The 278,840-nt window shown below is 39.8% G+C and overlaps 1 protein-coding gene, 1 long non-coding RNA gene and 1 pseudogene across 45 annotated transcripts; 2 read left to right on the forward strand and 1 right to left on the reverse strand.

Annotated features, from left to right (window-relative positions):
• The first annotated feature begins 94,049 nt into the window (after window positions 1–94,049).
• Window positions 94,050–238,782, forward strand: RHOBTB1 (Rho related BTB domain containing 1). 44 transcript variants are annotated; one of them, XM_077945069.1, is made up of 15 exons: window positions 94,054–94,258; window positions 109,419–109,519; window positions 154,393–154,443; window positions 159,967–160,038; window positions 163,751–163,843; window positions 184,895–185,096; window positions 185,459–185,562; window positions 203,491–203,676; window positions 207,294–208,267; window positions 210,252–210,370; window positions 218,544–218,694; window positions 221,886–221,974; window positions 224,640–224,745; window positions 225,276–225,467; window positions 225,586–227,491. In XM_077945069.1, exons 6-14 carry the CDS (start codon window positions 184,905–184,907, stop codon window positions 225,443–225,445), a joined length of 2,091 nt encoding a protein of 696 aa, XP_077801195.1. In that variant the 5' UTR covers window positions 94,054–94,258; window positions 109,419–109,519; window positions 154,393–154,443; window positions 159,967–160,038; window positions 163,751–163,843; window positions 184,895–184,904; the 3' UTR covers window positions 225,446–225,467; window positions 225,586–227,491.
• Window positions 122,645–152,999, reverse strand: LOC144331159 (uncharacterized). Its single transcript, XR_013398111.1, has 3 exons — window positions 152,829–152,999; window positions 126,749–126,867; window positions 122,645–125,455 (listed from the first exon to the last, which is right to left on the reverse strand). It is a non-coding gene; the product is annotated as an uncharacterized LOC144331159 (long non-coding RNA).
• Window positions 183,515–183,668, forward strand: LOC114670259 (U2 spliceosomal RNA; annotated as a pseudogene).
• Window positions 238,783–278,840: the final 40,058 nt, after the last annotated feature.

Raw genomic sequence — 278,840 nt, forward strand, 5'->3', positions numbered from 1 at the left:
CACTTTACTGTAATTACTGAACAGAATGTACACATTTTCAACCTTACCAAGAATAGAATAGATGAAGGGAGGATGAATGTGGAAGAAGTGTAGGAACATGGATGCCATTATCTTCAGAGTAAGAAATCAATAGATACTGTCTATTATGATGGAACAAGAAATGATGACATAATATTGTTGAGTGGTACAAAAATGACCTGTGAAGGAACTACGAGTACCTTTGGACAGAGGTGAGGATGAGAGACTATAAAGGTCAGTATTATTAAGCTAAATAAATCCTTATCTACTGTTAGTAGACAGAATAGTGATAAAGTAAAAAAAAAATAAATTTAGAAACAGCAATATGAAAATTTTTACATGAAGAAATGGAAAAAAACACATGAATAGACAAAAGCAGAGATAATGATAAGTAGTTATCTCTGAGAAGTGGAAATGGAGTAAGGAAATTACCAGAAGGCAAGAATTACTGCTTTTCCTTCTATGTGTTTCTATACTATTTGCTCTTTTAAACCACGAACATTAAATAAAATGTATACTTTTATTTAATTTTAATGCAAATGTTAAGAAACCAAATAGCCCCCATAGGCCTTGATCTCAAACCATTTGAGAGGCTATCTCTGTGCTTTTGTATTTCTTTGGTGGCTGTTCAATAGCCTCAGCATTTTAACATCATGGGAGTCACCTTTCAGCCATTCCAAATCTCCTTAGCAACCATCTTCTACCTATTTCACAGAGTGATATATTTCCAAATTAAAAATAAAGTGGTAGAGAGAAATGAGAGGAAATAATCTCATTTTACCTGCAGAATCAGATATGCTCAGGAAGTATGTTAGTACTTCGCCTTTGAAAATATGCTTAGTTTATTACAAATGAAGTAAACTCTTGACTACTTAGAATTCAGTGTTGTAGAACTCTTGTAAACTAACCAGAATTGTTGCTGCTGCTGCTGCTGCTGCTGTTGTTGTTTTGTTGCATTTTACCCCTAAGAAGAAAGGAAATATGCATGTACACATCTCACTCCACTTCCAATCTAGTGGAAATACTAAGTTCCTGAGCATAGCAGTATCATTTCATTTCAACCTTCCTTGACTCACTGTGGTGTAAAAAGGTGACTCTGTAGAACTGAGGGACTTTTTTCTGCTTCTTTGTATCTTTTAATATTTTTCTGATTGTGTATAATATAGACATATTATCTTCAGCATATGAAAAGAAATAAAAGTTGTCAGGAAAAAAACCCAATGAAAACTTGGGAGATCTCAATTATGAAAGGAAGAGGGATGCATTTTAGTTATATAGAATGCATTTATAAGACAAGAAAGGAAGTGCCTACATTTTGAATTTGACTCACATGGTTGGACAGCTTTCTAAAAGAAGTTCTAATCAAGGAGCCCAACATCAACCTCACTCTTTGAGCTTGGAAACTGCAAAACACTCTCTCACCATAATTTTGTTCTTCATTTTCATGCAGTTCCTTGTCAGAAAATTTCTTTCTTCCTGTATTGTATGTATTGAGTTGGCTTCTTTACATATGACAAAAGTAATACATGCTCAATGCAGAAATACTGGAAAATACTGAAAAGTAAAAAGTGAAAATGACTCATTATTCTACTACCTGGAGACTACCATTTGTAACAGTTTGGTGAATATCTTCCAAGTTCTTTTAATATGTATATAATTTTATACAAAAAAAATGCATATATTGCACATGTAATTTGGTAGCCTGCTTAGCAAATTATTGTAAACACTCTAAATATATTTCTCCAATATATATTTTAAGACATGAGATCTCACTCTGTCACCAAGGTTGGAATGCAGTGGCACAATCACAGGTCACTGCAGTCTCAAACTCCTAGACTCAAGGAATCATCCCATCTCAGCCTCCAAAGTAACTGGGAATATAAGTATATGCCACAGAAGTCTGTTAACTTTTAAAATTTTTTGTGGAGGTAGTGTCTTGCTATTTTGCCCAGGCTGGTTCTCAAAAATTTTTTTATTTTTCACAAAATATTCCATCTGGTGTCTGTTTTGCACTTTTCTCAACCAATCCTTTATTGTTGGATGTTTCAGATGTTTCTAGTTTCTGACCATGATCATGAATACATTCATAAATGTATTCATACATACATCATTGTACACATCTCTGAGAATTTCTTCTGTATTAATCATTAAATAAGAAATTGCAGGATCAAAGATGGTGCATATTTTTAAGTCTTTCTTAAAATATATTACTTACGGCCGGGTGCGGTGGCTCAAGCCTGTAATCCCAGCACTTTGGGAGGCCGAGACGGGTGGATCACGAGGTCAGGAGTTCGAGACCATCCTGGCTAACATGGTGAAACCCCGTCTCTACTAAAAAATACAAAAAACTAGCCGGGCGAGGTGGCAGGCGCCTGTAGTCCCGGCTACTCGGGAGGCTGAGGCAGGAGAATGGCGTAAAAACCCGGGAGGCAGAGCTTGCAGTGAGCTGAGATCCGGCCACTGCACTCCAGCCTGGGCGACACAGCGAGACTCCGTCTCAAAAAAAAAAAAAATATATATATATATATATATATTACTTACATTACACAATTGGACATAAAACACTCCTCAGCAAATGCAAAAGAATAGAAGTTTACCAAACAAGCTCTCAGGCCACAGTGCAATAAAAATAGAAATCAAGACTAAAAAAGACTAAAAAAAAATCACTCAAAGCCATGTGTTTATATAGCTTTGGGGTAAATAATAAAATTAATGCAGAAACAAAAAAGTTCTTTGGAACTAATGAGAACAAGGATACAACATACCAGACTCTTTGGGTCACAGCTAAGGCAATGTTAAGGGGAAAATTTATAACAAATGCTTACATCAAAAAGTTAGAATGATCTCAAATTAGCAACCTAACATCACAACTAAAAAAATAGGGAAGCCAGAGCAAACCAACCCTGAAACTAGCAGAAAACAAGAAATAATAAAAATCACAGTTGAACTGAAAAAGATTGAGACATGAAAAGCTATTCAAAAGATCAATGTGTGGCTTTTTGAAAAAAAAAATAAGATCAATAGGTCACTAACTAGACTAATAAAGAAGAAAAGAAAGAAGATTGAGATAAACACAATTAAAAATGACAAAGGAAATGTTACCACTAACCCCACAAAAATACAAATACCCATCAGAGACTACTACAAACACCTTTAGGCACACAAACTAGAAAACATAGAAGAGATGGATAAATTCCTGGACACATACACTCTCCCAAGACTGAACCAGGAAGAAACTGAATCCCTGAATAGACCAATAACACACTCCAAAATTGAATCAGTAATGAAGAGTCTACTAACCAAAAAAAGCTCAGGACCAGATGGATTCATCGTCGAATTCTACCAGATGTACAAAGAAGAGCTGGTACTATTCCTACAGAAACTATTCCAAAAAATTGGGGAGGAGGGACTTCTCAGCTCATTCTATGTGCAACATCATCTTGATACCAAAACATGGCAGAGACACAATGAAAAACAAAACTTAAGGCCAATATCCTTGATGAACATTATTGCAAAGCTCCTCAACAAAATATTTGCAAACGGAATCCAGCAGCACACCAAAAAGCTAATCCACCATGATCAAGTAGGCTTTATCCCTGGAATGCAAGGTTGGTTCAACATACACAAATCAATTAATGTGATTCATCACAGAAACAGAACTAAAGACAAAAATCACATGATTATTTCAATAGATGCAGAAAAGGCTTTCAATAAAATTCAACACCCTTTTATGTTAAAAGTTCTCAATAAACTAGGTATTGAAGAAACATATCTCAAAATAATAAGAGCCATCTATGACAAACCCACAGTCCACATGGTACTGAATGGGCAAAAGCTGGAAGCATTCCCCCTCAAAAACTGGTATAAGGCAAAGAAGCTCTCTCGCACCACTCCTATTTAACATAGTAGTGGAAGTTCTGGGCAGATAAATCAGGAAAAAGAAAGAAATAAATGGCATCCAAATGGGAAGGGAGAATGTCAAATTATCCCTGCTTGCAGATGACATGATTCTATAACTAGAAAACCCCATAGTGTTAGCCCAAAGCCTCCTTCAATTGATAAACAACTTCAGCAAAGTTTCAGGATACAAAATTAATGTACAAAAGTCACTAGCATTCCAATGCACCACCAACAGTCAAGCTGAGAGCCAAATCAGAAAAGCTCCCCATTCATAATTGCCACAAAGAGAATAAAATACCTCAGAATACGGCTAACCAGGGTGGTGAAAGGTCTCTACAATGAGAATTACAAAACACTGCTCAAAGAAATCAGAGATGACACAAACAAATGAAAAAAAAAATTCCATGCTCATTGACAGAAAGAATCAATATCATTAAAATGGCCGTATTGACCAAAGCAATTTACAGATTCAATGCTATTCCTGTAAAACTACCAATGACATTCTTTACAGAACTGGAAAAAACTATTTTAAAATTCATATGGAATAGCTAAGGCAATCCTAAGCAAAAAGAACAAAGCTGGAGGCATCATACTACTTGACCTCAAGCTATATTACAGGGCTACAGTTACCAAAACAGCATGGTATGGTATAAAAGCAGACACATAGACCAATGGAAAAAACAGAGAGCCCAGAAATAGGACTGTACACCTACAACCATCTGATCTTTGATAAAGGTGACAAAAACAAGCAATGGGGGAAGTACTCTCTATTCAATAAATGGTACTGAGATAATTGGCTAGCCTTATGCAGAAGATTGAAGCTGGACCCCTTCCTTACACCATATACAAAAATCAACTCAAGATGGATTAAAGACTTAAATGTGAAGCCCCAAATTATAAAAACTCTGGAAGGCAACCTAGGCAATTCCCTTCTGGACATAGGAATTGGCAAAGATTTCATGACGAAGACATCAAAAGCAATCACAACAGAAGCAAAAATTGACAAGTGGGACCAAATTAAACTTAAGAGCTTCTGCACAGAAAAGGAAACTATCAACAGAATAATAAACAAAATGGGAGAAAGATTTGCAAAATATGCATCTGACAAAGGTCTAATATCCCACATCTCTAAGGAACTTAAACAAATTTACAAGAAAAAAAAATCTCATTAAGAAGTGGGAAAAGAACATGAACAAACACTTGTTAAAAGAAGACACACGTGTATCCAAAAAATGTATGAAAAAAGCTCAACATCACTAATCATTAGAGAAATGTAATCAAAATCACAATGAGATATCATATCTCACCAGTCAGAAGGGCTATTATTAAAAAGTCAAAAAATAACAAATGCTTGGCAAGGTTGCAGAGAAAAGGGAACACTTATACACTGTTGGTGGGAGTGTAAGCTTCAACCATGTAGAAAGAAGCATGGTGATTCCTCAAAGAGCTAAAGAAAAGAAATACCATTTGACCTAGCAATCCCATCAGTGGGTATATACCCTAAGGAATAAATATCATTCTACCATAAAGACACATGCACACACATGTTCATTGCAGCTCTATTCACAATAGCAAAGACATGGAATCAATCTAAATACTCATCAGTGGAAGGCAGGATTTAATAAATGTGGTACCTATACACCATGGAATACTATGCAGCCATAAAAAAAAGAGTAAGATTATATCTTTTTCCAGAACATGGATGGAGCTGGAGGCCATCACCCTTAGCAAACTAATGCAGGAACAGAAAACCAAATACTGCATATTCTCCCACTCATAAATGGCAGCTAAGTGATGAGAATACATGGACACAAAGAGGGGAACAACAGATACTGGGGCCTACTTCAGGGTAGAAGGTGGGAGGAGGGAGAGGATCAGAAAAAAATAATTATTGAGTACTAGGCTTAGTACCTGGATGACAAAATAATCTGTACAACTATCCACCACGACATGAGTTTACCTATGTAACAAACCTGTTCATGTACCCCTGAGCCTAAAATAAAAGTTAAAAAAAAAAAGAAAAGAAAATCTGTGGGGATAAGACTAAGTAAAGAAATAGAGGAATTGGTATTGAAGAAGTGGAGTAATATTTTGTCTTCTGAAATGAAAAGCAAAAAGATTAAACATTGCTATTGGGCAGATTTGTAGAGACAGGAAGTTGATGAGTTTTTTAATCAATAATCAACTAAAATTTTCCATTAAAATGTAAAGTAAAGTTTTTGTTGGAAGAAAATAAAAGATTTGCTCTTGTAGCATTTTGAGATCTGTAGAATAAAAGACTGGTAGTAAGTATATCAAAATATTTGCACTGGACTTTGGGTAATGAGATTACGAGAGATTTTGTTTAGCCTTTGAAGAATTTCCCAGACTTTCATCAATAATCACATATTATTTCTTAACTTAAATTTGTCGACATTTAAAATAAAAAATATCAGCATTGTATGTAGAGTATATACAATGCCAGCCAGTCTATATCCACATTTAACTTTCCCTTTTGTCTTAATCTAACCTGCCAATGAATCTTTGATTACATTACATTCTGCCTCAACCTAACTCAGTCTCTGTCCAGCCATTGCTAGTTGGACCAGCAAACAGCTGTTTACCCAGGGGAACCAATTCATAGTCTTAGCTCAGCCAATCTAGTTCTCTAGAATGAGATATGGAGACTGCCATTCATAGTTGGTAGGTTCTGGAGCTAAAAAGTCATGTATGTGGAGCAGCATTACCTAGAAAAAGAGGAAGCCAGTCCACAGGGAGAAATGGAGAGGTGTTTCTGGAAAGGCAGAAACATAGGACCATGTGGCTTCAGAAAGACACAGAGACAAATACTACAATTCCCAATTTCTGGTTCCCAGGCCTGTCCCCATGAGCTCTGGGGATAATTTCTTTCCAGTCATACATAATGTTTATGAGACAGCCAGTTGTATACTTACTTTCACCCCCCAAAATTTTATATATATATACACACACACACACACACACACACACACACATATATACTACACTATATATGCTTGAATTTTTGTTCTTTGGGACCACAAACTACTACAATTCCCAATTTCTGGTTCCCAGTCCTGTCCCCATGAGCCCTGGGGATAATTTCTTTCCAGTCATACATAAGGTTTATGAGACAGCCAGTTGTATACTTACTTTCACCCCCCAAAATTTTATATATACACACACACACACACACACACACACACATATACATACACTATATATGCTTGAATTTTTGTTCTTTGGGACCACAAACTGCCCACTTGAACAACATGTGACCATGGACTTCATAAGAAGTTTGGTGTAATACTGACATTCTAAACCCAAAAGTGCAAACCTCCATCATTTTCTGCTGGGCCATATCATGTTTTTATGAATCTGGACAAACATTTACATATGAGGAGATTTTACATAAGATCTGGATCTTCATCTTTTTTGAAAGTATTTCCTAGATAGAGCATCATTGAGCCCACATTTCTGCATGGCCTAAATCGGGCTCTTTCTGAGCAGTTGCTGACCCTTTGGGGTATAACCTGCCATCTGCAGTTCACATCCTGTACCACTCAGGTGGGACTTGCTTAGTTATTTTCCCTGCCCAGCTGTGTTCCTGTCCTTTACCTTTTAGGCCTCCATAGGAGTTATGTTCCCCACGCTCTCTTCCAAAAGATCTACTCTGAATTTTTTCCCTCTCCTTTGCATGCTTCTAAAGGTCAGATTCCTGGGTTCTTCATAAGAGATTACAGGCAATCTTGCTCCATCCCCTGCATTTTCGCCAGAGCATCATTTTTTTAACTGAAGTTAATTGCTTGTCATTAAAGGGTGATGTTGGTGCACCTGAGGAACAAGGCATTTCATCTGCCTCAGCAGTATATCCATGGCAAAAGATAAAAGCTAGAAAAATCAAACACTTCCTCATTTCTCCGGAAAAGCTTTCTTTTACTAAATTAAAAATACCTCCTTTGGAATATCTTTTATTTTTTCTGCACAGTGAATCTTTGTCACCACATTGTTATCCCAAATCCCAAACACAAGCCATGAGGTCTGATGAAGGATCTGATCTGAACATTAAAATTATTAAACCTCAATTATGAAATTGCGTGGCTTAAAGAACTAATGAGATATGCATTTTTTTTGACCCTGAGAACCTGTTTTGAAGAAGCAAACAATGTGTCATGATTTTCCCTGCATCAGATGGGAGCAGTGCATGCTGGCCTTGAGTATTAGCTGGCCCGAAGCCTTCTTCATGCTTTAACATCCTTGGAATAAACCAAGGGCAATATGGATTAATGAGGGGAACTCACAGGAGATCTTAATCTCCAACGTCTTGAAAATCTGAAGTCTTGGCATCTATTAAACCACAGAGGAAAATTTTTTGGTAAGAAAGGATACTTTTTGAAAACTATGTGTAAAGAAACAGATTATTTCTTTTACTCAAGTTTTTGAAAGCTTTTGATCTGAACCATTAACATCTACATAAGGAGCCCAATCCTTTGCCAACTAGCACATTTAGGAGGATAGTCTTTGCTCTTAATATCTGAGTGAACTTCAGCTTACCACTTGAGAGCAGGAGATCAAACTCAGAATTGAACAAAGTTTAGGCTAGTGAAGAATGTCCCACCTTCTGCCGGTTGCGGTAGCTCACGCCTGTAATCCCACCTCGGAGGCCGAGGTGGGCGGATCACAAAGTCAGGAGATTAAGACCATCCTGGCTGACACGGTGAAACTCCATCTCTACTAAAACTGCAAAAAAAAAAAAAAAAAAAAAAAAAAATTAGCCGGGCATGGTGGCATATGCCTGTGGTCCCAGCTACTCGGGAGGCTGAGGCAGGAGAATTGCTTGAACCTGGGAGGCAGAGGTTGCAGTGAGCCGAGATTGTACCACTGCACTGCAGCCTGGGCAACAGAGTGACACTCAATCTCAAAAAAAAAAAAAGAAAGAAAAAAGAATGTCCCACCTTCTATCTATAAAGCCACACCTCTATGAGGCAGGAGGAAAAGGTGTCCACTATGCCACTGCCTTCCATTAGTCAAGGTAACGTATTTCTTGGCAGAAATATTCATAGTTGTGGATTTCAAACACAGTCAAAGTAGAGGTTCAGCCTAGGCTTACCTGTAGTCAATATTACCCATCCTGTATTCAGGTTATTTTAATATTTTGTTAACAATAAAAAATAACATGGATTGTGTATATTTATCCAGTTCACCATTTTGAGTCTCAAGTGGACACAAGGAAAGATTGGTGAACTGATCCAGCAAAGTACAGTCATCCTCAACAAGGATATTAGATGTTAACATACCTGACTTGAAGCTATAATTAAATGTACATCTGAAGCCACTGCAGAAGAATCTGGAGGGAATCAGACCCTTTCATTCTTTACTGACACCTTAACATTCTACACTGAATATGGAATATCTCTGCTTGTATTCATCACTATCGAGATTTGCACAGAGCTTTAAATTATAACTTCATTTGCATAACCATAGGCTTGTTGCTAGGTATTTGTCTCATTTTTAGCAAAGTGAGGAATTAGGAACTCCAGCAGATAAAGAAGAAATAGCCAAGAGCCCCCTAGGATATAGCCCTGTGATTTCTGCCAGGTGACAACTATAGAAACCCAAGAATACTGGCTACAGCTTAGGTCTCCACTGAAGTTCAAACCCCAGAATTCCAGCTTCACCCCACAAAGAAAGAAGTTTCCATTTTTAGGGGAGGAACTTTTATAATGAAACGTGAAGCATGTTTTATTAGCAGTAAAGACCTCAGTGATAAGTAGTTGATTAAGCCAGTTTCTGATTTGCTGCTTTACTGGAAAACAATGTTAACTAACAAAATAGAAAAAAGACATTTAAAAAATACACATGTACCACTGTTTCTTCCCTGGGCATACTCCTTCCTTCATGAAACATTGGATATCAGGGGAGATTAAATCGTAAAATGCCATAATCTCTCACTTAACAGAAACAGAGAATAGTAAGTTATAGGTAAATGAATTTTCAAAATAACTGAAATTTACTGCATTAAGCATCAACTTCTTAAAAATACATCAAATAGAGAAAAAAATTTAAATTATATATAATACAAAAATATAAATTACAACTTTATAAGGTTAATACATATTATATAATTATATACATACAAATTACAAATATATGACTTATCTTTTGCCATTTAAAGCAGAAGGTATTGACCGTGGCTGCTTCTTGATAACACAGGCTCCCTCATCAGGAACATGTATCTCTGCGGCACTCTCAGTATCCTAATATTTTCATGCATTCATTTTGATTTGGCTTTTTATAGTTCTTTACTTTCCTTTTTATTTTCAGCTGTTCAGCATCATTTCAGTCTGATGGTTCTAAGACTCTTTCTCAGCCACCCCAAATGCTCTTGTTCTGAATCCTTAGTTTTGAATCCTGTTCTGAATCCCTAGTTCTATCTAATCTGCTACGTACAAGTAGAGTAAATGTTAGGGAGTATGTGAGTGTGTGTGAGTGTGTGTGTGTGTGTGAGACAGGATTGTAAATCAGCCTTTAAGGACTCTTTCAAGAGTAAATGCAGGAGTTTTAGTGACTGGGCATGATAGCTACACTTTTAATGGCTCAGATTCCCTTTCCTTCCCCTGGCTCTTAGTTAAGCTACCAATAGTCGATGTGGCTGATTAAGTGGCATTCTGATAAATGAGGTATCAATGGGCTGTGATAGTATATAAATTCTTTTCATCTGAAGCTTTAAGTACACAACTCAACTTTCAAGACCAACTTATTTCCATCCCTACGTTGTGCAACCTTGATGTGCAATGTGAATAAAATATTATTGAGCATAAACATCATTTAACACATAAAGAGCAAAGTATTAATTTTGGGATCATAAATGTTTGGAAAGAGAAATAAAAGGCAGCATATTAGCAAACACTCTTCTGATGAATCCTCAAAGAATTGTGCCAGTCGCGTGCTTCAGAGTCCCAGGTGGAGCTTGCTGGCTTGTTCATGAGTGTCTCTGGGCCCCAGCTAGAGACTGCTTCTGAAGGTCAAGGAGAAGCAGTGCTTCCCTGAGTTTTTTAATTTTCACAGTTAATTCTGACTGTTGTAAACCACAAGACATGAACCCTCCACATTCTTACCCCTGGGTACTCCTCGTCTCTCTGTACGCTATTATTTTTCTCCTTTCTCTCCTCTTCATCTCCAACTCTGTTGTCCATTTCATCCCCTTTCTATTATATTTCTTGTTCCTTCTGCCCTTGCAGATAGCAGAGGCTCCCATGCTCTCTTCAAGAACTGTGAGATCTGGTTTACTAAGGCGCTGATCTATGTTCTAAACTTTCTTTGCTCAAAATTAATATATTCCAACATTCCTTGCTTTCCCCACTCACATTGCTCTTTAGTAATTATTTCCTCCTGCTTTTTGTTACAATGAATGATTTTTTTCCTGTCAATATCCCAGCTACATTAAAATTCATTGAGAACAAGCATTATTTCTTACTCACATTGATATCTTCCATAATACCTACTAAACAGTAGTCATTAGATCTATATACATATACATGTAAATATAAACATATATGTTTAAATTGATGCTATTAATATATAGTAATAATAATTATATTAATATACTACATTCATGTGTTGTTTCCAAAGCACTTCAATATTCATTATCTTAATTTAAGTATATAGCAAGCCAATGGTTTTAATAGAACCAAGATGGGCATTTATTATTTTGCTTGCCCAGCATTCATTTACTTTTCTTCTGACACCAATACTCTGATTTTCTCTGAAAAATAATCTCTACCCTACTTTTATTCCAAGTTTTAGATGTGGCACTAACTCCTGCCCTGAATCTAGAAACAGTCAAGTGATGGATGTCTGACCTATCAGAGCACTGTATTCCCTGGACTGTAGTGATTGTTTCAGGGATGAACATCAGGTCCAAAAAAGAAACAAAGGGATTAAATTCTGGGACTTTTGTAATATTGTCAGTCACACACAATAGCTCATTTCTAATGGTGTTACTGTGATTTTTAGAATGTAAGCCAACTTGGCAATGTAAGGGAAGAACCAACAGGGAGAACAGCAGAACTGAGGGAAGGAGAAAATATAATTGACTCTTGATAACATCATTTGAACCCCATGATCCAGCCATACCTAAAGCCTACATAGAACATTCATTGTTCTATGAAAACCAATACATTTCCTTTTACCATGAAGCCTTTGAACAGGTTTTCTCCACTTAGAAAAGGACTCCTGACCAATCCAAAGACTAATATCCCTGAAGATTAAAATGGTGCCAAGATCCATCTAAAATCATGTGATTAGTCCTCTCAGGATCAGAATCAGCTCTTAACTAGTGTTTTTTCTAATACCCTTCTCTCACTCATGGACTTTAAACTACAAAAGGTTCTGAGGAACATGCTAGATTTTTCCTCTCCTCCAATGCACCCCATACTATTACTTCTCTTTGATATAGTGTTATAAAATACCAATGTCCCTTGGCAACATTCAAGGAGAGTCAGAAAACAACTTTCAAAATCGGTTGTCAGTGGAGTTTTTAAAAAGTCAATTTCTTTGTATATAACCAGACGTGAGACTGCTAGATTGTATGGTAGTTCTTTATCTGCATTCCCATGTTTATTGCAGGAATATTTATGATGGCCAAGAAATGGACTCAACCTATGTGTCCATCAACAGATGAATAAAGAAAATGTGTCATATATACACAATGAAATATTGTTCAACCATAAAAAAGAATGCAATCCTGTAATTCACAGCAACATAGGGGAGCCTGGGAACATTATGTTAAGTGAAATAAGCCAGACACAGAAAGATAAATACCATATGTTCTCACTCATATGTGAAAGCTAAAAAAGTTGATCTCATAGAAGTAGAGAATAGAATAGTGATTACTAGAGGCTGAGAAGGGTAGGAGGAAGTGAGCATAGGAAAGTGTTGGTTAACGGATACAGAATTACAGCTAGATAGGGGGAAGAAGTGCTAGGGTTCTATGGCACTACAGGGTGACTATAGTTAACAATAACTTAACTGTATGTTTTCATATAGCTAGAAGAGAGGATTTTGAATATTTCCAACACAAAGAAATGATAAATGTTTGAGACAATGGTGATGCTAATGATCTTGATCTGATCATTACACATTGTATACATGTATTGAAATACCACACTGTACCCCATAAATATGAACAATTATTACGTGTCAATTAAAAATAAATTTTAGGCCAGATGAAGCAACTCATGCCTATAATCCCAGGACTTTGGGAGGCCAAGGCAGGAGGATCGCTTGAGGCCAGGAGTTCAAGACTAGCCTGGGCAACACAGTGAGACTGACTCCCCGCCCAACTATACAAAAAATAAAAAATAAAATAATAATTTTTTTAAAGTCTACTGTTGCCACAAATTTATTTTACACAGTTAAAATGAGTCTACCAAATATTGACAGCTTTCACAATTTACTTATCCATAGTATGGGTGAATATAATTAGCCATGTTTCTTTCTATAGTTTCCTCCTGATCCCACAAGTTAACACATGATTTGGTCTTTCCCCCCAGATCCAAGTAAGTCACTGTACCATGTGACAAGAATAGAAATTATTCAAGCAGAGTAGATTTTTTTAAATGTCATGAACTGGGACAAAGAAATGAAACTGATCAAACCCTGCCTATGTGGTATTACTAAATAATTCAACAGCAGATGGTTCTGGCAATTCAGGCAGCTCATAGTAGTTAGAGTTTAAGATCTCTGCCCCAGGCAGAAAGAAGCTTGCTTCAGCTGTTTCAACAATGCCTACCTGATATCAGCCCAAAATATTGGTCACTGTGTACTCACCTGTCCTCTTTCATAAAACAGAACCCACTGAAACAGGGAGAAAGGAAAACAAACCTGGAGGTTCATGTGACATGTTGGCTGCCATAGCTGATAGGAATAGGATCTGTCCTTCCACTGGCAAAAGGTCAAGGTCAGGCTTGTCAGTTTTTATGCACCTGTGAAGCTGAAGAGGTAATCAATCTCAGGGGATTACCTTTGTTTGCTGTTTGCCCATAGTACACACACACACACACACACACACACACACAGATACACACACAGAAAATCCTCATTATTGGTGGATTTACAGATTCTGTATTTGCAAATTTGCCGACTTGATAAAATTTGTCACTCCAAAATCAATACCTGTGATGTTTTCATAGACATACTCAGAATGACAAAAAAATTGTAGTTGCCTATGCAGTCCCAACCGAGGTGAACAAGGCCACAATACTTTGTCTTCTTGTTTCAGCTCTCATACTGCTACCAAGCGTCCTTTCCACAGTCTATTCAGTGCCATGGTTTTCTCATTTTTTGTACTTTTTGGTGGTGATTTCACTGTTTAAAATGGCCCCCAACTGTAGTGCTGAAGTGCTGTCTACTGTTCCTGAGTGCAAGGAGGCTGTGATGTTCCTGACACAGAAAACATGTGTGTTAGATAAACTTCCTTTAAACATGAGTTATAGTGCTGTTGGCTACGAGTTCAAGGCATATGAATCAAAATATATATGAAATAAATAACCACATAAAACAAGGTTATGTATTGAGCAGTTGATAAGAATGAATATCGTGAACCCACAGGGAATCTAACTATATACCTTTCCTAGAAGTAATGGTTCAGTATTTGATACTGAGTATTCACAGTGACCATACAGAATGTAACGACTTTGAATAAAGAGACTTGACTGTACAAACATGTATAATACGTATATGTGAATGTACACATTATTTCTTTTCTTATATATTTATTTACTTGACAGATAAAAATGGTTTATAATTGGCTGCACACAGTAGCTCATGCTCATAATCCCAGCACTTTGGAAGGCCAAGGCAGGAGGATCCCTTGAGGCCAGTAGTTAGAGACCAACCTGGACAACATAGTGAGACACTCTCTCTACTGAAAAAAAAATTAGCCAGGCATGGTGGTGTGCGTTTGTAGTCCCAGGTACGCAGAAGGCTGAGGTGGGAGGACCACCTGAGCCCAGTAGGTCAAGGCTGCAGTGAGCCGTGATCATGTCACTGCACTCCAGCTTGGGTGGCAGAGCAAGAGCCTGTCTCATAAAGTAAAAGAGAGATTTTGAAAAATTGTATGTAATTATCATGTAAAACTGTTGTTTTGAAATGTGCATACATTGTGGAATGGCTAAATTGAGCTAATTAACATATGCATTACCTCACACAGCCATTATTTTATATGGTGAAAACACTTAAAATCTATCTTCAAGATTACAGTAAATTATTATTATCTATAGTCACCATATATACATAGATCTTTAATTGGCATCATGTACAGGCAGACTTTCATTCAAATTGCCATTTCTTAGGAGAAAAGCTACACTGTCCTTTCTGTATTTAACATGACATTCCAAAAATACAGCTGTGGTCAGAAAACTCAGCATCTACTCCATCCAGTGCCAGCAGATAAGAGGTTATAAAATACTTAGTGTGGGACAATCTTGACGAGGTATGAAAAATGAAAGATCTGACTTTGAGCCAGTCAATCACTGCTTCTGTTATTTGTCCCAGTAACGATATTCACTGGGGAACCATGGAAACTGTTTACCTGAGAAATAACAAGAATGTACAAGTACTACCATGCTCCCTTTCTCTGGACCTGATCCTAACCTCTGAATCTCCTTCACCACATGTGGCAATTACAGTGGGATCTTGTTGCCTGCTCCTTACCTCCGACGTTTAAGTGAGGCATTGATTTTTCTATCAAAATCTGAGATTATAGTCATATTGACCAGAGTTTTATTGTCAGCATCATAACCACAAACCCATACGGCACACCTGCTAGGGAAAGCGTGGTGCAAGGCAGTTTGAGGCAATACAGAGAAGTTCAACATAGAGTTAGTATTTTCCGAAATCATACAATGATCACAGGAAAAAAGCTGAGATAAAATTCCAATTTTAAACTTTTGAGGACCTTAATTAATTTGATGTTTATGTGAGCTAATTCAGAGTTTCCATTAAAATAATGGAAAGAGTAGTAGCAGGTCCAATGTCATGACTCAGGCAGAAAGTAGAGTCATGCGCTGATTAGCAATGTTTTGGTTAATGACAGACTGTGTATTCAATGACGGTTCCATAAGATTACAATGGAGCTGAAATATTCGTACTGTCTAGCGATATCATAGTCATCCTCATATCATCATAGAGCAACAAATTACTCATGCATTTGTGGTGCTGCTGGTGTGAATAAAACTGCAATGCCAGTCCTGTACAAGTCTACATACATACAATTATTTTTTATTTTATTCTACTTGAAGTTCTGGGATACAAGTGCAGCAAAACGTGTAGGTTTGTTACATAGGTATACGTGTGCCATGGTGGTTTTCTGCACCTATGAACTCATCATCTAGGTTTTAAGCCTAGATGTAGGTTTTAGTGCTCTCCCTCCCCTTGACTCCCACCCCTCAACAGGCCCCGGTGTGTGATGTTCCCCTCCCTGTGTCCATGTGTTGTCATTGTTCAACTCCCACTTATGAGTGAGAACATGCAGTGTTCAGTTTTCTGTTCCTGTGTTAGTTTCGTACATACGATTATGTATAGTACATAATAATTGATAATGATAACAAACAACTATATTACTGGTTTATGTATTTGCTATACTTTTTAATCATTATCTTAGAGTGTCCTCCTTCTACTTAAAAAAAAAATGTTAACTGTAAACCAGCCTCAGGCAGGTCCTCGAGGAGATATTGCAGAAGAAGGCGTTGTTATCATAGGAGATGACAACTCCATGTGTGTTATTGTCCCTGAAGAGCTTCCAGTGGGACAAGATGTGGAGGTGGAAGACAGTGATATGGATAATCCTGACCTGGGTAGCCCTAGGCTAACATGTGAATTTGTGTCTTAGTTTTTAACAAAAACGTTTAAAAAGTTAAAACATAAATAAATAATTTTTAAAATAGAGTAAAGCTCATAGCATGAGGACATAAAAAAATATTTTTGTGCATCTGTACAGTGTGTTTGTGGGGTTTTTGTTTTGTTTTGTTTTGATATGGAGTCTCGCTCTGTCGCCAGGTTGGAGTGCAGTGGTGCGATCTTAGCTCACTGCAATCTCCCAGGTTCAAGCAATTCTCCTGCCTCAGCATCCTGAGTAGCTGGGACTACAGGTGTGCACCACCATGCCCAGCTAATTTTTGTATTTTTAGTAGAGACAGGGTTTCACCACGTTGACCAGGATGGAATCGATCTCTTGACCTCATGATCCTCCTACCTTGGGCTCCCAAAGTGCTGAGATTACAGGTCCAAAAGTTTAACAAAATTTAAAAGCTTATAAAGTGAAAAAAGTTACAGTAACTAAGATTAACTTATGATTGAAGAAAGAAAAGATTTTATAAATTTAGTGTAGACTAAGTATGCAGTGGTTAGAAAGCCTACAGTAGTGAATAGTAATGTCCTAAGCCTTCATTTTCACTCACCAGTCACTCACTCACTGACCCAGAGCAACTTCCAGTCCTGCAAACTCCATTCTAGGTATGTATCCTGTGTAGGTGTACCTTTTTTTTTTTATTAATCTTTTGTATCATGTTTTTACCATACCTTTTCTTTGTTTTGATGTGTTCAGATACACAAATATTTACCACTGTGTTACAATTATCTGTAATATTCAGTACAGTAACATGCTGTATGGTGTTATAGTCTAGGATAAATAGGCTACACTATATAGCCTAGGTGAGTAGTAGACTACACCTCTCTAGGTTTGTGTAAGTACTCTCTATGATGTCCACACAATGGTGAAATTGCCTAAGGATGCATTTACCTGAATGTAATCTCATCATTAAGTGATGCATGACTATATTAGCATGTAAGCCTTGTGAGACAGAGTGTACTATTTTATTTTTCATTTGTTTACTTTTCTTTCAGTGGTAATTATGTGGAATGCTAAGAACGGGAGCTCAATACATTGTTGTCGAATTAAATGGAGGGTACCTGATATTTGGTGATATCATCCTAACTGGCCTTAGACAAACCTTGACAGTTATAAATCAATTTTTTTTTCTTTTTTTTTTTGAGACAGAGTCGCACTCCCTTTCCCAGGCTGGAGTGCAGTGGCGCAGTCTCGGCTCACTGCAACCTCTGCCTCCCAGATTCAAGCTGTTCTCCTGTCTCAGCCTCCTGAGTAGCTGGGTTTACAGGCGCCCGTTGCCATGCCCAGCTAATTTTTTTGTATTTTAGTAGAGTCGGGGTTTCACCATGTTCCCCAGGCTGGTCTCAAACTCCTGACCTCAGGCAATCCACCTGCCTCGGCCTCCCAAAGTGCTAGAATTACAGGCGTGAGACACCACGCCCAGCCTTAAATCTAATTTTTTAAACTGTATTCCATACTGCTTTTTTCCAAATTGCTTGAAATGCTAAAGAAAAACAAATATACCGAACAAGTGTCCCCTGAACATGATATGAATATGGTAGAAGGAATGGGGCCAGGCGCGGTGGCTCAAGCCTGTAATCCCGGCACTTTGGGAGGCCGAGACGGGCGGATCACGAGGTCAGGAGATCGAGACCATCCTGGCTAACACGGTGAAACCCCGTCTCTACTAAAAAATACAAAAAACTAGCCGGGCGAGGTGGCAGGCGCCTGTAGTCCCAGCTACTCGGGAGGCTGAGGCAGGAGAATGTCATGAACCCGGGAGGTGGAGCTTGCAGTGAGCTGAGATCCGGCCACTGCACTCCAGCCTGGGCGGCAGAGCGAGACTCCGTCTCAAAAAAAAAAAAAAAAAAAGAAGGAATGAACACAGATAGATAAGGAAGGAGAGAGAGATAGGATGTTGGTAAAGGGAGGCAAGTTGGAAGAGAAGCACCAAAGCTTTATTAGGCTCTAGTAATGTTGCAGCTAGTTTGGAATATACCAGTCAGAACATCCAGCTAAACATTATGGATTGAACAAGTGCATTTCCTTTCATTTTTCTCCCCAAATCTATTACAAGGAATTATAGACACACGAACCTAGCAGTTCACAAGTTTTTCATCCTTGCTCATAAACTTTAAAACCTTTTTTTAGTTCCTCATTCCTTATCAGTAAGAGAAAAATTAGAATTACCAAGTAAATAAGAAAATTCTCTAACATAAAAAGAGGGTGGAAAATACATTAAAAATGACCGTCAAAGATGAAAAGATACAAAAATATGATCATAAGAAAACTTAGAAAATTATCATTATAGCATTAGAGATAAAGTAGATATTGAAAATGAAAGAAAGGAAAGACCACAGGAAAAAAAACAGAGGGCAGAAAATTATCAAATTAATAATTTATACCAAATTCCTAGAATGGAAAGACAAAGGTTTCCAGATTTATTGGACTAACTTAGTACCCAGTATAATGAAAAAGACCGATTGAAGACCCATCACCAGTATACAAGCAATAAAAACTGCTAGAATGAAAAACTGTCATATAGAAGGAATCAGGAGACAAATTGGTATCAGACATCTTAATGCCAACACTAGAAGCTAAAACCCAAAGACACAATGTCTTCAAAATTCAGAGAGAGGAGTGATTTCCAAAATTTTGTACTGCTATAGTTTGGATATGGTGTGTTTTCCTCCACTACGTCTCATGTTGAAATTTGATCCCCAATGTTGGAGATGGAGCCTAATGGGAGGTGTGTGGGGTCATGCAGGAGGATACCTCATGAATGTCCTGGTGCCACTCTTGCTGTAATGGGTGTGTTCTCACCCTATTAGTACCCAGGAGAGCTGCTTGTTAAAAAGAGCCTGGCATGTCCTCCATCCTTTTCCTTCCATTCTTGTCATGTGATCTCTGCACACACCTACCATGAGTGGAAGCAGCCTGAGTACCTCACTAGAAGCAGATGCTGGCACTGAACTTCTGTACAGTCTGCAGAACCATGAGCCAAATTAACTTCTTTTCTTTATAAATTACTCCACCTCAGGTATGCCTTTATAGCAACACAAATGGACTAAAACATTGCCATGGTTTTGCTGTGTCCCCACCCAAATCTCATCTTGAATTGCAGCTTCCATAATTCCCATGTGTCATGGGGGAGACCTGGTAATTGAATCACGGAGGTAGGTTTTTATCATGCTGTTCTTGTGATAGCGAATACATCTCATGAAATCTGATGGTTTTATAAAGGGGGGTTCCTTACACAAGCTCTCTCTTGCCTGCTAGTTTGTAACATGTGCCTTTCGCCTTCCTCCATGATTGTGAGGCCTCCCCGGCCATGTGGAACTGTGAGTTAATTAAATCTCTTTTCTTTATAAATTACCCAGTCTTGGATTTGTCTTTATTAGCAGCATGAGGGCAGACTAATACAGACATATATCTAGTCGAGTTATCAATAAGTGTGGAGATAAAGACTTTTTAAACTTGGGAGACCTCAAAACCTTTATCATCTATGCCCCGATACGCTAAAAGATGCAGGATAATGTGTTCTCCACCAAAAGGAATATATAAACCAAAAAAGAGAAAGACATAGAAACAAGGAAACTCAAGATCCCACATAAGAGAGAGGCAAAGCAAGTCCTAGGATGGTAATGAAGTCCCAGGGTGACCCCCGTGCCCAGTCTCAGAAAGCACGAATCCAGACTGGAGCATGAGCAAAGAAGGCTCCCCAGAAGTTCCCTCTCCAAAAAAATAAATTAAAACAGATATATCACCTCATATGTTCCAATGTATTCAGAGTTATTTAAATATGACAGAGACTGGAATACATTTTTTCGTCCATAAAATTAAGGATTGGACTAGCAGATCTCTAAGTCTTTTTCACCTCAAACAACCCATGATCTATAACCCGTGACCCTACATTCTTGCAAGATAAAAATTCATATTTTAGAGCCAAGGTCAAAGATGTATGGTTCATGCACTTACCCGGGAAAATAGCCAAACAATAATATTAAGAAACACATTTTATTTATATCAGGATTTTAAAAGTGAGCTATTTAGCCATATAAGCTCTGCTTCCTCCAGTCATACCACAGCCCATTTCCCCACCTTCTTTCATGCACAGATTCCTTTTCAAGCAGTTTTATCATGTGTACTAATCAGGGTTCCCAGAAAGAGGGCTGTAAATAGGCGACAAGAACTACCTTTGCTAATATTGGCATCTCCCATGGACAGACACACTGGTCTGCAGACTAAGAGAATTTAAGGATTAAGAAGCCACTTAAGTGTAAGACTCTCATTAACCAATTTATCCTTGCACTTGCTAATGACCAAAAATAAAACTTTAAATATGTGTGAAGGGTTCTAAGTAACTGGAAATACAAGTCTGTTTCCTTAGAAATCATTTTTTTCTCTTCAGCCTCCATACAATCCCAGGTATGAAGATTGGTTCACCCATTTCATATCTAGTAGAAATGAATGCCTGGCCTTAGCAGTAAGTATACAAACAGACAAGAAAACTCTTCTTTCTTTTCACTTTCCACTCATTTCTAGCTTTACTTCCACTCTAGTTGTTGTCCTTAGCTGTACCTTTCCTGTAGCGCCCCTGGCCTGATCCTACTTGTCACACTTTCTCTAACCTCCCCACTATCTTTAGTCTGTCTTTGTCCTCAGATCCCCTCTCCTTCTGGGATGATCTCCAACCCTGATGCTCCTTATGCCAAACCACTGGGGAAGCACCATCAAAAAGTCTTAGTAACAAGGACATTGGTCAAGGGCAACCTGTTCAGATGTTTCAGGAAATCAGGACAAAAACCGAGTTAATTCTGGGGTTCTCTCCATACTTCAATACCGTCACCAAGAAAACACAATGCAAATTGCATGTAATCTGAAGAATCAGGAAACCCAGGAATGCGCAGGGCACTCAAAAGGTAAATGACCACATATGCCTTGGGTTTAGGAAGATATTGATCTGAAGATGTATTTGCAAGATGGCACGTCTACATTAAAGCTGTAAATTCTTAAATCTGTAAATTCTTAAATCTGTCTAAACTGGGATTCTTAATGTGAGGGGGAGGCAACTTCTGCTTTGAGTGTTTGCAGTAGGTTAAGGTACAACACAACAGCCTGAAAGTGTTGATGCAGACAGCAGAAGGAACAACTCATTACACTGGAAGAACCTAATCCTTCTAGATAAATACATCTTTGTATACAAAACTTACATTTAAAAAAACAAAAAGTTACAGTCCATGAGAGGAACTGCAAATTCACCTGCTTATAGGTAATTTGTCAGAAGGTAACAGAAATGACTGGCTATGGGCACGTGTTATGGATGGGAATGGGGGAACCATAGGGTATCAGAGGGGAAAGATCCTATATAACAGCAGTTGCTGCTTAGCTCCAGCCATTTGCTGTCATGCAATAATATAAGCTAGTATCAACCTCTGTTTCACTCTTTAATTGTAAAATTTCCCAGATTTTAAAATGCTACAAAGGAAAAAAAAATCTGTAAGCTTACACCAATCTAACCTATTATATTATAGAGAGTCATGCAAATTTTCATATTTCCCAACCAAATGGCTCAACAAATGAGTGCCATCAGTAAGGTTTAGATAACCCTCTTGGCAACATTTTCAAATTTCAAATACTTCAAATGTGACCTCTGGCTCTTTACACATGCCCTTATTTCTCATCGACGTCAGCAGGAGTTAAGAATGTATCAGATCAATTATATGAAGATTTTCAAATGCCAGATCTTCTTTTCATCTACCCTATAGCAAACACATTTATTTCATAATCCTTTGAAATATGGGATTTCAGCCTAAACAAAGAACATTGAATTGTTTCTATTTAAGACAATATTTGTATTAATCGGAGGCCAAAAGAGACTTATGTGAGTTGACAAAAGATCAGTTCTCTGTGAGTTGCATTAAAAACGTTCGACATCAAATTAGGTAAAAGTGTCAGGAAGTGTTCTTAAAGCTTGGCTGCTCAGGAAGGATTTAGGGATGTGAGTGTTCAGCTGAGCCTTAGGACATTATTGGTGTTTTTCCCCAGCAAGTGTTTGGCAGATACTGTTTCCTCAGGATACGACTGTCCAATTCCTTCTTTAAAATTAAACTATATTTTTATTAGGGCACATGGATTAGAGAAGATCCATGTGCTGTAATAAAAAGAGAAATTGCTTGGCAAAAGATAAAATTCAAACACTAAGCAACATCTTAAATTGAATTGCCTTGAAATAACCTCACAACAAGGTTATAAAAGTTTAAAACATTTTAAGGGTCAAAAGCTCTGAATCCCACAGCATTTCTAATTAGCAAAATTCAGTTCATAGAGGGGAGCTAAGCTCTCAAAATTAAATCCAGCTGACACTCTCAATGCTCCTAACTAGTACACCTGACTGAGCCATGGTCTCCATTTTCTCTATAAGACATTTGACTGATGTTACAATGAACAATTACAGTTAGTAGGTTATTTTCTAGAATGTCTACACACAGGTTTTATGCTTACAATGAGTTGCTTACATTTTTCTCAAGTCAGTTTATGCCAGTTTACTTACTATTAGAATTACACAATTACATACACACAAACTGAGGCAATATGAATTTGGAAAGAGAGATTTTGGTTTCTATAAAAAAACTGGTTAAGTACTTTAGAAAGAGTTCATAAAAGCAAGTTTGAAAGCAAATTAATAAGATGTGGGTGAGATATCCATGAAAGAGTAGGAAACATTTGTAAAAATTTAGACAGATTCTGCTTTCAGACAGCTTCAAAATGGTCTTTTAACTTCTAGCTCTGCTTTTAATAAATGGAAACTAGTAGAGACAGTAGACAATGTATTGTGGGTATAATTTATACAAGAAAGATGAGCGAGTATTCCAATCAGTGCACCTACACTCAAAGGAAAGACACTGGCTTTTCATCAAAAAAAAAAATTGACAACATAAATACTTAAAATATGTGTATATTTTTTTCACGAATCTCTTTTCAATTTACTGACGAATTTATCCACCAATGGCAATCACGTTAGATAATAGACCCGCTACTATGGACATTTCAAATAAACCTTATGTTTAATCTAAACAAGGTAATATTTCTACAAAATGTATGACATTTTAAACCCTTGTCAACATAGAAATTATCTCCTCCACATACAATCATGTCAACATACTATGAAGTTTACATTGCAGTGGACTAAAATCAAGGTAATGCCTATGGAAAATTCTTCATTGTGAGGTAGCTTTTTACTCCATGATCTCATGAAAAGTGTTATGTTTATAACTAATATAAATTGATTAAATGACTTTATATTTCTAAAATAACTCCTGTTACAGAAATCTCTGAAATACTAATAATGAGGGCAAAATTTCAAGATGTGGTCGTCATTAGTAATATAATGTATCAGACACTTTGCTAAACACTATCCATGTTTGTACGTTTATTTTGCACAGCGCTTATTTTATACAGGAGAAAATTAAGTTCCAGAGAGAATAAACAGTTGTTCATGATCACTATGTGTGACGTATGGGGCGGAGGCAGAGCTTGGCCTCCAGTCTCTTGAGCTCTAAAGCTGCGCTTATTATCGTTATGATGTTATCAGGAGTTCCACAGAATAAGCCTCTTTGATGTTACTCAACTAACGGCCCCTAGATTCTTTAGACTATCCAGATTTTATCTTTAAAAGTTACCACATACAGTTTTGAAATCACTGGTTGTGATGTGTAATTACATAATTTTAAAATACTAGATACTTCTTCACAAAATTTCTTCAGAACACAAAGGTATTCATACTCATTATTAATAAGAAGTACTTCCAAGGAAGGATATAAAGGTAATAATTCCGGGATTTTTTTTTAACTCGTTTATCCACACGTGTACTCTGGGCCTTATGCTCAGCACCCAGAACACAAAGGTGTCTAAGACATTGTCACTGGATTTCAGAAACACATGGTCTGAGTGAGGAAGAGACAATGAAGTAGTTGTAACATAATCTGACAGCAGTTCTAACGGAGATTCCATAGTAAATGCGGTAGAAACAAGGAGATAGTGAATCTGCAGGAGGGTTACCTAGGCAGGGGTAGCTGACGCCTCCCAGAGAGAGGAGTCTTTTGACATTGACATCCTTTCAATTGCTGGTACCTGATGCTAATAAGAAGCAGATGATTTTACTCAGTTTTGATGGTAACTTTCTACAGAGTGCATTTACTACTTGCAATGTCTACAGAATGCATTTACTACTGCCTGCACCCAGGTGGAGCATTCCCACCACCCTGCCCTCTCTATCCTAGTGCGCCACTGTGAATTTGAAGTAGGTCTTGCTAATAGCAAAAATGGGGACAGTCATTTTAGGCAAAGAGAGAAGTCCTATATTTGAACAGGCATGGTAGTATGAAAAAACAACTAGGTAGGGCAAGAAATTTGTTACACCTAAGCACAGGATACAAGGAACCAAATTACTACAAAGATGACCTAAAGTCAAGCCTGAATCTTAGTGGACTGGCTCAGGAATCTGGATTTGATCCTATAGGCAATGGGCAGACTGGGTGATCTGAGGTCTCTAGAGTCCTAAGTTCAGCTCTTGACTCTGCCATTTAGCTACCACATAATCTCAACCTGTGATCCTATTGAACCAAGGAAATGACGTAAGGCCTACCTCATAGTGTGGTTGTGTGGAGTAAAGGAGATGATGAATGCTGAATACCCTGTTTGGTACTTGGAAATGAGTGAACAACACACATAAGCTTACTGAAGGAGTTTAAACAAAAGAATGATGTAATTGGATCAGTGACTTCGGGAAAAAAGACACTCTGGCAAGAGTGTGGAGTCAGGAAGATAAATAAGAAATTTATTTTTGCAAAAATACAAGTAAGGAATAGGGAACGTCTGAATTCTAGGGAATATTAGTGGTACTTGAAGCAGGCAATAGGTTCTAGGGATATTTGGGACAGAAAGGGTGGACTAAATACGAGGGAGGGAAGAACTATTTTATTAGCAAACCAATTATCAAAATGATTCACATAACATGTGTGTGTGTGTGTGTGTGTGTGTGTGTGTGTAAATGATTTATTAAACTCATTTATTTTTACATCTGGATTGGGAATCAACTATACCAAATCCAGTTCCAATTCAGCCCTAGCTGGCTCTATGACCTGTGCCTCAATTTCTTCATTCATAAATATGAACAAAATGTTCATTCTACCCAGGCATAGGATTTTGAGAAGAATGAGAAATTGTATTAATAATAATATTGCAAGTTCTATAATAGGTATTGAATTAATAAGAGTGCAATTGTCCATGGTTATATACAATGTTTCAGAGGAAAAAGTTAATAGGACCTCTATACTATTTTTTGCAACTTTTCTTTAAGTCTGAGATTATTTTGAAATAAAAAGTTAAAACAATGATAAAGGTGTGAATATATCTGAAACCCATGTGTGAATCTTAATAGCTGTCATCAGACATGCGGTATGCGGAGAAATGGGCCCATTCAAGCTGAGTTTAAATGATGTTCCCCTGGTGGATTGAACGACTGCCCAGTGACACACTGACTCTTGGAAGCTCCCTTTTGGCAGCCTGCTGAAATTTGCTCTTGCCAAACATTTCTTTCTTTTCATGTAAGAATGACAGTAAACAGCCAATTCAAACAAGAACTGTTTGGCTTGTTTTAAAGAAGCCTTTGGAAAACTGCTTTGAGTTGCCATTTGTCATTGCCACCAAATCCTGGGGAAGTGGGGAGCGAAACTGCAGTGTCATTCCTCAGCCCATCTCCAGGAGCTTTTCTTATTTGTTCTTTCACACACATCAGAAGGTTCATGTGGAATCTTCTTGGAACCAAAATCACCGGCACAAGAAGGGCAGAGAAACATTTTTAATTGAAAAGTAATACTGGTTAGCAGCTTCCCTTTCCCTTTGAACAGAAGACTTTTTTGAAGTTTTGATTAATAGGGCACATTTGTTAGAAAATAAGATTTATGTGTGTGTTCTACCATGCCGAGGTCATAGGTATGAGCACAGAAAAAAATAAAAATAGTTGCTGCTTATTGCATATTTATAATATGCTACCGGGCTAAGGATTTTCCACATGCACTATTGCTTTGTTTCTTTCTAATAAACAAATAAGCAAACAAAAATACTTTACTAAAAAGTAAACAAGAGTTTAGAAACATGAAGCAACTTACTAAGAGTCTCTACTTTTAAACTCTTAGACTAAGTGGCCTCTATTTTATTTCATAACAGTCATTCTTATCTAACACAATATACGGCAACTAGTCAGGGGTAGAGCTGAGTTGTACTTAAAATAAGAAAATAAATACATACAAACAGCCTTCATCGAAGTCATCTGTCATTGCTGTGAAACTACTTCAGGTGAGCCCATCTTAAAGTCACCACCCACTCCCCCATCCAACGACAGGAAAAATATTTTAAAGCACCAGCACTGACTGAAGCAGAGCCTCTCCCAGAAATATAATCACTGGATTACAATTCTCCTCACACATATGTGCAAAGGAAGGTCTTTCGAATAGAGCAAATACTCCATTAAATACTCAATTAAAGCCATTTCCAGAATGTAAAAGAATGTGATTTAGGTCACACACATGATGTCAGAAGTATGGGTTGAATCTCATCAATGCAATGAAGCAGAAGAAAACAAGATTGAAACCAGTTGTTTGGCTTCATGTAGCTAAAACAACTGCCTGATTAACTAAATTTTTCTCTTTCAAACCCGTTGTCATGGTACTGTGCAGAGAGAATCTTAGACAGAGCCTGCAGAAAACAAAAAATTTGTGACATCCTGCCCTGACCCTTATTTTGCAATTATATTAGGGCTATCGTTCTGGGATGACGTAGAATCACTACGGTCTCTTTAAAAATCTCAGAAATTCAGGAGAAAATAATCAAGGCATCAGTTCAAGGCTATATTTTAAATTATCTTAAAGATGGCTTTATTATTTTCAAATATTGTGCACATTCGAAACTCAGATATATGTGAGTACTAAAAGTAAATCCAATTAAGAAAATGAAAAAATGACAAAAGGCCTCTATTACAAAGTAATATATCAAAAATATACAGTTATTTCAGTACCCAGACATCGATTGCTTTACTCTGCGATAAAGGAACTAAAGGTCAGGTGCAGTGGCTCACACCTCTAATACTAGTGCTTAGGGAGGCCAAGGTGGGAGGATTGTTTGAGCCCAGGATTTGGAGACCAGCTTGGGCAACATAGCAAGACTCTGTCTCTATGAAAAATTTAAAAATTAGCCAGGTGTGGTGGCAGGTGCTTGTAGTCCTATTTACTCAGGAGGCTGAGGTGGGAGGATCACTTGAGCCGAGGAATTGGAGGTTACAGTGAACTATAATCACTCCACTGTGTTCCAGCCTAGGCCACAGAGTGAGACCCTGTCTCAAAAAAAAAAAAAAAAAAAAAAAAAAAGGACACTTTTACTCAAACAAAATTATAGTAATGATGATAGTCATTGATGTTTATTGGGCATTTAGAACATAACAGAAGTTGTACATGTATTTTCTCACTATGGCAATTTGAGATGGGGTCTAAAGTGATGGTATTTTACAAACAAAGAAACTGAGATTGAAGAGAGTAAGACTCCTGTCCAAGATCACGTAGCTATCAGCAGTGGGGCCCCTGTCCACTAGACGTCATGGCCTAAAGTCTTAACTCCACTCCGAACTGCCTCTGAATGAGCACACTCTAAATTGATGGGTGTCATGGACATAGAGAGGGGAATGATAGACAATGTAGACTAGGAAGGGTGAGGAGGTGGGGCGGTGGTGGATGATAAGACATTATTTAATGAGTACCCTGTGTGTTATTCGGGTGATGGATATTCTAAGTTGATCACTTAGAGTTGATCACTACACAATCTATGCATGTAACAAAATTGTTCTTGTATCCTGTAGATTTATATAAATAAAAATAAGTACACTGGTGGGTATCCAGAGCTGATTCCTCTCAGTTAAGTTTCTCATCCATCTTCAGCCCCTCTTCCCAATCTTACTAAAACTAGAGGGCTCTTATCAAATAAAGACTCAATGAATGATAATCAATTAATAAGTTTAAAATGTAAAAGCAAAACTTGAAATTTAAAGCAGCTAAGCTGAAATGCCAAACTCAAAATAAAGACATTTTAGTTCAACAAAAACATTCAGGATTTTAATCTGCTTTCTCCATTGTTAAGAGACACATTTTTTCCTTGTTTACTGAACTACTAAAGTGAAGTATTTGGGCGATGGGCACACTAGAAGCCTAAACCTCACCATTACACAATATATCCATGCCAGAAACCTGCACATATACCCCCTGAATCTATAAAATTAAAAAAATTCATAAAAATCTTGTTTAAAAGACAGGAAAAAAGAACACAGTTAATAATTTCTCTACACCTTGTTTTCTTATTTTGTAAAATGGTAACAAAACATAATTTTTTATTTAAAAAAGAAGTATTTAATTAATAGAATTCTTTTTATTGTTGTTGCTTTATACAGAAAATTTCTAGAAAACTTCACCTTTCTTTGTTCTCTCGGTTATATTATTATAAGCATGCATTTATGAGGGTGACAATCTTTCTTGCAAAAGAATGGAGCAGCAGGCCTGTGGGAAATATTGGAAAATGTAACTACTTAAACTCAAAAAGAATAACAAAGAATAATTTTTCTCTAAGCCAAGAAAATTCTCATTCTTAGGATCCACATTCAACTTGATACTTTCTGTAATGTATTTTAGCAAGTGCCTTGGAGATGTGGGTAGTGACTGTGGAAGTCTCTCTTTAGTCTCCTTCCCCAGACCCTGCACAGCAAAGATGGCAGTAATCCCATGCCCTCCCATGCTCTGAAGATGCAAATAGACACCAAAAGAGAATTAAATCAGAACACGCACAGCAGCCCAGGAACTGTGTTGTTTGCCCCTAGAGGTTCAAAAGTGGAAGACTGACAAAATATGCACCGTGTTTCCGTTGGCAGAAGTGACAACTCATTATCTTAGCCCACAATTCCTAATGTTCATAACTTAACAATAAAAGAAACAGGCAATAATTCCTCATCTGTAGTGTGTTTGATAGACCATGGCTCTGATTTCCCTTCCCCACTGGATTATTAAGTAGAAAGTCAATATTAATATGCAACAGAGTTGTATCCTTCTTTATTTATTTATTTATTTATTTATTTATTTATTTATTTATTTATTTTTTGGCAAACTGGTCTTTGCTCCTAATTCCCAGCAGTATCAATTAACAATGCATAATTTTATAATAGAATGCTTGAAAGTACTGGGCTGGTGCTGTAAAAATTAATTGTCTTGAGCTGATTTCCTGTAGACACCATTAATCAATATTATGCCACCTCACAAGCAGCTGCTCGCCTTCTTCCCAGTGATTCAAGAGAGGAAGGAATGTGAATAAGGTGGTCACATGGTCTACAGGTGTGTGGGTGACATTTGAATTCTTAACATCTTGGAATATACAATGCTAGCAAGAAAGTGAATATTTTGGTTTTTAAAGCTTTTAGCTAAAGTTCTTAAGAAGTTCTCAGAGTGGGCGGGGCGCGGTGGCTCACGCCTGTAATCCCAGCACTTTGGGAGGCCGAGGTGGGTGGATCACGAGGTCGGGAGTTTGAAACCAGCCTGGCCAACATGCAGAAACTCTGTCTCTACTCTCTACTAAAAATACAAAATTAGCTGGGCGTGGTGGTGCATGCCTGTAATCTCAGCTACTCAGGAGGCTGAGGCAAGAGAATCACTTGAACGTCGGAGGTGGAGCTTGCGGTAAGCCGAGATCATGACGCCATTGCTCTATAGCCTGGGCAACAAGGGCAAAACTCCACCTCATAAAACAACAACGACAACAGCAACAACAAAAACAAGCTCTCAGAGTGATCTAGATTAAATGACTGAATTAAACAAGGTATGAAGAAAGACTTCTCATAACAATGGGAACTAAAATTCACTTATTTGTTTGATGCCAAACTCTGGACGTTATGCCCAAATATGTCAAGAAGTGCTGTACACAATCATTTGGTATATTCTGAAATAAAATGATGCAGTCTATATCACAGAGGATTTCTTTAAATCTCTGTATCAGCATGAGTATTTGAAAAGGGCATTCACTATAGAATGAGAAAACACGAATTCCAGGCATGGCCCTGCCACCTTCTATGGGGCCACCTACATTCCGTAAGACAATGTCGAAACTAATGTTGCCCCTTTCTGGATGAAGATTTTCTCATCTATATTGGGATGGAAGATGGGGATAATCTCTAAAGCTCTAATTCTTTGATTTGAAAACAAAGGGTTTAGAGTGATTCACACAAGCTGGGTCTCAACCAAATCTTTTCACACATATTCGGCCAGCAAATATGGAATACCTGGGCATGCTAGTTTCCCAGCCCCAGTGCTGCAGCCATGACACACCTGTTACTATTGAGATACTGTGTCAAATACACATAAGATTGTGAACAGTCAATATTTTAAAAAAGAATGCACAATATCTCCATAATTTTATATTGATGACATGTGGATATGCTATTGAGATATATAAGATTAAAGAAAATGTGTCATCAAAATGCATTTTCCTTATTCTCTTTACTGTTCGTAATTATTCTTCTGCTATTGGACAGCCCTGATCTAGCCCCCTGCTGCTTAGCAGCAAGTGAAACAGACAAGCCCTCTCTCTGAAAGAGCTTGTACTCGAATGGAAGGAGAAAAGAATAAACAAGCAAGTAAATAATTAATTTTAGATAGCAGTGCTATGAACATTACAAAATATGAAATAGTGACAGAATACTTTTCTTTAGATAGAACAGTCAGGATAGATCTTTCGCCAGGTGACATTTAAGCTGAGACCTGAATGATGAGTCATGGCAGCTCTACAGAGATCTGGGAGAAGAGTGGCCCAGGAGGCAAGAAAAGTAAGTCCAGAAGCCTTGAGGTGGGAGCAGACTTAGGATGTTTGTTTTCACTGGGCCGTTAAATGCTTATGTTTGTAACACAACCTTTACCAGAAGAATTATTTAGACTCCATAAGGTATTTATGGGGAAGTAAGAATTATTTTAGAAACTCTCATATATATTACCTCTTCATGACTCTTTCTATATATAAAATTGTGGTGACCATTATACAGATGAAGAAACTAAAGCTCAGAACCACTGAGGGACTTGTCTAAGGATGTCCAACATGGAAGAGAAGTGGGGATTGAAGCTCCCATCGTCACCCCTTGGATCCAGGGCTCTTTCCTTCTGGCTGCCCTCTCTTACCTTCACCCAAAGTACACAGAGTACATAAAAAAGACCTCCCAGCAAATGGGTGATATCTTTGCCATTCTTTTACCATCCTGCTTATTGCTAAGTGGCTCACAGAAGGAGAAGTGGGTTTGGAAAAATACAATCACCACCATCAAATACTTGACAAACTGGGGACGCGTATTTGCCCTCAGGTCGCACAATTATTACAACACTGTTCATTTGTAGAAACAAAGGAAGAAACTCTTAGTCCCTTTTCTCCTTCCTCTCCTCCTCTTAATTATTGAACATCAATCTTATCCATTACGCTTGTTAGATGCCGTAGCAAGTTTTTTCATTTGTGGTTCAGGATGGCCTTATAGAGACAGCTGATAGGTGCAGATAAGAAAAAACAAAGAAACCTGGGTTTGAGTCTTCTCAGCACCACCACTTACAACTTGTATGATCTCAAACTACATAACCTTGACAATGTAAGTCTCTGTTTCTTCAGCTGTAAAAAGGCCATGAAAGTACCTGCCCGTAGGGTTGTTGTGAGGGTTAAATTAGAGGATCTGGAGAAAGTACCCAGCCCAGAAGCCCATGGCAACCCCTCAATAAATAAATGCTGCTCAATTCTAGGCATGAATATACTTCCAAGGCTGCTGTTTGGAAGCAAGTAGGTTGTCCTCAAGGCTGTACATGAGGTTCAAGGGAGCTTTAGTATCTCCTTCCCCGAGTTACCTCCTTGCCTTCTTCACTGATGTGTCAGAATGGAGGCGAGAAGGCAAATTTTCCAATTTCTTCTTCTGAAGTTCTGCAAACTCTTTTGGAAAACCCTTAAGCATCATCTTATCTCTAGTGCACAGATCTAAGATCCCAAACTTACAAAGGACTCCAAAAATCTAGTACAGCATCCTGTTATGGACAAGTATGTCCTTAAGACAGTCTTTTCTCATGGAGTCACAGAGATAGCAGGGAGTGTGCTGGAAGGCCCATTTGCTTCTCAGTGGATGGCTCTGAGGAGCATACGCAAACTCCAGTTTGCTTGGAATTTGGACCTTATATTTTAAGTAGGCTATCTAGTCTGAATTTGCAGTTTGCAACTTTGACATCAAAGACATGGAACTATCATTTCTTCTGAAGGCAGTTGCTCTTCTGGTTTATGTGTCCACTCTTTTCATTTCTTTTTCCCTGTAATGCCTCCACATAATTGGTCCCAAGACTAGTGGTATCATTGAGAGATCATTTAGCTAAAGCCTCCTGTCAAAGTTATTCCTTAAAAGGTGGAGTTCTGGAATACTTAAGAGGTGCTCAACAGGCCTGACTTAGACCAATAACCCTTCCAGTCTTCCTGCTAGCCAGCTAAGAGTTTTCTGCCATTTTCATCTTCATGTCCAAAAGGGGGCATGGATGGCAAAGAGAAGATAGGATGGAACTTAGAACAAGAAGGGATCTTGGGTTCATCTACTCCAACATCAGCACTTTTCTGTGAAGGAAGTGAGACCCAGACCGATGACAACTTGTCCAGTAACACTCCGCTCACAACTCAGTAACACACCCCAAATCCCGTGACTTCTAAGCTAATGTTCTTTTCCACTATCCAATTTACCAGCCCCAGGAATAGCTCAGACTCTTATCCTAAGACTATTCCCAGCTGTCCATGTCACAAAAATTTGGAAGCCTCAGCATTGTGAACTGAAAGAACCACTGCCCTTAGTGTGAGGAGATGGAGGGTCAAGTCGAGCTGTGTCATCCCAGGAAGTAACCAGCAACCTCTCTGAACTCCTATTTTCCTATCAGTCAAATGGGGCTTATACCTGCCTTTGCTGCTTCTCTGAATTGTTATGAAAATCAAATGCTACAAGGAATGTGAACTTGCTGTGAGAAGTGTTAAGAGTACTTATTCTCAAATTCCACTGACCTAAAAGGCAGAGAGCTCTGGATGCCTGAGGGGAAGGGCTATAGCATCTGCCAAGAATGCCACCATCCTAACAGATATGGAGCTAAGGCAAATGGCAGTTTTGGGGAGGGAGAAAGACCAGGATGGGGAAGGAAGAAGGAAAAGGTCTATGATACATTGTGTTATTAGGGTGACTAACCATCCCAGTTATCCTGGTTTCAGCACTGAAAGCCCCATGTCTCAGGAAACTCCTCAGTCCCAAGCAAACTGAGATGGTTGGTCACCCTAAAATAAAATACTTTGTAAGACCCTACAGTTTTACTCACTTGGTCGTTATAATCGTTTACAGGACATTAAAAATATTTTAACTTAAGAATTATTCAATAGCTGTGAACTTTATATTACTCTGTCTTCTCTGAGTTCAAGAATGTGAGGTAAACCTAGGTTAAGGTTTTCAAAATACATTTTTCTGCCTCTGATGACCACTTGTTTGTCTCTCACCTGATAGAACACTGTAAACAGCAGCAAAACAACAGCAAGGTAGAATGTGCAAGTAAAGAGCAGAAGAAGAAGATTAGAAAACATCAAAGAATACTATTGACAGTCATTCTGTTCTACCCAGCCAACTACCACCTTGCATCACAGTCATCTGTGTACAAAGGTTAAGAAGCTTTGTTAAAACTCAATATCCAACATGTTATTTAATCTTACATTCCCTTCCTTCCCTACTCTTCTAAAGCCTACCGAGATTCACAGTCACCGAGTCCCAAAAACACAGAGTATTTCTAACATCTATTGTTAAATGTGCACTTTCAAAATGAAAGGCAGTAAAAGGCATTGTTTCTACTCTGTTTATTCCAATTGGCTTTTCTGGTCAAGGCCCTTAGCGTATGATTTCTCTTGGCCAAGACTGGAAAGAGTGTCATATTCAATATTCTAAACTATTCATCCCAAGTTCTGAATTAGGAATGGGCAGTCTGCCTGAATATATACCAATTCTAAAATCTATTCCAAAGAGGTAATTTTGCAGTGGGAAGAATAACTGTTTTAGAACTGAGTGCAGAAAGCGTACCAAGAAAAATGAAGGGCTTTGGAAAACTTCTGGTGTGCAACCACATTTCTAATTTTCACCAAAATATTTATTCTGGTTCCTCTTCTCTCTAGAGCAGATTTTTGAACATATGGCTTGAGGACATTTTCTCTTATCTTTCTGTCTCCCTCACCACCTTGTATTTCAGTTTTGTAAGTAGAGACATATATGAAAATGATGTGTGGTTTTTTTCCTTCAAAATATGGGAAAAATTAGAAAATAAAATATACTAACCAGTGGCATTCCTAAAGAACCTATATAAAATGCTTGCAATGAACGCTATTGTCATGCAAGCTATAGGGAGCATTTTAGATTTTGTCCAATGTTATTCTCACCATGATTTTTTTTAGATCATATACAATTATGCCCATGTGGAACTAAAAATAGGTTTAAATTCTGATGAGGCACAAAAGCAGGATAAAATGACAGGCATGGTACACTTACTAAAATAATCAATAGTACCCCATACTTCTGAACTTTCAAATGTCCTTGAGAAAAAAATGTTCTATATATATCAGAGTGAATTATTGGGGGGGATGAGTAAGGGGGTCAAAGAGGGCCCTATTTGCCTATATAAACATCTGATGAATTTGAAAGACCACAAAAAAGACATCATTTGTCTTTAAAAATAAATTCAGTAATTTATGCACTTCACATTCCATCATCAGGCGTTAGTTTGTGTTGTGCCTTGAAAAAAGATGTTCTACTGTATTTTATCTTTTAATACCATATCTGTGACTGATTTCTCTGAAGTCCTATACACAGTCTGGGCTTGTGTGTCTCTCTGTCTCTCTCTTTGCAACCTCATATTAACAGCACTGGCTATGTAATGAGAGTACTTACTGTATAAAAAATATTAAGGACTCTGCAAATATTAACTTAATAAATTTAGCTAATGCTAAGAATAGTTGGTACTATTCTTATCCCCATTATACAGAAGAGGAAATCAAGCCCTGAGAAGTTAAGGGACTTGCCCAGGATCACAGCCTAAGTGCCAGAACCATGATTCAAACCCAGATAATTGCTGCTCATACTCCAGTTACCCTCTTGTCTTCCGGTCCTTTGATCCCTCAGAGGCTTTCGCCAGCCTGGTGACTTCGTACATGCTCTCTTTGCCTGCAGAATCCTTCCCTGCTGGTACCTTCTCATCTTTTCGCTCTGAGCCTAAATGCCACCTCCTTAGGAAGCATTCCTTTTACCCCATCTAAAGTTAGGCATCTCTTCCCTGTCATTCTCTCTCTGTGTTACTTACTTGTACCTTTCACATAAAATACGTCATAACTTGTAATTATTTTTTACATTAGTCAGCTTGTTTGTTACTCTCAGGTACCTGCACTGGAATATTCTTTTTTTAAAAAAATTTTTTTTTGTTTTCTTGAGACATGGTCTTGCTCTGTTATCCAGGCTGGATGCAGTGGCGTGATCATGGCTCCCTGCAGCCTCAACCTGCCTGGCTCAAGCAATCCTCCCACCTCAGCCTCCTGAGTAGCTGAGACTTCAAATGCACACCACCACTTCTGGCTAATTTTTTTAAAACAATTTTTGTAGACACTGAGTCTCACTACGTTGCCTAGGCTGGTCTTAAATTCCTGGGCTCAAGCAATCCTCCCACCTTGGCTTCCTGAAGTGCTGGGATTACAGGTGTGAGCCACCACAGCTGGTAGAATATTCTTTCCACAGGTACATTGCCTGCCTTGCTCACTGCATTATCCCCAGCACTGAGCACAGTACCTGGTTCATAATAGAAGTCCACTTATATTGAATGAATGAATGAATGAATATTAAAGAACTCTGCATAGTCTGGACAGATCACCTACTTGAAGCAACTATCATACTAAACTGAAGCTGTGTTCAGATTTTGGTTCCGGAAATGAGGTTCTGGATCAGGGTTATTTAGAAAACATGCCTCCAGCATATTCCATGAAACTGGGTCCAATATCAAGATTTTTTAGATATCCATCTTCCTGCAAACAGCGATAGTCATGTTACAGTACTCTGCATCAAATGCCAAATGCTGCCTGGATGTGCACCAAGCAACTGGTAAATTCAAACCTAGAAGTAACAAGGCTGGGCTGGAAGGGAGCCAGTCTTGCAGCCCCTGTCTTCTTGTGATGCCTGCAGATATATGTTTCTACCTCCAATTCTAGTTTTTATACAAAGCTCACCTAAAAGTTTGGTAGTGTACAGGCAATTAGGTCCTCAGCTATTCCCCTCAACCTCGGAATGGAGGTAAGACTAAGAAGTCTTACTTTTGAAAGCATTATCGCATAATTATCTTATCTGTGCTTCCAAATGGAACAGCTGCTAGTCCGAAGAGTTATGTTGGGCAGATATTACTGCCCCTAATTATTGGCTATGTAGGTCTTGTCTAAGATCAGAAGTTCCTTTACCTGGCTTCCCATCCAGCATGAAGAGGAAAAGTGTCCTCAACTGAAAGATCTGTTTGCTCTCACAGCATCCTCCAAAGCCATGCCATCACTTTGCCCGGGCAAAAGCCAGTTGAATCTCAAAGCGACACTGATCAACCAGTGACTGTCTCAGCCAGGGGTCTGACAGGAAACAGACGGGACTCTCAAACTGGGTAATTTGAAGAGAAGTTAATAAAGGAATTGTTTATAAAATTGTGGGCAGAATCTAAGGAAACAAAAAAAAGAGATATTGCAGCATTACAGGCCCAGCAATAATGGGAAGCTATTACCACCCCTAGACATGAAAAGACAAGAGGAACCAGTGGTTACTAGAACCAGAATCCAGGGTAATTAGCTGTGGGAAGTAGCTGCACAAAGATGACCATCTACAAGGAGTTGTGGCCTTCAGAAAAGGGATGCAGACAGCTTCTGGCAGCAGTGGCAAGGAAGAAGCAGGAGAATAAATACGTTCACCTCTTCCTAATAATTCCACCCTTGATCCAGCTCATCTGGAATCCGAAGGGTAAGGGATCACTTTTTGGGAAACAGAACAGGGTAAAAAAGGTGAAGAGAGGATCTAGTGGGTAAAGAAGCAATAGGAAGTTATTCAGCACAGTGACCCCTCAAGATACTGGGTGAGCAGCCTAGTGGGGTGACCAACTAGTCCTGGTTTGCCCTAGATTCTACTGGTTTAGCATTGAAAATCTTATATACCAGAAACCTTCTCAGTCATGGGCAAAATGAGAAGACTCCTAATCGTAAGCATAGCTCAGTTGATTCCTCCAACATGGATTGGGAATGCCAGTGGCCAGCCCACTGTGGCTCCCCACTAGACCTGGAAGAAGCCAAGCTGCAGAAGAAGCTGTGTGAATGTAAGTCGCTGATGTGCATCACCCCACTACGAGAGGCCTCTGTAGGTCCGCTCTGCATGCACAGAGTAAAGCAGTGAGAACCCTGGGCCAGAAATCAGGGGACAAGGCTCCCGAGGCTGCCTCTGCCATGTGTTGGTGTGCTACCTGAGCCTCTGCTCCTCTGCTGAGTCTTCAGCTACAAAATAAAAGGGTGCAACAGGATCAGCATTTACAAAAGTACCTGCTACAAAGCACAGAAATTGACAAAAGAATTCTGTGTTTAAATACCTATGAAGAAGCCTGCATACTGTCTCCTCTAGGAGACACTCAGAGGGCATTGACATCCAATGGTTTCTGAAAAGTCATGTAGTAAAGAAAAGTCATGTGGTTTAAGTTAGCTGAACCCCATGATGTGACCACAAATCCTTGCCCCGCAAAGTCACACCTCATAGCATCGCACAGAAGTGGTGTTCCACAGAATGGGCTTTGGAAAATGCTGAAGAATGTGACCCGTTTTCTCTTCCAGCTCTGGTGTTTTGTGACTCTGTGACCGATAGCAAGTTGGAAAGTGTAGGATATATGTGACGAAAAGACAAGTAATGGCATTGTCGTCTTGTGTTAACTGACACTACTTATACAATTACATCAAGACCCACAATTCATAATGGACTTCTTGGCTGCTGGATTAACAACCATAGAGAGAGGGGGAAAAGTCTTTTTGGATAAAATAGCTGAAATGCATCCAAATTTCTTTTTTAAATTAGGCTGGAGGTTACAGAGAACTCACAAGAACCTATTAATTGCCTTCCCAGAATCATGATTGTGACAAGAGGTTCATACCAGATGCTCCTAAATATAATGAGACTAATTTGTAAATGTTCCCATAACGCACTAATTCTGAAGGAGCTCACTGTCAGGCAAGTTTCTCCTGACCTCAGTTAATGACCTCCTTACATCGTGAAGCATAAAGATTGATAGATCTTGTAATTTTATCCCTGTTAATTTCACTGCAGATGCTATTCTTGGGCAACTTGGTGATCACAAGATTTGAAATATTGATAAGAGTCTATAGGACAGCAGTAAAGAAATAGCGGTTTTTAACAGACTGTGAAGGAACGTACAGCTTGTTAAAGAAAACTGGCTGTAGCTCAAAAATGCATGGGAAACTGACAGAGTGGGAAGCATTTAAGATAGAGTCAAGGAAGTAAACCATAAAATTTATATTTATGAAGCCAGGAATGCCAAATGAGCAACAGGAACCGATGTGGCTGAGTGTGGAAGAGAAGACATAGACAGCAGCAGGGAAGCAAGGAATATTAGAAAAATAAAAATCACATGTTTACTGTAATATTTCACCACCTCCAAATGTGCAGTTCAGAATTGTTGACAATATTCCCGACTTGGAGGCAGCTCTGCCTGGGAGAGTGATAGACTACACAGCACCCAAGCCACCCAAGCACCTGGGAAGGGTATTTACTGGTGATCCCTACGTATCCCCTGGACCAGCTCCCCTCATTCTGCCACCACCCTGGCTCCCGGGACATCTGTATATTGGAACACCCAGCTGTCACATTAGGAAATTCAACTGCACAACCTTCTGAGCTGTGATAGATAAACAGCCTTTGTGAGAAGAAAGCCTCAGAGTACAAGGAGATGAACTTTCTCTGCAGAATACATTTCTTTTAGGTGTTGTCAGGTGATGTTGTTGTTTTCTTTAAGCTGTAACTTGCCCCCGAGATAGAGAGGGACTGCAGCTGACTGGCCAAGAAAGGAAATGGCCAACAATCACCAGTTCAACTATCTGCCCCTCTGCTGAGAGGTACAGTATTATCTCTGTCTCAGAGATGAGGAAACCAAAACAGACAGGCAAAGCCTGAGGACCAGGCAGCGAGCTATAGGGAGTCATCACTCTAGCCAAGAGGAAGAGAATTTGTAAGTTTGCATGACTTCCTCTGAAGTCTTTATTCCCTAGAACTTGAAAAAGAGAAGAAATAAATTAAAAAATGGTACATTGAGCTCTTCTTCCGTCTTACGTTACCTGTTTCTTGTGAATATGGGAAGGAAATGTGAGGGAAGAAAAGTGGAAGAAGAGTTATAAATAAATTTGGAGGAGAAGGGGAAGAGACAGTTGGTATAAAAATCAAATGGTCAAACTGGTGGAAGCATGGGTGCCGTGGAAAACCTTGTCATTGGAGCTCTTTAGAGAAAGGCAAGAAATTCTGATGTGTTGAGATCTACTCAGAAGTGAAGACATAGAATGGTGTCTGCAATTAGGCACCATAACACCAAGGGGCAAAAATACTGGACTGAAAGTCCAGGGAGCCTGAATTCTAATCTCAATCCTGCTCCCCTCAAGAGCTGCGTGATCATGAGCGTATCTCTGAGGTTGTTTGCCAAGGAATGGACGTTCTCTCCTTCTTCCATCTCTGACCTCAACCTCTGTTCATAGCTAAAATATACTTAAGCCAAATGGCCAAGCAGAACTGAGCTTCTCCAGTCTCCCTTCAGGCCGGACACAGTGGCTCATGCCTGTAATCCTAGCACTTTGGGAGGCTGAGGCAGATGGATCATTTGAGCCCAGGAGTTTGAAACCAGCCTGGGCAACATGGCCGAATCCTGTCTCTACTAAAAATACAAAAACTGAGGTGGGAGGATCATCTGAGACTGGGGAGGTCAAGGCTGCAGCGAGCCGTGATCATGCCACTGCACTCCAGCCTGGGCAACGTAGTGACACTCCTTCTCAAAAAACAAAAACAATAAAAGTCTCCCTTCAGACAGTTGGCAAATCAGCTTCCTATGGGTTCTGCTAGCCAGCAGCTATACTAAGCAGTATGATAAGCTCCCTGGATCTCAACCAATGTTTTTCATTTTCCCAGGTTCTCTGAAATAACTGAGCTCCTGCCTGTCTGCTGTGCCTTTGGGGGCACACGTTGCCTGAGAATGACCCAGGGTAAGAGTGCTCACACAGCTTGAAGAATCAAGACCAGGATGCTACAATATTCACCACTTCTATAATGAAGTCCAAACATCCACTCCATGTACCAGAACTCACAAATAAAGAAAATTGATAGACTGTTTTTGTCAATCTGTTTTCTTTGAGTTCTGAATGTCTTGGATTCAATATTAGAGGTTTCTTTTGTTCCTTTGTAAAAGACATTGCCTGACAAGCACAGAGAAAACTATAGCGACATGTTTTTATAGAACTTATCACCAAAGCCTTATTATGAAGCCTGAAGCATTAAGTTTTTGAATATATATTTTAAATAAATAGAAAAGTAATGATGGGCTCCCAACAATTGTAAAATTAGAGGTTCCAAATTATTCTAACAGATGGCATCCTGCTTTGTGCTATCGTGTTTGAGTTAGCAACAGCCTTCATTATACAGAGATATTCTTCATTGTATGATCTTCATAATAGGGATTAAGGAAAGGATATAAATGCAGTAATTTCGCAGATCTTATTGTTGGAAAGTGCTCATTTACTTCTAACTTGCAGCATGACTCTGTTGCTTAAAAAATGTTTTCCTGCTGTTTTTTAGCAGCAGGGAGAATACAACACATTGCTGTTAAGGTTGTTGATTCTAACCAGCTTTAATTAGGTATAAAAACCCATAAAGAATCAATAAATACTTTGTGTTTTTCTAAAGAGCATTCAAGGGTGGGTACTGTTAATGTGTTCATTGTGTCCAAACAGTATTAGCCCAAGAGAAATAATGAGGAAAAACATGAATGGAAAATGGAAAATACTCTATGTTAGTAACGCTTTCCATGCAATAAAGCATTTCAAGTCAATAAGTTGCTTACTACTTACAGGCTGGCACAATATTTTTAAAATTCCCTTACATAACTAGCCATCAATGTTTAATAAGATTTTCTGCACAAATATTATATAGTTCCTAATAGAACTATTAGCTGTTCATGGCAACTGTCCATCCTGATGCTATTCCTGTCAACTAGCCTTACCCACCCCACACCCATTCCCTCATTTAAAAAAAAGTGCTACCAGTCAGGCACAATGGCTTACACTGGTAATCTTAGCACTTTGGGAGGCCAAGGTGGGAGGATCACTTGAACTTGGGAGTTCAAGACCAGCCCGGGCAACATAGTGAGACCCATCTCTATTTAATTTTTTTTAATGTTATGGTTTCTTTAGCTGTATCTCAAGATCCCATATTGACGCTACAGGGGCTAGTGAAATGCAATGACCATGTTAGGTGTTCAATAAATGCTTCTTGTATAGAAATAAATTATCTCATATAACTATAGTTCATTTTCTCAAAATTGTTTGTAGTGAAACTGGATTCTTAGAAATATTATCAGTGGATACTGGACCAAGGCAACAAATAATATTTTTAAATCCTTTTTATTAAATTTTTTGTAGAGACAGGTCCTCACTCTGTTGCCCAGGCTGGTCTTGAACTCCTGGCCTCCAGTGATCCTCCTGCCTTGGCCTCCCAAAGTACTAGGATTACAGGTGTGAGGCACTACGCTCAGCCCAAAATAATCATTTTTAGTGTCACAGACTTTTTTGCAAATTTAATGAAAGTAATGAACTCTCTTCCCAGAAAAATCTACATGTACACATACACATTTGATATTACATCAATTTTAGATAATACATCTTTTAAAGTACTTAATTCCAGATTAAGAATTCCTGTATTTCCAAAGCAATAAAATGATCATGGAAATGCTGGTGATACACATGACATCAATTTTAGTGATGTATACTAGACTGGATCTGAGCAAACAATGACGAAATTCTTTACAGTGTTTGACAAAGATTCTCTGCTTGACCAAACTTCAGCCAGGTTTCTCTGAGCTCTCTTCTGAACTAGGCTTCAATCTTGGCCAATAAAGACTTGAACACACTCCAGTATCATTTCTAACAGCTCAAGGCCACATCCCTTAATGACCCTAGCCCTGCCTAAAGCGCCTGCCTGAGAAAACTCAAGACTGCCCAAAGCATTTACTGTTTTTTCCAGCCACCATGTAGATACAAGTCCTGTCTCCAAGTCTCTGGGGTGGAGAAGGAGGGAAAGGACTGTAACTTGGATAAGCTACAATTACCAAGCCCAAAGGGAATGAACATGGACCAACCTCATGCTGCTTTTGATAATTTTTCACTTCCCTCCCTGCTCCCTCATTCTCCCTTTAAAATCCCCAGTCACCTCTGTACAAATTGAAGTTGAGTTCAGTTCCGACTGGGTAGTTTTCCCTGTTACAGTAGCCATTGCTGATGAATATCTATACTTACCACTTTAAGTAGTTATCCAGCCTCGTTTATTTTTGACAGTTATATTATTCAATTTTTAAGAACATTCAAAATATGTATATTACAGAGCATTTATATGTGGGGGCTGATTATTTGCTTCTCAAAAGACTTTTTCAGTCTACCAAAGACAGTAAACATCTTGAAGACAGGAGGTCAGTGTCTGAATCCACAGCCCCTGCCACATAGTTGGCACTCAGTGCTTGTTATGTTTGCTGGATGAATATATGGTTTTCTTGCAGTTTCTGAAAATAGCTATGCTTCATTTAAGGGTTTGCTTTTAGGTCATTAAATGCTTGCACAGAAGTGCAAAAAGCCTTTGTCAATAGGAGATTACTCAGAAAAGAAGATAAAAAGTCTCTCAAGTAGTAATGTGAGTCAATGGGAAAAGTGATTTACTTTACAAAAATGAAATTTACACAAAACTAGAGCATAAATCAAGATCTCCTCTCTCTCATGAATAATTTGAGTCACCTAGTAAAATTTATAGCCTTTGTCATGAAACAAATTTAAAGCCCTACTCCAATTGAGTGTATATCCTCTGTTGAAGCTAGCACAAAGCCTGATGCAGAAAACTTGTTTGAATTGCAGAAAATTTTTTCTAGAGTAAGGGACACAAACTCTTCAAATATCAAGGATTTTTTGTTTTGCTTTGCTTTTTAGCTCTTCGCTGAGGGAAATTTTGATATTTGCTAGATCACTGTCACAAACAATTCTCTACGTGAAGGTCATACATAGCTAATAGTCTTTCCAACTGAAAAAGCAAGTGGCATATTGAGGAGGGTTACTTCATTCTTCTGGAAATAGCAAATTCCAACCTTTTCTGATTAGGGAAAAATATCCATAAGGAAGAATTTTACTTACTCCAAGCAGGAACACCTTATTAGGGTACATTCCCTTTACTGACAAACCCGTCAGCTTTTAGGTGCCTAACTCATTATCCAGGAATTTAGCATATTCGTTTGTTAGCACTGCCATAACAAAATACCTCTGACTGGGTGGCTTAAACAATAGAAATTTATTTTTCACAGTTCTAGAAGCTGAACATCCAAGATCAAGGCATCAGTGGGTTTGGTTTCTCTTGTGGTCTCTTTTGGATTACAAGTGGCTTGGCTTGTGGATGGCTGCCCTCTTTCTGCCGCTTCACATAGTCACCCCTTTGTGCACCCACATCCCTGGTGTCTCTCTGTGCATCCTAATCTCCTGTTCTTAAAAGGACACCCAGCTGGGCGCAGTGGCTCATACCTATAATCCCAGCACTTTGGGAGGCCGAGGTATCACGAAGTCAGGAGTTCGAGACCAGCCTGGCCAACATGGTGAAACTTCATCTCTACTAAAAATACAAAATTAGCCAGGTGCAGTGGTGGGCACCCATGATCCCAGTTACTCAGGAGGCTGAGGCAGGAGAATCGCTTGAACCTGGGAGGCAAAGTTTGCAGTGAGCTGAGATCATGCCACTGAACTCCAGCCTGGGCAACAGAGCAAGAATCCATCTCAAAAAAAAAAACAAAAAAACAAAAAACCACCCATCTGGTTGTATTAGGGCCCCACCGTAATACTCTCATTTTAACTCAATGACCTCTTTAAGGACCTTATCTCCAAAATACAGTTACATTCTGAGTTACTGAGCATTGGAAGTTCAACATTATGAATTGTGGTTGAGGGCTGGGGCACAATTCGTTCCACAACACTTAGAAATTCAGGAATTTGAGTTTCTTTTCTCATGTTCCTGTCAGCACTGACACCTCTGGCTAAATCTGTTCTCCTAAGGTCAGGATTAGACTCCCATGACTTCTCTGTAGATTCTCTGATCCCATGCCCCATGGTGTCTCTGATGCCATTGTGAGAGACAGGACTAGCTGGATTTCCTGGACTGACTAAGAATTCCTAAGCCTAGCTGGGGAAGGTGACCATGCCCACCTTTAAAAACGGGGCTTCTAACTCAGCTCATACCCCACAATCAGGTAGTAAAGAGGGCTCACTAAAATACAAATTAAGCTAAAGCAGGAGGTAAAGAAATAGTCAAATCATATATCACCTGAGAGCACAAGGGGAGGGACACTGATCAGGATATAAACCCAGGCATTCGAGCAGGGAGTGGCAACCCCTTTTGGGTCCCCTCTCGTTTTATGGGAGCTCTGTTTTCACTCTATTAAATCTTGCAACTGCACAGTCTTCTGGTTCGTGTTTGTTAGGCTCAAGCTGAGCTTTCACTCACCATTCACCACTGCTGTTTGCTGCCATCGCAGACACACCACTGACTTCCACCCCTCTGGATCCAGCAGGGTGTCTGCTATGCTCCTGATCCAGCAAGGCACCCATTGCCACTCCCAATCGGGCTAAAGGCTCGCCATTGTTCCTGCATGGCTAAGTGCCTGGGTTCTCCTAATCGAGCTGAAAACACTAGTTGATGGGTTCCACGGTTCTCTTCCATGACCCACGGCTTCTAATAGAGCTATAACACTCACCACATGGCCCAAGGTTCCATTCCTTGGAATCCATGAGGCCAAGAACCCCAGGTCAGAGAACAAGAGGCTTGCCATCATCTTGGAAACAGCCCACCACCATCTTGGAGCTCTAAGAACAAGGACCCTCCCAGTAACATTTTGGTGACCACGAGGGGACATCCAAGGTGGTAAGTAATATTGGACCACTTTCACTTGCTATTCTGTCCTATCCTTCCTTAGAATTGGAGGAAAATACCAGGCACCTGCTGGCTGGTGAAAAAAGATTAGTGCCACCAGACTTAAGACGCAGGTGTCAGGCTGTCTGGGAAAGGGCTTTCTAACAACCCCCAACCCTTCTGGGTTGGGAGTGTTGGACTGCCTACAACTAGCTTCCACTTTCAATTTTCCTGGGGAAGCCAAGGGCCAACTAGAGGTAGAAAGTTGTTGTCCTGAACTCCCGGCGTTAGCTGGTTGAGATCGTGGCTCAGGCAGAAGTCTCTACTCAACAGTCACCCATGTGTGTGCCACTACCTTTCCTTCTGATCCATACCTCCTGGGTCCCAACCACGACTTTCTTGAAAGTGTAGCCCCAAAATTCTCCTTACCTCTGAATCTACTTCTTCCGATCTCTGCCTCCTAAGTACCAATGGTTCAGACTTTCATTTCCTCTTGCAGGTGGTATCTCCAAAGGGATCTAAGGAAGCTCTACACTGTGTCCTTAGGCCCCTAGGCTATGAACCCAGAGAGTTTTGTCCCTGGTGTCCCTCCCAATTTAGGCATACAGCTCTCAACATGGGCAGTTGTGTGGGATCCGTTTCCCACCACCCTTACCAGGGCACCAAGTTTGTAAAGGGCTATGAGAAAAGAGAGAGAAAGAGACAGAGAGGAGAGAAAGAGAGAGAGACAAAGAGGTAGTCAAAGAGAAAGAGAAAGATAGAAGTAGTAAAGAAAAAACAGTGTGCCCTATTCCTTTAAAAGCCAGGGTAAATTTAAAACCTATAATTGATAATTGAAGGTCTTCTCTGTGACCCTACAACACTCCAATACTACCTTGTTGTCAGTGTGAACAAGGGTGTAGCCTGAAAACACTGAGACCACTGACAACTCGTAGCCTTCCTATCAAAAATCCTTAACCCAGTAACCCGCAGATGGCCCAAATGCATTCAATCTGTAGCAGCAACTGCTTTGCTAACAGAAGAAAGAAGAAAAATAACTTTTAGAGGAAACCTCATTGTGAGCACACCTCACCAGTTCAGAGCTATCCTAAGTCAAAAAAGCAAAAAGTAGCTTACTAACTCAAATCTTAAAGTTTGGGGCTATTCTGTTAGAAAAAGATAATTTAACATTAACCACTGAAAATTCCCTTAACCCAGCAGATTTCCTAACAGGGAATTTAAATCTTAATTACCATACAAAGTTCCAACCAGACCTAAGAGGAACTCCCTTCAGGACAGGATGATAGATGGTTCCTCCCAGGTGATTGAGAAAAAAAAAAAAAAACACACAATGGGTATTCAGTAATTGACAGGGAGACTCTTGTGGAAGCAGAATTAGGAGAATTGCCTAAGAATTGGTCTGCTCAAACGTTGGAGCTGTTTGCACTCAGCCAAGCCTTAAAGTACTTACAGAATCAAAAATCTCTATCTGGATCCTGACTCAAAAGGTAACCTACGCCCTCTCTGAAACGAATTTGCATGACAACTGTTGTTTGTGGGAATGCATCTTGATGGGGCAACTGGGTTGTTACTAAATACTCAGAAACCCAGTCCAGCTCTAGGACTCACCCCTGAGCACAAAGGCAATGTTGGGCATGCTGGTAAAGGACCACGAGAATCCAGCAGCCCAGACCCCTTTCTTTGTGGTCAAAGAAGGCAGGAAAAGGGGTGCAGGACTGCTACGTTGGTGAGCGTAACTAATCCGATAAGCAGAGGTCCATGGGTGGTTACGCACCCCAGAAAGGAATAAGCATTAGGACCATAGAGGACGCTCTAGGACGAATGCTCATCGGAAAATGACTAGGGGTGCTAGCATCCTGTGTTTTTTGTTTTGTTTTGTTTTGTCAGATGGGAAACATTCCCCCTAAGGCAAAAACACTCCTAAGATGTATTCTGGAGAATTCGGCCCAGAGTGTATATACCTTTTTCCCTGTCAGACTTAAAGCAAATTAAAATAGGCCTAGGTAAATTCTCAAATAACCCTGATGGCTATACTGATGTTTTACAAGGGTTAGGACAATCCTTTAATCTGACATGGAGAGATATAATGTTACTGCTAGATCAGACACTAACCCCAAATGAGAGAAGTGCCGCCATAACTGCGGCCAGAGAGTCTGGCCGTCTCTGGTATCTCAGTCAGGTCAATGATAGGATGACAACAGAGGAAAGAGAACAATTCCCCACAGGCCAGCAGGCAGTTCCCAGTGTAAACCCTCATTGGAACACAGAATCAGAACATGGAGATTAGTGCGGCAGACATTTGCTAACTTGCATTCTAGAAGGACTAAGGGAAACTAGGAAGAAGCCTATGAATTATTCAATGATGTCCACTATAACATAAGGAGAAGAAGAAAATTCTACTGCTTTTCTGGACAAGGGAGGCGTTGAGGAAGCATCCCTCTCCATCACCCGACTCTATTGAAGGCCAACTAATCTTAAAGGATAAGTTTATCACTCAGTCAGCTGCAGATACTAAAAAAAACTTCAAAAGTCCACCTTAGGCCCGGAGCAAAACTTAAAAACCCTGTTGAACTTGGCAACCTCGGGTTTTCATAATAGAGATCAGGAGGAGCAGGTGGAACGGGGCAAACGAGGTAAGAAAAAGGCCACCGCTTTAGTCACGGCCCTCAGGCAGGTGGACTTTGGAGGCTCTGGAATGTGGAAAGGCTGGGCAAATCGAAGTCTAATAGAGCTTACTTCCAGTGTGGTCTACAAGGACACTTTAAAAAAGATTGTGCAAATAGAAATAAGCCACCCCCTTGCTCATGTCCCTTATGTCAGGGGAATCACTGAAAGGCCCACTGCCCCAGGGGATGAAGGTCCTCTGAGTCAGAAGCCACTAATCAGATGATCCAGCAGCAGGACTGAGGGTGGCCGGGGCAAGTGCCAGCCCATGCCATCACCCTCACAGAGCCCCGGGTATGCTTGACCATTGAGGGCCGGGAGGTTAACTGTCTCCCGGATATTGGCGTGGCCTTCTCAGTCTTACTCTCCTGTCCCGGACAACTGTCCTCCAGATCTGTCACTATCTGAGGGGTCCTAGGACAGCCAGTCACTAGATACTTCTCCCAGCCACTAAGTTGTGACTGGGGAGCTTTATTTTTTTCACATGCTTTTCTAATTATGCCTGAAAGCCCCACTCCCTTGTTAGGGAGAGACATCCTAGCAAAAGCAGGGGCCATTATACACCTGAACATAGAAGAAGGAGCACCCATTTGTTGTTCCCTGCTTGAGGAAGGAATCAATCCTGAAGTCTGGGCAACAGAAGGACAATATGGATAAGCAAAGAATGCCCATCCTGTTCAAGTTAAACTAAAGGATTCTGCCTCCTTTCCCTACCAACGGCAGTACCCCCTTAGACCTGAGGCCCAATAAGGACTCCAAAAGATTGTTAAGGACCTAAAAGCCCAAGGCCTAGTAAAACCATTCAATAGCCCCTGCAATACTCCAATATTAGGAGTACAGAAACCCAAAGGACAGGAGAGGTTAGTGCAAGATCTCAGGATTATCAATGAGGCCGTTGTCCCTCTCTACCAAGCTGTACCTAACCCTTATACTCTGCTTTCCCAAATATCAGAGGAAACAGAGTGGTTTACAGCCCTGGACCTTAAGGATGCCTTTTTCTGCATCCCTGTAACATCCTGACTCTCAATTCTTGCTTGCCTTTGAAGATCCTTTGAACCCAACATTTCAACTCACCTGGACTATTTTACCCCAAGGGTTCAGGGATAGCCCCCATCTATTTGACCAGGCATTAGCCCAAGACTTGAGCCAATTCTCATACCTGGATACTCTTGTCCTTCAGTATGTAGATGATTTACTTTTAGCCGCCCATTCAAAAACCTTGTGCCATCAAGTCACCCAAGCGCTCTTAAATTTCCTCGCTACCTGTGGCTACAAAGTTTCCAAACTAAAGGCTCAGCTCTGCTCACAGCAGCTTAAATACTTAAGGCTAAAATTATCCAAAGGCACCAAGGCCCTCTGTAAGGAACGTATCCAGCCTATACTGGCTTATCCTTATCCCAAAACCTTAAAGCAACTAAGAGTTTCCTTGGCACAACAGGCTTCTGCTGAATATGGATTCCCAGATACGGCGAAATAGCCAGGCCATTATATACACTAATTAAGGAGACTCAGAAAACCAATACCCATTTAGTAAGATGGACACCTGAAGCCAAAGCAATATTCCAGGCCCTAAAGAAGGCCCTAACCCAAGCCCCAGTGTTAAGCTTGCCAACAGGGCAAGACTTTTCTTTATATGTCACAGAAAAGAACAAGAATAGCTCCAGGAGTCCTTACACAGGTCCAAGAGACCAGATTGCAACTCATGGCATACCTAAGTAAGGAAATTGATATAGTGGCAAAGGGTTGGCCTCATTGTTTATGGATAGAGGTGGCAGTAGCAGTCTTAGTATCTGAAGCAGTTAAAATAATACAGGGAAGAGATTTACTGTGTGGACATCTCATGATGTAAACGGCATACTCTCTGCTAAAGGAGACTTGTGGCTGTCAGGCAACCATTTCCTTAAATATCAGGCTCTATTACTTAAAGGGCCAGTGCTGTGACTGCTCACTTGTGCAACTCTTAACCCACCCACATTTCTTCCAAACAATAAAGAAAAAATAGAAGATAACTGTCAACAGGTGATTGCTCAAACCTACGCCATTCGAGGGGATCTTCTAGAATTTCCCTTGACTGATCCCGACCTCAACTTGTATACTAATGGAAGTTTCTTTGTAGAAAAAGGACTTTGAAAAGCAGCGTATGCAGTGGTCAGTATAATGGAATACTTGAAAATAATCCCCTCACTCCAGGAACAGGTGCTCAGCTGGCAGAACTAATAACCCTCACTTGGGCACTAGAATTAGAAGAAAAAAAGGGTAAATATATATAGACTCTAAGTATGCTTACTGAAAGGACAAATAAAAGGACACAAAAACACAAAGACATACCCACCCTCCTTGCTCCCTATTGCTACACCCTTTGTTCTGCTTTCTTATCTCTGCACGTACCAGAGGTTTTGAATTTTTGAAAGTTCTGTAAGTACCTGTTTTCCTTCCTGGGGCTAGGTCACAAGACATGTTTAAGTAAGATAAACTCATGCTGCCATAAACCAGTTGTGCAACCTGACACAATATAATTAACTGCCTTTGTGCAGAAACTGCTCTTCCGTCTCAAGGGTTGAACTGAGATACCAGAAATGGCGGGAACCAATCATAGTTAGCCAAATCGCCTTGTTCAAACACCAGCCGATCATACATCTGATCTGTATAATGATTCTATGACCACTCTTCTTAGACTATATAACATTGTTTAATGCTCTGTGGGGGAACTCTCTCTATGGACCCTCTCATTTCGAGAGTGAGTGAGAGTTCCAGGTTCGAACCTGTAATAAAGATCCTTGCTGCTTAGCTTCGACTCTGGACTCTGGTGGTTTTCTTCGGAGAATAAACGGACTGGGCATAACAATTGGGGGCTCGTCCGGGATTTCCCCCCAAGTCCACCAGACCCCTGAGTGAGTGGGTCTATAGGTAAGCCGGCTTTGTCACTGTCTCTGTCTTTATCTCTGTCTGTCCCCCTGAAATTTCGCAAAATCCGTAATCCATAATCTGTATTGGTCTGTTCTGTAAGTGGCACGGTCTTGGCGGTCGCGCTAAAAGACAGCCACTTGGGACTGGTGGGAGACGTTCCCCAGTGCCCATCTGGGGGCCTCCATCCTTGGTTGCCCCATCTGACTCAGGTTGGAAGGCCGACACGCGCTCGCGAAGGCTCATCGTTTGTCACTGTCTGTCCGTTATTGTTAAGTTTTGAGTGTAAGTCCAAAACGAAACATAAAACCTTTTCTTCCCCTTCCAGGGCCGGACCTGTTGGATACTCGCCTCTGCTTCACACTCATTTTCGTCCCTCCTTCTCTTTGTAGGAACAGTCCAAAGATGGGCAGCAACCAGAGCACGCCGCTTTCACTCCTTGTTACCAATTTCAAAGATGTGAAGGCTCGGGGGCGTAACTTAAGTGTAGAACTAAAGAAAGGAAAGCTAGTTACTCTCTGCCGTTCGGAGTGGCCCTCTTTCGGCGTAGGGTGGCCCTCCGAAGGAACTTTCTGTCTCTCTATTATTACTAAGGTAAAAACTAAGATTTTCCTGCCAGGGCAGTCAGGACATCCTGATCAAATTCCTTATATTCTAGTGTGGCAGGATCTTGTGGAAAACCCACCACCCTGGATAACTCCATTAATCCCTGAGCCCTGCAAGGTCCTAGTAACGTGACCTACAAGACAAAGGACTCCCTCTGCTCCCTCGGCCCCTGTGCTGCTGGACAGCCAGGACCCCCTAACGTTAGAACCCACTCTTCCCCCACCATATCCGCAGGACCCAGTCCCCCAGGGTGGTGCTTCCGTAGAAGGGAACCGAGAAGCGGAAGCAGCCGAGAGCGAAAGCAACCTGGGGGGGCCGGCCGGCCGAACGCGAGGCCAAGTACAGCGGGACCAAGCTTCTCGACTCCCTGACTCCACTATAGCCCTGCCTCTCAGAGAAATAGGATCGTTCGATGATACCGGGCTCTCCCGTCTCATGTATTGGCCTTTTTCCACTAGTGATTTATACAATTGGAAATCCCAAAATGCTCGGTTCTCAGATAATCCCAAAGATCTAACCTCGTTGTTAGACAGTGTCATGTTTACTCACCAGCCAACCTGGGATGACTGTCAACAGCTCCTCCGAATCCTGTTCACAACGGAGGAGCGGGAAAGAATCCAAGTTGAGGCCAGAAAGCTGGTTCCAGGAGATGACGGCCAGCCAACTGCAAATCCTGACCTCATTAATGCGGCTTTCCCTTTGACCCGGCCCAGATGGGACTACAACACGGCAGAAGGTAGGGGACGACTGCTCATTTATCGCCAGACTCTAATGGCGGGTGTCCGGGCTGCAGCTCGCAAGCCCACCAATTTGGCTAAAGTATATTCTGTGTTACAAGGTAAGACAGAAAGCCCCGCTGTATATTTAGAGAGATTAATGGAAGCCTTCAGACAGTTTACCCCTATGGACCCGGAAGCACCGGAAAATCAGGCAGTGGTAGTAATGTCTTTTGTAAACCAGGTAGCACCAGATATAAAGAGAAAACTCCAGAAATTAGAGGGTTTAGAAGGAAAGCAGATACAGGACCTCCTTCAGATGGCACAGCGAGTTTATAATAATAGAGATACTCCAGAAGAAAAACAGTTCAAGGCAACCAAAGAAATGACCAAAGTCTTAGTAGCAGCTTTCCCCCAGGCAGGAAATGGCCAAAACAGAAAGCAGAAAAAGCAAGGCCCTAGGCAAGGATTAGAAAAAGATCAGTGTGCTTATTGCAAGGAACGTGGCCACTGGATTAAAGACTGCCCAAAGAAACGGAGACCAGCTAACCCTACCTCTGTACTCGTCACCCAGGACTCTGACTAGGGAGGACGGGGTTCGGACCCCCTCCCCGAACTCAGGATAACTTTGCAAGTGGAGGGGTCCCCAGTTCGCTTCTTGGTCGATACCGGGGCGGAACGCTCAGTCCTAACCAAGCCAATTGGAAAAATGTCTAAGAAAACATCCTGGGTGCACGGGGCCACAGGCATCAAAAAATACCCCTGGACAACCCAGAGGACTGTAGACTTAGGAACGGGAAAAGTCTCCCATTCCTTCCTAGTCATCCCAGAGAGCCCCTGCCCTCTACTAGGGAGGGACTTGCTGACAAAAATGGGGGCCCAAATCCACTTTGAGCCAGAAGGACCCAAGATAACTGATTCCCAAAACAGGCCAATATCTATCCTGACTGTCACCTTAGAAGATGAGTACAGACTCCATCAAGAGCAAAAGCCCCCCGATCAGGAAATTGACTCTTGGCTCCAGCGTTTCCCTGAAGCGTGGGCAGAAACTGGGGGCTTAGGGCTAACTAAACATCGACCTGCCATATTTGTGGAAGTTAAGCCAGGGACGGACCCAGTTCGGGTTTGGCAATATCCTATGCCCCTGGAGGCAAGAGAAGGAATCACGCCCCATATCCGCCGACTCCTAGACCAAGGAGTCCTACGGGCTTCCACTCATCCTGGAATACTCCACTGTTACCTGTTCATAAACCCAACAGTACGGACTACAGGCTAGTACAGGATTTAAGAGACGTTAATAAAAGGGTCATGGACATACATCCCACTGTGCCCAATCCATACACCCTTCTGAGTGCCTTACATCCTGAAAAACAGTGGTATACCGTTCTTGACCTAAAAGATGCTTTCTTCAGCCTTCCTCTGGCTCCCAAAAGTCAAGAACTCTTTGCATTTCAATGGACAGATCCTGAGAGGGGCATCAACGGTCAGCTAACATGGACCAGGCTGCCACAAGGGTTCAAGAACTCGCCAACCCTGTTCGATGAAGCCCTTCATGAAGATCTGGGTGAGTACCGGTGGCAACACCCTGAAATAACTCTTTTGCAATATGTTGATGATCTCTTAATAGCGGTCAGGTCCCCGGAAATTTGTGTTCAAGGGACTGAGGACCTCTTGAAGACTCTGGGGGAGCTAGGCTACCGAGCCTCAGCAACAAAGGCTCAGATCTGCAAGTCGGAGGTAACTTATCTAGGGTACCTATTAAAAGGGGGGCAACGCTGGCTAACCAAAGCCCGAAAGGAAACAGTCCTATGCATCCCTAGACCCCAGTCAACACGGCAAGTGAGGGAATTCCTGGGGTCGGCAGGGTTCTGTAGGTTAAGGATACCCAGATTTGCTGAGTTAGCCAAGCCCCTATACCAGGCAACAAAGGAACGGCAGCCCTTCAATTGGACGGAAGAGGCTGAGCTGGCCTTTCAACAGATCAAAACTGCCTTGTTGTCAGCCCCCGCGTTAGGGCTCCCTGATGTCTCCAAGCCCTTCCACTTATATGTAGATGAAAGTAAAGGTGTTGCAAAAGCTGTGTTAACGCAGTACCTAGGCCCCTGGCAGAGGCCAGTTGCCTATTTGTCAAAAATATTAGATTCAGTGGCTGCCGGCTGGCCACCCTGCCTCCGGATAATCGCGGCAACCGCCCTAATGGTCCAGGACGCTAATAAGCTTATCATGGGGCAAGAGTTGCGCATTATCACCCCGCATGCCATTGAGGGCGTCCTCCGGCAGCCACCGGACCGATGGATAAGTAACGCCTGGCTCACCCACTATCAAGGACTGCTGTTAAACCCCCTCAGAATAACTTTTCTGCCCCCTACTTCTCTAAACCCTGCTTCACTGCTGCCAAATCCAGACTTGGAAGCCCCATTCCATGAGTGCACTGAGATACTGGCTCAGGTGCATGGGGTGCGGGAAGACCTGCAAGATCGTCCGCTCCCCGACACAGAACTCATCTGGTTCACTGATGGCAGCAGCTACGTCCACCAAGGCCAGCGGTATGCAGGAGCGGCTGTAACGTCAGAGACTGAGGTAATCTGGGTGGAACCCTTGCCTCCAGGGACATCGGCCCAAAGAGCCGAACTGATAGCACTCACACAGGCCCTCACCCTAGGGGCAAAGAAAAAACTAACAGTATACACGGATAGCCGCTATGCTTTCACTACTGCACACATACATGGGGCCATCTACAGAGATAGGGGACTATTAACAGCTGAAGGCAAAGAAATAAAAAAACAAACAAGAGATCCTAGCTCTATTAACTGCTCTGTGGAAACCAAAGAAATTGGCTATCGTACATTGCCCTGGGCATCAGAAACCAACTACGCCAATTGCTCGGGGCAACTCCTTAGCTGACCAAACAGCAAGGAGCATAGCAAGAGCTCCCAGTCAGCTCCTCACACTCCAGCTCCCTGATCCTGGCCCAAGAAATTTGCCATGTTTTCCCAACTATACCAAACAGGATTGTGAATGGATGGACACGCTTCCCCTAAAACAGGTTCAAAATGGGTGGTGGACTGATATAAATAACCAAACCATCCTACCAGAAAAATTAGGACGGCAGGTGTTGGAACATATCCACCGGACAACCCACCTAGGTGCCCGGCGAATGATAGACTTAATCAGGTACGCCAAGTTCAGAATCAGGCGTATTACTGAATTGGCCAGCAATGTCACAACAAATTGCAAAGCCTGCTAACTGAACAACGCTTGCCCCCAACCCCAGACCGCCGCAGGAAATAGGTATAGAGGAACTAGGCCTGGCGTCTATTGGGAAATAGACTTTACTGAGATAAAGCCTGGAAAATATGGGTATCAGTACTTACTTGTTTTTGTAGATACTTTTTCAGGATGGACAGAAGCGTTCCCAACTAAGAGAGAAACTGCTCAGGTTGTAGCAAAGAAAATTTTGGAGGAAATCCTCCCCAGGTATGCCTTTCCCGTCCAGATAGGGTCAGACAATGGACCAGCCTTCGTTGCTAAGGTAAGTCAGGATTTGGCTTCCATTCTTGGGGCAAATTGGAAATTACATTGTGCTTATAGGCCCCAAAGCTCAGGACAGGTAGAAAGGATGAATCAGACTCTAAAAGAGACTTTAACTAAATTGACCATGGAGACTGGCGCTAATTGGGTAGTACTTCTCCCCTACGCTCTGTTTCGGGCCCGAAATACCCCTTACAGACTAGGCCTCATACCATATGAAATCATGTATGGCAGACCCCCACCCCTGATCCCCAGACTAAAAGATGACTTACTCAAACCTGAAACTGAAACTGAAAATGTCTCTGAGCTCTTGTTCTCCTTACAAGCCTTACAGAAAATTCACCAGGAAATTTGGCCCAGATTACGGGAACTGTACGAAGCAGGACCTCCGCCGACGCCCCATCCGTTCCAGCCAGGAGACTGGGTCCTGGTCAAGCGCCACCGGCAAGAAACTCTCCAACCCAGGTGGAAAGGACCACTGCAAGTGCTCCTGACTACTCCCACCGCTCTCAAAGTAGAAGGCATCGCTTCGTGGATCCACTACACACACGTCAAACCGGTGGACCAATCATCCAACCTTCTCGAGCCATCTGGAGCACCGGTTACATGGACTGTAGACAAAGCTAAGAACAATCCCTTAAAGCTAACCCTGCGCTGTCATCCCCATGGCCGTAACCATGTTTAGCTCACCTATGCTTTTATGCCTTATGCATCTGACTCTCCTCACTGCTGCGCCATCTAATCCCTATGTCTAGAGGTTCTGGCTCTATGAAAACAAAACTCATCCTGGGGAAACCCCCCAGGAGGGTAAACTGCTGGCTAGTGCAGACTGCCCCCCCTCAGGGTGTAATACTATAGTTTACCTCAATTTCACTAGGTTCCAGATTGCCCAACCAGCAATACCCATGATCTGTTTTGAATGTGATCAAACTGAATATAATTGTAAAAATTGTTGGTGGCACCAGAGTGCAGGTTGCCCATATAGCTACTGTAAGACGCACTCTGTCCGATACTGGAGAGAACAACAAGGGTGGTATTTTTACCAAACTGAGTCTCCCGTCACTTACACTTGGATAATTAGAGACCCATGGGACTCTCGGTGGACAACCCCACAACATGGGGGAGTATATTACTCATCAGCTAGTACCTGGCCCAGTAGCCATTTATATCTGTGGAGAAGTCTAGTCCAGATTCAACCCTTAATCCATACACAAATCCACAGGCAAGAAACCAAGCTATCACAAGACTTGCAGCCCTTCTCCTGGCTAACCCTACTACAGGAAGGGCTAGCATTCGCCAACCTCACCGGTTTAGGCGACCTGTCCTCTTGCTTTATGTGTGCAACCCTAGGAAGACCACCATTAATGGCTGTTCCTCTATCCTCCCCTCCCACAAACTATATGGGTTTTAACTTGTCAATAGTCACGATACCCGATGTAGCCCTGTACCGTGACCCATACCAAGAGAAATACCCCTATTGTTATTCGGCATTTAGCAACAGCCTCTGTAACCAATCGGCTATATACCCTAATAGCCCCATATATGCTCCCCCTGGTGTGTTCTTCTGGTGTAATATGACTCTGTTAAAAATTCTGTCCAAAAGCATCTCTGACGGACAGTTGTGTATCCCTGTTACACTAGTTCCCCGACTGACCCTGCTAACCCCGGCAGAGTTCATAGGCTGGGCAGGGACAACCCCAACCCCAACTGAAACTACGCGACATAGACGGGCAGTTTTTTTACCACTAATTGCCGGTATATCCTTAACCACCTCTGTTGTCGCAGTGGGGCTAGCAGGAGGGGCGTTACAACACTCCATGATAGAAAGCGATAAGTTACTTCAACAGTTTTCCATGGCAATGGAAGCATCAGCTGAGTCACTTGCATCTCTCCAGAGGCAACTCACTTCCCTGGCCCAGGTAACTCTACAGAATAGAAGAGGCCTAGATCTGCTTACCGCAGAAAAAGGAGGAACCTGTATGTTCCTCAAAGAAGAATGTTGTTTCTATATAAATGAATCAGGGTTAGTTGAAGAGAGAGTCCAACGTCTGCATAAACTAAGCTTAGAAATGAAAAAGCAGCAATTTACTGCAGCTGCTAATAATTGGTGGAACTCATCAATGTTTTCCCTTTTGGCTCCTCTTTTAGGCCCCCTAATGTCTTTACTGCTTCTATTCACTATAGGCCCCTGTGTAATAAATAAGATTTTACAATTTGTCAGAGAAAGATTTGATACCATCCAACTGATGGTCCTCCGTAGCCATCACCAGCCCCTCCTGCACCCAGAGGGTGAGGCTGCGTTATAAAACTCTAAAAATCCAAGATTGGATGTCCAGTTACTTATGTGAGGGAGAAATGAAAGGACAAATAAAAGGACACAAAAACACAAAGACATACCCACCCTCCTTGCTCCCTATTGCTACACCCTTTGTTCTGCTTTCTTATCTCTGCACGTACCAGAGGTTTTGAATTTTTGAAAGTTCTGTAAGTACCTGTTTTTCTTCCTGGGGCTAGGTCACAAGACATGTTTAAGTAAGATAAACTCATGCTGCCATAAACCAGTTGTGCAACCTGACGCAATATAATTAACTGCCTTTGTGCAGAAACTGCTCTTCCGTCTCAAGGGTTGAACTGAGATACCAGAAATGGCGGGAACCAATCATAGTTAGCCAAATCGCCTTGTTCAAACACCAGCCAATCATATATCTGATCTGTATAATGATTCTATGACCACTCTTCTTAGACTATATAACATTGTTTAATGCTCTGTGGGGGAACTCTCTCTCTGGACCCTCTCATTTCGAGAGTGAGTGAGAGTTCCAGGTTCGAACCTGTAATAAAGATCCTTGCTGCTTAGCTTCGACTCTGGACTCTGGTGGTCTTCTTCGGGGAATAAACGGACTGGGCATAACACTTACCTAGTACTCCATGACCGTGCAGCAATATGGAGAGAAAGGGAATTCCTAATTTCAGAGGGAACACTTATCAAACATCAGGAAGCCATTAGGAGATTATTCTTGACTCTACAGAAACCTAAAGAGATGACAGTCTTACACTGCTGGGGTCATCAGAAAGGAAAGGAAAGGGAAATAGAAGGGAACTGCCAAGAGGATATTGAAGCCAAAAGAGCCACAAGGCAGGACCCTCCATTAGAAATGGTTATAGAAGGACCCCTAGTATGGGGTAATCCCCTCCAGGAAACCAAGCACCAGTACTCAGCAGAAGAAATAGAATGAGGAACCTCACAAGGACATAGTTTCTTCCCCTCAGGATGGCTAGCCACCGAAGAAGGAAAAATAGTTTTGCCTGCAGCTAACCAAGGGAAATTACTTAAAACCCTTCACCAAATCTTTCACTCTCACTGCTCCTCTTCCATGCTGCTGTACTACCAGTAGTTCCCCTTACCAAGAGCTTCTATGGAGAATGCGGCTTCCCAGAAATATTGATGCCCTATTGTATAGGAGTTTTTCTAAAGGAAACCCCACTTTCACCACCCACACCCATATGCCCCTGCACTTCAGGCCATACATTTAAATCCCTGTATCTTTAACCTCCTTGTTAAGTTCATCTCTTCCAGAATCTAAGTTGTAAAATTACAAATCGTTCTTCGAATGGAGCCCCAGATGCAGTCCATGACTAAGATCTACTGTGGACCCCTGAACCAGCCTGCTAGCCCGTGCTCTGATATTAATGACATGGAAGGCATCCGTCCCGAGGAAATCTCAACTGCACAACCCCTACTACACCCCAATTCAGCAGGAAGCAGTTAGAACGGTCGTTGGCCAACCTCCCCAACAGCACTTGGGTTTTCCTGTTGAGAGGGGGGACTGAGAGACAGGACTAGTTGGATTTCCTAGGCCAACTAAGAATTCCTAAGGCTATCTGGGAAAGGTGACCACACCCACCTTTAAACACGAGACTTGTAACTCAGCTCATACCTGAACAATCAGGTAGTAAAGGGGACTCACTAAAATACAAATTAGGCTAAAGCAGAAGGTAAAGAAATAGTCAAATCATATATCACCTGAGAGCACAAGGCGGGAACAGTGATCAGGATAAAAACCCACGCATTCAAGTAGGGAGCGGCAACCCCCTTTGGATCCCCTCCCATTTTATGGGAGCACTGTTTCAGTCTATTAAATCTTGCAACTGCACACTCTTCTGGTTTGTGTTTGTTAGGCTCAAGCTGAACTTTCGCTCACTATCCACCACTGCTGTTTGCCACCATCACAGACCCACCACTGACTTCCACCCCTCTGGATCCAGCAGGGTGTCTGCTGAGTTCCCGATCCAGTAAGGTGCCCTTTACCACTCCCAATCGGGCTAAAGGCTTGCCATTGTTCCTGCATGGCTAAGTGCCCAGGTTCATCTTAATTGAGCTGAACACTAGTTGCTGGGTTCCATGGTTCTCTTCCATGACCCACAGCTTCTAATACAGCTTTAATACTCTCCACATGGCCCAAGGTTCCATTCCTTGGAATCCATAAGGCCAAGAACCCCAGGTCAGAGAATAAGAGGTTTGCTGCCATCTTGGGAGTGCCCACCACCATCTTCGGAGCTCTAAGAACAATTGTTACCAGCCCCCCACTCCCGGTAACAATTGCATAGCTACTTCTGCCAAAGTCATCGAGATCCAAGAAAGGGTATTCTATGTAGAATTCTGAGTGACTTGCTTGTCCCTTGTGAGTGTGTGTGCACTCTTCTTGAACGGAAAACAAACCTTCAGTCCCTTGTTTGAATTTAAACATCAATAAATTAATGACAACAATTCCACTTACATTTGTGTAGAGCTCTACAGCTCTTTAAAGAGAACTATGGATGAAAGTTGAGCAAAAGATACTAAGAAAGAACAGCCAGGCAGAAAGTAAGAGAATGCTAAGAGAATGGTGTCAAAAGAAAAATGAAGAAGGAGAATCAAATATTGCATAGATGACTTTAGGGATGTGGACAAATAAAAGGTTACAGAGTTTGGAAATTAAGAAAGCATTGATGATCTTAAGAACCACTTCAGTGGAGGGGAGTGAAACGTTGGGTGCCAAAAACAGTTGGTTGAGAATTTAATAAGTAGCTAATCAGAATAATGAGTATTAGACAATATCTTCAAGACATAACAAGATACAGAGAGAAATAAAATAGTAAATAGCTTGACGGGTGACCACTGGATCATAGAGTGGAAAGAAATTAGTTGAAAGGGTGGGTGAAAATTGAACGAGGTCATAGGACTGGGATGAGGAGGAAATACAAAGAAATTTACTGAGAATTAGATAATAAAGAGTATGAAAAATGAAGCAAAGTTTGGCAAGAAGAAAGGCCATTCAAGGGATAAAGTACATATAAGAAAATCCTGGAATTCGGTATTGAAGACAATAAGGAAGAAAGCCCACACCCTTTCTTAATAGGGCCTGTCAGGAAAGAATGATTGTCAGCATAGCTAAAAGGAAACATATCTAAGGCTCTCCCGGGGTGGATAACACCCGGCCGTTTTAGCAGTTCCCATCCAGTGCCCATTTGAGATGATACATGACATGTTTCAGATGGCAGCTTGGAAAAGGAGGCCTTTTGGGAACTGAGCATGTTTTTAAAAATCATTTTGCTGAAAAATCAATTAAGCAAAGAGTCAATTCACCAAATTTATCAATTCATTAAAAATGTTTTTCTCTTAACTATTTACAAGTTTACAGCAATTAGTATTGAAAGAGATTCAGCTGATTTTTTTTAAGATTTGGGGGAAGTTTTGGTTGACTAATTATTTTTCGTTCTTCACACTACCATTTTAAGGAATATTTACTCTGCTAAAAACTAAGTATATTATGTCATGCTTTATGTATACTTCAATACCAGTAATCAAAATTTCAAAATTTCCGTGCTTCCTCTGGAGTTTATATTGTACTGACTCAAATATACACTGAATAAAGCATATAATATCAGATTATACTGATTCAAATATACTTTATTTATTTTTTTGCCTTGCTCACCCTTTGCTATATTTAAGACTCTTTTGCCAATATATCAAGTAGAATAACCCAGTAATATTGTTATTATAGCAATTAGTGGCCAAGATTTAACTTATGGCATTTTTTTAATGTATTTGTACATTACTTAGCTATGTCACTTGGGCTGTTTGTGACCGTGGAAGAGGTAAGTTTGAGATTTGCTGCAAGAGTACCTGGGGCAGCAGTCGCCATAAGGTCACTGGAGGACCCATAATTTCAAGGATAGAACGTGTAATCAGCTTCCCAGAAAACCAGGACACCAGGTTACTGAAGCCCAGAAAAAATTTGAGCTGGAGTGACTCCTGAAGCAATGTTAGCTAGCATATTATTTGATTTCTATGTCATAATTTTGTTTTTAGATGTAATATACTTCAAATTTAAAGTGCTAATCACATGATCCTTTATAATAATCCCATCTGAGCAGCCTCACTTTCTTTTTCCGTCTTTGAATGGCTTCAACCTTTCCTTTTTCTGCCACTGTCAACAAGTCTATACCTTTGGATGCTTTCTGTAGTAGCATAAACATCTTTTCCTGAAAGACTGATATCAGAATCAGTGAATGCCAACATCAATTTTATTTGGGCCAAAAATAAACCTCTTTAATGGGAGAATAACAAATTGGATTATATAAGCATATTTGTAGAGCCCTTTGGGGATAGGAAAGGGTACCTGCTGAACCATTCATTTTGAGCACTGGTCCCATGAGGAAGCTGGTGCATGGCCCTGAGTCATTTTGCTGTGTCACACTCACAAAGTCAGCCACAAAGTAAGTAGACAGGGCAGCTGTCCACAATGCTTGGAAAACTGGAGTTGGATTTCCCATGCTTAAGTTCTGGTCAGTAATAAGTTCAGATCACTTATTTGTTAATATTCGGCAAATGATTTAATCTCTCTCTGCCTTTTTTTCATTCATGAAACTAGGTGAGAATCCAGTGAGTTTACGTGTGTGTGTGTGTGTGTGTGTATGTATGTGTGTGTTTGTGTGTGTGTGTGTATTTCATGCTTATGTGTGTGGCACATAATATACACTGAATACATTTTAGTTGTTTTGTACATACTGGAAAACAGCTTAGACTCACACTTTACTTTGTAAGTTCTTTCCTATTTGCTTTGCATGAGGTAAGCCTAGAAAGTGAAAATTAAGTTAAATGCTATTATTTGTCTGATATAGGATTTATTTATTCGTTCAAGAAATATTTATTGAAGGCATATCATATGTCATGCTTTGTGTTGAATGCATAATAAAATAATAGAGGAAAATAATTATGGTGTCTACCCTTGAGGAGTTTAGAGTCTAGTAGGGAGGAGCTCAAACCATAAATAAAGTGCAATTAGAATGCATGAGGTGAATGATGTGAAGGAAAAGAACAGATGTAAAACACAAAGCTTCCATCAGTTTAAACCTGAGCTTATGATAGTGGCAACTGGAATTACTGCTGGCAAGAATACAGGTACCTTATTCTCGTCTTCACTAAAAAATATCCTAGTAGAAAATAAATCATGTCCAGAGTTAGTCTCTTATATAATACATTTGTATCTCTAGATGCTGAGGTTGTTATAGTAGGATTCACCTATATCACCAAAGAGTTAGCTATTAAGCAGTGAATCTTTCCTCAAAAGTAAAACACAGATTGAAAGAGAAGTGAGTAATATGTAGCATGAGAGAGGATGCACTATGAAAGAGGGAGAGAGGAAATTGAGGAGAGGGTGGAAAGTCTCCCTCGGACTCCTCTCCAGGATAAGCCTCCTCCATTCTGGAGCCAATTTTTTCTTTTTCAAGACAGTCTCACTCTGTTGCCCAGGCTGGAGTGCAGTGGCATTATCTCGGCTCACTGCAACCTCTGCCTCCCAGGTTCAAGCAATTCTCCTGCCTCAGCCTCCCAAGTAGCTGGGACTACAGGCGTGCACTGCCACACCCAGCTAATTTTTGTAGTTTTAGTAGAGATGCAGTTTAACCATGTTGGCCAGGCTAGTCTCGAACTCCTGACCTCAGGTGATCCACCAGCCTCAGCCTCCCAAAGCTCTGGGATTACAGGCATGAGCCACTGTGCCCGGCCTGGAGCCATTTTTCTGTGCTATGTTTACGTCCTCATGGACACCAAAGAGGGCTGAAAAGTGTACTCCAGAGGGTCTTGGGTTCCTCCACACCACTGACTCCTTCCAGTTTGGGCTTCACAGAGATAACATGACAAGGGAGGCATCGTTCCCTTGGACATAGTGGTGGCAGGTTTCTCCATGCCCAAGGAGACCTAGATTTGCACCAGCAGCATTGGTGACCAGTTGTTTCAGTTTGCCTGGAACTGAGATGTTTCCTACAGTGTGAGACATTCAGTGCTAAAACTGCGATGATCCCAGGCTAATCAGGATAGTTGGCCACCCTAATGGCAGAGGAGTCTCATGAAAGCAGATGACCTGATCTGCTTTAAGCTCTGGAGCATCTCCATTTTGGGGCCCTTGATAATGGAGTGTGGTGGCTAAATATGGGGGATTTCGGGATCAGAAAACATGTATTCAAATCTGCCTTTCACCTACAAGCTGTGTAACTGTAAGCATTTTACTCTACCTTTTTGAGCCTCTATTTCCTCACTTGTAAAATCATGACATACTTCACAGGTTTTTGTAAGAATTAAATAAATAATGAGTGCAAAGTGTTCCACACACTGCCTGACACACTGTCAGCACATTCTGTGTGTTAGTCATTAATTTTACTACTTTTGTAGACCTTGAGCAAATATCTGTTACTTGACTCTATCATGTTTCCGGCAGTTACAAATGGGTTTTTCCTTGGAAGTTGGGGGTTAGGGAGTAATGAATATGACGCCCTCATTGCCTACTGCTATAGACTGAATGTATATGTTATGTTCCCCCCAAATTCGTATGTTTAAATGCTAACCCACAATAAGATGGTATTAAAAGGTGAAGCCTTTGGAAAGTGATTAAGTCATAACAGTGGAGCCTCCAAGAATGGGATTAATGCCCTTATAAAAGAACTCCCCTGAGAGCTTCCTTGCTTCTTCTGCTATGCGATGACTTGGTGAGAAGATAGCCATCTATAAACCAGGAATCAAGCCCTCACTAGACATGGAATCTGCCAGCACCTTGATCTTGGACTTCTCATCCTCCAGAACTGAGAAAAATACATTTCTTTCATTTATAAGCCACCCATTCTATGGTATTTTGTTACAGCAGCCCAGATGGACTAAGACACCCATTGTCCCCATCCCAGACTACCTCACATCACAGCTATGATCATGCCTTCCTACATTCTTTGGAAACTCAGTCATATCCCTTTGGTGTCTCCGTATCTCACCAAGGAGTGTCTTGAGCAGAATACTTCATTGTCCCAACAACCGACAGAGTCACATTCTCTCCACCTCTCCTTCATCCTTGGACCACCTCCCCAGGAAGACAGGGCTACCTCATACTCATTACTATTGTTAGCATGGAAAATATTTGGCTGATTCAGCCAGAATTCAGGAGGTAAGCAGAAAGGAGAGGAGCACACTGTGCTCTTTCAAGGGTGTAGGGAAATGTACAACCAGAAGCCAGGTCACAATCTGTCAGAAGAGAGAGGTTGGGTTTCACTGGGCAGCAGGTTGGCTTTGAACCAAACCCAGAATAATCAATATGGCAAAGGGCTCACTGTGTAAATGAAACAGTCAACATATATTATATAAACAGCCCAACGAGGAAGCATTTTAGCTTCCAAAGTAAAAAGATTTCTGGACTCCTAAGAAAAAGCTTAGGGGGTATAGATGGAAAGATTTGGGAAAAGCACAGAAAATGCATTAATGCTACTATGATTTTAAAAGGTTAGGGGATTTCTCGGTGCATTTTAAAACTACACTCAGTAACCCCACCAAAATTCTGAGACACCCCTTTGAAATATCCCTTCCAACACACATACACATGTCCCATGAAAATCTCTAGAACTGTGATCTGTGATTATCCATGGAGTGTGTCTCATCCTCACATTCATGATGCCAGTGGGGAAGCAAGACTGCAACTCCATGGCTGATGAATAGAGTACTGGGCTAGGAGACCAGGGATCTTCATTTCAACCCAATCCATTTGTGACAGTGGCAAATCAACCACTTCTTTGTTCTTCAGCTGCTCCAGCAGTAAAAGCCATTTCTGTTCATTTCTCCTGCAAAGGGTACTTGTAAAAGGGAATAAGATCACATATGTGGAGACACTCTTCAGAAGATGAGAATGTGTGCATACCTTATATTATTAATAATAAAAATTGGATTCAAAAATTCTGCCTAGACACTGTTGTCAAAAGGCCAGGTGTGTGTAATTCCTCTGTAATGATACCAGTTCTTTGTACTACCTAGGCTTTGGAAATTCGAAGGTACTTTTTTAAGCAATGGGAGATCACTATATAATCACTTTATACTAAATATAGTAGATAGAATATAATATATTCTCTCTATTATAGAAAGAATGTAAAATATTCTTTAGTATAGAAAGTAGTAAAGAATATACTACTTTCTACTATATATAGTAAAAGGCTATACTACTTTCTACTACATATATATACTATATTCTTTTTACTATAGATTGCCATATAAGCACTTCCCACTAAATATTTCCAGTATGATCTTTGTTCAAGCACGTTTTAACTTTTTTAAAATAACAAGTCAGAGCTTTATAATACATATTAAGGAAGTTTCATCCTATAGCATATGTTATGTATTTATTCTTCCTTTATAAAACATTTAGTTCACACTGAGAGAAACAAGTGACTTCTGATTATAAAACATATTGAAAAGCACAACCATCTTCAGATAGTATATGTTGGATAAATAACAATCACAGAAGTCACCAACTACTGTGGATATAAATATATTTTTTGAGTCATGCTGGCTATTAATCAGTGGTAACACCAACGAACAGAATGAAAAATTTTATCCTAAGCTGACTATTGAAGTGTTGCTCATAATACTGCCCATTCTTTCTCCATGTAATTAGTAACATTGCTAGTTTCAATAAGAGAACTTAGCTTCCCATATCTTTTCTGATTTATTGGGTATTGAACAGTGTTCTATGAAGGACAGAATCTGTTATCAATTCCCCTTGTGATTTGAAACTTTGCACACATCAAAATCACACTTGGAATAGGTGGAGCCATATTCTGAGTCTTTTATTCAGCTATCAATTCAGCTATATCAAGCAAATATTGCCATTAGTAAAAAGTACACACAGTTTTCTGAATCACTCTACCTGATGGCATTCTTTTGTAAGAATGTCAGCAGCCTAGGATCCATACCTTGACTTCTCAGAGCAAGAGTCCAACTTACCACCTGATTGTGCTACTTAGACTTAACTACCTACTTATGTCCATGTTTCTGAATGGTTTCCTCTTCTGAGTCTAAAACCAGACAGAATCAATGATCAATTAAAAATTAACAGAGCTCCATATTCACAAGCTGAGTACTAACTTTGGCTATGTGGATTTTGATTTGGCTCCTCTCTGAGATACAAGATACTGTTTCTAATTTCAAGAAAAGTACAACCTCCTGGGGAAGTCAACACAAATACTTGGAAAGTTAAATAACCATGCAAAATATAATAACAAGGTTGCAGTGCAGGAAATATCAAAGGACAGTAACTGCTTAAGTGTTAAGGGAACAATATTGAGATCAGTGTGCTCCAGGTAACCCCAAGTGTTGGGGTGGGAGTAGGGTAACTCTCAAAGCTGCCACAGAAAATAAGAGAAGTATCAAATACATTGCGTTTCAGCCCAATCCCACATCTTGGTTTCCACCTCCACCACAGTCACTCTTGGGTTTTTTTAATTGGTTTTTAAATTTTACTTTCTATAGTGGATCTTCACAGATACCATTTCGTATCAGAAAAGGACTTTGAATTTATTTTTTGAACCACACATATATTTTTAAATGCCATAGGTTTCAAAATTACATAGTATAATCACTATGATCTGTTGTGGAGTGAGGTTTCTTCGTGAAGGAGCAGAGAAGACTCCACAGATGTAGATGATTTGTGTAGTTAGAAAGGTTCCAGTTAAATGATTTCATAGAAATAATAACAATAAAATAAGAAGGGTGGTTTAAGAGGCATCATCTTGGAGAAAAGTCAAATCAGAATCCATACTGTCATCATTTTATAGGAGAAATCCATGTACAAATCCATGTATAAATATCTTTCTCTCGGAAAACTCAGCGGAGAAAGAGAAGTTTCCTAGTAAATGAGCAGAGACTTGACTTGCCCAACAAAGAGTCTGTGTGGGTGCAGTTCCTGGCTCTGCTAAGGCAAACATGACCCCTAGATCAGTTTCAGAAAGGAGGAGCGGGGGTCCTGGCTTGCCAGAAACCACTGGAATGGCAAAATAAGAAAACTGGGTCTTCTCTCAAAAACTCTTTCCTCTTGAATTGAGTAGGCACCCTCCAGATGGAAAGGTAAGCCAAGGACACTCTGGGAGACACCATTTCTCTCTTCAGCTGACATCAGGACCTAGGAACCAATAGCATATCAATTCTGCTGTCATTGACTACAGAGATACAATGGGAAGAAGTCAAAATCATTCCTCTCAGCATTTGCAGTTAATAACAATGGAATTCATGTGTATTATTTGAGCATAGGTAATGTGTTGTTCTGTTATACAAATAGAGCAAAATAATATACCAAGTTATTATAGGTATTTGTTATGGACCACATGATTGTGTTCCTCCAAAATTCATATGTTGATACCCATTCCCAATGCCATATTACTTGAAGGTGGGGCCTTAGGAAGGTGAATCCATCTTGCTGGGATTAGTATCCTCATAAGAAAAAGGACAGAACAGCTATTTACAAGCCAGGAAGAGGATCCTTACCAGAACCCAACCATCCTGGCACCCTGATCTCAGACTTCCATCCTCCAGAACTGTCAGAAATAAATGCTTACTGTCTAAGCCAGCCATTCTATGGTAACTTGTTACCGCAGTCCGAGTTGACAAAGACAGTGAACACTCTTGGGCTGCAAGCACAAAACCGAAAATGCATAATTTAAGCCAAAAAAAGAAGAAAAATAGAAGAATGCGAGAGTTTCTTGTAGAGTTAAAGATGATGACCAACTAAACCTCAGAAAGGACAAGAATAGGGCTGAGATTTGGAGAATCTCAGCCACAGAAGCCTGACAATCTCCTCTCTAGCAAAAAATCTGGGCCATCAGCGATCATCCTTAGAGGGTATTGATCATGTGCCCTTGTGGATCATACTTATCTACTGAGAACTCTTAAGGCAAAAGAACATAGATTATAATGAACTCTTTGTGTAACTTCTTTTAAAAATTGCCCTTTCTAATTAATTGTTAGAATGTGAGCAAAGCCAAAGACCCCTAGTGGTCACAATAAAGGCCCACAGCGGTTGCAGCAAACAGTGCCTAGAGCCCAGAAGAAATTTCCTCTGTCCGGGTATGGAAACACAAAGAAGGAATCTGGGTCAGGAGGCAGGCAGATCCTGATAGTCAAAGAAAAAGATGAGAATATTATTAAATATAGTGTGAATACATAAAATGTAACAACACTTGAAACCAAATAGCAACTCTCTCCTTGAAAAAAAATTATATTGCTTTCTTGGGAAGCATATATCTAAAATTATAATTCAGATTGCTTTAGGTTCCACTCAGAAACATTTTGTTAAAAGATTGCCTTACATCAGATTTGAAAAACATAAGCAGACTTTTACCAAATATAGACACAAGGATCATAAACTGAAAATAGAAACCATAAGACAGACTCTGGAAAGGAAGGGAATATTGACATTGTATTATACTTGGCAGTAAAGAAATAGAAATCCACAGTGATTTACAACCTTTACATAAGAATAAAGAATTAACTGAAAAAATATTCAAACTATCAGAAATAGTAAGACACTTTTTAGCAATAAGAAAGAAGATTTATTTAACTTTGGAGAGGGTTGGCAGAAAAGGACTAAAATGAGAAACAATAATATTACATATTAACTTTGTTCTTAAACATCCACATTTAATGTATCAACTTTGGCTGTTGTTATATGACTTGGCAATTCAATAAAGTTACTGAAATGGAAAATTGAAAAATTTTATTGTGATTTTTCCAATTTCTCCACTAGTGGAATAGTTTAATAATAAACCATTGCATATGCTTACAGCATTCTCATTAAAATGAGTGAGCTATCATTTTTCTTTCTATTCTTAGTTATCAGCAACTTTATTTACCAATGCGTATTAAGTAGAACACAAACCTCAGCTAACCATCTTTGGAGGTACCTTTTGAACAAGCAACTATTATCTACTGAGAAGACATTGAGTTTTTAAGCTGGAAGGAGCCCTAATAGTTTTATATTACATATGTCACATTATAAATGAGGAAACTGAGGCTCAGTGAAATGTTGTAACCGGTCCTAAGTCAATAGCTACTCGATGGCAGAGAAGATGTCATGCTTCCAGACTGTCTTATTACAATAACTATCCTAGAGTCCTAATATTTTTTCTCTATCAGCTGTTTAATATAGGCCTACAGATTCCTGTGTGGCAAAAGAAGAAAAAGGTAGACAAAGAAGACATCCTTAATTTATTAAAAGATTACTTTAGCCTTATCACAAGGAATTGTAGTTTGAAAAAAAAAATACCATTTGTATTCACCTCTGATTAGGCATGGAAATTTTCCTATTGGATTTATAAAACTGCCCCCAGCTTTTACATTTTTTAACATTCTATGAAATGTCTCTCTGCATTCTCATTAGAGTCATGCAGAATATTGATGACTCTGTAATTTGTAAGACAATATCTTCATAGAGTTGCATTAATTCCTTTGTTGGTCTTTGCAAAATAAATCTATTTCTAATCTGGCACCTGCTATTAAGCTGCTCATATCACTAATTTATTTTCCTTTAAAATAGCCATTTAGGCATGTTTTCTTTGGTTCAGACTCTACATAAAACATCTATGTTAGCTATTAACCCTCCTGAGGGAGTGGGCTTGATCAGAAGAGGAATGGACTGGAACTGAAAGAACCAAAGGTGGATCCAACTTTCAGTTCAGTTGCCAATAACCCATGTGACATTGAGCAAATCATTTATCTTCTCTGAACATTTTGTATTGTGTAAAATGAAGAAGGTCAATTTTATGACCCCTAAGATTTAAATCTCTGCATTTCTTTTTTCTTTCTTTCTTTTTTTTTTTTTTGGTTACAGAGTTTCACTCTTGTTGCCCAGGCTGAAGTGCGATGGTGCGATCTCGGCTCACTGCAACCTCTGCCTTCTGGGTTCAAGCAATTCTCCTGCCTCATCCTCCCTAGCAGCTGAGATTACAGGCATGCACTACCATGCCTGGCGAATTTTGTATTTTTTAAATAGAGACAGGGTTTCTCCATGTTGGTCAGGCTGGTCTTGAACACCCAATCTCAGGCAATCCACCTGCCTTGGCCTCCCAAAGTGCTGGGATTACAGGTGTGAGCCACCGTGCCCGGCAAATCTCTCTGTATTTCTAAATTGATCACTTTTAAGCCAAGTCTAACAACAATTATTCTGCTTGTACCCTAAACTTACATCCTATTTGCCCCTAAACACTTGGTTCATGTTTCAGTCCTAGCACTGAGACAAGGAAATAAAATACAATGAAGTGTGATGTCTCTCTTACTACACTATGAACCCCATGAAAGGTTAACTCATTCTTATAGGCTCAATGCCTGGCAGAGCAGATATTCTATAAATGTTTGATATATGGACGAATAAAGGAATGATTGCTACAACGAAATAGTAAGAAGAGCTTAAGTGTATGAGTTTACATTATCTCTGTAAATAGCCCAGAGATCATTATCCTGAATCTTATCAGAAGAACTAGCACTTACATATAATTTTGCCTGTTCACAGCATAATGGACTTCACAGTACATCTCTTAGAGTTTGATCTCTTCTTGCCTAATCACATACTCTTAACCTTCTTTCTTGACCATAAGCTTTTTGAGAACAAGATCTGTGTGCCTGATTCATCCTACAGTTGCATACCTATTCATAGCGCTTATGAAGTCTTCCACCAATTTTAACTGATTAAGTGAATTTAAAATAGTGGTCAAATAAAATAAATGATGTATTTGTAACAAAGTACTCTTTGTCAAGGAAAAAGGTTTGGAACAAGTTTTCAGTGATGATAAAATTCTGACTTGTTACTCTTTCACTCTATATTAATCTCAAATTTTCATCTCTGAAAAGAAATCACTTATTCCTGGTTACTTTATTTTTCCTTCATATATGGTCAGTTCATAATGAATGTATCCAGTGAGATCTCACAGAGCAGAGAAAGCATGAAGACCGTGAAATTTCAGTTGTGATCCCAAAAAACAGTCTTAATAGAATTGTATTTTCATGGTTTCATTTTATATAAAATGCAGTGTTGTGGCATAAGCATTTCTCCTGACTTGCATGCAAATTATCTCTGTGTTGCTTCAATAGAGTCTTTGTCAAATGTTAATAGTCCACTACTTTGCATGCTATGAAAGAATACCACAATATTGACTCCCAGTGGGATGTCTTGCCCTCTCTTGACTTACCATGTGATTTCGTTTTCTTAAAGAAAATGTCTTTTTATTTTCAGGCGTGTCTATTTCTCTGATCAAGAGTTGTTTTCCCTACATGCAATTCTTTTATCAGGCAGCATAAGTTCCTTCAGTACTATCTCCCAGCTTTCACACATTTGCAATTCCATATTGACATAAACAATCTATATTAACACATATATAATGTTAATATTTTCTAACTCACTTTTAAATAGTTACCACAATTCTAATTATGCCATTAATCCATTGTAATTAGACTCATTATTATAAATATGATTTGTTCATGGGGATCTTTATTATTGTAAGCAGTATTTCATATTACTGTTATAAATGCTACCAATAAACCACAATTGTTAGAAACATCCTTAATGTATTTAATATTTGTTTTATCGGGTCCCTCATAATCAACATGGACATATTTATGTCTATATAAACTTCAAAAGAACCAAATGATCTTTTACTCCTAAAAAGTTACTGACATGTTAATAAAAATAATAGCTAAACTTTATTGAGTTCTTTCCATGTGTCATTTACTCTTCCAACACTCAATGCATTAAGGTAGATTATGTCATTAATTTTCACAAGGTTGCTAGGAGGTAGAAGTTTCAGTTACTCTCATTTTACAGAAAAGAAAACTGAGACTTAGACACGTGAAATAATTACACAAATATATAAACTAATAAGTGATAGAGGTAGAAATGAAACCCATACCATTTCATTCCATGTTACTGTGCTTTGAGGGTGAGGATGAATCTGCTTATTTTGGAAGTTATCTATCGTACTTCTTGCATCTGTGTAATTATTTCTCTAAACTCAAGTTTGCATATCATTTTAAAATTCTGTCATAAAATCAAAAGTATGTAAAGAGTGCAAATTGAAATCTTTGCAATAGAAATTACAGGCTATCAAAAATATAATGAATTATTATTACTGAGAAATTAGCAAATAGAGTAAATCAAATAGGAACATAATATAAGTATTATATAATTATCAGCATAGTTTCCTAACTGTGAATTTTCTAGTGTTAACTGACTAATTTTAAAGTTAATAAGCTTATTCACTGTGTACCTTGGAAGCGTTTTCTCTTTAGTGTGTAAGGTTTAAAGTTTAATTTCTTTTCACAGAGATTAATCAAAGGTTTTCTTGCCACCAAAAGATAATAAAGGAAAAATGATTAAAAGTAAATTTAACCACAAAGGTTTTGATAGTACCACATTACATTCCATCAATTTTAGGAATTGATTTTTTGTAAAGAAGCAAATATATAAAATCTGATATTCATTGTTTCCTTTATTATTTTCCATTTGCTGTAGTCCAATTAGTATCATATTCATGAAGATTATGTGCATAAAATAGGTATGACACCATTTTCTCTCTGAAAGTTTAGAAACCTATGAGCCTTTTAGAAAATATGACTAACATGTTATCTTAATAAAGATAGCTTACAATTCAGGAATACTTCGTGGTTCACTATCTGAAACCAAAACTATATGAAATTTAGCCAAAATATTCCTTGCTTTAATTTTGTTTTATGAAAATTAAAAAGTTTAAATATTTACACTGGGGAGCAAATTAAGTAACTTGAGAATATAAGGATTTCACCCAAATAGACTTTAGAGCAAAACAATGCATTATGGTCTATTTCAAAACCACTGTTGTAGTCACACATCAAAAACTTACTGAACGTTTATCATACTCAAGACCCGATGAGGGATACTGTATGGGATATGACTTCAAAGAGCTCATCTTTTAGACTATTTTGTTTATTTTGTTTGTTTTTATTATGAAAATAATAAAACAGACATCGCTTTCACAGCAGCTAGATTTAAGAAAGGTTAAATATTTATTATCTTGTTTTTATTATGTAAAAATCCAGTAGACATATCAACAACTCAGTTTTTCACTTAGAATTCTGTACACCCAAGCCTTGTGAGACATACGGCACTATTACATTTCTGGTTTGCCAAACCATCTATTAAGACTTCCCTTCAATCGAAATAGAAATGATACTTATGTACAAGGGTGATTTTACAGGAGTACAGTTTTAAGAACTGTATTGCTGTTTTAAAGAAACGGAAGGTGAAGGAGAACAGGGATAACATGCTAAGTGGTTATGAACTAGTGGACTATAGGAGACACAGCTGGATCCAATGCTAGTTTTTCCCCCTACCAGATACATAGACTTAGATGTGTTTTTCTTATCCATAAATAGACATAATTGTACTTTTTCCCTAATAGAGTTTTTGGGAGAATTACATAATGTAATTGAAGCACTTAACACAATGCTAGGAACAAAGAACATGTTCAATAAATGGTAGTCATCTTCATAATTATTGGAAATGAAGTAACCTGGAGAGGAAGAGGTAAGATGTCATTTTTCAGGGATGCTGTAACAACAATTTTTTTTTTTGAGATGGAATCTTGCTCTTGTCACCCAGGCTGGAGTGCAATGCCACGATCTCGGCTCACTGCAACCTCCGCCTCCAGGGTTCAAGTGGTTCTCCTGCCTCAGCCTCCCGAGTAGCTGGAATTACAGGTGCCGGCCACCATGCCTGACTAATTTTTGTATTTTTTTAATAGAGATGGGGTTTCGCCATGTTGGCCAGGCTGGTCTCAAACTCCTGACCTCATTCATGATCCACCCGCCTCGGCCTCCCAAAGTGACAACAATTTTTAAAACTGCAAAACAAGAATTTACATCACTATCTATACTTCCTTGGTATGTTATCGTAAAGCAACTAAGTTTGGGTTGGGCTGAAGAATGAAGTGCAATTCCTTCATGATTAGTGATTTTGAGGGCCTTTTCATGTGTCTGTTGGCCATTTATATGTAAATTAGTATAGCCATTAAGGAAAACAGTATCGAGGTTCCTCAAAAAATTAAAAACACAACTACCGTTTGATCCAGCAATCCTACTTTTGGGCATATGTCCAGAGGAAATAAATTCAGTATCTCAAAGAGTTATCTGCATTCCCATGATCATTGCAGCATTATTCACAACAGCCAACATATGGAAACAACATAAGTATCCATTGACAGATGAAGGAAGAAAGAAAATGTGAAATATATATACAACACAATATCATTCAACCATTAAAAAAAAAAGAAGGAAATTTTGCCGTTTTTGACAACATAGATGAACCTAGGGGACATTATACTAAGTGAAATAGGCCAGACACAAAATGACAAATAATGTATGATCTCATTTATGTGTGGAATGTAAAGAAGTCAAATTTATGGAAGCAGAGAGTAGAATGATGGTTGCCCAGGTCCGGGAAGAGGGAGAAACAGGGAGATGTTGGTCAAAGGGTTCATATTTTCAGTTATAAGTTTTGGGAATCTAATATACAGCATGATGACTATAATTAATAATACCATATTGTATACTTGAAATTTGCTAAGAGAGTAGATCTTAAGTGTTCTCAAAACTAAAGGTAACTATGAGGCAATAGATGTGTTAATTAGATTCATTGTGATAATTATTTAGTGATATATATGTATCAAATCACATTTTTCTTAAATATATAAAATTATTAATTGTCAATATATCTCAATAAACCTGGAAAAAAATAAACGTCATGCATATTTTATTACCATAAGCCATGTAGTTAAGAGACGTGAAATAAGTAGTTGACCTAAGGAAGAACCACATGTTCTAAAGAAACTGGGGATAATTAACTCGTTAAATAATTCACTAAAATTAACCATTAGTCATGTTGTGAACCTTTGGTCATGGTTGAAAAGGTTGTGTAAAACAGTGATGCTTACAATACAAAATTCTATGTACAAAATTCCTTACTTGAGATCAAAGATCCTATTAAAAGACCCAAATTAGAGTTACACCAATGCAAAAAGGTAAAATAAGGGAAATGGCAATATTCTAGTTATTGTTCTACTTAATATTAACTATAAAGATGAATCATATAAATTTGTTTTTTGTAATAAAAAATCATTAAATATCAATAATTTCATAAGGCAAACTAATAGTTTGGCTGGGTTTCTTCATGACATAGTCTCAGTTCAGAATAGCATTGCAAGTCTACATCACAGCAGGAATAACTTAAATCTCCTATTCTTGTAGAGGCCATTGCCCAAGTGAAGAGGTTAGACAAAATAGCCAAGAACCAATTTTCTGAAGGAAGCTGAAGAACATAAGTATAATAACATTATGAAAATGTACTTGGCTATGTCACATCTGCCATAAGAATGTATTTTCTTTAGAGCAGTCCTTGCATGATCCTTAGACTGTCTCAAGTGGCCAATAATCCAGTTCTACTGGTTATAAATTTGTATGCATGTCAAACCCCCTTTTTGAATAATTTTGAGCTCTGAGCTAAATGCTTTGCTTTTAAAAAATTAATTTGGGGAATGATAGACACAACTAACCTATATATTTCAGGTTCCTAGCTCCTTCCACAGCACATGGAAAACCTCACTTCCCAATGCACTTGCAGTTAGGCAGAACCACAGGGCCTAGTTCTGTCCAGTGAAATGTGAGCAGGGCTGAAAAACTGAAAAGGCCCGTATAGTCCCCTTTCTTCACTGTAACAATCAAGGAAGTCTTGAATTGAGATTTTGAGATAACAGAGCAACAAAATCAAAAGACCTTAAATTGCCAAGTCACCTTGTGGAAGACAACTGAAGAAGCACTCAAATCCCCTGGGTCTGCATGAGGAAGAAATTAACTTTTATTGTGTAAAGGCATTGAGAGATTGGAGTTGTTTGTTACCTCATAATAACCTAATCTATCCTGATTACAACTAACTTCAAAAACATACAGGGCCCAAACAACTGTTAATTTCTCAGATACTCTGCTTACTACTAGGCTATTAAAGAAATGCATATAAAAAGAATATTGAATGGAACTACTGTAAAATGACATCAGAGATTAGAATATAATCTTTTTAATTTTTTAATTCTTCAAATTTTCTCTACTTTGGAGAGTTGTTTAAAAAATTAAAACCAGAAAATTTAAACATCCCTCCCCACAGCATATGCTCCTTTTCCAGAAAAGACTTGGATGTGTAGGTATTTGGTTTTGTTTGTTTGTTTTCATTTAAGGAAGAGTTGCTTAGTGTTGGAGACTTAAAATTTGCAGCTGAGACCTGAGATTTGAGATCTAAAATCTTCAATCCTGTTTTATAAAAATGTGTCTAGAGAGGATTGAATTAAAGCCTTTGGAGGCCCAAGCCCTGGAGATATTTTGTTTGGCCCTGACCCCTCTATCTATATGTAATTCAATATGGCAAAGCAAAGTCATAAATATGTGTAAGGAATTCTAACCAAGTTTAGATGTTTTTTCTTATAACTACGCTGTTGTTCCTTGTTTCTCTTTCTTATTTTTTAAACCATCAAAGATTAAACTGTTTTCACAAGACATTTTTTTGTCCATTATTTTGCTATAGCCCTAAGCACTGTGCCTGTATAACTTAGAACAAACTACCATCAAGTGATCAAATAAGGTTTATGTAGCACTAAATTTCAGTATGAAATTGAGAAGAGTCATACGTATAAAAGAAGATAGTTTATCTTACAGAATAATGAAATTAGGCTCTTCTTAGATATTTAGAGCAAGATAGATATAATATCCAAAATAGTTTCAAAAATCAACAAACAAAGTAATGTAAGTTTTACTTATAGAGAATCAGTTTCTAGCCTTGCTTCTGGAGTTTTCAGCCAAATAGAGCTACTCATGTGCAATCCTGCCAATAAAAATGGACTAAATCCCACTAGCAAACACTGTCTTCAGCGTTCTGCCTTTCCTTCATCCTTGCTTCTTGCTCTCACCTACTCTACCCAAATTCTGAACTTTGGATGTTGGCACTTTTGAACTTGATCGAAAAGAATTTGTTCTCTGGTTTTCAAGCCCTGGCATGCCTCAGGATTCTGAGTGTACATGGCCTGATGCCCATCCTGTTCTACTCCTCTTTTGAAGAAAAACTATTATAGCTACTATTTAGTGAACAATTGCTATATGCTAGGCATGTGCTGAACACTTAATATGCATCACCTCAAAATAATATCCACCGCAGCCTGACTGATGAGTATTTTTACCATCTTATAGTGATTGGGGCAACGAAGGAACTTGAGAAAAATTAAATGGCAAGAGACCAGGATTTGATCACGGCAATTCTATACTTTTAACTACTACTTATATCATCCCTGCAACCATATTTTCATTAAAAATATGTATTTACCAAGCACCTACTATGTTCTAGGTTCTGTGCTAAATAATGATTATACAGATGTGAACATGTAGACAGGGTCTTTAATTTCCTGGCAATTGCATTTTAATGAAGATTATGTCATAACATGTAAAATAAATAAATAATCCATTTTCAAAATTGGCCTTTAAAAATAGATTAAAGTGATGTGGAAGGACTGGAGGGGTATGTGGCCACATTCAATGGGTAGGGAGGAAAGGAACATTGAGAAGGAACCAGTCATTTGAAATTTTGGGCTCTGAACATTCCAGACAGAGGGAATTACAAGTTTACAGATGCAAGGTCAAAAGTGAGCGAACTATCTTCAAGAAATAAAAAGTCATCTAGTATCACCAACTTAGTGATAAGAGAGGTAGACAGAGTTAGAGTTGCTCCTACAGGGCCTTGCCACCTATGCTAAGAGAATTTAATTCTAGGTCCAATGGGAACTACATTTTAAGGAGGGACGTGGCATAATTGTAACCTAATTTTTTTAAGTATAGGTAATGCATCCTTTTTAATCATGGAGAGAGGTGCAAGAAAGATATAAAAGCATAAGGTAAAGAGACCAAAGCACAAAAAGCCTAAAAAAACAATAGATTTTTGTACCCTCAGCAATCTGTTCTATCCTAGGAAATAATGGAATATGTGGGAGATGAAGCATCAGATTTTAATTTACTAATATTTAATGATATTAACATCTCTGGCTGTCATCTCTTCAGGCTTGGATATCCTCTCAAGGTCAAATACTTGCTCTCATATTGGCACTCTAACATTATGGTTTCAGAATTCCAGGTAACCCCTGCAATAAATTCCAGGGTCTACAGTTTCTACTCACAAAGCATGTTGTAGGTGGAAAATGAATACATTACAACCAAATTTATTAGGCACTGCATATTGAGAAAGCAAAACACACAGAATCCTTATAATCAAAGACTTATCTTCTTTTATGGAAGGAAAAAAGATGGTGCCCACATGTACAAAATCCATCTGGACAGACTTTATAGAGATGTCATTTTACTATTCAATGTTTTCTTTTGTAATAAAACTCAGAAGGCATAGTGCTGTAAAAATACGTACTTTTTAAACTCTGAGACTTTGTTCATAAGAAAATGAAATGAATCTTTTCACAATCCATAGGAATTTGGTTATAGAATTTACAAGTCACCTTTGTAGCAACTACAAATAAATTTCCAAATTCCTTTCAGACATACACCACCCTACTGCAGCTTCCAAGGTTGAGAGAAAAAAAAAGTATCAAAGTTAAAAACATAAGACTACAACCAAATCTTAACAATTTTCTTCTTTAATCCATGGCATAAAATCTCATATTAACTAGTTTATGAGGAGTATCATGAGAAATAACAAGCTTAAAATCTGGAGTCTGGAGCCAGAAATTCAAATATAGAGGGAAAACACAGGAACTAAGGTGACTTCCAGAATAAATATGAGTGTCCTAGAAGTAACAAAAAAAATATTCAGTGTATTTTAACAACTAAACTGCAGGGTAACTTCATGCCCCTGGGAAAAAGAAAATCTTTATTTTTTCATAAAAGGATAAAGAACACACACATTTTGAGAACAATAAAAACTGTAACTATGGAAAGGCCATCTGGGCAACTAGATTATCTCTACAATACACTCTTCACTATTTTATTTAGTTGTATTTTAAGTACCTCAGTAAATTAAGTTTCCATTCACTCTCCTTAAAAATTTTCTACCAAACCATTAGGTATTATTGCTAATCAGTAACCGATAATCCCTACCAACTAGTTTAAAGTACGCCACATGCCTGTGTCTTACTGATATTCTTATTCCCATTTTTTTCACTAGGACCATCTTATCAAAATAACATTTTTTACAAAGGTTAAAGTTCTAATTGGGAAAATAGTAGCTGGCAGTGGCTTAGCGGTGAGTTAATCTCTAAGACTCAAGGAAAAAAATTAAATTACCTATAAGGTCTCCTCTCATTTTTTATTAGTTGTAAAATAAATAAATATCCAGGAGAGATTCCTTTTCCTTCATGGGCACCATTTGGGGTTGGGGTATTTGGGGAACTGGAATTCCCTGGGCTGCCTGAGAGAGCCGAAGGCTTCCCACTTTCTCTAACTCATACCTGACAAGAAAAACAACGTTCTCCTCAAGCTCACTCTGCAGCAGCATGTCGCAGTAGAAAATATGCAGAATGAGAAGTCAGAAGACTTATGTCTGGTCTCCGTTCTGCCAGGATCTAGTGGTTTGACCATGAGCAAGCCCCTTAGGCATCTTGAAATTCAGCATCTTCATTCACACAATGAACTGTAGCCAAGGATCCCTCCAACCTCAAAATTTTATAATATGATGATACTCAGCTAAGAAACTAGAACTAGACAGTCCTAATTAAAATATTATACCAATAGTTATACAATACATGTGGCTGAATATGAAAATGTAAAAATTCATGCTGCCAATGAACATGTAAAATTTTAGAGTATGAAGAAGGGAGTTTTTGATAGCTTGAAAAAGTAGGACAAAACTTTCTTATATGTGAGACAGAACAGTGAGAAGAATTTGACCATGTTTGAATATTACTTCAAATCTCAAGTCTTATGGGTACTTTCCATTGTAAGAGAAAAATCAACAAATTTGAAGATGGGTGAATCTCAAGTCATATTATTATCATCTATAAGAAATCAAAACTGAAAAACCCATAATTAGATCTCAAACTTCTTTTATTTGGCAAATCAAATTTCCTCTTCAAATATCATGGTAAATTAACAAACTTTATTCTCTTCTCATTTTTCTTGAAATTGAGAAATGATTAAAAGGCATAGGAGAGAAGAAAGATATAGAAGGGTGCTGAATAATCCATACCCTTAGTAGATATTCTGTAATTAAAAAGTTAGATTTGGGCAGGGCACAGTGGCTCACGTCTGTAATCCCAGAACTTTGAGAGGCCGAGGTGGGCAGATCACTTGAGGCCAGGAGTTCGAGACCAGCCTGGCCAACATGATGAAACCATGTTTCTACTAAAAACACAAAAATTGGCTGTGCCTGTAGTTCCAGCTGCTCAGGATGCTGAGGCATGAGACTCTCTTGAACCTGGGAGGTAGAGGTTACAGTGAGCCATCACACCACTGCACTCTAGCCTGGTCAACAGAATGAGACTCTGTCTCACAAAAATAAGGAAAAATAAATTTAAAAAAGTTGGATTTATTTGTTCTTCTCCTTCAAGACCAAGGTTTTGTGTTCCAATAAATTATTTTATTCCTGTATATGTAAATCCGTGGTTTCCAAACTCTTTTGATAAAGCACTGCATCAATTAGAAATGTTCATTATATGTCCCCAATATTTATTTATTTGTTAACTTATTAATAAGATTGCTTATTTATTACACACACCATTGTACATTATAAAACATACATACAAGTTAATTTGAAAAATCATTTAATGATGAAACATATATTTATTAATATTTTGCTTGCCACAATGCTTCATATTATCATTGGCATTGGCCTACATCTCAAAATACAATAAATATATTCAAGGCAAGGTTCATCATTAATAAAAGTAAATGTAAGCCTATATCTCAATGGAAGGGAGGAGCTGATTTCTTGTAAGTCTGAATTAGATAGATCATCACTGTTGTTAACCTCTTCCATTAGGCTAAGAATACAGTAGGAAATGTGTCAACTCCATCAATTTCCTGTTGTTGCTTACACTTGTATTGCTAGTATTGTCTTCTCTGCAGAAATCCCTGTAAGCCACTTTTCCATTCTGATACTTCCACTTGGTTAAAATTGGATAACAGAATCTTCAGTGCCTGAAGAGAACACACATAAACATCAACAAGAGGCAACACACTGGAAATGAAAGAAGTGTAAAGACCACACGGTAGCCCCTCCATACTGTGACTCTCCCAGTGTTTCCTCAGGATATCTCTGAAAGGGAGGACAAGAGACCAGCTGACCTCTGGGCAAATAAGGGCGCCAATTTCTATCTGTTTATTGCACATTTGCAGAGGCTTAGTTTCTTTTTTAATTAAAAAAAATAAGTGGAAGCTCTAATATTTATTCCTCATGGCCTACTTTGGAGACCAAGAGTATAAACAGTTGTGGTAGGTAGCTGAAGCTGTTATTGGAAGCATTTGATATTTTGCTTGAATAGCAACAGGTCATGGCTATGCTCTAGGCACCCAGCTGCATGTGACTCCTACATTGTGATCAGTTGGGAACTTTCATAGAGCATTTTTTCCCATATTGTAATTAGATAATTATTTCTCCTGTGAGCTTCAACCATTCATGACTGTAAAAAAATAACAGCAAAAAAAAGCAGTTAAAGGTATTCGCTCATCTTGAACTCTTATTGTACTCTCAGGTTAACATAAGAGTATTCTTGAAGCCTTGATTATTCTGAGAAGGGCTGCAAAGGGTTATTTACTGGTTAAAGGTCACACCATTACACCTTTCAATTGCAGGAGTGATCCTAAAATGATTCGTGACACTGTGTGAGTGTAGATTCTATCTAAACTCCTTGTTTCTTTCGTACTATATTCTGTGTAATTTGTCTTAGTCTGCTTGGGCTGCCATGACAAAACATCATACACTGGTTGCCTTACATGACAGAAATCTGTTTCTCACGGTTCTGGAGATTGGAAAGTCCAAAATCAAGGTGTCAGCTGATTCAGTTCGGGCTCCCTTCCTGGCTTGCAAGTGGCCACCTTCCCAGTATCGGCTGACACCACCTTTCCTCAGTGTATGCATACGAAGACAGGTAGTGAGTTATCAGATGTCTCTTCTCATAAGGACACTAATACCATCAGATCAGGGCCCAGTTACTTCTTTAAAGGCCCTATCTATCCCCAAATACAGTCATATTTGGGGATCAGGGTTTCAACACATGAATCTTGTGGGAACACAAAACTTCATTCTATAATATAATTGATATGGTTACTTTCAACAAATATTTATTGAATGCTTTCTATGTTCCTGGCACTATAACCAAGTTGCTGTTCTCACTGTAGGGGGAAAAGAGCAGACAATGCACATACACATGTTAACTTGTGTATTAAAAGCAAAACTAAAGTAAATGAAGGAGACAAAGAATGAGGGGGTTGAGAAAGGGGGCTATTTGTAGAATGGGTGGTGAGGGACTGCCTCTCCAATAGCAGACATGGGAGTAGACATCTGATGTAACTGAGGAGCAAGACTCTAAATATTTACAGGAGGAGGTTTAGTTCAAAGGTCAAGAGACAGGAGAGTGAGGTTGAAAGAGCAAAAGAAAGCCAAAGAATCTGTGACAAGATGTAGGAGAGGACAGTGGTAGAGTAGGAGGTAAGAGAGGTGAGGTGGCAAGCAGGTAAGACCTTGACGGACAGGGTCATGTTGTATTATATTCTGATAGCAACAGAAAGCCATTGAGCGTTTTGTTGTTGTTGTTGTTGTTTGTTTGTTTGTTTTGAGTAGAGGAGTGACATGAATTATGATATACACTTTCAAAAAGTGTCACATTAAACGCTATCTGGATAACAGACTATAGGGGCAAGACTAAGAGTAGAAAGACAAGTTTAGAGGCTTTTTCGCAAATCCAAGTAAACAATGCTAGTTTGGAAGACAGTAGACCTGGGATCTGAAATACCTTCGGAAGATGGAGATATCAGGATTTCCTAATGGATTAGATATGGGATATGAAAGAAAGGGTAACAACATCAAAATCTTTGCTGGCTTGAAATAATTCTAGGGGCCAGGAGCAGTAGCTCACACCTGCAATCCCAACATTTTGGGAGGCCAAGGCTGGTGGATCACTTGAGGCCAGGAGTTCGAGATCAGCCTGGCCATCTTGAGGAAACTCCATCTCTACTAAAAATGTGAAAATTAGCTGGGCATGGTCATGCACCAGTGGCTGTAGTCCCAGCTATTCGGGAGGCACCTTGAACCCAGGAGGTGGCGGTTGCAGTGAGCTGAGGTTGTGCTACTGCATTCCAGCTGGGTGACATAGTAAGACCCTGTATCAGAAAAAAAAAAAAGAAAGAAAAGAAAAAGAAATAATTCTAGGGATCAAATCAAAAGAGGAATCTAAAATTAAAACCACTTAGAGGATGTGCTCTCCTACCACTCCATGCCTCCACACACAACTTTTCAAAGGTGCAATTAGTCATTTTTGCACTTGACTGTTTACCAGGTATTTCCTCCCTCATTATAATGTAAGCAAGCTCCTAAAAGGCAGGACTTGTATTTATCTATGTGGTTCCCACTTATATGACCTGCACCAAGCTCAATGCCAGCCAGTTGCTGAGCCCTCGTTGCATTCTTTAAAGAATGAATGGGACCAGTCAAGAGAGGTTTCTCATGCCTGTAATCCTAGTACTTTGGGAGGCCAAGGCAGGTGGATAACCTGAAGTCAGGAGTTTGAGACCAGTCTGGCCAACATGGTGAAACCCTGTCTCTACTAAAAATACAAAAAATGAGTGGGGCGCAGTGGCGCATGCCTGTAAATCCAGCTACTCAGGAGGCTGGGGCAGGAGAATTGCTTGAACTCAGGAGGCAGAGTTTGCAGTGAGCAGAGATGGTCACTGCACTCCAGTGTGGGCAACAGAGCTAGACTCCATCTCAAAAAAAAAAAAGAATGAATGGGACCAGGTGTGGTGACTCATACATGTAATCCCAGCACTTTGGGGAGCCAAGTTGGAGGATGACGTGAGGGTGGAAGTTCAAGGTTATAGTGAGCTATGATAGTGTCACTGCAGTCTAGCCTGGGCCACAGAGTGAGACCTTGTCTCTAAAAAAGAAAAGAAAAAGGTCACTTCCAAGACGGCCGAATAGGAATAGCTCCAGTCTACAGCTCCCAGTGAGATCGATGCAGAAGATGGGTGATTTCTGCATTTCCAACTGAGGTACTTGGTTCATCTCATTGGGACTGGTTGGACAGTGGGTGCAGCCCATGGAGGGCCAGCTGAAGCAGGGCAGGACATCGCCTCACCTGGGAAGTGCAAGGGGTCAGGGGATTTCCCTTTCCTAGCCAAGGGAAGCCATGAGTCACTGTACCTGGAGGAATTGCACACTTCTGCCCAAATACTGTATTTTTCCCATGGTCTTTGCAACTGGCAGACCAGTAGATTCCCTCCCATGCCTGGCTCGTTGGGTCCTATGCCCATGGAGCCTTGCTTGCAGCTAGTGCAGCAGTCTGAGATCGACCTGGGATGCTGGAGCTTGGCGGGGGGAGGGGCGTCTGTCACTGCTGAGGTTCTATGCTCACAGTGTAAACAAAGCAGCAGGGAAGCTCGAACTGGGCAGTGTCCACCACAGTTCAGTAAGGCCTACTGCCTCTCTAGATTCTAACTCTGGCGGCAGGGCGTATCTGAACAAAAGGTAGCAGACAGCTTCTGCAGACTTAAACGTCCCTGCCTGACAGCTCTGAAGAGAGCAGTGCTTCTCCCAGCACAGTGTTCAAGATCTGATAATGGACAGACTGCCTCCTCAAGTGGGTCCCTGACCCCCATGTAGCCTGACTGGGAGACACCTCCCAGTGGGGACCAATGGACACCTCATTCTGGTGGGCGCCCCTCTGGGATGAAGCTTTCAGAGGAAGGATCAGGCAGCAATATTTGCTATTCTGCAGCCTCTGCTGATGATACCTAGGAAAACAGGGTCTGGAGTGGACCTCCAGCAAACTCCAACAGACTTGCAGCTGAGGGGCCTGTTAGAAGGAAAACTAACAAAAAGAAAGGAACAGCATCAACATCAACAAAAAGGACATCCACACCAAAACTCCACCTGTAGGTCACCAACATCAAAGACCAAAGATAGATAAAACCATAAAGATTGGGAGAAACCAGAGCAGAAAGGCTGAAAATTCCAAAAACCAGAATGCCTCTCCTCCTCCAAAGGAACACAACTCCTCACCAGCAAGGGAACAAAACTGGATGGAGAATGAGTTTGATGAGTTAACAGAAGTAGGCTTCAGAAGGTTGGTAATAACAAACTTCTTGGAGCTGAAGGAGCATGTTCTAACCATTCTAACCCATCACAAGGAAGCTAAAAACCTTGAAAAAAGGTTAGATGAATGGCTAACTATAATAACCAGTGTAAACAAAAGCTTAAATGACCTGATGGAGCTGAAAACCACAGTACGAGAACTGTGTGAAGCATACATAAGCTTCAATAGACGATTCGATCAACCAGAAGAAAGGATATCAGTGATTGAAGATCAAATTAATGAAATAAAATGAGAAGACAAGATTAGAGAAAAAAGAGTGAAGAGAAATGAACAAAGCCTTCAAGAAATATGGGACTATGTGAAAAGACCAAATCTATGTTTGATTGGTATACCTAAAAGTGACGGGTAGAATGGAACCAAGTTAGAAAACACTCTCCAGGATATTATCCAGGAGAACTCCCCCAACCTAGCAAGGCAAGCCAAAATTCAAATTTTGGAAATACAGAGAACACCATAAAGATACTCCTCAAGAAGAGCAACCCCAAGACACATAACTGTCAGATTCACCAAGGTTGAAATGAAGGAAGGAATGTTGAGGGAAGCCAGAGAAAAAGGTCGGGTTACTCACAAAGGGAAGCCCATCAGACTAACAGCAGATCTCTCAGCAGAAACCCTACAAGCCAGAAAAGAGTGGGGGCCAATATTCAACATTCTTATAGAAAAGAATTTTCCCATCCTGGCTAAAACGGTGAAACCCCGTCTCTACTAAAAAATACAAAAAACTAGCCGGGCGCGGTGGTGGGCGCCTGTAGTCCCAGCTACTCGGGAGGCTGAGGCAGGAGAATGGCGTGAATCCGGGAGGCGGAGCTTGCAGTGAGCTGAGATCCGGCCACTGCACTCCAGCCTGGGCGACAGAGCGAGACTCTGTCTCAAAAAAAAAAAAAAAAAAAAAAAAGAAAAGAATTTTCAACCCAGATTTTCCAACCCAGCCAAACTAAACTTCATAAGAGAAGGAGAAATAAAATCCTTTACAGACAAGCAAATGCGGAGAGATTTGGTCCTGCCAAAATCTCTCCACCAGGCCTGCCTTACAGGAGCTCCTGAAGGAAGCACTAAACATGGAAGAGAACAAACGGTACCAGCCACTGCAAAAACATGCCAAATTGTAAAAACCATTGACGTTATGAAGAAACTGCATCAATTCACTGGCAAAGTAACCAGCTGGCATCATGATGGTGGGATCAAATTCACATATAACAATATTAACCTTAAATGTGAGTGGGCTAAATGCCCCAATTAAAATACACAGACTGGCAAAATTGGATGGAGAGTCAAGACCCATCGGTGTGCTGTAGTCAGGAGATCCATCTCATGTGCAAAGACACACATGGATCCAAGGTGAAGGGATGGGGGAAGATCTACTGAGCAAGTGGAAGGCAGAAGAAAGCAGGGGTTGCAATCCTGGTTTCTGATAGAACAGACTTTGAACAAATGAAGATCAAAAGAGACAGGGAAGGCCATTACATAATGGTAAAGGGATCAGAGCTAACTATCCTAAGTATCTATGCTCCAATACAGGAGCACCCATGTTCATGAAGCAAGTTCTTAGAGACCTACAAAGAGACTTAGACTCCCACGTAATAATGGGAAACTTTGGCACTCCACTGTCAGTATTGGACAGATCAACGAGATGGAGAATTTGGAGAATTGGCGGGGATGTCCGGGACTTGAACTCAGCTCTGGACCAGGCCAACCTAATACACATCTACAGAACTCTCCACCCCAAATCAACAGAATATACATTCTTCTCAGCATCACATCCGCACTTTTTCTAAAATTGACCACATGGTTGGAGGTAGAAAACTCCTCAGCAAATGTAAAAGAACAGAAATCACAACAAACTGTTTCTCAGACCACAGTGCAATCAAACTGGAACTCAAACCCACACAATCACATAGAAACTGAACAACCTGTTCCTGAATGACTACTAGGTAAATAACCAAAGGAAGGCAGAGGTGAAGATGCTCTTTGAGACCAATGAGAACAAACACACAACATACCAGAAGCTCTGGGACACATTTAAAGCAGTGTGTAGAGGGAAATTTATAGCACTAAATGCCCACAAGAGAATGCAGAAGAGATCTAAAATCTACATTCTAACATCACAATTAAAAGAACTAGAGAAGCAAGAGCAAACAAATTCAAAAGCTAGCAGAAGGCAAGAAATAACTACAGTTCAGAGCAGAACTGAAGGAGACAGAGACACAAAAAACCCTTCAAAAAATCAATGAATCCAGGAGCTGGTTTTTTTAAAAGATCAACAAAATTGATAGACCACTAGCAAGACTAATAAAGAAGAAAAGAGAGAAGAATCAAACATATGCAATAAAAAATGATAAAGGGGATATCACCACCGATCCCACATAAATATAACTACCATCAGAGAATACTATAAACACCTCTGTGCAAATAAACTAGAAAATCTAGAAGAAATGGATAAATTCCTGGACACATACACCCTCCCAAGACTAAACCAGGAAGAAGCTGAATCTCTGAGTAGACCAATAACAGGTTCTGAAATTGAGGCAATAATTAATAGCCTACCAACCAAAAAAGTCCAGGACCAGACAGATTCACAGCCAAATTCTACCAGAGGCACAACGAGGAGCTGGTACCATCCCTTCTGAAACTATTCCAATCAATAGAAAAGGAAGGAATCCTCCCTAACTTTTATGAGGCCAGCAACATCCTGATACCAAAGCCTGGCAGAGACTCAACAAAAAAAGGGAATTTTAGGCCAATATCCCTGATCGACATTGATGCGAAAATCTTCAATAAAATACTGGCAAACTGAATCCAGCAGCACATCAAAAAGCTTATCCACCAAGATCAAGTTGGCTTCATCCCTGGGATGCAAGGCTGGTTCAATATATGCAAATCAATAAACATAATCCATCACATAAACAGAACCAATGACAAAAACCACATGATTATCTCAATAGATACAGAAAAGGCCTTCGACAAAATTCAACAGCCTTCCATGTTAAAAACTCTCAATAAACTAGGTATTGATGGAACGTATCTCAAAATAATAAGAGATACTTATGACAGACCCACAGCCAATATCATACTGAATGGGCAAAAACTGGAAGCATTCCCTTTGATAACTGGTAGAAGACAAGGGTGACTTCTCTCACCACTCCTATTCAACAAAGTATTGGAAGTTCTGGCCAGGGCAATCAGTCAAGAGAAAGAAAGAAAGGGTATTCAATTAGGAAAAGAGAAAGTCAAATTGCCTCTGTTTGCAGATGACATGATTGTATATTTAGAAAACCCCATTGTCTCAGCACAAAATCTCCTTAAGCTGATAAGCAACTTCAGCAAAGTCTCAGGATACAAAATCAATGTGCAAAAATCACAAGCATTCCTATACACCAAGAACAGACAAACAGAGAGCCAAATGAGTGAAATCCCATTCACAATTGCTTCAAAGAGAATAAAATACCTAGGAATCCAATTTACAAGGGATGCGAAGGACCTCTTCAAGGAGAACTACAAACCACTGCTCAATGAAATAAAAGAGGACACAAACAAATGGAAGAACATTCCATGCTCATGGATAGGAAGAATCAATATCGTGAAAATGGTCATACTGCCCAAGGTAATTTATAGATTCAATACTATCCCCATCAAGCTACCACTGACTTTCTCTGCAGAATTGGAAAAAACTATTTTAAAGCTCATATGGAACCAAAAAACAGCCCGCATAGCCAAGACAATCCTATGCAAAAAGAACAAAGGCGGAGGCATCACGCTACCTGACTTCAAGCTATACTCCAAGGCTACAGTAACCAAAACAGCACGGTACTTGTACCAAAACAGATATATAGACCAATGAAACAGAACAGAGCCCTCAGAAATAATACCACACATCTCCAACCATCTGATCTGTGACAAACCTGACAAAAACAAGCAATGGGGAAAGGATTCCCTATTTAATAAAGGGTACTGGGAAAACTGGCTAGCCATAAGCAGAAAGCTGAAACTGGATCCCTTCCTTACATCTTATATAAAAATTAACTCAAGATGGATTAAAGACTTAAATGTAAGACCTAAAAACCATAAAAACCCTAGAAGAAAATCTAGGCAATACCATTCAGGGCACGCACATGGGCAAAGACTTCATGACTAAAACACCAAAAGCAATGGAAACAAGAGCCAAAATAGACAAATGGGATCTAATTAAACTAACGAGCTCCTGCACAGCAAAAGAAACTATCATCAATGTGAACAGGCAACCTACAGAATGCAAGGAAATTTTTGCAATCTATCCATCTGACAAACTGCTAATATCCAGAATCTACAAAGAACTTAAACAAATTTACAAGAAGAAAAAAAAAAACCATGAAAAAGTGGGCAAAGGATATGAACAGACGCTTCACAAAAGAAGACATTTATACAGCCAACAGACACATGAAAAAATGCTCATCATCATTGGTCATCAGAGAAATGCAAATCAAAACCACAATGAGATACCATCTCATGTCAGTTAGAATGGCGATCATTAAAAAGTCAGGAAACAACAGATGCTGGAGAGGATGTGGAGAAATAGGAATACTTTTACACTGTTGGTGGGAGTGTAAATTAGTTTAACCATTGTGGAAGACAGTGTGGCGGTTCCTCAAGGATCTAGAGCTAGAAATACCGTTTGACCCAGCAATCCCATTATTGGGTATATACCCAAAGGATTATAAATCATGCTACTACAAAGACACATGCACACGTATGTTTACTGTGGCACTATTCACAATAGCAGACTTGGAACCAACCCAAATGTCCATCAATAATAGTCTGGATAAAGAAAATGTGGCACATATACACCATGGAATACTATGCAGCCATAAAAAAAAGGATGAGTTCATGTCCTTTGCAGGGACATGGATGAAGCTGGAAACCATCATTCGCAGCAAAATTTCACAAGGACAGAAAACCAAACACCAAATGTTCTCACTCATAAGTGGGAGTTGAACAATGAGAACACATGGACACAGGGAGGGGAACATCACACACGGGGGCCTGTTGGAGGTGGGGTCTAGGGGAGGGATAGCATTAGGAGAAATACCTAATGTAAATGACCAGTTGATGGGTGCAGCAAACCACCATGGCACGTGTTTTCCCAGTACTCTAGAACTTAAAGTATAATAATAATAATAAAAGAAAAGAAAAAATACAAAGAAGAAAAGGATGACTGGATGTCCAAAGCTTTGAGCAATCTTGAAATTACATCTTATTAGAAACAGTTGAAGGAAATAGAGATATTGAAAAGGAAATAATTCATTAAATGGTAACTAGGGCTGTAAAAGTCCTGTTTTCTAGCATATCCATTTGTATAATTTAGACTCCAAGACAAAACCAATTTTACTACTCCAAAGAATTGTTGGATCTCCTATACTATCAGCTCGTTTCGTTCATTCTTCTGTCAATAGAGTTTTACCCTGATCTGACATCCTAGCTATATCATACTTTTAATCTATTTAATTCTTAGAAAAGCATTATTTCTGCTAAAAATAATAGCTACCTCTAGCCCTTCATTACGCAAGCTCATGCAAAAAAAATGGTAAAACTGCAGTTACGTGTACAGATAATTTTCTTATCTTATTTCCAATGACTGCAGACTGCTTCTCCCATAAAGTTTTACCCTAGTTGTTAAAAGCTCTTCAAACTGATCTTGTCGCAGCTTATTTTCACCTCTCCTTGACATCAAGGGAAAAATGAAAAATAAGAGTAAAAAGACCAAAAGGAAGTGCAGAATAGTGATTGGCCTAGATCATCTTGACCACTGGAAGGTCTGAACTATTCAAAGGTGACCACACTTAGAGTTTAGTACACAGCAAACGCATAAATGTGCGGGTTTCTAATGTTGTTTACTTTAAAATTAAGTTCCTTACACCCTGTCGCTGAAATGTCACTAGCCTGGGGCCTCCAAAGGTGAACGTACAGAAGGCTGCAGTAAGGATGGAGAGTCTTTTTTTTTTTTTTTTTTTTTTTTTTTGAGACGGAGTCTCACTCTGTCGCCCAGGCTGGAGTGCAGTGGCCGGATCTCAGCTCACTGCAAGCTCCGCCTCCCGGGTTCATGCCATTCTCCTGCCTCAGCCTCCCGAGTAGCTGGGACTACAGGCGCCCGCCACCGCGCCCGGCTAGTTTTTTGTATTTTTTAGTAGAGACGGGGTTTCACTGTGTTAGCCAGGATGGTCTCGATCTCCTGACCTCGTGATCCGCCCGTCTCGGCCTCCCAAAGTGCTGGGATTACAGGCTTGAGCCACCGCGCCCGGCCGGAGAGTCTTTATGTAAACGACATGACAGGACACCAAGTCATGTGTGGTTTGTGATGTCAGCAGAACCCCCTGATGGAATCCTTGAGTTTCCATCACTTGGCTAGAGAACGTCCCTATAAGAAAAGGCTGACCCTTGACATCGCCGGAAACTTTCCCCAGACTTGGCGTCCATTTGCAGGAGATGCTCCCGCTGGAGCCCCCCGCGAGCCCATGAGGTGGATGGGTCCTGAGGAGACTTCCAGAAGGGGCGGCCCCTCGGGCCCTGCGCAGAGAAGAGCAAGGCCGCAGGCACTGGGGCCACAAGGGCCGGGTTCAAAGACCGGAGTCCCAGCAGGGCCCCCACGCGCCAGCGGGTGACAGCCCCGGGGGGCGGGGGGCGGCGGCCCAGGGCTCCCGGGACCGCCTAGGCGCTGGGGTCCCGCCTGAGGACTGTCCGGCAGGCTACGAGGATGGGGAGGGACCCGTGGTTCCCGCCCAGCAGGGCGGCGGCAGCCAGGCCTGGAGCGAGGTGGCGGAGCGCAGACAGTGGCCCGGGATGCGGGCGGGGAAGGCAGCCGAGGTGGGAGAGGGCGGGGTCGGCGGGGCGGGGCGGGGTCGGCGTCTCCCCGCGGCTTTACAAAGCCCGCGCCAGCCTCGGCCGCCCGGCGGGACCCAGAGCCACCGCGGGAGCCTCCAGCGTCCCCAGGTAGCGCGGGCGTCGCGGGGCGGGGCGGGAGCGCGCCCGGGAGGAGCCGCGCCAGGGTGGGCGGGATTATGGGGGGGTCTCTCTGCCCACCCGCAGTCCCCACATCCGCACACTCCTGAGGACGCGAGAGCTTGGAGCATCGCATCCCTCTGCACCCCTGAAAGGAGGGTGACCTGGTTACCTTTCGCTGACCTCCTGACTGCTAGCCCAGCTGCTCTGACAAAGCACAGGGCCGCAGAGGGTGCTTGCTTCCAGAATACTTTGGGTGTCTTGAGCACCCTCCTACCTAAGCGTCCCCCAGCGCGCGCGCGCGCGCGCGCGCGCACACACACACACACACACACACACACACACACACACACACACTGGCGGAGGCGGGTGGCCAGAGAGATTAGAGGGATAAAGTCACTGTCAGTCAGAAAAAATAAGAATCTGGGCTGGACGTGCCACACTGGGGTCTTCTGAAAGTAGGTGCAGCATCTGCAGCTCCTCATGCCCGGCCTTAAGGTGATGCGGGATTGATTTTTCTTGGTTTGTTAGCTGTGAAATCCCCGGGCTGTGAAAAGGTTTGGGTCAAGAACTAGACTTTGATTTATTGAGGCTTGCTTTGCCCTGCTATGCCACACCTTGTGGTGTCTGGGGTATTTTGGAGCACTCATACAAAGTTTGAATTGGTATTCAGGCGAGCTTGGTTTTTAATACTTGGGAATTAAAAAAAATGAAGATATGCATTCTCTTAGTTTAAATTGAGTTTTATTTTTCAATACACATGTATATATTTTAACAGAAGTAATCACTGGTGATGTCACTCAAAAGTAATCACTGGTGATGTCACTCAAATAGTGAGTCCACCAGGTGTGGCGTTGTTAGAATTTGAATTTGAAACTAAGTTTACCCTATAGTTTTAGAGAAATTGACTGCTTCTTTTTATGCGCTGTATTATTGGGAGGTATGTGTGCTGAGAATCCTGTCACATCATCTTGCTGTTGGTGAGAAGGTCTCCCCTGGTGTTGGCCACCTGACTTGGGACAAAACCCAAAATATATATATTTTTATCACTAGTGTTTCAGTGTGTGCAACTGTGCTTCTTGGGCCACTAACCTTAGTCTCTGGTGAGAAGAAATAGGTATCAAAAATGTGCCCTAGGCACATTTGGGAGCAAGGAGGAAGGCTGTAGATTTCTTTTTCCCCATTAAAGTTTTCATGTATTGGCAATTTAAACCCCAAAGCATTGTTTACCACCTGTCAGATGCACTCAGAAGTGTAAAGATTAACTAATAAAAGATTTGTAAAATGCTTCCTGAATCTAAAATTCTATAAATATGCTAAATAGTAATAATCCACCCATAGTTAAATTTATGTAGCTGCTTCTGCCATGCATATAAGATGATTTAGATGCATGTTTCCTGTCAATTAAACAATGAGTTTGGAGCAAAATAATGAGTTCAATTCACATCCTATGAAACTTTGAAATAAAATTTCTCCCATAAAGCAGCAACAGCAGAGAATCATAAAATAAGCTGCATTTCAAAAAGCTGTATATGAAATGGCATTTACCTTATGGTTGGGTGAAGAGGGACCCAGTGAACTTATGAAACTAAGAAATATTCAGCCCTGGTTCATGTGTGTCTGAACCATCAACATTCCCTAGCAGGGAGGGCATACAGGTTTTGTGGAACAGCCTCATAGCTTTCCAGTCTAATCCAAGAAATATGCCTCTTCGTATTTTAAGGTTGAATTCAACCTGTGGTTTTGTTCATAGACAATGAAGAAAATCTGTATAGTTACTTGGATTAATTATTGATTCTTCCAATATCATGGGCTTGGTTTTGAGGCTTCCTTAACACCAGCTATCATTTTAACATCCTGCAGATAACTGGTTTGTTCCCAGTTGATTTAGTGGCATATTAACATTTTTCTCTGAGCATGTTTTGAATAACAAAGTGTGTCATTCTTCTGTTTACTGACATCCTAGAGTAAAATCTGTTTCTTCCATGCTACTTTTAAGTATAAATACAGATACAGGTGATCTTTCTTTTGTTTTAGATAGACAACTCTAGATTTATCACTAGCAGGTTATGCTGTGACCTTAATGAAGTTGAGGATGTCTTTTTTTTTTGACACTTGTCCAATTTAGTGGACTTTTCTTTTCATTTCCTCCACTAGAATTTGGATGGGCAGTTGCTAAATAGACTCCATTCCCGTATTCCACAACCTTCCCTCTGCCGCCACTCCTCCTTTATCCGAGTAACTTAAACCTCTGCTCTACTTTGTCTTAACTTGACAACAAGTTGTTACGGGTGAAAGTGCACTAGGTGAAAAATAAAAGAGCTTGCATTTCCGGAGCAGCTGTGATATACTAGGCACTGTGCCACAATATCTCATTAAATTCTTGTAATAATCTGGTGAAGTAGATGTTGTCTGTGTTTCACAGAAAAGAAAACTGAGGCTCAAAGAAGCTCTCATGCCCAAGGATGAACAGTTTATGAATAGAAAAGCCAGGATTTGAATCAATACAGTCTGGTACTTCCTGCTGCGTTGCAATCTCTAAGAAGAGTTCACATTCTGAACTGAAGTGTGGAAGAGTTCTTCTGTTAATTAGCCATTTGACCTCAGAGAAGTCCCTTAACCCTCTGGGCCTCTGGTTTCCTTTCACTAGTTTTGGATTAAATTATCTCTCAGAGATAGAAGAGACAGTTCCAGGATTTTGGATGCCAAGCACATAAGCTATTTCTCCCACAGAATCCCAGAATATGCTCTCCCTTCCCCTTTCTCCACCCCCTTCCTTCCCATTTTTCTTCTTTTCTTCCTTTAGGTCTAAGTAAATTGCACTTCCTCCAGGAGGCTTTTCTGAACTCCCTTCTGTTCTTCTCCATCTCAGCCCTCAGTGAACCCTCATGGAGCTGATTACAAACTAAAGTCTCTTATTTTTATTTGTTTAATATGATTGTTGTTTTTATCTTCTTCCCCATCCCTCCCTACTTCCCCATCAGAATGTAGGCTGCATAGGCCAGAACTCTGTTTTCTGACTTTTTTCATTACTGTATTCCCAGGGCCTAGCACAGTGATGAATGGCACATATTTCTTAGTCTGTATGTTTGAATAAATAATTATCTCTTATAAAAGACATGTGTGAATGGCTAATATATTGTCCCTTCCTTGGGAAAGCCTAAATGAAGCATCATTGACCTTACAGTGTTAGAGAGGGTGAGCCTGAATTATGAACGGAGATCTGAGCGCCGTAATGGAGATGACAGGGCCGCCCTCAGACACACAGGACAAATGGACACACTGCACCTAGTACAACCCCATATTTTACGGCAGAGGAAACTGAAGCTCAGAATAATAATAGAAATTTAGGTCTAGACAATACTTTAGAGATCAGCTAATAGTCTAAGCCATTGTTTTATTGATGAGCAAACTGAAGCCCCCCAAAACAGATCATAAACTATAGAACCTAAGCCTTCTGACTTATAAACCAGCATTCTTTTCACTCTGAGATCAAAAATAGTGAGAACCACACAGTCAACAGGAGTAAGGAGCTTTGGACAATGATGCTTTCTTTCAAAAATTCAAAAGAGACTTATGTTGCCCAGACCAATCCTGAATAGCAGCATTAGAACATCTTAATATGTATAGTCTATTTTCAAAGTTCTTCTGGTCTCTATAAACTTCGGTGACACATTTACTATTTTAATAATCCATCAAGCAGCCTTTTAATGCCTATCATTAGTTTACCAATTCTATTTAAATGCTTAGACAGTCCAAATAGAAAATTTACAGTGCTGAGCATTTAACACTGGTGTGATAGATTAAAGATACATTTCAAACATGATTGCTAGTTTGAACCTCAAAATATTGGTGGCTTATCTTTAAGCACAAAAATGATAACTTTTCTTCTCTAACATAGACAGCAATCCTTGCTAAAGTATTACATTTTATAAACAAACAGTTCTTAAAGTTTAGAGGGCATAAAAATCATCTGGAAGGCTTTTTAAAATCACAGATTGCTTGGAGCCATTCTGCACAGTTCTGAATTAATAGGTTTGAGATTGCCCCCACACAACTGCATTTTAACAAATACCTTTGGTGATTTCTCAATCAAACAGTCTGAAGATCTCATTTTGAGATCCAATAACAATTTTGGTATGTTTTTAATTTCCCCAGCTTCTTCCTAAGAGGATATTTTAAAAGAAGATATTTGGGGAGGAACTCAGTGTGTTTGAATCCAGCTAATAGCAGAGATTATTAAAATTGTTTACTAGGTATGATGACATTTGTTTCCTTTGTAGCAAAAGTTGTGTGTGTGTGTGTGTGTGTGTGTGTGTGTGTGTAATCATGATGTGGCTACTAGACTTGATATTGGCCTCAAATCAAGCATGTTCAAAAATGTTTCTATTGGACCACAAAAATAAATTGATAAGTAGTAATAAGAGTAATAAGAGTTGAGTGTTAAGTTTCATGAGGAAATAGTGAAGTCCCTTGTTCTCTGGATGGTTACATTCTGTACAGTTGAGAGATAACATTAATATCCACGAAACATTCAGGATAAGTTTGCAAATCAAATACAGGATGCCTAGTTAAATCTGAATTTCAAATACACAACAAATCATGTTTTAATAAAATTGTGTCTCCCCTATAATATTTTTATTTGCTAAATCTGGCATTCCTGATCAGAGAACATTAGTGTTCAGTGTCATTAGTTTCTAGAAGTAAGGGTGCTGAGCGGTGGTTGTTAAGCTTAATGAAATTGATAAAAGCTCTGGACGTGCTCCTGAGAAAAATGCCCCCATGGCACATTCCAACAGGCCTCGCATTACCATCCCTTGGGTTCCAGGCTGCCGAAGCTCTCAGGGACATCAGGTCATCTATAATGGGGGACATCAGGTCATCTACAGTGGTAGACAGTGAGGCAAGCTCCTCAGGCCATTTTCTCTGGGCTGGAAAGGTCTGGAAGGTGACTGTGAAAAGTATAGTTGAACTAGGCCTTAAGGAGCAGAATTTAGCTGGATTGTGGGTGGGAAGACATCTGAAGCTTTGAAAGGAGGCAGATTCCCTCAGGCCCTGAGGGTATTTAGTGCAGAATACTGAGAAATCAGCTTGGGCAGGTTAAAAAAAAACAAAAAACCAAAAAAACAAAACTGGATTGTGGACGTTCTTAAGTTTTAAAGGGTTTCGACTGCCCATGTTGGAAAATAAAGAGTCTTCATTGATATGTCAGTGGGGAGAACATGATCGAACAAAAGGAAAGAATAAGAAAATCATAGGAAGCCCAAGCTTCCTATGTCAGGCCTAAGCCCAAGTCAGTCAGCCTGGTACAAGCTCCTCATTTACGAGCTATGAGGTCTTCGACGTGTGAGCAACTTCTGTGAGTCCCCATCTCCTGAGTTGTGAATTGGGAATAATAATAGAAGCTACTAATGGGGTTGTTGTGCTAATAAAATGAAGTTGTTTGGTGCTTAGCACAGTGTGTGATACTGCATAAATATTCAATTAACGGTGCATAAGTACTATGACATGCTCCTGCTGCCCCAATATTGTTCAAGAAAGAGAAGTCTCAGCAACCTGCTTGAACCTGATTTTTTTTTTTATTTTGGGGAAGTAAAAAAAAGAGGAAAATGATTGATTACTGGATTTGAATATAGCTTTAAAATCTCCCTTTTCCAAGTTGAAATTGCATTAACAAAAAACAGTAAGGGCAGAAACAAGTGAGCAAAATGCCGTGTGTACTTCTGAGATTTTTAAAATAAGTACATTCAACCCTTTATTATTTCTCCTAAGAGGAAATATGATGGATAGTTCAAATAATTTACTCTGATCCAAATAAACATTTTAAAATTATATATGTTACTCTTAATAGCAGTTTGCCATCTTTTTTGGCCAATATTTAAATTAATCAGCATGTGATTGTTGTTCCCCAAAGCCTTTTAAACAGTGAGAGAAAATGAGGTTATCAGAGACAATTTACAAAGCAGCCAGGTTCCCCTCGAGTAGGTAATAAGGCTGACCACTAATTTTGGAAATGATTTCTTAGGTGCTCTGGAGTCAGACTGCTTAGGTTCCAATCTCTGGTGGCTCCTCCCCCAGGTCAGTCATTTTGCTTCTCTAAACCTCAGTTTCTTCCTATAGGTAAAATAAAAGTAGTAACATTCCTTCCTCAAAGGGTATGTGCACTGAGTCCTCAGTAAGGTGCCTGGTACACAGTAAGCACTTGCCAGCATGTAAAAATTTCCCAGCATGAAATTTTATGATCAAAGCAACATAGTCATCTTACTGGTATATTATTTTCTTTAATATACTCATAAAGAATTTAGTTCAGGAAAGCGTCTAATAATGTGGGAGCTATTTATGATCTTTAGTCACAGCTTAATGTATTGATGTACCCAACCAGGGTTGTTTAGAGCATTTTCCAAGCCATAGAGTAACATTGTACTCCATGTACTCTAAGCCATAGAGTGCAATATTACTCTATGGCTTGGAAAATTTGAAAGAATTTTTAGCTGCAATTTTCATTACGTGTTTCTTTTTTTTACTTGTCTATCTTCAACTGTAACAGGGCAATTGGTGCCTTTCTAAAGAGCTTTGGGTTTCTTACGCATTAAAGTGTCTGGGCCCTAGAATTTACTTGGCTCATAAACTTATGAGACAGAACAATACAAGACTGGTTTAAGGTACATTATAGTTGCATGTATGACAGTGAGTTTTTATTTGGTTTTGCTAGAGAGCATCTCCCACAGTGCCTTAAAGATAGTAGACTCAAATATTTATTGAATGAATTTAATGTATAATAAGATGCATTGCATTTTTTTTCCTGAGGATATCTTTATCTCACATTAGAAAATCTAACTTTAAAAAAAAAGAGAGAAGGAAAGATCATACAGATATTTCTAGACCGAAGTATTATTGAAAATGTGAACTTGGAGATCTACCATTTGTATTTTCTGAAAGTGCTATCATTTTCACAAGCCTGTTTCTCCCATAGGGTCTTTGCATTAGCTCTTCCGTTTCTCTGGAATATTCTTCCCTCAGATGGTGCTTGGCCCAGATAAGATATCACCTCTTCAGAGAAGTCCTCCCTGACCACCTAATCTCACTCACTTTCTATTACGTCTCTTTGTTTTATTTATTGTAGTATATTACTATGTGATTGTTTCATTTTTTTAATTGTTTATCCTCATCCTTACTGGACTAGAAGTACCCTGAGGTCAGAGGTCAAGCCTACATGTTTACTGTTATCTTCCCAGGATCTAGTATAGTGCCAGGCATTTCACAGATATTCAACAAATATTTTGTCAATTTGTTGAATTAATAAAGATCAAGATACGATTTTTTAGTGTTATCCTAACGCATAGCAGTAATTTCTAATCTTTTGAGTCACATTTACCTTAAAGAATTGGATTAAAATTTTGACACTCCTCCTTAATGAAAATTTACATACACGACTTTTTGCCTACAATTTAAGTTCATGGATCTCAGGCTAAGAACCTCAGCTCTAAAGGTGTATATACAAATATTAAGAAAATCAAATTGCACTATTGAGCTAAATGTCACCAAAAAATTAATTACTACAAATGAATTATAAATTTTAATGCTCATATTTTTACAGTAACCAATTACATGTTGCCTTTGGAGAATTTTGCAACCCTCCAGAGGAAAAAAAAGACTACCTATAAATGTTATATATTTTATTTATATGCTGGAAAGGATTTAGGGCCTATAGAAAAAGGCTAATAAAAATATATACCGTACAGCAATATAAAATGTATTTCAAGTAGGTAAGAAAAAATGAGTCAAAGGAAAAAAATAAGGGTAAGAACATAATATAGGGTCATGAGAGAGATTCATACTCAAAATTTATGTCATGAAATTCAACACTCTTTCTAGAAGATAGTAACAAATTTTGTTCTCAGTATTTGAGCAGCCAATGCAAAGGAGAAAAAAATCAGTTATGCCTTGCAGAGGGTCATATTTTATGTATACCTATACATGAATATATGTATATGTATATAATAGAAACTGCCTCTTAAAAGAAGAAAGCTTGAGTATTGTAATAAGGAATAAAGAGATATATTTCTGGTGTTTTGTTTTTGGCATGTGCCCTTGTAGCTGAGCCTGAAATAACCCATTAAAAAATGCTTTAAAATGACTAGCACTTTGAATGTTTATAATTAAGGTTTTATGGCTTATTGTAATTTTTGTCAGCAGTAGACCTTTGGAAGGAGGCCTCATTACACCAGTAAGGAGGGATGGAGCTTGTGTAATGAAGACAATGGGTTTTCTCCGTTTTCTTACAGTCCCTCTTTTTACCTAACCAAGCAGAGAGACACTTCCCCTCCATCACTCCACCATTTCCATTGTTGCACACTATTTAGTAAAAAGCCAGAAGCTCTCATTCTCTCCTTAAGAGGCATGCACCTAGGACATTGACTAAAGCAAGTTATTCCTGCTAACCTTAGTTTCCTTGGATAGGAGTCTATCTGGGACTTCTATGCCTTCTTTATTTGAGAGAGCAAATACAATAACTAGCTTCTTAGAACATTATGTGGATTTGTGGCATTCTCTGAGGGGCTATAAATGGATCACATTGACAGCTTTATTTGTCATTCTTAAATGGAATGTGTTTTTTTTCCCCTTTGTGTTAGATCAAAATCAGATGACATTTCTTATTTCAATGTGGAATGTTTTTACTCTCATAATTGCAAAAATGCATTCATAACTGATACTATTCTAATTTACAAAATTTGTGTTTCATGATTTGGGGGCATGAGAAAAATGTGTCTGAGGGAAAACATCTTATGCAACATTTATGTTTCGCCTATTTATTGAGATCCTGATACAGTTGCTAGAATTCTGTCACCATATGGAAGCAGAGACAATTATATTGCATTTGATGACATGAATTTTAGAAGCTAAGATATAAAAAGGCATATCCAGCAGAATATCTACAATCCAGAGACTTAGGCATTTTTGAAATCTCTTCTCTCCTTTGTGTCCCCAGCATGTCTGTGGACCTTGTCCTCCTTTCCTCCCCTTGCAATGACTTCTATTCAATATATACAGTAGCAAAAATGAAGATAATAGGACTGGAAAATACTACCTTCATATCTTAGCACGCATCTTATATCATAAAACCAGTTGCATCTGCTCAGGTGAAATGTTTCATTCAGAAACCCCTATCATTCCCATTCACCCACTACTAAACCTGAATGAGAATGGAAATCTTCCTCCTTTCATTTCTTATATCCATTCAAAGCTCTCAGTGCTCTTGTGACTGACCCCAATTCTGTGCAAAATGTACTCCTAGCCTGGCGTTTAAAAATCCTGGGTTGGTACATGTTTCTCACTGAATTTATGTCTTTTCATACTGATTTCACACACTCACACTTTCAAAAAAGTTGTCTCTATTGATAATCTACTATGTGTTAGACACCGAATTGCATCAGATACTCCCTTCCTCCATTTGGCCTATGGACTAGGAAGGGAAGACAGACAGTAAAAGAATGACACACATGAATATGAAATCGAAATTGTTCTAAGTGCTACAAAAGAGAGATAGAAGGTTCTGTAAAATGAGATCCAAATGATGCACAGGCATCAACTAGACCAGGCATATAGGCAGAAGGCATGCTACACAGGGAAGTCCTCTAGCAGGAGACAGAACAGGCAGCATGAAAGACTGAGGGAAGGTCGGGCGCGGGGGCTCATGCCTGTAATTCCAGCACTTTGGGAAGCTGAGGCGGGCGGATCACAAGGTCAGGAGTTTGAGACCAGCCTGGCCAAGATGGTGAAACTCTGTCTCTACTAAAAAAACATTACAAAAATTAGCCGGGCATGGTGGCAAGCGCTTGTAATCCCAGCTGCTCGGGAGGCTGAGGCAGGAGAATTGCTTGAACCCAGGAGGCAGAGGTTCCAGTGAGCCGAGATTGCACCACTGCACTCCAGCCTGAGTGACAGAGGAAGGAACAAGACTTCATCTCCATCTCAAAAAAAAAAAAAAAAAAAATTACTGAGGGAAGGCCACAATGTCTGGAGTACAGAAGAGGAGTGAACTGCTTAAGTCTGGAGATGTTATCAGGTCCATCACCATGGGAGCCTTTTTAGCCATATCAAGAAATATGCCTTTATCCTAGGACCAGTGAGAAGATTGAGGATTTTGGTTGTTTTGGTTTTTTTGGTGGGGGGTAGGGAGTGCTGTAGTTAGTTACATCATCAATTTTACATTTTGAAAATATATTTCTGGCTACCATGTGGAATATGGGTTGGCAAGGGGGAAAGGTATGCAGATCAGTGAAATATTTCAGTAGAGAGATAGTGATACCCTGGCCTAAAGGAGAAGGATGAGGTGTTAGTGACTTCTGAAAGGTGAATGGATTCAAGAGATACATAGGAGGTAAAATTGACAGGCCACCTTCTGTGTTATCTATGTGCACCCCATGAGGAAGTGTCAGGGAACAATGGAGGAGGAACGTGTGTGTGAAAACAGATGCTAAGCTCAGTGTTGGACATGTTGAGTTTGAGATGTCTCGAGACATCACGGGAGACAGCAGACAGACAGTGGATTATGGGTGTGGGGCTTGTCAAAGATACAAACTTATGACTCATCGTGACATTCATAGGTCTGGAGGCAGATATGATTGCTTAGAGAAAGATAATGAAGCAAGTGATAGAAGAAAACACTGAGACCAAAATGCCTGGAGGAAATTAAACCCATAATGGCCCAGTAGTGAAAGAGCCCACAGAGGATGAAAGACAGCAAAAGAAACAGAAGGAAACCCAGGGATTCCTGGGTCATGGTGGGCAGAGGAGCAAGCGTTCTAGGAAAGAAGCAGGGGTCAGCTGAGTTGAAAGAAGAAGACTGAGAAATGTGTGTTTTATTGAGCATGGAGGGAGAATACTGGTCAGGGGAGAATTATTTTTGAATTAAAGAGAAATTTCTAAGTGATATGTACGGGAAATGACAGTTGTAACTGGTTCTGTCTGTCATCCTGCCTATTTGAGAATATTTTACATGTTCACATCTTGCATCTGTCTCAAAAAGATTCTTGAGGAATAGGCAAGATAGAAAAATCATTGGCCTATTGGTGACCACTAGAGAGAGAGAGAAACTAGGATGGAGCATAGAACAGTCTGAGGTTCAGGCCGGGCGCGGTGGCTCAAGCCTGTAATCCCAGCACTTTGGGAGGCCGAGACGGGTGGATCATGAGTTCAGGAGATCGAGACCATCCTGGCTAACACGGTGAAACCCCGTCTCTACTAAAATAGAAAAAAAAAATTAGCCGGGCGAGGTGGCGGGCGCCTGTACTCCCAGCTACTCGGGAGGCTGAGGCAGGAGAATGGCGTGAACCCAGGAGGCGGGGCTTGCAGTGAGCTGAGATCAGGCCACTGCACTCCAGCCTGGGCAACAGAGCCAGACTCCGTCTCAAAAAAAAAAAAAAAAAAAAGAACAGTCTGAGGTTCTGAGATCTGAATTGGAGAGAAAAGATTGAACCTGCACACCAAGAGTATTGTATGAGCACAGCCCCACCTGTTTGTCCCATCAGTGGTGCTCCTACGGCCAGGGTAAATAAATGTCACGAAGCAATGCTGGCTTGCCTCTCCCACTTGCTTGCATTGCTATGTGGGGTGTAGGGTGGGGGTGGGGGGAGCCTGGGACATCACAGAGCACATGCTTGGGGACTTCCATGAACTGCAGCCTCAGTTTTCCTTCCTGCTTCTGCTTTAGCACCAAAGTTTGAACCCCACCCAGAGTAGGGGCAGAGTGGACGTCACTGTCTCAGCACAGGGACAAGGTGATAAGGCAGAGGTTAGATTGCACAGCTGTGAGCTGTCACTGGGAGGTAAGAGAAGAAAGATGTGTCTATGATTATTTGCAGTAGTTTGCCTATGAAGAGGAAGTGAGAGATTAGGGGGCAACTGGAGAGAGAGAAGGCTGAGTAAACATTTATTCATTCAACAAATATCAACCTATCTTATATGTACTAGGCATTAGGACTAGGACAGGCACCAGGAAGACATTTTCCATTCCCCATGGAAAATCTACCATAAAATATACTTTTGCCATAAAATAAATTCATGTGATAATCTCAAATGCATTTTGTAATCTGATGTCTTAAAACAAATGCAACATTTTTCCTCAGATGTAACTACTTACTTGATTTGTATAAAATAGTCAAATTTGTGTTTTAAGAAAGAAAAATAACACATCAACTTCTACTTTTTTCTCTCTCTCATTTTCTCTTTTCATTCTTTTTGTCTTTCAAATCAGACAGTCTTACTGTTGTCACTTATTGTTCAAAAATATTTTCTAAAATGGTGTCCTTAACCCTATGTTCAGAGCCTTTCACAGTGCTATTTGACTGAAAAAAAAAATGCTTTAATCTCCTATAATTTTTAGAGCATTCAGTATTACCCCATGGAAGTTAGAAATGTGATTAAAGCAAGGTTTCCCTAGCCAAATTATAAACTTCCTGATAGTAAAGGCACTGCTGGGTGTATAGCTATCCAGAATAAAGCCAGAGTACTATAAATGCAACTTTCATAGGAAGGGTACAATTAAGGATCCTTGGTTTGTAGAAGAGGAGGGTACAATGAATTCTTAACCAAGGATTCAGGAAGATCCCTGAAGGAGGTAGTATTTAAACTTGGTATTAATTCATGTGTTCATCGCATCACTATTCACAATAGCAAAGACATGGGATCAACCTAGGAGCCCATCAGTGGTGGATTGGATAAAGAAAACGTGGTGTACATACACCGTGGAATACTTCACAGCCATAAAAGTGACAAAATCATGTCCTTTGCAGCAACATGAATGCAGCTGGAGGCCATTATCCTAAGTGAATTATCACAGAAATGGTAAACCAAATACTGTATGTTCTCATTTATGAGTGGGAGCTAAATGTTGGGTGCACATGGACATAAGGGAACAACAGACACTAGGGACTACTAGAGGGGGAGGGAAGGAGGGGCAAGGGCTGAACAACTACCTAGTGGGTACTCTGCTCACTACCTGGGTAACAGGATAATTTGTACCCCAAACCTCAGCATCCACACATTGTATCTATGTAACAAACCTGCACATGTATCCCTTGAATATAAAATAAAAGTTGAAATTATATTTTTTTAAAAATAAAATCTTGGTTCCTTGAAATAAATAAATATAACTGTGTGTTAAAAGTTGAGTATTTCAGACAGCAGAAAGCTACTAACCAGGGTCTCAGAGGCAGGAAACAACTTTTCGCAGGAGTTAGGGGGTGGGGAGGGTTTGATAGTGAGGGGAGATGCTTTAGAATGACTAGAGAGGTTATGTGGAAAGTGGTAAACGTATTGATCTCAGATCTTGGAAAGCTGTGCTTGGAAAGTTTATCCTGTACAGGTCTGTTGAAGAGCTGTTAGAAGTTTTCAAGGAAGGGGAGAAGCATGAGGTTTCAGAAAAAGACTAGAAGCACCTGGAAACCTGGGAAATGATGGGAGATTGAAAGCAGGAATACATTAGATGAGAGGTCATTGCCTACATGGGAGATGGAGGATGGTGGGTGAGTTTCTGAATTATGTCAGCGACCTTGGATATGTCAATGGGAAATAGGGCTTTTTGTATGCAAGGTGGCCATAATCTAATCATTGGATATGTGTATTGTGGGAAGTAAGAGAATGAAGATGATGCCAAGTGTCGAACCAGGGAGAGTGGCAGTGCCACTGATTTTAAGGAACAGGGAAAAAAGTCAAATTCAGGAGAGGATGGGAATGAAGATCTAGTTCACAAAAGCATCCAAAAAGATATAATTTAAGCTCTAAATGTGAATGAAATTGCTGCCAAGTGGAGAATCTTGTGGAAGGTCCACGTTTAAGGGAAGGCAGAAGAAGAAAAGCCAGAAGAAGAAAATTCAGGGGAGTTTCTTGAGATGGGAATTGAGGTTTCAGGAAAGACAAGAAAAAGATGTGGATTTCAAGGAAGAAGCCTCATGCTGTGATTTGTTTCACTGATATAATCACTAGGTTGTGCCTTTTCTGTTTCTCTTCCTTTCCCTGTGGAACGGCCCCATGAAATGGGCTGTGCAGCTATCCGTTCTGTCTCACATCTGGGTCCACGCTTCATTTTTGCAGCTCTGCCCTTACTCATTAATGAGCAGCAACTGGCCTGGAGCCACCAGCAATCAACAATTTCCTTCAGAAACTCCTCCTTACTGTTGAGAAAATGACTTAGTAAAGAAGCTGCTTGTGTCTTTGTTAGAGAGGCACAGAAGGGGAGGTGAGCTGGATGATTTGCCAATTGGGAGTTATTGGTTTTGTATTTAAGGTTTTCCTGATTCAAGCTTCAGGTTTGTTTCTAGGAATAACACAGTTTTTATGGCAATAATAACTACCTCCAAGCAAAACTACTGTTTTGCCCTTCAGTTTTTATATTAGGTAGTCAGTCCTACTCATAAAATAGTCCATTTTATCTCAATGCCTCTATTTCAGGTTTTACATGAAAAATTTCTCAATGAATTTTTTATTAGGAGGATAAAATATTTGGTTTCTTTGGAGGAAGTGATATGCTTTCTCCTAAGAATAGGACTTACAGGGTTTCTCCTACGAATAGGACTTTGTTTTCCTTTCACCTAAATTACCAAGGAATTCAAATCCAAATTATAATGTCAATCACTTCAACTGTGTTGACCAGTATATATGGCCTATATATATATTATATATATATATATATCTTTTATTTATATTTCATTAATTTCTTGGAAAGCACCTCAAATCCTCAAGGTAAAAAGAAAGTCATAGCATAAATAAAAAGTGTTGCTGTTAAAGAAATTCCTTTCCAAACATTATCTCGTTTGACTGTCAAAACAGTCCTACTGAGTAACTGGTATTATTACTTCCACCTGGAAGATGAGGGCAGCATCACCAGGAAGTTAAGAACTTAAAGTTCACTCAGATGAAAACTATGAGTGAGATTTGACCCCAGATGTTCTGTCTCCAAAGGCAGTAGTCATTTCAGCCTTCTTTGCTCTGACTTTTGTAAGCAGCTAGGAGATTTGTCAATGGCATGTAGTTGGTTGGCACACTTCTCATTCTCATGAGAAATAATCACTGACATAAGAAACTAATATTGTTTGAGTGGTTTTCTTCTTGAGAGTGAAACATTCCATGCTTGTATGTATCTCTTTCCTAGGTTTTATAATAATCAAGAAGCACATGAAAGACGCCTCTTCATCAAGCATTCTTGACTAAGTTATGAAGATGGAATTGAAGTTGATTTTCCCCCTTCATCTGGTGAGTAACTACTAATTTAGGTAACAGAATTGGCTTTCCCCTTTCTCACAATATTTAACAAAGAAATGGAAAAGCATCTTGCGTAAAGATGGCATGACTTATGAATAATATCTAGATTGTCTTCATTATGTTTCACAAAAAATAGAAATATTACATTTCTTAGTTCAATTATGGGTTTTATAAATTCTAGTTGAATATGTTTTCTCTGGTTTACAATTTGAGTCATTTGGACCTACATATGAGTTTTGATTACTAAAATAACATAACTCTTCTACCCACTTTATACGCACTTAAAATTCTTTAGTGCGTAGCATTTTGTGCAGGAAATTGACATGTGGACTCTGAAAAGTCATGGCCATATACAAGAAAGATTTAGAAATGACCAGATTGCTGTGCGTGGCATTTCTCTTTTTCCCAGATGCCTTAGCTTGGAGCATCCGCCCTTTTTGGCCTGGGCACTGAATGTCTTTAATTAGAAAATCTTATTAGAACTAGAGTCATCCCAAGTGAGTAAAATCAGCTTTTGAAAAAAGGTCCACATTATTGAATTTTTTCCCCAGAGTATTGTGCCTAAAAAAAGTAGAATTATTTGAAAAGGACAGTATGGACAGTTTACTTTCCTTTGTCCACCCATAAAATTATTTGTTATTTTCACTCTTCATTATATTTTATTTTTCTTCATATGTTTATATGGTCTAATGCATATTTAAAAGGAAAACTCTCTGTGTGTAGCTGCAAATATTGTAACATTTCATTTATTCCAAAGAATTAAGATGGTGGGCATATATGAATTTGTGGGAAAGCTGAATTATAGATAACTCTTAAACAAATGTGGCTTTTATTACCTTTAACTACATATACTAACTTCAACAAAACCTTATAAAGTAGAAGTCCTTAAGGAGACCTGTTATAATAAATCATATGAACATTTTGTTATTAGCATATAGATTGGATGTATGTAGGAACTTGTAAAGTGCCTGAGGTTCCTTGAAAATTGTTTATTCTGTGTCTAAAAAGTGTACATAAGACTGAAAATAAATGTTTAAAACACCATATATTATCCACCTATAAATAAAGTGTTTACAAAGCAAAAGTAAACGTCCACCCAGCTCATGAACAAATTACCAAAATATTTTAAATTTATTGAAGCCCCAAATTAATGAGATATTACCATGTGTGCATAAATAACTTAAAGAATAAAATTTGCTGATCCTTCTCTCATATGGGTATTTGTGCTAATGAACCAGGATCCTATTTACACTATTAGTCCCCAAAGTAATTGCTTATTTGAAGAAGTTCTGTCTTATGGGTTTTCAGTTAATTAAATCTATTTGCATTTTATGCACACATTTCAAATTCTCAAGCCCTATGTTTCATAAGCCAGATTCAAATATGTTCATGTAATAATATCTCTCATTAAGGCTGTAGTCTTTCATTTTTAAAGGAATGTTCAGAATAGCCATATGCATAAAACACTTATTAATAAAATCCTATCAATATTTTAGAAAAGTCAATCCACTCAATGTTATTTTTTTCGTTTAAATTTTCCTATTGGTAATGGTGATTACTATGCTGAACAGACTTCCAATCTGTAATGTTTCAGTTAACTTAATTTATTCAATGATTTTTTTCCTTTGATTTTGCGTGTCAGTTTTTAACTTCTAATACGGCTTTAGAGTTACAAGCACCCTTTACAAGCTACGTGCATATTAACCGATAGATCTTGCCTACCCAATTGGAGCAAAAATATGGAGCAAAACTTTTCTAATTTTAATACTGAGGAACAGAGTACAATAATTCAGAAAGTTAGAGAGATTTTAAATGGTTTAGTTTTCAGGTAGTTGTCAAATATTTGACCAAGAAGTTGGGAATTAAAGTACGTAAGTGATAAAAATTGTAAATGTCTTCATTAGATCCAAACTATGGAAATCTTTCATTGCTACCCTACCTTGGAAGCTGGAAAAAGTTACTGCAATTAGGAGGTAGAAGAAATAGAGGAACAGGCCAGAAGGAGGGCAGGGCCAGGAAGCTCTGCAGGGTCCATGCTATGTAGCAAGGCAAGGCCAGACATTGGGGAAGGTACCCAGGTGCACAATTTGGAAAGCAGGTTTGAAATCTAGTTTTGAAATCATGCCTTACTAAACTATCTTTAGGGGGTTATTACATGCTCACCTAGCTCAGTGTTTAGGTGTATTTGAGTGCATCTAGGTGTATTCCTCTTTGCAAAGACGTAAAATGCAAAATCTGAATACATTTAGATTCAAAAATTCCAGCCTAGTATTATATCTTAATCAATAAAGAGTAAAGTATCCAAGAGGAAAAAAGAAAGAAATGATATACTAAAATCAGGGTAAGCATGACACTTATTTTATTCTTTTACATAGAATAATATTGGACAATAATGTGCTTTTGTTCTCAACATGGGATTACACTGTAACTATAAGAAGAAAAACAATTTTTGATACCCTGAAAAACTCATTGTCTTATAATAAGCAAATTTCATTCAGTTAATTGTTAGTGATTCATTTAAGCAATGATCTATGTAAAGCATAATACCAATAGTCTCCTAAGAAGATATCATTTTCACTGGAATCGCCCTAAGGAAGCATTTCTTCTCATTTAGAGAAAGTAGGGATAAAGCACTTGTATTACCATTTGTATAAATTTTTAATACTGAATAAAATATTAGTATTTAGCTTAATATTGATTCCCAACATAATATTCCTCCATAATGGCATGCTAATTGGTTAGAATTAAATCAGACAGATTCAAGAACACTGAGAATAGACCATCTAGCACTTGTAATTTTTTTTCATTAGTTTCCAGAATTCCAGTTAAAATGGAATTAATCTGTCGATTAAAAGACCATGGAACAATAAAAGTTATGTGCCTTATGTCATGTGCACTGCCTTTCCCTCCCACTGTTCCATGCCCACCATAAGAAGGACAGGAAGAAGAGGAAAGAGGGCAAATGAAATGCACATGAAATTCACATGTGAATTTCAACCTCAATGTAACCGTGTTCAAGAGAGACAATTTATATGCATTCTAGCTCTGTAACTTACTATCTGTGAGACCTTAGGCATTTTATGTAAGTCTCTGGGAGCCACAATTTCCTCATCAGTAATATTAGTCTAACAGTATCAGCCTCCTAGAGTCATAGAGGAAGTAAAACAGAGGTTCCCAATAGGAGGAAGTTTTGCCCGCCAGGAGAAATTTGGCTGTAACAATTGGAGGGACTGAGTGTGCTACTGGTATCTAGGGAGGCCAGGGATGCTTGCTAATTATCCTAGTTGCACAAGATGGCCCCCAACAACAAAGAGTCATCTGGCCAAAAATATCAATAGTATCAAGGTTGAGAAACCCTGGAGTAATGTGAAGTAATATATGCAATGAGCACAATGCCTGATACACAGTACACCCTCAAAAATATTAGTATAATTATGTTGTTATTGTTGTCATTTGAGAAGGAACTCCACATCACCCAAATGGTATCAGTACTGAGTACTATCAACAGTTCAGTAAGCCTATCCCAGTACAGTTAGTCATGCCTGTCTGCTAAGTTATCTACTTGAAGTGGCAAATATATAGGTGCCTTTAGGAGTAGAGTTACCCACTTAATACTTGACTAGTCTAGAAGGCACATAGATATGATTATAGCAAAGTTCATGGGCTGCCATTTCTCAGAAATTAGTCATTTAATCTTCTCAGAAATTGGAAGAAATAGAAAAAGACAAATAAAAAGTAACTTACAGGCCAGGCGCAGTGGCTCACACCTGTAATCCCAGCCCTTTGGGAGGCTGAGGCGAGTGGATCACCTGAGGTCAGGAGTTTGAGACCAGCCTGGCTAACAGGGTGAAACCCCATTTCCGCTAAAAATACAAAAAACTATCCAGGCATGGTGATGCACACCTGTAATCCCAGCTACTTGGGAGGCTGAAGCAGGAGAATCGCTTGAACCCAGGAGGTGGAGGTTGCAGTGAGCCGAGATCGCACCATTGCACTCCAGCTTGGGCAACAAGAGTGAAACTCCATGTAAACAAACAAAAAAAATTAACTTATAGTACCAAGTGACTGCTAACTTTTTAACTTGTGCTGTTAGTAATGCATCAGGAGTCTCCTGATGATCATGTTTTACTTTGTAAAATAAGCTAATATTTGGACAAGTGGCTCAGAAATATGATCTGATTAATATAAGATCTTGATTCATTGCTTATGTGATACATGAATATTATCAATTTCAAAACCAGTTAAATACATCAAAATAGTTTTGACTTGATGCTAAACTATTTTAAGAGGGGAAAAAAATCTTGGTTAATGCAAGAGTTTTGAGGTCAGACGTGAGTTTGCATTTCAGCTTTACAATCTTCAAGCAGTGTGACCTTGGATAATTTACCCAATTTCTCTGCGCTCAGTTTCTTCATCTGTTTAATGGGCATAAATTTACCTCGTAGGGCTCTTGAGATAATTGAGACACAAAGCATTTGGCATATAAGTGAGTAAATGAAAACAGTTATTATTTTCATCATCTTTATTATTTTCACTCTAAAGTAATTCTGGGGACCTTGCATTGCCTTGGAGTTCTAATTATAGCCTTCTCTTCTTATTGTAAAGAATGATAGCTATGATGTTAAGTACTTTTTACTGACAGAGAAACATCAAATTACATTCATTACCTCAATAAACAAAAATCTTAGACTCACTTCAAAAAATTTTATTTCTGAAGAAAAAAGAAAGCTTATATATCAAACATGGAATTTCCCAGTAAGGATATTTTTAAGGAAATGGCAGATTTCCAAAATTAAAGAAAGAAAAATGTACACATCTTTCTAGCATATTTTAATATAGTTGATAATCCACTTTTTAATTAGCCACCTAATTATAAACCAGTAGAAATTTCCCCAGGTGAATGTAGTAACCTACTTCAGAGAGGGGAAGTGGCTCTTTGAATGGGCATTCCTACTGTGAAATTTGACAGTTTTTCAGTCCCAATCTGTTCTAAACTTAAACAGCTCAGGAGAGATGGGAAAGAGCTCTGTTTCATAACCTAATCATTTCTACTGCCAGGAAGGTTGAGTAGAAGGCTGAATTCTAAATTCGCCTTTCATCAGTGTTTAGATTTTTCCTTTTTCTTTATTCCCCAGAGAAGACCCCACTTTTTATGTGTGTTCCCATCGTTCATATGTTCTAAGTTTGAAAATAAACACTTACCATGAATCCAAACTCTGGGTTCCTTCATCTTTCTTGGTGGTATGCTTTCTGCTTAACTGCTCATGTTTCCCCAACTTCCAACTCTCAATAAGCAAAGGACTGAAAGGTACCTGAGAAGAGCATCTCAGTGTCAAGATAGACACTTGTTTAATTCCACAACCCAGTCAATGTTAAGGAGCAACATTTTAAATCTATTCCTTAGCATTCGATGCTTGAAGTTCCCAAAGTTTAATCATTTTTTAAATCATATATTCACAACTTAGTCAAAAATGTGTTCAACTTACCAATTGGTCCAGTGGACATTTATTGATTTTTGTATTGAATTCTCTCTTCCAGCCAGTTTTAGCTTTGTGTAATTACAACTCTCATATGTTTGCATTTAATTTTAAACCATCCCCTATCATTAATGTCTTGCTCATATTCATTAAGCTAATGCAAAGAGGAGAGTTGAAGTATTAATTTTAATGAATTTAACTGATCACTTTGCTTCCACCCTTGCCTCCTACAGTCTTTTTTTCAATAAAGTATAAATCATATCATTTTGCTCCTTGACTCAGAATCCTCCATTGGCTGCCTGTTTCACGCAGAGTCAGCCAGCAATGACCTGCCTGACCTCACTTCCTTCCGGTTCCTCCCTCTCCCGTTCTTCTCTACTCCAGCCACTCTGCCAGAACACATAGTATGTTTCTGCCTCAGGACCTTTTCACTTGCTATTTCCTCTGTCTGGAACACTTTTCTTTAGTCACACATCCACAACTTGCTCTCTCACCTCCTTGAAGTCTTTGTTCAAATCTCACTTTCTCAATAAGATTTTCACTAACTACCCTTCTAGAAATGTAATCTCTTCCCACACTTTCCAGTTCCCTTTTCTGATTTATTTCTCTCTGTGATACTTGCCAACTTCTGATAAATGATGTAATTCACTCATTGTTACAGTCTTTCTCCCTCATCTAAAACATAAACTGCAAACAGGCAATAATTGTTGTTGACTTTCACTGCTGTATCCCAACCATGTACTCCAGTGCCTGGTATTGGTTAAATTGAATTGAAGTTGAATTGTACCCATATTCACCTCATTTCTTTTCCTTCAGAGCCTTAATTTGCCATTCTGCAATATAGTGATTGTGTATTCTGGTGTTCTGCCTTTATTAGAGTTTGTTTAGGAAAACTTTGATCCCCTTACCCACAGCTGGATTTATGAGATGGAGGGCATGGTTTCATTGTATTTTCTTTTTGACCATTGATAAACTTTAACTAGGTAAGTTTGCATTTTAGCCATATTCCTTTCCTTATTATTTTTCCTATTGGGCAAGACACTGTTATCACCAAAATGGTAAATTTACTGGGATAAATTAGAATCCTGATCAGAATACTCCTGGGTAAATCCTGAGGCAAAAAGAGGTAGATACAGATGAAAATAACAAGCTCCATAAGCAATGAAATGAAAAAAACAAATGAGGATTAGTTTCCTTTGAACCTAGGCACACTTGTCCTAGCACACATGTTCCTAGCATAAATATTAGAGCCTTGAACCTGGTTCGAGAAAATACCTACCTACTGATGACAAGGAAGCCATAAATATAATTCATGACCAAAGATTAGTCACTGTTTATTATTGCTGGTGACACATGATACATTGGGGGAGATTTGGCAGTGTTTCAGACATCTCCAGCCAGCCATTTATCATTTTATAGAAGAAGAGGAGATATTTCTATATTAATGGCCTCTATAAAAGGAAGTGAGTGGAGGAACGTCTGATATGTTTTGTCATTGAGAATCAAAGGGACATTGACAATGTTAAAAATGTGCTGAGTGTATTACGGATTTTGTACAAGTAAGTCTTCAAAATAACAATACTCTATTAAAAAAAGAAAAAGAAGAAGAAGTAGAAGAAGAAAGGAACTATGTTCTATGTTGCTTAACTCTCTCTTGTGCCCTTGAATGACATTTCTGGATGCGAGCTGAGAAACAAAAGCTTGATTTATCTCTAGAGCCAGCAACATTTTGAGCAGCTTGATAGCCTTGAGACCCTGCTGACTCATAGCCATGCTGCTGTCCCAGCACGGGTTTACAGTGCAGATCATTTTGATACAATATGCAGACACCCAACATACCCACTCTCACTCCCAACTTAGCATTAATTCTCTATCTCCGTCTATAATGTAGAATAAAACAAAGCCCAAAGCATGTTAATAACTTCCACTTGATTGAGAAATTCAAACCCATGTTCCTTTTGTAACTGCTGTGTCTATGCAAGTGGAGACATAAGGCCCTTTGGGAGAAGACTTTAAATATGGGGTTGGAGATGTGAACAGCCAGGAACTTTGTCTCAGAAATGGTGGGAATAAGCCACTGAAATGTTGTTTTCACATGGCCAATAACTTCTGTGATGCTTTGCAGAATTCTGAAGACACCATTAAAAATTAAATAAAAAGCCTCAGCTCAGTTTTGTGTATGCTCCAATAGGCAAAAATATATATTTAATGCAGAGGGTGTTGAATCTGAATTAGTACAAATATTATTAATTTAATGTTCATACTGCATTTTATGGTTTATAAACGGCTTAGCAATAATTTTATACATTTTTTCCTCACAGCAGCACTGTAAAATATATCAGCATTTTATTTTCCCATTTTATAGATGAGGCAACCTTTAATAAGTGATCTATTTCTTTCCTGTGCATATTGGCTAACGGGTAAATGATTAATTTATGTCTACATGAACTTCATCATGCGGAGTATTTATTTTAGTGTGAGTTGGTATTTATTTTACCCGCAAAGCATTACAGTATCCAATTATATATGCATGTTTTAAAGGCAGTAAAGCAGCCACCAGTAGTTAATGCAACATTAAGTCAGAGATTTTTAAATCCACATAAATTCTGAGTTAGGATATTTAAATCAGTCATCCCTTTTTCACCCCCTAGGTTCATGTGGGTGAGAAATGGTCCTTCTATAAAATGACCATGTGGCATCTGGGGAGTGGGACAGGAAAGATGTATTGAGATTTACAGAATTTACAATATTAACAGTAAAACAAAGAACCAAGTGGTTTATAATTACATTTGGTGAGAACAAAGTAAACAAATCTTATCATTTGCCTCTGCCTGTGGAATGGCTTGTGATTGTGAGGCATCTTTTTTGGTCTCTTTCTTCTTTCACTTTCTGCCTTCATTTCTTACTTTTGTTTTCTTTATTAATTTTTGCATCAGTAAAATGGTTGTCTTAGCTGCTTGTATGGAGGAGCATAACCAGCCACACATAAGTGACATGTTAAGGTTTCATAAATAGGGCAACACCCCTTGAAGCTGTCGTTGACATTATTTCTCCATATTGTATTATATTATATTGAGCTATAAGTAAAATTGCTTCTTTCAAAGTGTGTGGTACTTAAAGGCCAAGGATCTCAAAATGCTCCCTAAGCACTGACTCAGCTAATACAATTCTAATATCATCCTACTACTCTAGTCCTACAATTTAGACAGGAAAAGCACCAAAAGTTTCAGTCATTTTATTCTAAGTCAAAATTCATTTAATTAGAAATGTACCTTCTTTCCATGATAATTTATAATATATAATTCCTCCTTCATTTCCAGATCTCAAGACTCTTAAATTTAGCCAATGAAGCTAAGATTTTAAAAAATTTATTGCAAGGAGTCCCTGCCCTAATTCCACATGCAAAAGTTTCTGGTAAAGTCTAAAGATTGGCTTGTTAGCTGAGCTGTCAAAGGCAGATGATTTAAAACACATTTTTGTGTGTTAAATATTAAACTCTTTCTGAATCCAGAAATTCTCTTTCAAATTTAAAATGTATTTTTGAAACCAAAAAGTACTTACCAATCCAGAAAGTGCTCTGATCTGAATTTGAAGGAAATATTTTTATTATTAAAAATGTTGTACATAGTGAAATATAAAACCCTTTACATTAGATCTACCAATAAGACAACGTATTATGAGGTAATATTTTTAAATGTGTGATTTCCTATCAAGTCTATTGGACAATATCCACTTAATTGGGGCACATAAGTTTTTAAAACTGAATCTTTAAAACAAACAAGGGGCATTACTACAGAGGAATGTCACTGAAATATTCGTTTCAGACTTCTTGCATAGAGACTGGCTGTAAAAGGAACAAGAGTGGGCTGTACTTCAGTATACAGTTTCCTAACTCAGAGTTAAATACACTTGACCTGTGAGTGGGCTTTGTAGATTATTTTTATATAATGAAGGCTTTTACTATATGTATATAAATAGGGAGATTTCGGCAATCTTACTCTCTGTGATAAAAATAGAAATGAATATATATATATACACACACACACATAGTCAAAAGAAGCATTTTAAATATTTGAGTACAAATTAACTATATGAAGTACATAAATTTTCTCCTTTAAAAAAATCCTTCCAGCTAATAAAATATCCTAATGAAATGCTGTTACTGCTTTCCTTATGTGCCACTGTTGCAATATCTAGTACCCCTGGGCTTTTCCTAGTCTAGGACTTTTTCGATGGCATTTATTATTCCCATTTACATTTATTTGACCCATATTGCAGCTTCTAAATTGGATATATCATTTTCCCCTGAGAATTTCATGTCCTTACCTAGCCTTACAGGAGAACTGTGAATTTATATCACTTTCTAGTGCAACAATGAACTGACTGGGCAGAGAACCAGATAAGACTCCTCCCTTCCACTTCCTCATTTTTCCACCATCCCCTTATAGACCATGAGGTGCAAGTGACATCCCATTATTGTAAATGTTGAACTGGGCTTGATTCCCAGGTTCTCAGTTTTGTAATCTCAGAACCCATTATTATAGCGTTTCTGTTTTCATTGATTGTCATCTTTGTATATATTATTCTGTTAGCTTTTGCCAAAATGTAACATTTTGAAGAGAGACGCTATGGAAAAACTGAAAAATCATTTTGTTCATGCTAAGTAAAAACACTGTATTCCCTTTCAAAGAGAATTTATATATAATCAGGTATTCATGATTTTTCAGAACAGCACGTGGAGAATGTTACTGAAACTCCATCTTGCTTCCATATAAAGTCAGCACAGCACTTAGTCAATTATTACCTAGTATTTCCATGCAAGCGAGTAAGTAGCATTTTAGCTTAAAATTTCAGCATTTAGCCTACACATCACTTAAAAACTCTTATGAGTAAACATGCTTATCCATCAGAAATTGTTTTTATTTGACAGCGCAAGTACAGAAAAAGGAGATTCAAAAGGGCAAATGCAGGCAGTATCTTTCCAGCAATTGATAGGATGTGGAGATTCTGGGACAGGAACACAAGTCTCTGGACCATGTAGCAAATGTGTCCCTGGTGACAGAAAAATGCATTAGGTTGTCATGGCCTAAATACACCAGCCATTTACACCTTCCAGTGAATTCCCCTGGTTCTGAACCCAGACTAACTTGGAACCAGTTCATTGATTATGATTCTTCTTCCCATATACTTGGATTTATATCTATATCTATACCTTTAGGGAAAAATACAGCAATCAGTCAATATAGCTCATTAGCTTGATGGATATATTTTTATTATAAATTAGTATATTGGCATGCTGCTATTTGGAAGCATTTTAATTAATGTGAATGTTACCAATGAGGTCATTTTAAGATCATACAGGTATCAGCCACACATACAGAGGTAGAAGTTCCATTTCTAGAACAAGAGATGAGAGAGTCATTTCTTACCCACATTTGCTTATAAAAAATATAGTCATCCCCATACATGCCATCATGATGCCTTCTCTAATCCACAGAAAAGAGAACTAATGTTTATAAGAAATTACGGTCAGTTTACCACTATCCTCAGAGAAATAAAGTTTCTTCTGCAGGTTCATGCAACCAGTAGGTAATTAGAGGTGACATTAAAACTCAGTTCTGACAGATGTCCTTTCAATGAAACTTGTGTCTCTGCCTAGAATCAACTACTAGCAACATGCCCTGACTAGGAGAAACAGATGAGAGTTCTTTGGCTGCTAGAGAATAAACACTGATCCTGTTGGTTACTTCTTCTAAACAAGTCTAAACTCAAATCCCATGCCGGAGAAATGGGTGTTCTCTACCGGCCCCCAATCTCGATGGATGTGTGGGAAAACCTTGTCTAATCATTGAGCTATGTATATTTTTTGGAGTCTGATTGTAAAATGAATGGCAACACAAAGGCATTTTGTTCATGGTAAACTTAGGTATTCATTGTATTCTCCTTATCTTGGAATTTGAAAAACAAAGAGAAACTATAGTTATTTTATCAAGCAGTTTGATAGTTGTCTTTCATGTCTATTTATATCTCTTGATTTAGTCAGAGTATGTCATTAGTCATGAACCCAGTTTCCATTATTATGTTTTGTCAATTGAAATATTGTTTTGTTTCCAAGTATACATTTATATTATTTACCTATAACTAATTTGAAAATGGTTTTAAATATATGTATTTGAAACCTTTGGAAAGAGGGGTGATGACACTCTTAACTGATTATAGACTTAGTGATGCACAGGTGAAATATTTTAGGTTTGCACCACACACATTAGGTATTAGGAGTATTATATTTCGTGTTATGGAGATAGAAAATTCTGATGATTATTTTTTATCCTAAAGAACAACAGACACCAAATGGCGTTTATTCAGTCATTTTGATTTAATTTAATAAGGTCATACTTCCATCTTCAGGTAAACTATTTTGCCTAAACTAGTTCAAACATTAGCACCTTTATTTTGAGAAAAGATCATCATCAAAGATAAAATTGTATCACCTACACCAGGAGCTCATTTCAGTGTTTAGTGTCCTTCCTCACTTTGAAGAAATTCTTCCTAACATATAACTCAAGTCAGTCCCCAAATGGCCCATATGTTCTCTTCTGCAAGTAATGTAATACTTAATTATTTTGCTTATTCTTGATTTTTCATCCTTTAAAGCTCAGTTTGAATCTATGTTCTTTTCCCATTATCCCAGGCCACCAGGTTTCTCCTAGTCTAGTATAGCTTCATGGGCCTTCTGTGTTACTGATGGCATTATCTCAGTTGTTGGTGGTGTTTCTTTTGAATATGAAACTCAACAAGTGTTGCCCTCCTCATTTAGTTCTGATATTTCTATGATGTAATCCCTAAGTTACTTTTTTCAGAATTCCTTCAGAAATGAAGTGCTAGTTAAAAACAACAACAAAAAAGAAGGCTGTTAAGAAGGCTCAAATACAGTTTATGCTAAAAATTTTAAAGAAGAGGATGTACAATTTTCTCTCTTGGGTGCTGTTTTGAATGTAGACAGAAAGGTAAACTCAGTGGCCCCCTGATGATCTCCTAGCTCTGTGATTCTGTAATAATCTTAGCTTGTAACCTCTCATTTTCTACAACCACTAAAATCTTATCTGCCCTGAGATATGTGAGTGTTTAACAGATGAGAACCTTTTAATCGAGTAAAGACTCTGCTTGTTTTCTCGGAAGTAATTTTCTTAATAATGCTTACCTTTATATTTGAAGCAGCCCATATTGAATCCTTAAATCCAGAGAAAATCATAAACAAAAAATTAACAGACATACTATATAATGATATGCAATCAGTCCTTGACTTTTGCTTTTGTTGCCCGGCATTAGAAATATTTACTTCTATAGTCATGGTTGAAGGATTCATGAACCCCATTTTTTCAAACTAAAATCATTTTCACTTTCAACACTGCACTTGTTTCTATTTAAATGGAGAATTTTGTTAACATCAGTGGATATTTTGCCTCCAAGTGAGGCTACCTTCCGAGCAGGGTTGCCATAGAGCAAATTGCATTTGACAAGGCTGTCTGGGGAAGATTAAGAAGTAGTTAGATTAAGCTTGAGTTTGCCATTTAATCCACCACTACTGGTATTGTGTACTAAGCCGATGATCATACTTAGAAGCACAGCAATTAGGTTATTAGTTTTCTTTCTTTCTTTTTTATTTTTTTAATTATACTTTAAGTTCTGGGATACATGTGCAGAACGTACAGGTTTGTTACATAGGTATACACATGCCATGGTGGTTTGCTGCACCCATCAACCTGTCATCTACATTAGGTATTTCTCCTAATGCTATCCATCTCCTAGCCCCCCATGCCCTGACAGGCCCCAGTGTGTGATGTTCCCCTCCCTGTGTCCAGGTGTTCTCATTGTTCAACTCCTACTTATGAGTGAGAACATGAGGTGTTTGGTTTTCTGTTCCTGTGTGCGTTTGCTGAGAATGATGGTTTCCAGCTTCATCCATGTCCCTGCAAAGGACATGAGCTCATCCTTTTTATGGCTGCATAGTATTCCACGGTGTATATGTGCCACATTTTCTTTATCCAGTCTATCATTGATGGATTGGTTCCAAGTCTTTGCTATTGTGAATAGTGCCACAATAAACATACATGTACATGTGTCTTTATAGTAGAATGATTTATAATCCTTTGGGTATAAACTCAGTAATAGGATTGCTGGGTCAAATGGTATTTCTTTTAGATCCTTGAGGAATCACCACACTGTCTTCCACAATGGTTAAACTAATTTACACTCCCACCAACAGTGTAAAAGCATTCCTATTTCTCCACATCCTCTCCAGCATCTGTTGTTTCCTGACTTTTTAATGATCGCCATTCTAACTGGTGTGAGATGGTATTTCATTATGGTTTTGATTTGCATTTCTCTAATGACCAATGATGATGAGCATTTTCTCATGTGTCTGTTGGCTGCATAAATGTCTTCTTTTGAGAAGTGTCTGTTCATATCCTTTGCCCACTTTTTGATGGGGTTGCTTTATTCTTGTAAATTTGTTTAAGTTCTTTGTAGATTCTGGATATTAGCAGTTTGTTAGATGGATAGATTGCAAAATTTTTTTCCCATCCTGTAGGTTGCCTGTTCACCCTGATGATAGTTTATTTTGCTGTGCGGAAGCTCTTTAGTTTAATTAGATCCCATTTGTCAATTTTGGCTTTTGTTGCCATTGCTTTTGATGTTTTAGTCATGAAGTCTTTGCCCATGCCTATGTCCTGAATGGTATTGCCTAGGTTTTCTTCTAGGGTTTGTATGGTTTTAGGTCTTATGTTTAAGTCTCTAATCCATCTTGAGTCAATTGTCGTATAAGGTGTAAGGAATGGGTTCAGTTTCAGTTTTCCGCATATGGCTAGCCAGTTTTCCCAACAGCATTTATTAAATAGGGAATCCTTTCCCCATTGCTTGTTTTTATCAGGTTTGTCAAAGATCAGATTGTTGTAGATGTGTGGCATTATTTCTGAGGCCTCTGTTCTGTTCCATTGGTCTATATATCTGTTTTGGTGCCAGTACCATGCTGTTTTAGTTACTGTAGCCTTGTAGTAGAGTTTGAAGTCAGGTAGCGTGATGCCTCCAGCTTTGTTCTTTTTGTTTAGGATTGTCTTGGCTATACACGCTCTTTTTCAGCTATTTTGGAACCAGTAGAAAATTTTAGGAATAATTTCTACAAATATAAAGTGAAAAAAATAGACCTCTCATGTATCAGATGGATAATTTACTTAAATTCAGGTGCTAATGTTATTATTATTAATTACATCAATAATGATAATGATGATGGTAAGCATGTCCCATAAAAACTAGCTACCTTGAGCTAATCTGTGGCAAAGCTTTATATGTATGATTTTCATTGAATCATCACAAAAGTTCTCTGAAGTTTTACCAAAATAAAAATGGTGAGTTATGCATATATTCTGGGACATTTTTTCTGATACTGACTTTGACTCTCCATGCATATTTTTACAAGGGGTTGTTTAGCATTTAGTTGATTATTTTTTGTTATTTGGTCCAACTGCAGTTTAGATGATATAGAATGAACATAGAAAACCATAGCATTAATCTTGCACTGTAGGAATGCTATTTGTATTGTGACAAAAATATAAATGTAAAGCAAGCAGAAGAAAAAATGCTATGTAAGCTCTTTTCTGACCGTGGTACTATTAAAAAGTATTGGACTTATGTTGTTTGGTAACGTTTCTATTGTGCTTACTATAAATGCAAAAATAATTATGCTACTGTCCAAAATGATTCTGAAGTTTCATAGTGAACTATTTTTATCAAAAATTTATTAGTTCCTCAGGTAAATGTGAAGCATTGAACTTGATACAATCACCAAGATCCATGAAATACGGAATTAATATTCAATACAGATCTGAATTATATGGATCAGTAAATATTTGATCTAAGGAACTAAAAAGGAAAATGCATGTTATTATTAATATTCCTGTCTCTTGAATAAATACATGACTTCTGGATGGAATCATGAGTTTATATACCTGAAGAGAGTAGGATTTAGTTATGCTGATATAATATAAGCTGTGACTGCTACTCAAATCACCTAAGCCCCACTGTACTCAAAATGAGGAAGCATTTTTAATATAATAAGCAAAATTGGAATAGACTTGTAACCATCAATAACCTGTTTTTTTTTATTATAGCATTGACAGAAAGGTTGCTATTTACTATTACAGACAAACAATCGGTGATCACTATGACATTTTGCTAAATGAAAGCAAGCTTCATCCATGGCATTGGATGATGCCCTGGCCAGATACAATTGGAGAGTACACTGGAAATCCAGTCTTTAAGTAATGATTTTACCCAGTTGGCCTTCTATGTGTCAATCAAACAGTTAGCCCAGTTTGCCATTTCTCTCCTTGCTGACACCATAACTGAAATGGGTTGATGTTTGAAGTCCTGTAGTCTTCTCTTAGGTGTCCACCTGAGAATGGGGGAAGGGATTATAAGCCTTATATTCCATTATCATCCAAGGTATTATTATTCTATTTCTTTAAATACTAAAAGCATAGCCTAAAAGTGATCCAAAAAGCTAAGTCATATTATGATGCAATAAATGCCTAGTAAACAACTCTGGAACTGAAGACTCTCAAGATTGAAGGGGACCTTAAAGGTCATAGATGATGATCCTAAACTCTTCTGACAACTGAAGTGATGCTAAAACACAGACAATAGGACTCTCTTGACCTTCCAAATTCAGGCTGTTCTGATTGATAGAAAATCCTAATTGAGCCATAATGTGTCTCTCTATAAATTTCCCTTACTCATCCCAGATGTAACCTTTGGGGCTAATGAACTGTTGACTTCCTCTTTGATGCCCTGACAAGCTCCTTTCCAACACTTCACTATTTCTTCTGTTTTCCTTCCTTCAACACCCTACTCACTTTCCCCTGAACATACTCTGATTTTTTAATGTTTCACAAACCCAGGGTATTGCAAAAACAGGATAAAACACAATTAGCAACAGCTCATTCTAAGCACTGTCTTTCTCTTAACACCTAAGTTGCTTTTGTGGCTGCTATATCAGAGTGACACCTGAAATTCCTAAGTGCTTCTCAAATATCTAAGCCAAGTCATATGTGCCCCACCCTGTATCTGCACAGTTGGGTTTGGGTTTTTTGTTTAGGGCCTCCATAGGAGACCTCACATTTATTTCCATTAATGTTATCACATTAAATTTGTTCCATCTCAACTTCAATTTTATTTTCATTTGGAATGTAGAGTGTCTTCTAATTTTGTCGTCTCACTTATTCACTAAGTGAAATCTTAACTTTGCACCATCTGTAAATTTACCTAGCATACTTATACTTTCTATTTATTCAAACACCTGATTTTTAAAAAATATTGACAATAACAAGAACAGGGGCATCAACATTAAAAATGTCCTTCTAGACTGCCATCCATTGCCATCTCTAGCTGTGACCATTCAACAAACTGCCAACACCCCTGATGTCCTGCTCATATTTTTTCATCTTAGCCCCAAGTATGCCATGTGATGCCTTGGCAAATATCCTGTAGAAATTGAGATACACTAATAACCACCATTGGTTAACCTAGTAACTCTTTCAGGGAAAAGAAATGATGTTCATGTACAAGATCTGTTCCTCAGTGAATCATCTAGTGCCCAGCTGTCAATCTCACCATGTTTTATTTGAGGCTCACTGATATGTAGGTTTTAAGAAACTATCTCCCTCCCCACTTTGAAAATCAGATCCACCTTCAACAATCCTTTGCTTGTGTACACCTCTCGTGCTTTCTGCAGCTCCTCAAAGATGGTCAGCAAGGACTCGGTAGGTTTCATTGATAACAGGGACTTCCTAGCATCCCGCTCTGTGTCTGCAACATAAGAGACACCCTGCTATTTTTAAGAATCAAAACACTCAAAACTTGTTATTTTGGTGCTCATACTCCTGTTTTAAAACATTGAACTAGGAATTACATATGTCTGGAAACAAAATTCATTTACACACTACATTTGAATTTTGAATTGAACAAAGGAACACTCCTACACCTGACCACATGCCACACCCACTTACCACCCTTCCAATTCATCTTCCTGTGGTTTTAAATGACGTTCTCTGGGTTTCCAGAAAGATAATTTACGTTTCTCTGGAGACACATTGAGCACCAGTTTTCCTGTAGAGGTGCAGACGGAGCTACATTTGAATTGGTTGGTGGACAGGTAGGAGAGAAAAGCATGGGGCACTGAAGAAAATAAGAGGAAGGCAGAGCAGGGTTCAGAGAAGTGGGGCTGGGGAGAGGTTTCCAATTCAGTCCCTCTGTCTTTCTAGGACCGCATTCCCTCAGCTCCCCTCTTTCCCTCAAGGGCTAAATTCTCCTAGGACGAGACCACTTCTCCAAGAGCATAATGGAACTTCTCCCTTCCTCAGTCTCCTTAAGTAAATTTAAGCCAGGACAGGGACATTTTGAGTGGAACAACTTCTGAACACAAGTAAAAGGGTAATGATGACCAAATCTCACATTTCAATAAAATTCTGGTAATTTATTTGGATTAATCAAAATAACTATAGAAATACCAGCATTGTCTCTTTGCCCTGGGGTTGCAGTCATTTCTAGGGAATAAAGAAATAGATACACAGGGACACAGCTCTCACCCTTGAAGGCATTTAGAATGCAAAGTGTCCCCTTACACTCTCTTTATTCATCTTCTCCTCCCTTTCTGCAATAGGAGTCTATCGTTTCCCTTCCAAACATCGTTCTCTCCTTGACATAAACAACAAAAGAAAAAAAATCTTATAGTTCTGTTATTTTTCTTATCCATCAGGATTGCCATCCTCTCTCAGCTGCAGGTCTGTCTTTTGAGGGAACAGTGTGTTCCTTGAAGCTAAAAAGCAAACAAAGACTGGACACAGTGGCTTATACCTGTAATCGCAGCTACTTTGGGGGCTGGGGTGCAAGAATCGCTTGAACCCAGGAGGTGGAGATTGCGGTGAGCCAAGACAGGATCTTTGCACTCCAGCCTGGGCAACAGAGTGAGACTCTGTCAAAAAAAACCAAAAAAACAAAAAAACAAAAAACAAAAAAAACCAGGCAAACAAAGAAAAACTTAAATGTATTCCGATATATATATATATATATATATATATATATATATATATATATATATTTCTAATTAGTCTTAGCTCATTTGAGAATTTTCCTTTTTACTTGCTATTCCCTTGCCTGGACTACTACTCTTTACCTGGATTTTCACAAGGCCAATGCGTACCATTCAGGCCTCCGACCTAGAGTCAGTGCCTCCTCAAACCCTGACCACGGTGTCCGAAACAACCATACTGCATCGTTCCCTCACCCCCACCCTGCTTTATTTTCCCAAAAAGCACCATTGTTAACTGGAATTAAAGACACACCTTATTTATTTATAATATTTCTCCCCAAGAACTTTGTCTTGCTGACACTTGTGTCCCCAGTGCCTGGCGCAGTGCTGCTGTAAGAAGTTTCTCAGTAAACATGTGCCCTATGAACGAAGCAAAATAGATGGTTTAAAGATTATGTAAAGCAGAGATACATAGAAACTAGAAAGAAGATCACATAATAACCACTGCAGTGGTTTCTTCATTATAGTTTCCAACTTTTTTTTTTTAAATTAGAGATAAGGTCTGGCTCTGTTGCCCAAGCTTATCTCAAACTCTTGGTCTCAAGCGATCCTCCTACCTCAACCTCCCAAACGCTGGGATTACAGGGGTGAGCTACCATGCCTGGCCTCCAACTGTCTTTCACTTCAGAATTATGTGCAACTACATGGTAGAACTTGCTATTTTAAAGTAACTTTTGTTTTATTTTTTAGAATATAATCAGAATTGCTTTGATCACCTGAAAAGTCACTTTGTAGACAACTAAAAATATAGACAGATAAACTTGAAAAGAAATTACTCATAATCCTAACATCAGAGAAAACTAATATTAAAAGTATTTTTGGCATGTTTAGAATTTTTGCAAACATCTCAATCTTTTCAAGACATTATTCCTTTCAAATTCTTATGCTATAGAATTCTTCTAGTCTGTTCTTTGAACTTCAAAAAAAATCTGTTCTCATAAATTTGCCATATTTGCCTATTTTTTTTCAGACCTATCCCCATCACAGTTTTAAAAACTGTGTATTTATTGTCTGTAAGATTCCTGTTACTTCCACATGGCCAACCACTTCCCCCAATGAGTTAGAATTTGATTTTTTTTTTGAAATGTCAGTTCCTCCCTTTATTTCCTCAAAATTTTGAACAATGAAATTGCCAACAAGGCAAGACAATGGCCTATCAGATGTCCTGAGGTTACCAGAAAATGAATTCCAGGATGGATGGTTAGAGGTTACCATCATAAAAACACTTATCTCATTTAGTCTTATGACTTTATTCCCCAACTATGGATATACCATGAGAATGAAGGTAATGGAAAAATCCTGAAGAATTGCCAAGAAACCTGAATTCATTCATTCATTTATTAATTACTGAAGACCTATTTTGTGTCAAACATGGAGGCACTTGAAATACCATCTTAGAATCAAAGAGCACATTACTTATGAAAGGCATACCAATTAATTATCTTACAAATATTTATTGAACACCTCCTACATGCCAGGCACCATGCTAGGCACACAAGTAAGGAAGAATCATGATGCCAACAATACAAACACACTCGAGTTTAAATCTACTACGCTCTAGCTTATAAATTGCTGAAGCATTTTTTTCCATCTATAAACTGAGGACTTAATAATAGTCCACTTAAAGGACTATTATGAGACTTTAAAAAACTAAGTCATCCAAGATTCTAGTGATACAGAGATGAGCAAAATAAATTCTGTACTCTCAAGGTACTTGGAGTTCAGTATATGATATACATAAAACCTAAGCATTTCAATAATACTGAATACAATTAAATTTCATACATGACAAAATATGCTGCTATAATATGTATCTTCTCCACTGAATGGTAAGTTTCTTTGTATATGTACAACCCCTAACGTAGTATCTGATAAGTAATGGCATACTCAACGAATGTTAAATGGTTGAACAAATAGATGCCTTATAAGAAACTCACTCTTCCACAGTATCACCCTAAAGTTGTGAAATTCTCTCCCAAAGGCAGAGGATTTATTTCCAGAGACTTCATTTTAGTATTACTAATTTAAATTCTTCCTTAAGACTTTAGGAATGAAAGAGCAGATTAATTTCTGCCTATAAAGTAGGATAACGTTAGATATTATCCCTAATTTTTATAAAGAAGGTTGAAGTTTAATCCACCCTGTAAAAACCACAAGTTGATCTTTGCTCTCCACTTGAAATTACTGAAGCTTCTCTTCCCAGAAATAAGTAACAATTTGGAAATGTTGGCATATTTTTCTCTGTACAAACTAACTTCATTAAGAAAGACTAAAAGAGCTGGAGTTTCTGGTTTCTGGGGCGTTGAAAATGAAAAGCTGAAAGTCTAAACAATGACTAACACATTAGTCATAGTAAGCAGCTGTTTTCTAATAGAACAAGAAATGACATGTTTAAAATGGTGCAGGAAAATTAGGATAGACATAATAAAGAAATTTTTATCTGGCAATAGTGACTCCAAAGCAGGTGGCCCTCGAAAAGCATGCAGTGTAAAGTTTTTTAAGGGTTATATAGCTATCCTTGAAGTAATTTTAGTTACTTTTAAAATTGTCTTCCTTAATACAAGTTGAATGGACGAGATGATTTCCCAAGGTCTCAAATTCTCAGCTTGAGAAAGTTTGCTTATTTTCCATGTGTCCCCTAGAGGGCAGTGGTGGCCCAAAACCCAGGAGAGGGTTTATAATCAGTTGTATCCTCTCTGGCGCCAACCTTCTCTCCAGCCTCTTTGCTATTTCACCTCACAAATCTGTCTTCTGTGAGCAAATTGGCAGTAACGTGTTTATTCCTAAGTACCTAACTAGCAAAACCACTACATATTAGAAAAGAACGTTGCATGCATTATATTTTTACAAAGATGGAAAAGAAAAATCTCCTTGTGTGAAGATTATATTTTATGTTTGCGTGTATTGCCTGCCTTAACACATGCACCAAGCTTAGTAGGTCTTTTTTGTGCATTTTTCATGAATTTGGGGATAGAGAATGTTGTGAGACAGTGGGGAAAGGTGACAAGATGTGTCAAGGCAAACAAATCAAGGTTTTTTTCCCTTTGGTTTGAAATTCATTTTGAAACAATCCTTAAGTATTACTGAATGACTACTCATCTAATCATTTATTCACTGAGGAATTGCCTAATAGTCTAAGACCATTATTAGATGCTATCGTTGGTAATGTGTGGAACAAAGAAAATATTTCAGGGAACTTATAATTTGGAAAGTGATACTAAATTACTTGATACAGGTATAAGGAAGGATGACACAGGAAGGTATCCTACTTGTGAATTTTAGTAGCAACATAACACAAAAACCATTGCTTCCTTTACAAATGCTTTGGATATCTTTTGGAGGACCACAGATCTGAAATATTTTTCCTGTTCCAATGGAACACATGACCTCATGTTTCACAGGTGATGACTAACCACAGAAAGCTTCCTAGATAGACAAAGGAGAGCCTGAATATGTGTTTTTTTCTAAAGCAGAGGCTTTCTGTTGTAATGTTGCTGTCTAAATATTTTATTCTTCTGAGAGACAGTTTTATGTAAAGGGTGCAACTTTCAAAGGAGCCTTTTTGCAGGGTTTGCCCTAAAAGCCTCTTATAATACCTGAGAATTTATCTTTCAGCATCTCTTTTATTGTAATCAGAATATTTGCTGATTAAATTCACTTTCATCATCTGAAATTAGGAGCAAGATACAAACCTCAAGTATGCAAAGAAAAAGATTGATGACATCAAAATTATAATTCAGTCAATATTTGCTGAGCCATTCGGGTTTCCGTATGGAGCGGAGGGCAATGAAAACTGCCTACCCATACAGCAATGTGTGGCTTTCAGAACATTCCTGCCATAACTGTTGGTCAAACCAAATGGTGTGGATTGTTTATTGGTCACTTGTTTATGCAGATTGCTTTGGTTGCAAATTATACATATTTGCAGTACTTCTTGGGAGAATTCTGCCATCTCATCTGTAGCCATGGTCTGTATTACAATCAAGACTATTTAGATGTTAGGAAATAGATTTTCAGTCCTAACAACATGGCTGGGGATTATGATATTCTAACTCTAGATTAGGAATGACATACATTGAAACTGGTAGATATTTAAGTGGCATTGCTTTGAAGAGTTAAAGTAGTAGAATCACAGTATTGTCAGTGTACAGGTTATGCTTGGGAAACCAGGACTGACTCAGAAAGAAGACAAAATTGTTACAATGGGACCAGAAATCATAACACTTTAAAAAACTATTTCTACTTCCCCAAAATTGACTGGGCCAGCCGTTTTTTCCAAGGCCATGGTAAATTGTTTTAAGACTTTACCAAAGGACAGAAGTTTAAATACTTCTTAAATGGAAAACTTCTTTAGAGGAAAACAAAATTATGATAAAGACCTAGAAAATTATCTTATACAGAAAAAAATACTATATAATTTGCTTCTTCCTGAGGTATGGAAATTTCCCTAAAAAGCAAAAAATATTGTTTTGTATAAAGAGCATACTTTATACATAAGATCCAATTTGAACTTTATAAGTACTCTTGACTTTTTGCAATTTGAGACAAACCTGTAAATGGATACTGTTAAATGATCATTCTTCCTCCCCTATCATGTCTGTGCATTTGTATTTAAAAGGAAAACTTAGTCATTGGGCATATTTTGATATATTATCTATTGTAGGTAAGTATCTCTTTTTCTGTTGTGAAGAGTTATATTGGTGGTCACAGACAACCAGATTATTTTAATTTTAGTTCCAACAAAGAATTACAGACTGCTAACTGCATATAAACTTTATAATGAGTAGATATTTTCTAATTTGTGGCTCATTATGAAAATCTCTACTTACAATGGTCCTATCATTGGATCTCAGGTACAAGAAAAATGTGTATATATATATTATATATTTTATATATATATTATATATTTTATATATATTATATATTTTATATATTTTTATATATATTATATATTATATATATTATATATTTTATATATTATATATTTTATATATATTATATATTTTATATATATATATATGCCAGGCGCGATGGCTCACACCTGTAATCCCAACACTTTAGAAGGCCGAGGGAGGCGGATCAATTAAGGTCAGGAGTTTGAGACCAGCCTGGCCAAGATGGTGAAACCCCATATCTACTAAAAATACAAAAATTATCCAGGCGTGGTGGTGCATGCCTATAATCCCAGCTACTCAGGAGGCTGGGGCAGGAGAATCATTTGAACTCAGGGGGCAGAGGTTGCAGTGAGCCAAAATCACCCCATTGCACTCCAGCCTGGGTGACAGAGGGAAACTGTGTCTTAAAAAAAAAAAAAAAAAAAAAATTTATAAATGACCACTGCATTAGTAACATTGCAATAACATATTCATAGAAAAATAACTTATCTTCCTTAGAATGTATAGCTTGTAAAAGCACTTTCATATATACAGCAATACATTTGAACTTCACGATGATCCTAGGTGGGTATGGTTAAGTCCATTTCAGATGTCTCTAAGAATCTGAGAGGTTGGGGGAGTTTCTCAAGGTCACATAGTTTGAAAATTGCTAAGCTGGTTCTCAGACAAGCTTTCACCTGAATCTAGATCCATGTGACATTCTTATGAGGCTGTATTTACTACATCATTGTATTCATTTTATTGTACAAGGCAGCCTACTTATATGTTGATGTAAAATATTCACAATGGTGCTATTATTGTGTGAGAGGCATTATACTTAATGCACCGGTATTATTTGCCCCCTTTTAGAGGGGAGAAAGCAGAGCTTCTGCAAGGTCACATAATACATCCAGAATTGTACCGCTAGTAAGCAGTGAAGCCAGGGTTCTAATCCAAGTATGTACAACTCTAGGCACACTGTGTCTCATAGTATGTTCTTACTGACTATAAGGTTTCCTATGTGTTCACAAGGACATTGATGTGAGCTCTGTTTTGAGTGTAATGTGCATGGCATGCCACAGTGCCTCTTGAGCATCAACAGACCAGCTGAAGTCACCTGGGAAGCCCCAGGGTCCTTTGAGAATGACAGCCCCACACCCCTTTCCTTTGGTTGGCTGAAGGGCTAGAAGGAAAAGGGGCTGGGTAAAGCACAGTTGACTCTCTGAGTACAGGACAGATAGAGTTGGTGAATCCCCATACTTAGCACCCTCCACCCCCATGAACCCCAAGTCAATTAAAAGATAAAGAAGAGCTTTAGAAGGGAAGAGTTTGACAGTGACCACAATCCTGCTGTCAGCCCTGTGGACATGATGGTGACAAAACATCTTCCTGAAGTAGTAATAACAAGCTCATGGATATTAGCAGTGGTAAGCAATGGGGTAGCTGCCAAGAGGCAGCACCCACTGACATCCATGGTGCAGGCCAGTAGGGGTAGCTGCCAGGGTAGCCCAAGAGGCCACAGAAAATGAAATCTAATTGTAATTATTTCAAGTTCTTTACGACTTGGATTATGATCGTCCATAAAAAGAAAGCATCAGATGTATGTATGGTGGGGAAATGATCCAAGAGGAATATAACTTAAACCCCACTCATGAATATTTCCAGTATTAATATTCCATGCAACCAAATAGTTCAAACTCTCATACAGATACTATGAATATGACTTTCAGATAAAACAGTCATTTATTTGGTACAATATGTTATGTTACAAATACAGATTATTAAATTTCTAGTTCTCTAAGGGCATATTTTGTTCGTGTGAGTAGTTTATTTACAACTGGCAAGAACCACATGTCTGACTAGACGTCAGACAGTTGTATTACTTACGTAAACATACTATTTGATTAAATTCACCAGCATAATCAATAGGGGGTTCTGGTTGTCACATTAATTACATTCTATGGAAATTCTATGGAAGCATCATTTAATTAGATTTTTCACTTAGTACTTACCAGAGTATAAGAAATGTCATCATAGTTTTTTGCACATGGTAATGAAATCATTGGTACATTACCAAGATTAAATCATACAAGAATGTCTACCCTTCTGTTTTCCTCTCTGCTAAAATTATAAAGCTTCTTACAGTACCACCTGTGATGATAGGCAGGATACACAGAATTTCAAAGCTTTCTACAACACCTACCAATCTCCATGTCAGAACAAATTAGTATTTCCAGCCTACTGTTTATTATTATGGCATTTTAGAGCTTAATAGCTCAATCTTAACATTAATACATCTGCCTTTATTGTGTGTTTAATATGTGCAGTGAATATGTTAAGTGCTCCATTTACATAATTGTCTTTAATCTTCAAAGAAACACTTCGAGGTTTCCTTCCCATTATACAAAGGAAGAAACTGAGGCACAGATCACTTAGTAAAGAAGAGAACCAGGATTGACTGCCAGTTCTGATTCATTCCAAGTCCCATCTAGTTATTTTTTAGTTGCAGAAACAGGCCCAGAGAGATAAAGTGTCTTTCCAACGTACACATAACTGGAAAGTGGCAGAGACAAAATGCACTCAGGTTTTCTGACTCCTGCCTGTTATTTTTATTGCCAGAGCCCTCACTATAGGACTGAGAAGTTCAGCTACTTGTTTGTTTGTTTGTTTCATTTTTGTTTCAGCCAATAGCAGCCAGGCTCGGAGACATGTGAGCAATATCCATTAGCACTGCTGCCTGTGATGTGTAGAGCAATCACATTTTTAATGGACTGTGTGTCTGAGTCCTTTCTTGTCCACGTAGCTTTTAAAGTGATCTAGAGTAAATCTATTGCTCACTTGGCAATCAATATTTGGCGTTGTTCCTCAAATGGTGGAGTTAGGTATCTGGATTTTGCTTTCTCCCACATCCCTAGAAACTCTTCCCAGAGAGTGCCATACTGTAGGACCCTTTTTCAAGGGCAAGAACTGTGACTGTTTCATAACGAACCTTTCAGTCTAAACAGCAAGTATGTGGTCATGCCTTTCCCTTGCTTTAAACCTTCAGATAAGAGTTTGTTTTGTATTTTTTTAATCACAGACGGGTGTTACATTTTACCAGTTGCTTATTTGTATCTGTTGAAATGAACATATGGTTTTCCGTTTTACTAATGTGGTGATTTATGACTGATTTTTGAATGTTGAGGCAACTTTGCATTCCCGACCACTTAGTCCTGATGTACTATCCTTTGTATATACTGGGAGGCAGGGCTAATTGGAGGCCACCAAAGTAACAGTTTACCAAAATGAAGATGCCACTATATTAATTACAAAATGAAGTCTTTTTATTTAAATATCCTACCCTGGGCCAGGCACGGTGCCTCACACCTGTAATCACAGCACTTTGGGAGTCCTAGGCAGGAGGATCACTTACGCCGGGGAGTTAGCGACCAGCCTGCACAACGTGGCGAAACCTCTTCGCTACTAAAAATACAAAAATTTACTGGGCATGGTGGTGCACGCCGGTAGTCCCAGCTACTCAGGAGACTGAGGTAGGAGGATCACCTCATCCCAGGCAGTCAAGGCAGTGAACCGTGATTGTGCCTCTGTACTCCAGCATGGGCGACAGAGTGAGACCCCTTTTTGAACAAACAAACAAAACAATAACATAAACCCAAAAAGCTTCTACTCTGTCTTCTGTGTTGAAGATGTGGTTGGTGGTTGATATTTTGTGAGATTTTCCTGAAAAAAAATATTTTGAAAATCCGTATCTATAGAGTGTTTCAATTCCAAGTTTTGCTCTATAGATCCATGTATTCCTACTCTTCAAATAAAAAAGAAAAATTTTAACTTCTCTCACCTGTGCAATATTAAGGTCCCAAACCTCTTAAAAACTAAAAATCTGTTGAGTTCCTTTTGCAAGACGGCTGGCTCAGAAGTTTGGGTTTCTAAAGAAATGAGAGTTTAACATTTTTATATTGGACATATTTTCAGAAAATTTAGAATCCCATTAGTGTTCTTTATAACATGCTGTGCTCAAAACTAAATTTTTTCAGGCTTCAACCTTATGCATATAAAAATGGGTTCAATTCAAGTTCCTTATGATTTCTTTCCTTTAGAGGTGCTTGACTTTTCTGCCTGCTTTAGTTTGGCACTGGGTGTTTTGTGTACGGAGGCTTTTCACTACATGTCCCGAGGACCCAATTACTGACTTATTAATGAGATTAACTGTGGGGTCTGTGTCTGTTCCGGCAGGCACTCACAAGTGGTGTCTGCTCACAGTAAGTCATTCCACTTTTCAGTAATACTGTACTATGGTTGTGAATTTGAGTTTCATTTAGACTCCCAGTTTTAATCCTTGAACTCCCCTTTCTTGGGATGTGGTATTGCACAAGTGACTTAACCTCACCATCCCTCAGCTTTCCTGTCTGTACAGTGGGAATGGTAAATGAGATACAGCAGGAAAAGCACCGAACAGTGTGTCATCTATGGAGTGAGCATTCAATAAATATCATTACCATTGGACAAGCAATTATGAATCTTTCAGTTATTCAGAAGCATGTTATCAAATTTCCAGGTTATCAAATTTCCAGGTTATCCAAAAACCTTTTTTTTTCTTTTACCTCTACTTACTCACTTGGATCTGCCTTTTAGCACTTTCAATATCATTTTAGCATTTGATTCAGTTTGGTTGGTTTCAAGGGTGGGAGAAGAGGGGAATTTGTGTTGACCCAAAGGCTTAGTGGTGGTTGCACCACTGCACCAATTTGGGAACCGTTTAAGTCCCTCAGAAGACTACAGTCCTGCACCACATAATGACGTATCACATACGACAGCGGTCCCATAATATTATAATGGAGCTGAAAAATTCTTATTGCCTAGTCACATTACAGCCATCTGAACACTACGCATTACTCACATTCTATGATGCTGCTGCTGTAAACAAATGTATGATGCTGACAGTCATATAAAAGTATAGAACATATTAATACAATTATGTACAGCACATAGTATTTGGTAATGATAACAAGGGACTCTATTACTGGTTTATGTGTTACTATACTTTTTGTCATTACTTTAGAGTGTGCTCCTGTTTATACATATTTTAAGTTAACTGTCAAACAGCCTTAGGCTGGTCTTTTAGGAGGTATTCCAGAAGAAGGCATTGTTATCATAGGAGAGGACAGCTCCATGTATGTTATTGCCCCAGAAGACAAAATTGTTCTAAATATAACAAAATGTTTAAATGAAAAATACTTCATCAACCATAATAGCACATTCTTAGTGTTCAAGAGAGTGATAATGTTCTTTTTTCAAGCTGTAAACAAGTTTGATGCACATATGGGTTCCTGTTTCCCTTGCATTCAAACTCTGGACCCTTCTGAGTATCTGTAACTGACACATTGTAGACCACAAATGTAGACTAAGGGAATGCTTTCTAATACTGAGTCAGCTGCCTCTCTGCTACCCTAATTACTCTGTTTTATAATCACATTTTCCAGTGGGACAAAATGTGGAGGTGAAAGACAGTGATACTGATGATCCTGACCCTGTGTAAGCCTAGGCTAATGTGTGTGTTTGTGTTCTAGATTTTAACAAAAAAAAGTCTAAAAAATAACAAAATGAAAATAAAACACCAAAAAAATGGAAACAGGTTATAAAATAAGGATATAAAGAAGATATTTTTGTACAGCTCTACGATGTATTTGTATTTTAAGCCAAATGTTATTATAAAATAGCCAAGAGTTTTTTAAAAAATTACGTTTGCAAAATAAAAAAGTTATAGTAACCTAAGATTAATTTATTAATGAAGAAAGAAAAATATTATCTTATAAATATAGTGTAGCCTAAGAGTACAGTGTTTATAAAGTCTCCAGGAATGTATAGTGATGTCCTAGGCCTTCACATTCACCCACTATTTACTCACTGACTCACCCAGAACAACTTCCAGTCCTGCATGTTCCATTCCTAGTAAGTGCCCTATACGGGTGTACCATTTTTTTAACCTTTTATTCATATTTTTACTGTACCTTGTCTATGTTTAAATACACAAATACCGATCATTGTGTTGCAGTTGCCTACAGGATTCAATCCAGTCACATGTTGTATAGGTTTGTAGCCTAGAAACAATGGGCTCTACCCTATAGCCTAGGTGTGTAGTAGACTATGCTATCTAGGTTTCTGTAAGCACACTGTATGATGTTTGCACAATGATGAAATTGCCTAAGGACATGTTTCTCAGAATTTATCCCTGTTGTTAAGGGATGCATGACTATATTACCAGACTATTAACAAATGAGGCCCACTGTAATACTTTCGCAGAATACCACATGATAGTAGTTCAATGTGTTTAGTAAGAAAATTAATGACCAAAAATTGTTATAAATGTAACAAAATGTTTAAATGAAAAATACTTCATCAATCAGGATAGTACATCCTTAGTGTTCAAGATAGTGATTATGTTCTTTTTTTTTTTTTTTTTTTTTTTTTTTTGAGACGGAGTCTCTGTTTCCCAGGCTGGGGGGCAGTGGCCGGATCTCAGCTCACTGCAAGCTCCGCCTCCCGGGTTCACGCCATTCTCCTGCCTCAGCCTCCCGAGTAGCTGGGACTACAGGCGCCCGCCACCTCGCCCGGCTAGTTTTTTGTATTTTTTAGTAGAGACGGGGTTTCTATATTAGCCAGGATGGTCTCGATATGTTCTTTTTTCAAGCTGTAAACAAGTTTGGTGCACATATGGGTTCCTGTTTCCCTTTCATTCAAACTCTGAACCTTTTTGAGTATCTGTAACTGACACATTGTAGACTACAAATTTAGACTAAGGGAAAGCTTTCTTAACACTGAGTCAGCTGCCTCTCTGCTACCCTAATTGCTCTGTTTTCTAATCAGCGTTGCTGGTACACAGTAGTCTGGCAATTTAAATGGAAGTATTTGTGCTGTGTATTGATAGCTGGCAACTCTCTGTGGTTTGGGATAGCTCAGGACAGATACTCCTTGAATAATTACCCTGCTCAATCAGAAGGAAGCATTCTTGTTATGTTCCTGTGCATGATTGATCCGTGTCTGTACAGCGTTTTTTTGTTATTTACTATGATGTTCACAAAGTGTTACGAAGTGTTCACAAAGTGTTCTGTTAACATGTGAATTGATTTGCAGTATTTTAAAACCATAAAGAAGGTTCTCTTGTTGGCCGGGTGTGGTGGCTCACGCCTGTAATCACAGCACTTTGGGACGCCGAGGCAGGTGGATCACGAGGTCAGGAGTTCAAGATCAGCCTGGCCAACATGGTGAAACCCCGTCCCTACTAAAAATACAAAAATTATCCGGGAGTGGTGGCACACGCCTATAATCCCAGCTACTCAGGAGGCTGAGGCAGGAGAATCGCTCGAACCCAGGAAGCAGAGGTTGCTGTGAGCAGAGATGGCGCCACTGCACTCCAGCCTGGGCAACAGAACGAGACTACATCGAAAAAAAGGAAAGGAAAGGAAAAAGGAAAGGAAGAGGTTCCCCTTGTCAAATAAGTATGGGCAGCTCAAGGTGGACTATTTCCGTCTTATAAATGCATAATTTACTTTCACATATAAATGCCCTGAGAACTCTTATTAAAAATTATAATTTTCTTTAAGAAGACGACAGGCCGGGCGCGGTGGCTCACTCCTGTAATCCCAGCACTTTGGGTAGCTGAGGCGGGCGGACCACGAGGTCAGGAGATCAAGACCATCCTGGCTAACATGGTGAAACCCCGTCCTTACTAAAAAAAAACACAAAAAATTAGCCGGGCATGGTGGCGGGCGCCTGTAGTCCCAGCTACTCGGGAGGCAGAGGCAGGAGAATGGCGTGAACCCGGGAGGTGGAGCTTGCAGTGAGCCAATATTGCGCCACTGCACTCCAGCCTGGGCGACAGAGTGAGACTGTTTCAAAAAAAAAAAAAAAAAAAAAAAAAGAAGGGGATGAAATGTGAACTATTTCCGAAACTTGACCATTTATGTTAAAAACTAAAAGACTATTTCCATTTTTTTAATAGTTTCACTCAGGGCTGGTACAACGGCACACACTTTGGGAATACTACTTGACCAACTTATCTCCTTTTGTTTATTAAATTCACTATTAGGATAATTTCAAAAATGATTTTGTCACCTTTCCTTCCATCTAATTTTTCTCCTCTCTCTCATCCCTTTTTTCAAGTAGATTTCCAGCTTTAACAAATAAGAATACACGACACCACTGACGTTTGAATTTTAAACAAACTGAAAAATCTCTTGGTACAAGTATGTCCCAAATATTGCATGGGATATTTGAATGTAACTGGGTGTCCTCTATTTTATCTGGCAACCCTAAACCCAACGCAAATGATAGCCATCAGTGAGTAAATAATGAAACTGTCAGTTTAATTTAATAAGAAGAACATAGAAAGAATTCATTCAGTGCTCATTGAACATGTTTTTAAATATTTCCAAATTAAAAGTGTAAAGCCTTTTTGAGACTGCTATGTCTTCTGTATTTTTATAATAATTTCAACATGAGGAGTGTAATAACCCTGGTACTCTGGTCTGCCATAAACTCTTTTACTCCACTCAGAGCACTTTCATTTTACAGAGGAGGAAACTGGACTCAGAGAAGTGACTTGACTTGCCCAAGGAAATTCTCCCAAAGGAGCTGATAGCTGCCAGGCTTGAGGCGTTTTCTACTTTCAAACCAATGGTCTGGATTCTCACCAGGCTAATGTTCATTGTATTTGTAGAGCCAAATAAATAAATAATAAATAAAACTACACACACACACACACACACACACACACACACACACTTTTAAAAAAGGTAATGGTTATAATTAGCCAAGTTTACCACTTTAATTGATTAAACCACAATAACATAGAATAGAGTTAAAATAAATTTAAAGCTTAAAATTATACTGGATATAACTTAATGTTTCTTTTAACAGGGCATTTTACTATCTCTCAATATCTCAGTCCCTCATTAATGTGTAAGGGGAAAGAGTATAAACTGATAGTGAATTTCAAAGGGTTTTTCATGTCTCTGTGTTTCTATTTATAAACTATTGTTCAGGATATATATGCTTTTTTTTCATCATTAGCCACCTCAACTGTTTTATTGAGAAGAAACATCAAGCCCAGAAATATTACAGTATAAACAAGATACTGTTATTCCTCTAGACTATACTGTTATCACTGTAATAACAGTATACTGTACACTGTAATTACAGTATAAACAATAATGCTTATAAGAGCAACAGGTGTGATAGATTTCTTTCTATAGAAAGCAGAACTCCTTATCTTCACAGTACATGGCATATCACCTCTGTTATTAAAAAGAGGAATTGTTTGGATTGAGGTATTGAAAACTGTTAAGACAAAAGTCGTTTAGGTACTACTTTTTATTTCCTAGGAGTGTCTCATTTGGTATTCATCCCACACAAATGCCACTGTTTCTTCAGGTGCCATGTAACTTCAGAGAAAGACATGAGAGAAGCAGGGCCTTCAGCAAAGATATGGGACTGGCCAAGAATTAAGAAGGAAGGAGCCTCACTTTAGAACTAATGGGGTCTTGTGTGTATGGCTTATTCCCCCACTGGATAGATATGGATATTTAAACATAGAGAAATCTTTATTCTCTACTGAATAGTTGAGAATAAACGATACACTCACGAGGAGGCTAGCCTTACCCACGTTGTCCATATATTTAAATCAAATGTTATAATAACTCCATCTGTTGAAATGGGCTGTGTGTTTTTCCGCATGACTCTCCCATTTTATCTCATCAACCCGACCTTGCTGGCACAAGATACAATCACTGTAGTATCCTGCTTGTTTCATCAGGAAGTGGAGCAATAGTTTAATTTGTTAAGGAAATAGCAAGAAGTGAACTAAAGATTGCATTTTGTATTTTTCTACAAATTGTGTTTTCTTTGAATTCGTGCGTATGAGGGCATATCACTCATCGACACCTGATCCACAAGTATCAGCTGCTTGTCAAGGACCCCGAGACTCCTGAAGTTGTCACCTCATAGAGATCAGTTCTCTTCAACTCTACTCAACCTTTAATCTACATGAAACTTTGGATATATAAAATACTAAGGTAGTTTACCTGAGTTTGATATCAGAATTTAAGATGAGCTGTAGCCCATTAGTCTTTCAAGTACACAGAGTAATGTCATGCATTGTAATCAGCAGTACTTTGAATGAATAAGGAAGGGTAAATATAAAATGCTAATTATATGAAGGTAGAATCTTTCTCTGTCAGTAGTACCCACTTTAAGATGAATAATACCTTTCTAAGTATTTGACCTGTGGCAAGTGACTTGCTCTTTTTGATCCTCGGCTTCCTCATCTGTAAAATGGGGATAATAGTGGTGCCTTCTTCATTAAGTCATTGTGAGGAGTTAATGAAAGTGAGTGTAAAAGCACTTGGCTCCACCCCCAACACATAGTGGGTACTTACTAAGTGCTAATTAGTATTATTACAGCTTAAAAAGACAGGTGGTGATCTTGGTGTTTAATGTTATCATGCACACTAGTCCCATACTTGTTTATGACACTGTAATCTTTGTGAAACATTTTTTATGATCTCAAAGTGCCTTTTCATGGGTGATCAGTGTTGACAGTGATCACAGTAGAACAGATAACACTATAAAAGACAGTTTTAAAATTCCAGCTTTAAAATTCCAGCTTTGTCATAAATCATACAGATAGACTTTATATATGAGTGATTAGAAGAAATTATAACTAAGGTGTCTTATAAAAGTTTTATCATTTACCATTCTTTTTTGGGGGGCGGGGGTGGTGACAGAGTCTCCCTCTGTTGCCCAGGCTGGAGTGCAGTGACATGATCTCAGCTCACTGCAACCTCCGCCTCCTGGGTTCAAGCGATTCTCCTGCCTCAGCCTCCTGAGTAACTGGGATTACAGGCACCTACCACCAGGCCCAGCTAATTTTTTGTATTTTTAGTAGAGACGGGGTTTCACCATGTTGACTAGGCTGGTCTCGAACTCCTGACCTCAGGCAATCTGCCTGCCTCGGCCTCCCAAATCATTTACCATTATTAACAACCATTGACTATGCACTTTCCTGCCCAAAGTGCCATTCAGAGCACCACAGCGATGGAGAAGCAACAAAGCTTCCATGCCTCTCACCAAATCTTCAAGCTCCTCTAAGATTGATACCGTGACAGGATGTGAGCCTTAGCCCCTGATCCCTGGAGTCATCGGCTTATGTTTACAAGCTAAGTGATTGTGCACCTTCGATGCTGATCCTTAAGTGTTTAATGGCTTAGGTCACCCACATGTGATACTGTTAGCTACTTGACCATAAAGGGGGAGTTTACCAAATGATAAATTTTGGTCATATGAAATATTAAAGTAGGCATAAATATTTACAGAGCTAAGGAGACTCTGAAATTGTGTGCAGAGACAAGGATATTATTGAGTCCAGCGTAAGAAGTGAGGTCATCTTTGCTTTTAGATTAGGAACCATTATGAAAGGAGGAATGGTGCCAATTCAGGAAAGCCTCACAATTCAGCTTCTTTCCAGGAACTGATGGGTAGGTCTCCTTCCAGGACACTGGTGTTTCTAAAGCACTTGTATTCCTTTTGAAGTGGTATCTATATACAAGTTAGTGTACTACACACTAAATTACTTCAAAAGCTTTACATCCACATAGTCAGAAGATCAGGGTTAGAATTTTGTATTGTTCAGAATTCTGGGTGCCCCTCTGCTAACAGAGAGCCAGTCACTTATCCTCTGGGAAATGTCTTTTCCCCGTCTCCCCCATTTGGAATAATTCTTGAGGTTGTCATAAAGATTAAATGACATGTATATTACAGATGCTTGGTAGGCAGGAAAATGTAATATGAACATAGGGGAAATTATTTGTCTGAAATAGGGTGTTTGTGTATGTATCTGTAGTCCACTTATTTTCCTTGTTTCTGCATGTAGTTAGCTAACTTGTACAGATGGGAGAACACACAGCAGTTGCAAGTCAATGGCAGAGCAAAATATTCAAACCTCAAATACTAAACTTTCTACCTCATACAATTTGGTGGAAGCTTTTATGTATAATACTTACAGTCAGCATTTGGGGAGGGAGGAGTTAGGGGAATGATACAGTTGCTATATTATTAACTTTTGGCACTCCCAAATCAAATGATACCCTATGCTGCACAGCATTGTTTAAGGGGCCTCATAATAAGCCCATTTTTACACTTATGAGTAGGTGTAGAGCTTTACATCTTACAAAACATTTTCCACAAACATTATTTCATTTAGCCCTCTTAACGACTTTTTGGAAAGTTATTATTCTTGTCCCCACTTGATATATGGAACTTTGCGGTGCAGTGGGTTAAGGAAATAGCACAGAATTATATCCCAGTTAGTGAGATGGCCAAAATACAATTCCGTTTTCTTTCTCTTTGTGCTACCCTCTGATCCCTTTAATCTGTGTTTCATTTTTGGTTTTTTAAACTTGTTTCATAAAAAGAAACAGTTATATGAAACAGGTGGTCAGGCAAGATAGCCTTAAACATGCTATGACACATAAATGTAATTTATTTTTAATTAGGTAAAGTTGAAATCTAGCATTAGCACCTTTTGTAATATTAAGAATGTAGTTCATGAAATAAATTTCTCTCTCAAATGTAGATTTTTTCCAGTACAAAATCATAGTTTTGCTTATTAAAAAGTCAAAGATACACATTATACATTAAACTGTTGTCTTTTTCTTTTCTGGAGTTGTGACATACACGTTTTTCAATCTGCTAAGCCATGCCTAAACAAAGTCAGACAGATGACCATAAAAACTGTTTGCTACCTCCTCTTATGCATGTTAAGTTAGACCAGTGGAACAGCATCTTGATAGGATAAATTTTGACAGAAAGACTGTAGTTAGAGTTGCAGAATTTGCAAAATCACACTTTTACCAAAATCACCCTATCCCAACAGAAAACCTGATGAATGAATCCACACAGAAAGGACTTTAGGCAAACCCACACAAATAATTTAACATGCTATAAGAAAAGGATACCTTTTGGTCTATTTTCAGTACATAGCCTGCATTTCATTGGTGCCCAGTAAAATAGAAACTGCAGTGGAAAAGACACTTTGTCTTCATAGAACTAACAATGAAAAGTGCACAGTATCTAATGCTTCTGTCTTTAAACAGGTAATGGTAGGAAATGTCAAGAATAGATCCATTAGGTTAACCTGAGTATTCATCTATAAATCTGTTTCCAAAATTATGCTTTTTTAAAAAAAAAAAAAAAAAAGGAAGCTTCTCCTGGAAACCATGTCAATATCAACAGTCATAACTGGACTACAAACCTAAGAGTTAATGTCCACCTATAGCTTGTAGGGAAAAGACATCACTTTTTAGTTGATTCCCGCAACCAAAACTTGCTCTGACTTCCCCCACAACAGTGGGAAGACAATAGGAGCTTTAGAGATCTGAAGAGTTGGTCTGAGTAATACCTGAAATAATTCCCAAGTAGTCAAAATCCTGCAGAGCTGGGCCACTCAGACTGAAGGGTTTTTCACTTTTACCCCAAACTATGCAAAACTATGCACATATGCAAAAACTATGAACACACAGATTCGTTCAAAGACAGCCTGTGGTATTTGGGATAGAAAGGGTTAGTGATGGTAGGTTACGCCATGATGTTGACATATCCATGACATGAAAGCTGGGGAAGGGACCCTAGATGGAAGGCTGGACATCATCTTGTTGGAGACTAGTCTGACTCAGAAGCACCTTGGAGAAGTATATACTTTAGCAGGAATACCAGAGTGACTGAACACAATAAGGTATTTTAGGAGAAACAGGTCCCAGGAGGTCAAGTCGTTTTCCTTATGACCCGTCAATACTTAGCATCAATGAAGAGCCTCAGAACAGTCAGTCTTTCCTGTTTGTCCTCACTAGCTGGAGCCCGACAGCCTATTAGGCCCGTGCTGTCCAGACCGACCTCACTGCTAGAAGCTAACATGTAAAATGATTTGTACAAGGCAGTTGCCACTAAACCACTGCTAAAGGCCGGTGCCCAGCCTTCTTATTCTCCTCCGTAGTCCAGAAGCATTTCCTTAAAAGTCAGAAAATCCATAAGCACTAGCAGCATAAATATGTTACCAGCAGAGCAGACATAAATATGTCTTCCTCTTTAGGGTGCCAAAAAGTTGTCGGGTGTTATTAAAGCCACTGGCTTAACTGCAAAAATCTACTCCAACAACTGTTTCTCAATATACCTTTCTACCAAACACTTATTCTTTAAAATGGGGCCATACATGAGCTTATTCTCTTTTGTGCTTCAAACCCCTATTAGTACTAGTCCCCAAAATTTCTCTGTAACACCTGGAACTCATCATCCAGGATAATTTCTTGTAAATAGCCAATGACAGCATCACATGCTGCATCCAGAGCAGAGAGATGGACAGCATGAATCTCTCTTCTTAGGTTAGCTCTGATTGAACAAAGCCACTGCTGTGTCTAGCTGCTTTGGTCCCAGGAGGCATCTGCACCTGTCACAAGGCTCAGCTTCGGCTACATGTGGCTAACCAACCATTGAAATGCAGTCTTATAAAATAATCCTGAAAAGACCCTTTCTATAGGAGTTTTATGTAAGTACTTCTCTTACCTAAGAATGTTCTTGATAAAATTGATGGCAATAGAAATGTTGAACAATACATTTGAGTTGAAAATAGAGTTCCCTTGGGATGGTAGTACTTAATTTGCAATTTGAAGATTCTACCACCCCAGAATGTATTTTTTAAAACTCTTAAAAACTCAACAGCAAAAAGACAGACAATCCAATTATAAAATAGGCAAAAGACTTGAGCAGATATTTCAGCGAAGAGGAGATAAGAATGGCAAAAAAGGCCAATGAAAATATATTCAACATTATTATTCATTGGGGGAATGCAAATTAAAACTTACAATGAGTTGTCTCTGCACAACTATTATAACAAGTGAAACTTTTTAAAAAATGATGACAATACAAATGTTACTGAGGATGTGGAGATCTCTCATACATTACTGGTGGAAATCTGAACGGTGCAGCCATTTTGGAAAATGGTTCAGCAGTTTGTTATTTAGCATGCGACCTAGCGATTGCATTATTCAGTATTCATCCCGCAGAAATAAAAACTTATGCTCACACAAAACCTATACACAAATGTTTATGGAAGTGTTTTTCATAATATTAATAGCAAAATACTGGGAACTACTCAAATATCCTTCAGTGGGTGAATGGATAAACAAACTCTGGTACATCCATGCAATAAAAATTTATTCAGCAATAATAAGAAATGAACTACTGATATGTTCAACACCGCGGATGAAACTCAAGAGCATTATGCTTAGGAAAAAAAAAGTAAATCTCAAAACATTACATACTTAACGTTCCCATTAATATAACAATCTCACAATAATAAAAGAGCTCTAGAGATGGACAACAGATTTATGGTTGGGGGTGCAAATATAAAGAGGTAGTATGAGAGGATTCTTTTGTGATGGTGGAACAATTCTATGTCTAGATTGTGGAATTTTTTTTCTTTTTTTTTTCTTGAGACGGAGTCTCGCTCTGTCGCCCAGGCTGGAGTGCAGTGGCCGGATCTCGGCTCACTGCAAGCTCTGCCTTTCGGGTTTACACCATTCTCCTGCCTCAGCCTCCCCAGTAGCTGGGACTACAGGCGCCCGCCACCACGCCCGGCTAGTTTTTTGTATTTTTTAGTAGAGACGGTGTTTCACCATGTTAGCCAGGATGGTCTCAATCTCCTGACCTCGTGATCCGCCCGTCTCGGCCTCCCAAAGTGCTGGGATTACAGGCTTGAGCTACCGCTCCCGGCCTGTGGGATTTTTTTTAATCCTATGACTTTGATAAAATGGCTGCCATAAAAGCTAATCTAAAGTTTTTAAGTCACCTTTGTGCAATAGAAACATGAAAGTGTTTAAATACACGATGTTGCTTTAATTCCACTTAGGTACCATTTTTTATGTTTACTTAAAGGGAATGGTACTGATTCTATCAGCAAGCAATGATTTTAGTATGCAAAAATTGATCGTTTCATGGAAATAACAAGAGCAGGGATACACTCATGGCAGTGATTAGAGGCGTTATTTGCTATGATTCCCTTTCTCTCTTCTCCTATTGGCAAAATACAGTCTGTACTACTTGCTGCATTTTCTTCAGCTTTTCCAGTCTGAGGTTTTATACGTGAAGTTTGGGGCTGCATAGTACCATGTGGCAACGTCTTTCTCTGATCACTGCCCTTGTTTGGAAGGACTTCCTAGAACAATGACTTACTCTGCTGTATCTGAATTACTGTTGATACCAACTTATTTTCTTGAAAGTGCTTCCAGTTTCCCTCAGATTTAGGCACTCAACTAGGTAATTCCAAGATGGCTGACTTTCTTTATCCCCTTTAGAAGAAACATCTTTTGGAAGCCTGTGAGCCTTGGTGTGCCCTGGGGGTGGAGGTCAAGAGCTGAAGGGTACCCTGCCAGGTGGGGTCTTTGTGTGTCTTTCTGGTATAGGCGCCTGCCTATTATGTAAGAGAAGTATGACACTGAACTCTTTTTAGTTTAGAACTGAGAAAATGGAAGAAACTGAGGAAAAGCAGGCTGTTAAAAAGCAGGTCAGTGATAAAATAAGACTTTGGCACAGACCACCCCAGGTGCAAATGCAACTGTCAAGACATCAGAAAACTAACTTCTCCATGCCTGTTACCTCGTCTGTAAAATAATTAGGATAATAATAGCATCTGCCTTGTCAGTTGTTGTGGGGATTACATGAGAAAATGTGTTTTAAGCCACCCAGCCCTGTGCCCGCCACATATGGGGGCCACAGTACACGTTGATTCCCATTTCTTTTGAGTTTCTACCCTATTTTTTAGCTGCCAGGGCAGTTTGAAGAGAAATGGCTTGCAATGAAGAGGACTGATTGCTAGGAGTGAACAGGGTTAATTAACTTTTCCCAAGAAATTTGTACCTGAAAAAGAATGTATTTTGATTAAGCCTTTGTAAGATAGAGTCATTTTGCAAAATACTAAGGGAAGTCAGTTTTGTTTTTTTTTTTTTTTCTGAGACTAAGTCTTGCTCTGTCACCCAGGCTGGTGTGCAGTGGCGCAATCTCGGCTCACTGCAACCTCTGCCTCCCAGGTTCAAGCGATTCTTCTGCCTCAGTCTCCTAAGTAGCTGAGACTACAGGCGTGTGCCACCACGCCCAGCTAATTTTTGTATTTTTAATAGAGACGGGGTTTCACCATATTGGCCAGGCTGGTCTCGAACTCCTGACCTTGTGATTCGCCCGCCTCAGCCTCCCAAAGCGCTGGGATTACAGGCGTGAGCCACCGCGCCAGGATGGGAAGTCAGTTTTATGCCAAGTAAATGATCACCCACCTCTTGGATGTGTTCTTGGAGTAGACACCTGTGCTTGACTTTTCACTACCCTCTCTGGTATCAAAGACTAGGACCTTGGTAACTCCATTTTCAAATATACTGCCATGGGAATGGCTTAAACAAAGGAGGTTACCGGTGATACCTTTCCTCGTAAAAACATTGGATTCCACTATTTTCTGGGGTCTCTGGGGGATTCAGAGAGCACCAGGCAAGCCTTTGACTTCAAGAGAATATAAGCAAGCAAGGAAGAATAGAAATATCCACTGGACTGGAATTCACCTGGGAATCTTGGCCGTAGGGTAATTCATCAGGAAACTGAAGACGGTTTCCTGGAAGAAACTGAGGGACGGAGAAGTGTGTTTGCTTTCAGAATTTTTTCACGCATCCTGTTTTTGGAGGGATAAGCCAAAGAAGTAGCCCTTATAATAGGATGGACTCTCTTTTTCCCAGGCCTTCAGTATCTCAGGAACACATTACCTGAGAACTGGTGAGGCCAAGAATGACATTGTTTCCATCTTTGTATCCCCCGCTCTCTGCATACAGCCTACTCAATAAAGCTATATTAAATTAATATATTCATTCCTCTGGGTAGCTGAACACAGTCGTGTCTTTATTCCCCAGTGGTCTCTTTGCAGGCTGGGAGTGATGGGTTTTGTTAGGCATACTAATTTTAGCAGGCTGACTGAAAGCTCCCTGAGGGCAGGAACCCAGTTGGTTGCTTTCATGTCACCTCTTTAGAGCTTGGCAAGACACCTGGCATCTTGTCATTCTATAAGCATTTAAGTGAATGCATGAAAACTACCCCTGGTTCTGTCCTCAGAACTCACCGTCAGCCTGGGGGAGAGAGCAGTTTCTGTGGGGAGGCATGGGCTGTCTGTGGAAGGCCACAGTCAATTTCACCTCCTCACTCAGCCGTTTGCAGGAGGTTGTAAATCACCTCTGTACCCGGGTCGGGGTCAGCGGTGCGTCCCTACGCCCCCTGCGGGGACCCCTCCGGCCAAGTCGCAGAGGAAGGTAACCCAGAATGGAAGAGCCAGCCAACACGTGCAGCCGCCCAGGGAGGAGGAGGCTGGGCTAACGCAGCCCTTAGTCAGCAGCTGGGCTCGGTTTTGAAACAAAAGCCAATGTCCTCCCTCGGAGTCCGCGGCCGGTCAGCTCCTAGGGGGAAGAAAGCCATGCTGCCCAGCCGGTTAGTGGCCCAACTTACTTTTCCAAAGCCTGGGACAAAGGGCCAGCAAAGGCACGGGAGTGGATGGGATATTGGGGATGGGGTACGGGGACACAGATGGCCCAGACTCCCCCCTCCTGGCAGCGCGGGGAAAGGGCGGGGGTCTCCCATGCTCTGTGTCGGTTTGTCCCGGGCGATCCGCCTCCGTGCCCGGGCCCGTCGGGTCTGCGTAGAGCCAAGGCACCTTTGCCACCCGTGTCCCAGAGCACAGACACACCAGGCCCCGGTTTCATGAATGAAATCCAATCGTGTGGATATAAATAGCCGCGAAGGCTGCTAACGTCACAGTGCGAGCGGCGGCCGCCACGGCGGCGGAGCGAGGTGCCGGGTGCTCCGTTCCGCCCGGCTGCCCCGCCTGGGAGCGGGGTGGGGGCAGGCGAAGGGGAGGGCTGCGGGTGGAAAGGGGCGAGCCCCTCTCGCCCGGGACTGGGAAGAGCGGCCGCGGCGCCGGGCGAGGCGGCAGGGCGAGGCAGTGCCATGCTGCCTTTGTGCAAAGTTGGGCGGCGGGCGGCGCGCCGCGCGCAGGGGCCCCGCACACCCGCGACCGCGCGCAGCCGTGGCTGCTGCTGAGTGGCGGGGGCCCCCCCGCTCCCCCCGGCCCTTGAAGGCGGAGAGAGCTCGCGTCTCGCTCGGCTTCAGGGTAGGTTCTGTGTCGTGAGTGCTCTATGCTATGAAACTTCTCCGAGCAGCCGCTGCGGAGCCCCCACCGCCCCGGCCCCAGCGGGTGGCAAGTGCGGGCCCCGGGCCGTGCCACGCGGCCAGCAGCGCCCCGAGAGAGAGTTGTGGGACCGAGCCGCTAGGGGGGCCGCCCTCGCCTCTCCGAGAGGCCAGGAACCCTCCCATCAGAGGCGAGCACAAGAGATTTCTAGGAGCGCCCGCACAGCCGCACCCCTAACTTGGAGCTGAGAAAATGTACAACAGGCACCCTTATCAGGCTGGCTGCGCCAGGGAGGGGGTGGTGCCGCGCCGACGAGAAGGCGCTTCCCCTTCGAAGGCCAGTGTGGGGAAGGCAGGGCGGGTACCGGAGGACCCGAACAGGGGAATAAGCTAGCCCCTTTGGCGCTTGCACCCTCTTGAGAGTTGACTGGCCAGCCCACAGTTTGGCGTTCCCCTCCCCTCCCCCGCAACCCCCTGTCTATGGAGTCTGTTGTGAGTTGCTGTGACAACAGGAGAAGCTGCCATGAGGGGCTTGCAGAACACCTTACCTTGTCTGTGTGTGCTCGGCTTTGGGGAAAACAACCAAGGGGAGATGTGCAGGCAAGAGAATCCAGCCCTCTGCCCCCCGAAAGGAAGTGGAAGGCAGGCACAACTATGTACAAATATATCATTAGATCCTACTGTTAGCTGCACCGTTTCCATCCCCAGCAGTATCAAACATCTCAACTGAGGAGCAATGTCAATATTTAGACTTGGACAAGCCAAAAAGTTAGAAGGGAGCGCCAAGCACAGGGTTTTGACTTGGCTTGGCACGTTAGCACACAAGCTGTGCCTTTGGAGCTGACTGTACACATTTGCTGGGGGCAAAAATGCATGAAGGTTAATATATACACAGAGGCACCCAGATCTAGGAAAATCTAGGAAGTTAAGACCAAAAGAGTCGCCCTGACTTTGAACTTCCCCATCCTGTGCTGTTCACTGAGCCTTGTTGAACTCCAGCCAAACGCTCAGCTTGAGATTTCACTGGTTTGGGGCTCCCCCACCCCCAACCGAGGCTGTGGTGTACGTTCTACACTAACATACTCTAAACCGAAAAAATAAAATACCGTTATCGGTGGTTGCATCTTTGTATAAGTCCTCTGACGAGCAGCAGATAGTAAATAGTCAATAGGCTGTGTTTGTTTGGTCTTAGCAAGCCTTAGACCTTTTTAAACATACTCTGGTAAGTTTGTTTACAAACGCTATTTAGAAATTCGGAACTATGTTTCATTTCCAGTAACCTTGTAGATGCCTAAGAGAGTCACTGGTTGCTAGAAAATAAACACAAGCTCTTTTCAATATAAATAATGTCTGCATTCTGCTCCACAGGTGGAGTGGGCAGTAAATTATTATATTAAACATGGTTTCCTCTGAGATTCCTGGATCATATTTGGACATACTAATGGGGAAAAGCTTTAACCAGTTGATCCTAGTACAGAAGGCTTTGGAAAATCATTAGGAAGCAAGAATATCATAGTCAATATACTAATTTTGCCCATTATGGCTTTCCCAGAGTTTGAAGATAGTGTAAGATTTTTTAAGTGCATAACGCAAGCTGTGTGATCACACAGGTGGAAACAGAAACACATGTAACAGTTTGATGTTATTGGCTCAATAATACAAATGATAAGTTATACAAATACAACGGGAAAAAACAAAATTGTTTGGTCTTTTAATTATGATTATGTTGTTAAAAATGCTATTTTGAATAGGCTGACCACATCTATGACTTCTGTATTGTAAAATGCCTCTAAGATTTTCATTGTTATCTATCGGTTTGCGGCCAAATGTTTTTTGGGTTTTTTTTTTTTTTTTTTTTTTTTTTTTTTTGGTATCGTCCCAAGTGCTCAAAAATGTATTTTCACAAATCCTGCAAAATGTTAACCTAGCTATTTCAGGATGTATTTGACCCTAAGAAATGCCACATTAACACTGGCACTTAGCAAAAGTAAAGCAGATTCTTCCCTTTCTCGGGGGAAAAAAAGAAAACAACGTATGTTGAAAATTTTAGTGGCTCCCCATGTACTCCTGGCAGGCAGTAGAATTTATAAAGTATTTCTCTCTTTTATGTAGGTAAGTCCAGCTGTGAGCCGAGTGTTCTGTTCTTCACTTCCAGCAAGCCAGGTCAGTGTCTTTGTGCAAACCCATGACTATAGATTGGTAACATTCTGTATCTAATTTTGAGCATGCATTTCAGAACAGGTTTCTTAATCATTTGTCTTTTAAAAATTTTGTCTTTGACCTTTTTATGGACTCGGTTATGAATGTCATGAGTTCAATGATTATTAAAATTATTGCTTACTCTGTGAGTACCATGGTACAAATATGGGCCTCAAACCAGTTTGTCCTTCATACGACGTTTTATTTTTCACTTTAGGCATCAGAATGGTGCCCACGCTTGAGAATACTGGGGATCTGGGTGCTTGATAATTGAGGGTTTACTTCTATGCTAATCTTAGCACTCTGGGGTGGAAGAAACTTGATATAATAATAATTGACTTATTGAGCATGAATCACGGTTCAGGTAATGTGCTGCATTCTTTATATTAATAGTCTTATTCTGCTTCAAAAAGAAAAAAAAATATCTCGGGGAGGTGAAACCACTACCTTGAGTTCCAAACTACAGGTGAGGAGTTGGAAGTTTATAGACATTAAATAATATGTTCAATTCTTACTTCTATTAAATGGCACAAATAGGATTTTTTTTTTTTAAGTTTTTGTCTTACCCTAAGACCTAAACTCTCTAGTTGAAAAATTGTTTTCCACTAGGGAAACTGAAGACAAAGAAGGTTAAGTGACTTGTTTAAGATAACTTGGTAATTACTAGCACATATAATAACAATGGCCCAGCTGTTGCAAAATAATCAATTCTATTCTCTTAAGTAAATTAGTGAAATTGTAAGTATTCATGTGTACTTTCTGGCATGACGCTGTCAAAGATATAAGAAAGTTTTTATTGTGGGGTCTCTGGCCTTGAAGATTTTACGGAAGATTTAAAAGGCAAGATGTTAAACATTCAGGTATGAAACAATAGAGAATAAATCAAGATTATACTTGCCAGAAGGCTGAATTGGGGATCAGTGGTACATTTATGAGAAGTTCAGCATTTTCCACTCTGTGGAATTACTTTGCAATTCCATATATGCATGAAAAAAAAATTCCAAGCACATTTTTTTTGTCTGGGTAGATGATTAATCGGTGAGAGTTTGGGAAAGGGTAGAATGTAGAATTTCAACCCAACAGGGAGAGATTATGTAGTCATCCAGAACCGCTAAATTGCAATATCTCAAACTCAAAGATGTTATTGCTTCACAAGCATAGTAACCTAAAATTGTGAGCTATTTGAATCTGCATGGCACCTTTGAGAAAGCATAATAATTTGGCATGATGTTTAAAAGTACTGGATTTTTCCTGGAACCTCAGTTTGTCTGAAAGGCACCACGTAGATGGATTCGGATACGTAATAGATAAATCCTAACCCAAGTCCTGATAACAACCAAATATTAAGCAGACCTTTTTCAGGTTTTGCCTGAATTGACAGGCTTCTCTCTCTTCTGTTCCCCTAGTTCCTTTCTCCCCTCTTTCTTTTCATAAAGTAATTTGTAACAGTTGTGAATCCTTCTTAGCTAGTTTTATATAAAGGGGTACTAAAAAATGAAATGGGAAACAAATTATGAAACCAAACCTTAGGATATCATCTTTTTTAATGTACTGATAACCCCCACTCAAGCTAATAGCTCTAAAATCTTAATTAGTGAAGATATTTTTTAAGCATTTAAAGGGATGTTATAAGCTGTCCTATAACACCTCTGTCCTGTAAAAGTTGTTGTGTAGTGGATCATTACAAAATAGGTCACATTCTATAACAGCACTATTATTATTGGGAAGATCCCATTATAGGCCAACACCTCATCAACAGGGTTAGTTGTGATAATGGTATATAACAAAAATATCAATATAGTAACCATAAACCTATAATTTTAAGCACTAAAATTATACTTTGAATCATATAACATTATGAACAAAAGAGATCTAGGAATTAGCATGGTATCTCTAATAATAATCATTTAGCAATCATTTGTTTTCTCTTTTGAATTTCATAAGGCTTTGGTTAGTATGCATGACTTACCTCTTTTAAAATGGCTGGAAACATTTGAAATTCTGCCATTTTTTGCTCAAGAAATATACCTGTAGAAAACAGAGAAATGTTTAAAACTTTCTCTTGGTCTTCCTTTTAGAAAATAGGCCATTCAAGTTTCCCTCTGGCTTCATGTTTTAGCGTTTAAAGAGCATAGGTGATTTGAATGCTTCTCTTCTCCACCAGGCTTCCCACCAACATCACAAGACCAAAACAAAACTTGGAGAGGGAGGGAAAAATGAGTTCCAAAAAGTGTGTGTAGACGAGGGCAGGAGATGGGTGAGTGTGTGGGCAGCAGGGAAGAGGGAAAGCTTTTGGGGGAAGGATCAAGAAGCAGTCACTCCAATGAATGGGATATTTACAGATTAGTTATTTGTTAGCATCAGAATTTTTTTACTTTTAGTTTGTAAACAAATAGAACCCACTTCCTCCTTTTCCTGGCACCTTTTGTTCCTTGTGCCCATAGGACAGATATTGGAAAACTGGCAAAAGATGCCAAAAACGATGGACATGTGATTATGACTGTCACTTTTTCCAGATGTCCCAGGACACTCCTGTCTTCAGAAACTTCCTTGAGCTCTGTCATCAAATACATCAGCATGCCTCTGATCAGGCTTTATCCACTAAAGAACGAATTAGCAAGTTTTACAAAGAAAGCGATGCCAATAGGTCTAGAAGAAAGCAATTACATGTCTCCACTGTGCACCTGAGTTTATTTATTGCATAGACACAGGTTAATGGCAAGTTCCCAGTGTTAATAAGGTTATGATCTTAGGTTCTATCTCTCTGTGGAGAAATTTCCTTTGAATTGTTACCCAACCATAGACCAAACCCTTAATGACTGCTGTGATAACAATAAACCAGCATTTATGCCCCTACTAGATGCCAGACACGTTAACTAAATTGCAGCTAATATTCATGATCAATTCCAACTTTACAGAGGCAAGAAATGGAACTCAGAGATGTTAAAGAACTACTAGGAAACAGAGCTTGGATTTGCACCCAATGCTGTCTAAGAACTTGAATATATATTTGCTCTAAATAACACCTCCCCGCACCCACCACCAAAAGCAACACTTTAAACCATTTCATTCCAGGTTACTCTTGCAGATGTTGGAGCATAGAAGTTATCCTTCTGGGTTTGTTTCTACTTTCTAAATTTTGTATTTAAATTTGAACTACATAACATTTTTGCCTAGATAAATTGGCTAACTGTTTAGGTCATTTTAAATGTATTTTGATGGAAGGTGTCACAATCTTAAACAGTTGGGTCAGAGAGAGTTGAATCATGGAGCCAGGAATGTCCTTATTAAGGATACCTAGCCCAACCTCATGTGGATGGAAAACACTGGCACCCAGAGAGGCAACGTAACTTGACTACTCTCATAGTTAATAAGTGACACCGTCTGAACTGAACCCAGGCTTCCAAGTCCCAGCCAAAGCCCAGTGCCGTTACATAACACTGCCTGAAAAGTGCCAAGTCTTCTAAATCTTCCAACATAGCCTGAAATACAACTAGCAAGTATGATATACATGTGAAACCCAAGGTACATCCAGAAATGCTGATAAGAGAATTCTAGTCGTGTAAAGATATGGTGGGTAGTAGGAGAAACCTCACTTATCTTCAGTGGTGTGGGAGATAAAATAGTCTTTTTCTCTTATTCAAAACATAACACCCTTCTAAGCTGTCTTTGTTACAATAACCCTTCCAAGCTGTCTTTGTTATGTGATCCATTTGGCGCTTTTTCATTTTGACCAAACTCTGGCTTTTCATTAACTATGCAACTTAGGTGAAATATGACCTTACTTTCCTCAACTGTAAAATGGGAACAGTATCCCCTGCCCCATCAGAGGGTTATGAGGATGTTATAAAAGCCTCATGCATGTAAAGCACATAGTAGGTGCTCAGTAAGGGTTAGCTCTCTTCTTAGCCTTCCTAGAGTATGTCAAAAGAAAATGTTTTAACATATTAGGGCAGTTATATCATTTTGTCTCTAAATTACTGGAGTCATTTGAATTCTGATTTGCAAGGAATGGTTATAGGAACCTTTTTTTTCTTGAACACAACAGGCCCAGTGGTGTCTCTGGGTTCCAGTGGCCCAGTCTCCATTACATTTGTTTTCTTCACACTCTAGGGTTGCCAAAGTTTACTTGCATTGAATTATTTTATTGCCTTAGTTTCTGCTGCAAACTAATACCAAGCTTCTTTTGCAGATTTGTGGCTCTCATTTTCTTCCAGACACTGTTCCTAAGTAGCTAATGTGTGTTCTACATGTAACTTTGTATCTCAAAGCCACTATTTCCAGCCAGATAACTAAGAAATATTTCCAGAGAATATTATTGCCAGTAGAAAATTTTTGCTTTCAATTTTGAAATGTGAGACTTTCCTACCTTCATTTCAATTCACTGTAGTATTGAGTATTTGAGGTATGCTGCTCCTGCCTTTTCTTTTTGTCACGTGTTGCTGACTGATATATTGATAGGAAAAGCATAAACACCACAATTTCCCCATTTCACCGGCAGCACTTGATAAGTACCCTGGCCTAAATTACATCGCTGGGAAGTGTTTTCTGCACTCCTCTCCCCAGCTGCCACATTCCGTCATGTGGCACTTGCTGCCCTGCTTTGGACTTTCGGAACCGAGTCCTTGCCAACACCTCCAATTCATCACATATGTGGAGGAAAGCTACTGCTTTGATATAATTTTTTAAATACTTGTACCTGTTTTTCCTTTTTTAGTAATAATCCAAGTGGCCTAGAATAGGCTTTATTATCCTGGTGGTGCAATTTCACTTTTAGTATTTGGTAAATGCATGTTGCAAGATGGATGTCCTTTTCTTCAAATTTAAAAGTAGCAAGTATATGTCTTTCCCAGTGCTATGAAGTGGCTGAACTGGGGCTAGGTGCTGAGAACTCACCAGTTGCTATATTGTCCTTAACCTTCTACTAATCTCAAACTGATTATATGTAAGTTTTTATTCTTACCAAGGAATTAATTGCTTTTAAAGCTGTGCACAAGCTTTCACGTGTGTACAACAAGAATGGGCATCTTGTTAAAGTGCAGATTCTGATTCAGTAATTCTGGGATGGGGCCTGAGATCATGCATTTCTAACAAGCTCCCCATTGATGCCAGTGCTGCTGGTCTGTGGACCACACTTTGAGTCATGAGGTCCTAAAGAATAGTGGTTACTATATCTTATGCTGAAATTCATGCTTCATAGGGCATAACCAGACCTTATTTTATTTACTTGTTTCTTGAATCATAATAGAGAGCCATGGAATCTTAAACATAGGAGGGATGTAGGTGGTGACGACCTGGTAAATCAACCAGCTCTCCTGGAAAAAAGTAAAATGCGTGTATGTGCATACACAAATTGACATAAATTTTAGTGACATAAAGAATGTGTAGTACACTGTTTACAAATAATAATAAACTCTGTAATACCTGTTATTGTAAATTCAGTATAGCCGGTTAGGTCTCACAGTATGCTTTTGTTGTTTTTTGCAGAACTCTTCTATCCATAGGCCAACCTATGTTGCAGTTGATTAAGGGGTGCAGCTCCCATATAAATGCTGGCAGGTATTTTCTTTTATGTTAATCAGTAAGACAAAAGTGAAACATCAAAGACATATGTCAGAACTCTACTCATTCATCCATGATGTGAATCACTTCCTTGTTGAACCGGATGATAATTTTTAGTACTGAAAGAATATTTTTCAAACGTACTATTCATAGTGCCACACCTCCACATACAGCACACTTTTAAGTTTAATCTCCATTATTAACAGTTTTAAATTATTTTCTTAGATCTAGAACAATAAAGTAAGCACTGATTGGTAGTGGCTGCTGATTTCTGTGGTGTAAATATTCCCACCACGTCCAATTTCAAGCTGCTGATGTGGCTGAGCACAGAATTGGAAAGAGATGACGCGGTGTCACACCATTGTATTGTACTTTCACCATATAGATAAAATTGGCGTGAATAGCCTCCAAATATAGATAATAGTAAACAGAAATAGCTAGAAAGTGATGCGTTTTGAGTACTTATTATCTTTGTTTTTAGTATAATTTATGTAATTGTAAACTGATGTAATTTAATTTTTAATACTGGCACTAATGGGCCTGCAAAATTCCTAAAAATTTAACAGCTAGTTCTTGTGGGCTAGTAGGGGCTGGCTTCTGCACACCTATGGATATAGATCATCTGGTGTAGTGATTCCCAACCTTGCTTTACACTGAATACCTCAAAGAAGTTAGAGCCTACAGTTTTAGTAGATCCATGTTAGAGCCCAGGAATATGAACTAAAACCGTTTTATGAAGTATATCTTATATTTCAAAAACAAATTATAAGTATATAAAAAAATTTCCTAAATTGAATACACTCACATAACCAGCACCTAAATATAGAAACAGAACATTACCAGCACCCAGAGGCCCTTCTCATGCCCCTATCCAGCCACTACCCAATCAATGTAACCCTTATCTTGACTTCTAATACCATAAATTAGTTTTGCCTGCTTTTGGACTTTATATAAATGAAATCATATCCTATGTATTCTTTTGTGCCTGGCTTCAATATTATGTTTCTGAGATTGATCCATAATGTGTGTAGCAGTAGTTCATTCATTTTTAGTGGTGTATAATATTCCATTGTATAAATAGGCCTCAATTTATTATTTTTTATCCATTCTACTGTTGATGGGTTGTTTCCAGTTGTTGGCTATTTTGGATAGTGCTGCCAAGAACATTCTTGTACAGAGAGTAGTATGCAAAACAAAACAAATCTCCCAGTGAGTCCAATGAGCAGCCAATCTTGACTGCCTTCTCTGTATCTTCCCCTCCTCTCTATGTCTCATATAGCACGCCCACGGCCATTGATCCTTTCATGTGAACGTACTTTTAAAACATAAGCCATGAGGCCCATGTGCTTCCATTCATTAGAGTATGTTCTCCTGGCTCTTTACAATACAGGTTCACCAGCTCTCCATTTCATCAAGATATCTGCATTTGTTCTCTCTAAATAGGGATGAGATTTGGCCTCACTTCAGTAAGCATGGGAGAATAATCGACACAGTGGACATGGAGCCAAAGGCTAAATTTGGCAGCTGATCATTAAGGCTCCTGGAAAGAGGCTTCAAGTAAAGGAACTTGTTTCCCTTTGTGTGTATCAAACAAAAGTCAACAATGAACCCTTAGATCAGATTCTAATATTCTTTAAACTCTATTTATTTGAAGTAGACCAGGGACTCTCTTCTGACATGACTACTGAAGTCTCTCGAAGTCTCATGACTTGATCTGGAAAGATTAGAGAATGTTTTCCCATGGCCTTGTTCCTACACCTAGCATGCAACAGGTATATCCTTGTTGCATTGTTCTAGGCTGAGGGGCTATGTAGTTTTTGTGGTTGGGCCTATTGAGGTATTAGTTCCTTTGATAGAAGTAAAGGGAGCTGAATAACCAGGAACTCCAAGATGATATACTGATGAGTGGGACATCTGCTCAGGATTGAAAAGAAGGGTCCAGGAGTAGCAAGGCTGTTCCCTACCATATAAAAGACATTTCACACAAAGTTCTTAAGGTATACAGAGACAAGGTCAAGAGTAGATGTTAATTTCACATAATGAAGGAAGAATGTTTTCTCACACATGAAGGTATTTTATTTCCTTGTTTTCCTACCTCCATGCCCTCTTTTTTGTAAAATTTCTTTGTTTCACAAAGAACATATGTTCACTACAGAAGAGATGGAATACATAGATGAGAAAAATAAAAAAATTAAAATTAATTATAATCCTATCCTATAAAAGATGTTGGCATTAGTATTTTAGTATATCTCTATCTCAATCTTTTTGTGTGTATTTAGGCACATAATTTTTAAGGAGTAGTGTTATTCAGTAAATTTTTAAATCTTTTTTAATTTAAAGATTTATCATGAACATCTTAATATAACAATAAGTGTACTCCTATAGCACATTTTTGATGGACATATATTCATTTTTCTTTAACCCATCTCCCGTGTTTGGACTTCTAAAGTTATTTTTGTTTCCACAAATAGTGATATGATGATGAACATTCTTTTTTTTTTTTTTTTTTGACGGAGTCTCACTCTGTCACCCAGGCTGGAGTGCAATGGCGTCGTGGTCTAGGCTCGCTACAACCTCCGCCTCCTGCCTCAGCCTCCCAAGTAACTTGGACTACAGGCGTGTGCCACCACACCCAACTAATTTTTGTATTTTTAGTAGAGATGAGGTTTCACTATGTTGGCCAGGCTGGTCTCGAACTCCTGACCTCGTGATCTGCCTGCCTCGACCTCCCAAAGTGCTGGGATTACAGGTTTGAGCCACCATACCCAGCTGATGAACATTCTTTAAATGAAATCTTTTTCTATACATTTATTATTTTTCCAGGAATAAAACCTTAAAATTGGATGAAAGTTATGACATTTTAAAGTCTTTTGACTTAAAATTTCTAGTCACACTCCAGACTGGTATCATTTTCCACTTCCACAAACAGTGCTTCATCCTGCTTTTTAAAATCGTACAATCTTTCATGTAATAATTTCTACCTAAAGTTGGAAGGTATAGGAACATGCCCTGAAAAATACTAGCTGGAAACTATTCGTTGTTATTAGCCAATAACTTCAAATAAAGTAAGAGATCTTAGGAAGTCTGGTTAATTTTCCACCAGCACTTTTGCGTTTATGGTCTAACGTTGCTGTGAAAACCTGACAAAACGTTTCTTCCTTTGCCTGAATCAAAGCACAGCCTAGTCCTAACGAGCATATGATAGTCTCATGAATGTTTACATACAATTGCTTGATTGTCATTGTATCAGAAGACCACAGCAGGTGGTCACCCTGCTGCTCCAGAAGCTAACCTGGTAACATCTTTAGAGAACGCTTTCAATGAGTAACTTACTACAGAAGGCTGTGGAGACTTTTCTTCATGAGTATGGGTTTTTAAACACCCACAGTCTACAGCCTTGGTATTAGCTTTCTTAAATGAGCACTTACAACTTTGCCATCTCTAAAGACTTGACCAATATTTTGATTATTAATTCTTGACAAAACTTCCCCATTCAGCTCTTAGCTAAGCCCCACCCCCATGAGGATGATAGGGCCTCCAAAATCAATGTGTAGAGTTTCTTGTTCCTTTCTTTCTTTCTTTCTTTCTTTTTTTTTTTTTAACTTTAAGAAAGTATTGAAGTATAACACATAGAGAAATGTATGCAGATCGCAAAGTACATCTTGATGACTTTTTGCAAACTGAACATACCTATGTAACTGGCACCTAGATCAAGAACCAGTACACCACCAGTGCCCTACTTCTGGTCACCACCCGACTCCACCCTCAGTGTGTTTGAAACACCTCACATTTTATGTCCAGGGTAAGTCCTTCATTTACAGAATTCTGTTTGCCTGAACCATTACTTTATATGAGCTAGCTACTGTTAGCTTCCATCAGGATATCTCCCTTGTCACTGAAAATGTGTAGAAGTCTGCCTTTCCAAGTAAAGATTGCAACGTTAAATTTGGGCATTGAGTGTGCATCAATATTTATGTGTTTGTGATTTCCAGGTACACAAATACGTACATGGCATGCATACCAACAAATCTAGAACTACTTTCTTCTTAATGAATGTAAAGCTGAATTATGCTATATTGATCAGAGCTTAGACTATCTTTAACTACAATTGATTGCCACAGAATATTTCATGTGCCCTGTTTCCAGTTTTTTAAAATTGCTCATTTCAGTTACCGTAAGTATTCCCTTTGAATGCTCAAGATTTAAAAGCCAAGAATTTTTCATCTTCTGTTTGAGATAGAATTGTATGTGTTTGTCCTGAATATCCACAGCTGTCTTTTTATATGGTTCAATTTCTGTGTTTGATATTCAGAAAAACATCATTTTGATTCCTGTGGGGTTTTTTTAATGTGAGAGCTCGAGTCAGAGAAAGAAACAGGTTTAGCAGACTCTCTATGCTTTTTATGTACATATGGTTTTGAAAAACAATTTATGTGTTATCAAAAATCATGTATTATGATTGGGTTGTACTCTTAGTAGAAGTGACAATCAAGGGTTATACTTAATCTATCCATTAGTTTTTAAAAAGCTAAAACGTATTTCTCATTATAGAAATAATATGTCTAAGAATATTATTCAGCCATAAAAAGTAATGGAGTACTGAAAGGTGCTACAATATGGAAGAAACTGCAAATACTATGCTAAGTGAAAGAAGACAGACACAATAGGCCACATATTGCATGATTCCATTCACATGAAGTGTCCAGAATAGGAAAATCTGTAGAGACAGAAAGTAGATTTGTGGTTGCCAGAGCTGGGGTGAATGAGAATAGAGAATGACTGCTAGTGGATACGTGGATACAAGGTTTCTTTGGGGGATAATGGAAATATTCTGGAATTAAATAGCAGGAATGGTTGCACCACCCTGTGAATATCATAAACACCAATGAATTGTATACTTTAAAAGAATAAGTTGTGTAGCATGTGGATTTTATCTCACATTTTTTTAAAAAGCAAGACGTGCATTGTAGAAAATTTGAAATCAAAAGTAAAGTAGAAAATGGCAGGAACAAGTTATAGCCCCATTGTCCAGAAACAATTAGTGTTGCTTTCTAGTGTATTTCCTTCCAGTTTGTTTTGTTTTTCATGTATTGTTGTTGCAGAGGGAAAACGTCAATGTTGCTTCCTGTTACATGACAGAGATACAGTTACTGAATTTTAAATAGTCACATATTAAAACCAACCCAACCCCCTTAAAAAAGGGTAAGTCCCAAGAAAGATTTGTTTATTTGTCAGAGGGAAGTAATGGATGGGAATGCAAGTAAGACAAGCAGAGAATGATGGCTAACCCTGTAAGAAGGGATGAAGAAGGACCTGAAAGGAAGAGATCCCAGGTCCTGAGAGGCAGAAAGACAGATTTGAGCAGTTGTCATGAAAGGTGAGACTCCAGAGGGCAACATTTCAAAGAGACTTTTTTAGGAGGTTCACTGTAAGATGTGTAACAGGTGAGGTAAGCCACACCTCTCTATTCATAAGCAGCTACATGGTTCACAGCTTTCTAAGAATCAGTTTGTGTTTCTTTTGCTTTGCCACTGTGCTAAGACAGTGCTTCAAGTGAGTGCGTGAGGCACAATTTTATTTGGGTTACACATACTTATTTACTGTTGTTTCAGTCGAATATATTTCACATTACTATTCCACACTTTTCCTCACTAATATCAGCATTTCTCTGGATTATTGCAAACTCATCATAAGCATAACTTCGATGACAACCTTATTAGATAAGACGTACTGATGTTCTCTTGATACTAAGCACAGAGGTTGAAATATTTCACAAGCATTATCTAATATAATCTTCACAACAACCCATGGAAGGAGATAATTATCCCCAGTTTACAGATAAGAAAATACAGTCTCCGACAGATTAATTTGTCTAACATCACTTAGTAAGTATCTTAATCATTCCCTCACTTGTCATAGGTTGTTTTCGTTTTTTTTAAAGATATGGTAAATATATTTGCTTTTAAAACATTTCCCATTTATAAAATTATTACCTTAGATGGATATATTAGAAAGTATTTTTTAAAATTACAAGGGTTGAGATTTTTTGTTCATGTTATAGAGCTTTTCCTTTCAATTGTTTCATTTACTTCTTTGTGGGCAGAGAATTTGGTTGACAACAATGTACACTTTGGGGGATTTGGGGCCTTATGGCCCAGTATGTGGTCAGCTTTTTAAATGTGCCAAGAACACTTGAAAGAAAGCTATCTTTCTATAGGTTTAAAAATGTGGGATATTTATTAATTTAGCCTTAGTATTTGTTATTCAGATCACCCATGTGTTGTTTATTTTCACTTTCTTAACCTGACATTGCTTTATTCTGATTTTTTGTCCCATATATTTGTTATTGTTGTGAGTTTCTCCTTATACTTAAAAAGTTTTCTTCATTTTATTCTATGTCTTTTGGTCTATGAAGGTTCATGTGACTTCTATTATGAATTGGCCTTTTGTAACCTTCTAGATTATCTCTGGCAGATACTTTTTCTATACCATTTTGTAACCAAATTCAAAATAACTACATAGGATGATCTTACGTTTTTATTGGCTTTGGTTTCCATAGTTCTTTAAAGCCTTGATGCCTTTGTTTGTTTTTAGTATTTAATTTTCAGTTATCTCTAGGTGTTTTGGCTAGTATCTTTGAGCAGTTTCCTTAAGGGAACTTGGGTTTTTTGACCTGAGTCTTTGATATCTAAGAACAGCTTTATGTTGCTTTCATATAAATATCAATTTGACCCAAGTCAGAAATTTATTATTATGTCCTTTTTCTTTCAAGAATCTGTTTTTTTTAATTTTTCATTTTCAATTATTATGGATGCATGTTAGTTGTACATATTTATGGGGTATATGTGATATTTTGCTACAAACATAAAATGTATAATAATCAAATCATGGTAACTGGGTGATATGGTTTAGTTCTGTGTCCCCGCCCAAATCTCATATCCAATTATAATCCCCACATGTTGAAGGAGGGGCCTGGTTGGAGGTGATTGAATCATGGGGGCAAACTTCCCCCTTGCTGTTCTCATATTGGAGTTCTCAGGAGATCTGGTTGTTTAAAAGTGTGTAGCACTTACCCCTTTGCTCTCTCTCTCCTGCTGCCAAGTGAAGACACGCTTGCTTCTCCTTCGCCCTCCACCATGATTGTAAGTTTCCTGAGGCCTCCCAAGCCATGCTTCCTATACTGCCTGTAGAACTGTGAGTCAGCTACACCTCTTTTCTTTATAAATTACCCATTCTCAATTCTTTATAGCAATATGCGAACAGACTAATACATTGGGGTGTCCATAACTTCAAGCATTTATCATTTTTTTTGTGTTAGAAACATTCCAATTCCACTCTTAGTTATTTTAAAATATGCAATAAATTATTGTTAATATATTATAGTTGCCCCATTGTGCTACCAAACTCTAAATCTTACTCCTTCTGTGTAACTGTATTTTTTACCCACTAGCCATCCCCTTTCTGTCCCCTTTTCCACTACCCTTCCCAGCCTCTGCTAACCACCATTCTATTCTATTCTCTACCTCCATGAGCTCAAATTTTTTTTTAGCTCCGATATATGAGTGAGAACATGAAATATTTGTCTTTTTGTGCCTGGTTTATTTTATTTAACATAATATCCTTCAGTTCCATCCATGTTGTTTCAAACAACAGGATTTCTTATCCATTCATCTGCTGATGGACACAGGTTTATTCCATATCTTAGTATTTTAAGTAGTACTGCAATAAACATGGGAATGCAGATATCGCTTTGATATACTAATTTTCCTTTTTTTGTTGTTTTGGATATATACCCAGCAGTGGGATTGCTGGATCATAAAAGAGTTTGATTTTTAGTTTTTTGAGGAACATCCATATTGTTTTCCAAAATGGCTGTGCTAATTTGCATTCTCACCAGCAGCTTGCAAGGGTTCCCCTTTCTCTATATCCTCACCAGCAATCATTATTACCTGTCTTTTTCATAAAAACCATTTTAACTGGGGTGAGATTATATCTTATTGTAGTTTTCACTTGTGTTTCTCCGATGACTAATGATGTTGAGCATTTTTTCATATATGCGTTAGCTATTTGTACATCCTTTTCTAAGAAATATCTATGCAGTTCTTTTACCCTTTTTAAATTGGATTTTTTTTCTGTTGAGTTATTTGAACTCCTTATATGTTCTGTTTATTAATCCCTTGTCAGATGGGTAATTTGCAAATATTTTCTCCCATTCTGTGGATTGTCTCTTTACTTTATTGTTTCCTTTGCTATGCTTGATGTAATCCTGTTTGTCCATTTTTGCTGTGTGATCTCAGGAAATCTTTGCCCAGCCCAATGTCCTGGAGTGTTTCGTCAATATTTTCTTATAATAGTTTCATAGTCTGAGGTCTTAGATATAAGTATTTAATCTATTTTGATTTAAGTTTTGTGTGTGGCATGAGACAGGGGTCTAGTTTCATTCTTCTGCTTATGGATCTCCAGTTTTCCCAACACCATTTATTGAAGAGACTGCCTTTTCCCCAGTGTATGTTCTCAGCGCCTTTGTCAAAAATAAGTTGGCTGTAAATGTGGGAATTTATTTCTGGGTTCTCTGTTCTCTTCCATTGGTCAGTGTGTCTGTTTTTATGCCAGTCCCATGCTTTTTTGGTTACTATAGCTTTGTAGTATAATTTGAAGTCAGATAATGTGATGCCTCCAGCTCTATTCTTTTTGCTTAGGATAGCAGTGATGATTAATACTGAGTGTCAACTTGACTGGATTGAAGGATGCAAAGTACTGATCCTGGGTATGTCTGTAAGGGTGTTGCCAAAGGAGACTAACACTTGAGTCAACTGAATCTGTAGATTGCCTTGGGTAGTATAGGCATTGTAACAATATTGATTCTTCCCATCTATGAACATGGAGTAACTTTCCATTTTTTGTGTCCTCAATGTCTCATAGTTTTCATTTTAGATAACTTTCACTTCTTCTAGGCACTTTGTTTTATTTGTAGCTATGATAAATTGGATTACTTTCTTGATTTCTTTTTCAGATTGTTCATTGTTGGCATATAGAAATGCTACTTATTTTTGTGTATTGATTTCATATCCTGAAACTTTACTGTTTATCAGTTCTGATCATTTTCTGTGGGATATTTAGTTTCTTCTAAATATAAGATTGTATCATCTGCAAACAAGGACAATTTGACTTCTCCCATTACAATTTGAATGCCCTTTATTTCTTTCTCATGTCCAGTTGCTCTCACTAGAATTTCTAGTATTATGTTGAATAAAAGTGGTGACAGTGGGCATGCTAGTCTTGTTCCAGATCTTAAAGAAAAGGCTTTCACTTTTTCCTCATTCAGTATGATACATTCAGTCTGTTATATATGGCTTTTATTGTGTTGAGATATGTTCCTTCCATACCCAGGTTTTTGGGAAATTTTATCATGAAGGAATGTTGAATTTTACTGAATGCTTCTTTGGCATCTATTGAAATGATCATGTTGTTTTTTTCCTTCATTCTGTTCAGATGATGTGTCACATTTATTGATTTACATATGTTGAACCATCCTTACATCCCTGGGGTGAATGTCACTTGTTCATGATGAATAATCTTTTTAGTGTGTTGTTGAATTTGATTTGCTAGTATTATGTTGAGGAATTTTGCATCTATGTGTATTAGATATATTGGCCTGTAGCTCTCTTTCTTTGTTGTGTCTTTGTCTGTTTGTGATATCAGGATAACACTGGAGTCGTAGAGTAAGTTTGGAAGTATTCCTTCCTTCTTAATTCTTTGGAATAGCTTGAGTAGGATTGCTACTAATTCTTAAGTGTTTGAGAGTTTAGCAGTGAAGCCATCAGTTCCTGTCCTTATTTGTTTGTTTGTTTGTTTATTTATTTTGGACAGAGTCTTGCTCTGTTGCCCTGGCTGGAGTGCAGTGGTGCAATCTCAGCTTACTGCAACCCCTGCCTTCCCAGTTCAAGTGATTCTCCTGCCTCGGCCTCCCAAGTAGCTGGGATTACAGGCGTGCACCACCACACCTAGCTAATTTTTGTATTTTTAGTAGAGACGGGGGATGAGGTTTCCCCATGTTGGTCCAGCTGGTCTTGAGCTCCTGACCTCAAGTGATCTGCCCGCCTCAGCCCTGCAAAGTGCTGGGATTACAGGTGTGAGCCACCACGCCCAACCATGTCCTGGCTATTTATTTGATGGGAGACTTTTTTATTACTGCCTCAATCTTGTTACTTGTTATTGGTCTATTCAGATTTTGTGTTTCTTCATGGCTCAATCTTAGTAAGTTGCATGTGTCTAGGAATTTGTCCATTTCTTCTAGGTTTTCCAGTTTATTGACAGATAGTTATACATAATGGTCCCTAATGATTCTTTGAATTTCAGCAGTATCAGTTGTAACATCTCTTTTTTTATATCTGATTTTATTTATTTGGGTCTTCTTTTTTTTTTTCTTAGTCTGGCTAAAGATTTGTCCATTTTACTTATCTTGTCAAAAAAATTCATTTTGTTGATTTTTTCTGTTTTTATCTCAATTTCATTTCTTTCTGCTCTGATCTTTATTAATTATTTTCTTCTACTAATTTTGGGTTTAGTTTGCTCTTGCTTTTCTAGTTCTTTAAGGTATATTATAAGGTTGTTTATTTGAGGTTTTTCTACCTTTTTTATATAGGCATTTATTGCAATAAACTTTCCTCTGAGTACCATTTGTGCAGTATTCCATAGGTTTTGGAATGTTGTGTTTGCATTTTCATTTATTTCAATATATTTCTAAGGTTTCTTTTTAATTTCTTCAATGACTCAATGTTCATTCAGGAGCATATTAGTCTTTTCTTGCATTGCTATAAAGAAATACCTGAGACTGAATAAATGATGAAGAAAAGAGATTAAATTGGCTCATGGTTTTGCAGTCTTTACATAAAGCATGGTACTGTCATCTCCTCAGCTTCTGGGGAGGCCTCAGGAAGCTTATAATCATGGTGGAAGGTGAGAGGAGAGCAGCAGTGTCACATGACCAGAGCAGAAGCAAGAGAGAGAGAGTGAGTGGGGTGGGGGAGGAGCCACACACTTTTAAATGACCAGATCTTGTGTGAACTGAGAGCAAGAGTTCACTTATCACCAAGAGGATGACTCAAGCCGTTCATAAGTGATCTAACCCCATAATCTAAACATTTCCCACCAAGCCCGAACTCCCAACATTGGTGATTACAATTTAACATGAGATTGGGTCAGGGACAAATACCCAAACTATATCTAAGAGCATATTGTTTGATTTCCATGTATTCATACAGTTTCCAAAGTTCCTCTTGTTATTGATTTCCAGTTTTATTCCATTGTGGTCAGAAAAGATACTGGATATGATTTTTTAAAAAATTTTTGAGACTTGTTTTGTGGTCTGACATATGGTCTATCCTTGGGAATGTTTCATGTGCTGAGGAGAAGAATATGTATTCTACAACTGTTGGATGAAATGTTCTGTAAATGTCTGTTAGGTCCATTTGGTCTATAGCGATTTTTTTTCTTGATTTTCTGTCTAGATGATCTTTCCAATGCTGAAAGTGGGGTATTGAAGTCCCTGGCTGTTACTATATCAGGGTCTCTCTCTCTCTTTAGCTCTAATAATATTTGCCTTATATATCTGGGTGCTGCAGTGTTGATTGCTATATCATCTTGCTTAATTGACCCCTTTGTCATTATATAATGACTTTCTTTGTCTTTTTTTACAGTTTTTGTCTTGAAATCTATTTTATCTGATATAGAGATACCTAATTCTGCTCTTTTTGGGGGGATTTTATTTGCATGGAATACCTTTTTCCATCCTTAAGACTCTCTTATGTGTTTTTTAAAATCATCTTCAAATAGTGTCTTAGTGAAATTTATAGTCATTCATATCATTATTTCTTTATGGAGAAGATTTGTGTCCATTAGTTTTAGAAGATGAGAAGATACAATGAGATTCTTATATAATTTGTCATTGATATGTAAACATCTTACTGAAAAAAATGCATAGATTTGGAGCCTTCCATTGTTTTTCTCCTCCTCCTTCTCCTCCTTGCTTTTCCCTGCTCCTTCCTGTTTTTTGTAGTGGGAACATTTTGTTCTATTAAATCACACTATGCTCCTTAGTTCTTCAGGAACACATACCATATTAATCCATTTTCACATGGCTGATAAAGACATATCCAAGACTGAGTAGTTTGTAGAGAAAAAGAGGTTTAATGGACTCACGTTCCATGGGGCTGAGGAGGCCACACTATCATGGTAGAAGGTGAAAGGCAGACAAGGAAAAAAATGAGATCAAAGTGAAAGCAGAAACTCTTTACAAAAACATCAGATCTTGATCAACTCACTATCCCAAGAACAGTATGGGGTAAACCACCCCTCATGATTCAATTATTTCCCACTGGGTCCCTCCCACAACATGTGGGAATTAGGGGATCTACAATTCAAGATGAGATTTGGATGAAGATTTAGATGCAACCATATCACATACTATTCAAGAGATCGCATTTTGACAGTCAGTCTCTTTTTTGTCTTTGGTCAGTCATCAGTAAAGACAAAGAAAGATTGTCTTTACGTCTGTATTTAGAGAGAGCTTCTTATGCTTGACCTGTACCTCACTAATTAATTTTACAACATTTTCAAGTCTACTGTGTACTGTTGCCAGCATGGCTTTCAATTTGGTGACCTTATATTTCATTTGTACGTGGTCTTTCTTTATCTCGTCCCATTACCTACTTATAATTTCATCTACTATTAGTTTATAAATGTATATTATCTTCTTTTACATGATTAAGTTCATGAATCTGATTTTTGAAGTTTTTATTCTGCTGTTTTATATAGCACATTTATCTAAGTGGAAGACCTTTCTTCTGTGCCTTTAGGTAATTGCTTGTACACGTCTATGCTTCAGGGTTTTTAATAGGTCATGTGTTGAATGGTCTCTGTTTACACTATCCATACACAAAAGGATTCACAAAGGCCAAGGATTGAAGCATATTCCAAATGCTTGAATAACCATAGGCTCTGTCAAAGATCAAGGTAGGGCTCTCTGATAGCATTCCAGGAAATCACCCAGTTCCAGAGCAGACAAGCAAAGGTACTCAATGTAATGTGAGCTGAGAGAACCTTTGAGGATGAATGAATTAAGGACAACAGTGAGGAATGTGACCATGGAAGTTACACTAATGTTCAGTCTTAAGAGGCAGCACCCCCTCACCTGACTCCCTCTTGCATTAACCCCACAAGACCAGTCAGTTCTGTCATAGGGTCAAAACTGAAAGGGTCTGGTTGAGTGGGCTGGAGGAAGCAAAAGCAGAATAGAGAGCATCTTTTTCCATACTTTGTTCTCTCTACCTGGTCCATCCTCAGCAAGGGACAGTCAGCAAGGTTACTCCATGCTGATAGCAGCAGGCTGGTTTCCTACTGGAGCCACTAGGAAACCTTCTTCCTCCACCCTTCTTTCTTCACCGTTGTCCCAAGTCAGTGTGGCTCTCATTACTCCAGATAATGGGCATCTGTGGTGAAAAATGTTTGCCTACTTCCTGGGCCAGTTCTTTTCCTTGTGGATATGGCAGTCTGCTGGTCATCAGTGACGTTCTCACTTGGCTCCATGGAAGTGAATTTGGCAGAAATCCTTCAAGTTTCTGGTACATGGTTACTTTTTACCATTAATTTCTGGTACTGTTGTAGAGGCTGCTATCTGTACAGACTAAGGCTACTTGCAGTGAGATGATGGTAGAGGAGGGTTCAAGGCATCAGTGCCTTCATTGCCATCTTGTCTTTTTTTTTTTTTTTTTTTTTTGAGACAGAGTCTGGCTCTGCCGCCCAGGCTGGAGTACAGTGGCCGGATCTCAGCTCACTGCAAGCTCCGCCTCCCGGGTTCACGCCATTCTCCTGCCTCAGCCTCCCGAGTAGCTGGGACTACAGGCGCCCGCCACCTCGCCCGGCTAGTTTTTTGTATTTTTTAGTAGAGACGGGGTTTCACCGGGTTAGCCAGGATGGTCTCGATCTCCTGACCTTGTGATCCGCCCGTCTCGGCCTCCCAAAGTGCTGGGATTACAGGCTTGAGCCACCGCGCCCGGCTGCCATCTTGTCTTGAAGTACAGCTAATTGCATTTTGTGATGTGGTTCTTTTGGGCTTAGTCTGAACGCCTTTATTCAAGACTCACTTTCATGTTAGTGATAAATCATTATCCATATGTAATGGGTACATGTGCCTCTCTTTTTCCTTTCTTTTCCAGCCAAGTAGTGACTCACCAAAAAAAGTTGAGAATCCCTTGAATTAGGATATTTAAGTCTAAAAGTGGATGAGAACTTTATGAGACTCTTATATGTAAATATTATTAAGATTTATAAATCGACTCTAGAAACTGGAACAAAATAAACAAGCACTCATTTGTTTTTCTAAATCCAGTCCAATCCTAAGGCCCTCCTGTCTGCACATATTGGGACTCTCCTCCCCACCACCACCTTCCCATTTGGTGAAAGGGTGTGGTCCTTGGTCTCTGGTGGTTCCCATGGTTACTGATGCACTTCCTGTCAGGAAGCAATGGTTGGTGCAATGCCATCTGTCAAACACTGCTCTTGTGATGGGCCACACAGATGTCCCTCGAGGTGTTCCTCTCACCAACTGCAGGCTTAGCCACACACTGCTGCTTTCGAGGCCACAGAACTTAATGATCAGTCACCAGAGATAGCTGTGTGCAAGTTCTCTGCCAGCCCCAGGTGGAAGGTTTTCTAAGAAAGGTGGAGTGGCTGTATTTTTATATTCAATTCAACAAACGTTTATTGAAAGCTGCCTATAGGCCAGGCACTGTGACAAGATTTGAGGATTTAAAGATGAATCACAATTTCTGTTGCCAAAAATGTATAATCTCGGTGGGGTAGAAGTGGAATGCATATAAACATAATAATCAGTATTACAAATCAGAATTTGATAAACCCCCTTAGAGACTGTGCAAAGGAAGGATGTTTGCAGTGTGTCTTCTTCCAGAATGTAACTTGAATCTGTACTTGGCTGCATCTCTGCTGATTCTGCTCTGTCAGAGGCACCATCCTTTCTCTCCTGGAGAACTTAGGGTTCCTCACCATTCCTCTGCCATTGCACCCCTGCCGACATGGCATGTTCTCTGTACATACAGCAGTCTCAGTGATATTGGTGATTCCTTTAAAAAGCAAATCAGGGTTGGGTATGGTGGCTCATGCCAGTAATCCCAGCACTTTGGGAAGCCAAGGAGGGAGGATCACCTGAGATCAAGAGTTCAAGACCAGCCTGGCCAACATAGTGAAACTCCATCTCCACAAAAATACAAAAATTAGCCAGGCATGATGGTGAGTGTCAGTAATCGCAGCTACTCAGGAGGCTGAGGCAGCGAATCACTTGAACCCAGGAGGCAGAGGTTGCAGTGAGCTATCACGCGATTGCACTCCAGCTTGGGCAACAAAGCGAGACACTGGCTCATAAAAAACAAAAAAAAGCAAATCAGGCCTGTAATCCCAGCACTTTGGGAGGCCAAGGTGAGAGGATAGCTTGAGCTCAGAAGTTCAAGACCACCCTGGATAGCATAGTCAGACCCCCATCCCTACCAAAAATACAAAAAATTAGCCGGGCATGGTAGCACATGCCTGTAGTCCCAGCTACTCAAGAGGCTGAGGTGAGAGGACGGCCTGAGCCCGGGAGGTAGAGGTGGGGGTTGCAGTGAGCTGAGATTGTGCCACTATACGCTAGCCTGGGTGACAGAGCAAGCCTCAACTCAAAACAAAACAAAACAAAACTTTAAAAAAAAAAAAAAGCAAATCAGAACCTACCACACTTCTGCTTAAACACTGCAGTGGCTTCTCACTGCATTTAGAATAAGATTCAAACTCCTGAATATGGCCTGAAAGGCTGAGTATGATCTATCCCCACCTACTTTTCTAACCTTCCCACTTCCCCACTTCCTCTCCCTCAGGCTCTCCAGGCCTGTTTCCTCTCCCATCTCTTGACTGGGCCCTTCTCATTCTCCAGATGGCCCGAATGAGGCCTCTTCAGAGAGGTCACCCAGTCTGCCCCTTCAGGCTTCCCATCCATTATTTTTTCTCAACATCCTTTGGTTTTTTTCAAGGAACCCCTCAAATTTGTGATGATGTATTTATCTGTTTAGTTGTTTCTTTCCACCTGACTGCGAACCACCCCCGGCTTGCTTTTCACTGTACACCTATAGGCCTGGCACTCATTCAGTGCTTAGCATATAATTTTTAAATTAAGACTGCCTTAGTCCCACAGGTGGAGAATGATTTCAGCAGGTGAGTTAAGGGCACGAGGAAGGGGCCTTTGAGCAGAAGTAATGACATAGGCAAATTGTCAAAGGAGAGGCTCCCTGGTGTATTTGTAGAAGAAAGTAGACCCGTGTGTCTGAACCCAGCACAGTTCACTTATGATGGTTTTGAAATCCGCCCTGGAATTTTCATGCATCTTTAAAATTTTTGGTTTAGTTTTTCAAAAAATAAATGAAGTCTTTTCTTTATATTTTCAATGAGGGCAATGTTTATTAAGAACAGCACATAAGGTAGAAAAGAAGGTTGGTTTCTAATCTTGGTTCATCTCCCCAACTGACCTTGAGTTTTAAAAACAGAGAGAGCACGCTCTTGTGTGGGTCTCCACTGTCATAGAGCCCTGGTGAGAATCATGAGCAGATGTAGTAAAAAGTACTTCTTTCATATCAGCAGGTGGTTCTGTAGTATTTGCATCCATAGACTTCTATGCAGCATCCTTTCTGTTACTTACTCTTTTCTTTTTTAATCAAAACAGTCCATTGAAAAAATAATATTGATTACAACAATGAAATCTGTTGATTTAAATGGTGGAACACAATGTTATCCTGGAGATATAATTCTGTGAAGTTTTGATTCAGGGAAAGTCCAACCCAGCCCTTGCATCTCTTTCCCAGCTCTGGATCCATTCTTTATTCCAGCTGAGATGTTTATTTTATGTATGAAACAGCTCCCATCTACCTACAACTGCTGATTAAAAGCTCAGAATAATGAAATCTGCTCCGTCGAAACTTGACTGTTGGCTATAGTTATTATGCAACTCTTAACATTCTTCTTTTGTTCCTGTCAATAAAATAAAATTCTCAGTTTTTTATTTCAGAGCTAACTCTTCAAATACACTAAAATTTGTTGCACTCGTATTTTCTAATGGCTGAGCTGAATTACTTCTTAAAGTTAAGATTATATGCTTTTGGGAGGAATAAGAAAATGTAGTGTCTGTGCAATAGCATCATTCAGACTGTCTGTGAACAGCTAAATGGAGATAAGAGTACAAAGGTCACTCCATGGGCCTTCAATTTTTGTTTTTAAGCAGACTGCTCACCATACCTTGATAGAAATAGCAAATATAGGGCCAGGCGTGGTGGCTCACGCCTGTAATCCCAGCACTTTGGAGGCCGAGGCGGGTGAATCACCTGAGGTCAGGGAGTTTAAGTCCTGACCAACATGGAGAAACTCCATCTCTACTAAAAATAAAAAATTAGCCAGGCGTGGTGGCAGATGCCTGTAATCCCAGCTACTCGGGAGGCTGAGGCAGAATTGCTTGAATCTGGGAGGCAGAGGTTTGTGGTGAGCTGAGATTGTGCCATTGCACTCCAGTCTGACAACAAGAGTGAAACTCTATCTCCAAAAAAAAAAAGGAAAGAAAGAAAAAGAAAAGAAATAGCAAATATAACAAGAGACATAGCGTAAATGATAAGATGCAGCATATCCCAATGCCTGGATGATTCGCAGCAATTAGGAGACCCCTAGTGGGGTTTCTTAGTCAAATGATAACTCTTTTCCTACCCACTCATCTTGATTTCTGAGTTTCTCATGTTAGAGGAGTCTTGCACGCTTGCCTGAAATCAGTTAGTGGCCCTACGCTGAAGGGCGCCTATCTGAGCAAACAAGTACATCAGCCACAGTGCCCTGAGTGATTGAGTTATGGGGGCAGAACTCTAGAGGTCTTCTAGGTGTCTTGTAAATGAGGGAGTGGGCATGCACCGAACTTCCTGGGAGTCTGTTTCATAAGAGAGGGACAGAACATCATGAAGGTCATCAAGGCAAAGACTGAAGGTTGGGTTGAGGTACCACCAAAGGGAGGTGATGTGAAGAGAAGACCAGAACAACTAAGGTCACATTTGGCTCTGTCCCTATTTTTCCAATGGGTGGCCCTCAGAGAGAGTCACCATTAAATTAGGGGACCTTTGGACCAGAGGGGTAGTCAAGAAAGGCTTTGCAGTAAAAGGGTGTTGTATAAGCATATGTTCCAAGCACTTTAGCAAATAGCTGTACCCCACAAACACTTGATGATTTGTTAAGTGTATGAAAGGGGCATTTTGAAGGTATAACCAACACACACACATGCAAACAAATTCACAAGCTACCATTCCATGATTTGTTAATACAGGAAAAATATGTGTGTATGGATGCGTGTACATTTGTTTTTGTTTGTCGTTGCTTCTCCTAGAACTCTTTATTGATACAGAGAAAAAAATAAATTAGTTTATGAGGCAGAGGATTGTTAGGAAACCTTTCCAGAGGAGGTGATCTCTGAGTAAGGTTTTAAGGAATGACTAGAATTTGCAAGACAGACAAGGAATGGAAGAGGGTTGGCAAGAGGGAGTAGTGTGTCTGTAGGCACTGAGATAGTGCTACAGGGTGAATGTTCGTATCCTCCCACAATTCATATGTTGAAGCCCTAACCCCCAATGTGATTGTATTAAGAGGTGGGGTGTTGGAGAGGTAATTAGGTTTGGAGAAAGCCATGAGGGTGGAGCCCCATGATGAGATTAGTGTCCTTTTAGGAAGAGGAAGAGACACCAGAGCTTTCTGTCTCTGCCTGTCATGTGAGGACATCACAGGAAGACAGCTGCCTACAAGCCAGGAAGAGAACCCTCACCAGAACCTAGCCACACCAGCACCCTGCTCTCAGACTTCCGGCCTCCAGAACTGTGAGAAATGAGTTTCTGTTGGCTAAGCCACCTAGTCTTTGGTATTTTGTTATGGCAGCTGAAGCTGACTAAGGGGGTAGTTAGAAAAGCTTTTTAGAGGGTATTAGGAAGGCTTTTGTGACAGAGCTGCCACAGTAGGATATCTGAATAAGGTTTTAAAGAATGAATAGAATTTGCCAGGCATACAAGGAATGGAGGAGAGTTGGCAAGAAGGAAAGGTGTATATAAAGGTAACAAAAAACATTTAGAATTTGAGAAAGTCATTTTGTGTGGCTGAAGTGTGCTACGTTAGTTTCTTATTGCTGCTGTAACAAACTATCAAAACTTAGGAGCATAAAACAAAATGTATTTTCTTATAGCTCTGAAAATCAAAGGTCTGTCATGGGTCTCACTGAGCTTGAAGTGTTGGCAGGCTGTGTTACTTTGGGGGGCCTAGGGGAGAATCTGTTGCCTTACCTTTTCTAGCTTCTATGGATCACATACATTACCTGGCTTGCAACCCCTTCCTTCATCTTCAAAGCCAGCAGTATAGCATCTTCATGTTTCTCTCTGACTCTGACTTCCTGCCTACCTCTTCCACATTTAAAGGACCACTGTGATTGTGTTGCACCCACATAGATAGTCCAGGATAATCTGCTTATATTAAGGTCAGCTGACTAGCAACCTTAATTTCATCTGCAACCCTATTCCCTCATGCCATGCAATGGAACATATTCACAGGTTTCACGGATTCCATGGACATATTCAGGGAGGCCATTATTCTGCATACCACATATACAATGCAAGACATTGAGGGTGACCGTAAAGAGTAAAGATGGCATGACCCATCAACCCTAGGTGGAAAAGATCATCCATTCAAAAGGGACCATCATCTGACATTTAAAAATAAATAGAGGAGTGAAGGTACTGGAGATTTTCATAAGGTATAATGGGTGTGTTTCTGTTGACTATTGGTTCATAAACCCAAAACTTGGTGGCTTAAAACAGTTATGATTTATGATTTCTCAAGATTCTGAGGGTTGGCTGGTGATTCCACTGCTGGTTTCACCTGGGCTCATTCATAAACTACATTCAGCTGTAGGGTTGGCCGAGCTGGAAGGTCCAAGATGACTTTGCATTATCTGGCACATAGTGACAGCCATTGGCAGGGCTGCCTCAGTGGTTTTCAATGTGAATTCTCATCCCCTGCTGGGCTAGGCCAGTTTCCTTACATGGCGGGCTTGTGGCAGCATTCCAACAGCAAGAAGGTAGAACTGCAGGGCCTCTGGAGACCTAGACTCTAGACCTCATGCAGCATCACCTCCACTGCATTTTTTTGGGCCAAGCAGTCAGAAGCTTAGCATTAATTCAAGAGGAAGGGAAATAGATTTCACCTCCTGATGGGAGTTGCTGCTGTGGCCTTATTTCATCCAGCACAGGCTGTACAGGTAGGAGTTTTTGTTCTGAGAGTGGAATTTTGAAATTTGGGATTTCAGAGGTAAAATCTTTCTGGATGACAACAATATCCAGCACGTGTCCAAAAGGAGATGGATGGCTCAAGTAGAATGTGGTAAAGATCACTGGCACTGAAGGAGAGAAGAAATGGTGAGGCTAGGATATGGGCTGCACCATCCTGTGGGCCCAAGAACACTGTGTGGGCAGGGAGTGTGGAGGAGTGGCATGAAATCCAGGAGATGACAGCAATAATAGCAGGCAGGTATGAGATGATCAGACCAGATGGGGTGATTCTGTAGACCATGAAGAGCATGATCACGCTTTTCTAGGTCAGCCATGTGAGTGGTGGGGACCAGAACTACTCCACCATGCCTTTAACTTCCCCACCTGCACGGTCTTGTTTATTTAACAGTTTTTCAAATAAACTTGTCCCTTCTAATTTCTGAATACTGTGCAAGTGGATTCATCAGGTATTGGTGAAAATATGAAATAACGTTCAAGTCAGTTTTGAGTAAGATGACGGAACTGCCATGGTAGCAGATTACCAGTGTCCATTCTTTCAAGCTTTTCTTTTTTTTTCTACCTTCCTTGTCTCCTCAGGTATGTATCTAAGTATGAGAGGGTCTCCACATCGATCAGCAGGATTTATAGTGGTGACATTTATTAATAGTGTTAAATGAATAATACTTATTACTCTCATTCTAGGTAAATAAAAATCAGAAACCAGACAGTCATTATCCAGATGGTCCTAAGAGTACACTAAACCACCAGAATGCTAGATATGAATAAATTAGAGCCTGTAACGAGTGGAGAAGGATAAAATTGCATATTTTTATAATTACTACCATAATATAATGTTTCTGTGTTTATGTGTAACAAATGAACAAATGATTTACAACAATGCAACTGTAGCATGAGTTTCCATCCTTAGCTGTGACTTCACATTCTTAAAATGCTTTTTAGAATACCACAAGAGACATTTCTATTCCAAATAAAAGATTTTCAGTATTTGGAAATTCAGTGAATGCTTCCTGGAAATTCCATATCTGCAGCAAGTGATCTGGGCCATGAATATTTAACTCTGCCCGGCCTTTTATTTTCCCTTACATATTATCCATTTCGCACAAGGGTCAGCACCTTTGGCAGTCACTTTGGTCTCGAGCAGACTGTTAGGGATTAGAGGACCCACGGATGTTATTCTCACCTTTGACACAGAAATTCTTCTTAGGACTACTCATGAAATGTGTCTAAAAATAAGTGAAGTAATGATAGTTTTTGTAATCATAGCCTTAATACGAAACTAGAAGGGCTTCTGTTAACTCTCGAAGTCATCTTCAGTGAAAGCGACATAGCCATTTCATCAGTGCTGCTATGATTCAACTTATTTGGGGGATTCCTTCTTGGGGGCTGCTAGCAGGGCTAGTTTGCAAGCCTACCAGAAAATCAATTCTGTATTATTAGTGTCCTATTCTCCGTTTTTACCAAGTCTAAACATTCTCCCAAATTTTAGGGATTGGCTCTATATGACATTTATCTATCAAAAAATAAATAAATAAAATTCACCCTTAAAAGAGTAAGGTTTCCCACCACTGAGGACATTTAAAGTAATGAACCTCCATTTCCAAAGTTGTGAGACTCCAACTAGAATCTGTTTTTCTGATTCCAGCTACTACCCCATGCTAATGTAACCAGAAACTTCTCAAAGGGTGTTAAGTATTACCATTTTTATTCTGGAATTTAGAAATGCCTCAGGCAAGCATTTTTAACACAGCTTTCCGACTCTATTATCTTTTCATTAACTGTGACCTCTTCCCCGCCCTCTCCACACCCAAAACTTTTTCTGTCTTCTTTGCTTAAGATCAGCTATACCACATCTTGTTTCTGTGTTCTTTCATTTTCAGTGAGTTACTGTTTGGTTAATTCTTCCAAGTTGTATCCTTTTTATAGAACTTTGTCATTATTAGGTTTATGAGTTTGCATCTAATTGTGGCCTTCCACCTGACTCAATTTTGTCATCTGAATGCATTTGTCTTCAGTATCATGATTATAATTTTTGAAACCATCAGCATGTCAGATACTGCACTGAGGACTTAATTCATCAGTTTACATAATCCTCACAACAACCTTAGGAGATGAGTATCATCATGATTCCCACTTAACAGATGAGGAGACTGAGGTTCAGAAAGTACAAACAACTTGCCCAAAGTCCAATGACTGGAAAAGGGGGGAGCTAGGATTCAAACTCACATCCTTCTAAGGCAAGGTTTCACAACCGCAGCCCTGTAACGTTTGGGGCTGGGTAATTCTTTGTTGTGGGACATTGTCCTGTGCACTGCAAAATGTTTAGCAGCAGCATCTCTGATCTTCTACCCACTAGAAGCAGAACTCCCTCCACTAACTGACAACCAGACACGTCTCCAGATACTGCAGAGTGTTCCCTGGGATTTGTTTAGGACCCGCCAATCTAACACCAAATTCATGCTTTTGCTATGTTACACTGTTAGACGGGTAACTAAGAAAACCATAGAAGTTTAAAACTAAATTTGCAAGAAATCAATTTTAGGAGTCACCATGCCTGGTTGATCATCAGAATTGGAGATTTTTAAAGACTCCTTTTCCCCACCCAGGATGTTCAGGATAAGTATTTGTCAGGCGGACAGGTATCTGACTGTTTTAAGCCTCTCCACGGTGTAGGAATTACAGATCCAATCCTAACCTAAGCACACATCTGTTCCTTGAATCACTCTACTCCATTCCTGCCAAATCGTTCTCCAGCCTCAGCTTTAACACGTCTTGTGATGGCGTTACAGTCGACAGTTCCATACCCTTCACTTTCTGAGACAGCCCATGTTCCAATAGTCGTAACTGTGAAAAATAATTCTTCTTAATATTCTTTCTCTATATCCCTGTCAATGCCCTTAATCTCATGTTATCCAAGTTATTGTTTTTCTCAAATCAGATGAAATAAATAAACACTTGAGTCCCAATTATGTATTAGGCTTTACTCTGAACAGTTTTTTACCATAGCCATTAAAATCTTTACTGACTCCTTAAAAATGACTGTCCACCCACTTTTTTCAGTTTAACAATGGACTTCCATTGCTTGTCAGCCTTTTGACTAAGATCAAGTGTAGTATCTGTTCTTATTACAATAGACTCCCTCGAAAAGGCAATTATAATTAATTAAAATATTAAACTCATACATGGCTGGCCTGCTACCCAGCCGCTACTGGTAAGCAGTCTGCACCCCTGTTTGTGAAGGGTCCTGTCCCTGGGGAGACCAAGCTGGCAGGTGCTTTTTTTCTTCCTCTTGGCCTCTCATCAGCAACCCTGTTTAAACCTTCTTGGATGATTTCAGGAAGATTCCAAAGTAACTCTCCTGGTAAAATTATTCTTTGCCATATGTTCCAGATTTCTTGATGAAAACACGGAAGATAATTTTTTTGAATCTTATTATGGGCCCTCTTAAGAATATCTTTTTTTGTGGCTGGGCACGGTGGCTCACGCCTGTAATCCCAGCATTTTGGGAGGCCAAGGTGGGGAGATCACTTGAGATAAGGAGTTTGAGACCAGCTTGGTCAACATGGCAAAACCCCATCTCTACTAAAAATATAAAAAGTAGCCGGGCATGGCGGTGGGCACCTGTGATCCCAGCTACTCAGGAGGCTGAGGTAGGCGAATCGCTTGAACCCAAGAGGCAGAGGTTGCAGTGAGTGGAGATTGCACCACTGTGCTGTAGCCTGGGCGACAGACTGACATTCCATCTCTCTCTCTCTCTCTCTGTCTCTGTCTGTCTCTGTCTCTCTCTCTCTTTCTCTCTCTCTCTCTATATATATATATTTTTTAATGAATTTTGAATTTGATTTAATACAAATAAATATGTTAATTTGATTAAATTTAGACTTACAGTTTACTCTTCTTTGACGTCAGGTAGTCTTTCAGCCTGCACTTTTGATTATTCTCTAAGTCCCCATAATAGTTTTGAACCTATAGAAAACTGCTTTTCAACAACAGATATTGGCTAATGGGCAATATTGTGATGAAGCAGATGCTAGCATTGCCAAGGCTGCCTATTGCCCCAGTGTTGATGTTTAGCCCTACAGGTGACCGGACTTGCTAGCAGGCCAACGTGAGTAGCCAGTAGGCTATAAATGTGTGCCAGCTGTCCCGACAGTGGCTGAATGGAGTTCCAGTAGGCAGGCTGTGTTTAGAGAAAACCAAGAAGAAAATAACATGTTAACGGGAATAAACCGTTTGGGGTCAAAATAACAGTCCCATGTTTTTGTACTTGTGTGAGATATAAAAAGAAAACTTGAGTGTCAATTAGGCTTAGTATGAACTTCCAAACATTCTTGCCCGTGCTTGTGCACCTCCAAGGAAGTGGCTGGATGAAGGCAAAACTCCCCGAACATCTCACGTCTTCGATTGCTCTGGAAAGCCTTGGTGTCCTTACTGCGGTGTTCGCTCTCTCCTTCCAGAGTTTTATAAATGGACGCTGACATGGACTACGAAAGACCCAACGTTGAAACCATCAAGTGTGTGGTCGTGGGTGACAATGCCGTGGGAAAGACGCGCTTGATCTGTGCCAGGGCGTGCAATACCACGCTCACGCAGTATCAGCTGCTGGCCACCCACGTGCCAACCGTGTGGGCGATTGACCAGTACCGCGTGTGCCAGGAGGTAAGATGCACAGAGTGTCTTTAGCATCCCTAGGGCACATCATTGCTGGTTACCAGTCTGATTTTTTCAAGGAGGAGCGTGGGTAAATTGCACATTCAAAACTAAACTAACCTTTTTAGTGCCACAAAAGAAAACAAAAGTAAAATGCAAACCGGAGACTATGGCTCTGGGTATCCTGAATGAGGGTTGAGACAGGTGGTTCCAAAAAGGGAATTAAGACTTAGCTTAAATCCCATTAGATAGAATAAGGAAACTTAATGCAAGTGAATTGAGGGGCACTGAGGGTGCTGACTTGAACATGCTTCTCCTAGGGAACTTCTTACTGACACTGAGCACAGATGCTGTCTCTCTCTCTCCTGCAGGTCTTGGAGCGTTCTCGGGATGTTGTTGATGAAGTGAGTGTTTCCCTCAGGCTTTGGGATACTTTTGGTGATCATCACAAAGACAGACGCTTTGCATATGGCAGGTAAACCAAGACTAGTACAGTGCGGTTGAGCTTGAGTGCAATTTCCTTTTCAAAACCAGCAGCTGGTTCACAAATCAACAAAAACCACATCATATGGCCTTGAAATGTGTTGGGTTCTGCACTGTGTCTAAGAAAAGAAAAAAGAAAAAAAAAAAGAATGGTATTGTTTCCTGAAGTCAAGAAAAGCAGCATGCCCTGCCAATGAGGAAGTACTGTGTTGAAAACAAGCAGTGGTCAAGCTGGAAGGTTTGCTAGATGAGGATTCTGTAACACCCTCCAACTGCAGGCTGCTTTGATTGCTGGTTCTCTGAGTAACACTTCACTTGCCTTCTGTTAGAATGTTTTATGTTATTTTGGCACTCAGTCACCCTACTTCAGAAGGACTCTTTGGTCTTTTCATGACCATATTGGCAGAGTCTAATGTTATTTGCTTTGGGTTTTGTGTTATCTGAAAAGTCTGTTATTTTTATTAGAAGGTCATTTTTAAAAAGAAAGAAAAACATCCCTGAAGTCCTTTGCAAGACATATTTCCAAAATGAACGGAAACACTAATGTTTATTTTTTATTTTTAAAAAAAGGAGAAAAAAATCTAGTAATGGGAAAACTCCTCTAAAAGGACATTAATATGGGTAGGAAGATGGTCAAAGTGCCTTAAAATATTTAGCAACCTCTGCTTGCCACCATAACTTAACGTCTCTCTCAATGAAAGGGTTATAGCTATTAAAATCTGGATTAGTGGAGACTTTTTTTTTGCCACTTAATTATAAATGAACACATTTCATTTTAAGTGTAGAATGTAGATATCATGGCCTTGTTGTCTCTTCTTAACATTAAACATCATGTTACCTTACAGGATTTTATTAGTTAGGAACTCCAAGCACATGAATTACTCCTTGGTATCGAGATAAGCATTTCTGAAGATTCTTCTATTTCTCCAAGCCAGTAGCTCTCTGAACAGACTTTTATTGTCATTTATCTAAGTGGCCTAAAATAATGAATAAACTGCTGGAAGAGTTTGCCCTATTCCTAGGAATTATTTCACACACTGAAAGAATCTGTGACTTAGACCACTTTTTTCAAGGGGACTCAGAAAGAGAGATATGGAAGCAAAACACAGTTTTAATGTCCGCTTGGTAACAAGGACTTTTGAACTTAATATCCGACATCATAGATAGTTTTCTTTTCCTTGAATTTCCTGGATTTTTTTTTCTTCCTGTAATGTTCTTGATTGTTATCTTAGTTGCCGTTTTGCTTTTTTCTTTTGGCCAATTGTTCTACATGTAAAAATAACAATTATAAATGAACCTGCTTGTAACTGCTGGGCAGTCAGGTTTGTAACCCCTGTGGTTTTGAGGAAGCTTGATTTGATGACTTTAGGCAGTGTGAGGATAAATACAATAGATTTCAAAGGACTTTTTTATATCCCCACTTCTAAAACGGTGTTGTGAAAATGATGAGCCTGATGATGAGTTAATGGAAATATTTGGGTTTAGACTCTAGAAACTATTTCAACAGCTCAGTGATTTGTTGCCACTAGAAATGTATGCATTTGTCAATACCTGTGAAAAAAAAAATACCACAGAAAAAAAGAGAAAACAACAATGAAATGTATTCATTTCAAACAATGAATTTTAACATGACCCCTCAGCGTAAAGCTGGTGCGGTGGTAATAAAAGGGCTGCTTCATTATTTTGTGAGATTCCTGCATAGCATTTATTTAATGGCACAATGGCCTTCGTAGATCCACACTGGGCCCTGTCCAGCTCCCTGACATAGCTGGAGTCATTTTACAATACAACATGCCATACCTGCGTGTGTGTTCCCTCCCAACAAAAATAAGCTGCTCTTTCCTGTGACTCCATCAGTTCAAAGTGCTTTGTTCTGCTCCCTTGTCTGTAACATTTGGTTCTGTCAACTGTAACCCATTATCCCTTTGGTAGAAACAGGAAGTGCTCCCCCAAGCCAACTTTGATTCTCTGAGGAACATAGAGGGGCTTCAGGAACACTCCCGTGTTTCTGGCCACGTTCTCCTTGGGGCCTCACTTTGTGTGCATGTTTGTACCTTGTATTTCCTCTGTCTTTTCCAATTCCTCACAGCCTCCAGGTGTCTTGACACAGACCCCACCTCTAGTTAAAGAACAAAAACCAGAGCTGCTCTTTCTTGCACTCCAGCATCTTTCTGTAAATGCTAAATATGTAAGATCACATTGACGTAATGCCAAAAAAAATTACATTTTTATGGAAAAACCTGAGAGAAGTAGTTCTTTTATTCACTCTAGGTCCCTGACCAGTACATTTCCCTGCTCTGAGAGAGCTGTTTAATTTCTTAATGACTTCAAGTTTTACCTTTATATCATTCGTGAAGGCGAGGAATCATAATTATAGCTTCTGACAATGTTTGTTTTGCAAACCTGTTTTGTGACTGACATTTTTACTATACTTAGTGAGAATTACAATTCAGTGGGATGTACTCAGACATAAACTTTGAGGCATGTGAAATACGTTCCCTATACTTGGAAATGTATTTGAGACCTTTTTAGAATAATTAATTTGATTCTTGTGGTGACAGTGAGAGAAGCCAGATTTAAACCAACATGTCTTAGACCTTGCCTTCGGTTTCCTCTGCTTCATAGCAAAAGATAGTTAATAAGTTGCCCCTCAAACATTCTTTGGCATGGACAAGCCATAGTTTGCAGAGAGGATTCTGTGGGATGAGGAGTTGTCAGTGGTAGGCAGTTGGCCAACTTGAATTTGCAATGTTCCTGATGTGGTATAACCACAGTGTTATTGCTCTCTTATGATTTAAATGGAACTATTCTACCCATTTTTTGCCAATTAGAATAAAATCTTCAATTTATCAAAAACCTGCTGTGTGCCAGTCAACACATTAGGTGTTTTGCCAACATTAGTTAATCCTTTCAGGAACTATAGGAGGCAGAGATGATCTTGGTGCTACCATTGAGTAAAGGGTTGAGTTCTTTTACTACCATAAATTTTCCCAACAACTGAGTCTCAGAGGCAGATTCAAAGTCACTCTGCCTGACTCCTGGCTCTCACTCTTTCCACTGTGCCAAGCTACCTCAACCTACTGGGACCCTACATTGGTGAGCTGGATTTCTATTTGCTCTTTTGGATTTGTGCAAAGATTGGAACTAGAAGAGATTTCAAAAGGTCATCTGGTTGACCCCATGTCTTCAGGAAGGGAAATCATCCATCTATCCAAAAAGAAGTATTGATAGGAGCCCTTCTATTCCATGGAGATGAAGGAAACAGAGTAGCATGAGCATTGTAATGCTCTGCACTTTGAAAACTGTCGACCCTCTCTTCTCTGGAGTGAGTAACTCCAGCTCTCTTATGGCCTTTTTCCCACCACCTACTTTATATCCACTTTTGGATGAACTTTTAAAGCTCTTTTCTGGATCTTTTAAAATGTCAGGAACAAAACCGTACATAGTAACCGTGACTTTGATCAGCTGCTCGTTTTTGGCAAGGAAAGCTCCTCTTCTTAAAGGGATGTCGCTCAACTCAAGAGTTGTCTCCTGGAGCTCTTATGAGAATGAAATGTCCACATTTAGGGACTTAGCACTGAAAATATAGACAAACGGGATGGGCTCTGCCTTTATCAGGAATCTGGCCCTTCAGTCCCTGTATTAGTCAGTTCTCACACTGGTAATAAAGATGTATTTGAGACTAGGTAATTTATAAAGAAAAAGAGGTTTAATGGACTCACAGGTCCATGTGGCTGGGGAGGCCTCACAATCATGGCAGAAGGCAAAGGAGGAGCAAAGTCACATCTTACATGGTGGCAGGCAAGAGAGAGAGCATGTGCAGGGGAACTGCCCTTTATGAAACCATCAGATCTCATGATACTTATTCACTATCATGAGAATAGCATGAGAAAGACCTGCCCTCATGATTCAGTTACCTCCCACTGGGTCCCTCCCATGACATGTGAGAATTATGGGAGCTACAGTTCAAGATTTGGGTGGGGACACAGCCAAACCATATCAGTCCCTTTTGTCTAGTCACGCACAGGTAAATAATTACAGATTCTATTGGTTTTTTTTTTCCCCCTATAAAATTTCCTTCATTGATCTGCCTGCAGGTCAGAGAACCTCCAGACACTGAATAAAGCCTATGTTGCTGACAGTGATAACAACAAGTACAATTTAATCAGGGCGCCCCATGCGCCAGCCCTGTGCTACGTGCTGCACGTGTCCTGTCCTGCTTCATTCTTGTGGCGAGCCTGCAAAATAGGCTCATTTCACAGTTGGAGAAACAGGCACAAAAAAGGGCCAAGGTCAGACAGCCTGGACAGAGTGGAGCTGGACTTTCCTCTTGAGTCTGTCTGACTCCAAAGCCCACATCTTCCCCATCCACCATGCTGTTGTAGCTGGTGATGATGATGGATGACAAAATTACTTGAAATTTCCTCCTGGTACAGTCTGAATCTTACACAGTCCCATGTGGACCCTGAAGGCCAGCACTCACATTCTATTACCAGCTCTGAAATTCCAGTCCTCTTAAATTCTTTATTCCACAGCAAAGAACTTAATTCTTTATATGCATCCATAACTAGCTGAGCATGAGTCCTTTTGTTTTCAGTAAAAATGATACATCCAAGCAAACTTTCTGAGAGTGAATGGGAATCTTGGCATGTTTTCCCCAAATCATTTAACTAAAACATTCAGAACCACTGTACTTCCCCTTATCCCCAGCAATTTCTGGGCATATTTTCAGTCCAATTGGAACCCATTTATTATATAGCTTATTCTTACACACTGATTTTTCTCAAACGTTGTTAGTTCCTATGAGAAGTAAAGTACATGTTTTAAATCAGAACTATGGTTTCTGGGTGTCTAGTTTCATGTTGAAGGTACCTGTAATCAGACACGAATGAACACACCCCATTCTCAATGCACTGTTGAGGCCCTTTAAAAAATTCAGGACTGTAGTGACTGGTGTTTGTATCTTTGCCTGGGATTGGTTGTGCTTGTGTTTTATGGCAAGGGAAAAAGTAAGGATCAGTGTATCTGTCTAGATAGAGCATTTTGAGTTAGCTCTTAATGTTCATAGCACATTCTAAAGGCTGGGCCAGAAGTAACATTGTAATGATGATGTTAGGATGGCAAATAGCCTGTTACACAGTGAAACGTCAAGTGGACCAGGATGTGGACCAGGGCCAGGACTAGGGCATACTGAGGGAGTCACTTGTCTTGGGTGTAAAATGTAAATAATAATAATCTTAAAAAGACAGGATCACCGTTGCTGTTTTTTTTTTCTCCTTCTGCCTCAGACACAATATGGCATTGTTACTGATGCTGACTATATTTAAAATTTTGATACTTTGTCCACCATGGATTTTTTGCCTTAATGTTTTTTTTTTGTTTTTGTTTTTGTTTTTTGTTTTTTTTTTTTTTTGAGAAGGAGTCTTGCACTGTTGCCTGGGCTGGTGTGCAGTGGCGTGATCTTGGCTTGCTGCAACCTCTGCCTCCCAGGTTCAAGCGATTCTTCTGCCTCAGCCTCCTGAGTAGTTAGGATTACAGGCACCCACCACCACACCCGGTTAATTTTTTGTATTTTTAGTAGAGATGGGGTTTCACTATATTGGCTATGCTGGTCTTGAACTCCTGACCTTGTGATCTGCCCGCCTTGGCCTCCCAAAGTGCTGGGATTACAGGTGTGATCTACTGTGCCCAGCCTGAATTTTTTGTTTGTTTGTTTTTTTAAGTATTGTCTGGATCACTGGGGTTTTTTTGGTACCCTCTTATATTTTGCACTTGAAGCAAGTGCTTTGTTTTCTTCATTCAAGTCCTGGCCCTAATGGCAGACTTTATAAATAGATAGCAAAGTAACTAAGGGAAGAAAGTTAGTAATGCATGTGCTTTTTATGGAAAAGTAATCCAAACCACACTTTTAAATATATGGTACCAAGAGGTCTTGGAAAATTATCACTGGTTGTGTCTTAAAGACATTCAGTTCAGTGTGCCGCTGTAACAAAAAGAACTAAAAATTGCTCAGGTTACAGAAAAAAAGTAGAAAGACATGAGAGAAAAGCAGCAAGTTGAACCAAGAGATAGAAATAGTTGTTCCCTAAGAGGTTAGGTTAAAACTGTTAGCTCTGCTATTTGAACAGAGCAGTCATTCGGATGTAAGAGTTCTGGAAGAGGTGAATCAGCCCATTTTAGCCAGTACCTAGATGACTCTGAGGCAGATGGTCCTCTGGCCCCACTCTGGTAAACACTGTCCTGGAATTTTCTGATGCTCGTTACCAAACCTCAGTCAGAAGGGAAGAATCTTTGATGATGAGAGACAGAGCTTTTGAGTAAGGGATGCCAAGCAAAAAAGAGCACATACTGTGTGATTCCATTTCTGTAACGTCCTAGAAAATGCAATCTAATCTATAGTGACAGAAAGTAGATCTCTGGTTTCCTAGAGAAGAGGATGGTGGGGAGGGATGGATCACAAAGGAACATAAGGATATTTTAGGGGTGATGGAAATGTTTGTCATTTTGATCATGATGATGGCTCAGGGGAATACGTATGTCAAAATTAATCAAATTAAACAACAAATATGCAAATGTGGTGTATTTCCATTATATCTCAATAAAAATTCTTTAAGAAGAGAAATAGGCCGGGTGTAATGGCTCACGCCTATAATCCCAGCACTCTGGGAGGCTGAGGCAAGTGGATCACTTGAGGCCAGGAGTTCGAGATCAGCCTAGCCAACATGGTGTAACCCCATCTCCACTAAAAATACAAAAAAATTAGCCAGGTATGGTGGCACACACCTGTAATCCAGGCTACTCTGAAAGTTGAGGTGGAAGAATCACCTGAGTGTGGGAGGTAGAGGCTGCAGTGAGCTAGGATTGTGCAACTGAACTATAGCCTGGGCAATAGAGCAACACTCTGTCTCAAAAAAAAAAAAAAAAAAAAAAAAAGAAAAGAAAAGAAATATCTTGATGGACAGAGTAGTCTATGATATGTGAAGAAAGGTTTGCATGTTAGACTATATTTTTTTTAATTATTTATGGAACTTTAAGTTAGTTCTCATTGAAAACATAAATCACTATGTGAACTTAAAAGAAATGGAACGAGATCCTTAATAGCTGAATATAACCCTGAAACTAAGGATGGGACAGTGTCATACTGTCACACAAAATCATGCTGGTTTCCGTTTCTCAGAGATAGAACCCCCACTCAGTGGCTCATAATCTGACCCAGGGGCCTGTATCTCAGCCTGTGGTTATGTTTATGTCTTTTTCTAACAAGAAACGTTTCACCAGATACCCTGTGATAGCCAAATAGAGAACACCAAGTTCTGTGAAAGTTTTCCGTTTCTTCATCAAATAGTAACAATTTTGTCTTTTGTAGCTGGTTGGTTCTGAAACTGCTGAACATGGTGGTAATCTCTGGGAGCATGCATGTGACTCCATTTTGTACCCAGTCACTCTGACTGGAAACTGGGTGCTGAGTTGAGTGATCAAGTGTGTCCTGTCACTGGGGTTGGTTACTAGACTCATGGGCATGAGACTCCATTCTTATTTGTTTCTCTGGATTGAATCCCAGCCTGCCTTCCCAGCCTCCTGTCTTGGTCCAGACATAACAAAGTATTTGCAGTTCCGTGTCCTTTGTACCCTGCAGGCCCACAAACATGCATTATGTTAGAATTTAGACCTCTATCCCACCTATTCTCAAGCTAGCTAATCACTACTCATATTCTAAGAATTAGAACAAGTGTCACGTACTCCTAGAATTCCTCTCTGCACTCTTCCTACTCTCTCTGTCACTTTTGGAATCTAGGTGAGGTGTCTCTCCTTATGTTCCCGTAGGACACCTTTGCAAATTCCTGTTGTAGCAATAACTGTATTGTGGGAAAACTGGCTCCTTAATTTTCTCCCATGCCCCTTATCCTATTATCATAGTATATTTAGGACAGAGATGGTTTCTTTCTATTCTCTATCCCCTGTACCTGGGCCTGGTGTCCTGTAGGAGCTTGGTCAATGTTAGTTGAATGAGTCGACAGATCTCTCAGGTGTTCCAGGATCTTCTAAGGCATAGACAAGGAAATAGTCTTATAATAAATGCCAAATTATTTTCCTAAGTTGAATTCTATATGTGCACTTTTATAATAAGAATAACAAGTGATGGATCAACCTGCAGGTGATGAAGATGGAAAATACCGGTGCTTAGCCTCTCCTTAGTGAATTAGCAAACAGAAAGATCAGCTGCAAAACCAGGAGAAAAAGGAGAGAGTTACACTCAGCCATACCCTCAAATCCTCCCTTGTTTTCCCCAAGTTCTTGGACTTGTAAATTGTTTTGGTAATGCCTTTCATGAATGAATATTCTTAAACAGCGAATTACTTGTATGAATAATAATGCTTTTCCAATTATAGGTTGTTTCTCCTCTGGGTATCATTTTCAAGATCTTTATAAGAATAATTTTTAAGAATAATTATATAGAGAGACATTTTTTAATCCATTTGCCTAAAGATGAGAGCATTAACTAGAACAATTAAAGGTGGATTATTGCTGTTATGTGATCATCCAAAACAAACAGATACACGTTAGACTACATGCATACAAATAACTCAAAAAATTAAATCTGTGGTGGAAGTTTAGGGATTCTGTACTAAAGAACTCAAGCATAGGATTGCAGTGAAGCTGAATCATCTGGCGCACAGAAAATACATGTACCATTCTCTGTGCCACCCTCGGCCTGCTGTCCCACACTGTCCTTCCCGCTCTGAACTGGTACATCCTGTATTCTACCCAGAAGAAAAAACAGAAGAGCTGGGATTCCTATGCCTGACCCAGGCTTGTCCCCAGGATGAAATTGTCCTTGGAAAGCGGAGTGCCAAATGAGATAGCAACAGGGCTTGATTGATGCCTGGGGCTCACCCATGTGCCAGGGCCAGGAAGGATTTTGGCTGCTGCCCAAGCACTGGTCACATGGCTGGGTTCTTTGTGGCTCAGCCCAGAAAAGCACTGATGGGCCCAAGAGAGTCCACAGGAGTGCAATTAATGAGGCCACTGCGATGGGCAAAGAGAATAAGGAATATATGCATCATTCAGTACATTAACGTCTTGTGTTCTGCGTTCCTTTTACTTTTTTTCTATTACTGCTTAATAACAGGAAGCTTGACAAGTTGGGTCAAATACAACTAAGTGTGTTGACTTTTCACGACGAAAGAAGAAAAAAAAACATCAGTTTGTGATGTGTTTATACTGGAACTTTCTGATGAAGAAATATATTCCAGCCCATACAGTTTTTCCTTTTAAAGTAGGTGGTGAAAACAGACTGTTAAATAATTCTGCATATCTTCAGTGGATAATTGTTACCTATCTTTCAGCTATTCCATATCAATAAAGGACACAGCTGGTAATCCAAAAGGAAAGGATCTCTTGATGAAAGTAGTCTGCCATTCTTATTAAAGTCAACATACAAGATACATTCTTGGTGATTTTTGAACCCATAATTATATTTGTCTGACAATAATTGGCACTTAACGGTTTATAGAACACTTTCACTGAGATTTGCCTTAGTGAATCTTAACAACAATTCTACCAGTAATTTCTAATATTGGCCATGATCCGACTTTCAAAATTAGTCCACCACTTTATTCTCCCCCGAAAATGCCTCTGCCCCCAGCCTAGAGAGGATGAGTCAAAAGGAGGAAGTTCTGAAATTGCAGACACAGAAAGCACATTAGTGAATTCTTTTTCCAGTTTATCATCTTGACTATCCTTTTAGTGATTTGTTTGTTTGTTTCATGTGTTTTTTAAAAAGCAAGATGGTCTGTGTAATAGAGGGCTTTCTTAAGCCTTAATTCTGTTGTAACTTACCTGGAATTAATCCTGAAAGTAACCTGTCCATTTCTTTACATTTCCTTTGCTTCTGGAGATAATCTAATTCCTGGAAGAAATTATTAATGCGTTATTATTCTGGTGTTATGAAATTATCCAATTACATGGGGTAAAGAGATTTTTTTAGAGAAATTCAAATAATTAAAATATATAGAGATTAACCGGTTAACCTTTGCTGTATACCAGAGGTATTACATGGCAGTCTTTCAGCAATAATAGTCTGAAGAACTGTAATGGCTCACATTATATTTTCATTCTTTATTAAAGTTCCAGGTGATTCTCTGACTTACGTTAAGCCTAAATTAATCTCTTTTAGACTTTGAGTCTGCAGACACATTTGTGTATGCAGGTTTTACTTTCTGATATCCATAAGGCCTTTTAATTTAATAAAAATTAATCGAGGGCCCATTTTCTTACACTGTGTGTGCACAATAAGAGAGAAACTAATAGGAACAGGACAAAAATCCCTGAAAATGACCTGATAGTATGGTGGAAAAGACAGCTACATAAACCATTACAGTTCAGTGTTAACAATGCTGAACTAAAGGTGTCAGTTCCCGGATCAAGGAAGCAAAAATAAATAGCTCAGGAAAAAGCTTAGCATTATTCTGAACTCTTTTGGTTCACATCACACATCTGGTCCTCAGGCTATACCTTCAGCGTGTGTATACGGAATGCTGCCACTTCCACCTGTAGGGGACCCCTCCCAGGCTCGGCAGAGTCACCATCCTCTCTTTCGGGATTCTTACCTCTTAACTGGTCCTCTGCTTCTTCCTGCCTTTCCCTCCCTATCCCCTGACCCTCCCCATCCTCTCCCACTCCTACCTTGCCACCAGTTTAGTCCATTCTCATTAAGGCAATTGGACTGACACTGTTCAAACATAAATTATATCACGACGTTTTGCTCAAAGACTTCAGTTTCCCCTCACGACTGTGCTCCAGCAGAATGGCATGGTCCCTTCCCCCAGGGCGGGCACTGCAGGCAAGCTCCTACCTCGGGCTTTTGCTCTAACTGTTTCCTCTTCTGCTAGGTTCTTCCCCCACACACTGGCATTTTGACTCCCTCCCTTTCTCCAGGGCTTCTGGAAATGTCACCTTCTCAGCGAGGCCCTCCCTAGCTACCTCATTTTCAACAGCAATTTTTGCTCCCCAATATGTCTGTCCCCTTTCCCTGCTTTATTTTCTAATTAGCACTTAGCACTACCTGTTTTAAATATTTTTTCTTCTCTATTGTCTGTCTTCACTAGAATGTAGACATAATGAGGACAAGCGCGACAAGGACAGCAGTTTGTGTCTTTTAGTAATCACTCTATCCCCAATGTCTAGAAGAGTACCTGGTACACAGTAGGTTCTCAGTTACTATTTCTGCAAGAAACGATTAGATGGTTGATGAATAATACTGGATAAGTGACTTGACCATTCCTGATACCTTTACTGATTCAAAGAGAGTTGCCAAGGACGCTGGGTAGAGTCCCTTTGTCATCGTGATCAAATGATCGTGCTGGTTTACCCAGTTTGGTCTCAGAAGAGTCGGGGAGGTTAATCCCAGAAACCTCCCATATAGCATTGTAGCTGACACTGAAGTTTTCTTATATGTGCAACTTGCCCTCAGGAGAAAACATGAAAAGTTTAGGAAGAAAGTTCCTCAGTCATTTAGCTTCAGGGAATGCCAAAGAGGAATGTGAACTCCAGATGGAGTCGAAAGGGAATTTATTACCACAGTTTCACTTTCTTCTGTTTAACAAGCCTTCTTTACTTCAGTGCCTCCTGCATTCGTTGACCAGGAGTTAAATGAGACTGTTTAAGCTGTTTCTTTTAATAAATTATTTGTGCTTCACGCAATTTCACATGCATTCAACTTCTGATGATTACGTGAGGTGTAAGAATATACTAAAGGGAGTATGGTTTGCCAAGTATAGAAAATGAGATTTTGGGTGGAAAATGGCCTGATTTCATTGAATGATAATCCACAACCTTCTTTGGCAAGGCCATTGCCCCCTGTGATATTTGTACTATGATGGTAGAACCAACCATTTCTAAGACTCAAGTATTAGGTTGGTGCAAACGTAATTGCGGGTTTTGCCATTGCTTTCAATGCAATTACGTTTGCACCAACCTAATAGTATCTATCTTAGGGTTTGGTGGCATTGCTGGGATGTTGATGTGACTTCCCTGCACTTAAGAGCATGCATTGCTTTGGCCCCACTTTCAGAGGGTGGTGGAAGACTGGTTTAAAATATTGCTTCCTACTAAACATGCAGATACGGGCTTGGAAAAAAATAGTTGCACATGCTAATCACTCCCAAATCTGGATATATTTCAGGATGTTTTGACAGTTTTCCCCACATAACATCTGTACTTAAGAAGCCTCACGCTATTGGTAAAGTATTGACTTGATTTCTCTGCTCACATCCAGGGCGCTGCATGGTTTGCCCTGCTCTCCCCAGATCCCCCGCCAGGCGCTCCCCTACAGGCCTCTCCATCCTCCATGAGTATGAGCTTACACGGCCATTCATCTCCTGGTGGTTATGTGCACCATCACTGACAACTCCCTCTGCATCTCATACACACTGGGCTGCTCCCCTACTAAAATTTTCCAAAGCCACGTGTTACACATTCCTTTTCTCTGCCATGCTCCCAGCTGTTTTGTGCTGTTTTGATCTGTCTGTTTGCATAGCCCTGTCAGACTATATGCATGAAAGATATGTTGTCAACATGAATGGTTTTGAAAATGTTTCTGTAAAGAACCTACCTCAGTTACCAGCAGGGAAAAAGAAGCTTGAAGCCCCAAGGAAGGAGGTCAGACACTCCTACTTGAATCTTTGCCAGAGGGGGACTCATGCACAGTGACAAAGAAAAGAAGCCCATTAAAATGTGACCACAATGTCTGCCCATATGCTGGATATGTGGAGTCTCTCCCAAAAAAAATAAGTAATAATAGTCAATGATGACGTATAAAGAGGTGGGATCCTACCACAAAACGAAAGAATTTGTACAAATGTACATTAAAAGGAAATACTTCAAGCAGAACTTGGGTAAATATAATTATTAGCAACCAGGCGCAGTGGCTCACACCTGTAATCCCAGCGCTTTGCGAAGCCGAGGTGAGAAGATCACAAGGTCAGGAGTTCAAGACCAACCTGGCCAACATGGTGAAACCCCATCTCTACTAAACATACAAAAAATTAGCCAGGCGTGGTCATGCACCTGTAATCCAAGCTACTCAGGAGGCTGAGGCAGGAGAGTTGCTTGAACCCAGGCAGTAGAGGTTACAGTAAGCCAAGATTGAGCCACTTAACTCCAGCCTGGGCAACAGAGCAAGACTCCATCTCAAAAAAAATTATATATATATACACATATATATATACACACACAATTATTAGCTTATTCTTGGTCACCAAGTGTTAATGTATCAAGAGACCCAACCAGACTCAGACACACTGGAGAAGGGCGTTTGGCTGTCCCACTCACAGCTTTCTGGAGAGCTCGGTGGAGTCCACCGTCCTCATTGCCTGTAAAAATGACCTGATCTGAAGTTTCTAGATAAAAAGATAATGTCAGAATTATTCTTTCACTTAACCAGGTAAGAAAACCCAAGGCCCACAGCTCCTCAGCTGGATGATAGTGGCAAAATAGATGGGACCGGTAAAGGAAAGTCAAACTAAGAAAACAGAGTACTTTTGTGACGGGAAAGAACTTAGAAGAAAATTCATTTAACAATAAAAGTTTGTTACTGATTATCAACCCTTTTCTGACCATGTCTTCAAAGGATGAATTTGGTATTTCAGATTGGAAAAAAAGTTTAGCTTCTGGTTGCTTCTCCGATCTTTTCCCACTGACTCTGCTATATTTGACTGTAGACATTATAAAGACAGTCTCTGAGAACATGTGTGGTATTTTGCTGTTCAAAGTCTAGCTAGGGCCAAGATATGTGGGTAAGATGCACTTTTTTTGGATTTTTTTTTCTTTAATCCTCCAACAAAGATTGGTCCCAACTTTGCATGTACTCCTTATGTTATTCAAATATCCTTGCCAATCTTTCACATGCTATCTTTGGCCAGTGTTCCCCTCGAAAGATAACTGAAAAAAATATATGCTTTTTTGGTTTGTTTAATATCTGAAGTAAAACTGATGCAGCTGAGCTTGGCTTTATCAGCTCAGGCATTTTTGGATGACTTGGTCTCTCTGATTCACTCTATGAAACAAGATGCCCAATTGTTTCAACATTTCAATTTATTTCAGATTGTTTTTGACTTGACTAGTCAAAACACTATTTCATGGACATTATTTGATGTGTTAGTACCCAGTGAAATTTTTATACTGATATTTTCTCCTTAGAAAGAAGAAGTCATTTTTCCCTAAGATGTAAACATTCCATGGGCAAGCAGCTAAGACCATATACCCTGAAGTCCTTTGTAATTCTGGCTTTCTCTAATAAAACTGTTTAGCCCAGTGAAACTTTAAATATGTAATAAAAGTAAATACAATAAACATTCCAAACTCCTTCCTACCCCTTCTCAGTATTCAGGTTCTGGAGTTTACAATCTCATGTCCCCTGTACTCTGCCTCTGCATTCTCGAATTCTTATGCTTTCTACCCCAAATAGCTGCAGGACTCCATTTAAATCCTATTTGATTCTTTTTACAGCTGAAACAGGACCCCTGAGGTCATTTCTAGACTAACCCTATGCCTGATATGTGAGAATGTCCTCATCACACTCACCACTCCCAATTATTTTTAAACTGACTCTTCAAAGTTAAAAAATGTAACAGAGCCATAGAAATAGAAATGCTAGAACTTGCCTGTTTCTTTTTATCTTTCAGAGGAATGGTATTTTTTAAACACAAGCTTATGTCAGACATTGAACAGTCTCCACATGGGAATGTATGTTTTGATTAAAAGTTATTTAATATCTCTAGTTCCTTGGCATTATGCCTAAAGCTGGAGATATTCTTAGCTGCAGGTCTTGTGCCTTCTTTGACTAGATTTAAAAAAAAAAAAAAGGCTCAAAATCTAGAGAGAATAAATGGCATTCTGAAAATAGTTACTTGATTGTATATGTGTTTATATCACAGAGGATACTGGTGTGTTGAGAATTAGGAATTAGAAAAGAATGTTGGTAAGGAGAAATGCATCAAAGCAACATCTTTCTATAGCTCTGTCACTGTGTCCATTGATTCCCAATGCTCAGCCTTTTGGTTAAACTTGGTTTTAGGGAGTTACATTCATATGGCAGACCTTAAGAATAGAATTTTATGTAATCTTTATATAAAGTTTTCTTAACTTACATTTGTATTTAGATCAACAAGGTTAACCAAAAGACATTTAAGCATTGTGGTACTTAAAATATGATCTTCGGCCGGGTGTGGTGGCTCACGCCTGTAATCCCAGCACTTTGGGAGGCCGAGGTGGGTGGATCACCTGAGGTCGGGAGTTCGAGACCAGCCTGATCAACATGGAGAAACCCCCTGTCTACTAAAAATACAAAATTAGCTGGGCATGGTGGCACATGCCTGTAATCCCAGCTGCTCAGGAGACTGAATCAGGAGAATCGCTTGAACCTGGGAGGCAGAGGTTGCCGTGAGCTGAGATCATGCCATTGCACTCTAGCCTGGGCAACAAGAGCAAAACTCTGTCTCAAAAAAAAAAAAAAAAAAAAAAAAAATTATCTTATTTTTTAACTGCTTTCAGTGTAAAATAATGAGCACAGATTCTTATAGCACCTAAATGTGAATATGAAAAAAAAGACCTTTATTCTGATATACAAATAGAATTTTGACTCAATAAGTTATTTTATCTTCAGAGTTAGTATTGCTCTCAGAACAACCTCTTTTCTTTATCATTATTTTGAGGCAAAATATTTATAGGACATTGAATTATCTTTCCAGCTTTCCAATGGCATTTCATGCATTTAAATATTGATGTGACATAGTTAGAAGTTGGGCCCTCAGGACCTGTATTGTGTCATGGCATTGTGCTGCTATCATCACAAGATTCCTTTTTTTCCAACCCCCAAGGTCCTGTCTGTACTTGTTTACAGGTCATATGGATAGCAGCTAGTATGTGTTCAATACCATGAGTGTTATCATGGTAACCTTGACAACCAAGCTAGCTCTGATTTCAAAACCTCACATGCTGTATCATAAAATTAGAGAACAGAATTGACATTTAGCTACATGTCTGTCATATAAATTAAGCTCTGAGAACGATTCCCCTTAGAGCCATGTGCCTTAATAGGGAAATAGAAGGCACCAATTAGAACTATTTTATACGTATTATAACACATTTAGGTGCTGGATATATTTCCTCAATTCTTTTTGTATAATTTTGAACCTCAGATATTCTCATTCTATTCTCACTGTGCCAAAATTCTTGGTGGCTTTATTTTATGATCAGAATGAAGCTTATAGCAGAGTCTCATCAGATACCTGATATAAATAGGATTATGAATAATAGAAAACTCAGCCCATAAAAAATGTAAAATTCAAAGCATTCTTGGCTTTACTGGATACTGTTATTTATGCTGATTGTAAGTAAGACTGAGCACAGAATATTTCACTAAGTAAATCAGAATCCCAAAGACAAGACGTTTCCTTTTCATTTATATATTTATGCATATTTTCACTCATATTATCCCAGCATCCAAGAATCTTGGTATCTTTATTCAAGATGATTCTGAACATTCAGATTAATACATTCATCTGCTTTAAGTCCTAGGTCCTCTTTTATAATTTGGAAATATTTTAATCTCAGGATTTTCTCCTCTATTTGTTGTGGTCTGGTGCAGCTTTTCTTGGATATAAATTTAAAGACACAGCTTGTGAATTACATTTAATGTAAGCACCCTACAGTTTTCTGCATTGCAAATGATTATTTTTAGAAATTTTATGGTTGCCTGCGTATATTTGTTTCTCTTCATTGATATGTAGGGGGGAAAGCTCATTAATGATTTAAAAGGAAGGTGTTTTGATTCATCGACTTGATTCTTCTCATTACATAAACAATAAAGGCAATAAATTAACATCAAATGAAACTATAAGAGTTTATTTCTGAATTTAGCCACAAGATAGTCTTGAATCCTTGGGCGTAACTTTTCTTACTCTTTATATCCTTTTGCCTCAGTGTTTTGAAAGTCATCATTCAGCACATTTTAACCTAGAATGATGGTTTGTAATTCCTGTGAAGGATACCTTTTAGCAGATATTTATCAAACACCATAATTGGACAACTGTTTTGTAAAATAGTTCTTTGACTTCTAGAATGGTAAGTTATGATGTAAAAATGGAAGACCCTTATGTCAAAATTTACTATAAAGCAGTTTTTCTTTTCCCCATATACCTGCTTTGTATCTCATGTAACATTTGAGAAATCTGCTTCCAATATTTTCTCATCTTGTTAGCCATCAATCTAATTCTTGCCTAGTTACATGTTAAATATTACCTTCTTGCCTTAGTAAAGAGTCAAAATTCCTGCAAATTCAGGATTTTTCTTTTTGGAAACAGATAAGTGGCTATGCTGTCTACATGTGTGCATAAGTGGGAAGAAGGGCAGAAATCCTTCTGTGTATTTGCTGACCCTGTACAGCAAATACTTGTTACATTTTCAGTAATGTTTAAACTGTTTGCTTTATCTCATTGGGATGAGTCATCATCACCTTTATGTTGTTTAAACTGGTGAAAGGTAGTTTGTATTATTTTCTTTTCTCTTGAAACTATTTCTTGTGATGAAGAGAAATAGTTCAGCATGTTGTGGTTCCAGGACTGAGACAAGTTTGGGTTATCATCTCTACCATAAAAAAAACTTCATCGGAAACGTCAATGCATCAGCATTCTGCAGTGCAATATGGACATGAACTGTTAGGCTGTGTTGGTGCTGGAATGTGGGGGCTTATCAGGCTGTTTGCATGACTCCAAGATGTGTTTTAATATCTGGTCTTTTCTTTTTTTTTAACTGTGACATGAGATGGCATTAGAAGGATGGGGTTTGGGAGGAAGCATAATGGTAAAAGGAAAAGAAATGTTAAAAGGCAATACAAGCTTCTTTTGTGATTTCCTTTTAGGTCCGATGTTGTGGTCCTCTGTTTTTCAATCGCTAATCCCAATTCCCTAAATCATGTGAAAAGCATGTGGTATCCAGAAATCAAGCACTTTTGCCCTCGAACACCTGTTGTCCTTGTTGGGTGCCAGCTCGATCTCCGCTACGCCGACCTGGAAGCTGTTAATCGAGCCAGGCGCCCATTAGCAAGGTAAGCCAAGGGAGTCAGTGTTTCCCTGTCCTGGCCAAGTTAAAATTTACAGGCAGCAGGTGTCTCTGTAGCCTGGTGTTCTGCTCTTCAACACTCCTGGATCCCATCAATCAGCCATGGGCTTTAAGTCAGCCCATGAATCATGAGGGGTGTGCCCTGAGCCCTTCTAACAGGCACCATCATCTCTGGTGTCAGAACTCATTTTTGTCAAATGATTGGACAGCACTTGAAGTAAATTCTCTAATTATGAAAGGATGTGAATAAAAGCACTTTGAAAAGCATAAAGTATTAGACAAAATGTTGGTTACTCATAATAACGTCATCCTTGAAATTATAATTATTACAATAAAATTAATTAACACTTAGAGGTATCTGGACTCCAGAGAACATCAGATTCATACAAACACACATATTGAAGTGTTTTTCATCTTCCTTGTATTCCTCAGTCCAACCTGTTACAGTATTTCATTCTCAAGATGACACTGTCCACTTTTTGAAAATAATTTGGACCTATAGTTGCAAAACAAACAAATACTGCTTTTTAAATCTCTCTAGTGGTTATATTTTTAAGTATCACAAATGTAAAATACAACTTGAAGGAGAATTTGTTTCAGTATATATAAAATGTAGATATTGATTTTGGTGGGGTATATTAGTCCATTCTCATGCTGCTAATAAAGAGATAGTTGAGACTGAGTGATTTATAAAAGAAAGAGGTTTAATTGACTCACAGGTTAGCATGACTGCGGAGGCCTCAGGAAATTTACAATCATGCAGAGGGGAAGAAAACACATTCTTCTTTGCATGGCGGTAGGAGAGAGAAGAATGAGAACCGAGCAAAGGGGGATGCCCTTTATAAAAACCATCAGATCTCGTGAGAACTTACTCACTATTATGAGAATAGCATGGGGGAAGCCGCCCCCATGATTCAGTTACCTTTCACCGGGTCCCTCCCATCACACATGGGTATTATCGGAACTACAATTCAAGATGAGATTTGAGTGGCGACATAGCCAAACCATATGGAGGGAAATACATTTCTTAAAATGTGAGCTCCCTCAAATCCCCTTTATAAAATAAACAACTTTTTATGTTTTTATTTTTATGTTGAACTTTTTGGCTGGAGAGCATTCCTTTTCAAAAACTTTTGATATTAATACCTTCCTCTAGGCTGGGCACAGTGGCTCACGCCTGTAAACCCAACATTTCAGGAGGCCAAGGTGGGAGGATCACTTGACGCCAGGAGTTTGAAACCAGCCTGGGCAACATAGTGAGACCACGTCACTAGAAAAATAAAAGTAAAAAAAAGATCAACCAGGACTAGTGGTGCACTCAGCTACTTGAGAGGCTGAGGTGGGAGGATCACCTGAACCTGGGAGGACAAGGCTGCAGCGGGCCATGGTTGCACCACTGCACACCAGCCTGGGTGACAGAACGAGACCCTGTCTCAAAAAAAAAAAAAAAAAAAAAAAGCAAACAGCAACAACAACAAACAAAATCTTATTTTGACATTTACCTAATAGGCTTATTACAAAATTTTATATTGACACAACTTTTTATTCTCTCCAAGCAAAAGTAAATGGTGCTTTCTTTAGACAATTTCTGATGTTCTAGGTATGTTTTGCATTACATTTCTAAAAACACTTTATATTCAGTTTCCACAATCCTTCTGTTCTTCAATGCATGGACTAGGAATTGAATATTAGGAGCCACATAGAAGTTAGGAAGACCACAGTAAATGAGAGACTGTCCTGGCCTCGGCAACTTTCTGTATAAAAAGAGTAGGTTATGATAATCAGGCCTCACAGTCATGGACTGGAGGAGAGTTGCAGAGCTGTAGAGAACAGTGGAGAGGACAATCCCTTCTACGGAGCAATTCTAAGATTTTGTGAAGGAGTTTGTATCTGAGCTAAGCCTTGAAGAGTTTCATCAGTTGGTAAATTTCAAGTCAGTCTTAAGAACAAGGAACACAATGCTCACAGGAGCAAACTTTTAAGTTAAACCTTCTTCCCTGCACATCCCTTCCACCTTTGTCCACACCCTATAATTTCCCCTCCTTTCCATCTAAGTCGTCAACTCCAAATTCTATCCAGTATCATCTTTTTCCTCCTAAGACCAGTGTCTGTCCTATATATTACCTTTGGTGTTGAAGGCCAAATATTTATATAAGAAGATAAGTTCCTAAGGGTATGTATTAGAATCAAGCAAGTGTTTGTAATGAGTGTCACAACAAAGTACTTCCTGCCTGTGTTCTGGAACCCATCTATGCCTTTACCATGGTTATGCCATAACCCCAGCACTGCCCTGAGTCTACTGTTTCCAAAGATTTGTCCTCTCAGGGTTTGATTAGACTGTAAATTGGACTTGTGTGCCAACTTAAAGAGTACGGACTTTATTCCTGGGGCTTTGTGAAATCAGAGGAAGTTAAAACAGAACTGCCGCCAAGTCATAGCTGTTTTATGTAAGGACTTTTCTTGCAACAGTGAGGACTTTGGACCAAAATGTGGGGAGTGGGTATGAAGAAAGATTAGTTAAGGGGCTGATACACCAGTCTAAGCAAAAGATGATGATGGCTTGAAGAAGGGATTGGAGGAAAAAAGAAGAGGAGGGTTTGAAAGAGAATTCACAAAATGCAGCAGAGATTAGGAGTGAGAAAGTCTTGACTCTAATTGTTTAGTAGAGGTCTCTCAGCAGCCTGCAAATGTGACCTCAGACAAACCCTTTAACCTTTCTGCCTCAGTTTCCTAAGAATGTAGAACAGAAATAATACCTCACAGGGCTATTGTGAGGCTCAAATGAAAAATGTATATGAATGCATTTTAAAGTTATAAAGTAAAATTCAAGCATAAGATGTTGTTGATAAAGATGAAGGTGAGGAAGAGAATAGTGATAATGATGATAACAGCTAACATTTATCAGGCACTTACGGTGGACCAGATACTATGCTTAGCATAGTCATGCTAATAATGTAAACCTTTCAATAGTTCTTCAAGATATGATTACTCATTATTATTATTATTCCTGTTTTACAGTTGGAAAAATTTATGTTTAATGAGGTTAAGTAACTTACCCAAGATTGAATAGCTAGTAAAGGGATGATACTTCAGTTACTGTGGTTACTGCTGAGAGCATTTGTTTTTTAAAGAAGTAAAACTCTCCCTATTTAGGCATATGGTCATGTAAATGAAAAGTTCTAAGGAATCTACAAAAAAAGCTATCAGAATTAACATGTTAATTTAGCAAAATAACAGGATAAAAGGTCAATACACAAAAATCATTTGTATTTGTATAAACTAAGAAATGAACAATTGGAAAATAAAGTTTAAAAACAATGCCATTTATAATAACATAAAAACATGGAATATTTATGGATAAGCTTCACAAATTATGTGCATTGAAACTCTGAAATATTTGAAAGCATTATTTTTTCCTGCAATCATAACTCCTGCAATCATAGCTCCAGTTGAAAGACTTGAGATGGTGGCAGATTTTGCCAGAGACTAAAAGCCTGACTAGAGTTTTCAGTGTATAGTTCCATTAGGTGCTTAGATAGGCCCTGGTTACTATTTTTTTCCTAAAATAAGGCTGATTATAATTTTTAAAATGTTCTATTTCAGGCCCATAAAGAGAGGGGATATTTTGCCCCCAGAAAAAGGCCGAGAGGTAGCGAAGGAACTTGGCATACCATACTATGAAACAAGCGTGTTTGACCAGTTTGGGATCAAGGATGTGTTTGACAATGCAATCCGAGCAGCGCTGATTTCCCGCAGGCACCTGCAATTCTGGAAATCCCACTTAAAGAAAGTCCAGAAACCTTTACTTCAGGCACCCTTCCTACCTCCAAAAGCCCCTCCACCGGTCATCAAAATTCCAGAATGTCCTTCCATGGGGACAAGTGAAGCTGCCTGTTTACTGGACAATCCTCTGTGTGCCGATGTTCTGTTCATCCTTCAGGACCAGGAACACATCTTTGCACATCGAATTTACCTTGCTACCTCTTCTTCCAAATTTTATGATCTGTTTTTAATGGAATGTGAAGAATCCCCAAATTGGAGTGAAGGAGCTTGTGAGAAAGAGAAGCAGAGCAGAGATTTCCAGAAGCAGATATTGAGTGTCGACTCAGAGGAGGAAAGGGAGGAGGGCCCGCCTAGGACACCTCAGGCCGAGCAGTGGAAGTCCTCAAACAAGAGCCTAGTGGAGGCTCTGGGGCTGGAAGCCGAGGGTGCAGTCCCTGAGACACAGACGTTGGCCGACTGGAGTAAGGGGTTCATTGGCATGCACAGGGAAATGCAAGTCAACCCCATTTCAAAGCGGGTGGGCCCTGTGACTGTAGTCAGGATGGACGCCTCAGTCCAGCCAGGCCCTTTTCGGACCCTGCTCCAGTTTCTTTATACAGGACAACTGGATGAAAAGGAAAAGGATTTGGTGGGCCTGGCTCAGATCGCAGAGGTCCTAGAGATGTTCGATTTGAGGATGATGGTGGAAAACATCATGAACAAGGAAGCCTTCATGAACCAGGAGATTACGAAAGCCTTTCACGTCAGGAAAGCCAATCGGATAAAAGAGTGTCTCAGCAAGGGGACGTTCTCAGGTGAGTGGGCTGCAGGGCAGAGCCATTAATACCTTTGATTGTATTTCACTGGACATGAGCCAGACATGAGCAGGAGAAAGAAGAACCATAGCTAACATTTATAAGTACTTATTTTTTCCCATGTACCTTTCTAAGCTACAGTCATTAACTTCTTTCATCCTCCTCAGACTTAAAGGTTAAATGTGATTGTCTCCATTTTGTAGATGGGGAAACCAAGGGACAGAGAGGTTAGCTAATCTGTCCATGGTCACACCAGCAATAAATGGTAGAGCCAGGATTAGAACCTATGCTTTTGTGGGTATCAAAACCTGTTCCATAAACCACCGTGGTACCATGCTGCTCCTCAAGAGTGGATCAGGGACCCCGAGTCTATCTCCAGTGGGCTTGTTGCATACAATTCCCCTTCAGTATCTATTCTCTGACCAATTCTATTCTCCATTGACCCTTCAGCACTGACCCTTGACAAAAATCAGTGAGCTCAAGTTCTGAGGCCACTAAAGTCCTTGAGGCAATTTTGGTGGCCCTCCACCTTCCTACAAGGGGTGCCTCATCTGTTTCCATCCCCTCTCCTTTTCTGTCCTCATGCTCCTTGGCCCTGCACTTCTGTAGTTTTCTTGCACCTCCTATGCCTTTGATAACTATGCCATATGCTGCCCACAGCACCCTTTCATAATTGCTAAGCCCGCTGGTGGCCCGCATCCAATATGGGTTATTGACCCATGTTTGCACTGTCTTACACTTGGACTATTTTTGTTCTGAAATTGTCCTCTGGGTGGGTGTGTGGGTGTGTGTAATTTCATTGTAAAATGTTGACTTCCTGACTTCTATTTATATGGATACCTCTACCTTTGTCTTTATCTTTTATAATCCCTGCCAGGGCACTACACATTTAGTAAGTGGTTCCTGAAGACTCAGTTCATTCATTTTAAAGCTTATGAGTAGTATTTACTTCAAACACTGGCCATTGTGGTACAGAAGTAGTCTTGAAAATCAATGAAAAGAATATGTTACAAACCTACAGTAACTTAAAAGTGAGCCTTAGGTAGAGCTGATTAAATCACCCCTCCTTACTGGAGAGGCATAATAATCAAATACAATGTGGGAGTCTCAGTTGGATTCTGTTATATTTTTTTATAAAAAAAAAAAAAGCTATGAAATACAATTTAGAGATAATTGGAGAAATTTGAATATGAACTATATAGTGGATGATAGTAGGGAATTATTTTTAATTTTCTTAGGTGTAATCATGGTATGGTTATTTAGGAGACTGTTGTTATTTTGGGAAAACTTGTGATAAGGTAGTTAGGAGTGAAGTGCCATGCTATCTGTTAAAAAAAAAAAAAAAGGCTATACACATATATAGAATTATACAAAAATACACATATAGCCGGGCATGGTGACTAATTTGCCCATAGTCCCAGCTACTTCAGAGACTGAGACAGAAGGATTACTGGAACCCGGCAGTTTAAATCTAGACTCGGCATCATAACCAGACCCCCCGACATCTCTTAAGAAAACAGTAATTTGGTTACGTTTCAGTATAGCATACAAGTAGAGCATATTGTAAATGTAAGGTTTAATTGAGTATTAATAAGTAAAATGGTGTAAATTAAAAATATACCTAAAACAAACATGCCAAAATGTTAACAAGGGATAAATGAGTGGTCATCATAGTTTGTTCCACTGTTTTATATGCTTGAAGTTTTGCATAGTAAGGAGGAAAAAATATTCCCTCCTTTCTGTTACTTTCTGGTTCAGAGAGTTTGTGCCGTGACTTTATGTGTGATGATGTTAAATGCAGCATGCTCCCTTAGGTGGGAGCTGGGTGTGCCAAAGCCCAAAGATGGGGATTGACATAAACTCAGCAAGTAAAGACATGCGAGAGAGTGAGAGAGACGCAAGTCAGTGGATATTGGAGCAGAAACCTTGGTTGAAGCTCTCAGCAAAGTTGGCTCATGGTTGTGTTTCCTCAATTCCTTGGCAGACGTGACATTTAAATTGGACGATGGAGCCATCAGTGCCCACAAGCCACTGCTGATCTGTAGCTGTGAGTGGATGGCAGCTATGTTCGGCGGGTCATTTGTGGAAAGTGCCAACAGTGAGGTACGTGCCTTCCTAAAGCATAGTGGCGTCTTTATGAATATGCGTGTGCCTGTGTATTTATATAAAGTGGGTAAATAGCCAGATGACTTTCAACCTTAAACTGGCTCCATGAAATAGCTCCTTAGCAGTGCTTGAGTGTTTGGTCACCTTTCTCTTAGCTCTGCAGTTTTGAGGAGTTATTGTTCATCGGTCACTTGTGTGGGGGCACCTGGGTGCTTTACATGCCTTATATCTTTTCATCCTCAGAGCCGTCCTCATCCATGAAGACAAGATCAGCTGTACCTCTTGCAAATGTCACCAGGCATGGTACTATCAAAACCAAGTACAAGAGGAGCATGTCTCCCAGTAGTTCAGAAAGTGAAAAGAGTTGGTCAGCCACCTAAGTCCTGGGCTTAGCTGTGCCCCTAACCAGACAGGGGACCTTAAGAAGCCACATTCTTGTGCCTCAACCTCCTCATCTGCAAGCTGAGGGATGCTCTAGATTGTCCTTCAGGTTACCATGAGCTACAATACTATCTAAGGCTCTGCCCTGACTTTGCCTGTGTTGAGGGGGTGTGAGGGTTTGTTAAGTTTAGGGCAACAGTAATGGAGCGAATGTTTACTCCCCTGAATACACCTCTCAAGGTACATAGGTCTAGTGAAATTAGCTGCATCACTTGTCAGCCACTGGCTCTATCTCTAGAAGAGGGATATGCTTAGAGCAGAGCAAACAACATCTTGGAGACCCTATGTCTTTGTCTTTCTTGTTGTTTTACTTTTAACTGACAAATAATAATTGTACGTAGTTATGGGGTACCCGATGTTTCAATATACATATATTGTGGAATGATCAAATCGGGCTAATTAGCCTATCCATCACCTCAGATGTTTACCATTTCTTTGTGATGAGAACATTTAAAATCCTCTTTTAGCTCTTTTGAAATATATCCAGTACCTTATTGTTCACCATAGTCACCATACTGTGCAATAGAACACCACAAAAAAATTATAGGTGCATTAGACTATATGCAACTGTGGTCCTAGGTCCTTGGGAGACTGAAGTGAGAAGAACACTTGAGCCCAGGAGTTCAAAGCTACAGTGAGCTATGATTGTGCCACTGTACTCCACCCCAGGAGACAGAGTGAGACCCTGTCTCTAAAAAAACAAAAGACAAAAAAAAAAATACACCAGAACTTATTCCTCCTTTCTAACTGAAACTTCGTATATTTGACAGATGGCTTTCCTTTCCCCATCTACCTGCTAATCCCAGCCTCTGGTTATCACTATTCTACTCTCTACTTTGAAGTTCAACATTTTTAGATTCCACATATAAGTGAGATGCTGTGATATTTGTCTCTCTAAACCTGGCTTATTTCACATAACATAATGTCCTTTAGGTTCACCCATGTTGTCTTGAATGACAGAATTTTCCTTTTTTAGGGCTGTATAGTATCCCATTGTGTATATGTACCACATTTTCTTATCCAACCATCCACTGATGGACACAGGCAGACTCTGTATCTTGGCTATTGTGAATAGTGCTACAATTAACATGGGAGTACGTCCTCTTTGTCTTTTTAAAAACTGTTGGAAAAGAAAAAAATTCAATTCAAGCACTTCTAACTTTAGGAGTGAGCAAGCATTTTTGTGGAGTTTTGCAAGTATTTTTAACATCTTTTTTTAAAAAGTAAAAATAAAAACATGGGTACACCCATGTAGTTTATTGTCCTAAGAGGCTTGTTTTGCTTGTCTCAGCGTCTTTCCAGATTTTTCAAAGAAATGCAGCAAACAATAGCTAACTTTTCAAATGAGGCAGTAGCACAAGAAATTCGAGCACTCCCATTGTGACCCAGGAGTCTGCATTTGCATCCCCAAGTAGGGAAACAGAATCCTAGAATCACAAGCCTTGGATAGCAGGGGCTAAGATTACTAGGCCACTCTCGTGCATCCAGAACAAACTGCAGCTGCTCCTAAACCAACCGCCCCCCACCCCGCCCCTAGCAAAGGGCTATCTGCTTTTCAGGGAGAAAATATTAGAGTTATCCTGATGGCCTCTTACAGTGTCTAATAACCTTTCTAAACCAGGAGACTCTCGGCTGTGACTAATGAAAATGTCTCCTGAGCTTGGGTCAAAGGTGTTTTGGAGCATCATTACTAAGACAACTGCAGTACATGGAATCTGCACAGTTACAGGACTGTGGGATTCAAATTGCAACTCCTCCACTTACAAGTGACTTAACCTTTCTTGGCTCTAGACTTCCCATCTGGAAAACAGTTATAACCCATACTGTGGTTGTGGGGTGTAAGAGTCATTACTTGCAAAGCACTTCAGAAGCATTAAATAAATGGTAGCTGCCGCTGGACTTATTCTGATGTTGTTGGTAGTGATGATATTCTTTCCCTCTTGTGTCCAGGAAAAAGTTAGGGTAGCCACCAATTTGTAAAACCTCATCCAGTTGGTATTTCACTGACTTCAGCAATCTCTGGAGATAAAGAGCTGGGAGGCTTGCTCCCCTTCTTTGTCCAGCTCACTGAAGTGCGTGCTGATTGTGCAGCCGAGGACCTGCTATTCACAGAGCAGGGAGAAGTTGATCGAGGTCAGGAACGCAGGCACAAAGGGACACTGTCAGAGCTGACCTCACGAATGCTAATCTCCTTTATCCCTTCCAAGAATGGACTGTAATCGTCTCCAGATTAAAATGTGCAGTAGAGGTGACCAAAACAAAAACTTGGCAGCAAATGTGAATACACATGTATATGGTTGTTTGATAGCCTCTCCTGGAGGAGGCCACCTGTTTAGCACACCCTGCTGGAGACACGAGGTCCCTCACCGCTTAGAACTGGAGTTAAGGCTAATAGGTTTGTATAGGTTCAAACCAGCTCAAAAGACAAAGACCATGGAACCAAGCCACTGAAGACCTGTGCCACAATTCCTTTAGCCAGTATATTGAAAATGCAATGAGCTGTTGACATTCTCACTCCTTCCTGTCCCTTCACTTTATTTCCTGTGCAAACTATAATATAGTCTTAGCCTGACCTTGGGCAAGTGGCTCACTCTAAACCTGTTTCTTCATCTGTAAAATGGGGATAACAAGAGAACCTTCGTCAAAGGGCAGAGAAGGCACGAGAGGACATGTGTAAAGCATTGAATTTGATGCCTAGAACATACAAATGTTCAATAAATGTTAGCGACTATTAAGCTAGAGTTTTCCTGTTAAATTCTTTCCATATGGGGTTAAAGGTATTTGCCCTGGAAAGCTCTAAGTTAAAAAGCCGCCAGTCCCCTTTCTAAAGTAGGAAAGTACAATTCAGGTGGTTATAGTTGTAGGGGAAAGGCACTCAATTAATGCTTCATAATTAACATAGGTCCATGTTCACACTTGAGATTTGGCCTTTGTAGGCCACCTTTTAACTTTCTGTTATCTTGAGAAAATCTGGAAATCTGATGCCCAAGACCCTCCTGCCCCCCACCATGAGACTCAGCCTTTTTTGGAGAATTAATAGAATTAATGTGCATATCCAGAAAAGAATGAAATATGCCTATGTCCATTGATTTTAATTTAACTTTTTTGTCATTTAATATTCAGGAAAACATTGTATCTTACTTATATTTTTTCTCATTACTTTTAATGTAGCAGTAAGCATAATTCTCTCCCCAGAGGTACTCAGCAAGTGGTTCATTAAAAATGCATGCCTGGGTTGTAGTAAGCAATGCTTTGGATCTAGGATACTTTCTCATTCTCTATGAGACTGTCTCTAATTATAAGCCTAATAGTCTCAGCTAATCTTCACAATTAAAATTTTAAACCGACTAAACTGCAAGATAGAACATTGTTTAGGGTAGCATTATATTCTCTTGGATAACTCTTTTTTTTTTTTTTAAGAAAAAAAAAAATATATATCCAGCAGGTAGGATGCAAATTTTTTTTATTCCATTATTTATGAAGCTTTGCTTATACTATTTTTAAAGTGCTATAAATAAAGGTCTTTCTGTTGTCATGCAGTTAATTATAAATGTTGAAATCACAGAAACAGGCTTTTTTTAAAAATCAGCCATGAGGGGGAAAAAATGAATGCTCCAGAAGTGTTCTGAGTTTATTCTAATTTGATTTTTTTTTCTAAGGGTCTCTAACGTTATTTGCCAAATAGAGCCATCACTTCAAAAAATGTTAACATTATATTCAGCTAAAAGAAGATAGCAGGTCATAGGTGATTACAAACATCGGAACACTTCGAGGGCATTGAGGGTATTTGGGCAAGGTTGCTTACTCAAATCTGTCATCTGCTGCAGCCAGAAATAGTTTCTTTTTATTTAGGATGTTCATTTTGCTATTTCTTCTTTAAGCCATGACTTAGAACACACTCTTGCCAAAAAATGCTAAGGTAATCTGAAGATCCTCAAAACCCAGAGTTTCCGTGAAGAAAAAACTTTTAACAGCATCTATTCAAAATTCCTCCCATGTAACAGATGACGAGACTGAGGGTGAGAGAGGGTGAGTGATTTATCAAAGGTCACGCAGCACTTTAGTGATATATCCCTGGGCCTGCCCCAGGCTCTTGCACTATCACTAGAGGCATTGTTTTCAGAAGCACCAGACATCCCCATCTCTGAGAGAGCAGGTGTTAACAGGAAGCTCTGGCACTTTGTGTATTAACAATTACTAACATCTTAGAGCACTTAGCACTTTGTAAAATGTGAGTACTTTCACTATTAAAATGATTCAAATTTTAAAGTTTCACAACTCAACCTTCAACTGTCTAAAAAACTATACTAATTGTATTAGTCCATCTTCACACTACTGATAAAGACATACTAGAGACAGGGTGATTTATAAAGAAAAAGGTTTAATGGACTCACAGTTCCACGTGGATGGGGAGGCCTCACAATCATGGTGGAAGACAAAAGGCACATCTTACATGGCAGCAGGCAAGAGAGACAGTGAGAACCAAGTGAAAGGGGAAACCCCTTATAAAACCATCAGATCTCGTGAGACTTATTCCCTACCACTAGAACAGTCTGGGGAACCGCCTCCATGATTCAATTATCTCCCATCAGGTCCCTCCCACAACACATGGGAATTATGGGAGCCATAATTCAAGATGAGATTTGAGTGGGGACACAGCCAAACCATATCGCTAATCCAAACATTATTTCATCAAAGAAATGAAATGTTACGTGTTCCTACACACAGAAACAAATTTGTTTGAATATCTGTAAATAAATCCATTATTTGTGTAAGATAAATGCACGTGTATGTAAACATATATGTATGCGAGCATACACATGGTGTAACTGGTGCTAGATTTAGTTGAATAATTATTCATATGTGGATACAGCTGGTTAAAGGGAAGAATAACATTCCAACATCTGTATATTGCAGATGATCTAGCAAGCCCAACAGCTACTTTATTTTTAAAAAATCCCAGTAATAGTTTCAACTCATTGAGTTCTATTTGTTGTAGAGGTTGTGCTGGAAACCTGAAATGATCATGCTTATCAAATCATTTATGGTAATGACTTATGTAACTCATTTATGGAATCATAATTGTTGTTTTCACCAACCATGTCTGAAAGTGGGGGATAAATTCCTTAATATTTCTAGGAACTTTTCTAAACCTTCCCTGTGATATGTTAAGGGACAGGTCTACCTATCTGAAAGGATATTCCCTCTCTGAGGTGGCTAATGGCTGCATAGGATAATAACAAAGAAGGTTTCTATAGCTTAGAACAGTTCTGGAGCCACACTGCCAGAATGCATAAGCCATAAGCACCCTGTAGAATGTGGAGCCATTATACATACATACATAACACACTCTTTCTCTCTCTCACTGTTTCTCTCTCTCTCTTTCTCTGTCTCACACACACACACAGACACACACACACACACAGTCATCCCTCAGTATCTGTGAGGGATTGGTTCCAGGACCATCCCCCGACCCGCCCACTCAGACACCAAAATCCATGAATGCTCAAGTTCCTCATATAAAATGGCAATGTATTTGCATAGATCTGTGCACATCCTCCTTTATACTTTAAATTATCTGTAGAGTGTTTCTAATACCTAATACAATGCACATGCTGTGTAAGTAGTTGTTATACTGTATTGTTTAGGAAATAATGACAAGAAAAAAGTCTGTACATGTTCAGAACAGAGGCAGTCATGCCTTTTTTTCAAATATTTTTGATCTACAGTTGGTTGAATCCACAGATGTGGAACCCACAGGTATAGAGGTCTGGCTCTGTGCCTGTGTGTGCCTGAGTGTGTGTGTGTGTGCCTGACACTGTGTGTGTGTGTCTGAGTGTGTGTGCCTGACTGTGTGTATATGCCTGAGAGTATGTGTGTGTGCGCCTGTGTATGTGTGTGCGCCTGTGTGTGTGTGTGCCTGAGTGTGTGGGTGTGCCTGACTGTGTGTGTGTGTGCCTGAGTATGTGTGTGTGCCTGTGTGTGAGTGTGCACGTGCATGTGTATGGAGAGGTGCGATCATATAAAATATACAGATGTAACCATGTTATAAAGATGTAATCATATGTAATATATAGATATATATCTTTACATGTTGTATAGAGGTTTATTAAGTATGAGAATTAAGAAGTTCATAACTGGCCAGACACAGTGGCTCATGCCTGTAATCCCAGCACTCTGGGAAGCCAAGGCAGGAAGATAACTTGAGGCCAGGAGTTTGAGACCAGCCTGGGCAACATAGCAAGCCCGCCATCTCTACAAAAAAAGAATTAATAAAATAAATTAGCCGGGCATGGTGGTACTGCCTGTAGTCCCAGCTACTAGGGAGGTGGAGGTAGGAGGATAGCTTGAGCCCAGGCCCAGGCTATCATCAAGCCACTGCTGTCCAGCCTGGGCAACAGAGTTAGACCCTGTCTCAAAAAATGAATAAAATAAAAAAGAAAGAAAAAGAAGTTCATAATTGTTCATCCTTTTGAAGTAGAATTCTTACAAACCCTTAGTAAATTATGATGCTTTATTGTTGTAACTCAAACCTGTGCTTCTGTGGCATTAAACGTTTCCAGCACCGCACAGCAATTCTGAACATAAACTTTCGCGTCATACTCCCTGGGTTTAAATCCCAGTCACCACTTCCTAGCTCTGTGACCTTGGACACAAGATTTAAATGAACCTCCTTGAACTTCCGTTTCCTTTTCTGTAGAATGGCAAAAGTAAGTCTCTACTCTCTAGGGCAGATATAAGCGTCCAATTAAAGAATGTGTGTGGAAAGCTTAGCGCAGTGCCTGGTTCATAGGATGCCTTCAATTACGATTAATATTTGTAATTGTCGGTATTCCAATAATCCAAGTGGTACAGTTCTGAACGACACCAGGGCCTGTCTCATGGAGTTAGAGACCTAAAATAAAGACTAGCTGCTACACAGTGTACATCTCCATTAATCCATGCCTACCTCTCCAGCTCTCCACCTCCCAGGCAGTGCCTGGCTCTCTAGCAAGCTCTAGCATGCATTTATATGGACAACTACAGGCACTCATGAAAGAGACTGTGGGAAGCCTACAGGGGACAGTTCACCTGTACCCAGTCATACTCCCCTGGAAGTCCTAAGCAAAGACTCCTTTGGATTCTCTGAATCTACTGATAACTGATAATGTTCCAGTAGTTCTGAATCCATGTGGTTGTAGGAAATAATAATGAAGTGTATACGTTATGTAGTACATTGCAATATATTGTGCATATACTGACAGAATGTCGAAATCAAGCTGGTCACTGTGGCAGCTAGGGTGGTTGCTCAGCCTCATCCTCTGTTTTGACGTCTTGGAGAGCTAGGCTCCATCATGTCAGCAACAGAGTGGTTTGCAGCTCCCCCCAACACCTGTCGTGTTGCTAGGAGATTTCTTTCCCCACAATAGAGTATTACAAGGTGCTTGGCATGAGGGCCCCTAATGTTATCATACATTTCCAGCCCATTTGTCTGATTTATAAGTCCAAATAGTCGTTTAAAAATTCCACATCAGGCTGTGTCAGGCAGCTCCACTCTTTTGTCATCTACAAATCAAACCATTATGTTTAAAGTCATAAATACAGAAGGATTCCTATGCACAGCCTCAAAGCAGGTGTCCAACACTCGCCAATATCAAGTCACACAGGATATTTACAAGCAGCATAGCCTGAAAATGTGCCCACTCCCTGCTTTCTGCAGCAGAATTTAGCTTTTTGTATAACATTTCAGGTGTATCTCCCGAACATAAACAAGATATCAATGCAAGCAGTATTGGATTATCTCTATACCAAGCAGTTGTCTCCTAACTTGGATCTGGACCCGCTGGAATTAATTGCCTTGGCAAACAGATTTTGCCTGCCACACTTGGTTGCACTTGCAGGTAAGGCTGATGACTCAGGGCCATGCACTGTCTGTCATATTTATCCAAAATCACATTTAAATAAAAATATGTTTACAGAGAATAAAAGTTGATTTTTTATCACGCAAAATAGGACTGTCTTGTGTAGAATGATATGAACTAATCAAATTGCATCAGACAGCCCAATTCAATTCAACAAATACTCCTTAAGCACCCACTCTGTGGTGGACCCTGTTAGGTGATACAGCTATGAAGGTGAGTAATGCATGCCCCCTGCCCTTGAGGCACACGCTCTATGCATGCTGAGTCATTTGTGCACCCCAGAGTTTGAAATAATACTATTTTGTCAACATTATCTCCATAATAACTGCACAGACACAGTCTTTAAGAAGGCGCTGGATGCACTGTTTAGGAAAACAGATGACAGAGCCAGATTGCCTAAGATCAAACCCTGACTCCACCATTTACAGACGAGGTGACTTTGTCCTGTAACCTTCGCTCTGTGTCTCAGCTTTCTCGCTCTTTAAAATGGGGCTAATATTATTCAGCCATAGAGCTGTTTTGAAGATTAAATGAGTTAAAATATAAAGTCCTTAGAACAGCGTCTGGCACATAGTAAGCATTATGTAAGTGGTTTTCTTAAAGCTATTTTAGAAAATGTTCTGACATTGTCAAGTTCATTTTGGGAGAAAGAGAAAAAAGGGAAACTTGGCTTAACTTCACAAAATCTTATGTATTATTTCTAGATTTGTTCAGTTGGGAAGCTGAAGCAGGTCTGTATAGGATATATGCACTTAAATGGCTGTCGCTGGAATTCAGATCTTCAGCCTCATTCACTTTACACCAGAGGTGTTAAGTCACAAGCTGGGTGTTTATCACTGTTTAGTTGATTCCTATTAACCATCAAAGCAGAAATAAACAGTGCCTGTCTTGTTCACTGGCCTTTCTTCTGAGTGCCTGAGCATATTAGCTTTCGATAAATATTTGTTGAACAATTGAATGAATGAAGATGAGTGTATGAACAAACCAACCGGTCCTATCTGCACTTGATTTTCTGGCAATGTCTTTAGAAAAAATAAAGGATAGGCCGGGCACGGTGGCTCACACCTGTATCCCAGCACTTTGGGAGGCCGAGGCGGGCGGATCACCTGAGGTCGGGAGTTCGAGACCAGCCTGACCAACATGGAGAAACCCCGTCTCAAAAAATACAAAATTAGCCACGCGTGGTGGCGCATGCCTGTAATCCCAGCTACTCGGGAGGCTGAGGCAGGAGAATCGCTTGAAACCAGGAGGCAGAGGTTGCGGTGAGCCAAGATTGCGCCATTGCACTCCAGCCTGGGCAAGGAGAGCGAAACTCCGTCTCAAAAAAGAAAAAAAAAAAGATTATTTTCTCTGTCCTCTGGGCTTCCACTACACACAACCACCTGGAGAACAAAGTCCTCTCTTTGTCCTACTTCCTCCCCAGTTAGATAGAAAAAGCGAGTTGAGGCATCAATATTAGATTTATTTTTAAAAACTGTTTTTAACCAATATACCTAATAGATCCAAAAGAGGGTGCTAGTTTTTTTAAATACTGACGCTGGGAGGCTTCAGTGGGCAATTACTTTCTTAATGAAACATGGGTTCCAAGCCATCTAACTATCCACAGGTTTTATGACATTAGTCCTGAGGATAAATTTTTATTTTATTTTTGAAATTGTCAAAAGTAATTTGGAGCCAAATCTGCCCAACAAGGTTTGTGATCAATCTCAGACTAGTACCATTTTTGCTTAAATGTTAAGTCTGGCAATGAAAACATGGGATTGATTTCTCCATAAAAGTTTTTTTTTTTTTAACTGACCCAAATAAAGCTTTTTGTGTGAACTCTAGACTTCTATGAACAATTAGTTTAGTTATTAAATGCTGTTGTTACTGTTACGATTATTTAATATACAGCTTCCCAAGATGATTCCTTTAATCCTTTATAGTATTTGCTTTGTACTGTCTAGTGTAGAGTGTTTAGAAAATCAGTTTCTAAATGGTGTTTAAATAGTGTTTAAAAATCAGTTTCTAGTGACGATGCTTTGTGAACCCGTGTTAAATAAATGTCAGGAAATGTTGCAGTTACTTAAAACGACAAAGCCCAGATGACTTCTCTGGGCAGTTTAGTTCCAAATAGTTCAATCCAGGTGAGGAGGTTTGTGCCAAAGAAATCATTCCATTCCTGATACTATATTGACCAGATATAGGCATACTGACCAGTAAGCATGCAGAGCTGGAGCAGAAAGTAAGCGTGATTTAGACAATGTGCTGGATTAGAAAAACAAATGCAATGCTACGGATGACATCAATGTCAAGGACCTAGAAATGCTGAGCCAAGGCTGTACCCTCACACGTCAGTCTCAGAGGCAGGCAACAGCCTTTACAAAGGCAAGAGATGTCTTAGCTTCAGGCCACAATGTAAATTCAGCTTGGAAGCCTTGGACTCAAGCTCCCAAGCAGAAATGGCTCTCCCTACTGCATTTTTGTTACTTCGGACTGCGGGTCTCCCCAGTCTTTAGAATCCAAGAGGCTGAACAATACGTCACCATCTGTAGCTGTTGAGACAGACGTACGCAATCACATTTTTAATTCCTCAAATAGACTCATTCCTATGTCATTCAACCTCTTCACTGTCAGGGGTATTAAGGATTGTGGTGATGTGAGTGGGGAAACTGTCAAACAGGAGCGTGTCTAAAGTCTAGAGGACTCTAGGAAGGTGCTAGAGTGTTTAGAGCCACTCCATCCAGTAGAACCTTCTGCAGTGATGGAAACATTTCATATCTGGATGGTCCAAACAGTGGCCACATGTGGCTGTTGAGCACTTACTGTGGCTAGTGTGAATGAGGAGCTGAACTTTTAATTTCATTTCATTTTAAATAATTTAAGTTTAAATAGTCTCGTGTGGCCAGGAGTTACCATCCTGCACAGAACATTGCAGGTCTGGAGGATTCTGACTATTTTAGAGCCATGAATAAGAGTCCCCAGAGGTGTGGGTGAAGTGGCTGGCACCAGAACCCCAAGTAGTGAAAGACCACACATCAGAGCAGCTTCTGGATTTAATTCAGATGGCTGCCCAGAGCTGTGTCCCACATTTCCTCCCTTCTTAAGTGCTCCCAGACCAACCCTCCAGGCAAGCTACCTGGCTTGTAGGGTGTGGTTTAACATTCTCCGGCCCCCTTTTTCTTCCCCAGAACAGCATGCCGTTCAGGAGTTGACCAAGGCTGCAATGAGTGGCGTGGGCATTGACGGAGAAGTGCTCTCTTACTTGGAATTGGCTCAGGTTTGTATCAGTTTGCTCTTCACCTTTTAAGTGTGTTCAATCAGTTCATTTAATGCTGATGAAACATTCCATTGTTGCATCTGTCTAAATAAAGATGTCACCACTGAGTCACAGAGGCCCCCTGTGAACACTAAGAAGATCTGAGAGTTTTACCTTTCATGTACCATTCAGCCTGCTGGGCTTCATTTGAATAAACAACACGGTCCCCACACCAGTCCCATTGTCGCCTAAGGCACCAGCTTCGCATGTGGGAGAACCACTTGGGGGAGGTTTTGTCTCTCCTCCTTCTTTGAATTCTTGGCCATGTATTTGGCCAAGCACAGACAGTTTCTAGAGTTCCGTGAAGCCCTGTAATGACCCTCTGTTAATGAACATCTCACTACAGCTGTCCTGGAGTTTTCTAAAGCCAGTAGTTGCTAATATTCAGATTGTAATAACATAATCCCAATACAGACTTGCCCTCTTCTTCCAGAGAAGGTCCAAGATTCAGCTTCAGCTTCACCATGGAGTAACTTCCTCAAAGCACAAGCTAAACTCTGCCTCACTTTCCTCATCCACAGGAAATGGGATGACAGTTTGCATCCTACCAACCTTACAGATTATTTTGAGAATCAAGTGGGAGAGAATGTTCAAGAGCGAGCACTGAAGAGTGTAAGCCCTCTTAGAATGCCAGGCACATCTGCAGAATTTTCTAGTCCCTGGCATAGGCTGATTAACAATGAATTTACACTCCGAGGGAACTAAGAATAAATGCCTCCGTCTTTTCTTCAGCCTGTTGGGTTTGGCTTCCTGTGCTCCCTCTTTCCGTTAAGACAATGGCTTACTAAGTCTTAGGTCAGTCCATTTAAATCAATATTTCTCAATCAAGGGAAAGGAGGTGGTTTTAGGGGGAGGAGGTGGCATCTAGCAGGTGCTGCTCAGGCCCTTCCTACTGTGGCCAAAGGAGATGACTCAGGTGCAAAAGGGGGAAAAGGCGGAATTGAACTTTACAGCGACCGATTCATTTTGACTTAGCATTCAGCAAATATTTGTTGTTTTTCTCCCCAAATACCAGGCACTGCCCTAGGCAAAGGATGTGTACATATAAATGGTAGATCCTCTGCCCCAGGGCAATCATAGGCAAGTAAAGGAAACAGACACAAATACAAATTATTAAAATCCAATTAGGGATTACAGTGAAACTGAGAGTAGACATCTAATGCAGTCGAATCAGCAAGTCCCCATCAGAACTGGTTGTCCACACTTGGAATTTAGGGTCTTTTGAAACAGTTCTGGGGGATGGTTTATAACTTGTACTCGCTCCAGCAAGTATTCCTCCTAGAGAAAAATGTAATGATCCGGAATTTCATATTGGGACCACTCACTTGAGGGAATGATTTGCAGTTGTGTCTGTGTCTGTTTGTTGCACTGTGTTCCCACCTTACCCCCACACATACCCACTACAAGGAAATAATATGATTATTGCTAAGCCCTGACAAGCCTTGGCAGGACGAGCTTAGATGGAGCTCATGTCTTAGCTCGTCCATTAGACCCTAACCCAGTGATGTGCTGGTAAGTGTTTAACAGTCAGCTTGGGGGCAAGTGGGACCCTAATCTGTTACATTTGCCAATTTCTATTATATAAATACTCCCATCATGGCTGATTATAACATATGAAGTCACTAAACTCAAAGTAGGGAAGAAATGCACACAATTGGCTCTTTCAAGCTGGGATAAGCCCACCCGGCGGAACACTGCCCTAGTCTTGTTTTCAGAGAGAAATCTAACAGCAAGAGAAGTTGGAAGCACCAGCTAAAACTGTCTCTGATGTTTGGGTTGTGATTTTCAGTGAGTCTCTCGAGTGGGTTTCTGAGATCTCTGGCTTTTGGCCTCACAGTGGAGATACAGGGCCGCAGAGGAAGCGTGCTGTAGGTTCTAAGGTTCCACCCGACCAAAGAAACATCAAGAGCGACAGACAACAGAAGGGGTGTCAGAGAAGGGCACAGACGGAAAGAGTGAGGGATCACGGCAGGCCCGCCAGGTCTGGAGAGGGAATGGGGGAGTTGACAGTTGATTTTTGAGCATCTCATATTTTTCAATCATAGCTACCTCGCTGCCACGTTCCTGAGCATTGCTTAGAAAGGAAGGGTGAAGTATCTGGATCTCTCCACCCTGCCCATACTGCCTGCTCTTCTTATGTAACCAAAGGACAGGTATAGGACAGTCACACATTCTGCAGTCTCCTCTTTCGGATCTTGGCCCCAGCAAGCTGAGCCCTGACATGCGACACGAAGTATTCCATTGCCGAGGCTTCCTTAAACAGAGATGACATCGCTGCTTTCTGCTGTGGGCTGGTGTCTTCCAGAGGCCACGGTTGCTTAGCACTAGAGGGCCAGGTGGCAGGGGACGGTGAGAGGGCGAGGCATACTTTAAGCTCGTGATTTGATACAGCAATTATTTTTGGTGCACCTAGGACAGTGGGAAAGGGAGGGGTGTGCCCAGCACTACACTGGCTGGCATCAGAGCCATGGCCAAAGTCAAAACATTGAGGTCAAAACAAGAGGTTTACCAAATTAGTTATATAAGCCCTTCATTTATTTTCACCCTTACGATGGCTTCCCCAATTTCTTTGTAGCCCCTTTTTAGAAAATAGAGTCTTACCCTCCTTTTGCTCACTTTTCTGCAGTTTCACAATGCCCACCAGTTGGCCGCCTGGTGTTTGCACCACATCTGCACCAACTACAACAGTGTATGCTCCAAGTTCCGCAAGGAAATCAAATCAAAATCTGCAGGTGAGACTGTGCAAAGCCCCCATTCATCCAGCTCTCCTCACCTCTCATGGAAGCTTTTACCTTCTATGTCCCTGGAAAGGAACACAGTCAGCAGGCAGCTCACGGATAATTCCTTGAGACTAGCGGGTGGTCACATATTCATGTGAGATGACATAAAGAATAGAAGGCTGGGAATTCTCTTTGAAGAACTTGATGCTGAGGGGAGTTGGCTGGGCTGGAGTCCATGGTGCCCTGTTGCAGAGAGCGCAGAGGTGGCGGGCTTCCCCTTGTTTCGGGAGGCAAGCTTAGGAGCAGGCTTAGACTCTCAAATCAGGTGGTCCTGGGTTCAGGTTCTCTGTGCCTAGCCGCATGACTACAGGCAAGAGATTCTTCCTCTCAAAACAGTGTCACTTTTTGCAAATGACCCTAATCACAGTCCCTGCCACATCACGTTTTTGAGAGAATATTCGAGAAGCTTTAAGCTCAAGGCCTAGCACGTAAAAAGCGTCAATGAGCTGCAGGTCTTATGGTCTGATTCTTTCCTTCACCAGACAACCAGGAATACTTCGAGCGGCACCGCTGGCCCCCCGTGTGGTACCTGAAGGAAGAAGATCACTACCAGCGTGTGAAAAGGGAACGAGAGAAGGAAGATATTGCACTAAATAAGCATCACTCGAGACGAAAGTGGTGCTTCTGGAATTCATCTCCAGCAGTGGCCTGAAGAGGAAGAGGAAAAAAAATCGGTAATCTGATCCACCACTTTTCAAAGCACTACTGTAAAATTCGTCTTATTAGAGATACGACATAGTTCAGGTTTCAGACACTGACCTTCCTCCACTTTTGTGCATTTATCTTTGTTAGGATCAAAGCACAAGCTCACCATCAATGAGCCTGGACAAAAAGGGAAGCTGACTCTCACTGCATTCCTTAAACTGATATGTATATTTTTTTTTTGTTAGGAGGCTTAATAAACTTTAGTCTGTTATTTTGTTTCTTTTTATACAAAGAAAAAAAATCCAGCTTTCATGTTTCTGATTCCAAATTGGAAAATATTTTTATATGGTCTCTTGTATTTTGTTGAAATGAAAATACTGTGTATTACTTTATTTTACAGGCCACAATTGACTATGAAGTCACCCTGTGATTCTCTTTGCCCACATGACCACCGAGCATTATTACGTAATTAGAGGGTTATCCTATTGTTGTGAAGGGAAGGAGGGGACTGAAATCCCCCAAAGTGCAAATTAGAGAGTGTTTAATCTTTTTTCTGTTGAATAACATCGGTGTAATTACAAAGTCAACTCCAAGAATGTGTATTTACAATATTTGCCGTGTTAAGTGCTGGTAATTATATGGTTATATGTGCCATGTAAAATATAGTGATATCAAATATTCTGTTGTTTCCAATGTCTAGTTGCAAGAGGATAATCTTTATAATCATTAGAAGGGCTTATTAAATCCCAGCATTATCCAGGGCAAGCTCACTGGTGGACCTGAATACGTAAGATACCATTAGTGCGCTGGTGTTCCGATTGCTGTATTAGGGTTTACGTCTCTCAGTATTCCTTGAACTTGCCATGCTTCTGCATGCAGATTCTTCACTGACTTGAATTGAGATGGGCAAGGGAAAAGGTCCCTGGACTCCCTCCTGCCATCTACAGGCTTGTCACATCTCACCACCAGAAACAGGCTTCCTCAGGCTTCTCACCTGTGGCCAACTTCACTTTCTAAGACCCATATTTTTAACTCTTCCCAGGGAAGATTCATGTTTCTGCAGAAGTAGGCTAAGGCAGACCACCCACTTCTGCTGAAATGCATTGGGAGCCTGTGAAAGCACACAGCTGGAGGCTGGGCGCCTGCGTTCTCCTACACGGAAAGGAATCTCATTCCAAGAGTCTAGGAAATGGTGCTATTGTAAGTTAGTTCTGACTCTTTCTCATTCTGAGTTTTCAGTGTTAAACTAGAAAGTGTGAGAGCAGGGGAGCTTTTGTGAGGCAGTCAGTCATTGCTTCTCTGCAAAGTAAAATGTTACAGCACACATACACACACAGAGAGCATTTCGAGGCCACAGCTCCACACCTGCCATGGGATGTTACGTGGCAGGGGATGGGGCTCATTCTGTTGGGAGGTCAAGTTACCAATGCCAAGGGCTGTTGATTTTGTTTTTATTTTTATTTTTTCTTCTAGCTTTTCAGAAGATGGAAATGAGACAGTTAAGTCCAAACCCCAATGTTGACAGCCATATGCATTTGCAAATCTATCTAGATTACAGATGGGCATTTATTACTGGCAGTGGAAACATACCAGATAGAAGATCTTGGGAGAGGCCCAGAAATGCAGCACCTTGTCATGACAAAAGAGGAGGCAGCAGAGGAAGGATAGTTACAAATGCATCCACCTTAATTTTTTTCAATAGGCTTGTACATCTTATTAATGGAAGGAGAAAGGAGACAGGAGAGGATAAATGTCAAGATGCAGAAGAATTGACATGTATCCCATCATAAAATGGTAGAAGTTGAGTTTTCAATGAGTAGTCATAGTTGAATTTTTACAACCAAAGCTCCCATTTGATTGTAATCTTGCCAAAATGTAATGGACATATAAATGAACTTGGGGTATAAGCAATAATATCCACTAGTGTTGTTATCAGCTGCTGTAACCAAGTGGCTGGTTCATTTGGTTGATGCTGATTATGGCCTTTAACCATGGTGGTTTCTTGTGTGTTTTTTATTTCACAAAAAGCCAATAAAATTGTTTAGCTATAAAATGCCTCCAGTTTTGTTTTAAGGACAGACGTCATATTGTGTGTGTAATTTAACAGCTTTTTTTAAACTATCAATCAAAACATTGAGGGTGCTGGGTCATGGGAGCTTGTGCATGCTCCAGTAACAAAGCAGCTTGAATGACTTATCATTTTTGTATTCGGTGGTGTCAGCAGAGATTCCAGTGTCATAATGTAAATGAAGTGCCTGGCGCTTTGTTCTTGGCTAACACAGTATGTCACTAGACATAGTGCCTGGGGCCGGGTAGGGGGCAGGGGGAGAAACTACAACTATCCTAAAGGACTTAGTATAATCTGGGTTTAGATAGTTTCCGCCAGCAGTTAAGTGATAGGTCTAAGTTGCTGAGTTCAGGAAAAGTTTCTTGAAAAGCAGGTCTGAGAAAGCCTTTGTGAAAATGTCTGGACAATTTCTGGACTTCTAGGTAATAATTTACCCAAGCTCAGAGGGAAGAAAGTCTCCAGTGAGATTTCACTGCGGGGCTTTTCTGAGTGACAGGCTACCTATAACTCTATGGGAAGGTGCTGACCACTGTAAGAAATAGCTGTGAAAAGAAGACAATGAGATTCCCAACACCTTTCTACCTTTCAGAGGTGGGTGGTCCCAGTCGTGGCACTTATTACATAAAGCATACCAGTTTCTTCTTCCCTGTAGAAAGTCTTGGTCTAAGTTTCTGGGAGTAATGTCTGGCAAATCATCAGGGATGTCAGCACCTTGTGTTGGCATTCTTTTTCTTTTATGTAACTTCAGCAAAGTTTCCTATACTGGCATTTTGAGAACCACAGACACTGCTGGTCTAGATGGAACTCCAATATTTTCATTATGGACACTCAGAAGCAAAAAGTCCAATGTTTCTAAGAGGTTTTTTCATGCTTGCTTCCAATGTATGGTATATTAGTTGTCAAAATTCCGTTTTTCATCACTATGACACTGGCTAGGCAGAAGAAATACTACTAGTCAGAGGAAAAAAACAAAGTGAATCTTGAGTTTGGAAACAGTTTTATGAGTTCAACACTTCTGAATGAATGCTTATCTGCAAGCTGAAGATTTGCCAGCCCTTTTCATGAATTGGATTTTTTTTTAATTGGCACAGAGATAGATAGATAGATAGATAGATAGATAGATAGATAGATAGATGATAGACAGACAGAGATCTCCTAGTTGGATTCTGGAGGGCAAATAGCAATAATTTCTCTTTTCTAGAAGAATGTGACGGTTGCATAAAAGTCATAAAGGTAAAAGTTAGCCAGGGAGAATGCATTTGTGTTGTACGTGTATGTGTGTGTAACCAGAAGCAGCATAATGAAGAAAAGGACAATTTAAAAAAAAAGAAAAAAAAGAAGGAAGGGAGGGAGGGAAAGAACCACTGAGGAAAGACACAGAATTGAATTCAACACTGTGAGTCACGGATATATTATTTATTTCAAAGTGCTAAATTAAGTCGAGAGATTACTGCATATCCCTCGACGTAATTTATTTTATGATGAAGACTGCTTTCTTGAATTTCCAATTAGGAAGCAGGTGATATATGCATCATGAAAGGTTTAGACTTAGAAGTGAAGACACTGGGGTGGCAATACTAGTGACCTTCTTTAAAAGCTACATTTCTGTAGAAGTAATGCTATACCCCTTGACTGCATTAGAAAATTCTTCCCTGTGCTGACTGACAGTGCTTCTAAATTGGATATTTTTACTTGAGCCATTTATATGCATAGTTTCTTACTGGGCTGATATACAGGTGCTCATCAGTTAGATATTTACAGACTGTAGCCTATGAAATATGAAAGTAATTTATGAACAGGTAACTCTTGGGTGGAAACCAAGCAATCATGCAGTTGATATCCACAGACATGAAAGCATTATCAACAACAGTAGCAAACGTGAAGCGACCTGCCTCTTCTGTCATTCAGTTTCCACAGTGACATGGATTTCCAACAGAACATAGATGAAATGGGTGTTACCTAAATGTGGCCCCATGCTTCGAAGGAGTATTTAAGTTCTTTGAATATGTTCTCAATCCCAAATACAAGAATGGTTAGATGTTACAGGCAATCAGTGAGGACAGAATTGATTCATTTCTTTCCACTTGGATGCCAACCAAAGTCTGACTATTCTTAAAATTCCCTTCCAATATGGTAAAAAAAAAAAAAATATATATATATATCCTTTGATTTGATGATTCATGGTAGTCCCAATTGGGGTGATACTCCCCTGGAAGGTTAAGTTCAACTGTCATGTGAAAAGATACACAACTTCTCTAAGCTTTAGTCATCTAGAGAATGGGAACAGATATCACTGAGTTTTCAGTACAAGTTAAATGAGATGATTTAGGTAAGGCACCCATATGCCAAATATCTTGGACATAGTAAGTACTTAGTGAATGGAAGCGAAAAACAGATGAAATGGAACCTGCGTGCTCAGCATTTTTGACCTTGGTTTTCAAGGCCAAAACCAAGGTCAAAAATCCAAGAGAGAAGACAATAAGACAATCATGCATGTTGCAGAACAGAGCAGTGTGGTCTTTTCCTGCCAGTCTCTTCAACCAAATGCTGACGTTGCTGCTTAGTGCTTCATGACAGTGGTTTAACAATTAGAAAATAAAGCTGTGATAAGGTAAATAATAATTATTATTAATAATAATGGGCTGGACAGAAAGGTGAGTGGTGGGAGAAAAGAAGAAAGGGTGACCCTTTCTAAGAGAACATTTGCCCTCACTAGGGCCTCCACGTTCTCTATTAAGTAAAGCCAGCCCACCTCAGGGCTGAGCTTGGCTGAACCACTGATTGACTCAGGAGCAATTCGTCTTCACTCTCCCAATCATTTTTTTCCTTCTTTTCTTGAGGGTTGGATGCAAAAAGTCTAGTTAGCCATGCTTCTCAGTGCTTGTCACATTGTCATCCTCAGTCAACACAAGGCCCTCTCTTTTTATATTTTCTCTTTCTTCCAGAATACCCACTCTCATCTTCTGTTCAATGTATGTCTTTAAACATGTGGGTTTCTTTATACACAGTGTTGTTTCATGTGCATAATTGTTACACAAATGGTGTTACATAGCAAATTTCCTTCTATCTACTTTTCTGACTCCACACTGTTCTGGAAATCTAGCCATTTTACAATGTGTGCATCTAGTCCGTGGCTCCCCGGGGCTGCCTAGCCTCCCATAGGCGGCATCTATCCCATGTGATTCCTCCATTCAACTGGTGATAGAACCACTAGCCAATTCCCATTCCTTGGCCCTACAGTGAGCCTTCTTGTACATGCCCTGGGGTCCAGATCTAAAAATGAATTCCAGGCTGAGCATGGTGGCTCACTCCCTCAATCCCAGCACTTTGGGAGACCAAGGCAGTCAGATCACTTGAGGTTAGGAGTTTGAGACCAGCCTGGCCAACATGGTGAAACCCTGTCTCTACTAAAACTACAAAAATTAACCAGGTGTGGTGGTGCACACCTGTAATCCCAGCTACTCAGGAGGCTGACGCAGGAAAATTGCTTGAACCCGGGAGGCAGAGGTGCAGTAAGCCAAGATAGCACCACTGCACTCCAGCCTGGGTGACAGAGAGAGACTATGTCTCAGAAAAAATAAAAATGAATTCCAGGTCCCACTCCAGATGTACTGAATCAAAGCCTCCCAAGGTGACAGGCATGTGTGGCAAGGGAACACTGAACTCAGTGACCAAAGCACTAAGCACTACCTTAGCACTAAGACAACATGCAAACAATCTGAAAGGCTATGAGCCAGCCCGGAGACTGGTTCCTCTGACCAGCAAGAAGAGAAACTAGGTTTAGCTTCCTGCCACCTGAGAGGCTTCAAGAGGCTTCCCTGATTGTGAAAGTTATTACCTATTACAACGAGTTATTCCATCCCAAATGGCCTTGGCCTTTTGTATCATCTGACCCTCGTGAAAGGCAAGAGGCCAAGATGACTTCTTAAGAGCTCCCTAAATACTAAGATGCCTGTTTTTCTGCGTTTAAAAAACTTCCCTAGCTTGATTTAATCATGTCACAGTGTATTCAGATAGCAAAGCATCACGTTACACACTATAAATATGTACAATTTTATTTGTCAATTATACCTTAATAAAGCCGGAGGGAAAATTCCCTAGTGAGCTTGTGCATGTGTTGAAGGATGTCTTCTAATTTCATTTCACATGTGAAATCTGAAGAAAAGTAAGCTTCCAGTACAAATTTTGGAGATTGTTGAAACTGCCTCGGAAGTCCTGGATAAATTATTTCTTGGACATAAAACTTCCCTATCTCCTAGTTTCCTGTCCCCCCTCCACAGAGCACACCACCTAATTAGATGGAGAGTGCTGAAATCACTGTGTTTTCTCTCTCAGCCCCTCTCCCATTATCAGGTTTGGACCCCTTTACCACTGTCACCAGGATACCACTTCACTTTATATACCTGAGATTTCTTTTTAAATGAGTAGTCAAGCCAGGCACAGTGGCTGAAGCCTGTAATCCCAGCACTTTGGGAGGCCGAGGCAGGCAGATCACTTGAGGCCAGGAGTTCAAGACCAGCTTGGCCAACATGGCGAAAACCCATGTCTACCAAAAATACAAAAATTAGCCAGGCATGGTGGCAGGCACCTGTAATCCTACTCAGGAGGCTGAGGCAGGAGAATCACTTGAACCTCGGAGGTGGAGGTTGCAGTGAGCCGAGATCGCACTACAGCACTCCAGCCTGGGCAACAGAGTGAGACTCTGTCTCAATAAATAAATAATAAAATAAGTAGTCATCTGAAATTTTTAACTCTTAGAGAAATGGGCTTAACAATCTAAAAAAAAAAGAAAAGAAAAATTAATGTGAACTGTCTTTTCAGCCAATGCTGTTCTGCTGGTTGCTTTTGCTCTTTTCTGCTTATGTTTGCATAGTTACCCCAGTGGTACGGTCTCGGGCCTGTTAGGACGCACTTTTATATGCTCTTTCAGTTTTATTCAAATGTTTCCGTTTTATTCAAATATTTCCATGGCCAACCAGATGGATCAAAGGTGTAAGTCTTGGCACCACTCTACCAGAGTCCAAAAAAGTGATGTGAGACTCATCATCATAGTAATAACATTTCTGAGTCTATGTTATGGCCGTGCGTTGTGATGAGTGCCTTGTTTGCATTTGTCTCATTTAGTTCCCACAACCACACCTTATGGAGAGGATAGTGAGGTCCCCAGAAGCAGAGCCTGAGGTGAAGATTCCCAGGCAAGTGGTTTACTTAGGAAATGCCCTTCCATGAGACCAGTAAGGAAGGGGGAGACTGGAAAGGGTGAAAAGCCAAGCCAGGAAGCCCCATTCAATCTGGTCTCAAGGGGTGCTCGGGAGTATAGACTACGCCACAGAAGGGGCTTTTATATTCCCGCACTAGTGGTCGAAGGCTAAGTGCTCAGGCAGCGGAGGGGGAGCGGATAATGGAAACTCCCGCATTTCAGGCCGGAGGCAGGGAAAGTAGCTGCAGCAGTGTAGGAGGAGTCCTGCAATGGGAGTCTCCAATATGGACTCTGAAACGCAAACCGAAGAACACAGAAGCTGGGGAGGGGCACCCAGACAAGTTAAAAAGGATGCAAGGGGCCAGCCAGTAGATCACGCCTGTAGTCCCAGCACTTTGGGAGGCCGAGGTGGGCGGATCACCTGAGGTCAGGAGTTCGAGACCAGCCTAGACAACATTGTGAAACTCCATCTCTACCAAAATTACAAAAATTAGTGAGGCATGGTGGCAGGCACCTGTAGTCCCAGCTACTCGGGAGGCTGAGGCAGGAGAATCACTTGAACCCGGCAGGCAAAGGTTGCAGTGAGCCGAGATTATGTCACTGCACTCTAGCCTGGGCGACAGGGCGAGACTCCATCCCAGGAAAAAAAAAAAAAAGGGATGTGAGGACACCGCGGAAGAGCTCAGATTGATCTGTGCACTACCCACTATTTTGAAAGTCTGAGAACAACCTAGGCTATTTGATGGGACACACTGATGGAAGTTTTGTGCACTATCAGCACACAAAAAATAAATATGGATGAAAAAAAAATGCATCCTCTGTTGCCGCTGTGTAAAAAACAACAACAAAAAAATCAATTTAAAGATCAAAAAATAAATTCATTGTAATTAATGTCTCAGAGTTATAGAACCTAAAACATAATCATTTGTACTGCCCCCAAATATACATAACGCTTATTTGAAAGGGCCTCATTAAATTTTCTCTAAATTGTGCAAAACAAATTTCATGATTTACTTGAACCTAAACGAATTTCTGCAACACAGCATTTTATAGATCTACAGCAAGTTCTTTCTAAAAAAGGCCAGGATGGCAATTCTAGTTCTCCACCACCCCCATCATCACCCTACACATGCACAGAATCAGTCCATGAGAAATGAATCAAAAACTAAAAATGGGAGGCAGACTTTTAAAACTTGTATTTAAATACCAACAGCCTGATTTCCATGGGTTTTTCTGCCTGATTTTTATTTCACCTACCATATGACAAAAGAAGAAAGAAAAAAAGAAAGAGGGAGGGAGAGAGGAAGGAAGGGAGGAAGGAAGGAAGGAAGGAAGGAAGGAAGGAAGGAAGGAAGGAAGGAAGGAAGGAAGGAAGGAAGGAAAGGAGGGAGGGAAAGAAGGGACGGAGGGAGGGAGGAAGGAAGGAAAGGAGGGAACGAAGGAAGGACGGAAGGAAAAGAAGAAAGGAAGGAAGGGAAGGAAGGAAAGGAAGGAAGGAAAAGAAGGAAGAGAGGAGAGGAGAGAAGGAAGGAAGGAGAAGGAGAGAGAAATAGGAAAGAAAGAAAAGAAAGAAAAAAGAAAGAAGGAAAGAGAAAATAAGGGAGAAAGAGGAAAGAAAAAAAAGAAAGAAAAGAGAAAGAAAAGGAGAGAGAGAGAGCCCTTTCTGTCTAAAAGGCTGAGTGCGGTGGCTCACACCTATAATCCCAGCACTTTGGAAGGCTAAAGTAGATGGATCACCTGAGGTCAGAAGTTTGAGACCAGCCTGGCCAACATGGTGAAACCCCATCTCTACTAAAAATACAAAAATTTGCTGGGCATAGTGTCAGGCACCTGTAGTCTCAGCTACTAGGGAGGCTGATGTGGGAGAATCACTTGTACCCAGGGGGTGAAGGTTGCAGTGAGCCAAGATCATGTCACTGCAGTCCAGCCTGGGTGAGAGGGTGAGACTCCATCTTGAAAAAAGAAAAGAGAAGAAAGAAAGAAAGAGAGAGAGAGAGAAGAAAGAAAGAAAGAAAGAAAGAGAGAGAGAGAGAGAGAGAGAGAAAGAAAGAGAAAGAAAGAAAAAGAAAGAAAGAAAGAAAGAAAAAGAGAAAGAAAAAAGAAAGAAAGGAAGAAAGAAAGAAAGAAAAGAAAGAAAGAAAGAGAAAGAGAAAGAAAAAAGAAAGAAAGAAAAAGAAAGAAAGAAAGAAAAAGAGAAAGAAAGAAGAAAGAAAGGAAGAAAGAAAGAAAGAAAAGAAAGAAAGAAAGAGAAAAGAAAGAAAGAAAGAAAGAAAGAAAGAAAGAAAGAAAGAAAGAAAGAAAGAAAGAAAGAAAGAAAGAAAGAAAAAGAGACAGAAGAGAGGAAGGAGGGAAGGAAGGAAGGAAGGAAGGAATTGTGAGAAGAAAGAGAGGAAGGAAGGAAGAAAGGAAAGGAAAGGAAGGAAGGAAGGAAGGAAGGAAGGAAGGAAGGAAGGAAGGAAGGAAGGAAGGAAGGAAGGAAGGAAGGAAGGAAGTCATTGCTTAGAGCCCAGGTACTAGAATCCAGACCTGACTCCTCATTTTAATAAACTAACAAAGCTTTTCCCCAGCTCCAACTGCCCAAATTCTAAGCAACCCTGTCAGCTGCAGCAAGGAAAGGCAACATCTTTCCTTGGATCATGTTTCTGGTCTTATTCATGCAATTATGTTGGGAATAAAATGTTTTTATTGACCATTAGATCTTGGCAACTTGCTGGGGGAGGGGAGGGAAAGTAAACATTTGAACTCATTTTAGTGGGTATCTACGTTCTTTCACAGTTTGGGTGAGTGATGGATACATTGTTAATACAGGTGAATGATGTTTCTAGAGGTAATAGTAATCTTTGTTTAAACTAGCTCTTTCCAAAAATGGCATTTCTCTCTCAGTTTCAATAGGGATGTTCTTCTCGACTAGGCATGTTCCAAAGGAGAAATGATTGCAATCGCAACCAATTAGGATCTCTCTCCTGTCTTAAAAACACCCAGCATGAGCAAGGCCTTCAGATGACAGCCATGAAAATATTAAGAGGTAGATTCCATTGAAATCTAACCAGGAAGTGAAAGCCTGCCAGGTTAAAGATAATTTCAGATCTCATTTCTCCTAAAACAAACCACCTAATAACACAGGCTCATTGATCTTCAAGTCTGGAGAATACATTACAGCTGTCACTTTCCCCTCCCCACCCTCTCCCTCACCCCAAGCATCTGGACCTGGCCCTGGAGAAATTCCATTTGACCAATATCACAACATACGCAAACAGATGATGCAAATGAAGTTCTAGACGTTTTGTGGTAGGATAAACAGAAAACAATTTCCAAATCTTACTGAGGTTCAAATTGAACATCCTATAACCTAAAATCTCTGCCTTCCCAACTGATTTTCTCATCTCCACCCTATTTTTTAGGGAGGTAACTTCGGTTCCGTCAGTTCTGGAAACTGCTTCCACCAGTGTGGTGCCAATTATCCACCTCTTATCTTGGGAAGCCTGGTGATCATATCTTCATTCAGCCTTCCTCCTGCCTTGCCAAAGGCTTGATCTGAAAATTATCACAAATCATTTCAATTCATCTAGGACTTTTTGAACTTCTGTATGCCAAATACAGTATGAGACTCTGTTTTTGGCCCCAGAGAGCAACTAGTATCTGATTGCACACATCCAAATAACAATAAAACAATAAATGAACATACCAAAATTAATGCTATAGACCAGGTATGGAAAATTGATTTCATGTCATCTACTGACCCAGATCAGTAATGCATGATTGTGTTGTGAGGGATTCTGAGGCACAATCCGAGGCCAAGTTTAAGGGCAAAGACGGTGGAGATTGTACAATAGCATCTGATATGACTCTAGGAAAAGGAACTAGTGGCATAATTATCAAGTGTTTATTCATTCACAGATATTTATTGCACTGATACCTGTCTAATCTGTGTTGGGCACTTTTCCAGGCACCAATGTCCCTATCATTACGGAGTTTACATTCCTTTGTGGGAGGCATGCAACAAAAACTAACAAACAAGTATGTATTTTTATCAGGTAAGTGCTAGAAAGGGAAAAAAAGAAGAGGATAGAAGATGATTAAGAATATCATTTTTGAACAAAGGTAATCAGAGATATTCTCTCCAAGGAGGTATTATTTGAGTATAGACCTGAATTAACAGAATTCAGAGAAGACACACTGGCTATAGTTGGTCTGTGCTCCACAATATTTGTAGCCTCAGCTCAGACTTGAAGGCCAGGGTGACTCAGCAGCTGAGGGACAGAATCATCTGGAAGTGTCTACATTCACATATTCGGTGGTTAAATGCTGGCTCTTGGCTGAGACTTCAGCAGGGCTGTTGACTAGAACACCTGCATAAGTCTCGCCACATGAATTAAGTGAAGAAGTGAGTCCAGCAAGCAACTAGGAAAATGGCATCTGGAGGCCAAGGGAAGAGTAGGTGCAAAGACCAGAGGATAAGACCCGACTTAGTATATTAAAGGCTGGTCAAGAAGACCTGTGGCCTGGAGATAAATATGAGCAAGAGGAAGAATGGCAGTTATATTTAAGAAGGTAGTCAGGACAAATCATATCAGACAGTTAGTTGTTCTCAATCTCAATGTGCAACAGAATTACACAGGATGTGTTAAGTCTATGGACATCCTGGCACCATCCCTTCTGAATTTTTTGTTGGCTTTAGGGTCCCCGGTTCCTTTACTGAATATAATATTGTTGCTGCTGCTGTTGTTGTTGATTACAAGGAAATATTCTTTTTTTTTTTTTTTTTTTTTTTTTTTTGAGACAGAGTCCCACCCTGTTGGCAGGCTGGAGTGCGGTGGCACGATCTCGGCTCACTGCAACCTCCGCCTCTGGGTTCAAGTGTTTCCGCTGTCTCAGCCTCCCGAGTAGCTGGGATTACAGGCATGTGCCCCCATGTCTGGCTAATTTTTGTATTTTTATAGACATAGGGTTTCACCATGTTGGCCAGGCTGGCCTCGAACTCCTGACCTTAGGTAATCCACCCGCCTTGACCTCCCGAAGTGCTGGTATTACTGGCATGAGCCACCGCGCCTGGCCAGGAATATTCATTTTTTGAACTTTTACTGAACCAAGGACCACTATCTCAAGAAGTAAAGTCCCTCTCTGGAGAGTTTATATGAGGATAATAAGAGAACATGGCCTTTAGAGTGGTTGTTTCCCACCTGGGAGATATTATAGAAAAACAGCTGGGTTGGTTAGGGCCAATAATCTTCAAATTGTTGAAGCTGCTAAATCAGGAGGGTGCTCCACCTGGAGAGGTGACCATCTTAATGATTAAAACCTTGGGTGAGGAGGGCAAAGTTTCTTCTGATTAAGTGGGCATAGGTTAATGCAAGAACCAGGAAAGGAAGACCAGGCAGCAGCTCTGGCAGTCACATTTCAGGTGAAAGAAGATGTCAAATAATAAAGCATGCAGTGGCAGAGTTCTTTCTTGTTGTGAGCCCTGACACCACCCTGGGGACTCTTCTTCTCCCTTAAGACATAGAGTATCCTTCATCACCTCTCCATCTCCTTTTCATCCTTTCTCCAGTAAAAAGCAAGCTCTGGAAAACCATCAGACTTTTTCACTGTAAGGTGTTTTGGCAGGTGGTGGCAACAATATCTCCCATTGCACATGTTCTTCTTACTAGGTGACCTTGACACTCCTCCCTTTGAGTTACAGAGTCTGTGGCCCTTCCTTTTGAACCTGGGTGGATCTTTTTTACTAACTCAAGCAATAGAATATGGTAAAAGTGACATCACGTGACTCCCCAGGCTAGATCAAAGCTATGTCATGTGCTTCCACTTTCTTCTCCAGGGACCCACTCTCAGAATCTAGCTGCCATTCTCCAGGAAAGCCCAAATGAGCCCAGGCGGAGAGACCACACAGAAAGATCCAGTGTCAGTGTTCTTCTAGTCAATAGTCTCACTGAAGTCTCAGCCAAAAGCCAGCATCAGTCACCAAATATGTGAGTATGGGCACCTGCAAACATTATGAAGTAGAAACAAGCTGGTACTGCTATGTCTTCTCCAAATTTCTAACAGAATCCATGAGAATAATAAAATGATTGTTTCATGCCACTAAATGTTGGAGTGTTGTGTTATCCAGTGCTATAGTTTGGATTATTGTCTCTTCAAACTTCATATTCAAATTTGATCCCAGTGTTGGAGGTGCAGACCTAACAGGAGGTGTTTGGATCATGGGGGTGATGATCCCCCATGAAAAGAATGAATAGAATAATACCCTCCCTGGGGGTAGGAGGGTACAAGTGAGTTCTCACTATTAGTTCCTTCAAGAACTGGTTGTTCAAAAGAGCCTGACTTGGCCGGGCGCGGTGGCTCACGCCTGTAATCCCAGCACTTTGGGAGGCCGAGGCGGGCGACTCACTAGGTCAGGACGTTGAGACCATCCTGGCTAACACGGTGAAACCCTGTCTCTACTAAAAATACAAAAAAAAAAAAAAAAAAATTAGCTGGGCATGGTGGTGGGTGCCTATAGTCCCAGCTACTCAGGAGGCTGAGGCAGGAGAATGGCGTGAACCCAGGAGGTGCAGGTTGCAGTGAGCTGAGATCGCGCCACTGCATTCCAGCCTGGGCAACGGTGCGAGACTCCATCTCAAGAGAAAAAAAAAAAAGAGCCTGACTCCTCCCCCACCTCTCTCTTGCTCCCTCTCCTGCCATGTGATTTCTGCACACATTGGCTCCCCTTTACTTTCTGCTATGAGTGGGAGCAGTCTCAGGACCTCACCAGATACAGCTGCTGGTGCTATGCTTGCTATATTTCTTGTGCAGCCTGCAGAACCATGAGCCAAATAAACATCTCTTCTTTATAAATTACCCAGCCTCAGGTATTCTTTTACAGGAACACAAAATAGACTAAGACATCTAGCAATCGTAACTAGAAAAAGTATTAATGACTAATGAGATTGAAAGTGTCTTCCCTTTCTCATTGAATAATAATAGGAAGCAGTGCGGTTGGTGTAGAAACTCTTGGAGTCAGGTTTGGGGTCAAATCCTGGCTCAGGCCACTTACTAGCAGTGTAAGTGCTGGGGCAGGTGATGATCTCTTGAACCTCTGTTTCTTTACCTGTAAAATGGTATTGGAGGCTAAAGTGAGGGAGGAATATATAAATGAATATGTAAAATAAGCCCTCAATCTCCCCCTTCCTCTGTGCTCCTCTCCCATCCCCACCAGAAGCATGAGAGGGTTTATGGGTTAGTCCACGGCCCTATACCAGGGCCATAAAGCTTTGAGTAGTAGCTTCCTCCTCCTTGGATATCCCACCACAAGGATCCCTTTGAGTTTCTGTCCACTTATATAACCATCTTCTTGGGGGCCCAAAGGACTGGTGCACAACTAGAAGCAGCCACCTCAGCTTACAGTGGAAAATAATTCAGCCTTGAAGTTCTACAATTACACATACCACTGCCTGCTTGTCTATTTCACCATCAAAGCAAAGAAGCAGCAACTTGGTCTCCCACATGTCTCCTTCTCTGAAAATTGTCTCTCAATGGTTTCTGGGTAATCTCATTGTTCTGCCTTTGAACCAGTCCTCTGGCCTGGCTGCAGCCCCAGCCACAATCTGGTGGCTTCTCTTCCCTAATTGTAAGGAGGCTGGATGAGTATGCAGAGGATGCAGGATGTGAAGACACGGCCAGCAGGGACACCAATTAGGAAGCCTCAAAGCAGTGATGGGGGCCAGAGGAAGGGAGTATTGAAGGAAAAAAAAAAGTCCCCCTTTCTCAGGTTTCTCTTGTTTAACCTTTCCAAAAACAGGCATCCTGTTTCTTACTATCAAAATCATATATATTCTTCGGCATCTGGCACTATAAAGCTTCAGATGTTCTGCCCTTGGCTTTTACAGATCCCAACAGGAACTGATATTCAGATCATTCAAAGTGAATGAGAACAGGACAGATTATGCCGACAACAGGTGTTAGATGGGATACTCTTCTAATAGAATTCCTAGAGCCATCCAGTTGTCTGACTCGGAAATATCTTGAGCCCAATCTCTTCGCCATAGTATAACTGATATTTTCATCACCACAGGCACAGCCATTTTAGGAGGAACTCTCAGCCACCTGTCTAAGCTTTAGCAGAGAAGATTTTTCACACCTGTCTTAGTCAGCTCAGGCTGCTCTAACAAATTACCACAGACTGGGTGGCTCAGACAACAAACATTTATTTCCCAGGGTTCCAGCAGTTGATAGCCTGAGATCAGGGAGCCAGTGTGGTCAGGTTCTGGTGAGGGCTGTCTTCCTAGCTTGTAGAAAGCCATCTTCTCCTGATATCCTCAGCCAGGAGAGAGAAAGAGAAAGCAAACTCTCCTCTCTCTTCTTATAACGGGACTAATCCCCTCATGAAGACTCTACCCTCATGAGCTAATTAACTCCCAAAGGCTCCATCTCCAGGTACCATTCCCATTGGAGATGAATCAGGGGTAGAGGGAGCCACAAACATGCAGGCCATAACAACACTCTCTCCACAATGGTGGATTACTAAAACCGCAATTCCAGAGCCCCTCCATATACACTAAGCTTGCCCAACCCACAACCCATGCACTACATGAGGCCCAGGACGGCTTTGAATGCAGCCAACACGAATTCATAAACTTTCTTAAAACATTATGAGATTTCTTTTTGCAATTTTTTAAAACTTATCAGCTATCGTTAGTGTTAGTATATTTTACGTGTGACCCAAGACAATTCTTCTTCCAGCGTGGGCCAAGGAAGCCAAAAATCGGACACCCCTGATTTACACCTACTCCTCCCTGTGGAGCAGCGGCCAACCTGGTTGGTGTCAGCAGGATACTCACTGGACCAGGTTGCTCAGTTTCTCTCTCCCTTGCCTTGAGGAGGTGCAGAAAGGGCGAGGACTCTCTGAATTGGGACTTCAAGAGGTAACCCGCAGGCTGCCATTCTCTCACAGGCCCTTCTCTCTGTACCAGCAATGGATGTGTGAGCCAGCCCCAGCCCTCCCTGAAGCCAGCCAGGTAGGGATGATGGGAGCCCACTGTGCCCCAATACCCCGGAGGCAAGGAGGGGCTAAGGCCTGGGTTTGAGAGGCAGCAGGAGGCTGTCACTTGGCCCAGGGCCCCAGGCCCAGGTTTCTAATTCACCTTGACCAGAGAGTCCTGAAATGCAGGATTCCAGGGCAGTATCACTAGTATCGGTGAAACAGTGATCACGTTTTGGCTGCTTGTATTTTTTATCCTCCAGTTAGAACCTGAAAGCAGGAAGAGATAACTAGGTGACTTCCCGAGCCCAACCATCTTTTTCTTTTCCACTTACTATGACCCTGACACTGTCTTACAAGATCCTCATGCTAACGCTGCTTTGAGTGGGGAGAGGGAGGCTCTAGGAGGATACGTCATTTACCCAAGGTTACAAAGTTAGTAAGCGGCCCAGACGTCTGTCTGAATGTTAGATCCACTCTCCAGTGCTCTGCTATCTAGCTTCTCTTTTGTCTAACAACCGACAAAACAGACCCAGAGAGACTAAACTACTTACTAGCACCAGAGCAGGGATTTGAACTTGCTTCAGTACTCTTTCACTCTTTCCTTTGCACCCCACACTTAGGTATAAGGATCCGGAGGGCTGGAGAATGTAAGTGACTTGCCCCAGGTCACATAGAGTTCATGTGGGGCTACTGAGTCCAAGGTCAGTTTCCTTGGCCACCAACTCTTAGGAATTTCTGTCTGCTGTCTGCCCTAATTCTCATTACTGACAAACCCTCCTGTTCTCTACTTGAGTCTGTACCGGCAAACTGTGTCTCACACCCACAAATTCCTCTTAATCACTATGTGCACAGAGGTTGGGTTTTAGGTTCTGAGATCCTTTTAATGAAATGTGCATCTCACTTTCCCTTGGCTAGTTGACTAAAGTTGAACCTGTGTTGGGATTCTGGAGTGTCCAAAGTTCACCAGCGTTGTAATCTGCACTTACAGGTAGTGAGCAGACGAGCCCTGAGTCTGGCACCCGTGGGCTCTGAGGCTGCATCTTTGTTCTCCGGGGAGGCAAGAGGCCAGCTGGATGTAGGTGTTTCTTTGATAATCCCAGTTTAGAAGATAGATCATTAGGAGAGATAATGACATAGAGAACCTATTCCCCGCCCTCAAGTGTCTTGGCAGCAGATGCAGAAATTAGAAGGATACAAGGCACCTTTGAGCTCATGTAAAGCCACCCTCATCTTTCAGGAGGCATCAAAGTGAGCAGAGTTGGAGATCCTAGGTAATCAATGAGAGCATGTATGGAACAGAACACACTGGGAGTTCAGGGAAGGGCAGATTAGAGACAAAGAGGCTGAGGCTGGAGAAAGCGTGTCACCCAGGCTCCCCTCAGTGTTTGCCGTCCCCATTCCCAGCCCTAAGCCTCTTCCTGTACACAGTATTGCTACCCCGAACCTCGTTTCTCACGGCAGGGTCTATATCCTGGGTTGGCACTTTGAGACTGCCCCTTCATCCTCGTCTAGGCAAGCATGACCTCGGGCACTGTGGGATTGGAGAATTTGGGAATATCGTAGTCAGCATCATAATACTTGGATGATGAGTTAACACTGGGGGTGAGTATCTAGTAATTTAGTCAAGTTCCTCAGGGTCACAGGGCAGAAATGCACTTAGAGCCTACAGATCCCAGCAAGCAGTGAGAGTTTCCTTGCAAGGATCCTTAGCACACCATATAGGAGGAGAATGGATGCAGTCATCCCAAATCTCACTTTCAGTTCTGGATGCCTGTGGTTCACAGCACTAGGGAGGGGCACAGCAGCACCAGAGACTGACCTCCAAGCTGAGATGCCCTCTTATTTTCCACTCCACATTTATCTTTCCCAAATAAAATACAGTGGAGTTAGTTTAATGTCACCTGGTACAAAGCACCTCTCTTGGGCAGAGCCAGTCTCCCTTACCCCAAGGCCATTTGCTTTTCATTTCGTATGACAGTCTCCAATTCCAGCCACAATGGCCAAGAGAACAACTGATTTCATTTCCACAACAAAGCATTCTACATGAATTATGGATACCAAGGCAGGAAAGCAAAGCAAAACAAAACCGATGTGTTGGCCGGGCACAGTGGCTGACGCCTGTAATCCCAGCACTTTGGGAGGCCGAGGCAGGCGGATCACAAGGTCAAGAGATCGAGACCATCCTGGCTAACACGGTGAAACCCCGTCTCTACTAAAAATACAAAAAAAAAAAAATTATCCAGGAGTGGTGGCGGGCGCCTGTAGTCCCAGCTACTCGGGAGGCTGAGGCAGGAGAATGGCGTGAACCTGGGAGGTGGAGCTTGCAGTGAGCCAAGATTGCGCCACCGCACTAAGGCCTGAACGACAGAGCAGACTCCGTCTTAAAAAAAAAAAAAAAAAAAAAAAAAAATGAATCCACTTATGTCAAAAGTTGACAGTATGTGTCAGTGAGGTGGCATGAACCTCTCCTGTCTTCCCACTGCAGCCACCTTAGATTTTTGCTTGTCTCTCAGGTTATTTTCTCTTGGGCCAGGCTCAGAAGGAAATGCCTCTTCCCTTTGGAGAAACCTAGTATCCAAGGCCTGACTCTGAGCAGCAAAATTTGCAACCAGGATCCAAGGTATAGAAGACGACTTGAGGAGAAAGAACAGGGTAGAAGGGCAGGGTTAGCAGAGGCAAGGGCTAATCCAGCCACAGCCCTTTGGCACTGGGTGTTACATGGCCCAGAGTCGCTAATTTAGGCAGTTGCCACACTCGGACTTGGCAGCTGTCTTAGGACTCTCATATGTTGACCACTGGCTTCCTAAGCCTGCCCTGCTGCAGGGAGAAAGACGATAGGGACATATCCCTTGGATTCGCTGCTTCTCTCCTTAGGACATAGCCCCCATTGGGAAGCAGATAATGGTAGGAGTTGATGGCTTTGACTCTTCTGGAAGGGCCATTTAAGGTTATCCTCTCTAACCTCTTTCTGAAAGTAGCAAGGTGTGGTGACTCCCCAAAATGTTTCCATATTAGAATCACCCAAGGAACATTTGAAAATTATAGATTTTCCAAATCAGATTCACTGCAGGAAGAGGCAGCCCAGGATTCTACATTTGTGAAAGCTCTCCATGAAATTCTGATGATCAACCACTGTGGGGAACTAGCTGAACTTAAAGTGAGATTGGAGGGAGGCTCTGGAGGCTCTACCAGGTATCTGTTTGCCCAAGTGATATACACGCGGGAAGGTTTCTCCTGAAATGGTAAGTTTACGGTCAGACGCTCAGAGGCAGGAAGCACTGCCCCAGCCTGCCCCCAAGAACTTTGGTGTGGGCCCCTAAGGAAAAGAATGCTATGCGCAGAAACCAAGTGGCTGCTTTCATAATGGACTCTGGAACACACCATAGGGTTACTGATTGTCAAATAGGCACAAAGTGAAAACTTAGCTTCAGTGGTGTGCTGGTGGTCTTCTGCACCAAGTTAAGAGAATAAACTGTGAAATTGTCAGGAATTTTGCAAAAGCCACTTGACATCAAGTTGGTAGTTTGAAATCAGCCATGATGAGAGCATTTGCACTATAGAGTTTGGAAAACACTACGAATCACAACCTTTATTCTTTTTTCTGGAGAACTAGTGAATCTTACTACTTTCTTCCCATTCTTTGGGAATACAGTGCATTTGGCACATAGAGTGTGTGGCAATCAGCCACATAATCACGGAGTCACTAGCAGCAGTGATGGGCTTGAAGTGTCTTCCTCAAGTAACTTGGAGGTGGGTGACATCAACAAGCAGGGTGATTCCAAAGAACAAAAGAGGACTGATGTGAGTATATGCGAAGCACTGTCCCCTGACGGTACAAGAGCACCTCCATCATCATCACCTCTGGGACTTCTGCCCTGCTCATAATCCCATCTGGGAGGGTCTTTGCCTAGGTCTGTTTGTTTTCGTAAATGTTCCACTTCCAAGGGCTATGGTGACAAAAGATACTTTTACCAAACCATGTTTCTCTCTCTCCTGCCATTTAGTGTGATCTCCATTATTCATGAACTCTTCTAATTTTCTTAATGCCAAAAGCTTTGCTGCCAGAGGTGTAGAATCGATTTTGTAGAGTGGTTTGCTCACTTTGAGATGCTCTCATTTACTTATCTGAAAGGATTCTGCCCTGGGCTGGACATCAAACTGGGCCACATAGTGGAGGGCATTGGGTTTCTGGGCCACATTACCTTGGAAACCATGGGGCTCTGAGATGAGGCCCAGGAGGGCAAACTGAGACCTTCTCCCCAGGGTGCTCCCACAGCCCTCTGCCCTAGTTAAATGAGACTCCAAAGGCTACTGACAAATTCTGCTCTGGCCAGCTCCCAGCTGCAGAAATATTCAAACATTATTTGTAAAAATTGATTATATTGAGGACATTAAGCCTTCTAACAGTCATGCCCCACTGGGCTCTATTTACTCTAAATGAAATGCATGTTGTGTGTGGAAAGGATTGGCTTTGCAACCAAGTACACTTGAGTTCAAATACCAGCCTTACTACGGGAGTAGCAGCCTCATCTCTCTTAGCTTCTGTTTCCTCATTTGTAAAGTGGGCTTCTATGCAAATTAAATGGTAAAAAATAATGGGAGGTACCTACAGTAGGGCTCAGCACAGATAAATGTCAGACATTTATCCAAGAGCTTCTTACCAATCTCTTTTGAGCATTAACAAAGGCAAAGTAAACTGCTACTGAGTCTCCTTGGCCCTTGTAGTAGGCAGAATAATGCCCCTCTCTACAAAATGTTCACATCCTAATCTCCAGAATCTTTGGGTGTTAACTTACATAGCCAAAGAGATTTTGCAGGTGTGATTAAATTAAGGATTGTGAGATAGGCAGATGATCCTGGATTAGCCAGGTGGGCCTATGTCATCACCAGGGTTTTTATGAGTGAAAGAAAGAGGCAGGAGAATGAAAGTCAGGAGAGGAGAGGTTAAGACCAAAGCAGACACTGGATGATGGAACATAAATTTGTAGATGGTAGGCTGCTGGCTTTGAAGCTTGAGGAAGGGGCCATGAGCCAAGGAATACAGGCAGCCTCTAGAAGATGGAAAAGATAAAGAAATGGATTCTCCCCTAGAGCCTCCAAAAGAAATTCAATCCTGCCAATACCTCGATTTGAGTCTAATGAAACCCATCTCAGACTTCTGACCTCCAGAAATGTAACACTGTAAATTGATATTGTTTTAAGTGGCCAAGTAGTGATAATTTGTTACACCAGTAGTAGGAAAGGAAAGCAGCCTTTAATTCCTCTTCACCCTTGGAGAGTTGTCAACTCCCTCTTCAATTCTGGGGACATCCCTGGAATCCCCAGCTTAGTTCTGGGCCTCCTGAATAGCACGGCCATCCAGCCCTACCTGGATGAAGGGGATGTGAACTCTGACTTACGACAGAACCACAACAATAGGTAACATTGAGTGCGTCTAGGTATGTTACACATATTAATTCATTTAATCCTCACCACACATCTATAAAGGAAGTACTTTAATATGTCCCTTTTACAGATGGGAAAACTAAAGTACAGAGATGTTAAGTAATTTATCCATGGTCCATACAACTGGCAAGTGACAGACACAGGTTTGAACCCAGGAAGGCTTTCTCCAGAGTCCAAAATCTAAACCATGGCCTGATGTAGGCCAAAAATCCACACTCTGAGAGTGGGCTTATTTCAGAAATCTCGGATCAGGCCAATGGGGTGAGTCTCTGGCATGGAAAACCTGAGCAGGCGGTTTTCCATGCCAGAGACTCACCCCATTGGCCTGATCCGATTTTTCCAACAGCTATCCTTCCCCTCCCTCTAGAATCCGAAGAATGGCTAGAGAGAAAGAGAGGATGAAAGCCAATCTACCAACGCATTTCTGGAATGCAATCACTATCAGAACCCAGAAAGCTTTCCAAGATGCTTAGAAAGGATGATTCCACAAAGACAGCCCCTCACATGCAAATCTCCCCCATAGGCTGTGCTTTTTGCTGAGCCCTAGAAAGAGTCTGAAGTTATGTCCCAGCTGGCCAGGTGGGTGCCAGGGTTCTATATGACAGGACCCTACTGCCCTCCTGGACACTGCAGTGTGGCTTCAGGCAAGAGAAGAGTGCAATGATGTGGGTGATGGTTGACTACATGAGTTAATATTTGAAAGGTGCTTAGAACATTGCCTGGTCCACAGTAAGGCTATATAAGCACTTGTTTAATTTATTAATTAAGTTTCTTTCCCTGACCTGAAATGTGCAGATGGAAGAGGTACGTAAGGTAGTACTTCTCCAACTTTAATGGGCATGCACATCACTTTGGAATCTTCTTAAAATGCAGATTTGATTTAGAAGCTCTGAGATGAAGTCAAAGATTCTGAGTTTCTAACAAGGTGATACAGACATGGCTGGTCTGCAGACCAGAGTTTGAGTATCAAGGGTGTGAGATGCTGATAACACAGAACAGAAAGCCAACCTCATTATTGGAAGGGGCCCTGAGCCCAGCGTGTACCCTGACTGTGGCTAGAGGTCTGGCTTTGCAAACCTTTCTCCCTTTCTAGGCAAGTGGCTCTGGCCAGGAAGTGTCCCTCAACTGGGCCAGGAGGGTGGCAATGGACCATTTCCACTGAAGTTTCCAGCTATGTCTGAAGCATGCATGAGGCCTTTAGCCAACAGTCTAAGGAAAGCGTTGACCAGGAGAAGCTTAAACCCTTCAAAGCCTCCTGTCTGCTACAAGATAAACACCAAGCTCTTTTGGATTCACACTCATGTCAACGTGACTCAAAATCCTGATATCTATTCCACCACACCACAGGGCTTCCCAAATATTACTGACTGAAAACAGATGGCTTCCCTCCCAACCTGATCAAATGATTTTTGCTATCACTAGGAAATCCTTCCCCAACCGGCCTTGTGTGCTCAGACAACAAGGTAAACTGCACTCCTCTCAGCCCCTCAAAGCCCCTTTTGTGTCCCCTCCCAGCTCCTAAGCCCTGACTTCTCAAAGTGTGGTCCATGGACCAGCCGTATCAGCAACACATGGGAGCGTGCTAGAGATGCAGCTTCTCAGGCCCCACTCGGACCTGCTGAACCAGAAGTTGCATTTAAGATTCCAGGTGATTGTGTACATGTGCAAATCTGAGAAGCACTGGCCTAGGCCACATTTATTTATGCATTGACCTCCCAGTTCTCACTCAACCCTCCTCTCAACCTCCCTTTCCCAAGCAGGTCAGCATGACCTAGATGCTGAGTACAAATTTAGCCGCCGCTCCTGCTCTCCTAGGTCACCTCGGCTTTCAAATGCTCCCAGTCCATTCCTCATCTTCCTCTACAGGGGCAATTTTGCAACCCCACCCCTTTTTAAGTTAGCCTCAACATGGTTCACTAGCCCTCATTTAAGAATCTTTGCAATAATGTTTTCTTTTCTATAATAAATGAGAAACTTTTGCTTGAAAGGCTTTTGAACTGTGACCAGACAGACTGCTCTGCACAACACATGGTTGTGTTATATTTTCGGCCCTGCCATGAGGTTGCCACACCTCAGGAGAAGGAATCTGCCTTGGTGGGACAAAGAGAGGAGGCTGCCCCTTGAGGACACCTCTGGGTAGAGTTCTAGTCTTTGCAGCACCTTGACTTGTAACAGGGAGAGCACAGCAAAAATTGTAAACAGCTGCTGTCCCTCATGAGGCAAGAGCCAGACTGACCCAGGTCATCCTGGAGAAGGTGGCATGATTCCAAGGAGTCATTTTCAGAAAGGAGCCAGCAGAAGGTTCCTTTAAAGCCTGGAGATCCTGAGGATCTTGAGGACAAATTTCTAACTTAATCTTGAATAAATGATCTCGTCCCTCTTTTTACCCTTCCCCACCCCATGAGAACAGCCTTAGCAATGCTTCACTAGGCTTTCTTAGCTTGTATTTTATTTTTTAAATCCCATCTCTCAATTTCTCTCAGAACATAAAAATGCATGCATACTTCTCTACACAAATCCACAGAGGAAAAAAATACATGCAGAAAATTTGTAAGATAAAATACCGCAAAGAAAATAAAAACTAGTTTACCAAGCAGAGATGATCACCAGTAACACTGTTTTCCTTCCTTAGACCCATACATCTAATATATACACACATTTATGTTTCATATACTAACGTATGGGATGACACCACAGAGTTTTATATGCTGCTTTTCAACTTAATAGATTAGTATTATCTTGTGTCATTAAATATTTCTGAAAACATTATTATTCAAATCATGAAATTCTGTCACATAGTTCTTGGCATGATTTACTTAGCCACCCCTCAATGTTGACGATTTTTTTTGGTTTCCATTTTTTGCTATTTTTAATTTTTGATATCTTCATATGGTTTAATAAAAAATTAGTTACATAAATATTTTATTTATTTTACAAACATTTATTGAGCACCTACTAAGTCCCAGGCACTGTGTCAGGTGATAAGCTGTAAAAATAAGTCCTTGAGGGCCTTGCCACAGCCCTTTGAAGGGTCAGGTAAGTAAACAAATGCACAGAGTGTAGTAGAGCCTGTAATAAATGATATACAGAGTAGGAAAAGAGAAGTAGGAAAAATGGTATACGGAAGTAGGAAAAGCAGGATTCCCAGTGAATCCTTAGCATGGATAATAATTGCAGAGAGAGCTGAGTAATATATCTCCTCTAACATAAAAATAATTGTCACTTACATATCTGTCTTGCTTTATGCACTTCTGTGTTTATGATGGCAATGTATTTTCATGACATTTTTCCATATCTATCAACACACACATTTTTAATATCAGTACACAACTTCCCAAATCTCTTGAGGCACCAACCACCCTCTGCAGTTCCCCACCTCACTCACCACCTTTTTTGCCAGTAAGTTCGAAACTAGCACTGAGACAGCAAAGATAGGATTTATTATCCTGGAGAGCTAGGCTGGAGTAGCCTGGGTGGCTGGGGTGAGTTCTAGCTACGTGGGCAGAGCCCTGGATAGGACTCCAGTTCCAGCATGGAACTAGCATGCAAGTCAAAAGCTGCAGCCCAATGCTATGAACTGGACAAATGGGATATGAGTAAGGGGGAAAGTCTACAGCTCACCCAGGTGCTTTGAGTTACCCAGGGTCTCCCTGTGCATCTGCAGACCAACTCAGACTCCACTACTGCAGCTATAAGGAAGAAATGCCCTGCCACTGTACCTCTTATGCTGATTATAGACACATGACCTTATACATTCTAATATGGTGTTCTTGTTGCCGCTTTGGGGTAAGTCCATACCAAACTGAAAGAGGAGTAAAGAGAAAGTTTAACTTGTCCAATGGCAAGAGTTTGTATTTGAAATCAAATGTGTAATTCCTATTTTAAGTCTCCTAGAATGAGGTAGCTCCTTAGACAGAAAACTGGAATTTAGACATTGAACCTTAGATGGGCAGCAAAATAATCATGTTAGCAATAACAAGATTGATTGAGAGACTGCTATGTGCCAAGCACTATCATAAGTGCTTTAAAGGTAGGAACTCATTTAAAGCTCACAAATTTAGAAAACGGCTTTTATTACTTTTATAGGTGAAGAGACTGAGACTCACAGAGGTTAAACCCACAGTGAGCCAGCTAGACAGTGGCAGAATCCATTGCTCAGGCTCCCAATCATTACACCACACTGCCACCCTGGGGATTCTCAGGTCTTTCTAAGACTTGGAGTCTACAATCTAGACCTCTAGGAGTCCCAACATGAATGAGAAAACCCCTAGATGGAGTGGGACAGATGGCTTCTGTCACTAGGAGGAGCTGAACAGGAAGTGGATGATAAGCAAGCTATATTCCTGTTTCCTGAATTGCATATTTCTGTGCCCAATCCTAAGCATGCTGAATCAGAATTTCCATGGATGGGGTCTGAAATCAATATATTTATTCCCCCCAGTGATTGTGTTGCACCCAACTCATGAAGTAGCATTTAGGGACCATATTATCGGATTGCTCTTCTGTATATCTGCTTCCCTTCTGGTTTGCTTTTGTTTATTTTTTGTATGTGGTCTCCCTGTGTTGCTTAGGCTGGTCTCAAAACTTCTGCACTCAAGCAATTCTCCTGTCTTGGCCTTCCAAAGTGTGGGGATTACAGGCGTGAGCCTTGTGTTTTCAAGTATATCATGAAATCTTCTCAGAAAAATTGGGGACAATCTAGAGGACAACATAGAGGAAGTAGAAGGAGTTAATATGAACCCCCTAGGGGGTAGGTAAATCTCAAAAAATAAGACTTAGAACTGTAAGAACTAGTTGCCTGGATCAGAGAGGATTGGAGTCATCTGGACTAACAGAATCAGATGGGAAATGTGCCTTTTCAAAATGTTCAGAATCCATGAACGATACCATGCAGGAGTGGCGAGCTCAGGCACAACTCAGACACCACCAAATAGAATTACAAACTATTGCATGGTGCCTGTCAAAATCACATCAATATTCACTTTTTATCTACATGGAACTGCATATATAAATGTAATTACATATTACAAAATGATTCCCATAAAGAAGGCAGATTAAGTCTAAAATATAAAATATTGTAGCATAAAATCATTGTACATCATGATGGCATTTGTCAAACCATCCTTCCATCTGCCAGCATATTCTAACCATCTGTTATGGGTTGAATTGTGTCCTACAAAAAGATGGTGAAGCCTTAATCCCCAGAACCTGTGAAGATGATCTTCTTTGGAAATAGGGTGCTTGCAGATGATCAAACTAAGATGAGGTTATGAGGGTGGGCCTTAGTTCAATATGACTGATGTTCTTCTAAAAAGGGAAAATTCGGACAGATGTAGGGAGAAAAACATATGAAAGTGAAAGCAGAGATTGGGGTGATGCATCTACAAGTCAAAGAATGCAAAAGATGGCCAGCAAACCACCAGAAACTAGATGAGGGCTAGGATAAGATTCTCTCTCACACAGCCCACAGAAAGAAGCAACCCTGCTGGCATCTTCCTCTCTGGCTCTAGCCACCAGAACTATAAGACAATAAATTTCTGTTGTTTAGGCCGCCCAATCTGTGGCACTTTGTTATAGGAGTCCTGGCAAATATACCATTAAATGACCCCAAGTTGATATCAATTAACCAGACAATTCACATAATAATGAACCTCTTAGCTAGACCAGTTATTTTTTGTTTTCCTTCTCATTATAGAAATCTGGTTAATGATTTAGTAATGTGTACACTCTGGGTTTTGTGGGTTTTTTTGTTTGTTTGTTTTTAGCTATACCAATTCTGAAGTGCACCCAGCTTTGAGAATCATAGATTTTAGAATCAAGCATCATTGTGCATATCTTTAACATGGAAAGACATGGAAAAAAAAAAATGATGGACAGGAAACAGGGTTCTTAACAAGTCATTAGCTGCCGCCATAGACTGGAGATGCAAGAAAACTCCAAGTAAAAACATGCTCTAAATCCAAATGTTCTTGCCTGATGAGCTACATTGATTACACATGAGTTTCTAGAACTTCTTTTGTCCTTCTGGCTCAAGTCCTTAAAATTCTGGGAAGGAAGGGATCCTGGTTTATTATTATATGCTCTATACGAGTGCCTAGTATATTTGACGCTCATTGTTTGCTGAATGAATATTTTTAAAATAAATATCCTCTTTATTTTCTTTTAAGCCCTCAACCTATTCTTTCCTATCTTAGATCACTAGTATCAAATTTGAACATGTCTCCTTAATATATGTTTACTTATTATAAACATATACTACTCCACAATAGAAATTGAAACATCCAAAAAATAAGATGGAAAATAAAAATAGTTAGAGGTTCTATTACATTTGTCTAAAGATCCCATGGATTTTTATTATGTACTTCCTAAGCATCCTCAGCCTTAACCACTGCTATAGATCTTACAATTTAATGACAAAAAAGGCAAAACGCTATGAACCCAAGGCAATGAAGTCTTCTCCCTGAGGCCCAGATCAGCACCCCCTGTTCCCACACCTCCCTTGCTACTCATTTGGCTTTCTAGGGTAGGAAGGAGCAGAGTCAAAGGAGCAAGTCTTCCTCTTTTCAAAGCAAAAAGCATCCATATCTCTCATGACCACGCCCATGAAGAATGTAAACTGTATGATCAAGTGATTTGTTAAACAGATTTATTTAGCTAATGGGCTTTATAAGTTCCAAGAAGAGGCTGAAGTCAGGTCCCTGGAACAGAATTTGGGAAATCACACAAACTGGGCATACTGGATTATATGATTCAATTTGTCTAGGCACTTTTAGTGTCACAAAGAGGAAATGTCCTTCTTTTTGCCCACTATTCCCTTGAGTGTTATATCACAAATTATGTCATCACAGAACTCTTTTTTGTGAATCCTTATTTTTAAATGTTTTTATTCTCTTTTTTTAATGACCCCACAACGTCCAGACTTATTAACATTTTGAAGGAATTTAGTTTGGATTGAGGTAACCAGAGAAAATCATTATCTGAAAGTATTAACTAACCCTCATTAGAAATATTAATTTCTTTTTCTTTTCTTTCTTTTTTTCTTTTCTTTTTTTTTTTTTCTTTTTTTGACAGAGTCTTGCTCTGTCACCAGGCTGGAGTGCAGTGGCGCAATCTTGGCTCACTGCAACCTCCACCTCCCGAGTTCAAGCGATTCTCCTGCCTCAGCCTCCCAAGTAGCTGGGACTACATGTGCCTGCCACCAGGCCAGGCTAATTGTTGTCTTTTTAGTAGAGACAGGGTTTCACCATGTTAGCCAGGATGGTCTCTATCTCCTGACCTCATGATCCGCCCACTTTGGTCTCCCAAAGTGCTGGGATTACAGGCGTGAGCCATCGTGCCCGGCCAGAAATATTAATTTCCGATTCATATATAACTAAGAGTTTCTTTTCATTCACTTGAGTTGGGCATGTAATTACTTTCATCTAACAAATTTTCAGGAACTTTTAATGAACTTGTCATCAATTGAATTTAGGTCCATGTTTGAGAGATTACCCTTTAGATCCTGAATACACAATTCATAAAAGACCTAAGAAGAAATAAACATAAGCAAAAACGCTTAACTCTATTCACAGATGAACAGAAAAGAGAGCTGTATTAAATTAGAGACAGAGTGAGAAAAGGAAGGAAGGAAGGAAAGACGGAAGGAAGGAAGGGAGGGAGGGAGGGAGGAAGGAAGGAAGGAAGGAAGGAAGGAAGGAAGGAAGGAAGGAAGGAAGGAAGGAAAGGAAAGGAAAGGAAGGGAGGGAGGGAAAGACAAAATGCTAGCGAGTACAATGATGAATGTGCTGGTCTGAAACATTGTAACATTTTATTTCATTGTCACTACCCTTTAGTAAAAAAAAAAAAAAAAAAAAAATTAACAATTCATATCCAGAGCCAAAAAAATGTCCTATCCCCATTTTTACCCACTAATCTTACTTCATAGAAATAATTCAAAACTTGGAGCCAGGACAAGAGATGAAAGGAGGGCATTTCCCATGTGAGTACATTCATTGCATTTTTATTTTAATAGCAAAAATTGAAAACAATCTAAATGTTTTATCCTAGAGACTGCCATTAAGTTAATTTTGGCACAGTTCCTAAAAGGAATACCATGCAGCCATTAAAATTTTAAATTAAAATATGGGGTATGTAAAAGCATAAGAAAATGCTTATTTTATAATAAGGGAAAAAAGAGCATGATACAAAATTGCATAACCATATGGAAACCATATGCCCACAAAGGATTATAAAAAGAAAAGATGAGTTCTTGTAGTAGGCTGGTAAGATTATACATTACTTTTTTCTATTTTTCTAAAACTTTGTAATGTTGTTATATTACTTTTAGCATTTAAAAATATTTTTAAGAACATAAAAACAGTTTTCTGCCAATATACCATTAAAGAAACATCCATATACATTTTAAAACTCAAATGTATTCCTGACAGGGTACAGAACACATTTTTCAAACATTGTTTCCACTCATCTGTAGATGCACTGAAATTCTACTAAATTTTCAATGATACAAATTACCTTTCAACTTGAAAGGTGTGCTAAGGCCTTAAGATAAATATAACTATTGCTGGTGCCCAACACAATTATTTTAAGTAATTTTACAAAATCTATTCTGCTTTTGCTGCACCTGGTAATTAAGTTCGAACATCCTGAAGAAGGCCGCCTCATCTCCCTAAGGCCCAGAAAGAATTTCAATTGCCATTTTAAGCTTCCAATTAGTTCACAACATAAAATTACAATTTACTTTTGATATATTTTCCTCTGGGCCTAATTTTTTTTTTACCATTCTTCTAACCCATATTGTAATTACGCTGCTCAGTCTTATGCAAAACATTCTCTCTTTTCATGCTAGGCTCACCAAAATATAACCTGGCTACTTCAGCTACTGTCCTATTTAACAATACCTGTTTCATCGAGACAACTGTCTCTCTATGCTTCTGAAATAAATTCTAGGACTGAAAATCTCCAGGTCTTGGCCCCGCCCCTGCCCCCTGCTACTTGTCAGCAGGCCCTTAATGAAGCTGTGTTAGTCTCAGTTAGGACTTTGGGGTCTTCTCTCTAATATTTGTTCTCATTTCTCTAGCTGATTTCCAGAATGATTGGCCCCCTTTGAGATACAGGGGATGAAAGAAACAACTAAAGCTTATTTTCCCACCACTTGGAAAGCAAGTCGCCATTGTCACTGTGGCAGGATAATTTATTGATAAATTAATTTGTTTGTTTTTCCTGAATTCTTCTCTTTTCCTATTTTATTTTATTATATTCTATTTATTTTTAAGATGGGAGTCTCTGTCGCCCAGGCTGGAGTGCAGTGGTGCGTTCTCGGCTCACTGCAACCTCCACCTCCCGGGTTCGAACGATTCTCCTGCCTCAGCCTCCCGAGTAGCTGAGACTATAGGCCCACAATCACACCGGCCTAATTTTTGTATTTTTAGAAGAGATGAGGTTTCCCCATGTTGACCAGGCTGGTCTCAAACTCCTGATCTCAAGTGATCTGCCCAAAGTGTTGGGATCACAGGCGTGAACCACCGCACCTGGCCTCTCTTCCTTTTTTTTTTTTTTTTTTTCTGGAGTGCAGTGGCCAGATCTCGGCTCACTGCAAGCTCCGCCTCCCGGGTTCACGCCATTCTCCTGCCTCAGCCTCCGGAGTAGCTGGGACTACAGGCGCCGCCACCACGCCCGGCTAATTTTGTTTTTGTATTTTTAGTAGAGACGGGGTTTCACCGTGTTAGCCAGGATCCTCTTCATGTCTTGACCTTGTGATCCGCCCGCCTCCGCCTCCCAAAGTGCTGGGATTACAGGCGTGAGCCACTGCGCCTGGCCCTCTCTTCCTGTTTTAAGCAGATTGCCAAACCTTCATAATTCCTTGACTCGGGGATTCTTACCCCCTACTAGGGGCAGAACTCTGAAGCTAATTAGAGTCAAAGTCTTTCTTAAATACTTGTTATGAAAGAGATTAGACAAATAGTGAGAGAGAGACGAAAATCGCTCAAGAAGCAGCCTGGGTGAGGGGTAGGATCACCTTCCCCCTCCCCTCAATGGAGAGAAGTCACCTAGGAGACCGAGCCCTGGGAATTCTGGGTAGCAACGGAATGATCCTGCAGGGTATTATTTCTTCACTGGGTCTCCTGGTTTTATTTTATTTTATTTTATTTTATTTTTTATTTTATTTATTTTTTTTTTTGAGACGGAGTCTCGCTCTGTCACCCAGGCTGGAGTGCAGTGGCCGGATCTCAGCTCACTGCAAGCTCCGCCTCCCGGGTTCACGCCGCCATTCTCCTGCCTCAGCCTCCCGAGTAGCTGGGACTACAGGCGCCTGCCACCTCGCCCGGCTAAGTTTTTGTATTTTTAGTAGAGGCGGGGTTTCACTGTGTTAGCCAGGATGGTCTCGATCTCCTGACCTCGTGATCCGCCCGTCTCGGCCTCCCAAAGTGCTGGGATTACAGACTTGAGCCACCGCGCCCGGCTGGTCTCCTGGTTTTAGACTCCACTTGTCATAGACACACACAAAACTATATACTGTGTATATATTCGTTACAGAGTGTCTTAAACATCCATTCTTGTCAATCACAACTTTTAGACCCCCGGGAAATGCTTCTCCCCATCTCTTGTTCTGGGTCCTTAAATTAACTTGTATCTGAATACCATGAAATCTTGTGAGTTATCCTGCTGACGATGTCACAGATGGACACTGATTACAAGTGTGAGGGGATTTGAGAGGAGGAAGAGTTTAGGTACAAAAAAAGACAAACTAATTCATTTGTCAAGTCCTTTCTATCAATTAGCATGAATGCAGTAGAATCTTGCAAATGAAATATTAATTCCCAGTAGTGGCAAGTACCCTTTTCTTGTGTGTTTCTTCATGTCCCAACTTATGGCTACAGAGCAAGCCAACAATTAGAGAAATATTTCTAATATTTGTACATTATAGCTGAGAGACATTTTATAATACTAAAGAATTCATATCAACCTTACATTTTTTACACATGGGTCTAGATTGCTTTGTGCACAAGATGTGATCCTGATATAATACCATGGCAACTAGAAGAATATTGAACACTGGAAATGTGAATCTTTTTTATTTAATAAGATTGAATTTAAATTTCAAAATTATTTTGAAATTTAAGCTATATTCATAAACCTTTCATTTACACTTTTATATTATCTGTAATATGCATTTTACATTTTATTTTAATAGACCTAGCTTAGAAGCAAAACAACTGAAAACAGAAAAATATTGCTAATTCTTTAGAATGCATTTACCTTAATTCTGTATCTTTTGATGAAAATTATTCAAATTTTAAAAATCCATTGGATCATTACTGTCAATAGAACAAATTATGTAAAATCTTGAGTATAAAATAGTTATTTTTGCTGTTATAAATTTTGAAAATACATGTTATGAAATAATTACATAATAATTTGGGATATATGTGTGTGCCCATGTATGTTTATTATCCCTCTAATCATTGCCAGCATACTAACAGAATGCCCAATCATGTTCACAAAATTTTAATTCATTTGTTTTTGACTATTTGATAATTTTCAATCATATAAAAATCATGAACTTAAATATATATTTTGATTGTGTCCTTATGAAGGTATACTAGTCACATTAGAAAGATTATATATTGATTACCAATTTGGTATCTTGATCATTTTTAGACACATGGTACAAAGCCTCCACCTGTGCCCTGCACATTTAGGGAAGGGTCTGCCTCCCAACCAACTGGCTTTCTGGCACAAGCCAGAGAACTGAGTCTCTGGCTCTGATCGTGTCATGTGTCCATTCCTGAACTGTTCTCTCAAACCGACTGATTTCAGTGCTCCGTTGGCCAGCTTGGAAAGACTCGCCCTTCCAGAGCCTGGGATGGAATCAGCCCCACTCGGACCCCACCATGGGAGATGGCAAGGGCCATTCCCAGAGGCAGATCAAGTTTTGTGAGTTCTAATGCTTTTTCAGTTGGCAGAGCCCTTTTTAAGAAAAAGAATAGAAAACAACAAATATAAAACTAGATATTGCAGGCAAATATTTCAAACAAGAAAAGAAATAACAAATCACAGATCCAAAAAAGCTGAGAAATACCACAATCATCACCAAATCCTCCCTGGCCTATGTCCATAATGACTTTTTTTCTCCCCGCTACGTTTTTTGGCTGAATACTCTTCAATTACTTCTTCATACAACAATAACTTCAAAGCATGATTTTTTTAAGGAAAATAGATAATTCAGTCCTTCCTCTACCATGTTGGTCAGAATTTGTTGGGGTCTTTTGTTTGAGGTTTTATTGGTTACTGATGGCTTTTAAATGTTCTTTCAGCTTCACAACTTGTTATTGATACTTTTCTGTCTATTTTTATCGTTGCTGCCAAGTTTGGAATCTCTCAAATTTCTTCTCCATATAAGCTGGAAGATTTCCAGACATGTCAAGTTTTCTTGTCCAGGGACTGATATTAAATATTCTTAGAATAGATGATGCTCATTAACCAGTTTGCTGTCGGTGTCCGCTCATCACAACAGCAAGGCAGTCATCACAGGGTAACAGGGGTATCTCTGGAAGTCAGGAATTACATTAGGATGCCAGCACTAACTGAACTGTCACAGAAGTGACTGTGAATCACATAAATATATCCATTAAACTGAAGCTAAATGTATGATTCCCAACTCAACTTCCCTCAATTGGATTCAAAAATAGGCCAACAGCCCTTCTAAATATCTCAAACACAATGGAAGTGTGAATGAGGAAATGTCAGAACAAAAAGAGACAGTGGTCTTAACCAGTAGAGGTTAAAGTATCTCACTTTGCCCGTTTTACAACACAAGGACTTTGAAGACTCAGCTGCAGCCCTTTCCCAGTATATCCACCTCTTCACCTCTAGGGGTTCCCCAAGGAAATTCTGATGCTGCTACCTGAAGAAGGGGGAAAAACAGTAGCCATGCACTGCAATCATTTTGGCTTCTTTCCTTTCCATCCAGAAGGCAATTTTTCCCCTGGGAACAAATATAACTTTTACAAACTATTTTTGCGGCTCTCAGTTATAACACTTTGTTTTTTGCTTTTGCTCTTTTATGCTTTGTACCCCAGTTTTATTTGATCAAGTCACTTCCCTCTTACAATGCCCAGCTCAACTGCTGTCTTCTTTATCTCTAACCTCCCTGTCCTAGGGTTTTCAAGATCTGTTCCTTAGAACACTAGCCTTTGAGACACTATATATTTTTTTAAGTGTTTGAAATAAATTGCATGATTTCTCTCTCTCTCTCTCTCACTTTTCAGTTCAGAATGCATACTAGCACTTTGGGTTCTGAGAAGTCCCACATTCAAAGAATACTTTTTTTGTTATTTTAAAGAGTCAGGGTCCCACTTTTTCACCCAGTCTGGAGTGCAGTGACATGAACATGGCTCCCTGCAGCCTTGACCTCCCAGGCTCCAGCGTTTCTCCTGCCTCAGCTTCCTACCAAGTAGCTGGGACTATGGATGCTCAACACAATGCCTGGCTAATTTTTGTTTTTGTTTGTTTGTTTGTTGTAGAGACGGGATTTTGCCATGTTGGCCAGGCTGGTCTAGAACTCCTGAGCCCAGGCAATCTGCCTGCCTCAGCCTCCCAAAGTGCTGGATTACAGGAATGAGCCACCACACCTGGCCAGAATACTCATTATTGATGGCATACTCTATAGCAAGCTCTTCTAAATGCTTTACATGTCTCATATAATCCTTTCTACTACCTATGGAATAGATTGTTTGGTTCATAGATGAGGAAATTCTAGGGTTAAATAACATGACCAAAATCTCACGATGGGTAATTAAAAGATAACAGGATTTAGGCTGGGCGAAGTGGCTCACGCCTGTAATCCCAGGACTTTGGGAGGCTGAGGCAGGCGGATCATGAGGTTAAGAGATTGAGACCATCCTGGCCAACATGGTGAAACCTCGTCTCTACTAAAAATACAAAAATTAGCTGGGCGTGGTGGCACGTGCTTGTAGTCTCAGCAACTTGGGAGGCTGAGGCAGGAGAATCGCTTGAACCAGGGAGGCAGAGGTTGCAGTGAGCCGAGGTCGTGCCATTGTACTCCAGCCTGGGAGACAGAGAGAGACTCTGTCTCAAAAAAAAAAGAAAAAGATAAAGAAAGATAACAGAATTCGAACCCAGAACCTCTTAGCCACTCCCCGTTTGATTTTGTTTAAATCAGTGCTTCCTGGCTGGGCACGGTGGCTCACGCCTGTAATCCCAGCACTTTGAGAGGCCAAAGCAGGCAGATCACCCGAGATCAGGAATTCAAGATCAGCCTAGCCAACATGGCAAAACCCCGTCTCTACTAAAACTACAAAAATTAGCTGGGTGTGGTGGCATGCACCTGTAATCCCAGCTACTTGGGAGGCTGAGGCGGGAAAATTGCTTGAACTCGAGAGGCAGAGGATGCAGTGAGCCACGATCATGCCGCTGTACTCCAGCCTGGGTGACAGAGCAAGACTCCATCTAAAAACATAGTAATAATAAAAATAAAAATAAAGCAATGCTTCCTAACATGTTCAGTCACAGACTCCTTTTCTGCACGACCCTTAAAAAATCACCCAAAACAATACAGTCATGCACCACATAACAATGTGTGTAACGATGGACAGCATATACAGTGATGGTCCTGCGAAATTATAATGGAGCTGAAAAATTCCAGCGGCCTAATGACATCTTGATGATATTGACCTTGTGTAGGCCTGGGCTAATGTGTGTGTTTTTCTCTTAGTTTTTAACAAAAAAGGTTTAAAAACTGAAAATTAAATAAAATGTTTCAAAAATAGAAAAAAGCATATAGAATAAGAATATAAGATAGAAAATATTTTTGTACAGCTGTACGATGTGTTTGTTTTAAGATAAGTGTTATTTCAAAAGAGCCAAAAGTTGTTTAAAAATTTAAAAGTTTATACAGTAAAAGTTACAGTAAGCTAAGGTTAGTTTCTTATTTAAAAAGATTTTTTTTTTTTTTTTTTTTTTTGAGATGGAGTTTTGCTCTTGTTACCTAGGCTGGAGTGCAATGGCATGATCTTGGCTCACTGCAACCTCCACCCCCTGGATTCAAGCGATTCTCCCTCCTCAGCCTCCCGAGTCGCTAGCATTACAGGCGCCCGCCACCACACCCAGCTAATTTTTGTTATGGGGTTTCACCATGTTGGCCAGGCTGGTCTCGAACTCCTGACCTCAGGTGATCCACCCGCCTCGGCCTCCCAAAGTGCAGGGATTACGGGCATGAGCCACAGCGCCTGGCCAAAAATTTTTTATACATTTAGTGTAGCCTAAGTGTACAGCATTTATAAGATCTACAGTAGTATACAGTAATGTCCTAGGCCTTCACATTCACTCATCACTCACTCACTGACTCACCCAGAGCAACTTTCAGTCCTGCAAGCTCCATTCCTGCTAAGTGCCCTATACAGGTGTACCGTGTTTTTATCTTTCATAGTATATTTTTACTGTACCTTTTCTATGTTTAGACACATAAATATTGACATTGTGTTACAATTGCCTGTAGTATTTAGTACAGTAAGATGCTGTACAGGTTTGTAGCCTGGGAATAACAGGCTTTACCATATAGCTGAGGTGTCTAGTTGGTTATGCCATCCAGGTTTACATATGATGTTTGCAAAATGATGAAATCGCCTGAGGTTGGATTCCTCAGAATATAACCCCGTCATTTAGCGGCACATGAAAGTAGTCCCAAAGGACTGCTGTCACTGTTACATCCCTATGCACTGCAATTGTGCTGCTCCCAGACGTTGCCTTACTGTCGCACAGCAGTCATTTGTATATGTTTCTCATCTCCTCCAGCAGGTTGTAAACCCTGTTAAATGGGCCTTTATCGTCATCATCTTGACCCCCGTGCCTCCCATACTATCTGACACTATGTCATAGTATACTGATACCCCTGTGCTATCTGATACACACAAATCAAGAAATATTTGTGGACTGAATGTATGTTGATAGCATTTTAAACTTTCCCAACTTCTATTTTATTTCAAAAGGAAGGGAGCAAATTCAATAAATTAAATGCTAGAAAATAGAAGGTTTTATACAACTTTTCCAAACGCTTTTGTACTGCTCCACTTCTGATGTTTACCAAGTGAGTTGGGAAATTAAAAAGCAACTACAAGCTGTTTTAATAGTAAGACAAATTCAATTTGAAATCAGCATAGAGAAATATTATTTTTGAAGGCCCATAACTGAAAAACACTGGAAAACATATGAAATAAAACTCAGAAGAGAGTCATAGCCAATATTTGCAGCTTTGAGAGAGGAAATACACAACATTCTTAATAGTATCTAACAGTTCTTATACCATAGGGACACAAAAACTATTCATTCTGGATGACAGCTTCTCAATTCAGGTTCTTGTCCTTCAACCGAGAATAAACAAGGAGTACCCTCAGAATATTCTGTTGCAAGAGCTGCCAATGCAGAAGGAATTTTTATTTCAGAAAACTCAGGTTCAAGTCATGAGTCATCTTCCTCCATTTCAATCGCCATTCTGGTAGACTTTTTATTGGTTAAAATGAATATTTCTTACTGCAAAAAGTAAAAATAAAAAAGAATCTAAGCAATTGGCACACTCATTTTCAAAAACTCCATTTAAACACATTTTTGTACCAACGTAAATAAAACTTGCTCAATTTTGCAATATCTTTTTAGAAAACAAAATGGTTTAGCTTAAAACTCCCTTGCCTATGTTATAAATACATCACATATCATAAATCCATATTACAGTATTTTGATTACAAGCAGCCAGTCCAAATATTTAAGGTGGAGCGCTCTGAAGAGTAAAATTCTCTGTGGGTAGCAAAATGTTGACCAAAGCTGCCTGCCAGGAAGAATCCCAGCTGTGGAACAAAACCCACCCTCTGCATGGTTTCCAGATTGGTCTGGTCCTGCCTTTCTTGAAAGCATTCAATGGCTCCCTAGTACCTTCAAAAGAAAGTATAGGCCAAGAAGCTCCTCCATGGCTTGAATTCTGCTTTCTTCTTTAGCTTTATTTCTCACCACTTTCTCCATACAGAACCACTATGAGTTTCCTGCATATGCCTTCTTTTAGACCTCCATGGTTTTGCTCAAAATAGAAAACATCCTCCCAATTCTAACCCATCTTTTCTCCCTCCTCTGACTTTCCCTGCCTCTTCAGCTTAAAAACTCCTATTTATTATTCAAAACAATGCTTAGCCCAGCAATCCCACTCCTAGGCACATACCCAAGAGAAATGAAAATATCCACACAAAAATTTGTACATGAATGTTCACAGCAGCATTATTCCTAAGAGGCAAAATGTGCAAGCAACCCAGTTGGTCATCAGCTAATAAACAGATCGATAAAATGTAGTATATTCATATAATAGGATACTATTTGGCAATCTAAAGCAATGAAATACTGATACACGCTATATGGATGGCTCTTGAAAACATTATGCTAAGTAAGAGAAGCCAGTCACGAAGGACCATATATTGTATGATTTCATTTGAATTAAGTGTGCAAACAGAAAGTAGATTTGTGGTTGACTGGGGCTAGAAGGATTGGGGGAAAGGGGAGGTGACTGCTAATGGGTACGAGGTTACTTTTTGGGGTGATAAAAGTGTTTGAGAATTTTTTGTGGTTATGTTTGCACAATTGTGTGAATATACTAAAGCTATTGAATTGTACAATTTAATGAGTGAATTGTGTGATATATTAATTATCTCTCAGTAAAGCTGTTACAAAAAACAGTGCTCAGATATCACCACTTTCGGTGAACAGTCTATAACTCCATCATCTGATGCCTTCTATCCTTGACACATGAATTTTATCGCCAATTTATAATAACTAACAGCAATCATTTTGTCAAATACTTTATGCCCAATATCTTAATATTGTTAATAAACCTGTGAGCTAAGTATTACTATACTGATTTACAATTGGACACATTTTCAGTGCTTTGTCATCCAACAAGACAGTTTCCCAAAGACAGAAGTTGCACAAATGTGGCCCACAGTTCTTTAATTTTTTATTTTTATTTTAGGTTCAGGGATACATGTGTAGGTTTGTTATATAGGTAAGTAGCATATTATGGGGGTTTGGTGTACAGATTATTTTTTATCAACCAGGTAATCAGCATAGCACCTGACAGGTAGTTTTTAAATTCCCTTCCTTCTTCTATCCTCCACCCTCAAGTAAGCTGCAGTGTCTGTTGTTCCCTTCTTTGTGTCTATGTGTTCTCAATGTTTAGCTCCCACTTGTAAGTCCGAACATGCAGTATTTGGTTTTCTGCACAGGCACATGTGTCTTTATGGTAGAACGATTTATATTCCTTTGGGTATATACCCAATAATGGGATTGCTGGGTTGAATGGTAATTCTATTTTAAGTTCTTTGACAAATTGCCACATTGCTCTCCACAATGGCTGAACTAATTTACAATCCCACCAGAAGTGTATGAGTAATCCCTTTTCTCCACAACCTTGCCAGCACCTGTTATTTTTTACTTTTTAATAATAGCCGTTCTGACTGGCGTGAGATGGTATCTCATTGTGGTTTTGATTTGCATTTCTCTAATGATTAGTGATGTTGAGCATTTTTTCATATGCTTGTTGACAGCATGTATGTCTTCTTTTGAAAAGCGTCTGTTCATGTCCTTTGCCCACTTTTTAATGGGGTTGTTTTTTGCTTATAAATTCGAGTTCCTTATAGAATCTGGATATTAGACCTTTGTCGGATGCATAGTTGGCAAATATTTCCTCCCATTCTGTAGGCTGTTTGCTCTGTTGATAGTTTCTTTTCTAGTGCAGAAACTCTTTAGTTTAATTAGGTCCTATTTGTCAATTTTTGTTTTTGTTACAATTGCTTTTGGCATTTTGTCATGAAATCTTTGCCAAGGCCTGTGTCCGGAATGGCATTCCCTAGGTTATCGTCTCGGGTTTTTACAGTTTTCGGTTTTACATTTAAGCCCTTAATCTACCTCGAGTTGATTTTTGTATATGGTGCAAGGGAAGGGTCCAGTTTCAGTCTTCAGCATATGGCTAGTCAGTTATCCAAGCACCATTTATTGAATAAGGAATCCTTTTCCCATTGCTTGTTTTTGTCAACTTTGTCAAAGGTCAGATGGTTGTAGATGTGTGACATTATATGTGGGCTTTCTATTCTATTCCATTGTTCTATAGGTCTTTTTTTGTACCAGCACCATGCTGTTTTGGTTGCCATACTCTCGTGTTACATTTTGAAGTTAGATAACGTGATGACTCCAGCTTTGTTCTTTTTGCCTTGGCTATCCAGTAACCCAGAGTTCTAATGCAGCCTAATGAAATTCTTTTTTGATCCAAAATCACGGTATTTTTTAAAACTTTAAATTAGTCAACAGCATTTTAAAAACAGGAAATTTAATGAAAAAATTCATTTTTTAGCATGTCTTGAAAGTTCGAGGACCCAGTGTTAAGATTTGAACAAAGCTTTTAAATCTGGAAAACTCTCTCCTGCTTGTCATAGCTTCACTGTGCCCTACTGTGTCATATTCAGCCCACTTAACTAAATTATGCTACTTGCTTAAGGCAGCATGGACAGGAACCATGTCTATTCACCTTTGCATCCCTAGCACCTGGACAGCACCTGATAAATAGCATGGGTACAATAAATATCCCTGAACTGTTACCTCTGCCCTATTATAGAAGAGCTGTGTTTTGGAGCATGTTTCTGATTTTTTTTTTTTTTTTTTTTTTGATAATTTACCAGCCAATAAATCCCCAAAGTACAGCCCTTGCATTGGGCCCATGGTTAAAAATAGTTCAACAAGTGTTTATCAAACCCTGGCCTTCCAGAGAAACAAAAAGAGGTAGGATCTCATTTACTCACAAAGCCATTAGCAAATTATACTAAACTGCTAAGGTTTTAATGTTTGTCCCCTCCAAAATCCATCTTGAAACTTAATCCCCAATGTGGCAGTATCAAGAGGAGGCACCTTTAAGAAATAATTGCACCATGAAGGCTCTGCCCTGATGAATGGATTAATCCATGAATGGATTAACGGATTAATGGGTTAATGAATTAATGGATTAATGGGTTATCATGGGACTGGGACTGGTGGCTTTATAAGATGAGGAAGAGAGACATGAGCTGGCATGTTTAACCCCCTTACCATGTGATGCCCTACGTCACCTTCAGAGAGCCCTCATCAGCAAGAATACCCTCACCAGATGTGGCCACTTGAACTTGGACTTTTCAGCCTTCATAACTGTCAGAAATAAATTCCTTTCCTTTATAAATTACCCAGTTTCAGATATCCTGTTATAAGCAACAGAAAACAAACTAATACACAAACATAACTAGCAAAATTTAAATTAGGTGTACAGATTATAGAGTTGGGTCCCCCGAAGCTACCCTAAGAAAAAATTCAAGTTTAGTAAGCAAGTTTTAAATAAAAATACATGTATATGAATAATAAAACCTTACTAATTTTTAATTATCCAATTGGAATCAATCTGGTCCAGTCTGAAACTGACCTGGGAGTTTTCCATGAGGGTATATTTTGTCAAGCAAAGTAACAACATAAGTGGAATTTGCAGGAGTTTGACATACTTAGCAAAGGAGAAAATTCTTAGGGCTTTATTGAATCTGTTATTGCTTATATGAAACTTGTGCTACTTAAAATGAATCTTTAATTATTTAAAATACGTCTAACAGGACCCCTTGAAGCATTTTATTGACTCCTGGTACTGACTTCAGTGATTGTATATACTGAGCTCCAAGTCAACCTTTCACTAATTCACTAGTGGTTCAGAAAATTAACCCATTTTTTTCACACATAGTTACATTAATCATGAACATACATTGAAATGCAATTAATCATGTATATATTGTACATACATGTAAAGTCCTTAATCTACTAATGTTTTTAGATAATATATCTTTAATTTTTAAAAATGTATACTCATTATAAAAATTAGAAGAAAAAAATACTACATTTCTCACAATTCCAACCACCCAAAGACTAACATTTAACATTTTAGTAGCGTTCATTAGAGTTTTCTAAGCATATTTTTCACATAATTTAAATTATAAAGCAGATACATGAGTTCCTATTTTAAATTATAACTTAAAGTTGTTTTTTTTTCTTTTTCAAACAGGGTCTTCTCTGTCACCCATCTGGAGTGCAGTGGTGATCATAGCTCACTGAAGCCTCAAACTCCTAGGCTTAAGTGATCCTTCCACCTCAGCCTCCTGAGTGGTTGGGACTATAGGTGCACACCACCATGCCAGGCTAATTTTATAATTTTTTTGTAGAAAGGGGGTCTCACTCACCAGGCTGGTTCAAGAACTCCTGACCTCAAGCAATCCTCATTCCTTGGCCTCCCAAATTTATGGGATTACAGGTGTGAGCCACCATGCCTGGCCAACTTAAATTCTTAATGGCTGCATAATGTTGTATGATGTGTATATATCCTAATTTATATAGCTATTTCCCTGTTATTAAACATTTAAATTATGTCTTAATTTTTAGATTCATTAATAATGTTGCAATTATTTTGGTAAACAACTTTTTTCATATTTCAAAATATGTCCTCAAGGTAAATTCCCAAGAATAAAATTGCGTTGTTGGAATCTTCATCTGTATTAGCAAACTGCCATCTGGGTTGGATTGATTTTAACTCCTATCAGCCGTGGAGGCTCAATTTATTCTTTTCTCTTCTTCTGTATGTAAACTTTTCAAATTGACACATAATAACGATACATATTTCTGGGGTACAGAATGATGTTTCAATACATGTATACAGTGTGTAATGATCAAATCAGGGTAATTAACTTCTCCAACACCTCAAACATTTATCATTTCTTTGTGTTGGGAACATTCAAAATCCTGTCTTCTAGCTATTTGAAAATATACAATAAAGTGTTGTTAGTTATAATCACCCTACAGTGCTGTAGCACACTAGAACTTATTTCTCCTATCTAGCTATACTTTTGTATGTGTTAACCAACCTCTTCCTATCTCACCCCTACTCTTCCTCGCCTCTAGTAACCACTAATATACCACATTTTCTTTATCCATTCATCCCTTAATGGACATGGAGTTTGGATTCATAGCTTGGCTATTGTGAATAGTGCTGCAATAAGCATAGGAGTGTGCATATCTCTTCAACGTACTGATTTCCTTTCCTTTGTGTATATACCCAGCAGTGGGATTGCTGGATCATATGGCAGTTCTATTTTTGGCCTTTTGAGGAACCTACATAATGTTTTCCATCATGGCTGTACTAATTTACATTTCAGGCAACAGTGTATGTGAGTTCCCTTTTCTCTACATCCTTGCCAGCATTTATTTTGTGTTTTTGATAAATAGCCATTCTGAGTGGGGTGAGATGATATCTAGTTGTGGTTTTGATTTGCATTTCCCTGATGATTAGTGATACTGAACATTTTTTCATATACTTATTGGCCATCTGTATACCCTGTACCCTCACTTGAGCCCCTGTAGAGGCTGCTGCCCATGGGAAAAGCTGGGTCCTGCTTACTCCCTTTGATGAGCTCCCAGAAACCTGCACTCAACTAGGTCACCAGAATTAGAACCACAAAGGCAATTTTATCCCACATAAGCTCAGAGGGCTTTTAGCCTTGCAGATATCCAGTTCTTCCCCTTTGTCAGAAGATAACACATTTCCTGTCTGTGTTTGGAATTCAGTGGTATTTCCTGGAATTCAACTGCCTTCCTTTCTCTACAAGCGAAGAGGACAGTTTAGAAACCCAGGCTCCCCAGAATGAGGACTGAGTCATTGGCATAAAAGTCTTGATACAATTTCCCTTGAGTGTAATTATAAAGTACCTTCTGTTTTGCTTCTGGTTTCTCATACTTCTGGCCAGACATTTGACTCAAGGTCAAGTTTCTGACCTTTTCTTACATAACTTAGTTTTCATTGGATTTACACAGCTTTCCTACTAATTTGTCCTTGGGAGACAGTATGGTGCAGTGGTGAAGAGCATGAGTCTTATGACAGAGCACTCTGGGAGTGTGGCCATGGTGAAATAGGCACTGTGCTCTATAGCTGGTGAAGATGGTAAAGGGTACAAGTCCTTTGAAATGCAACTTGGCACAATCTATCAAAATTACAAATGCACATGGCCTATGATTCAATAATTCTACTTCCGGATATTTATTTCACAGATAAACTGCACAGGCAAGAAATAAACATGCACTGGATATTTATTGCATTTATGCTATGACATGATTTTATTCTAATTATAAATTACATTTTAATTATGTTATATATAAGTACTATAACTATCTTCTATGTTATTATCATTGTTATTATAGCAAAGGGTTTGGGAACAACCAAAATGTTCATCAATAGGAGACTGGTGAGATAAATTACACGACACTGAGTACTATACAGAGTTCAAACAGAGTACTATACAGATGTTTAAACAGATGTTTAAAACAGAGTACTATACAGATGTTTAAACAGATGTTTAAAAAGTGAGACAGCCCTCCATGTACTGACAAGGTAGGCATTTAACATTCCATACAGAAGGTATATAATTCACACACTATAAGAGACAATTGATTTTTTAATACGTTATCTGCATTATATATTCATGATATATTTTCTTTATGTGTAATATGTAATATATAATATCAGAAAGGCAGCTTAGAGTAGAGGATAAGAACACAGGCTCTGGAGCCAGACTGCCCAAGTCTGAAACCTGGTTCTTACTAGCTGTGTGATCTCGGACAAGTCACTTAACCTCTCTGTGTCTCAATATAATCATTTATAAAGTGGAGATAATAACACTACTTACCTCGCAGTATTGATGAGAGCAGTAAATGAATTAATATGCATGAAGCACTCAGAACTAGGTGTGGTGCACAACAGAGAAGTTACTGTTATATACCATAAAGTGAAAAGAGCAAAGTGTGAAGGTGTATAATAACATACAACTTCTGCAAGCCTAAGATTCTTCTCTCCTTATAAATTGTGCCCACTAGTAATTGAGATGTCCCAATAACATGTTTAGTGTGGTGCTGGCCCATGGTATGTGCCCAGGAAGTGTTGTGGTACAAAGTACTGCTTGCTCTTCACTTTCATTTTACTCCAGGTATCCCCAAAACACCGATTCTCCTCCTCAAGCTGCCTGCATTCCAGAATCTGAGACCAGATTACCTGTGGATGGAAGAGTAAGGCCAGACTTTGGGGTGAGTGACACAGAGCAGCATTCAAATCCCAGACAAATCCATTACCACTAACAGTATGGACTTGGGCAAATGGCATCAACTCTTTGAGCTTTAGTTCCCTTGTTTGTAAAACAGTGATGATGACAATATTAATAACCACCATCTTGTAGGGTTGTTATAAGGACTAGAAATAACATTTGTAAAGTGCCTGGCACTGAGGAGGCACTGAGTCCATGGCCATTATCATGAGGAGGAAGAAAGGAGGGGCTGGAAGACAAGCAGAATAGCTTTTAGTCCCAGCTCCTCCTCTTCCAGTGTAATCACACAGTGGGTTCTTCCTGTCTGCTGCACAGACAAAACCAATACACTGAGACCATGGTATTCAAGTAAAGAAAGAGTTTAAGTAACATGTCTTGGGCCAGGCAGAAGACAGTTGTCACTGAAATCAGTATCCCCAAGGCTCATGGGCTAGGGATTTTTAAGGATAGTTTTGTGGGCAGGGGACTAAGGGTACTACTAATTGGTTGAGGATGCAATCATAGGGGTCTGGAAAATGGTCCTTGTGCACTGAGTCCCCCGCTGGGTGGGAGCCACAGGGCTGGCTGAGTCGTGAGACAAAGGTCCAGGTGGGGTCAGTCGGTTGCCAGTATGCAAAAATCTGAACAACATCTCCAAAAAGCAATCTTAGGCTCTTAGGCTCTACAATAGAGATCTTATCTGTAGGAGCAATTGAGGAAGTCACAGTTCTTGTGACCTCTGGCCACATGACTCCTGAGCAGCCAGGGATTATGGGAATTATGCCTACATTTTAGCAGAATTTAGTCTTCTCCCATAATCCTAATATCGTGGCCTTTCATTCGTTTTACAAAGGTGATCTTTCGTCCCTGAACAAGGAGGGGGCTAGTTTTAGGGAAAGACAATCATCATTCTTGCTTCAAAGCTAAACTACAAATTAGATCTTCACATGGTCAGCTTTGCCTATGGCCAAGAATGGGTGAGAACAACCAGCCTCTGAGGCGAGAAGCAAGATGGAGTCGGCCATGCTAGATTCCTCTCACTGTCATAATCTTTACAAAGCGGTTTCACTAGTGTTGGGGATGGGTTAACTGCTGAAGACCAGTTAGTGAGTCATGTCCTCTTTTAGCCTTCTGGGGAAAAGAGAGCATCTGGGTTAAGTAGACGCATTATCATTCTCAATTATGCCAAATAGAACAATTTTGGCATAGGTCACCAGTCGGGAACTACACCGTGCAGTACGCTAAACAAGTACGACATTTTTTGAGTGCCTACTGTGTGTCAAAGGTTGTTCCCAGTCCTAAGGATACAGCCACCAACAGGGCAGGTGAAGCCCCTGCTCTCATAGCACCTACATCCCAGCAGAAGTGAGGCAAATCTAAGCAAGCACAGAGAATGAGGACTGTGTTTGCAGGGTGCTGCCCGAGTGAGGTGGTCTTGAAAGTAAATTGTGGAGCTCAGGAAGTTAGTTTGGGGTTTCGGTATGCTTTTTTCACACTGAGGATGTTCTAGTCTCTAGTTTTCGAAAGATTGAGGACTTCAGACATGTTTGTCATCCAAGAAGAAGAGGAGAGGTCAAGTTAAAGATCCAGACAGATCTTTAAACTCAGACAGATGTCAGAGCTAGGAGTTTAAATCCTAGCTCTGACATTTACTCGGGACTATTCTCATTATTGACAGGGTAGCAAACGGGCTGGAAAACTGCTCATCATCAATGTCCTCTCCAATTCCGACCCTCTGGGATCCCCCTGCTCAGTTAGGCATCAACCATAACATCCATGTGAGGTCACTGCAAAATTAACTTAATATCAGTTGTATGCCTTTGCAGACTTTTATTTTTTCACTTTCCCTCTTGCTGAGAGTCATGTGCAGCTCTCTGCATTAGGGAGTCAAGTTGTTACTATTCTGGAGCAAAAGGTTGAATTTTTGGCAAGATGCAGATAAGCAAAACCCTGTGTGTGCCTGTAAAACTAAATAGTAATTGCAAAGTATCTCTTACTATGAGCCCAACATGTTTCTCAGATTTTTAAATATCCAGTTTTAAATTCATGATTCTTCAGAGAAATGCAGGAAAGTAAAATAAATCTTCTCTTTTATATATAAGTGCCTCAGGGAAAACAGAACTTTATGTAAATAGCTGTAGGTGGTGATGTAATAGTATCACAACAAGCCCCTATAAATTTTGGAGTTCTCCAAGTGGGCTATGGAGCAATGGCTAAAACTTTGCAAATTCTGTTCCTTCTCCCTGGAGTACTCTCCTCCTATCTCCCCTCTTGCTCCTAATCCACCTGAAGAATTTCTAATTTTCTGGCTGGGCGTGGTGGCTCACAACTGAAATCCTAGCGCTTTGGGAGGCTGAGGTGGGCAGATCACTTCAGGTCAGGAGTTCGAGACCAGCCTGACCAGCATGGTGAAACCCCATCTGTGCAATAAATACAAAATTATCTGGGCGTGGGGATTCACGCCTGTAGTCCCAGCTACTTGGGAAGCTGAGGCAGAAGAATCCATTGAACTGGGAGGTGGAGTTTGCAGTGAGCTGAGATCGTGCTACTGCACTCCAGCTTGGGCGACAGAGTGAGACTCCGTCTCAAAAAAAACAAAAAAAAGAATTTCTGATTTTCCTTCAGTTGCAACTGACACATCTCTTTCTTTCAGAAGCCTCTGTGACCTCTCAAGACTGGGTAGGTGCCCTCCTCTGTGTTCCCTTAGCAATCTCTATCTTTATCAAATGATTTAAATAAGCTTTACCACACTATTTAAGTAAAATTCTTTTTCACCCTTGACCTCAGATGCATGAAATCAGTTGAAAAATAATCCTTGGTTTGTAATGAATGCACTATTATCACTGCTATGCTTGGCCTTGTTTTATAATCAGTATTTGATTTCATCTGTGTATTTATTTACAGTACTGCCCAAGAGAAATATAATACGAGCCACTGCCCAACAGAAATATAATGCAAACCACATTTGTAACTTTAAAATTGCTAATAGTTCCATTTTAAAATGTAAAAGTAGCAGACAAATTAATTTAAATGTTTTATGTAACCTAATATATCCAAAAGGTTATCCCTTCAACATTAATCAATTATAAAAATTATAAATGAGTTATTTACATTCTTTTTTGCATATAAAAACTTCAATATCTGGTATATATTTTACCTTTAGAGCATATCTCAGTTAGATCTAGTCACACTTCAAGTGAATGAACTAAACATCCATATTACACAGCACAGGTTTATAGTACAACTAACTCCGTTGAACTCACAACCCAAAACAAGAAGTGAAATATTATCAATAACTTATATATACATCTGGATTCTTCCTTCAAATGGCTTTTGGTCAGCTGGTCTGCCTCTTAACTAGGTTTTGAGTTCCTGGAGGACAGAACTTGTATAATATATAGATGTTAGTGTCTCTTTGTCTCCTCAAGGTTTGGTCCCTAGACCCCAGGTGTCTCTGAGACACTTTTAGGTCAAAAAGATTTTTACAGTGGTATTAAGACATTATTTGCCTTTTTCACTGTGTTGATATTTACACATATTTCAAAAGCAACAGCGTGTAAAACTGCTGACACCTTAATCAAGGTAGTGATAACCAAACTTTACTAGTAGCCATTGTCATCTTCAGTGCTATGCACTTTGGGCTTAAAAAGAGAAAGTTAAGTTTTACTTTAAAATGTCCCTGAGGAAGCAGTAAAAATGTATTAATTGTATTAAACCTTGACCCTTGGCTGCTCACCTTTTTAAATAGTCTGTGTGATAAATGGGGAAAGTGCATACAGCACTTGTGCTGAATACTGAAGCACAATGCGTGTCCAGGAAAAGCGTTTGTGCAATTGAGTTGTGAGCTGAACTCATCACTTTCTTCATGTAACATCATTTTTACTTGAAAGAACAACTGACAGACAAGCATTGGTTATTCAGACTTGGGAATTTAGAGGACATTTTCTCAAAATAAACAAAGGAAACCTGTGACTTCAAAGAATACAACTAACAATGTTTATTGCCAATAATAAAACTTAACCTTAAAGTGAAAACTCAAGTTTTGGAAATTTGTTTGTATCCCTGTAAATTTCACAGCTTCCCAATACCTAAGTGCTTTCTGAAGAGATCAGTGGTGATATTAAAAAATATGATTTATTTTCAGTGATTGTATAAAGAAGTGGCAACATTTGGATGATATGTGCAACTCAGGGAGCCAATATTTTCCAAATGACCAATGTATGATGTTACAAAAGTCATGCATAGGTAAAAGAAGTGCACAATAAACCAGTGGATTTTAATGTTAACAGCTAACAACATGTTCATTGATATGGTTTCATATTTTACATTGTAACTAACCTTTAAGATACCACTACTTAATTGAGTTTTGAAATAGTATCAAAAAACGTTATTCACAATCCCCGGGCTACTAAAATATTCCTTCCTTTTCCAATTGCAGATGTATGTTTTCTTCTTCATATATTTCAACTGAAAAATATATTGCACTAGATTGAATCCAGAAGTAAACATGAGAATCTAGCTACTTTTTATTAAGCCAGACATTAAAGAAGCTTGCAAAAATGCAAAACAATGGCAATCTCTTCACTAATATTTTTTGCTTTGGAAAATATAGTTATTTTTCTGAAACACGTATTGTTCATGTTTCTATGCAATAGGTATATTACTGTTACTTTCAAACAAGTTAATCAATACTTTTTTAATTTCTCAGTTTTAATTTCTAATATAATACAGTAAATATTGATAGCTATAACTAACAACAATACAAGCTCTTTGAGCGCCTCAATACTTTTTAAGAGTATAAAGTATTTCTAAGATGAAAAGATTAAGAACCATTAGCCTAGGATATTTCCTAATACATAGTGAGTTTTCATATGTTTATACCACCTTAACAAGTGATCCAAGTTAATATCGCCAGTGATTGGGCAAATCAATAATATTCCTGATGCCAGGCAATAAGAAGACACAACATTATTTCCATGGTATTCCTAACAAAATGCACATCCTGAATCTAATCATGAAGAAGCGTTAGACAAACCCGAATGGAGAGACATTCTACCAAATATTTTGCTTGTACTTTTCAAAAGTGTCAGTATCAAGAAAGACAAAGCAAAAGCAGTTTACAGGAGACTAAAGAGACATGACAACTGAGTGCCGCATATTATCCAGGAACTTCTTTTACTAGATTTAAAAAATTAAATTTTATACACACGCACAGCAATTGGAAAAAAATCAGAATAAAGTCTATAGATTACCAAATGTTGTTTTAATATTTACGGCAATTGGAAAAATCAGAATAAAGTTTGTAGACTGGACAGTATGTTGTTTTAATATTAATTTCTTGATTTTAATCATTGTACAGCAGTTAATGGAAGACAGTGTTCCTGCTTTTAGGAAATATACACTCAGTGGGAGAAAGGGTGTAACTTTTGCAGTTCACTCTCAGATGGTTCAGAAAGCAATATGAGAGAGTGAGAAGAGAGGTGACCAAACATAAAATGTTTATATTTGGAATCTGGGAGAAGGGTATTCAGGAATTTTTTGTATTATTTGCAAAACTTTTCTGTTGGACATTATGTTAAAATAGGTTTTTTTTTTTAAGTTTACTAAATGAATACATTTCTAGAAACCCCACCTTCTTCAGTTTTTGGATTTAGGGATTAGAGGGTGTTAGAAGGATGAAGTGAAGGAAAAAGAAAATTCTCTTAATGGTTATTATTATATTCTTATATTGCATTAACCATTTGTACTAAAAATGCCTCCAGAATTTACCTCCTTTCTTGTGATTTTTCTTAAAAGGGCCTTTAGATCCCTGAAATTGAGGTTTTCATTACATGAACTCCAAATTATTTTTTTTCCACTTTGATGTAGGGGAAAGAGGATGTTTCACCAGCTTCTAACACTGAACCTAGAGGGAAAAGATAAATTATAAAATTACTCTTGGAAGAATTGATAGACCCTTGAGTCATATCTTAGCTCTTTAATCATCAGGAGTTGGGGCAGTTCACAAGGAATGTTAACAGAAGCTGCTTCTCAATTTGAGTAGGCCCTTGATGCCAGGGTCAGGGGCGAGACACTGTATCTGTGATTCTTCATTCCTCTCCTCTGGTCTGAAAGCTCATCGCTTGTGGCTTGTGGCTTGACTGTTTTGAGACTGAAAAAGGGGCCTGGGCCTTCTAGGGTTGGCTGAAAATGTGTGTGGTTTAGAGTCTAGCCCTGTATCTAATTAGAAGCAGACCGTAAAAGTGAGTGAGAGCTTTTTTTAACAACACGCCTTCAGTCTTAACATTTCAATTCTGCAAAGGTAGCCTCACCGGCCTCCCTCTAGTGGTCCTGAGTAAGATCGTCTTGGCCAGTGGAGCCATTGTGTTTCTGATTAATGTCTTCCTGTTCCGGAAGGGTTTACGAGCGCTGGTTTCTTATTTGAAGAGCAAGAACCTTATAACTTATAGTTACTTGAACCCCAGCTAAGGACATTAAAATCTAGAGAGGTCAAGGAAATCTCCCAAGGTCACAGAGTGACTTAAGGGCTAAATCAGGACAGGAACATCAGTCAGCCCCCAGGACATCTCGAGGGCAAACCTACTGGCTTCTCAAGCATACTGAAAACTCTCAAAGACATACTTAGAATACAATACTAACCCTTTACTCCCTTCATAGTGCACCCACTGCAGAGCCCTTCATAGCCTGCAACTCATTTTCTACCATTCCCCTGACTGCTCCCAGGCTCCCTGGGCCTCAGCCACCTGCTTTATTTTTAGTATACAGAGTGCAGAATCTTCTGACAGACGATTGTGCATCTATCTATTTATTTATTGTCTATCTTCCACATGAGAATATGAATGCCATGAAAGTAACATTTACATGTCCAGGGATTAACCTACCACAGTGACCAAGACATAATGGCTGAATAAATGAATTATCCCACATACCCAATTGATTTCAAAATATTTGAAAACTTGTTTTGGATTATGCTAATAATAGCGCAGAGAAATGTATTGATGAACGCATGTAAGCCCTCGGCTCCCTACTTGGAAGTAGCTGCTCCTAAAAAGCTCTTGCTTTCTTTGTTCAGACAAAATAAGTTTGAGAAACACTGAAAACTGCAACCAATCCAATCCCAATATCTTACTATACAGCTGTTTAATGTGCGGGAGACATGTGTAAGTGTACCATTTACCATTTTGCTGAGTTCTTCTTTGAATAGTAGGCTTAATAAGGGCAGAAAGCATCTTTCTCCACTCCCCTTTTAAAAATTCACCATTCCCATTTCAAGCAATCACCTAGAAAGGCCCTTTGACCAACATTCCTTGAGCATGAACAGGAAGAAGATCATAGCTTGGACAGGAAGGGGGGTCATAGCTTGGAGAGTCACTGGCACCAGCCCTACAAGTGGACACTTGCCTTCACTCTTCTACAAAAAGTTCCAGGTGAGACTAACTTGACCCCTTCACTCTTGGCTGACTTACAATGGGAACATGGGATGCAGAAGGAACATTTAGGGGCGACAAATCTGAGAAACAAGTGTGTGTTGAGCATTTACTATTTGACTGGCTCTTT

The sequence above is a fragment of the Macaca mulatta genome, chromosome 9 (assembly GCF_049350105.2).
Source record: "Macaca mulatta isolate MMU2019108-1 chromosome 9, T2T-MMU8v2.0, whole genome shotgun sequence".
Lineage (NCBI taxonomy): Eukaryota > Metazoa > Chordata > Mammalia > Primates > Cercopithecidae > Macaca > Macaca mulatta.

What these genes read in the sequence shown, in the direction of transcription:
- RHOBTB1 (XM_028853337.2), top strand. Translation starts at nt 184,905, where the DNA reads ATGGACGCTGACATGGACTACGAAAGACCCAACGTTGAAACCATCAAG. An exon ending in GCCAGGCGCCCATTAGCAAG is followed by an intron (nt 203,677 to 207,293) that starts GTAAGCCAAGGG and finishes GTTCTATTTCAG; the next exon opens with GCCCATAAAGAGAGGGGATA. An exon ending in CTTACTTGGAATTGGCTCAG is followed by an intron (nt 221,975 to 224,639) that starts GTTTGTATCAGT and finishes ACTTTTCTGCAG; the next exon opens with TTTCACAATGCCCACCAGTT.